At 46.6% G+C, this 206,195-nt stretch overlaps 2 protein-coding genes and 1 non-coding gene across 16 annotated transcripts in view; all 3 read right to left on the bottom strand.

The window, feature by feature from the left end:
- Window positions 1–1,761: 1,761 nt before the first annotated feature.
- On the bottom strand, window positions 1,762–168,667 carry ST3GAL3 (ST3 beta-galactoside alpha-2,3-sialyltransferase 3). Of its 13 annotated transcripts, none has more exons than XM_053920279.2 (13): window positions 168,473–168,655; window positions 152,466–152,610; window positions 107,669–107,716; window positions 91,738–91,780; window positions 68,020–68,112; window positions 55,861–56,022; window positions 28,184–28,278; window positions 25,031–25,094; window positions 24,035–24,130; window positions 23,555–23,741; window positions 7,123–7,269; window positions 6,764–6,910; window positions 1,762–2,820 (listed from the first exon to the last, which is right to left on the bottom strand). In XM_053920279.2, the coding sequence occupies exons 2-13, from the start codon at window positions 152,578–152,580 to the stop codon at window positions 2,731–2,733; spliced, it is 1,287 nt and encodes a 428-aa protein (XP_053776254.1). In that variant the 5' UTR covers window positions 152,581–152,610; window positions 168,473–168,655; the 3' UTR covers window positions 1,762–2,730. The 13 variants fall into 13 exon arrangements, with proteins under 13 accessions (XP_053776254.1, XP_053776255.1, XP_053776262.1 ...); XM_053920280.2 differs by lacking the exon at window positions 168,473–168,655 and adding an exon at window positions 164,247–164,264; XM_053920287.2 differs by lacking the exon at window positions 152,466–152,610 and having other exon boundaries at window positions 168,473–168,667.
- A 2,308-nt stretch (window positions 168,668–170,975) lies between these two features.
- Window positions 170,976–206,195, bottom strand: part of KDM4A (lysine demethylase 4A) — a 39,026-nt gene continuing 3,806 nt past the window's right edge. For both annotated transcript variants that reach the window (XM_024571057.3, XM_024571058.3), the window contains exons 4-22: window positions 203,848–203,962; window positions 202,209–202,402; window positions 200,138–200,187; window positions 199,289–199,392; window positions 198,742–198,879; window positions 197,815–198,056; window positions 196,604–196,803; window positions 195,258–195,646; window positions 186,640–186,760; window positions 182,784–182,965; window positions 181,119–181,323; window positions 180,592–180,668; window positions 179,838–179,893; window positions 178,078–178,186; window positions 177,581–177,766; window positions 175,373–175,543; window positions 172,757–172,876; window positions 172,381–172,473; window positions 170,976–172,249 (exon numbers count right to left, since the gene is read on the bottom strand). In XM_024571057.3, coding sequence (XP_024426825.2) covers window positions 172,109–172,249; window positions 172,381–172,473; window positions 172,757–172,876; window positions 175,373–175,543; window positions 177,581–177,766; window positions 178,078–178,186; window positions 179,838–179,893; window positions 180,592–180,668; window positions 181,119–181,323; window positions 182,784–182,965; window positions 186,640–186,760; window positions 195,258–195,646; window positions 196,604–196,803; window positions 197,815–198,056; window positions 198,742–198,879; window positions 199,289–199,392; window positions 200,138–200,187; window positions 202,209–202,402; window positions 203,848–203,962 — 2,893 coding nt within the window. In that variant the 3' untranslated portion in view covers window positions 170,976–172,108. The remainder of the gene's footprint in view (window positions 172,250–172,380; window positions 172,474–172,756; window positions 172,877–175,372; window positions 175,544–177,580; window positions 177,767–178,077; window positions 178,187–179,837; window positions 179,894–180,591; window positions 180,669–181,118; window positions 181,324–182,783; window positions 182,966–186,639; window positions 186,761–195,257; window positions 195,647–196,603; window positions 196,804–197,814; window positions 198,057–198,741; window positions 198,880–199,288; window positions 199,393–200,137; window positions 200,188–202,208; window positions 202,403–203,847; window positions 203,963–206,195) is intronic.
- Window positions 197,227–197,329, bottom strand: LOC112314678 (U6 spliceosomal RNA). The gene has a single exon (XR_002975813.1). It is a non-coding gene; the product is annotated as a U6 spliceosomal RNA (small nuclear RNA).

Here is a 206,195-nt window from a genome sequence, read left to right as displayed (position 1 = left end):
GTGTCAGGCTGCAGTGGGGAGGAGAGCTTGGTGATGAGCGGTGAGGATGTCAGGAAGCTGCTGGGGGAGCGGGGTGGGAAGCAGAGTGGTGGGGAGAGTGGGGGGCACTTCACTCACAGGCTCTTTCAGGACCACAGCCTTGTCAGAGCTCTGCTGGTGTCTGACGGGATGTGTGAGGAGCAGGGCAGACAGGGGCCTGCGCCTGGCCTGGGGGACCAGGTGGAGGGGATGCATGCTGGCGGGGAGAGCTCCCTGGAGGAGGGCAGGCGCTCATGAGTTCAGGGACGGCCATGTGGAGTGGGGAGGACCTGTGGGTTATCCTAGTGGAAAAGTTTAGGGTGCAGCTGAGTTTGAAGCCAGGAGTAAAGTGGAGAGAGCTGGGCTGGAGATGGCAACTGGCAACTGGCAACTGGCAATCGTGGGTGGCAAGGACGTGCTCAGGGAACGTGTGTGGACCGGCTATGTCCTGGCTGTGCATCCAAACCACCTGTGGACCTTCAAAACTACCCACATCTGGGCCCCACCCCAGACCTGAATCAGAACCTTGGTGTGGGCATGTGCCGTTTTCCAACTCCGCGCAGGTGGTTCCGGTGTACGCCCAGGGCTGAGAGCCACGGTGTTTTTGAGAGCAGTTTCTGTGCACCAGTCAAGAGGACAATCCAGGCTGCAGGGGGGACTGTCTACAGGCCTGAAGGACCCCTGTGGGGCAGGAGGCCAGGTGGTGAGCAGCTCTGCTGTCTGCTGCCTCCCACAATTGGCTGCCCAGTGGGGTGGCTTCCCTGGGGCTTTATCAGCCATGGCTGTGGCTTGCAGACATGCAGCCTATGCCCTGTACAACTACAGGGGGTGCTATTCACACAGAATACAGTGTGCATTGAAGTGGGTTGCCTGTCTCTCAATCAGAAACTTGCTTTTCCCACAGCTAAGGAGGCTTCTGCCTGAGGATGAACCATAGGAGTAAGGGGACATGTGGGAAGTTGGAGGTCCTTGGGATGGCCAAGACTCTTAGGTGGGGATGGCAGGTGAGAGACAAGGGGCCAGTCGGCCCCACTATGCCAAGGTGGAGTTTCTGCCCAGAGGCTCACTTCAGGGCCTCAGGTGCTGGCATGTGTTCGGCCCATTCTCAGGCCTGCCTGGGGATGCTGGGGAAGGGGGTCGGCAATCAGATTCCAGGGCTCTAAGGAGGTAAGGTGGGGAGAGACACCCTTTATAATGTTCGCAAGACGGTGCCTACAGCTGCACAGTGCCTTCCTGTTGGTGAGAAGAGTGGGCTGGGGGCGAGGGCATGCTGCTATGCTAAGGGTGGGGTGTATGTTTTCCAGGGCTCTGGAAAAGCACCCAGGGCTCTGCCAGGGGTGCCAGGAGTTAGATCTGTGGACCTCTGTGTTGGGGGCTCAGCAGGGTATCTCCCCTGTACCTGCAGGAACCTGTCCCTGCAGCGCTGGGGCTGTGGCGACCCAGAGGTACTGTCCTACAACTGTGGGCTTCAACCCTGCCCTCTGGCCCCTTTGAGAGGCATCAGGTAGACTCGGGGGCAGGCCCAGAAACCCCGGTCCACCTCTCAAGGTAAAGAGGGTGCAGGGCTGTGCAGCGAGGGCAGGTCTAGAAGGCTCCCAGGTGGCTGGCTACCCAGGTCCTGCAGCTGACACAGACAGCGAAAAGGAGCCCAGGAATCTGTGAACTGGATGAGAGGTTCGGCATGGCTGCTGAGGCCCCAGGTTCCTGTTTCTTCCAGGAAAGTAAGAGAAAGCGAGAGAAGGCCAGGTTTAGGGAAGAGCTTTATTGCTTCCATGATGACTGTCACAGCCTGGGTGAGGCCCTTATGCCTCACTCCCCTCTGGTCCAGGCTGAAGGCAGAACCCAGGGACCTGGCAGTCCCACTGCTGAAGCCCAGAACAGCGGCCAAGCTGGTCAGTCCAGGCCCGGGGCCATGTCCCACGGGTCAGTAGCAGCTGGGGAGGGGGCTGTTCCCATCGGGCTAGGCCAGGCCTCGCCCCCTGAGCCCTGAAGCTCTTCCTGCTCTGGTCCAGAAGCTGTCTTGTTGGCTTAAAGGGTGGCTCCAGGGTTCCCCTGTGGGACTGCTAGGGGCTGGCATGTGGGAGTACCCCAACTGCTCCCCAAGAAAGGCCAAATAATGTCAGGAGCTGAAGGCGGCTGGCACAAGATCCCACGTCCCTCCCCGTAGCTCCGGAGCAGAGCACTGGCTAGTCACGGCTCCCCTAATCTGTGGGGGGCCCATTGGCACCACTGCCTGATGAGCCCTCTACTGGGCCTCTTTCTGCACAGCAAGTGGACCAAACAATATCTCCAACCTTATTTAAAAATAAATTATCCCTCCCCTCCCCCCCCTCCCCCAATTCACAAAATGATCATACACCAAACACTGATTGCAGAAATAATTCCGGCAGCCGCGTTGCTGCCTAATGTCCACCTTCTGCCTGCCGGCCCGCTGGGCATGGCTGGGGCCTCCTGACCCCTGGCTTCAAGGATCCAGGCTGAGAGTGAGGCCGAATGCTGGTCTCTGAGGCTGGACTGAGCAGACACAGCTCTGGCTGCCCTGCCAAGGCCTCGCCACCCCTGCGGCTACTTGGCACAGTCCCTCCCTGGGTCTGAAGACTCCTGTGCCTCTCAAGCAGAGCCAGACCAAGGCCAATGAAATGGGCAGGTGGCGGTGGCTGCTGCTTGCTCTTGGTGGTGCCGGGACCCCCGTGGCCCTGTGCTGGGCATGTCTCAGATGCCACTGGTTAGGTCAGTGATGACGCGCGCTTTGACCAGCTTCCGCAGAAACTCCTTCTCTCGCTGAATGTTGTGCGTCCAGGACTGGGAAGGAAAGAGATGGAGGGGAGGTCAGTGGGGCAGCCTGGGTGGCTGCCGGGACACAGCCCCGCCATAGGGCGCCTCCCAGAGCCCAGTGCCCTCCTCTACCACCACCACCCGATGCGCTGCACCCCAGCTCCTCCTTCCCCCTTCACAGGCCTCAGAGAACACAACCTCCCAACTCCTTTTCCCATCCCAGAAGAACTGAGCCTCTTCTTGTAATCTCAGGAGATGTAGGCTTTCCAACCTTGTCCTCAAAGACTTTAATCCCTCCTTGTCCAGCAGTACATCCGGGACACTTAGGTCCTAGGCACCCTGAGGACAGGCAATGTGAGTCACTGAGGTCCAGCCCAGGCCTGGGGGGTGGGCCCTGCTGCAAAGAGAGCCGTGTGGGGCTTAGTCACTCTCTGGCCTGATGCAATCCACTCTCCAGGCCTGCGGGCAGCTGATGAAATCCTGCCTCTTGGATCAGAGGAGCCAGGAGGCCAGAGGGCAACAGGCTCATTTCGCTGTTAGTGTGGAAATCACAGGGAAGATGCTTCCTTCTCCTCAGGGGTGACTGCACCCAGGCTCGGATTCTTTCCTATCCCTAGTAGCCACCAGCAAGCTTTGGTGACTAAGTCAAAGAATGAAAAAGGTTTGAATGAATGAATATCAATAGTCTTCTACCGATACTCATTACATAGCTGGATACATAGTTTGTAGCCAACTGACCGCTGTGTGGCACCTGTCAGCACCGAGCCTCAGTCACAGGGACAGTAATAGCCACTGCCTGGCGGTGTGAGGAACTTACAGTACTGACTGGTCCTTACTCAGATCCAGTACTCTCTCCAACCGGTCATTGAACTCTGCCGTTGGCGAGTTGCCCCTCCTATTGCAGACCCCCTGGGTGATTTGTCCTTGTTCTTTAAGAACTCAAGCATCTGCCTCACTTTCTTTGAAGGCAGGGACAATGTGGGACAGAGTAGGTGCTCAGTAACTGTGCTGAATGAATCGAGACGTTACAGGTGAGATGATGGAGGCACGGAGCAAGGCAGCGCCAGGACCCCAGCACAGGGAGAAACCCAGCCCGCTCTTCACCTGCCCCACCCCCATCACTCCCAGGAAGAAGTAGCTAGTCTGAAGGGTCGGCTTTCACTGAGGGGTGAAAGGTCAGCAGAGGACCGGAAATTTGATGATGTTAAGGAACTATTGTTAATTTTTCTAGGTGCGATAGTGGTATTATGATAGTAGAAAATAGTCATCTTTTTGAGAAACTTACTGAAATATTTGTGGCTGAAGTGACAGGGTATCTGAGACCTGTTTGCAAATAATCAGTGGGGGGGAAGTATGAGAGGAAGAAGCAGATGGAACAGCATCGGCCACGCGCTGGAGTTGGGGGAGGCAGGTGACGGCCACATGGAGGTTCGCAGTATTACTCTGTCTGTGAAGGTGTTTGACAGTGTTCACGATAGGAGTAAACAAAGAAAGTCGCCTGGGGTGCAGCGCTCTCTGCTGGGCAACAGCAGCTCTCTGGTGCTCTCCTCGGTCCCTCCTCCTGTGCAGACAGCACGGAAGCTGCGTGGGGCCTCACACTGTGTCGTCCACAGGCTGCGGCAGGATGCCGGTCCGGGGCCCCAGCCCCCCAGGACCCGTGATTCGGGATGTGGATGTCCATCCCGTTAACAGGCCACATGCTCAGAAGAGCCTTCCGACAGCCCTTTTCCTGTCTGCGTCTCCGGCTCTGGCTCCTATTCCCTCACCCAGTCATTCAGTATCGGCGCTCCCAGGACGCCGCCCTGCCAACCTGCACTTCTCAGTCCCCCGCTTCCCTGGGGAACCTGGTCCTGCCTGCCCGTCTCTGAACGTGAACGTGCAGCTGTGCGGACAACTCGCACTTCCAGCCTGGGTGTTGCTGCTGTGTTCTGGCTCGGGAATCTTGTCTCTTGCCTAGATTGCTAGGACAGCCTCCTAACTGGTTTCCAGTCCTACCTTGCACCCCTCTGATTTGTGTTGCAGCCACAGGAACCCTGCCACAGGCTAATCCTCAGCAGAAAATGCTCCTGCTTCTGCGGCTCCCACCGGCCTGCAGAGCCAAGCCCCAACTCCTCACCACGGCAGAGAAAGCCCTCATGGCCTGGTGACCACCTGCGTGTGTCTACGGTCTCTCAAGTTCACGTAGAAAGATGTGTCAGAGAGCAAATGTATAGTAAACAGAGGCCGGGAGGCAGGCAAAAGCCGTGAGAACAGTTTGGAGCGGGCAGGGGACAAAAAAGCAAGAAGATACATCACGACAGACAGACAGAGAGACTAACAGGGTCACGGTAGTAAGGAGGCAGGGCAGCAGCCGCTGCAGAGAGGACAAGACCGTTCTGGAGCTGTCCTGCACCCGGGGGCTTTCTGCACCTGAACCCCATTCAGGCAATGGACGGCTGTTTCCCGTGAGATCCCCAAGTCTTTCATACACCCTTGAAATAACTTCCAATTGCTTGAGGCGGCCTGAATGAACCAGAAAAGCCCCAAGCAGTCTCAGCGGTAACGGAAGCTGTGGTTGGGGAAGCCAGCCTCCTGGAGAACATGAGTGAGAGGAGAGAAGACTGTCCAGGACGGAGCCCTGGCTAATGCTGGTTCTTAAGGGGTGGACTGAAATTGAGGACATGGAGAAAGAACGAGAGCTGGCCAGTGAAATCAGAGGAACACTGGAAGTTACTGACTCAGACGCTATGCAGGGAAATTTCAGAGAGGAAGGAGTGGTCAACATAAAAAGTGTTTCTGAGAGCCCTGGCCGGCGTGGCTCAGTCGGTTGGGTGTCGTCCCACAAAGCGAAAGGTCACAGTTCGATTCCCGGTCCGGGTACAGGCCTGGGTTGTAGGCTCGGTCCCCAGCCGGGGTACATGCAAGAGGCAACCGATGGATGTTTCTCTCTCGCATCAATGTTTCTCTCCCTCTCCCTCCCCTCCCCTCTAAAAATAAATAAGTGTTTTTAAGTGTTCCTGGGAGATCGGGAAAGGTGAGACCTGCATGTGTCCACTGGGTTGGAAGCCTTGAGGTATGTCCCTGGTGACCTTGGTAGGAGTGGGGTCAGGTGAAGGGGCAGCTGGGCTGCAGGGGGCAAAGGGCCACGTGGGAGTGAGGAATGCAAAGGGCACAACCCCACAGGAGCTGACAGAGTCCCCACTGCAGCTTGTGTCCCCCCTGGAGGAAGGGCACGTGCAGGGAGGAGGGCTGGCTGAGAGGGGCACCCCTGTGTTCACAGCGCTGTGACCTGCACAGACAGGGGTCCCTCCAACAACCCCCCACGCCAACGCAGTGGCATGGAAGCTCCTCAGTGCCTAGCCCACAATGTCTGAGGTCCAGACCGGCAGCAGGGGAGGCTAGCAGCAGAAGTGAAGGGAGCGGTGAGAGGGGTCAGATTGTCCACATGGGCTCCTGTTGGGAGGGGAGAGACACGGGAGAGGCCGCTGACAGACTGGGAGGGCTGGGAGGGTCCTGAAACTTTAAGATGCCTGAGCACACGGGTCTCCTGAGACCGAGACAATATTTGTGGGTCGTCTGAGGGGGCAAGGAAGTCCTCTGGGAAGAAGACAGGACTTGAGGTAGAGAGGATGCTCTGAGCTGGTGCCAGGGTTAGTGTAGGATGGCTGGGGAACCGTGAGGAGGAGGCAGGCGCAGGACCAGGGAGAGGGCCAGGCAGGGCGCATTCAGGAAGGAAAGTGCGGCAGAGGGTTCTGGGTTCACAGGGAGATGGACACAGAAGATGCTTTGTGGTCAGAGGTCCACAGGCAGGGACGGACCCCCAATGTCCCAACTTAGCTGGGCGGGGGCAGGTAGCACCTTGCTGGAGCTCTGGGCAGCCGCAGCAGTGGCTGGCTCACCCTTTACCATTCACGTGTGAACACACAGTCAGAGCCTGTCCTTGTGCTGGAAGTGCCTCCTCCACCGGCCCTGCCCCCACCCAGCCCCGCACCTCTTTGATGGCTGCCATGCGCACGGTCTCATAGTAGTGCAGGGGTGCATTGGGCGTGCTCATGTCGTAGCCAAAGCCTGCGACTGCCACCTCATCACAGCCGTGTAGAGCCATGGTCACTGCCACACTGCCAAGGGTTGGGATGTTCTGGAGGAGGGGAGGGCAGAGGCGCGGAGTTCAGCTGGAGGGCTGAGTGAGGCTGAGGTCCTCAGCCAAGCTCCCCAGGGCTGAGCTCCATCCCTGAGGACTGAGTCCTCTGTTCCCACCCTGCTGCCCCGTCCTTCCTTCCCGTCCTTCCTTCCCGAGGCCCCTCTGACCCAGGGACCCCTCCTCCGTCTCCAGGGGCCCCGACATCTCACCCCACGGCCCATGAGGCCATTGTTGAAGGGCAGTCCGATGAGGGTGAAGGCGGCTTCCTGGATGAAATACGGGTTGAGGATACGAATCTCAGGGGGCTCCTTGGGCACTCGCGTGGCCACAGATTTCCAGAAGCCATCCGACGCACTCTGTGGGCACAGCATAGGTGGCGTGAGCTGGGCCCGCAGCTGGCGATGGGGCTGTGAGCGGCAGGGACCCACAGTGTTCCCAGGCAAATGAGAAGTAAAGTGCGGGGCATGAAGTGATGCTGGAGAGCCTGGGGCGTGTGGGGTAAACACAGATGGTAGAGGGAGGACGCGGTGTGCCGGGGATGCGCAGTGTGTGACAGACGGGGGTGGGAACGGCAGCATATGGTTGGGCCACACGTGTAATGGAGGGCCCAGAGTGAGCTGCATGGCAGGGGCACAGGACGGGACACTGGGGTTGCTGCTCTGGCCCAAGGGCGTTCTTGGGTCAACAGCAAGACCCAAAGGCCCAGCTATTCCCCGCCCCTTCGCAGCTGCTGCAGAGCCCCGGAGGAGCCTGCCCTCTCTCTCCTATCTGCTCGGCTGGGCTCGCCTCCTTTCCCTTCTGTTGTGTCTCCTGGCTCTCAGTCAACTGTTCTAAAGTGAACCTGAAAAATAAAGACAGGATGTGAGCTACACGGCAACCCAGAACAACATTCAAATCCCAGGTCTGCCGCTGACTAGAGTTGGGTGACTTTGGTCAGGTGACAAGCCCTCTGAGCTTCAGTTTCTTTAACTGCAAAAATGGGACCCTTCTTCCCTCAGCGATCTCAGCACTGTAATGGAAAGGCACCCGCTCTGAAACCTGACATCCCAGTGTGCGTTCCAGGGCCACGAGGGCCTCTCCTCACCCTCTCCCTTCCTCTAGTCCTCAGCCCTGCACTTCTGGTCAAGGCCCTGAAGCGCGCCACTTCAGCTACTTCCTTGTGAGCTCCCTCCACTCCCCACCCCTTGCCCTTCTATAGCCTCAGCCCAGGGAAGACCTGAACTTGGGACCAATCCATTCACCCTCTGTTACAGCTGGGCTCCTGAGTACTGCTGGAGAAAACCACAGACCAACCCTGCAGACCGGAGCCATTACCAAGCCAGGGACACCAACCTGTTATATCCAGGAAGTTCGCTATTTGCCTAGAAAACTTAAAAGAATCCACTGAACTCAGTGGATAAAATACTTAAGTAATAGGATCTGTATTCCAACAGGAAAGTCAACAGTTATAACACAAAAGAAATCCCATTTGCAATCCTAAAGAATAATAATCAAATACTAATCAATAAATTTAAATATGTGGGACCTCTAGTTTTTTAAAAAGCCACGGTCCCTTATTGAGAGATCTAAAAAAGGACTTGAAAAAATGGGAGACAAGCCATACCTTGGATAAGAAGGCTGAACAGTTAACCAAACGCCACTTCCTGCCAGCTCAGCATAGCTTCATACAATTCTAAGAACATCCCAATACGTTTTTTTTTGAAATTTACCAAAAGGATTCTAAAAACCCACCCAAGTATTTAACGGTTAAAAATGGCCCCGCAATTTTAAAAATTAGATATTAGAGTATGTTATAAATTTGCAATTATAAGAACATTGACAGACAGACAAGAACCAGCGTGAAGCTCAATGAAACCAGACAGCCAGGGGCGGACCGGCCGTGTGCACAGGCTCGCTGGCTTCGTGGTAAAGGCAGTGTCACCTCAGGGGAACGAGAGGATTTTCTCAGCAAGGATATTTGACAATTTGCTGTTTAGAAAACAAAGGTCCACTTACTGCTGCTTCTGCTTAAAAAAAAAAAAACTAAACTAAAAGAAAATGTAGATGTGTATCTAAATGCTTTTAATCATTTTTACTGTCATTCTATTACAGCTGTCCCAACTGTTCCCTGTACCCTCCTCCGCCCATCCCACCCGGCTTATCATCAAGCTTCCTGAACATTAGTGCTCTGTTAGAAATAAAGGGAAAGGTAAATACATTTGGACTTTATAAACATTTTTAGTGCTTTGCTGCATCAAAAATTTAATAAGCAAAATTAGGAAGGACACAAAAAAGTGGGAAAAATTTTGTCACAATAAAAATACATAGTTTAAGAATTCATGAAAAATCAATGCCACCCCATAAAAATGGGAAAAGAACATAAAAGAAGGTTAGTAAGCACGACAAACTCAATAGTGATAAAAATGCAAATGAAAATAACTAAACACTGTCTCTAGAGTACAGGGTGGGCAAACATAGGTCTACAGTTTGTTTGTATGGAAAATAATACAATAAATACTACAGGAGTAAACTGGGTTTTACGCACTCACAGCTGAAAATCTAACTTTTCCCCCCTATCTCCGTGTATGTGCGTGTGCGCGTGCGTGTGTATGCGCGCACACGCACACACACGCGCACACTGCTGCAGGGGTCCAATCTGGTGCAGCCTTTCCAGAAAGCAACCTGAGTATGAACTGAAAGCCTTAAGGCTGTTTATACCCGATGACTGTGAGCTGCTGTCCTAAAAGTCATCAGAAGGGTGAAAAAGCTCTTAATTACAGTGTTAATTACAGTGTTAATTACCAAAGTGTAAAACTTAAAAAAAAATATCCAAGTGTACCATAGAGATTTGGCTAAATGACACATTTCTATAAATGTTGCAGACATCGAAATATGTTCTCTAAGAATTTCGGCACGGGGGGTGCAGGCCGCATCTAACCGGCCCTCTGTGTTTGGACACCTGAATGGTTTCTAGTTCCCCAGGTCAGCTCCGGCTCCTCCTGTGTTCCCTCTCCTCCAACAAACCAGAAACCTCAGGATGGACTTCAGATTCTTTTTCATCTCTCCAGCCCACCCTGTCCTGCTGGTCCTCCGGTCCTTTTGATTCTATCTTCTTAGAATCTCACAGATGCACGCCTTCCTCCCAAACCCACTGTGTCCTTGGAAGTCTGGGCCTCATCACCTTTTAATTGGACTATCCTAGCAACTGGCCACTTGCAGCATCTGTCTTGATGACTGCCTGGAGCCCACAGCCCAGAGCCCAGTAGAGTGAGTGGAACATAAATGGTACACAATAAATAATCATTAAATTCCACCCATTTAGTCAACAAATATGTAATTAGTACCTCGAATGGGCTGCCTCTGCCTCCCTAACCACCTTCCACGCTGCCAGAATGATCTTTCTGGATCCAAAGCAGATCACATCCCCACTGCCCACAGATCTGAGCTGTCCAGCCAGGAAGCCCTGTCTGCCACTCCAGTGTCCATCCCCACCCATCTGAAGTCCCCACCTGCTGATTCACAACTCCATGCTCTTGTAGGTGCTGCTCCTTCTTTCTCCAATGGCCTTCCCACATCTGTCCACCTGGTCCAACCTACTGAAGTTTTTTAAAATTCAGCATATCCTTCTTCCTCATGTCTTTCCTGGCACCATTCTTCCCAAGGCATAAATGATCTCTAACCTTTGGGAGGTGACAGAATATAGAGTTAAATCTGCTCTGGTTAGAATGTGGAGCCCTCATGAGTGGGATTAATGCCCTTACGAAAGAAACCCCAGAGACGGGTCTTGCCCCTTCCGCCAAGTGAGGACATGCCGTAAAGAGGGCACTCCATGCACCAGTAAGCCCTTACGAACACCAGCTCTGCCAGCACCATGACCCTGGACTTTGGCCTCCAGACGGTGAGAAATAGATTTCTGTTGTTTATCAGCCGCCCAGTCTGTGGAGTTTTGTTACGGCAGCCTGGGAGGGCTAGATTCAGTTCAGCTCTGGTCATTCTCTGCGTGGAGACCCTGGGCAAGGAACTCGCCATTTCCTTATGGACAAATCAGGACACTAACAGTGTTTATATTGTGGACTGTTGTGGGAATTAGATAATTCAGGCTGAGTGTCAGCTCACAGTCACCTGATTGGCTGTTAGCAGCAGCAGCAGCTGCGGTGTGTTTCGACCCTAAGACATGCAGGGAAGAGGCTCACACTTAATTCACTTCTGCAGCCCAGCACCTCGCCTGCAGCGGGTGTTCAAGGAGACGCGTAGTCCACCCACGGCTCCTCCATTGCTCTCCGCAGCAACAAAGAGCTCCCACTGGTCAGCACCTCTTCAGGCCTGTCTCCCACTGCCTTCAGCGGACCGGATCTGCTCCAGCCACGCCCTCCTCATGTCTCCCCACCTCTGTGGCAAAATCTGCTTCTCTGGTAAATTCTGTCTGTTCTCCAAGGGTCAGGTGAAAGGATAAGCCCTGGGGGCCAACTTCTCTGTGTCTCAGACCAGGAGGCCTGAGAGCAGAGCCCAGTCTGTCTTGCTCCTGTGCCCCCCTTTCTGTGTCCAGGAGAGGTGTCTGTGTGAGGGAGGAAAGGAGGGATAACAGGACCCAGCAGGAAAGGGAAGGGTAGAGAAATGGCCAAGATCTTATACAGAGCTGGGGAGAAGCCCCTCCTGAGACGGCCAGACGTGGACTGAAAGGAATGGCAGGTGCCAGCCTGTGCCAGCTGAGGCACAGCCCCTGTCCCTTCCCCAGAGCCTGGCAGGCCCCAACAGTTCCCCACCTGAGGTTCCTGCCCATGCGTGCCCCACACACACCTAAAGAGGAAAAGGCGCAGGGGCTGCTCGGGAGAGGGAGGAAGAGCCAGGAATGGGCACAGCTGGGGGTGTGTGCCAGGCTCCAGGCTAGTTTTCATAGACATTATTTACATCTCATCAACCTACACCAACTTCACAGGTACGAACCCAAGATGAAGCAACATGTTCGAGGTCACGCAAGTGGCTGTGCCAATATTCAAACACAAGGGTTGTGATTCCAAGTTGGGTATTCTTCCTGCCATACCATTTATTATTATCACTGCTGTTCCCACCTCAGGAAGCAGGGAGTCAAGAATGAGTAGGAGCTCCCTTCTGCCCTCGGGATCTCCAAGGTGGGTGAGGGTCCCCCATCCCATTTCACAGAGGGGCCTAAGGCTCACATTGGCGAGAGGACTTGTCCAAGATGCACCTACAGCTGCGAGATTCTGAGCTGGACCCAACTTCAGAACCTGGGCACTTTCATGACATGAGATGCCCTCTCTGAAACTATGTCTCCTGCTTTTCCCACGTGCTAAAAGCCCCCTATGTAACCACTGTGTGAAACTAGGAAGTTACACTTTTTGAGAATCCAACAAAAGCTCCAGTGGGGAGGGTAAAGCTTCTGCCTCTCTTCCTCCCTCCACTCCTTCCTGGGAGGAGAAATGCCCGATCTGGCTGCTTAGACCTGAGTACAGAGTGCGTCACATTTCCTGGTATGAGGTAAAAGCCTCTCTCTCTCTCTCCCCCTCACACATACACACACACCCAGTTCTTTTTAACTCCTTGCTCCTATGAAGCAGGGAGTATGGGGAGGTAGAGCCTGCCTCCTTGGAGCAGCATCCTGGTCTCTGCCTTGCTCACTATATGCTGGGAGCTCAGCAGGTCAGCCTTAGGGCCAGCCACCAGCACGACATAGAGTGATGTTGGCACTTGGAGCAAAGGAGGCCTGTGTTTGGGTCTCAAGCTCCACACAGCTCTGCATCAGAGCACTGGGAAGTGGCACAAGGAACAATTCAGGGCTTCTAGTTTATTGTTTCCTGATGTGTCATGGTCCTGAGGCAAAACCCCTCAGGAATTTCAGGGAAAGGAGGAACAGTAAGACCAAGATATGATGTGGGCATTTCTGTGTTTCCCCAACCACAAAAAATATCAAGTACCAACAAAACCTCAGTCTGGCTCCTAAAAGAAAAGCTATGGCTTCTCCTCTCAGAAACACACACATACACACAGGCACATACACATTACATTTTGTGCCACTGCAGGTCACAGAACCCCAAAGTCAAGGGCACTTGCTGACTTCAGACTAAGAATCTCTGGTATGGGGTAAGAAGACACGGGAACCCTGATCAGAGCCCTGTAAACACCACCATGGAGGGGGCAGGTGGGTGCGGAGGGGCCCACAGAGGAGATGGAGAACGAACAGTGGGAGAGGCTAGAGGCACTGGTGGGTGTGTGGTGCGGTGGAAGGTGGTGGGCCCCGGAGTCTGAGAAGCCTGGGTCACATCCAGATCCCACATCTGTGTCCCCTGGGCACGTCCTGTAGTGTCTTTAGACCTTAAGTTCCTCATGCATAGCAGGAGTGACGAGACCTACTTCCCAGACAGTCGTGAAGATTATATACCACATTTGGCATACCGTGAGTGCGCAATAAATCTTATCTATTCTGATTATGAGTATCACAGAAGCCAAGAGAGTGATGCCGAGGGTGTGGCTGGACATGCCAGATGCCAGGGGAGGCTGCTGCACAAACAGCCATCCACGCACACGGGGAGCCAGCAATTCCTCCTGGGTCCTGGCAGGAGTGCAGTGGGCACCAGGGGCCTTCCTGCCGCTGCGTGACACTGCCAAGCCTGCCCCCGGGGCACAGCCTTGCCTCTGGGCAGAGTCACGTTTGGTTCGAGGCCTCTCACTTCTCATTTCCCTGACCCACAGGACACGGCACCGAGGCCCATCCCGCCGCAGCGATGCTGGCCTGGAATGGTCAAACCTCTCCTCGAGGCCAGCTGTGGGCTGCATTCTTCTTCAATCCCTCCTCCTCCAGGAATGTCCCTGCCTCAGTCAAGTCTGGACCCAGCTCATTCGTGCGGAGCCGCCACTCTCCTGCTGATCCAACTTGTCCTGCTCCTGTCAGAACAGCCAGGAGCGCTGGCGGAGCGCATCTGGGAAGCAAGCGCCTTCCCGGCCAGGCTCGGCAGTGCTCCCCCGCGCCCTGCGAGGCTCTTCTGCCGGAGGGAAGCCATCTCAAGGCCACGCTGAGAGGTCCAGGAGGACAGAGAATGACCATGGCCTGGCCTCCTGCAGCCAAGGGTCAATGTGTTCACTCCCGCTCCCTGCTGCTCCTGCCTTAGGACAGGTCACTGCTTCTCACCGTGGTCACCTTAGCAACCAGCAGGCCTCCCTGCCTCCATCCTGCCTTCCTTCAATTCCTTCACAGCCCCACACAAATCTGATCTTGACATTCTCAGGGCTAAAAGCTTCCTTGGCTTTCCACAGCCCACTGAGACAGCTTGTCAGGGCAATTAACAGCCTACGCCTGGTTTTTGTTTTCCTTACCCCAAGGGAGTCTGTAGTCCAGTGAAAAAGAGAGTTGTATACAAATATCCCAGGACATGGTATGGCCACGAAGTGAGAACGAAACAGAGAAGCTTAAAATACCTGCTCTACTTACTTAAAATAATACATACAAGACCTATCCAAAAAATGTCCACATGCATAGTACATAAACTAGGAGGAAGAGCCAGGGGACATAGTAAGAGAACTCTAAGCAAAATGAAGAGCTCAAAAAGAAGGCTATTACAGACGTAAATGTTTCAGACACAAGGGTTAACCTGGGTCAGGCAATCAACAAATACATGAGGGCCTGTTACATATGAACCACGTACTTTCTGTACAGATATATTCAGTAATATTTTAGACCATGAACCACCCTTAAAACATGGATTACAATCACACAAATGGAGATCTTTAAGAATATCTTGTCTGGTCTCCTCCTAAAGAAACCAAGGCTCAGTAGGTTTGTTTTCTTAACCAACCTATTTCTTACAAGGGATCTAGCCCGCACTTTTCCCTAACAACTCGGACTGGAGTCCTTGATCTTTGACCTCTCCTGCTCCCTCGTCCCCAGGAACCAAGCAAACACCCAGTCTGTGGCTTCTGTAGACCGTCCACCACTGCGTCCTTCCCCACCACTATGCTCTGTCAGCCCACTGCTGCTTGCAGGCTGGGCAGCCCATGTAATTCTGATTTTGAACCCTGACACCATACCTGCTCACTCCGTGTGCCTAGGAAGTTCTTTACTCTAGGTCTCACTTTCCTCATCCATAAAATGCGGACGTAAGACTGGCTGGCACCTCAGAGTGTATTTGTGCTATGGCAGTTAGAAGTCACGCGCATGATGTTCGGCACAAAGTCAGCTCAATGTTCCTGCTACTGTTAGTCCTCAGGACAAAGTCTGAGCTCCCTGATGTGACTTTGGCTCGTAAGAACCCTCACCATCTGTGCCCTGTGGGCCCAGCCTCACCTCCAGCCCTGGTCCCCCCACCCGTGTGGCCTCCTCCCTAACGTCTGTGGGACCAGGGACGGAATGACAAATGGAGGTCCATGGACCACACACATCTGAATTTTAGGTTCTAAATATTTGTAAGTTACAAATCAAGGAATCAAACTATTACATAAAATATATTCCATGCTCCCTTGAAAAATAACCCGGAAGGCCAGGTTTGACTTGAGAACTCTGACTCCTGGGGACCGTGCTGGTACACGGAGAGGTAGGCCCAGCCGTCCCCTTCCCTTCCCACTCGTGGCCCCACACTGTGACAAGTACCGTGCGTGTGTGTGTTGGTGCCCCAGACCGCATCTGAGTTCTGCACAGCCTCTGCAAACAGCCTTCCTTGGGCTGAGGGATACACACAGGGAGGTGTACTCTGCCTGAGGATGGAAGTGAACTTGGCACTGACTGTGAGGGCAAGAATTTCTGAGGTCTCTAGTACTCGGTAATGGTCTGACAAGGGAGGATGGGCCTGGGGTGGGCATTTCCCTTTTGACCCTGCATATTCCTCCTCTTCACCCCATGGTCTAAGGACAGTCCTGCAGTCACACCAGATATACAACACTTTTTTTAGTTCACTAAATATACACACTAATTGCCAATGCTGTTTCCATGCCCAAAACTTTATCTTCATCTGGCCAACAAGAAGCTCAGGCAAGCAGCTTGTTGGGGTTCAGTGCTTATGTAAGTGTCCTGGAGCCCATGAAGTGGGGTGGCCGCACCTCCTTGAGCAGGGTGGCATGTGCTGCCTGTGCCAGACCCTGCCGATCTCATTTACATGCTCATTCCCGGGCCCTGTGGCCAGGCGCTTTGCCCAGTGGGCAGGCGACACTGGCCTTGCCGAGGCTCACTTCTCAGGAGGCGATCATCACCTGCAGACGAGCACTGTCGCATGCACCGTCCCACTCCCTCCTTACAGCGGTGTGAGGGGGGGAGGGGAGCCACGCAGGGAGGCCTTTACTCGAAGGTGTGGGCTGAGGCACAGAAGAGACTGGTTCCTGTTCCCAACACCCAGCCCAGTGCTGCTTCCCCGAGAGTGGCTGTGAGCGGCTGCGTAGTCCAGCACGTGGCTGAACCATACTTTACATAACAAATTCCTTCGGCTGTATTTAGGTTTGACCACTACAAATAACACTACAGTAAACATCTTTGTGTGCAGACTTTTCCTTCCTCTGGGTGACGGCTCTTGGTGCCAAGGGTCACTTCCTTCCAAGAAAGCTTGTCCCCATTTACTCTCTGACCAGTAGCCTTTGAGAGCACCTGTCACTGTGCTCTTGAAATTGTTACAATTTAAACACATTCTTTAAAGATGTGGTGGGTGGTAAATAGCACCATTGCCTTCACATGAATTTCTCCAGCTGCCCGAACAGTTAAACTGATTTTCTAGTTTTACTCCCTTCTGTGTGACTGGCTCAGTCCCCTGCCCGTTACCTGCTGGGGTCCTAATGGTTTTCTTGTCAACTTTCCTGGTAAGAGCCGCTCGTCTGCCATGTTTCCTGAACACATTTTAAGCGTCTTTGGTATTCAGTCCTTGTGTTGTCGTTAGTTTAAATTTTTATATGTGATCACATGTGATTTCCCGAGCACTTCTGTCCTTTCTAAGTCCTTTTCCCTCCAGGGACTCAATTTCTATTCTACTTTCTTCAAAATTTCCTTTGGTTGTGTTTTTATGTTTTACTTTTTAGTCCATTTGGAACTTATCTTGATGCACGCTATGAGGAGGGTGTCAGAATCCCTTCTGAGAGCTGTATTTGGGGCACAGGACGAACAGAAAGAGGAGTCAGCCTGGAGCCCGCGTGGGGATGCTGACACAAGCGAAGGAGGCAGAGTGCCAGGAACTGTTTAGCTTTCATTCCTTTATCAAGGACCATGATCTTGGAACCTCAGAAAGAAGATAAAACGTGGCTCAGAGGAAAGAGTGCCTCAGAGAGGCAAGCGGAGGGCGAAAGGACGCAAGGGCCCGAATCCAAAAGCGTTATCTCCCCGGACCATGAAAGAGAAGAGAGGGCTCACGGAGAGGCAGATTTGGGTGGCCGTCCTGACTTGGCCAGAAGTTACTGCCTCACTCTGGGCCTCGGTTCCCACATTTATTTATTCATTTATAAGAGCCAACTATGTTTGAAACACTGCTGGAGGTGATGCGCTTACAGAGATAAACAGGGCAGTTCCTGCCTTCCACGAGCTTGTAACAGGTAACAGATAAGTAAACCCTCAGGTGTAACTACGCCTGTTATGGAGGAATCAGAGCAATTGAGCGTGCTTCCAGGATTTTGGCCCGGAGCCTTTAAGAATCAAGGACTATCCCGAGAACTTAGCACGGTGCTGGGTACACAGTGAATGCTCACTGAGTATTGCTGGCAGGTTGTCCCTTTAAAGGCAGGCAGAGGCTGAGCCCACTGGATTTAGAATCCCAAAGTCGCTGCCACTAGAGAGGTTTGGAAGCCAGGCTGGAGAGGGCTGGGAAACGAATGGAAAAAACACAGCAATGCATCATGGACAGGTGATGCCTCTCCAGAAACTTGAAAGAGAAGGGAAAGTGAGAGGTTGGCACAAGCTAAAGAGCTTTTATCTTTAAGGCAAGAGAGACCTGAACAAATGTAGAGATGTGAGAGGAAGACACAGTGAAGAGGCGACAGAGGAGTGAACAGAGTAAGACAGGCCCTGAAAGGGGGGGAGAGACAGCATTCCAGGGCACAGGAGGGGACAACTGGACTTGAATGAGGGCTGACCTTTGTTTTTCTGTGGAGCTGGATGTAAGATGCCCGCTTACAACAGGAATGAAGGTACAGCAGAACTGGAGAGATGGTGAGAGTAGGTCCTGAGAAGAACAAGGACTGGGGACAGGGCAGAGGAGTGGCAGGAAGCACCCAGTGTTGCCAACTCAGCTTTCTCTCTCGCTCCACAGGTGACTCCCTGGTACTGGAATGGCTGGACGAGAAGTCATGGGAAGAGGAAGTAGTCAAGTGAGAAAGGCGGTATTTGAAGCCTGGGGCTCCATGTAATCTTGGTGGTTGACTTGGATTTGCCGAATGAATGTATCAAGAATAAATGGGAGGTGTTATGGTACGATGGTTAAAATGGGACACCCGTGGCCCCAAACGCTGCTCTGCACTTACTGGCAGCACTGGCCTCACTGGTGGTTGAGATGGCTGGTGTGGTCCTTATCAACCGCAGGTAGGTCAGTTGCTGTGGGCTGGGCAAGTGGAAGAGCTCAGTAGATGTTAGCTCCTCCCACTGCCATCAGCAGGTAGGAGCCAATCAATGGAGGACTCTAAGTAGGGCGGTGCTGCGGTCAGATTTATTTCTTAGGAAGATCCCTGGGACCATCAGAGCTGAGTCTCATTTTGGCTCTACTATTTAACTGTGAGTTTTGTGCTCTTGAGCATGTAACTCACTGTCTCTGTGCCTCAGTTTCCTAATCTCCCAAATGGGGTAGTAACAGTACCCATCTAGCAGGGTCATTATGAAAACTGGAAGAAGGAATTCAAAGGCTAGTAAACTGAGGAGCTTAATAAATAACAGCTATGATGAGGATGCTGGAAGGAGGAGGAAGAAAAGGACAGGATTTCAACCAGAGGAGGAGGGGGAGAGGCGGGAAGAGGAAAAGGAGGCGGGGGAAGAGGAGACTCCTGATAATGACTGTGAGACAGAGTAACCAGGAGGTCACAGATGAGAATGATGAGGAGGAGCAGAGGGTGGTGATGACGTGAGCCCCGATCCCTGGGCACTTTCTACCACCTGAGGCAGAGCAGCGATGGTTGGGATGTGGTAATGGGCAATGAACATGGGGTAAGATGCACCTTACAGAGATGGCTGCAAAGGGAATGGTGTCCCAGGAGAGCTTATCTCGGAGGTCTGGGAAGGAGACTGGTGGGGAGGGACCACGGATTGCGGCTCGGCAGAAACCTCTTCAAGCAGCAGAGGCCATGGCGTGCCCCAGCCTCACCACCCGTTTCAGGTGCCCTGCACTGAGGCTTCCTTAAGGTGAGTGGTATGAACACAGCTCCTTCTGGGTAGAGCCCATCCCAAGGCTCTGCATCCCCCTCAGGCTTGGGACAGAACACGCGTTTAGGTGAAGATGGACATTTGATGTTTAGGTGAAGATGACCCATCTTGGGCCTCGTTCAACAGGGCCTCCTATCCAGGGACCGGTGGCCCCGCCTGACCCTGGGCTTCCCAGACTGTCAGCACACCTGTCCCGCCCTTCCAAGGAGGTGTCAGTTTTCTCTGTCCTCCAGGCCTGCTCTCTGACTCTGCTTTCAGGTCACCACCTAGGACAGGCCCCACAGCCCAGGCAGACAAAGGCTTCACTCCCTGGTGCAGCCGGACTTTTCTAGCAGCAACACCACCAACCGTAATAAAAGAGTGAATAGCTTTAACACTGGACACAGAGAGCACTTACAAAGAGTGGAGCGCCATGACGGGCACTTGTAAATTTCATCTAGTTGAATTGGCCAGTACAAATAATGACAGATGGCTGCGCCACTCCTCTTTCACAGGTGAGACTAAATCTTAGGGGCCTACATAATTTGCCTAAGGCAACCCGGGTGAGTGATAGCGTCTAAATTTCAGCCTAAGTCTACTGCCTTTCCCTCTTAAACTGTGCTGTCTCTTCCAAATTGAGAGGCCTAGTTCCCCTACGTACGTATGTGGGCCCTGGCCCGCCTCGGTAATCCCTCCCTCCTTCCCCAAGGACTGAACTGCAGCTGGAGAGTCAGGCACGTGTCAAGACTGTCCAGAGGCCAACCCGCAGCCCTTGCCCTCTCCCCTTCCCATGCTGGGCTGCAGTCACTCCCATACCAGCCTGGCCCAGGCCTCCCAGCCTCACTGAATTGATCACCAGTCCGAAGCCCCTCAGCAGTGAGGCCAGCTTTCCAGTTTCAGGAGTGAAGATGAGGAGGGAAAAGGAGGAGCAGGCAGCCAAGGGGACTGGGAGGGCAGCTCCTTGGGACCTCTGAAGCCCTGGGTTACTAGGTATCCTGGGGACGGGGGTGGGGAATGCGTGGCAAGCTCTGCTGCTCACGTGTCCTGTCCTCTCCAGGCCCCAGGACCACAGATAGGAGCCTCTGGCCTTGACCAAACATCAGGAGGAGGCTGTTCAGGCCACAGCACCTACCACACTACATTACAACTCTAGTTTCAGGAGTGTGTCTCCCATTAGACTGTAAGCAACCATGGGTCCAAGACAGTGTTGAATTCATCTTTGTATCCCTGGGGAGCAGCATGGTGCCAGCACAGGCTCAATGACGCCTGGCAGACAAGTGAGTGAGTGGAAGGATGGAGCCGGCTGTGAATTTCACAGGAGCTGGAGGCTGCCCCTCTCACCACGGACTTACATACACCTACACCTTCACGTCCCAGGTTCCACCCCCTACCCCCGGCTTCCCCACTCAGGAACCCCCTGGTGCTCTTCTGACCTGTCCCAAGTGCACATGACCTGCTTGCTGGCTTGGTCAGGGCTCCTGGGATCTGGGACATAAGGCCTTCTGGTAACTTATTTGGAGTTAGCGGTGCTACCGTCGAGTGAATCAGGGACCCAAATGCCCACAAACAGCTAATGAGGAGGGGTCTGGTGTGGGTGAGTAAGTATGGCCAGGCCTAACACAGGCTGTTTTGGGGTTCAGTCTTCCTTTCCCACATCTCTCCACATCCCATCAGGGCTCCTGAGTACCAGAGAGTTACACGCAATGAGCAACTGCTCACATAGCAAGCAGCAGGCAGCAGCCATGACTGAGGCCGAATACCTGTTCTTGCCCTGCCCAGCTAGGCCTTGGCTCCTGAACACAGAGCTGCCTCCTGCCAGAATTCTACAGGTGAGGCTCCAGACAGGTGCGGAGAGCTCTCCAGTGGCTGCAGGGTTAGAAACATCACTGCAGGAACAGGCCAAGCCTGCGGCTGGGCACCAGATGGGAGGGGCCTGGAGAAGCAGCCTGTCCCACATTTGCCTGGATCTCAGAGACAGAGAAGTGAAGTAGAGCAGAGGGGTCCTTTGAAGGCATTAGCGCTGGGCTTGGGTGGAGAAGGGTACTCAGAAGAGGCTTCCTGGGTAGCCAGAGGGTCTGGACAGGCCCCCTCCGGGGCTGAATTGGTGAAGCCACGGGCATCATTGGCTTCCCTCTGGCGGCTCATTCTAAAGACCCAAATTATCTTTGACATTAGAGCCAGGGAAGGCTCACAGAACTTCAGAGGATTCTTCCCTGTGTCCTCTATCCTCCCCACTCACCCCACGGACCCTGCAAAGGCAGGGATCAACATGAGTCTGGTCCTAGACCCCTGGGCGTGGCCTGGACAGGACAGGACAGAGACATCAGCACAGCTGAGTGTGGGCCTGAGCACAGCCCACACTTCCTCACCCAACTGCTCTAGGACCTTCGATAATCCTGCCGCCAAGGCCAGGCCAGACCAGGCGGTGAGCTCCTCAGTCTTCCTAGGGAAAGTGAGGCCCTGCTGTTGGCTCCCGGAGCAGCCCAAGCACAGTGAGAGTTTTCTGACTCTAGCTGACTCCCTCCCTTTTCTCCTTTCCTCCCTTACTCCTTTGGATGGATTGTAAGAGCCCTGAGTTAACTGACTTTGACGTTCTTAGAAGGGATACATGGCGCCACCCCCGGCTGGCCCTGGCCCTGGCCTACCCTGCATGCCTACAGCCTGGGGCTGCTGGTCCTACCCCGGGGGGAAATAGGAGCTGGTGTGTGGGCCAGCTCTGATCATTTATAGTGGCTGGGCAATAGGAGGGTAAAAAGGCAGACAGGACTGGGTCCTGCCCTCTGGGAGCTCCTGTGACAGGTATCTGTGGGCAGAGGGAAGGAGCGGGTGGGTAGATGGTCAGGAGGCCAGGGTGACAAAGCAGCCTCCAGGGTACCTGGAGTTCTCCAAAGGGGACCCAATTTGTTTCCATTTCTCCCTTAAAAGTACCTACCTGTGACTCTACTGCTTTCAAAGCAAAGAGAAGGGCTCTGAGGACACAAGTGTCTCAGGCTCCAGTGTTCTCAAAACAGAAGTGCGCCCTCAGCCCCTGTTCTCTGCCTGGTTTGTGTGGGCAGTGGGCAGCCTGCAGCTGGGGCTGGCTAAAGCCAAACCCTTTCCTCCCCTTTGGTGAGCTGGGCTGGACCCAGTGGAGTCTGGCTGCCTCATTCAGCCTGGTTCTGAGGTGGGCTCCCCTTCCCCACTGTCCCACCTACCTGAATTCCTGACTTTCTGTCTTCTCTCTCGCTTGCCACCTACCTGACACTGCCTGCACTTGGCCTTGCTTGGGAAACGGCTGTGGAGTTAAACCAAATTGCACTGAGACCTCCATAGGCAGGTTAAGCTGTTCACACCCCTCAATTCTCCTCTAAACATCCAGAAAAACTAGCTTCTTACTGTGGGCGGAGGGCCGTCTGTCACCATTCTCCTCTGGCAGGAGGCTTGGGTACTGGAAGATGAATGGCGTGAACTCTGCAGTGCCCCTCCCCTGGGGTGGCTGGTGACAGCTGGTTGAGGGGAGAGGGGACTGGGCCTGGACAAGTTGGCAGGCGTCCTTACGGGCCCAGAGCTGAGATACAGAGGTCTCAGGAAAGGGCTCAGTGCATGGTCCCCTAAGGAGCGGCCTGAGCCTATTTGGCCACATTTGCTCCCTAAAGAAAGAGGCCCCAGCCCTTGCCTGCTGAGAACAATGAGGACAGAATCTGGTCATTCCCAGATTGGGACAACTCAATGGCAGGTTGGGGACCCAACTGTAGGTCAGTGGGAAAAGTACAAAGTAGAGGAGACTAGGACTTACACATAAGTTTGGGGAGTGGCCCCGTCAAGTTGAGGGGTCTACGGTCCCTGCAGAATGGCCCTAAGGTCCAAATAAGGCCTTCTTCCTTTGGCTGGGAATGAGATGGACCCGTACGACGAGAGTCAGAGAGACCTCACAGAGGTAAGAGGGGTTGAGGAGGCAACTACAAGGTCAGGGCAGGAGAATGTGAAAATGTGGAGTAATGCTAGGGCTAGCCACATGAAAGCTTTACTTACCAGGGGATCTAAAGCCAGAGAAGGGCCCACAGGGGGCTGTTGGGGAGGGACTTGGGTTCAAGGTTGGGTGTGGCCACACATGGCTGAGGAAGGACCTACAGCTGGGTATCTGGAGACGGGTAGGTATCAGGCATACCAGCTCCAGAAACCTGGGTCAGCCACTCTTGGTGAGATCTGGCCCCTCTGTCCCTCAGTTGAGTTTGGGTGTCTTTCAACTTTGGGTCAATAATGCTTCTTTTGAAAGGTTCCTCTTTGTTCTTTGCTGGGTTCAGAGGAAGGGGCTGACCTGGAAGCTGGGCAAGGCCAGGGCAAGATGGGAAGGAACTGGTGCACAGGGAGCTCACCACTCTCTCCTTGTAGACGATGTACTTCAACCACTTGAAGTCCTGCCACTTGAAGCCAGCGAGGACGAAGAGAGAGTCGCGTTCATACTGCTCAGGCCGCTGCATGGCGCCCTCTGGGTAGGTGATGCGCAGTGTAGTTTTGCTGCCCACGTCCTTCTCAAAGCCTTTCACTGGTGCTGAGTTCAGTCTACAGAGAGCAGGCCCCGTGAGAGCCTGCCTTGGGCTCATTGCACGTGGTGGGTCTATGTTTGGGGTAGCACTCTGATCCCAGAATACCCCAAGTAGAGAGAATGGGGAGCCCAGGTCGCCTGGAGCCATCTAGCTTTCCATTCTAAAACCTTCTAACCCAGGGTTCTTCTTGAGACGTCTGCTCACCTCCAGCCCACATGGCCAGATGGTCAGACAGCTCTCTCTGGGTTCAAGGACCAGGGTTTGGGCCAGAACATGCAGGTGCCCGAGGCACTGCTTTGAGGAGCTCACCTGACCACAATGTCATAATCATCAATTCGTGACCCCAGTGACTTGTTGGCAAGGACACCTCCGTTGCCCACGATGATGCAGCGACGGCAGCTGAGGCTGAGGGGAGAGAGGCAGAGACCTCTGGAGAGCTGTCTACCAAGTGTCCTCATCCCCTACCCCTTTGGCCCTTGACCCTATGCCCTCGACCAGGCATAGGCTGGGATAGTGGGAGAAGACCGATGGGCTTCTGGCAGCATTTCCGAGAAGAGGCCAGAATCACACTGTGGGGAGCTGGGTCACCTGGAACTCTCAGACACCCCCACTCCCTGACACCTCCCCAGGGAAACACGGGTATGGAAAGGGCTCAGACACTTGCTCCATGGAGGTGACGAAGGAGGCTCTGGTAAGATGGCACTCTGGGGAAAAGATTTCCCAAGAGTTAGTGGGGTTGAGGCAGCTTTTGGGGGAGAGGGAAAAAAGGGCTGAGCTTGAGGGCTGTGCCAGAAAAGCAAGAACAGAGAAATGGGACTGGAGGCTCTAGGACTTAGAGCTGGGCTCACATTCAACCAGGAAGCCTCCATGCTAGCAATAGGCACCAGGGAACCCTACTCATTTTGCTCTCCTGCCCCTGATCCTGGGGTTTCTTCCACTCGGGGTCTGTTGGCTTCAGAGGCATCACTGCCTCCTGGATGTAAGCCATGGGCCCTTCAGCTGCCCCCGCCATCTAGCTCCTCGGTCCCAATGGTGGGCATGCCCCAGCCCAGGGTCTTCAATTCGTTCCCCGAGACCCCCGCTGTCTGAGGGCTGAGAGGTCTTGCCGAGTGCTTACAGCCCACGGGTGCAAGCCCAGCTAGATGGCCGCGCCTCTCTGCTCACCCACCCCAGCGTGTGTACTGTGTGTGCACAGGTGGATATGTTGGAGAATCTCCTCGTGCCCAGGAAAGGCCAGCTGGGCCTCAACACCTCTGCATGTGCCAGGCAGCTGAGGGGCAGGAGGCTGGGCAGCAAGGAGCTCACCTGTCCAAGGCAGGTGTCAGGCGATACTCTTTGGTGACTGACAAGATGGCTTTGATCAGATTGTCTGTGGACAGAGGAGGAAGGTTACTGTTAGAGAGTCACTTAAGCTCCCACGAAACGTTTTCCAGTGAGCCAGTGTGAAGGCGCATGTTCCTGGGGCCAGGGTGGAAACGGGGAGAGGAAGCTCTGGGCATAAGGCTGGCCAGGCTGCTGGCTTAACCTTCTCCCTGATAAAGGAGAAGGGGGCAGAACAGGCAGGCACACTTAGCTCTGCCTGGAGCCAGCTCCCCAGCCAGTCCTTGGCAGTCTCATCTAGCTTTGGGGGCTCTGTAGTCAGGCCTGGGCCTTGGCCAGAATGGGAGCATCTGCTCAGAGACAGAGACCACACTATGCACGTCTCTGTACCCCCACTGTGCAGACACCCGGGCGCCAATGGGGAGACAAGCAGTGATGAAGAACAGAGGGGTCCCAACCAGCTCCCCCAGCCAGGCCACTCCGCATCACTTCTGATACTGTCTTTCCCTCACTTTCTCCTTTGAACACTGCCTATCTCCAGTCCTGCTTTGCCAGGCTATGCCCGCCTCCTTACCTCTGCAAGCCTGCAGCCTGGCATCTGCCTACTTGCACTCCCCTGAGGCTGCCCTCAGCAGGGGCCCTGACCTCCGTGCTCTCAGATCCCATGCCCACTAGTTGGACTTCATTCTTCTTGCCTCTCTCTGGCTGCTGCAATGATAACTGCTCTCCTTTCAAATTCTGGTATAATGAGAGGATTATAATATAATGTATAATAATATTGGTTTTGGAGTTAAATCCTGGCTTTGCTTCTTAAGACCTTGGGTCAATCACTTATTTTCTTTGTGTTTTAAGTTTCCTTATCTTTCAAATGAAAATGGTAATTCCTACTCTGTGGAGTTGTTAGAAAGATAAACACAGAATGGATATAAAGATTTACATATAAAGTAAGCAAATCAGTACAACCACAGTGGAGAGCATCTTAATAATGTCGAGCAAAGACACAGACATGCATAGACTGAGATCTTGCAGCCCGCTCCTGGGCGGGCAGCATCAAACTCTCACGCACTTGTTTAAGGAGACTTGTACAAGAGTGTTTATTACAGAACTGCTTGTAATAGCAAAACACCGGAGGCAATGTAAATGTCCACAAAAGAACACAGATTAGATGTGCTACGTTGAATACTACACAGCAACAGAAAAAAAAATTGATGACCTAGAGCTATGTGTATCAGTACAGATAAATCTGAAAAGCATAAGCAAAAAAATAAAGTTGAAAGACACGCACATATTACTATTTGTAAAGTTTAAAAATATGCAAAAAATGCCATCTATTTAATGAATATATACACACACGGTAGAAACACATAAGCAGGCATTGGAATGGTAACACCACAACCAAGATGATGGTCTCCTGGGGAAGGAGGGGCAAGGGGTGGGAAGGGCCACACGGAACTTTAATTGTATCTCATGTTTTATTTCTTAAGCTTAGTAGAGAGTGCATGGAAGCTCATTAGATTATTTTTATGCTTTTTTATATGCCTAAAATATTGCATGTAAAGAAAGGATGCCTCCAAAATTAAAAATAACCACCTCATTATTTTTTAAAAGATGGGGTGGATAACACTGTCGGATGCATCTGTGAGGTCAAGGCCAGGACTGGAGAGTGTCCTCTGCATCTCACGGGGCCATGCCACTCCCAGGGTGGTCAGGGAGAAGGCATTTGTCAGGAGTAAATGGTGAGAGAGAAGAGACAGCAGACAGCTAACCTTTGCAGAAGGTGAATGAGAACAGGTAAGGAAACAAATCTTTAAGGAGTGGTCTGCACTAAGTGTCTGCAGATATCCTTTACGGTGGGCTTCAGGGAAGGCCCTGGGTACCTTCCTTTTTCCCACTTCCCATTTCACCTCTGAGGAAAGGCATGTTGCCACTAAGTGGCCAAGGTCAAGGATACAGATTGGGATTTTGTCTTCTAGGTAGGGAACCTTAGCAGAAGGAGCATTAACTTTCAGGTGTTCTCTTCTTGCTGGCTGATGGGCTCTGCCTTGGCCTTTCCTGGCCTTTGTAGCTTAGTAGAATCAGAGTGCTGAGTGAGGGTTTAGGAGAAAAGAGTAGACTACTCGCCTACCTCACTCAGGAAAAAGGAGTTCTTCATGTGCTTCAACCCAATCTGTCAGATCTGTCCTTGGAGGTTTGAGGTCAAACCTTTTGTCTTTTTGCTGGCCACTGCCTTCCTTTCAGGGAGGGGTAGCCTGGCTGAGTAGAGGGTTCAGGTATTGTTGGGTCCCCTGGTCACATGACAGTACCCCTTTAACAGTTATTTAATTCCAACTACAAACTAATACAATCGTACTATTCTGTCCATTTAACTGATGAAGAAACTAAAGCACGGACAGGTTAAGTTGCTTGTTCAAGGTCACAGCTAGTAAAAAGGTAGTACTGGGAACTGACCCTTCTGTGCCTGACCCTAAAGCCCATACTTTACCATGCCATGAAACAGACAGGCACCTGCCAAAGAAACAGAGCTTGTTCAACTCTCAGGGTTGGGAGAGCTGTAAGGGAGGGTGGGACTACATGAGTGAGGCCCCTAAGGCAATGGAAGCAGACAGTTCTGAGAAGACAGGGGGAAGGCTGGCTTTGGGCAGGAGAGGAAAGGACTGGAGGTGAGAAACATCAGGACGGGTGATGGAGGAGCAGGGGGCATTCGTGGGGGATGGCCTCTACTTTCTCTGGGGTTTTCTACCTCATACTTAAACCTCCAGCACCAACACCTCTGGCATCCCTTTTTCTGTGATCTCACCGCACCGTGTTCTTGTTACGTCAGACTGCTTACTGTCCGCAATCGAAATGTCTGTGTCTCCGCTAGCCTGAAGCTTTCTGAGGACGGGGACGGTAACTGTCCACTCCACTGCTGTATACCTAGTCCTCACAAAATGCTGGGCTCTGAGGAAACATTCCATTAAAGACATAAGAAAAACAGACAGGAAGGAAAAGAGGAAGAGAATGTAAAGTGCTGTTGGGAGTCGGGGAGGGGGGGTCCCAGCATGGCACTTCTGAGGGTACAGCCCTGTCCTGAAGTTCAGGGAGACAGCATGGAAGACGAGAAGTTACACGAAGAGGGGGTCAGGGTTCCCAACATACCTTGACCTTTGATCCCAAAAGGCGGCACAAACTCGCGGATCCTAGCCCACTTGCGGAAAGAGTCGTCCAGGAACATGGGTGCTGGCTTGGAGAACCTGGAACACAACAGGGCTGTTGAGGGTCCCCAAATGCAATAAGCTGGAGGGCTGGCTGGCTCTTCCAGTTCTGAGTACTGGCTGGCGTACTGGAGTACTTCTGTCCAGCTGTCTTGACTATGGCTGTGCTGGAAGCCACCTTCCACATTCCAGTCTACCTTTCCTACCCCAGCCTGTCACTGGGTAGCTGCTGTGTGGGGTCGGATAGACCTTGTTCAGCAGAGCCCGAGTTTAAAGGAGCAGGCCCAGCCAGTCCTTATGTGGCCAGATATACGAGTGCAGAGACAAGACCCGCGCATCAGGGACCAACATTTCCCAGTTGGAGGCTCTCTGGCAGGTTATCCAGGCATGCGTCCACCAAATAGTCCCTGCTGCCTCCACTGTTACTGTACTGTGGGAACACAGAGATGAGACACTCTCCAGTGGAGCAGAAAAATAACCCCCAAATAGCCAGTGCAGGCACCCAGAATTCGGGAGAGAATCCTGAGAGTGGACCGTGCAGGGTGAGGAGGATGGAGAGTTGATGATGAGGGGACAAAGCAGGTGCAGAGCTGCAGGAGACAGGGGTCTGGAAGAGAAGAGAAAAACCGCAGCACCAGAGGCTGGGAGGCTGGGTAGAGGGAGGCTTCAGACAGGCAGGAGCCTAAGCACACCTGCTGGCAGACAGAAGGAGAGAAGGAACGCAAGCCTCTTTGGGAGATGAGGGACTGGTATGGAGCTTAAGGAGAAGGGGTAATTTTGGTCTGGATGAGAGATGGAAGGGAAGGAGAAGAGGAGGAAGGGTGAAGTGATGCTGAGTAGAGGAGAAAGGAAAAGGAGAGTTTTGCTTTCCCTGCGACAGCCTAAGAGTGAGCAGAGCAGGGTGCAGGCCTGGGGAGGCCAGGACATGGTCACACAGGATGCGGAAGGGAGTGAGGGAAGGGTGAAAAGGTACGGGAGGAACCCAGCTCTTCAGAGAAGCTTGGGCGCAGGACCTCACATGGAACCCGGCACCCTGGATGGTGCCTGCACCTGGCCATCTGCTGTGCGCAGAGTTGCCGTGGAGCCTGCTTAGGGCCTTCGGGCCAAGGAGGGATGTGTGGAGGCTGAGGCCACGGCCTTGGGTGGCTCTTTCTCTTTATTTCTAACTCAACTGAATCAGCCACTGGAAAATTGAAGACCAGACAGAGAGGCCTTCTAAGCCCAGAAGCTGGAACTTACCCCCCAATGTACTCTAACTCAGGTCTACATTTCTCATTCCCATCACCACTAACACCATTATAATCTTCACGCCTGGGAGAAATTCTATCGGTAATCACTTGGTGGTCTAATATTATAAGAGGTTTTGGTGTGAACTTGAAAGAGGCAGGAAACTTTCAGTCCTGTTCCCTCCCCGTTACTTGCTGCTAGGAAGCAGTTGCCACACTGGATAGCAGGGAGAGGCCGTTCCTGCACAGCAGCTTCCCTTTGGACTTCTGGGTTAGCGCACTTCCCTTCTGGGTGCAAGAGCCACGTGTGTTTCTCGTACCCAGGATATGGAGCCTCGGTGAATTAATATATTTGGCGCTACACTAGAGGCACTGAGGTTCCTGTCCACAGTCCACGTGTAACAGGGAAGGAAGCAAGGTCCCCAGAAAAGCCGGCAGTAAGAGTCTCTCCTTCTGTGTCGGGGCTGAGCTTATAAAACTTTTAGAGTTTCTCAGTCAGGCTCGGACAGGATTTTATCTGTTTCCAATATGTACTGGATGTCATGTGCTAATGAAATCTCCTAAGATCTAGCCAAACAGCTTCAACATATTTTTCCTTTTCCTCCTCCTTCCCCCTTTTCTGAGCTGATTAGAAAGTTTAATATGTTAATACCTACTTAAAAAACAACCTTATTTTTGTCACTTATATGTTAATTTTGGAGGAAAATACAAATAGGTGTACAAAATCAATACAAAAATACCCATAATCCTACAACACAGAAGACAATTAACCTTTTGGTATATATATGTACTGACTTTCCTTTTCCCATATTATTTGTTAGGCGGCTCTGCAGACCATTTCTGCACTTTATAGTTTCATAAAAACAGCATTATGCAAATGGACACAACTTTCTCCTAATTCACAGCGGCCCAAATCCCCATAAACTGCTGGTAATCTGACACAAATGAATGCCCCCAAAATTGACAGTACAAGGATACACAACACCTTCCCCTCTCCGTTTGCCTGGGAAATCCCTTAAGTCCAAAGGCTACTTCCTCTGGACAGTCTTGCTGCCTGCGCCAGGCAGACGGTACTCTTCCTCCTCGAGTGTTTCCACCTCGTTTTGTTCAGCCCCCGGGAGGTGGCTCCATGCCTGCAGAGTGTTGGAAGCTGAGCCAGGGGCCATAAACAACAGGAAATGGGGTGGGGTGATGGTAGAGGTGGTGTGTGTGCGTTTGTGCTAAAGTCTGCAGGTGGCCTGGGCAGAGCCTCATGCTGTACCTGGATAGAATCCGGGGGCTTCTGACCAGACTAGAGTCAAGTTTGGAGGCATGGCCGGGGCAGAGGTGGTCCCTGAGGTACAAATTGACTGGTCAGACTAGTGGGGGTGTAGGACGCCTGACCTGCTTGCCCTGGCCTAGGGGATAGCAGGGCAGGGTGGGGCAGGCTCAGCAGACAGGCCCCAGCCCGCCAGCTCTGCGGAGAGCTGCAGCAAGCCAGGCAGCCTGCGGATCAGGTTTCAGCAGGGCGTGTGTGAGTGCGTGAGAAGGAACAGGAGGAGGAGGCGGAAGTGGCAACTGGGACCTACCTGCTTTTCCCCCTTAGAGCCTAGAGTGTACTAGTAGTTTGGGGACTTCAGGCTCTAGGAAAGCATGTGCTGAGGGTTGGCCTAAACCTTGTGCCTCTCACAGCAAGGCTGGCACCCCAGGACCCAAGAGGCTGACCTGCTCATAGACCTACAGACTCCGACCGGTTAGGAAGGGCAATCCAGGACACTCTGAGAGCATCTTCCAGTTCATTTAATGCCCAGAGGTATGGCTGAGGCGCTGGGTAGAAGGTGATGTCCCCAACTCTGGCTCATCAACCTAACCATTTCCTAAGGCCCAGGACATCGGCCTCTACCCGGAGAGCTGACTGGGTCTTATTAGTGGGTGAGGAATAGTTGTGTGTGGGCAACAGCAGACTCAGAGTAAGGTCCTCCTTCCGGTTCCCGCCAATCCAACTGAAAAAGGTGCCTCCAGATGAGGGTTTGCTGTATTAGAGCAACACACAGCTTCAGCTCTCCATTTGTGCCCGTTTGATTGGGTGGCCAACCCTCTAGCCACTGTTCCCCAAAGGCGTGAGCAGCCCCAAGAGCCCAAGAAACAAAGGGAAGGCAGAGCCTAGTAGTGGGTCCTGAGACCAGGGGCCACAGCACATTAGCCTGTTAGATTCAGCCGTAAGTCTTGGCCCCCCAAAAGTGAGACTGTCATTCAATGGGGTGAAGGCCAAACCCTACAGATCCATCTCCCCAGGCCCTGCTCTGGGAAGTGGTGAGGTGGACAAAGCAGAGGGACACAGGTTTCTAGAATCTACCTGGTCTTGTTTGTGACCTTGCTGTGGCAGCCGCACCATAAACAGCCCTGCACAGTAAGACCTTGGTACACGCCCAAGCAAGCAAGCAAAGTGAGCACTTCCTAAATGCTTCCTCAAGCTTATGCTTTGCCACCATTCCCCCTGCCAACCACCTGAATGAGCCCCATGGAAGAGCAGGGGGAGTCTGAGGAGAGAGGATGGTAAATCTGAAGGACAGGTGGGCATATGTCCCGGGGAAAGCAGCCCAGAGGTGAAGAAAACAGCAGGTATCACCCACAAGTACTACTCCAAGCACGAGCACGAAGCTCCTGCCCAGTCCAAAACCCACCTACCTGCCTGCTCAGTGCCAGCTAGGGGCTGGCTGGGGACCTAAAGGTAAACTAGCCTTGGTCTTTCCCTTAAAGGGCTAACAATAGACACAGGTAAACAAATAATCATAAAACAATACATCTGCACATCCTGTATTTTGGAATAGGTAAGGGTACAAAGGTCTTATTAGGTCAACAGGGTTATAGGAAAATCTTGAAGGAGATGATGACAAGACAGAGCTGAGCCTTGAAAGGCAAGTAAATGTGAGCCTGGTGGATAATGTTGAGAAGGCCACTCAAGGACAAGGGAAGCGTAGGCGAAGGCACAAGAGAGAAAAGAACCTTCCGTCAGGACAAGGAGAGAGATTGCTGAGGCTGGGCAGAGTGAAGCAGCACCAGCCTAGGGCAGAGGAGCTCTGGCCTGGTCCCCCCTCCCAGCGAATCTTCCCTCTAGTCTCACCCAGGCAGGTGGAGCAATGCGTGAGGAAGGAATGAGTGGGCAAGTGCGTTCTGACTCTGAGTGGGTGTAAATCAAGCAGATGAGGCGCAAACCCTGCACAGAGGGGAAAAGGCCGGGACGGGGCGTGCATCAGCACTGCCAGGTTGGCCTGGTGCCCTGAGGCTGTGTCAGGACCAATTTCAAGCTGGGTCATCGCTTACCCAGTGATGATCTGAGTACTTGGGGCACTCAGCTCACGCTCTTTCTTGTCAACACACTGCCGGGGAGAGCTGCACTTCTTCCCCTTCTCGTGTAAGCACATCCTACTTTTCACTCCATTCGGTCCCAGCTGAGCTGACCCCACCGCGGCTCCTGGGGTGGGCGTATGTCCCAGGCTGGCCAGTCGAGAGACTGTATTTTGCCGTGTATAATGCGTACTTTTTCATCCAAATTTTTGAGGGAAAATAAGGGTGTGCATTATACATGGGTAGTACTAATTCCATAGCTATATAAATGTTTTTAATTCTTTTATTTAGGCTCATGTGTTAAAAGTATAACTCTAGAAGGCAATAATAATATCCATATGCAAAATAATACCCTGGGATATGGTGATTGGTTTTGTTTCTAAATATAAAAAATACAAAATTGAATTAAATAATTAAAAAGAAAGATTTTTTCCTGATAGTCTGGGCCATAAACATTGGTGTGTGTTATACATGGCAAAATATGGTACTTCAGCCCTCGGAACCATGGTAACTGCTGCAACGAGGGGCGCCTGACCCAAGTGGGACAAATCGAATTCTTCTGAGATTTAGTATTTGGGCAATGGGGGATGTGCGCATCTCTCTTCTCTTTTCAGAGATAGTGAGCTGAAAAGACCATATAAGCCTAGAACTGGGCTTGTGCAACCTACAGTCCATAGGCCAGCTGCCTGTTTTGTAAAGTTTTATTAAAGCACCGCCACTCATTCATTTACCTACTGTCCACGGCTGCTTTAATGCTATCACAGCAAAGTGGAGTAGTTGTGACAGAGAATATATGGCCTGCAAAGCTGAAAATATCCACTCTCAGACCTTTAAGAAGAAAACTGGCTGAGCCCAGGTCTAGGATGGCTGGAGCCGTTCTGCAGGTACACAGAGAAAATGTCTGTGGAAGAGTGAAACCCAGGGAAAAGCTGGGCCAAGAAACGACACAGGGAGAAAGACACTGAGCTCCAGATTCAGGCGGGCCTGAAGACAGTGTGGCCCTGAACTTAACAATTTTATAAGTCACTATATTTCCTTTTTGGTTTTGCTTGAATTAGTTTGATTCGGGTTTCTACCCACTGCAACTGCTACCAGCGGATCCCGTTTCAGCTCCTAGTCTGGCTCACAAAGCCCCTGCGATGGGGCTCCTGTCCCGCCCCAGACGCCCCCTCCCTTCCATAGCCATGTCCCACTACTGCAGATCTAGGCTCTGCCAGGCTCTTAACACCTCCAAGCCTTTACACTCGCTGTTCCCTTGCCTGGAGTTCTCTTCCCCTTCTCATCACATGCTCCATTTCTGCCCATTCTCCAAGGGACTCCAGCTTTTCCACCTGGACAGGTGGGAGTCTTTCCTGAGTCACACAGGGCTCGCCAAGCCCTCCGCAGTTCTCCGCTCTCCTCCATGCACTCTGTCCTCACACTACCACACACTGGTCTAATCATCTGTTTCCTCCCCTGGTGCACAGCCAAGCACACAGCGGGTGCTCAGTCAACGCCAGTTGGCTAGAAGACGGAAGAGCAGCTCAGGGGGACAGGCTCCATAGTGTGGCCAAATTTCTGCTCACCTGTGGAGGTCTGGGGGTGGGGGGGCCTGCCTTTGTGTGGCTCTTTATGACACTCTGATTTCCCTGCTCCAAAGGGCCAGGCTTCCATCGATGTGTCTACTTTTTTGGAGCAAACCCCGTCCAGGTCAGAAATACTGTCAGCTACTGCCCCACCGCCTGCTTAGGGACTGTGGACGCATCTGTGTCCAGACAGGCTGGAGCCACATGCATGACACGTATGACAGGCAGGGAGTTCTGTGCTGAAGGAGGAGTGGAGAGGCTGAGACAGAGGCCCTCAAGGGGGCAGTGCCTGGGCTCCTGCTGACAGGGCTCCCACCAACTGCTGACAGCCTGTACCTAGAGTGAACGAAGGAGGGAGAGGAGGGGCCCAAACTTCCCAGTAAGGGGAGGGATGTGTGGGGAGGCAGAGGAGAGAATTATGAGCTAAGAAGCTGCTATGAGAGGCAAGTGCTCCTCCCCCACTGAGAACCTGGATGATAGCTGGACTGTTTGTAGAGACTGCACACCCCAAAGCCCAGGGACACAGTCCCATCTGTCCCCCGTACCCACCATCCACCTCTCCAATATGTGGTAAGCCCCAGTGTACCCCAGGCATTGTGCTTGGAAATATGACACTAAACAGCTCTGAGTCGCTGCCTTCACAGCCAATGGGCAAGGCCGCCAAGTACAGACACGGGCGATTGTGAAACATACGAGGTACTCCACAATGGCGGCAACAGCAATGACGGTCATTGACAGTTACTGAGCTCCATGTTCTGGACGCCGTTCGCAGTGCTCTACGCATGTGACCTTATATCACCCTCACAACACTCTCATGGAGTGGCACAGTTTACATCCGTGTTTTTACTCATCGCGTTGCTTTTGCGAATACATGAAAGGTGCTGGACCCTTAGGGGGGCATCCTGTCAAGGAGGGAGAGAGAACAGAACCGGACTGCATGGAGGAGGAAGAGACATGAGAAAGTGTTCAATTGAGATCAGACACTTTCTAAAGAAACTTGCTAGTGAAGTAAAGGAGGAAACAGAATGGGAGCTGGAGAGTGGAGTGGGAGGGGGGAGAACTGAGAATGTTTGTATTGGGTGGGATGGACACAAGCAGAAAGGGGGAGGGGTGCAAGAGACAGAGGTAACAGCAGAGTGAGGCCCCCCCCCCGACTAGGGGAAGGTGACAGGATCCAGAGCATAAGGGGAGGGACACAGAAGGCAGAATACTTTTTCCCTGGAAAAAGACACAGGATGTGAAGATGGCTACTCTGATGGGTGTGTTTGAAAATAGAAGGGACCGGAGAGAATGCTCTCCAGACTGACTTTTTTTTTTTTTTTTAAGATTTTATTTATTTATTTTTAGAGAGAGGTGAAAGGAGGGAGAAAGGGAGAGAAACATCAATGTGTGAGAGAAACATCAATCAGTTGCCTCTCCCTCACCCCCAGCTAGGGACCTGGCCTGCTGCAGCCCAGGCATGTGCCCTGACTGGGAATCAAACTGATGACCCCCTGGTTCATAGGCCGGCGCTCAATCCATTGAGCCGCACCCGCCAGGGCTCCAGACTGACTCTTTTCTCTGGGAAATCTCTGGGGTTAAAGACTGTGGCTGTGAAAGTGTGGACTGCAGGAACTTACGAATGGTGAAAGTTTGCAAGGTTACCACACTAAGTCAACTAGGGACAAGGACTGCTGAGCAGTGCTGAGCCCTCGGCAGAGGCTACAGACCGTGAAGCCACAGGGGGGCCAACACATATGTTTGTGTGTCTCTGTTAACAGTTCAGCAGCTCAGAAGCAGAAAGGTGGCTGGGTAAGGCTCACCGCTTGGGCATCACTGCATGAGGCTAGCTGGAGGACAGGATGTGATGGAAACGTGAGGAAATGGAAGAACACCAACGATGCAGAGGACCGTGGTGTAGGGTGGGGGTTCTGGCTTTGATGGGAGGGAGGCAAGGCCAGGCTAATGTAGTTGATCAAGCAAAACCTAGGAGTCATTCCTTTCTTTTTCAGTCCCATTTGCCCGGGATCATCACATTCTACAAAGAGGAACACCTACTTCACAAATAAACCAACTGGAGTTATTCTTGACTCATCTCTTTTTCTTGGCTGCCTCTTATCCAATTCATCAGCAAATCCTGTTAATCTCTAAATATATTCTAAATCCATCCAATTATCTTTATTCCCATTGCTACCACCCAGGCCCAAATCATCACCTCTTGACTATGGCAATGGTCAGTGTCCAGCTTCCACTCTCGCCCCTCGATCCATTCTCTAGAAAAGCCAGAATGGTACTCTTAAACTAGCAACCACGTTGTGCCATCGCTCTGCTTAAAACCTTCCCACCGCCCTCTGAAAAAACCAAACAACAGGTTACATGGCTAACCCTCACCTACCTCTCACCGCACTCCAGGCCCTCCCCCTTACTCACTCTGCCGCACTAGGTTAGACTTCTGTCCCGCCCTTGAATACAGTAAACTTTTTTCCGCATCTAGAACCTTCCAGAACACCTCTGGGTCTTTCCAAAACTGGCTCTTTGTTTCCATTCGGGTCTGTTCAGATGTCACCTCCTCAGAGAGGTCTTCTCTGAGTGCTGTGTTGAAGTGGGTTTCCTTCTCCTGGCACTGTCACGCATGCTATTTTCTTCATAAACATTTAGTGCCATTTAAGACGATCTCGTCCACTTGCTTAGTCTCTCACACGTGTACTGGTTTATTATAACATGGAGAAGGTAAGTTCTATGTGAATATGGACCTGCCCGATCCGTTCACTGCCATACCCCTCAGAACCCAGACCTGCGCTGAGTATCTGCTAAGTGAGGTCAGAGGTCTGCCTTCCACCAAGTCCGTAAACTCCCCGCATTCATTCCACTCCCTCCTTCTTCCCTCTCGATAAAACCAGGAAGTATCCATTCTTTCATCAAAGATCAGCCTTTCCACATGTGCAATGCCTTCCTGTCTCAGTCAGACTAAAGCACGGAGTCCTTACAATGCCTCCAAGGCCATCCGTGAACCTGGCACCCCGCTCCCCCGTTTCTTCTTTAATTTCATCTTCTACCCCTCTCCCCCGGCTCACTACATCATATTCATGCCTCTTCCTGCCTTAGGGCCTTCACCTGAGCTGTTCCCTCTGACTAGAACATTTTTCCCCTCCAGATACTCATTTGGCTCACTCACTCACCTCCTCTGGTCTTTATTCAGGCCTCACTTTTCCCACAAGGGGAACTCTGACCGTCCTATATAACACTGCAACCTGCTCCAATCACCCGGCCACACTTTCTTTTTTCCCAAATATTATCTTGCTCTAATTTACTAAATAGTTTACTCATTAGTTGTTTATTGTCTGTGTTTCCCTGGTAGAATATAAGCTTCATAAAGGCAGGGTACTGAGAGGAGGGTATCTCCCCAAAGTGACAGTACACATAAGCTGTCTTTAGCCCCTTTCATACTTACGGCCTCACTTTCCCCACTGGACTGTGTGTATTAGCTGCTGGAAAAATTTACTACAGTGTCTCTCTGAGAAACATTTTCCCACCTACAATATGTTGCTGGTTTGGGAAGCCTATAGCATAGACACTTCACTTTAACTGTCTTTAACTGGATGTCTGAAAAACAAAAAAGATTTTTTTCAATTAGTTTCCATTCAATATTGTTTTATATTCGTTTCAGGTGTACAGCATGGTGGTTAGATAATCACATACTTTATAGCATGTCCCCCTGGTATTTCCAGTACCCACCTGACACCATCCGTAGTTATTACAGTATTACCGACTATATTCCTACGCTGTACTTTTACGTCCCCGTGACTATTTTCTAGCTGCCAATCTGTGCTTCTCAATCCCTTCACTTTTTTCACCCAGTTCCCCACCCCTCCCCTCTGACAACCATCAGTCTGTTCTCTGTATCTATGAGTCTGTTTTTGTTTTATTTGTTCATTTATATTATTCGTAAGATTTCACATGTAAGTGAAATCATATGGCATTTGTCTCTCTTATTTCACTTAGTATAATACCTTCTAGGTCCATCCACGCTGTTGCAAATGGTAAGATTTCATTCTTTCTTATGGCCGAGTAATATTCCCCAACGGTCAGTGCCTATCGACCTCTCAGAAGAGTGACTACACAACGTTCTGATTTGCCTGGGATGGTCTTGGTTTATGTCTTATCCTGAAGGAATTATTAAAAATGTCCACTTTCACTCTCAGAAGTGTCCGAGTTTGGACAATAACATAGGATCACCCTACCTAGCAGCAACGTATGACATAATTAATCACTCCTCTTAAAATACGTTCTCAATCTGGCTTCCAGAGTGCCACATTTTCCTGACCTTCCTACCGTCGCACTGGGTGTTCCTCCTTTTCACTCTCCTTTGCAGGTCCTCCCCCAGCTCCCACTGCACTAAATGCTGCTACGCCCAGGACTCAGTCCTTGCTGCTCTTCTCCAGCTACATTCACTCTTTTCCAGAGCCTGGACCTCTCCCCTGCATGCCAGACTCCCACACTCCCCTGCCTTCTCAGAATCCCCACTTGATGTCTCAGAGGCATCTCCAACTTTGCACATTTAAACTTAAGTTCCTAACGCTCCCTCTGAAGTCTGCTCTTCTTGCAGTCATTTCTCCTTCTTTGGAAGTGACACCTTATGCCTCCAGTTGCTTCGACTAAACACCTGAAGTCAGCCTATGTTCTTCTCTTTCTCTCATACCTACTCCTGAGCTGCCAGCAGACCTGTCAGCTCTGCCCTCAGAATATAGCCTGGACATGACAATTTCTCAGCACCTCCACTACTTCCCCCGGGGTCTGAGTGCCGTCCTCTCTCTCACAGATTATTGCAGTAGCCTCCTGTTGGACTCCCTCCCTCGTAAGAGCCTATTCTCATCAAGGCAGCCGGAGTGACCCTTTAAAACCTGTTACTCCTCTGCTCAAAATCCTCCATCCTTATAATGACCTACAATGTCCCTGTGCTTTAGACTTCTCTTAACTTTCTGACTTCATCTCTTATTACCTCCCAGCCACATAGGCTTCTTTTCTGTTTTTGGATCTTACTTTGGAGTTTTTGCAATGGCTGTTTCTTCTGTCTGGAAGGCCCTTCCCTCAGATATCAGCATGCCCTCCCCCAACTTCCTTCAGGTTTTGACTTAAATGTCACCTTTCCCAGTCACCTTCCCCAGTCACCTTCCCTCACTTTTTTTCTTTTTATTGCTTTTTAGAGAGAGGGGAAGGGAGAGAGAGAAACATTGATGCAAGAGAGAAGCAGCGATTGGTTGCCTCCTGTACCCACCGGAACTGGGGATTAGTGCCCAGACTGGATATTGTACAAGTCTGGACTGGGGGTTGTATGCACCTGCACCCGGGCTGGGGATCAACCCACAACCTAGGTATGTGCCCTGACCGGGAATCGAACCTGCAACCTTTTGGTTACAGCATGACACTCCAACCACTGAGCCACACTGGCCAGGGTTTCCCTAACTTTCTATTCCCCATTTCTGCTTTGTTTTTCTTTAGCACTCCGCAAGATCTACTGTACTATACCCTTCATTTATATATCTGTTTCATTTATGTATCTGTTTTTGTTTATGTATCTGCTTCCCCATTAGGATACAAGCTCCCCAGGGACAGGGATGTTTGTCTGTTTTGCTCACAGCTGTACCTCCAACACACAGAGCAGCACCTGACACAGCACGCACTCAATAAATATTTGTTGAATGAATGGATAAAAAACAGGGCCCGTAATACCTCTACCTCGCAGATGAAATGCGATAAAGCATGGAAAGTTCGTGGCTCACCATGTTGCTCAATAACTGTCAGCTCCTTACCTCCTTCCCTCCCCTCCCAGTTTTGGTATCAGCCATGCCCTCCCTCTCCCACAGGGAGTGCCAGGGCAGAGGTAGGGTCATTGGTAGTAGCTGCTTACGAATAACTGCGACAGCCCCACCAGGACTCCCCCAGCCCGGGGCCAGGCTCGGCCCTGCTCCCAGACACTGGTTTCTCTGGTTAGGCTCCAGAGACATTCAGTGGCTGAGTGAGACATTCAGAAGCCTTGTCCTCAGACCAGATCTTTGTATCAAGGGCCCAGGGACGGTTGCTCCTCATACCCAGCCGCGTGAACACACCCCATAGACACAGCCCTCAGAAGTGTCCACGGGTGATACGTAGTCTCAGTCTTACAGGTTTATGCCGCATCACTGCGCGACTGCTTCCCTAGCCCCCTTCCTCCGAGTTCTCTCCCAGGGCTCTTCTGCGCCCCTCCACGTTCAGTGTACAACCTGCCAACCTCGTTCCAGGGAAGCCAGAGTGCTCTGCCCACCAGAGACTCCTGCTGTCTCCACATGCCGGGAGGGCCCTGGGAACTAGCCATTCTGGCCAGCTGCTCGTCCCCCAGCAATCCATTCTGGCCATGGCTGCTTCATCTGGAGCGGCCTGAGTCCTGTCTCTACCCCTTTCTCCCGGCACATTTCTCCTAACTTTAGGAACAGAAGCTGTTTCCTACAGGTGAAATACAGCCAACCTGGGACAATTTCTGGTCTGGAGTTACTTCTTTCAGAATCCTTGCCCCTATACTTGGATGACCAAGCCTGCTGGAGAAACCCCACCCAAGTGCACAAACTGGGGCCACTTCAGACTCATGGTTCCCACCCTGGCCTGCTCTGCTGCCTGACAGTCTTGGGGTCACCCTAGTGAGCAGGCTCTTCCATTCTCCACAGCAGTCTTCCCAACATGTCCTCTCTTTTCAAACTTCTTAGCACCCTGCTATCAAATGGAAGAAGTGTCCCTCTTGAGATCAAAGGCCAATTCCTTTCATTGTTCTTTTTTTAAAGTATATTTTATTGATTATGCTATTACAGTTGTCCTATTTTTTTCTCCCCTTTATTCCCCTCTGCCCTGCACCACCCCTCCCTCCAGTACTCCCCCCCTTAGTTCATGTCCATGGGTCGTACATATAAGTTCTTTGGCTTCTCCATTTCTTCTACTATTCTTAACCTCCCCCTGTCTATTTTGTACCTATCATTTATGCTTCTTATTCCCTGTACCTTTTCCCTCATTCTCCCCTCTCCCCGCTGATAACCCTCCATGTGATCTCCATTTCTGTGGTTTGGTTCCTGTTCTAGTTGTTTGCTTAGTTTGCTTTTGTTTCTTAAGTTCAGTTGTAGATAGTTGTGAGTTTGTTGTCATTTTACTTTTCCTAGTTTTGATCTTCTTCTTTTTCTTAGATAAGTCCCTTTAACATTTCATATAATGAGGGCTGGGTAATGATGAACTCCTTTAACTCGACCTTATTTGGGAAGCACTTTATCTGTCCTTCCATTCTAAGTGAGAGCTTTGCTGGATAGAGTAATCTTGGATGTAGGCCCTTGCCTTTCATGACTTGGAATACTTCTTTCCAGCCCCTTCTGGCCTGTAAAGTTTCTTTTGAGAAATCAGCTGGTAGTCTTATGGGAACTCCTTTATAGGTAACTGTCTCCTTTTCTCTTGCTGCTTCTAAGATTCTCTCCTTATCTTTAATCTTGGGTAAGTTAATTATGATGTGTCTTGGTGTGTTCCTCCTTGGGTCCAATTTCTTTGGGAGTCTTAGAGCTTCCTGAATTTTCTAGAACTCTGTTTCCTTTGCCAAATTGGGGAGTTTTCCTTCATTGTTTGGTCAAATAAGTTTTCATTTTTTGCTCTTCCTCTTCTCTTTCTGGCACCCCTATGATTCGGATGTTGGAATGTTTAAAGTTGTCCCAGAGGTTCCTAAGCCTCTCATTTTTTTGAATCTTTGTTTCTTCATTCTGTCCTAGTTGAATGTTTATTTCTTCCTTCTGTTCCAAATTGTTGACTTGAGTCCTGGTTTCCTTCCCATCACTGTTGGCTCCCTGTACATTTTCCTTCATGTCACTTTGCATAGCCCTCACCTCTTCCTCTGTTTTGCATCTGCACTCAGTCATTTCTGCGAACATCCTTATTACCAGTGTTTTGAACTGTGCATCTGATAGGTTGGCTATCCCCTCGTTGCTTAGTTCTTTTTCTGGAGTTTTGATCTGTTCTTTCATTTGATCTGTTCTTCCATATTTCTTTGTCTTGGTGAACCTGTGACGTTGGAACAGGTAGAGCCTTAGGTATTTGCCAGTGGGAGGCAACCCACGTCCTGCATTGTGGTGCTGTATGTGGGGGAGGGGTCCGAGAGGGAACAATGCCTCTTGCTCACTAGGCTCTTGGATGGCTTTCAGTCATTTCCCCTGCTACCCACAAGCAAATTGGGCCCTTCTGGTGATGATTCCCAGGTGGGTGGGCTTGTGTATGTTCTCGGATACTGTGGGTCTCTCCAATGAACTCTCCTGTGAGGCTGGGAGTTTCTCCTGCTGCTGCAACCTCCACAGATTTATACAGCCAGAGGTTTTGAGGCTTTATTTCCATGCACTGGAACCCTGGGTTGCATGGTCTGTCTCGCTCCCTAGTTGTTCCCCCTGGTTTATCCACATGTGAATGTGGGACCACCCAGTCCACCAGCTGCCACCTTGCTGTGTGTCCTCTCTGCCCCGGCTGACCATCTCCACGTCTCCACTCCTCCTACCGGTCTGAATGAATGTTTCTTCTTTAACTCCTTAGTTGCCGGACTTCCATACAGTTCAATTTTCTGGCAGCTCTGGTTGCTTTTTGTTTTTAAATTTGTTGTGAGGAGGTGTGTGTGAGGAGGCACAGTGTGTCTACCTACACCTTCATCTTGGCTGGAACTCCTCTCATTTTTCTTAAGAACCTGTTATATTGCCCTGGCTGGTGTTTCACTCCCTCTCTTTCTCCCTCCCTTCCCCTCTCCCTAAAAATAAATAAATAAAATCTTATTTTTAAAAAAGAACCTGTTACATCATTCATGACATCATTCTTCTCTGTAACTCCATTTTTGGTCTATTTACAGGACCCTTCCCATTGGTGGTCCAGACACCCACTTCACCCTCACAGCCACACCTGTTCCAGGTTCAAGTTTATCTTTCTTCTCCCTTCACAGGCATGCTCCTCCGGGAAGAGTCCACACGCATTGACCCCAGACCCTCACCTCATGATTCAGCTTGATGTCAGCTGGCTTTCATCCCCACTGCACCAGGCAAACGGCTCTCACCAAGGACTTCTCCATCTCTAGCTCCAGTCTCTGAGGTCCCACTCCTGCCTTGCCTCCTGTGGATTTCAGGCCTCTTATTCTCAGTGTGCGTCCTGATACCAGAGCAGACTAGCAAAGGCCAACTGTTCTCACCCTGCTTTCAGACCCTCCTGGGAAGCCCTTATTCTGCTTTGCCCCAGATGCCTGAGCACTGGCTTCCCGACCCCCCGGGCTCTAGCTCCCTTGCTCCTGGCACCGCCTGTGATTGCTATGGCCTGTGGCACCTCAAAACTCCTGATGGAAAGCATTCAGCAGGGCTTGTATGATTCCTATTTGTCGGCCCTCACAGTGTATAGATATTGGTAGGGTTTCAATAAATGTTTATGAAGTAATTACCATCACCTTACTCTGACATACTGTTTTTCATTTTACTATAATCCTTTCATCTTCACCAAAGCCATTTAAAGTAAGCAGGATGGGCATTTCCCCTCATTTACAGTTGAATAAACCTGAAAGGTTTATAGATGAAAGGTTCTAACAGTGAGAAGGTGCTGAGCAGGTCTGAAACCTGAGATTTCCGACCCCAAAGCTGGCGCCCTGCTGGCACTTTGCAGGGCTGACACAAAGGCCGAGTCTGTGACAGCAATGTGGGCTAACGGCAGGGCATATTGAGAGTTTGGTAGCTGGTGAACAGTTTTGCTCATGCCTACCAGGTCAGTAGCAAGATTCTGTTCTAGGCTTATCTTGGTCACTGTTTTTATGCGTACTCTTTAGATAGGATAGAATGGCTTAATCATCAAATCCATGGAAGACAAACAGGAAAGAAACAGCTTATTTCGGAAACCCAAGGAGAATCCAAAGAGCTCCAAATAGGCAGTTATTTGGCTAAGGCCTGGTTTTGGCCCATAAATTCTGGAACAGTCCTGAGGAGAAAGGGGATGTGGACTTGGCAGCAGCATGCTGAGGACAGGCTTACGGTCAATGTGACATGACCACTAAAGTAGTGTCTCTTGGGTGCCAGTCACTACGAGGAGCATCAAAAACGGAAAGGAGAGCTTATTCTGCTGCCCGTTCTGCCTGGCAGGCCACCTCTGAGCAAGCATGGGCTCCCTTCTGGGTGCCACCTAAAAGAACAGTAATAAAGCGGAACCGACCCAGAGAAGAGAACTACCGTGATAGGGAGGAGACCTGAAGGCAGAGATGTCTGGCTAGAGAGGACTAGAGGGCACACGACCACCAGCTTCAAGTCTCTGAACATCTGACAGAGAAGAGGTATTAGATGTGCTCTGTGTGGCTCACGCACGTGGAGCTAGGCCCACAGGAGGAAGTCACGAAAAAGCAGATTTTGGCTTTCCTTAGTTAAAACTCTCCAGGTACAGCATTATGCTAAGTGAAATAAGCCAGACAGTGACAAAGACCTTTTGATCTCACCTATAAGTGGAACCTAATTAACAAAACAAGCATGCAAGGAAAATATAACCAGAGACACTGAAATAAAGAACAAACTGACAGTAACCAGAAGGGAGGGGGAAGGGGGATAATGGGGAAAAGAAGGGGAAGGGTCGTCAAGGAACATGTATAAAGGACCCATGGACAAAGCCAAAGGGGGGCAGGATTGAGGGTGGGAGGTGGGGATGGGTGGGGCGGGGGAAAGTGGTGGCAGGAAGATGGAGACAACTGTACTTGAACAACAATGTTTTAAAAATTACCAAAAAAAATCTCTCTAGTTACAGAGTATCTTGAAGTGGATGGCCTGCCTCTGGAGGTTAAGAGCCTCTGGCTATTGGAAACGGGAGGAGGACTAGGTACTTTCCACGATTCTAGACCTACCAAGCCCAGGAAACTGGCAGAAACCATCTTTCCTTGTACCTCTCTGGACTGAAGTAAGTTCTGAAGCGGCAGCAGGTCCAGCCTCCAGCCCAAGTTCTGTGGCCAAGGCTGCAAGTTCAGTCCCTTAGTGCTAGTGTCTAGGGACTCTCTTGGTAGGCCTGTCTACAGTTTAGATAACTTGTTTTCTCTCTTTAAAAGGAAAAACTTTAGAAAGGGAGGAGGTTGTGGGAGACTATTTTTATCTTGGGTGTCTATTCCAAAGTTCTGGTGTTTTGCCAAGATTTAAGCATGGAATATACAACACTGTTAAAAATAACCCCTCAATTGAACAGAAGGCGTGGGAGAGAGGGGATAGCCAGGCAATTTTGCTAGAGGGTGGGGGAGGTGGGTAAGGAGAGGAACCTGTACCCATGGACCCTGGGAAGGGTTTTATTCCAGAAGAGTTATGCAGGCTCAAAGGGACTAAGGACCAGGGAAATACAGTCCCTAACGGCTCCTTTCCAGAGAACTGCCCAGTAAGTGCCCTTTTGGGGCGCATCTAGGATATAAACAAGCTGACAGTTTTGAAGGGTTCTCCCAGGATCAAGTCTGCCATTTTTCAGTCCTGACTGCCAGCCTATGGACAAAGGTCAGGGAAAGAGGATGAGGAATAGAAGCCAAAATAGGTTAATAATGTCAAAAGCCACGGAAAGGTCAGACATAGATGCCAGAGAAAGTTCTACTAGATTTAGCTATCGGGAGTCTTGTGATTTGTGTGTGAAGGCTTCCAGACAGTGCCTTCTATAACCAGCCATTCAACATAAATGGAATTATCTTATATGTATTGTTCCATAACTTGCTCTTGAGAAATTAAGACTAAATTGTGGGGTCATGTCAGTAAATATGATCTGATATCATCATTTTTTATGACTACGTATTATTTCATCACATGGCCATGCCATATTTACTTAATCGTCCTCAACTAAGAGGCATTTATGTTGTTTCCAATTTTTTGCTATTATAAACATGCTTCGACAAGCATCATATTACAATAACTTGCGTGCACAGATACAATTATTTCCTCATGTGAAATATTTAGAAGTGCAATTGTTGAAATGGAATCCACATTTTATACTTTATTACATATTGCCTACATTGCCTCTCAAAATTTTGAAGAGAACAACACTATTCTCATGATCTCCTCCAATCTCTCTAGCCATTCCTCCCCATTCTCCTTCATTATTTTTCCCTCCTGTGAATCCCTTATGAGCTGGTATTCCCAGAGTTATGTACTTCGGTTTTCTTCTTCTCCCTCCAAAAATTATAACCTCAAGTGCCTACAGGAGCCAAGAAGACACTATAAATATGTTACCTGGGCCAGGTAGAAGACAATAAAAAGTGGCAGAGTTATAGCAAATTAGAGTGGACACAACGCATAAAAGCACCCCCATCACTTGAGAACACTGTGCCAGCCATATGAAGCATGTCCGTAGACAGATTCAGCCTGTAAGCCGCCAGTTTGGGACCCAGTCTACACACCTTCCCTACACTACCTCACCCACTGCCAAACTTCATCCGAATGCTGGTCGCTCCCACTGCCTCATCTCCAGCTCTGACCTCTCCTCCTGGACTCTAGACCCACGTGCACGTGGCTACCCTATCTCCTTCCGTGTGCCAGAGGCACCCACATGCCTTACGTCCACAACACAGTCATGATCTCTGCCCTGCCCTTTCCTCCTGACCAAACCAGAAACAGCTGCCCTTCTTTTTGGGTTCCCTATCTTGATGAATGGCATCCCTATTTTTTTTTCTATATTTGAAGCCAGAAACCTGGGAGTCATTCCAGATTCTTCCCTCTCCCCAGCCTTCTATACCCAGTTAATCACCAAGTCAAATCAGTTCAGTAGACATAATAGGTGCTGGGTGGCCACAATGAGGAATGAGGTGCTCCTGTCCTGGAGGGGGAGACATAATGTCATGATCAGATGTGGGGGAGGCGGTGGGAGAAATGCCACACAGGATGCTCTGGGGGAGAGAAGGAACAATTTGATTATATTTTCTAGGTGTTACTAAGCCTCTGTGTTCCATCCCTATGGATTACCTTCAGCAGTTATCGCAGCAGTAACTGATCTTCATGTTTCCAAGTCCCTCCTCCAATTCGTCTTCCACATAAGGTTGGAGCAATCTCTCCAAATAGCAAATCTGATCACATCACTGTCTTGCATAAAACATGTCAATAATTCCCCATTTCCTTTATGTTACAATCAAAATCCTTTGAGAACGACTTGTCAGGTCTCCCGGGTCTTGGACGGCTTCTCCAGCCTTACCTTCCAGCGTTCCAGGGTGTAACACGATTATGCCCCAAACAAGCCAAAACACTTGCAGTTCTCCGGACGTCCCTGTGGTTCTCATGCTTTTAGTTTACACATTTCCTCTGCCTAGAACACCTATCATTTTTCAACTGTTTGATTTCTATGCAATCTTTAAGACTTGGATAACACATCACTTTCTTTAAAAATCCTTCCCTGACCACTTTCCCCCACAAAAGACAGCTTTTCCAGGGGTTCTCTGTTACACACTCTACCAGTGCTGCTGGCTTACGGTCAGGGAGGGAAAGAAACTTCTGAGGCATTTTGTCCAGGCTGCTGAAGGGAACTATGACAATGTTCTTACCTGGATGTCTTTGAGAAGAGGCTGTGTTGAGAGAATATGGAGGTGGCGGGGGGAGGAAGGCAGACAGTGAGTGATTTCAGAGGAGGTCAGGAGACCAGGAAGAGGCACAGCTCCTTGGCTCTGGTTGGCCATGGCCTTGAGGGACCCATGAACGCTTCAGGTCCACAGACTACATACTCTGAGGCACTACTGACATGACCTGTCCCATCCACTGACACCTGCAGCACCTACCCTTGCTAAATACAAAACAAAACCAGAAAGTCTTCAGCTGAATGATGGTGAGACACCACTTATCATGAACCAATGAGAGAAGCACCTCTGTCTTTTAAATGCTAGAAGCAAATAATTACAGTGAAAATCAGGAGGTACTGTCAATAATAACGGTAGAAGAGGAGTGAGCACAGAAATCCTCCTTAGGAAAAAAAAGCCTTCTTTGACCCGTTCAGTTTAATTTGGTGTCTCCTTTCTGTGTATTCACAGCATCTTATACTCTCAACTACTATGACATCAACACTCTGTTGTAATTTCGTTTTCATGTCTGATGCCCCTTCTAGACTGAAGTTCTAGGATAAAAATTATGTGTTACTCTGCATCCTTAGTACCTAGCGTGGTACCCAGTATATGGAAATGCTCAAGATAAATAGTGGGGGAAGGAGTGGGAAGGAAGTTTAGCTAAACAGATTTCAAATTGAGAAGTCTGGTGATAAAGAGGGATAAATACAACAAACCAGGCCAATATCATGAAAAACATTCTTTCGCTGTGTCAGAGACATGAGGAAACTGTCAGGGAACTGCATAATGACTTACTTATATGAAGATTATTCATAGCAGTGTTGTTTATAACAGGAAGAAATTGGGGAAAAGAACTAAAAAGACTCCAGTGCTCACATTTCTACCAATGCTTCATAGGAACTCCAAATGAATTTCCCCGAGTGAATTCGACAGCTGCCCCCAGCCTGCCCTCCGCTCTGTGTTCTCTAGGTTAGGAAGCGGTGCCGCCATCCCTGGCTGCCCGAGACAGGGTCTGTTTTCACTCCTCCCTCTCGCTCACCCCCACCCCACCCACCAAATGTCCTTCCTCCTTCCCTAGCATCTCACCACCTGCTCCTTGCCCGACCACTGTCCCCAGCACCTCCCTCCCCCCCCACTTCTGTCACCTCCTCTAATCCTTCCCCCTCCACGTCCAGTAATGACCTTTCTGAAATTTCTAAACCACAACCTGATGCTGTCCCTCTCTTGCTGCCTCAAAACCTCTGACCTCATAATAAAGAGCTTTTATAATAATAAATAGTCGTGGGATGTAAAGTACAGCATAGGGAATATTGTCAATAATATTGTAATAACTACACGCAGTGCCAGGTAGGTACTAAAACTGATCAGGGCTAGGGGGAGGGGGCCCTGGCTGGTGTGACTCGGTTGGGTGTCGTCAAAGGGTCACCGGTTCAATTCCCTGTCAAGGCACATGCCTGGGTTGTGGGCCAGGTGCGCCAGTGGGGGCATGCGAGAGCCAATCCATCGCTGTTTCTCTTCCTCTCTTTCTCCCTCCCTTCCCCCTCTCTAAAAATCAATAAATAAAATCTTAACACAACAACAACAATTACAACAAAAACTTATCGGGGGGTACCACTTTCTAAATTACATAAATGTCTAACCATTGTGTTACACACCTGCAACTAATATAAAATAATATTGAATGTCAACTTTAATTGAAAATAAAATAGCAGTCCCCTCAGCATGGCCTTCAGGGCCTCTTCCCGGCCTGGGGCCTGAACTCTGCACAGCCCGGATTGCTTGCCAGTGTGTCTCCTCCCCTCAGAGCAGCTGCCTCTCCTTGGCCCGTTTCCAACTGTCCTGCCCCAGTCAGCACAGGTGGCACCTCCTCCAGGAAGCCTTTCCTGCCCACTTGGTTTGGTTCGGGCCCTTAACCTGGGCGTGCATGCCCCCTTGGCGTGCTCTGTCACTGCAGCCACTACACTGTTCTGTTTGTCTTTCTGATCCACTCAGCTCCTGGGGCCACCAGCTGTTACTTATCACAGTCCCCCCAAAGCTCTTCACAGACTTGGCAGAGTGGGAGTGTTTAGGGAGTGGGGAGGAGCAGAATCTGACTTGGGTCCCTGGGGGCCAGAAGGGGGGCAAGCAGTCACCATGGATGGGGTCTAAATGGGGATGTCTGAGGCCTGGTTCTGGCCCCCCCAGAGGCGGAGGATGTGGGAGGCGCTCTCCCATGCCCAAGGGCACTCTCTGCCACACAGGAGCCTCTGCGGGGGGCACAGGGATTAAGATCGCTGCTGCGCAGACATGCTCAATTCTAGGGGGCGGGTGCTGGCCTAATGATGAAGCCATGATTTTCCCAAGCCATTCTTTATTCTTTATGGCCTCAGAATTGCAGAAGCAGAAATTGTTCACCCTTCGTCTGAAGCTTTTCGTGACTTGTGCGGAAGAAATGCCATCAACAGCCTTTTGTTTGGGCCTGACTTGGGGGAGCATGCCAAGAAGTCTTTCTGAGTCCTTTCAGATGTCATTTCTGTCTCTCTGTAACCCTGCTCCATGAAAGCTGCTCACAAGACAGTTTTTCAGAGCTTCCAATGCTGTCATCCTCTCACAGCCCACAGAACTACTGTGTGACACCCACTCGGCCACGGGGCGTGCTGCTGCCACATCGGGGCCAGGTGCAGGGACTCAGGCAAGCCTCTCACTTTTCAACCTGGCCTGAATGTCGCCGGAACCCTGAGGTACGACTTGGACTTATGGCCCCTAGACGGTGATCTGGCACCACGCCTGCATTTTTCAAACCCACTTCCCCAGTGGCCAGCACAGGCATGCAATAAAAACGGGCTGAACAAGTGAAGAGACATGCAACTCCCGGTTACTTGAACTAACTGCAGGAGCTCACCAAAGTTAATGTCCTAAGAGGAGAATCATCTAGAATTTACTATCTTCTTAGAATCATTGAGGCTCTACCCACTCTTGATGCTGGTGGTGTGGCTGCTGGGAAGGAGCCCGGAGAGGTGGGCAGAGCAGCGCAGGGGCCTGGGGGTAGCGCAAGACGGTCAACAGGACGCCCCACTCTCATTTCCCTCTCAGAGCCAAAGCCGGCTGTGACAACTGTGCTTACAGGACAGACAAGGGCAAGGGAGAGAGGAGCTGTCCCCAGTTCGTTCCCAGTAAGCGACACGGCGTGAATTAGAGGTGAAAACTAGACAAGGATTAGTGGAGGACCCAGGAGGGGACTTCCATGCAATGTGTGAAGTGTTACAGACTGAGATGTGCAAAGAGCGGTGGGAGCCCCATGTCTAACGCTGCTAGGGGACCCAGGGAAGGGCCTCGCTGAGGCGGTGGCATCTGAGTTGGAGTTCGAAAGGTGGCAGTTATGAGGAGGAGCACTCCAGGTAGCACACCCACGTGGTGCCTACAAAGGTGCGTGCACGCCTGGTCCAGGCCCCCTCTGAGGGAGAAGCTGCCACGAGCAGCTCTTTGATCAGAGATTGCCGTGCTTTTTGCCAGGCGGCGCTGGAGGAGCCTGTTAAAGGAAGGGCAGTGGTCCTAAAGGCAGAGACCTGGGCGGTGAGCACTCCAGGCTGGAGGAACGGCCTCTGCACAGCACAAAGGTGTGGGAGACTATGGTTTGCAGGGCAAGGCCATCCAGGGGTTGGGGCGCCAGGAGGCAGAATCAGTTCCCTGGTGCTCTGACAGCTGCCACGAGGTCAGAAGCCTTTTTCTTTACTAAATTACAAGTTATCAGTTGCATCCTGTGTGGCTGGGGTTTTCAAAAGTCACATTTCCCGATATGAGGAGGCATTCCTGTATCAACAAATGCCAATCACCGGGGTTGGTATGCGCAGTCTGCACAAGTCCTGACGGCTCCCATCCACACACATACCAGAAGGCCTCAGTGAGAGTCGGGGCCGTCAAGGTGGGAGGAGGCAGAGCAGCGACAGCAGTCCCCGCCCGGGCCTGAGCACTCGCTATAGGTCAGCACCAGGCCCTGGGCCTCAGGGACGTCAGCCTGTGGAACCCTCACAACTGCCCATGAAGGAGGGACTATCACTCCCACTGAGCAGCTGAAGAAGCTGGAGCAGGCCTTGGACTAAGGAATTTGTCCAAAGTCACTCGGCTAGCTAAGTAGCAAAGCTGGGATTCAATGTAGGTTTGCTTGACTCTAAAACCCAAGCTCTTTTCATCTGCCTGGACTGAGGAAGAGGACCCCCCGGCCCCATCCAATCTTTGCTAGGACAGCAGTGATGAGATGCTGTGACCCTGGCATGGGCACTGGAGAGGCCCCAACCTCCAGGATCACTGACCCAGTGGTAAAGTCAGGTGGTAGAGTCGGCCCCTCCCCACTTCCCCCCTGCACCAAGTGATGAGTGGGGTTGGGCCACTTCTGCCCTAGCTACCAAGCTCTCTACTTCCTGACATCCACGTCAGCCCTCAGAAGAGGGCTGAGACATAGCCAGTAATTAGGCCCTTGTCACCTGCTTCCTGCTCTACAGTCTCTGCATCCAACTCCCGAGCCCTGCCTGAAAGGGGCTCAGGGCTGGGTCATTATGAGGACTGCTGCTCACAGAGGTCAGCCCTGGGGACCCACTGCAGGGCAGAGAACGGCTGGCCCTTCCTTCCTCCTCCAGCACATGGAGTCCCTGGGTGACCGAAAAGGAGACGGACGGAGCCAGGCTCCCCCCGAACCAGCACCCTGTGTGCAGCTGCGCCTGTGCTGACAGCTCTCCTTGGCCAGACTGTAGCCCTGGACGAACCCTTTGTTTCCTCCCAATAATCTGAGTGGCAGCAAAGGAATGCCCCTCCATGTGGGTCAACGACTTAGTCGGAGCCCAATGGAGACAGCGCTGGGTCAAGGCCCAAGCCTCCCGGCCAGCTAAGCAGTCTTACCCTCGGCTGCCAGCCCCAGGGCGTGGTTGGCCGGCCGGGATGCTAGGCTATTGCAGCACTGGCTGCACCCGAGGTAGCTGCTGACCGTATATTAAAAAGGACATTGCCTCTGAGGAAGGACTCCTTCCTCCAGGAGAACCGCATGGGAGCCACATGGACTCATGAGACCTAATCAAACCCATGGCCATTCTCACTGTATCCTCCCTCAGGTGTAGGGGAGAAGGGGAGACAAGCCCAGTATGGGAGAAAGGCCCTCCCTCCTGATGGATGTCAGGAGCACCTGTGCATGCAACAACCTCTGAGAAGAAAAAGGCACAGGTGAGTAGGCAGCGGCTTAGGGTACAAAAGGCCCTAAGGGCAAACACTGAGCTGAACAAAGTCCTGCCCTCAATCTCTCTCGTTTGTCCTGAGCGTGTGCAGGAGGGTGGGTGGAGGAGAGGGGGAATGAGGTGGAGACAGCGCTTTACCTGGTCGAACCCCGCTGATCACAGTCACCCTTGGATGTGCGGGAGCAAGGTGAGTGGGGACAGCAGTCACGGATCCATCTCTCATCAGGCCCCACAGAGCTGCTTCTGAGCGCAGGTCCCACGCACATGCCTTGGCCCATTTAGGGGTCTTGCTCCACTGTGGCGCATGCTTCTTGGGGTAAGCTCTGCAGCCGGCCTCTGGCCTAGACGCTCTTACTTGAGGGGCTGAGCAACAGAGTGGAAGGTGTCCTTTGGTTTTTTCCAACCACCTGTTTTCAAACTGTGTTCTCAGGTTGTCCTGATATGGGAAACTTCCCCATACTAAGCCCGTGGAGCACTGGGAGAATGGGTTGATCCCAATACAAGAGGCACAGAGATGTCACCGGCCAACCGTCAACAGGCTTGCTTTTGTGATACTGCCAGTCGTCCAGCTTGCATTTTCCCCATCAAGTCTCCCAAGATCAGGGGCCATGTTACCCATTACTCTCCAGATCTCCCTGGACAATCTCCTCTATCCTCTGAGGTTTCTGTAAGGATTACCTCCAGGTTTTTACCCCTGTAGCCCAGAGCGCGCTCCTGAGAGATTCACTGAACTCAGGCTCCCTAGATGGGGCCGTGGCTTCCCTCTGGCTGCTTCATTTCCCTAGGAGTAATGCCTGATCCCATGCATGGAATGGGAGCAGAGAGTAGAAAGCTGAGATGACCGGAAGCGGGCATGGACTGGCGTCCTGCCAGCACCTGGGAGAGGCGAGGCTGCAGCCCTGCTTCTCCTCTCTAGCTCTGGCTATTTGTGTGGGGAGGTACCCTATATGCAGCTGTGATCCCCTGCTCACCCCCTGGGTGAAGACTGAGTAGGGAGAGCAGGACTAAGTCCCCAAATGCCAGCATCCTCCTATCTGCAGCACCCCTGCCTCACCCTGGGCTGTGCGGCAGAGCTCAGACTGGCACCCCCCCCCCCCCCCCCCCCCCCCCCCGCAGCCTGTGCAGGGCGGTTCCTGGCCTGCAGCCTTGCGCAGGCTGGGAGCAGGGCCAGGATCACGTTCCCTGCTTTCCTCAGCCCCTGCTCTTCCCCAGAAGCAGAGCTCCCCACGTGGGGATCTTGTACCTGAACCAAGAAAAGCAAAGCTGCTAACCTGACAAGATCAATCTTCAAATACCGCAGGAATGCGGCCCGCCTGCCTGCTCTCACCAGAGACTGCGCTCTACGCACATCTAGGTCTGCTACTCCCCACAGAGCCTAGAGCTGGGTCTACCAGCCAAGAAGCTGCTGCCCACCAGAGGGACTGACCTTGCTACGGAAGCCCCATCCTCCTGGGCACAGCTCAGGCATCACCTGCACCAGAAAGTCCCCCTGATCAATCCATGATCATCCCTTCCCTTTTCAAGGCCTCCTCTGTCCTCAGCTCCTCCAGAGCCCGGATGCCTGGATACATGTTTGTGTCCAGGCACTGCCTCCCTGAACCCCGAGTTCAGTTGGTGCAGATGAGGCAAGGGAGGTGTGGAGCGGATAAGCCCACCCAAAGCCTGTGCTCTTATCACTACAGTCCAATGCTTATCAAACCTCAGTGGAGAGCGACCAGTTTGCTTTGCTTTTTAATTTTCAATTCTGTCACAGAGTGATACTCTCATAAAGTGTAATAGAGAATGAATCACTAGAAAAATTAGAACACATAGCACTCCATTTTTTAGTTATTAGAGTCAACTGACATAAACTCACTCTGTCTAATTGCTATAGACATTTCTAAAACTTTATTCTCAGTTTCTCAAAAACCTTGCTGCAGACCAGCTCACATCACTTTTGATTCCATTGCATACAACAGGCTCCCAACCGGCAGACGTCCTGCAGGGACTTGCCTGGCACTCACCTTCAAGAGAAGCTAGAGAGAGGGTGAGACAAAGCTCCTCGGGTCCTGAACTGGGGCAGCAGAAAAGACATACTGGGACACCACCAGGAGCAGTCAGCAGACTGAGGCCTAACACTTTGCCTGCGGTGGATGAATTCATAACCAGGGAAAGCCCAGCAGGTGGGTCTGCAATATCACCTGTGCAAAAAAGTGAGGGCCCCTAGTCATCTAGGGAGAGATTTTTCCAAAGAAAACATGACTTCTGGCATCTCCTGCAGACCCACCTGTGAGGGCTGGAATGCAGAGAAAAGAGGAAGATGGGGTATATACCTGTCAGGCAGTGTGGGGCTGAGTTCCTTGAATGGTGGGGGAGGCAGAAGAGGTAGGCTGAGACAAGAAGTGAAAATGATTTAAAAACAGAACGTGGATCAGTTCCCAGAGGAGGTCAGAACAACTAACACTGAGAAACACATGAAGAAAACCTGATAGCAGGGAAATCAAGAGGACCCAGATGGCAGCTCCTCCAGTTTCAAGCTGAAGTCCAAGCGAGGACAGGCACTTAGTCTGCCTGGCCCGTGCAGGGCCGTCAGCCCTTGAACCCTCTACTTAAAGGAGCTCTCTGACCTTCCTGGAAAGGCCTGGTGCCGAAGGGTTTCACTGAGGGGAGTGCCCCCTAAAAATACTTAAAATATTCTCCCCCTGGCTGGGTGCCTCAGTTGGTTAGAGCATCGTCCCATACACCAAAAGGTTGTGGGTTGGATCCCTGGTCAGGGCACATACCTAGGTTGTGGGTTCAATCCCCATTTGGGGCGTGTACAGGAGACAACTGATCGATGTTTCCCTCTCACATTGAGGTTCCTCTCTCTCTCAAAATCAATAAGCATATCGTCAGGCAGTGTGGGGCTGAATTCCTTGAATGGTGGGGGAGGCAGAAGAGGTAGGCTGAGACAAGAAGAGACAATATTGTCAGGTGAGGATTAAAGAAAATTCTCTGAACAAAAGGAACCTGCATTCCCCTACAGGCTCATGGTTCACAGCCACGACTCAGGACACGAGGTGGGACTGGAGGGTTTGATCCCTGGCTCTGTGCTACTGGGACCTTGGGTAGCTTCCAGCTTTTTCATTTGTAAAGTGGGCATAACGCCACTTACTCCACTGGGTTGTTGAAAAGACTAAATGAGACAATGACTTTATGGTGTTTAGCAGAGTGGCTGGCACATAGGAAGTGCTCTGTAAACCTGTGTGACATTTTATACACACAGGCTGTCTGTGTCTCCCAATGAAATGTAGGCTCTTCAAGAGGAGAGATTTTCTGTATCTTCTGCAATGCTTAAGCATCTCGCCCTAAAAAGCTGTCTGGCACATAGCAGGTGAGTAAATGACTCAGTAGCTGTTATCGTTAGGTTCACAGGAAAGCAGAGTTGCCGTGGCAGCTTAAAGGATGGGAGAGACGAGTGAGATTAAACAGTGATCTGAAGGGGTCGGCAAAGAGAACGAAGGTGTAGGCTCTTCAGGGCCGACACCCAGGAGAGGCTGGAGAATCAGGGCACAGGGAAGGGACTGACCTCAGAGAAGGGATTCTGTAGAGGGGAGTGACAGGACTCAATGACGAATTAGACATCCTCTTGAGAAAGGAAGGAGAAAGAACGACACCTAGATTTTTGGCTCAGGTGACAGAGTGGACAGTAGTGTCATTCACTGACATAGGCAATGCGGACTGATTTGATTAACTGGAAATTCAGTGAATTGGACACACCAATTTTGAGATGCTTGAGAGCTGTCCAAGTGGAGCTGTCCAGCAGGAAATGGGGCATCTGGGTGCAGGATCAGCACAGACTTGGGAGTCATCAGCGCATACGTGTTGGCTGAAGCAGAGGAGTGAGGAGAGGGCCATACACGGACCCCGGCAGACATCAACAGTTAAGGGTGGGCACAGAGAAAGGAGAGTGCTACAAAAGAGACCGAAGGAACAATCAGAGAAATGGGAGGAGAACTGAAAGGGAGACTGGAAAAAGAATTTATGAGGAGTTTCAAATGTTCAAAATGAAGGAAGAGATCATTACTGCCAAATGCTTCCGAGATGTCAAAAAAAGAGAAGGTCCCCCCACTGGGTTTGTCAGTTAGTCCTTTTTGGTGATCTGGACTAGAGCATTTCAGGGAGGGGGGTGGGGGAGAGGACGCTGGGCTACTGAGATTAAGAGTTAGGGGGATGTGAGGAAGCAGAGAATGTAATCATAACAAATCTTCTGCACACTCATGGGAGACTCAATTTGCTCCCAGTATGGAAGGACAGCAATTCTGTAGAAGTCGATGTCGCACTATTCTTCATAATTTATGGCCGGGGACAAAGCCTAGCAAGGGTGCCTCTTAATTTTACTGCCCCTCCTGCTGCTGTAGTGATAAAAGTCCCAGGGTCCTTTCTCTGGAATGACAGAGAGGGAGGGGCTTTGGAATGTGGGGACAGCAGACACCCAGCTACCCTGGCCAGCAGCCCACAAGCTCTCAAAACCCCCAGGGCAGTGCAACAGGCCTCCTGTATCTTCTCACGCAAGGGTCCTAAAACAGGCAGCTGGGAGTCTGTCAATGCTCCATCCAGACTTGCTGCTTCAGAGAGCTCAGTAAGGTTTCGAAGGCCATCCTAGCACTCTGGGGACTTCATCTGGTTTGGACCATGGCAATGATTTCTTAGCAGAGAGAATCACAGACGCACACAATCAAAGATAAACACCATGCGCCGTGGCCTTCCTAAAGCAAAGTGTCTCAGGAGAAGAGAGGTTTTCCTTTGCAGAGCTGGACAAGAGGGCAATTTCTGCACCAGTACCTCATTAGCCACCACCAGGCATCTGACAGACCTCTGCACTTTGGCCACTAGCCAGCCTGTCCGTGAAACAGCAGCTGTGAGAGGAAGTGGAGTGCAGCAGTTAAGCATGCCGGGTCTGTGGCTAGAGTGCTTGGGCTCAAAACTTGGCTTCATCACTTCCTGTGTGACTTCAGGCAAATTGTTTGACTTCTCCACACCTCCATTTCCTCATACTTAAAACTGGACTAATAACAACACCCATCTCATATGATTGTTGGAAGGGTTAAAACAGAAAAAAAAGGGCTTAGCACAGGACCTGATACGTTGGCGCGTGCTAGCTATCCCGGTCACGGCTGCTGCTGTTGCTCTGCAGCGCGGCTGGGGCCTGGGCTTGGGTTCTGCTTTCTGCTCAAGATGTTTGCCGCAGGCTGACTATCCTGTGGACGCCACGCTTGCTCCCAATGCTGAGAGGCTCCACAGGCCACGATCTAAATGACATGGTACTTAACTTAATCTTTCACCAAAGCACAAAAAGCCACTCAAAATAGGGAGCAAAGCATTGCCAGGAAAATGGGGTGTGTTAATTAAGGTTTTATGAGTTATATTTTTTTCTCGAAACCTACAGTTTGAATGTTTCCCATGACCTATGGTGAGATCTTTATTTCTTCCTGAAAAACTTACCTGATTATAATAAAAGTCATTGAGGAAGTGAGAATTCCCTTAGTGTCTAATAATTTTGCTGGAATGATCTAACATTTATTGTCCCAAGATGTATCATCTCATTTCATCCTCTTGACTAATGAGCTAAGTAACGCTCAGGCTTTCCCACAATCCATCACAGCCTGTTAAGTGAGAAAGCTGTGAGAACTCTCTGTCTCCAAATCTCATCTTCCCAATCGATCATATATTGGTATGTGTCAAAGGAATTATTTTTCTTTAGTAACTCTCTCCACTGAAAGAGAGTCTTGTCAACGTTCCTCACGCGCTCAGACTTTCCACTTCCTGAGGGCAGGTATTAATGTCCATTCGTAAAGCAAACAGTAAGTGCCTACTATGTGCTAGAGGCTCTGCTAAGTGTTGGCAGCCATGCACGAGACCATGTCTCTCTGCTAGGAAGTGCAGAGCCTACTATGGTAGAAGAAACATCAACAAATTACACACACAGTCGCAGAGCTACGTGCGTGGCACCGTCGTACAGGGAGAGGAAAGACAACTGGGTGTCTGCAGGGACTGGAGGTGAGGGAAGACTTTTCCAGTCCATGAGGCCGACGGGTGAAAGACCCCAGTCCACTGTTTAGAGCAGAGCAGATCCTCAATAAATTGGAGTTCCTTTCGATCTTATGCCCCATCTCTCTCGCTAGAGGAAGATGTATCCAGGCAGGAAAGTGTCAAGAATAAGGGAGGGAAGGAGGATTTCCCAGCAGACAGCACAAATGTGTGAGGGGGGACAAGCTGGCTTCCCGGGGAAGCAGGACGCTGCAGCCTGGAGAGGCGGCACACCAGCATCGCTTCCGTTACCACCGCCTGTGGCAGGTGTGGGAGCCAGTGACTAAGTGAGCACAAAGAGGGGTGAGGCTTAGGATCAGAGTGAGGATATGCTTCACGCAGCACTTGGTAATTAAAAAAAGAAAGATTTAATGGTTTGTTTTTATTAGATTGTGTCAAAACTAACACATCAAGAGCTACATGAAGACCTTTTGTGTCAAAATACTGTTGCTATACAAATCAAAATTCTGAATATATTTAATTTTTTTTAATTAAAAAAAAGATTTTGTTTATTTTTAGAGAGCGGGGAAGGGAGGGAGAAAAAGAGGGAGAGAAACATCAATGCCTCTCATGTGCCCCCTACTGGGGACGTGGCCCACAACCCAGGCACGTGCCCTGACTGGGAATCAAACTGGTGACCCTTTGGTTCGCAGGCTAGTGCTCAATCCACTGAGCCACACCAGCCAGGGCTGAATATAGTACTTAAATTTTTTGATTAAAATATTAAGAAATACTAGCTTCCCAAAGTAAAAGAAACCTAGATCCCAACACCAGAGATCACTCCTAACACCAAAAACAAAACAATAAAAAACCCAGATGCATTATTAATTCAAATATTAATAATAAAGCTAAAAATGAACTCTGGCTGGTGTGGCTCAGTGGACTAAGTGCTGGCCTGAGAACCAAAGGGTTTCTAGTTCGATTCCCAGTCAGGGCACATGCCTGTGTTGCAGGCCAGGTCCCCCGTAAGGGGCACGCAAGAGGCAACCACACATTGATGTTTCTCTCCCTCCCTTTCCTTCTCTAAAAATAAATAAAATCTTAAAAAAAAAGAAGCTAAAAACGTACTGGAAGGAAACATAGAGGAAGGCACCTTTACAAACTACTGTAAGTGGACGTAAATTCAAAAACTACTATATCAGATAATGTGCCAATATTTCAGTAACTTTCAAAATTACTTTTGATCCAGAAGTATCACTTTATTCCAGATATGTAATCTCACGTGTGTGGGAAACATTGTACAAAAAAGGTTATTCACTGAATTAATATTTTAGTTGTAAAGATTAGCAGTTGCCTAAATGTCCACGGACAGGGACCTGATAAACCATAGTGTGTCTTTACGATGGGACGCTATGTAAGGAAGGACAAGGGACTTCTGTTTCCAGCCATGATGGCATAACAGGAATGGGATTTACCCTCCTACCTTAAACAACCAGAAGACAAGTCAGAATACAGAAACAATAGTTTTTAGACCAGTGGGAGGATGGGGAGCCCAAACGCAGCCCAGTGGTCTTTCGGAGTTAAGAAAACAGATCAAAGTTTAGAGCGGCCCAGGAGGCTAGTATTTGTGGAGAAGACGGCCATAGAGGACGGAGCCGCACAGAAAGCTCCGGAGATCTGCAAAAGGGTCTCTTCAGATCTTTGGCCAAGCACCGATCTGCGCATACATGAGAGGAAACGCTGAGGCTGATGAACGACCGCCGGGAAGCAACAGATCGAACGATTGCTGGTGTTCACAAGGGCTGGAGTCGTCTGCACTCACACAAACCAGAGTGGAAATAAGTCGGCAGGAGTGGAAATACCGCACGACGCACAAGGGTCCCGTGTCGGTAATGGAGATACATTTGCCATAGACAGGGTTGCTCAAGACACGCACTAACAGTGGTGAAAGCAAGCCTCAAAAGGATGCGACTGATTCCGAGTAACTTAACTAAATGTCCAAGGAAAACTCCCACAGTTTAAGGGAATACAACAAAATGTAGCACAGAAAAATGTAAAATTTGTGTTGCCTGGAATCCAATAAAAAGAATCAGAAAAATATAGGCCCAAAACAGGAGAAAAATCAATCAACAGAAACCATCCCAGAAATGACAGAGATGATGGAACTAGCAGCTAGTATAAATGTATTCCATATGTTCAAGAAGGTAGAAGAATGCAGGAGCATAATAAGGAATGAAATGGAAGATAAGAAAAGAACTAAATGGAACTACAGTATCTGAAATAAAAATACACCACGGAATAAGCAGCTGGCTAGACACCACGAAAAAAAAGTCGGTGGACGTGAAAACACAGGAAAACCAACTGTCCACAATGAAGCACGGAGAGAAATAAGACTGGAACAAACGACAGCAGCTAAACCGCCCCCAGACGCCTGTGGGACTAATGGCACAACATGTGCAACCAGAAGCCTGGGAAAGAAGGTAGGGCAGAGAAAAACATTTGAAAAAATGAGGACAAAAACCATTCAAACTTGATTAAAAAAAATAAACTACGAACCCATAGATCCAAGGAGAGACATAAACCCAAGCCAAATAAGAGTAACGAAAACCACAACAAGATCATCATAACCAAATTGCTGAAAAAGGGTGATAAGGAAAAAATCTCAAAAAGCAGCCAAAGGAAAATAGAAACATTACATACAAAGTAAAAAGACTTCACTAGGAACTATGCAAGCCGAGAGAAATCGAAGTTGCAGTCGTGGGGTGTCCAGCCCCGTTCTGGTCAGGGAGGGAGGACAGCGCAACAGCAGGGGTGTAAGAGCAGCAGGAGCTGGAAAACCCTCCCCACCCAGTGGCCTCGTAGCCTCCGTGACTTGGCGGCACAACCCCCTCCTCGCCTGTTGGTGTGATGCCCGTGTAAACACACCCCCGTGCTGCCGGTCACATAAAACTCTAGCATGTGCAATGAACATATACTGATAATGATAATAGATGACTACGTTCCTGGTTTGTGCATTTACTACGTGTTTCTTGTCAGTTTACAGTGCAGTCTTTGTACTCACATAAAAAAAGTTTTCTATAAACCAGTCCGCCACGTTAAGCCAGCAGCGGCCCTCTATCCATCTCAAGTGTGCCGCCATCTCTGGACTGTGTCATCTCCTCTCGCACTTAGTTGGATCTCGTGTTCTTCTGGGCAGTACATGCTGTACAGGTGTGTAGCCCGGGAGCAACAGGCTGTACCACACAGTCTCGGCGTGTAGAGGGCTCTACCGTCTGGGTTTGTGTAAGTGCGCTCTATGATGTTCACATGATGACAAAATTGCTAACGACTCATTTCTCAGAGTGAGTCGTTAAGTGACATGTGACTGTATATCTTTAAAGTACTGTACATGTGCTTGTGAAATTGTCAGCCAAAAAAAAAAAAAACCTTTAAAAACTGAAGGTAGGATGAAGACATTATCAGACAACCCGAACCTTAAAGACTTCAGTGCCATCAGATTTGCCTCGTAAGAAAAGTTAAAATGAGTTCTTCAGATGGAAGAAGAAGGACGCCATCTGGAAATCTGTCTCTTCACAAAGGAAGAATGATCAACAGTTAAAATAAGTGTGTGGGTAGCTATAAAAGACTTTTATCCCTAATTTAAAAAATTTTAAATGTCCAATTGTGGTAACACACACAACATGAAGTATTTGTCATCTTAAATATTTTAGGTGTATAATTCAGTAGTGTTAAGTACATTTGCATCATTAAGCAACTTATATCCAGAACTGTTCCCATCTCACCACACTGGAATCTGAATCCATTAGATGGCAGCTCCCCACTCCCCCTGCCCCTAGCCCCCCCCACAACCACCATTCTACTTTCTACCTCTATGAATTTGAGTACTCTAGTACCTCATGTAAGTGGAATCAAACAATATTTGTCTTTCTATGACTGGTTTATTGTACTTAGCATAATATCCTCAAGTTTCACCCACGTTGTATCATATGTCAGAATTTCCTTTCTTTTTAAGGAAGTAAGTAATATTCTGTTGTATATAGAGACCACATTTTGTTTATCCTTTCATCTGGTGATGGACCCTTGGCTGGTTCTGGCTGTCGTGAATGATGTTGCTACGAACATGGGTATGCGGATACCTCTTGGAGACCCTGCTTTCATTTCTTTAGGGTCTACACCCAGACATGGAATTGCTGGATCATGTAATAAGTCTATTTTCAAGGTTTTGAAATTGAAAATTTCGAATTACTGTTTTCCATAGTGGCTGTACTGTTTAACCTTTCCACCAACAGTGCATGAGGGTTCCAGTATTTCCACATCCTCATCAACACATATTATTTTCTGCTTTTTCAAAATAGCAGTCATCCTAATGGGAGTGACGTGGTATCTCACTGTGGTTTTGACTTGCATTTCCCTAATGACTCATGATGTTGAGCATCTTTTCATGTGCTTGTTAGCCATTTATACATCTTTTTTTGGTGAAATATCTACTCAAGTCCTTCGCCCATTCTTCCTGTTGTTATTTCGTTGGAGTTCTTTATATATTCTGCACACTAACCCCACATCAGATATATGATTTGAAAATGTCTTCTCCCATTCCACAGGTTGTCTTTTCCCCTCGTTTTAAAATCATTTTAAAATAATTAACTGTTTAAAACAAAAATAAGTAAGAGCAATGTTGTGTGAGTTTATTATATAGAGAAAGATACAAAATACATGACAAAAATAGCACAAATGATGGGAGGGGGAATGAAATATATTTTGTATGGTTCTTAAGCTCTAAGTGAAGTCCCAAAATATTTAAAAATAGATTACAAATTAAAGACGTACGTTGTGAACTCTAGAGCAATCATGAAAAACATAAAACAAAAAAGGTGCCGCTCTGAAACCAAGAGTGGAGGTAAACTGAAAACACAAAACACATCCAATTAATCCAAACGGAGCCAGGAAAGAAAGGGGGGAAAGCAGAAAACTAACAGTAAGGTGCGGATTCCACTAAATGTAAATGGTGTAAGCACTCCAACAAAAGCCTGACATTGTCAGATTGGACAAACAAGCAGGACTCAGTTACACACTGTCTACAGGAAACCCACTTGAATTGCAAAGGCACAGACAGGTCCAAAGTAAAAGGATGACCTGCTGCCAACCACTCCGAGACCCAACTTCTCTGAGCTCAAGAGTAAACACAAACATACTCCTTTCCCACCAAAAAAAAAATGTAGAAGGATAAAAAAAAAACATATAACATGATGAAGTTAATTTTTAAAAGGCTGGAATGGTTATATTAATATCAAACACGAAAGATTTCAGCACAAGGATTGTTACCAGGGAAAAAGAAACATACCCGAATAATGAGGGAATCTATTCTGCAAGGGGTACAATAACCCTAAATGTATATGCACTAAATGGCAGAGCTTCACAATACATGAAGCAAAGCTGACAAATGGAGGCTTACACATCCCTCTGTCAGCAACTGACAGAGAATCAGTAAGGATATGGGAGAGGAGATTTACAAACACTATCAACTAATCTAATCTAACTGCCATTTATAGAATACCCAATAACAGCAGAAACATTTTTATCAAATGCACAGAATGTTCGCCAAGCTAGACCATATTTTGCCCTGGCTGGTGTTGCTCAGTGGATTGAGTGCTGGCTTGAGAATAAAAGGGTCGCAAGTTCAAGTCCCAGTCAGGGCATATGCCTGGGTTGCAGGAGGGTCCCCAGTGGGGTGCGTGCAGGAGGCAACCACACATTGATGTTTCTCTCCCTCTCTTTCTCCCTCCCTTCCCCTCTCTAAAAATAAATTTAAAAATCTTAAAAAAAAAGACAGACCTTATTTTATCCCATAATTCAGATCTCTATCAATTTAAAAGTATTAAAATCATATAAAGTATGTTCTTTGATCACAACAAAAATAAACTAGAAATCTATAACATAAAGATATCTGGCCCTGGCTGGTGTGGCTCAGTGGATTGAGTACCAGCTGGCAAACCAAAAGGTCACCTGTTCGTATCACAGTCAAGGTACATGCCTGGGTTGCAGGCCAGGTCCCCAGTAGGGGGCACATGAGAGGCAACCACACATTGATATTTCTTTCCCTCTCTTTCTCCCTCCCTTCTCCTCTTCCTAAAAATAAATAAATAAAATCTTAAAAAAATGAAGGATATCTGGAACATCCTCAAATATTTGGAAATTAAGCAAGAAAGTTCATAAGAACCTAGAGGAAAATTTATAGCATTAAATGTTTATACTAGGAAAAAATCAAATCAATGGTCTAACCTTCTACCTTGAGAAACAATAAGACAAAAAAGAACAAATTAAACCCTAAATAAATGGAAGGTAGGAAATACTAAAGAGTTGAAATCAACAACATAGTGAAAAAATAATAAAAGGGAAAATTCAATGAATCCAAAAACTAGTTCTTTGAGATCAATAAAAATGATATACTCCTAACCATACAGTTTAGGGAAAAAAGAGAAAAAAATACAAATTTCATCAGGTATGAAAGGGAAGATCTCTCTAGAGATCCCAGGCATTAAAGGAATAAGGAAAGAATATTATGAAGAGTTTCATGCCAATAAATTCAACAACTTAGATGAAATGCACAAATTCCTTGAAAGACACAAACTACCAAAGAAGAAACAGGAAAACCTGAATTGAGATAAGAAAGCCCCAGATCTATTAAAGAAATTTAATTCTTAATAAAAAACCTTTTCCGCAAAGAAAACTGTAGGCCTAGATGTCTTTGGTGGTGAATTCCATCAAACATTTAAGGAAAAATATTATCAATTCTACATAAAACTTTCAAAAAACTGCAGATAAAAGAATAGTTTTCTCCTTATTTTTATGAGGTCAGCTTTACTCTGATACTAGAAATAAAGATACTATGAGAAAAGAAAATTATAGACCAATATCTTTTATGAAGAGGGGAACAAAAATCCTTAACAAAACATTAGTAAGTTGAATTCAGCAATATATGAAAAGAATAATAAAAGTAATAATAATAATAATAATAATAACAAAAAGTAGAGCATCCATTCCATATGCAAATGTTTATAGTGACTCTATTTTAATAGCTAAAAACTGGAGTCAACCCAAATGTCCTCTGACTGCTGAGTAGGTAACAGACTGTTATACCCATACAAGGGAATATTCTTCGGCAACAAAGAGGAACAATCGACACACACAACACAAGGGTGGATCTCGCATTTTAACCAACGAAAGAAGCAGACTCAAAAGGCCACACACTGTAGGACCCCAATTACATGCCGTTCTGGAAATATTATGGGACAGAAAACTGATCAATATTGGTCAGAGGCTGTGGACTCAGGGCAAAGGAGCGCAAGGAAACTTCTGGGGGTGAAGAGAGAAATGTTGGGTTGATTGTCGCAGTTACACAAAGGTATGCATTTATCGAAATTCAAACAACTACATTAAAAAGGACCTTTTACTGTGTGTAAATTAATCTTCAATAAACCTTACTTTTTAAAACGAAAAAAGTATGATACATCCATACAATTATATATTGTGAAATCATTTAAAAAATAAGATGGATCCATAAATGTTGGTAATGGGATCATCTCTGAACATATACTGTTAGCAAAAAGCAAGAGACAGTATGTTCCCATTTGTGATAATGTTGACTGTCGCTGGGGAAGGGGTCTAGAGTGGGAGAATACACCCTCTGTGTTGTTTGAGTCTTTAAAAAAATCACATGCTTGTATTACTCTTAGTTAGAAAAAGTCAAAGAAACTACACGTGAGTCGAGGAAAACTCACAGGTGTCTGGCCCAGGGGACTGAGTCGTGCAGGCCTGAGAAGACACACGTGAGGATGGGGAACACGGAGCTAGACACTTAAGAGGTGCTCAGTGAATAGCTGGGGGAAGCCAAGTATTTGGAATCAATTAAGAGGCAAACCCTGGACAAAGAGAGCTCTATCTGAACACGAGATGTTCAGGCAGCAGAGACCCCGTTTTACACAAGAGGCTGAGCTTGCATCGCTCAGTTAGAAAAAGAAAAGGAGCACAAAACCCAAACATCCTGAATTACGTTTGGGCAAGTGTTTCTCCGCATCGCTGTGCAAGCACACTGTGCCCCAACCTCAGCCTTCTGAGGGCGGGGTGCAAGTCCTTCCCCAGGATCTGAGCCCACCCCTAGGGCTGCCCCGGTGATCCAAGTGCTGTGTCCCAACTCCCAGAGGGTCCCGAGCAGCCCACCCTCAAGTCCCTCCAGGTCAGACACTCTCACAGCTTTCTTAAGGGACAAAATGATCCTGGACCGTCTTACCGCACTCCAGGCTGCAGGCAAGACCCTCTCAGCACGTCAGGCCCTTCTCCACACTGAGGCTTCAGGAAAAGAACACCCGAAAGGAAAAGGCAGAAAAGTAACTGAGGTCCCCTCAGCAGAATTTGGTAAAAGGAACTGCCAGGGTTTGACACAGCTTTTCTCAGCAACCCTAATAACAAGGAAATCAGGAATCCAGAAAGCAAAACGGACAAAAAGAGAAGATGCAGAACAGCCAGCCTCAGAAACTCCTCTTTGGTCTCTCCTAGCTTCCAAAAAAGTTTGGCCACTGATACTACGACTAGGAGCTTCTGTGCTGGATAGCCTTGTCTGGCTGCCTCTGGATACCTGGCTTCCACAGGGCAACCACACACATTCTACCTCCTCCCTCTCCTCCACAGAAACAAGCTGTGCTGGTAGGCGAACTGGGGGTTAAGGCATAGCAAGGCCATAGAGTGAAATTGGGGTGGGAACCAACTAGAAGCAAAGTCCTTTTCAGGTACCCAGAGACTTGAGGACACAAAAAGAAAGTTAAAACGGAATTTGTTTTCTCTGGAGCACACCACTTGCCATGAGGGCAGGCTTTCTGGCTCCTGCGTCACGGGCCAGGCAGGCTGTGCAGGCCGTGGGAAGAAAGAGGAGCACTCACCGGGGGAAGATGGCAGTCATCAGGGCAGAAGCGTAGCCGGGCTTGCAAGCTCCCTCTGAAAAGTTTGCGTACTTGGTGGCTAACTCTGCAGGCCTATGGGAAGAGAAGGAAAGTCACAGCTTGCCAGGCACTCAGCAGTCAGTGGGTTATTGATTTAGGAAGAGCTGTAGGTATTTAAACCTGACATAAAGCTTTGTTCCCCACAACCAGTACTTAAGTCCCTCTTACCAAGGCTTCATGGGGGTAACCACGCCCCCGCTCTCCAAATCAAAAACCCTGGAGGAATAGGTAGGTAAATAAACAAGGCCCGTCAATCGAATTTGGTAAAAGGAACTCACTGCATTCGAATAGATTATTTGCAGTGACATTGATACCAAGAGCATCAGGAACTCCATCCAGGCTCTCAGACTGGGAGAGAGGAGCCTGGAGATCTAATGAGACAGCTGCTTGGGCTTTGATAAACTCAGCAGCTCTGCCCTCTCAACACTCCTACGTTCCTACACATCCAGCTTCACCTGCCTCGATTCTCTCCAGCCAGTGAGGACCACTGATCATATGCATGTCAGGGCTATTACTGAAATCGTTGGACGTTTGGCGGAGAACGCTCTTGTGCTCTTCTATTCTCTCTGCCTAGAATGTGCCTCCTTCTCTTTCTCCACTTGGCTTTGCCTACTGGGTTTTCAAAACTAAGCTCAGATGTCAGCTTCACTGGGAGTAATTCCCTGACCTCCAGACTGGGCTAAGCGCCCCCTCTGCGTTCCTACAGTCTGCCCCTTGCCGCCCACATTACATGCTTACCCCCTCAGCACTTGCTGTACTGTGCTGTGATTGTTGGTAGTGTCTCCCTCTTTGTACTGTGATTTCCTGAGCTCAGAGTCAAGATTTAACCCTGCGTCCCCAGTACCTCGCCCAGGAATGGGAGGAACAAAATGACCCTGACAGTCAGTCTCACTATACTCGCGCGGGAACTGAGACAATCTTAGGAACCCACAAGTTAGAGATGGCTGGATACTTTTCAGAAGACTTGTGTGTCTAGCCCCGGTTTTGCTGCTGTGTGACTGTAGTCAACCTCACATCTTTGGGCTTCGACGTCTTTATGTGTTCAATGTGGGGCCGGCGCAGTCTAGAGACAACCGAGACGAAGAACAGGTCACATTCAGTGACTGCTGGGGCTGGAAGCCCTGCATGCTGGGGCACCTGGGAAGTCCTGGCCGGTCGCCAGTTCCCAGTCCCAACCTCCCACGCCTCCACCCTTGGGCCCACGGCCAAAACTCGAGTCACTCTGACGCCCAGCTGCTCTAGTGTCCTGGGGCTCTGGGGCAAGTTTCCCCTCAGGCTGCCTTCCTCAGGGGTTGGGTGGGGTCATATAAGGTGGCAGTGGTGGCGTTGGGGGCCTGCATTGAGGGGTGCCGGCGCCTGTACTAGAGAGCCAGAAACGACGATGCCTCGGCCTGTCATGTGTGATCCACGCCTGTGTGCCCAAGGGCCTAGCCCAGAACCTTGCACAGGAGTGACTGACTGCTCAGACAGTAAATTAGACAAATGCATCTGTATGCATGTGCCAGTTCTTCTAGAAATCTTCGTGGTTTTGTTTTTAGCCTTCCCTATCAATGAAATTTAAAGCCTGAAATGCAAAAGCAAATGCTGAGTGACAAGCCAGAATCGGGACTCTATTTGGTAGGCAAAATAAAGTCAAAGGCTTAACAAGGTAATTTACATAACTATATTTTCTTATGTAAACAACTGTATTTCAGAAGCAAAATATAAACTTCAGTTCAATTATTAAATTTACTGGAAGCTTCTGGATTAGGCACAGGGATTAAAAAATTACAGACTTTTTCAATTACTCCTCTCAACAGCCATGTGAGTAGGCGCTATTAATTACTAATTTCCATACAAGTTCAGAAAGATGAAGAGACTTATCCAAAGTCACACAGCTAGTAAGTGGCAGATATGGGATTGAACTTGTGTCTAACACCAGTGCAGGAGCTGTTATCACGGCACCACCACCGGCATGGACCGCACTGCGTGCCGGCACAGAGGGAAACAGTCCGGGAGCAGCGCACCAGTGGTCCATGCCATCGGAGAAGGGTCGGAGGAGAGGGTCGAGGAGGGCGTGGATGAGCAGCGAGGCAATGAGTCCCTCATACCCTTGTCTTCCAACCCCCCACCGTCTGCTTGCCTACCGTGCATGGTGGGCTCCTGCGGTCTTTCTGAATTCCAGACAGTTTCACAAAGAAGAGGAAAGATGAACAACAGTTGCCTCTTTAAGACAATGCATCACAGAAATGCATGTACAGTAAGAGACAAACCTTTGGCCACCTCTTTCCTCTTTAATTTACACCATCAAAGTTTGGCTGGGTGCTTCAAGAATAAGGGCTATGGGCCCGGCCAGGGGCCATGGACTCAGGTGATCCATAACGGAGAGGAGGGAGCACGGGCAAGCTGAGCACAGGGGAGCCAGAACCCAGCCCTGGGTGGGCCCTTGCCGTGGCAGGGCAAGGTGCTCACACACAAAGACGAGCGGCTCTAAATCAACCCCCTCCCATTCAGAAAGCAACAGTAACTTCAAAAACACAACAGCTCTGGGGACAGTGGGCCGGTCAAGTTATTACCAGATTAAAATGCCTCAGACTCAGCCTCCTGACTATCCCTGTGAGAGAAGAATAAGGGGAGTGTTGGGGACTCTGAGTCATACAGCAGGCTGGGACCTCTGGGGCAGTCAGCGGTCAAAACCACTGAGACCGAGAGTTGCCAACTCCCTCGGGCCAGAATAGCTAGTTTCTCTAAGGCACTCACACTGCAAATGCCAGGGGGCCCCCACAGATGTCTGATCAAATCATTCCGCCCTTGTTTCTTCTCATACTCTGCAGCTGGCCTTTCATTTTGGGAGATTTAGCATTTCCACCAGTAAGAGCACCCATTGTCCTACAAACGTGACTACCGAGCCCCTGGGTGAAGAGTGCGAACCGCTGCACTCTCAAGAGGAAATCCAGATGGACAGACGAAGGAACCAGACTTCCATTTCTCTGCTTCACTCAGAAGCACCACGTTTAAGGAATCAGGCCAAGCCACGGGTTGTAAATGGGAAGAGTACAGGATCTGGAATCAGGAACATTCTGAGGACACTGGCAAGCTACGTGACCTTGGGCAAGCGATGGGAAAACTGATTCTCACTCAATTCCCAGGGACCGTGGGAGGATGTGGTGAGAAGGCCCATTTGGAGGGCTCGGCTGTCCTCTGGCACCACAAATGTGCCATGAGAGATGAGGTGGCAGAGGCAGGCAGCCAGGTCACGGAGGCTTTGAACACTTGGCTCAAGTTTGGATTCTGTCATAGTGGAGAGTCACTGAATGACTTACAGTGGTAGAGTGCCTTGACGGACGTATGAATTTGAAGGGTCAGCATTTGATCCTTAAAATGGGAGGTGGAGAGGAACACTACAAGGGGTTGAAAGGAGCAGTCCAGGAGGCAGAAAATGTTTCAGGAGAGTGTGATGTCTCAGTTGCCAAGAGATGGAAGTGGCTCAAGGACAGAGGGACCAACTGTGTCAAACACGGCAGTAGGCCTGGTGTGGCCCTACGACTGACAGCTGGATCTGGCATCGTGAAGTTACCCCTGACCTTGAAAAGAGCTGTTTCACTGCACGGGTAGGGGTGAGGGGACAAAATGCTGATTTCATTGGGTTTAAGAGAAAACAGAAGAATTGGAGTCACAGAATATAAACTATTTTTAGGAGTTTTGCTATAAATGGAGACATAGAAATGGGGTGATAGCTGGAGGAAAGAAACAAGGAACGTATGGTTTTTGAGAATAGGAAATATTTTAGCATATTTACAAGCTTCTTAGAATAAGAGAAAAACTCACAATGCAGTGGCGATGGGACCGTTACAGGAGAAATGTCTGTGGGTGAGGGCAAGGATCTAATCCAAAAGAAGGGCTGGCCGTAGCTCTGCCTACCCTGCCTGGCCCTGCCCTGAGACTAGCTGTTCATCTTGCAATATTCAGTTTAAGCACTGCTTCCTTTGCGACGCTTTTCACGATTACTTCCCTTCCAGAGCAGGACCAACCCATTCCGCCTGCAGACCCCATTTTGCCCAGAGCCAACTCTCACCTTTAGCTTGCTCACTTGTCCCCACACACACTCTCTCTCCCACCTCCTTCCCTTCCTTCCTCTCATTTATTCTTTCACTCACTCAACAAATGTTTAGAGGCAACAGAGTCGCTCTGCTTGGACTGTATCCTGACTCTATCCCTTACTAGCTGGGTGATTTTGGGTATGTTATTTAGTCGCTCAGTGCCTTAATTTCCACATCTTTGAAACTGGGATTATACTAGTATGTACTTCGTGAACTTGTTGTGGGGATTAGGTCAAGAATAAAGTGCTTAGTACAATGCCTGGCCCCTAGTTCCTTTCTCAACGCATGTTAACTGTGACACACATTGTCACGCGCCAGACACTGGCCTGGGTTTAGGCATACAATGATGACTAGGATACAGCTAGGGCCTAACACTTCTTACACTGAAGAGTAACTATGCATTTAAATATCTTTCTCTCCTAGACCATAAAAATTGAGCATAGCGCATAGTCCAGAGCACCATGCACAGCATGGGATACACGAGGTCTGTCCAGAAGGTGTCCAGCCATGTAACATGAAACAGACATTTATTGAAGAAGATACAAGAGACATTGTACATAGAACAATGACACCTCAGTCCCCTTCAAAGGAGGCACCTTGGGACCTCACGCAGTTCTCCCAATCACCATCAGCTGCTCTGTTGTGTTTTCCTGAATCTCATCGATGGCCTAAAATCTCTTTCCTTTCAAAGGTGATTTTAGTTTTGGGAAAAGCCAGTAGTTGCAGGGTGCCAAATCTGGGCTATAGGGGGGCTGAGTCACCTGGGTGATTTGATGTTTCACCAAAAAACTCTGCATGAGACGTGATGCGTGAGCGGGATTATTGTTGTGACGAAGATGTCAATCACCGGTCGCCCACAACTGCGGCCTTCTGAATCATCTAAATAGTTTCCGTGGAGGAATGTTCAAGCTTAACGCAAAATTTGATGCAGATTTGTTGCCCTACTTGCTCAGTCATTTTGAATGTGATGGCCACACAGTACACACGCTCACTCAACGGCATCTACCACCCCCACTGACTAGCACAGTGAAGTCATCACTGTTCACATATGCGCATTCCAGCCCCCTCTCCTCGGCTGCCGGGTTACATCGATGTCACACAAACTGTTCTTGTTATATAAACAACGGCTGGAATTTTCCCGGACAGACCTCATATAAGTATCCAACAAAATGTTTGTTGGACTGAAACTAAGTGGTTACCTTGACTTGGAAAGTTAACTGCCAGGAGGTGTGGGGGAGAGGTGGTGACTGCCGGGGAAAATGGAGAAGGGACTTCAACAGTTATTCCTGAGGACTCTGTAGATCAGTGATGGGCACTTGTGACCAACCGTCTAATTCCTGACTCTCCCGAAGAGGACTGAACTCAGACTCGCCCTACACTGCCCCTCCCTCATTCCGTGTGCTGGTTTACTATGTAGAGTAACTGTCAGGGAACTGATTGTGAGAGTGAAGTAAGACCAAGTGAGACACTTAGCACCCTGCCTGGCAAGTAACAGTTAATGAGCAGTTAGTTTCCTTTCAAGCAGATACAGCAACTCAAAGGCAGCCCGTATAGCCCTGCGGTGAGGCCTCGCAGGGCCACACACACTAGGAGCCCCGCACAGAGCCCACCCAGCACTGCTGCTTCAGCGCCATCCACCCCTCCTTCCTAATGAAGGTGCTTCCTCCAATTTCTAGGGGGCTGCTCTGGAACAATGACATTACTTAGGAAATGAAAGCAGCAGATTAGGTTAGATTTAGTAATCCTATTCTGTCATTAAGCATTTTTATTTTAACTTTTTTTTCTGAAGTAGGCTTTATGTAAGAAAGGTTACTTAATCCTGCCATAGATCCTTTTAAGCTCCAAGACGGAAACTTTTCTTCTTAAGGACAACCGCCTCTCCCCTCAAACCCCATTATTACAGGTCGGCTGGCTCTTTCTGCAGTATCAAGAGACTCTTCACTCACTCTCATTGGGGTGTGGCTGCTCCTTCCTGCCCTGAGTATCACGACTCTGCTCTTTGTGAACTCCAAAGCAGCCTGGGGTTTCCATGGACTTTTTGCCTCACAGTGATCTACGATAAACCCGGCAGCTGTCTCTCATGTTTCTTTCATCACTTTAAAGGAAGAGGAACTGCTTGATCTGAGCCATCTGGAATTTGTGGTATTTCTCAGCTCTGGAGGCCCTGCCTTTCAGCTCTTGGTGCTGGGCACAGCAATATATTTTGAACAGGCCAGGCTACTCTACTGTTTGATCAGTGATTCTGGAGCTGACATTACTGCAGTTCAACTGTGTATCCCGGGTCTTGTCATTTACTTCAGCTCTTGCAAAAGCTTTAGGCCTGAGTTATATGGGCAATTCTTGCAGACTCTGTACCAGGGATCTCTGTTGTGACTGCTGCCTGCTCCAATTCAATTTCGTTTCTTTGAAAACACACATACACACACATCTTCTTTCTGGGTGGTAGTGAAAAGAACAAGGAAACTAAGATTTATTGACCATAAACCATGTGCCAGACAGTTGACCTAATTATCTAATTTAGCTTTACAATAATCCACTAAGACAGTGCAGTTCTTAGACCCAGGCATGTGGGGCTGAAAGAGATGCAGAACACATAGTTAAAAGATGTGCTGTTCTGTGTTTAAACGATAAAATTTCAAACCATGAATTTGGACAAGGATTTGCATTGAATCTATAGATTGCTTTGAATAGTATGGACATTTAAATTTATTTAATTTTTAAAAATATTTTATGTTATTTTATTTTTAGAGAGAGAGGGAGGGAAAAAGAGAGGGAGAGAAATATTGATGTGCGAGAGAAACATGGACTTGTTGCCTCTCACACACCCCCAACCAGGGACCTGACCCACAAGCCAGGCATGTGCCCTCATTGGGAATCGAACCCACAACCTTTCAGTTTGTGGGATGATGCCCAACCCGCTGAGCTACACCAGTGAGGGCATATGGACATTTTAACAATGTTATTTCTTTCAATCCATTAGCATGAAATATCTTTCCATTTATTTGTGCTTTCTTCAATTTCTTTCATCAGTATCTTACAGTTTTCAGTGTATGGGTCTTTTGCCTCCTTAGTTAAATTTATTCCTAGGTATTTTATTCTCTGTGATGCAACTGTAAATGGGATTATTCATTATTAGTGTGTAGAAACACAACTAAGTTTTTAAAAAGATTTTGTTTTTTAGAGACAGGGGGAGGGAGGGAGAGAGGGAAACATTGATGTGTGAGAGAAACATTGATTGGTTGCCTCTCACATGTCCCCAACTGGGGGCATGGCCTGCAACCCAGGCGTGTGCCCGACTGGGAACCCAACTGGCAACCTTTTGGTTCGCAGGCCAGCACCCAACCCACTGAGCCACACCAGTCAGGGCAGGCTCACAACTAACTTTTGTGTATTGATTTTGTACCTCGCAACTTCACTCAATTTGTTTAATAGTTCTAACAGTTTTATGGTGGAATCTTCAGGGTTTTTTTTTCATATATGGAAATACAGTTTTACTTCTTTTTGGATTTGGATGCCTTTTATTTCTTTTTCTTGCCCAAATACTTTGCTAGGACTTCCAGTACTATAATTAATGAAAGTGGCTCGAGTGGGCATCCTTGTCTAATTCCTGATCTTAGAGGAAAACCTTCTAGGTTTTCACCATTGAGTATGATGTCAGCTGTGGGCTTGTCACACATGGCCTTTATTATATTGAGGTACATTTCCTCTATACTCACTTTGTTAAGAGTTTTTATTATAAATGGATGTTGAATTTTGTCAAATGCTTTTTCTCCATCTGTTGAAATGCTCATATGATTTTTATCCTTCATTTGTATCACACAGATTGACTTGCAGATATTGAAAAATTCTTGCATCCTGGAGTGAATGTCACTTGATCATGGTGTATGATCCTTTTAATGTATTTAAATTCAGTTTGCTAAAATCTTGTTGAGAATTTTGCATTTGTGTTCATCAGGGATATTGGCCTGTAACTTTCTTTCCTTGTAGTGTTTTGATTTTGGTATCAGGGCATTGCTAGTCTATTAGAGTGAGTTTGAAAGTGTTCCCTCCTCTTCTATTTTGTGGAAGTTTGAGAAGTATTGGTATTAAGTTTTCTTCAAATGTTTGGTAGAATTCACCAGTGAAGCTGTCTGGTCCTGGACTTCTGTTTGTTGGGAAGAGTTTTGATTACTGATTCAATCTCCTTACTAGTAATTGACCAGTTCAGATTTTCTGTTTTTTCATGATTCAGTCTTAGTAGGTTCAAATGGTACATTTAACATCAGCAGAGAACTAATTGCAAGTCACACTTTCCCTGTATACTCTGGGTGAGACTTACATCTGTGGTCATCACGAACAAAGCACAGTCACAACCTCTGAGGGTCACTGGAAGCCAGTATTTATGGGCAGCATGAAAGGTTAAGACTAATGTGGTTTCAGGAGTAATGATGTAGCCCATATGAAATAAATGATACTGAAGAACAGACAATACCATCTATATTGCTTCTTTGTTAAAATTATATTTTATTGATTATGCTATTACAGTTGTCCTGATTTTTCACTCTTTGCCTCCCTCCACTCAGCACCCCCACTCCCTCAGGCAATCCCCACACCATTGTTCATGTTCATGGGTCACGCGTGTAAGTTATTTGGCTACTCCATTTCCTATACCATATTTTCCACCCCCAAGACTATTCCGTAACTACTTTTTGTACTTCTTAATCCCCTCACCTCTTTATCTATTCCCTCACAACCCCTCCCATCTGGCAGCCATTAAAAAGCTCTTCATATCCATGATTCTGTTCTTCTTGTTTGCTTAGTTTGATTTTTACATGCAACTGTTGATAGATATGTATTTATCGCTGTTTCATAGTTTATAGTTTCGATCTTCTTTTCCTTAAATAAGTCCCTTTAACATTTCATATAATAATGGTTTGGTGATGATAAACTTTAGGTTTTTTTGTGTTTTTGGGTTTCTTTTGGTCTGGGAAGCTCTTTATCTGCCCTTTGATTCTAAATGATAGCTTTGCTGGGTAGAGCAATCTTGGCTGGAGGTCCCTGCTTTTCTTGATTTTGAGTATTTCTTGCCAATTCCTTCTAGCCTAAAAGTTTCTTTTGAGAAGTCAGCTGACAGTCTTATGGAAACTCCTTTGTAGGTAACTGTCTTCTTTTCTCTGGCTACTTTTAAGATTTTCTCTTTAACCTTTGGCATTTTAATTATGATGTGTCTGGGAGTGGGCCTCTTTACATCCATCTTATTTGGGGCTCTCTGTGCTTCTTGGACTTGCATGTCTATTTCCTTCACCAAATTAGGGAAGTTTTACTTCATTATTCTCTCAAATAGATTTCCAATTTCTTGCTCTCTCTTCTCCTTCCAGCACCCCTATGATGCAAATGTAGGGTCTCTCAAAGTTGTCCCAGAGGCTGCTTATACTATCCTCATTTTTTGGATTCTTTTTTCTTCTTGTCATTCTGTATAGTTGTTTTTTGCTTCCTTATGTTTCAAATCATTGATTTGATTCTCAATTTCATCCACTCTGTTGTTTTCCTGTAAATTGTTCTTTATTTCAATTAGTGTATCTTTCATTTCTGACTGGATCTTTTTTATGCTGTTGAGGTCCTCACTAAGTTCCTTGAGCACCCTTATAACCAGTGTTTTGAACTCTGCATCTGATAGATTGTTTATCTCCACTTCATTTAGCTCTTTTACTGGAGTTTTAATTTGTTCTTTCATTTGGGCCATGTTTCTTTGTCTCTTTGTTTTGGCAGCCTCCCTGTGTTTGTTTCTATGTATTAGGTAGAGCTGCTTTGACTCCGTGTCTTGGTAGTGGCTAGTGTAGTAGGTGTCCTGTAGGAACAGTGGCACAACCTCCCTATCACCCAAGCTGGATACTCGGGGTGCACCTTCTGTGTGGGCTGAGTACACCTTCCTCTTGTAGCTGAGCCTTGCTTGCTACTGGTAGATCAATGGGAGGGACATACCCAGGCCAGTCAGCTGCTAGGACTGGCTGTGACCACTGACTGCCACCCTCCATGGAGGATCAGCTGTGCAGGGGCAGGATGGTGGTGCTCTGAGGTGGTGGTCTGTAGCTGTCCACTGGGTGCATAGACTCTGAGGTTTCCCCAGTGGTGGTGCAGGGCAAGGTCAGCCCCCACCTGTGTTCTGCCCAGGGCCGCCCTGCCTGAGCTATAAAGGAATCTGAGATGGCTGCTACTTGTGCTGGGCTTGGAGATTCCCAGGGAAGCCAAGTTGTGAATCTAGGCTGGCTGCTGCTAGCACTGGGCCTGGGTCTCACTGAGGCCAGCTACTACTTGTTTGATAGAATTTGCGAAGTTGTGAAGCATGAGCCAACACCAGCCATTCATATGGGAAAGCAGTTTGGGTGGACCTGTAAGTTGGGTGGGTGCGAGTCTCAGGGGATGTCCAGGGTGAGGCGAGCAGTGTTAGCCAGGTTGATGGAGTCTCAGATATGGCACCAGCTTGCTGGCTCTATGAGGCAAAGGTTCAGAAAAGCAACAATGGCCTCTGCTCACCTTGACGCCAGACACTTCAGTTCCTCCCTGTATGCCACTGTTGCCTTTCAAGCTGCTGCCCCCCTGCTGGAGCTCAGAGGGAGTGAGTCCATGAGCAGGTGAGTCCGTGTCTGGGTTCTTTAAGAGGAACTGCTTGGGGCTCCAGAAGTTTCTTCCACCAAATCAATCCCTGCTGTTTTTTGCAGCCAGAAGTTGTAGGGACTTATCTTCCTGGCACTGGAACTCTGGGCTGGGGGACCTGGTATGGGTCTGGGACTCCTCGCTCCTGATATCCCTCCCAAATTATTATCTACACATGGGTGTGGGACTGGCCCATTCTGCATCTGCACCCCTCCTACCAGTCTGGATGGATGTGGTTTCTTTAATTGCGTAGTTGTCAGACTTCCATTTAACTCGATTTCTGATGGTTCTCAGTGATGGCTGTTCTTTATTTTAGTTATAAATTAGATGTGGATTGGTAGGAGGTGAACCATGTCTGCCTACCCCGCCACCTTGACCAGAATTCCCCACCATGGTTTATTTATTGCTTCTATAAAACATGATTTCAGGTTCCAGAGAGCCATGGAAGTGTAAGCAATAACAGTATTGCTACCATCTTCATGTGGTGGGAGATGTGAAATTAGCCAAGGAATGATGTACTTGGCAAAAAAATCCCCCCAGTAATAGATGGTTCCTGAACCTGGACAGAACGAGATCGTGTCTAGATAGTACAAGAACCTTCGCGTGCACCGATTGGACAATAAACTAATACAAAATCTCTCTTCTTTCCCCATTATTATAAGTCCTCATCAAGAAATCATTATACCTCACAGGCCCCATCAACTTTTTTATATAGCAGGGGCCTTACAAAAAATATTCAGCCAGTACTCTGCATAGCCTTGGAACAGCCTTATTCTAAAGTAAACATTATTCTCATTTTTTGACAAGAGAAACTGACTCTAAAACCCATCCTCTGTTCTCACCAAAGCCCTTGTTCATTTTGGTACAAAGAGCAATAGGTTTAAAGATAAAAAAGATTGGAGTTTAAGTAACTGAGTCTTCCTCTTATTAATTATGTAATTTCAAGTAAAAGATAATCAATTTCCTTAACTCTTTAAATATCTCTGATAATACACATTTTACAGGGCTGATGGAGGACAAAATGACTTCCTGCAATAATGTAGGTCAGAGCACTCTTTGAAAGGTTACATAAATGTCACTTACTGCTCCTGCTGCGTTAATGTTTGACTTGGGCTTTTACAACCTCTAGATCATCTGAATTATCATTGTTTTGCAAATGAGAAAAATATTTCCCTTTATTTTTCTTACTTGGATTATTCTCTCCAATTCACTTGGCTGCCTCCAAACTTCTGCCTGATAGGTGGCGTGGGGGGGGGGGGCAAGAGACTGCTGGGAACAGAGAGGGAGGCCAACATCCCGTATTCAGGAACTTGTCTTCAACTGACAGGCCAGTGCCCATCTGAGCCCAGTGGATAAATCCATGTGATCTGTAGTGAAAAATCATGGCGGAAACTTATGGCCAATTCGCTATTGGCCCTCAGAGCAAAGTACAGGTCATTTTCATGATTTTCAGGTAACATTCTCCCTAAATCCACTAATTCTAAGCTTCTCAAATTGAGTCCCAGGGCAGGGTTATAAAGGAGGGCAGGGATAATCAAAGCCACAGCACAAACACAATGCGTCTTCCTGGAGCAACAAATTGGCGTGAAGATATGGGGAAGAATGTATTAAAATTATACAAATGTATTATGGAATAGAATGTAAACAATTTTTTTAAATAAAAAGAATTTTTAAAATGTTTATGCTGTACCCTGGCCGGGCAGCTCAGTTGGTTGGAGCATCATCCCATTCACCAAAAGGCTGTGGGTTTGAACCCTGGTCAAGGTACATACCTAAGTGCAGGTTCGATTCCAGGTTGAGGCGCTTATGGGGGGCAACTGATCAACGTTTCTCTCTCTCTCCCTTCCTCTCTCTCTAATATCAATAAACATATCTTCGGGTGAGGATTAAAAAAGTTTTATTTTTAAACTGTTTATGCTGCAACGGGTTGCTGTGTAGTATATGCTCATTCTCCTCTGCCATTAGGGATATCTGGGGTAAAGTTTCAGGAGGGTGGGTATCTGAGTGCTCTGTTTTGGTTTCTGCCCACAAGGAGCTGTGCTCTGGTGAACAAGACAGGTAAGTAAATGAAGGATAAGTACGACCACAGAGTTACGCACAGGGTGTGAGAGGATGGAGACGACAGTTAAAGTGGCCTGGGAGACTGGGCGGGCATCTTGCGGAGGTGATGTCAAGAAAAGAGGGTGGACGGGCATTTTCAGCAGAGGACACAACGCAGGCAAAGGCCCGAAGAGGGCCCGGCACATTTGGGGAACCGCAAACACTTTAGCTCTGGCGGGCCCAAGTGTGTGAAACCAGATCATGGTCGAGCTGCCTGGACAAGGAGTCTGGACTTTCTGCTGTAGGCAACGAGGAGTCACTGAAGGATGTTTAAGCAGAGGAAATGACATGCCCTAGTCCTAGAGCAAAATGAGGAGGCCTGGACTGAGGGGTGACAGTGGGTATGGAGAGGAAGGAAAATTGTAAGAGATTTGGGAAGCAAAATAATAGTAAGTAGGAGAATGTAACTACCATTATTTAGCAATACTGGAGTTTTTGTTTTTATTTTATTTTTGTACATTATTGTTAATCGTCAAACAACTTAGTATGATATGCACATGACATTACCCAGACTCACAGGGTAAGCAGCAGAAAGAATATTTGAATATAGAGCTTTCTAATTTCAAAGTCCTTGGTTGTTTGTTTTCATTGATCGTTAATAGACTTTAATATTTAGAAGTTTTATATTTATAGGGGCACTGAGATAGCATAAAGTTCCCATATACTCCTTGACCCTCCCCAGAGTTTTCCCCTATTGTCAACATCCTGCATCAATGTGGTACATATGTGACAAAGGTTACAGTTTACATTAAAATTCACTTTGTGTTGTAAGGTACTGTGGATTTTGACAAGTGCAACAGTGCATCTAGTCATCACTTTCCCTTCTTCCTTCCACCTGGCAACCACGCACCTTTTATGGTCCCCACATACCACACCATTATGATATAATACTGTTCTAATATCATCCGTGATTCACCTCTTCATTCCTTTTCTCCTTCTCTCTGAACAACCTCTGATCTCTTTCCTTTCTCCATAGTTTTTCCTCTTCTAGAATGTCACATAGCTAAAAGCATATACTACGTAGCATTTTCAGACTGGCTTCTTTGACTTAGCAATCTGTATTGAAAGTTCCAGCAGTCTTTTTATGGCTTGACAGCTCACTTCTCTTTAGAGCTGAATAATATTCTATTGTCTAGATGAACCACAATTTGTTCATCCATTCACCTAATGAAAGACATCTTGATTACTTCCAGTTGTTGGAAAATAAGATTTTTAAAGGTAATTAGACAGAAAGGCCTTTCTTACTGTGCAAACCGAGCAATGTGCGGATTTGTGCAACAGTTTTTGTATAGACATAACTTTTCAGCTCAATTGGGTAAACAGTTAGAAGAGTAATTGCTAAATCATATGGTCAGTCTAAACTTAGCTTTAAAGATGCTGCTAAGCTGTCTTCCAAAGCGGCTGAACCATCCTGCATTTCCAGCAGCCGTGAGTGGAGACTTCCCGCTGCTCCACATCCTTGTCAGCATTTGGTACTGTCGGTGTTTTGGACTTCAGCCATTCTAATAGGTATGTGGTGGTATTCCACGTTTTAATTGGAATTTCCCGAATGACATATGATACGAGCATCTTTTATAAATTATTTATCACCTATATATCTTCTTTAGTGAGGTGTCTATTAAGGTGCAGAACCCACTTTTTAATTGGCTTGGCTGTTTTCTTATTGTTGAGTTTTGAGTTCTTGGTGTATTTTGGATGTGTTTTTTATTACACGTGTCTTACAAGTATTTTTTCCAGTATCTCTAACAGAACAAAAATTTTACATTTTAATAAAGTCAAGGTACTGATTTTCTCTTTCATGATTGTAATTTTAGTTTTGAATCTAAAAACTCATTGCCAAAACCCAAGGTCACGTAGATTTCCTCTTACTTTACCTTCCGTGTATCTTACATTCAGGTCTATTTAAGTTCCATTTCCAGTTAATTTTTGTAAAAGGTCTAAGGTGAAAGGTTAAGTTTCTGCATGTGGATGTCCATTGTTCCAGCACCATTTGTTGGGAAGACTATCCTCTCTTCCACCGAACTGCCTTTGCTCCTTTGTCGACTATCACTTACCACAGATAGCCCCTGACTTACGCTGGTTCGACTAAGGATTTTCTGGCTTTACCATGGTGCAAAAGCGACATACTTCAGTGGAAACCACACTTCAGAGTTTGCATTTTGATCTTTTCCCAGGCTAGCCACATGCAGTACAATGCGCTCTCACGATGCTGGGCAGCATCAGCCAGAGCGGCTGCCGGACGGCCAGGTCATCGTCGGGGTACTGTGTTCTGAGCACGTGTATGAAAGGTGGGCTAGGCTAAACTTCCACGTTTGGTAGGTTAGGTGTATCACATACATTTTCGACTTAAAATATTTTCAGCTAACGATGGATTTATCGAGACGTAACCCCATCGTAAGTTGAGAAGCACCTGTGTATTTGCATGTCTACTTCTGTGCTCTCTCTGCCGTTCCACTGGTGCGTTTGTGTGTTCTTTTAACAACACTACGGACAGAATACTTAATTACTGCAGCATTATTGTAAGCCTAAAGCCACGTAGCGTCAGTCCTTCAGCTTTGTTCTTCATTAGTATTACATGGGCTATTTTGGGTCTTATGCCTTTTTATATAAACTATAAGTTTGTTGATATCCACAAAATAACTCGCTGGGATTTTAACTGAGATTATGTTGAATGTACAGATCAAGTTGGGAAGAACTGATATTTAAACAATATTGAGTCTTCTAATCCATGAACATGGAACATCTCTCCATTTATCTAGTTTTTCTTGCATCCTTTCATCAGTTTTGTAATTTTCCATATATGCGTGAGTATATTTAGTTAGATGTATACCTAAGTACTTCTTTGTGTGGATTAATGTACATAATATTGTTTTCAACTTCAAATTCCAATTGTCCACCTGCTGGGATATGGGACAGCAACTGACTTTTGTAGATTAACCTTGTATCCTGCAACTTTGCTACAATTGCCGATTAGTTCCAGGAGTTTTTGCCAATTCTCGGGATTTCCTACATACACAGCTATGTCATCTGTGAACAAAGACAGTTTTATTTCCTCCTTCCCAATCTCTATGCCTTTTCTTTTCTTACTGAATTAGTTAGAGCTTTCAGTACGATGTTGACTAGGAGTGCTGAAAGGGGACATTCTTGCTGTTTCCCAGTCTTAGGGGAAAAGCACCAGTTTCTCATCATCACGTATGATGTAAGCTGTAGATTTTTTGTAGGTGTTCCTTATCGAATTGAGGAAGTTGCTCTCTTTGCTAGTTTGCTGAGAGTTTTTTTCTAAAATACCATTGGAAGTGGACTGTATTAAATGCTCATTCTGTTGATGTTGGAACGCAGTAACTGATGTTCTAATGTTGAACCAGCCGTGTGCACCTGGAACAAAACCCACTTGGTTGTGGTGTGTGACTCTATACACTGTTGGACTCAGTACACTAGCATTTTGTTGCGGATTTTTACACTATGTGCAGGAGAGATACTAGTCTGTGGTACTCCTTTCTTATAATTCTTTCTATCTGGTTTGGTTTTAAGGTAATGCAGGCTTCACAGAGCAAGTTAGGAAGCATTCCCTCTTTCTATTTTCTGGAAGAGACTGCAGAGAATTGCCATCGTCTTCTACTCGAATGTCTGACAGAACGCACGGGTGAAACCTCCGCACCTGGTGTTTTCTGTGTCGGAAGGTTGTTCGTGATGGAATCAACTTCTTTAACAGATGTAAGCCTATTGGGATTAGCTATTTCTTCCTGTGTACGTTTTGGTAGTTTGTGTCTTCCAAGGAATTGGTCTCTACGTTATAAAATTTGTAGGCCTTAAGTTGTTCATAATATTCTTTTACTATCCAAGGGATCAGTACTGATGACCCCTTTTTTATTTCTGATATTAGTAATTTGTGTCATCTCCTTTTTCTTGGCTAGCCCAACTAGAAGTTTTCCAACTTTATTTATATTTTGAAAGAATCACCTTTTAGTTTTATTGATTTTCTCTACTGATTTCTGCTCTTCGCTTCTGTGACAGCCTCTCAGGTATTGTGTCCCTTTCCACTCCTGCTCTTCTCCGATCCACCTCCCTTCTTGCAACTCAAGTCGTTTTCCTACAGGTCAAAGAACTGTTTTTCACCTTCTTCAAACACTTCAATGGTATTTTCTGCCCTCAAGATGAAGCCCAAGTCTCTTACTGTTACCTCTACATCGCTGCAAGATTTGGTCTGCCCATTCCTCCAGACTTACCATGTTCCACCCTCGGACCTCTTGGAACTTTGGCAGCATAGAAAAGACAGATATTCAGTCTCTACACAGATATGAATTTCAATTGTAGATGAGGAAGAGAAACTTTAGACCAACTGAATATACAGGAAACTCTTCAACTGATTCAGATTTAAAGAAAAAAAACTAAAGAAAAGGCTTTAGTAATTTTTGGTAACCAAAAATTAGTATTAAATGGATTTTTAAAAATAGTGTTTTAGAGACCTAGAGATAATAATGAAAGCATGAAAAAATTACAGGAAAAAAGCCCATCCAAATATGCATTTTTCACTGTTAAGGAATATAAGGACGGTACAGGACATGTAAACTCAGAAGGAAAAGTGTGCCCGCAATCCCACGACCACAGCGACTACTGCACTCCGCAGCAGTTACCACGCCGTCTTCAGCCGTGATCTCAGTGGCAGGCTTGAAGGCTGTACTGCTGGGGCTCTCAGCCCGGGCGTGTTACAGCCCCCTGGGGGAACTCATAAACATTCAGGTACCGGAGCCTGACTTCTGATGGTGAGGTCCTGGGTAAAGAAACACTGTATACAGACATACTTGTGTGTAGGCAGGGACCTTACCTCAAAAGCTAGTTTATTCTTGGTATCAGTCACCTCTGAAAGTGGAGAGTTTCTCACACAGGAAATGGAATCTTTTAGAACAATGGTGCTCAATTTAATTGCATATCAGACTCACCTGCAGAGCTTTAAAAAGCCCCCTCAATGCCCAGGCTACTTCTCAACCCAATGAGCCAGGAGAGCTGCAGCGTGAGAATGTGGCTTTTGGGGTTCTGGCCACCTAGGTATCACGATGTCTAGGAGGAAGTCTTTGAACGGGGGGCTGTGAGACGGGCTGGACGTTATGCAGCACGGAACCCGATCAAGTCCTGCACGGCTGTGCTCTCCTGTTAGGAACTCGGTGGGGCCCTGGCCTGAGCGACCTACGCAGCAGACAGAACTCTGTATTTTGAAAACCAGACTACTTCTTTGGTTTCTTATACTCTCACATTTTTTTTAAATATTAAATTTATTGGCGTGACACTGGTTAATAAACTCTCAGGGTTTATTCCTCTATTGTCCTCTTTTAATCTTTACTGAAATATTTTTAGCTTTGCTTAGAGGAATTAAGAGAAAAAGTGGGGTTTTTTTTTTTGTTTGCTTTGTTGCTGTTTTTTTCCCCTCTCCTTTTAAAGCATAAAGAGGATGTGTGTTCTCTGTAAATGTGATGGAGGTGGGAGTTCTTGAAGTGAGACGCCCTCCAGGAGACGGTGAGCTCAGGGTTAAAGACAGTCCTTGTCACTGCACCTCCCATTCCCCCCAAATCTTCCAGTACTGATACTTGGGGGACTGGGGTTTGTGTATTAAAGATGGCACTATTCTCTCTTATATCCTCTTCCTCTGTCCTTCATTGACTTGAAAAGCACTTATTGAAACTCTACTATGCACCACAAACACTATACTAGGCACTGGGAATACATCTGTGAGCAGGACCTTCACAGTTCCAGCCCTAACGAAGCTTACAATGTAGTTGTTCAAACTCAGAATCAAATTGACAGCGTGAATTGGGAAAAAAAATAGAAAGCTGTGTTGAATAGTGCAATGAGTAGAAAGTTTGGAGCCAGGCAGAGAGGGTTTGAATGCTGGCTAGATCACATAGAGTTCCATAAACACAGGTAAATTACTTCTACAGTTACTTTCTCATTTGTTAAAATGCATTTAAATACCACATAGTTTATAAAGTCGTCTACCAATTCATTCACTCATTCATTCATTCAACAAATATGTATTAAGCAATCACTAAGTGCTCAACACTGTTTTAGGAAATAGTAGTAAACAAAACAGACAGCCCCCTGTCCTTCTTTTAGTAGGAGACAGCCAATCAACAAGTAAAACACAGATATGCAACAGTGATGAGGGCTCTGGAGAAAAACAACACAGTGAGGGGCACAGGGATTGCCAATGGGGGAAGAGGTTATAATTCTAAGTGGGAGGGCAGGGAAGACTTCGCTAAGAAGATGACATTTGAGCTAAGGTCTGAAAAGGTGAGGGAGTGAGCAATCTCTGTAGGTATTTGGGAGAGTTCCAAACAAAGGATAGAGCAAGTGCCAAGAGTCTGAGGCAGGAATGGGCCTGGAGGATAAGAGAAACAGCTAGGAGCCCAGTATAGAATAACAAACAAGGAGAGAGTAGTAAGAAAACAGGGCTCTAGATCGTGTAGGGCCTTGGTTGGGCATGGCAAAAACTCCGGTTCTTACTCTAAGAGAAATGGAAGCCATTGGAGACTTCTGATCATAGGAGTAAGCAGATCTCTCCTGCACTTTAGCAGGATCGCTTCGGTTGCAGTGTGGAAGCAGACACTGGGGAGGCAGCAGGAAAGCAGGGAGGGAGAGCAGTTAGGACGCAATCCTGAGACAGGAGATGGGGGCTGTCTGGAGAGAGGGATCGTGGTGGAGGTAGTGACGAGGGATTGGATCTGGAGATATTTAAGGCAAAGCCAACAGGGCTGATGATGAGTTTGGTGTCAAATGTATGAAATTAAGATTTTTGACCCAAGCAACTAGAAGGATGAAATTGCCATTTATGGGGTAGGGAAGATTCTGGGAGGCAGAGGGTATGAATCAGGAGTTTGGTTCTGGACATGTTAGGTGTGAGATGCCTAATACACATCCATGTAAAGCAGGTAATTGGATAAGTGAGTCTGGAGTGTCAGGGAAGAGAACTGGGCTTGAACTGCACATTTGGGAGTCACCAACATCTAAATGTCACCAACAGCCATGAGACTGAATGAGGTACCCAAGTGGCTGTTGCAAGGAATGAGTAACACAGAAAGCACCTAGTGTGGCATGAGGCATACAACACACGCTCAGTAAACCCTTCGCCCTTGCAGCCCCAGGGCACGTGGCAGGCTGTTCTGGAAACAGTAAACTATGCCTTAGGGTATGATTTGGACTGCCCCATGTATATAGCCCTTTCACAATTGGTTTGGTTTTCACAAGCCTTTTGGAATTAAAAGTTGTTGGTTTCAGCTTTCACATCTTTGTATCTCACGTGCAATTTCTAGTGAAATTAGATTGAGCATTAATGTCCCCATGTTTGCAAATGCCCGCATGGCGACTATAAAACACCCACTGTCATATCAGACGGGAGACTACCTGGAGCACGGAGCACCTACCCACATCCAGGAGAAACAGATGAAACCTGCATTTAGTTAAATCAGTTCAGGAAACACAGCCTGAGTGCCCACCCCAAGGGATTACAAGATTAATTCTTAGGCAGCCCGTGGCCAGCACTCCCCAGCTGACCAGGCTCACACCTTGTTCATTCCCTCAGTTACATCCTCGTCCGTCTTCTCATCCCCACGTCACGCTCTGCCTCTTCCTGGCCCAATCTCCCACTTCTCTCCCTGCTGCACCACACTCGAACTGCCCCCTGTGTCCTCTGAAGCTTTGTTCCTTTACATCCTCAGTTTCTTCAGTAAATGTTCCTTCTACCTCCTGCTTTCACAGAAACCTTGGTCACCCTGAAAACACCATATTCTCCACTGCCCCGTGTGATGGAGCTGCTCTTTCTTCTACACCCCCTGCACCTGAGGACTCTTTGTACTCCCTTTATGCTTCCAAGCTGCCTTATTTCAAAACAAAACAAAAACCTGCTCATTGCTAGCGCTATCTGGAAATACTACCTCCTACTCTCCCTCACTGTTCTCACGTACTCCTCCTCTAGTCACTAAAATCTTACAAAACATCCTTTCCAATCAAACTTAGAAGCGTTGTCCATATGGCTTAGACTTTTCAGTTTTATCCCCATTACAAAGCATATGGTGCTCAAGAAATATTTACTAAATGAATAAGTGAAAAAATGAAGTCTGGGGCATGGAGCAAGAGGCGAGCATTTTGGGGCTATATCCTTCCCAGTTCCAGACACTGATAAGGGTGCAGGGCACGCTGAATTTCATCCTTGGGAGACTACTATTCTCCCCACTTTAAAACTGAGGCTTAGCAGGTAAATAACTCACTCAAGATCATAGCTAGTGAGATGTGGAACTGGGCTTTAAAAATGCATGTCTGACTTCACAGCCGATGTTTCTAAGCTCCAAAGACCGCTGCCTCCCCAAACAACAGAGCTTGCAGTTAAAAGACCAGGTTTTGAACAGAAACACTTAGTGCAGGCTTAGTTCTAGTTTATCCCTACATTGAGTCCTTTAGGGGTCCAGTTCCAACTTAATGTGGAATGAATCAAAGATGGAAATACGAAATACAGTAGACCTAGAGTCCACAATGAGAAGGTCTAACACTGTATCAGAGTTCCTGAAGAGGAATAGAAAGAGTGGGGCAGAGGCAATACTTAAAGAGAAATGGCCAAACATTTTTCAGAACATGAATTTTTATACTTAAGAAGCTAAATGAATCCAATCAAAATAAATGAAAACAAATTCTTATGTTTGTATACGTATAATTTATAGAACCCTTTGTTTTAATTTTCATAAAACCTTAGAAGCAGGTATCATCATCTACATCTTTTCTAAGGAAAAGCTGGGATTCTGAAATCTAAAACAAATTATCCAAGGTCCTTTAATTTTGAGCAGAAGGGGCAGAATTCAAACCCAGCTTTCCTGATCCAAGTTCAACTCCTTTCCTACACGTCAGAAATAGAACACAACACAGCAAAGAAAGACTTCCCTCGAAAACAGAATCCTTAATTTGGAAACGTCTCCCTTGAAGCACGTAAAAACCTTTCCCACGTATCTGTGCTTTCATTTGCAGACAGCACTGGACTGGAAAAGACTTCATAGTAAGAAAGGAAAAGTTCTATCTTGTACATTAAATTGTGAGTTAAACCAAATGAGGCCAAGCCAGCTCCCTGGGCTCAAGACCAAGCTGACTCAATGAGTTCCCAGAGCCAGCCTGATACACAACAGAAAGCTACCCGACAGCCTCCTGAGCACCACCCGGCCGCCAGGACAGCAGGGCGGGAGTGTCCTCCTAATTCTCCTCCTTACGCTCTTGAAGACAGTTCAAATACTGTAGTTACCGTGTCCTATATAACATGTCTTGTTCATCAGCGTGATTCAACTCAGTAATACTCTGTCTTCCATTCGGGTGGCATTTCACTTGCGTATAGCTTATACTTGATTTGTTCTTTTGCCCAAAGCATTAAATTAGAATTTTCTAAAAGTGAAGCCTGTGGCCTTCTAGCATAATCAAGTCCCATTCCCCAGGATGTTAACATGTAGCTGACATCGCTCTACTAACTCACTGTGAAGAGCAGACCATTCTTCCCTCATGGCTGCCTCCATGATGTAGAAAAGCTGGGAGAATTACAACTCCTGAACTCACAGTATGAGGCAACAGAGCCAGAAGCCAGATGTCAAGAAAAGGGGCCAGATGCCAGACACTTCAGTGGGAAAGCCAAAGAGCCCCAGATTTGACGTCTTGTATATAGGTGCAGCCATCATCCCCAGAAGCAGCTGTGGTCAACGTCTCATGCAAGAGAGGAAATGGTGACTCAATCTGACCTTTCACGTCTGTCTCGCACAGGACAGGGGTCCTGGGTATGCACAGATGACTAACAACAGCACAAAGCCACAGCCAGTTTTGCAGCCATTTATCGCACATCGGCCACGTGAGGGGTCCTACGCAGGGTGTGAACACACAGAGTGGACGGAGCCTCATCTCAAGGCTTCCTGATCTAGTCACCCTCCTATCCTCCATCCATCCATCCTGCGGCCAGGTGGCCGTGGTTACTGAGCAGGTAACAAAAACATGCCAGGGATGTCTAGGTGCTAGGGAGACCAAAAATGCAAGAACAGGGAAGGATTCTGGAAGGATTACATACCATTTACTGGAAAGCCAAGTAATCATTTCAACTAAATCCTTACCACAACACTATGGGGCAGGTATATTGTTATCCTCACATTACAGAAGAAACTGAGACCCAGAGTGGCTAAGTAGCCTGTCCCAAATCAAAGAAGGGTAAATGGCAATCTGGGATTTGAATGAAGCTTTGCCTGGCTCTGAGCCTGTACTCTTAATAAATTAATACTCACTACACAGTTAATTATAGTACAATGAGATAATTGGTGACAGGGGCAGAAAATTCACAGGAAGCATAGAGGAAAACATACTTTTGTGTAAAAGGAGGAAGTCTTTGAGTTTCCTAGTGGACAAGCAAGGAAAGGAAGTTTCAGGAACAGATAATGAACATAATGCAAAAGTACTGGAAAGCGGAGGGTTTACCTGCAGGAGGGTGAAGGGGGAAGACAGGGGCCTGGTATCACAGAAGGCTCTGCATGCCAAGCTGCAGAGCATCTCCGAGAGGCCACTGCCTCTCACTGCAACTCAACCATCAGCTATTCTGGAGCAGAAGCCCTACCGGGGGCCTCCTTGTCCCTCAAACTCCTTGCAGTGGCTCCTTCTCTAATGAGCTGCTGTGCCAGCCAAGTCTAAGGCCTTATGTGTGCGGCCACAGGGCCATCCATCCTCTCCAGGCCCCTGCAGGCTGCTGACAGACTGAGGACAGAGGCCCCAGGGAACCCCCCACAACCACAGGGGTGATGACAGCTGAAAATGCCATACAGTCAAGGCATTTTCTCATTCTACTCACAGTTTAGAGTCCAGCTTCAGGAGGAAGCCCAACCGATCGTACTCTGAAAAAGAAAAGCAAGCAGAAAATGTCACCGAAGGCGACCCACTGCTGACACTAGCCGATTACACTCCCCAGACCTAGACCGTTGGGACAGACAACTGCCTCAAAGAATAGAGCCAGGCACATAAGCCACAACTAAACTTAAGTCACAAAGCGTATTGAACATCTGTTTGGTGAAGGACCAGGTTCAAGCCAGGTATTTACCAGGGCATCTAGGCCAACCAGTCCTACACTGTTTTGTAATTGCCTTCCTGCTTAAATGTGGTACCTGAAAATAAAATTTAGTAACCCACAAAACTGGACACCTGGAAAAGAGGGTCAGAGGCAATCTCTGCTTCCTCTAAGCTCTAAGCACAATTTTTGATCAATCAGCCACATTAACTATGGGGTGAAGATGTGGCAGCCAAGGGGTCCCCAAATTCAGGGCAAGGATCCTCTACATGACAATCACAAACAATTTATAGATCTGATTACATAAGGAATAGGAAATTTTAAATGAAATCTAAAAACAAATTGCTAAGATGTTTACACCAAATGATAAATAATTAATATTTTATGTTCTTTATATCTTGCCTCATTCTAAAAGGAAGTTGAAGCAGTTTTTTTTAAAAAACTGTATGAAGTGCAAGATTTTGAAAAGACGACATGTGAGGTCCAAAAAGTAAATAAGCACAGAAAAGAAAGTCAAGTGCGCCAGGATAAGAACACCAAAAGCGGATGTCCTAAGGTCCTCTGCTTGCTGGAGGAGGATTAAAGATCTGTCCCCAGGACTTCTCGCAGTTGGAACTAAATGCAAAGCACTGATATACATGGTTTACAGTGTCTATAAATAATCCAGGAGAATCGCAGCAGCTATTCCTGATACTGAGACTTGAGGGAAGTTTCCTCGGTGTCCCCAAAAACATTTGTTAAAAGAAAGTGAAAGGACGTGTCATGGGGTTGTTTCTTACAGCTCTGACCACGACTGCGGGGGTGTGTGTGTGTACGTGTGCGTGCAGAACGGCTTCACCATAACTCTGACCAATGACTGTGGGGTGTGTGTGGGTGTGTGCAGAATGGCTTCACCAAAATAAGGTGGTCTATGAATGCAGCTCTCGGCTGGCCTGACTGCATCTGAGGACAAAACCGAATACGAAGGCCAAACAGCCAAACGGAAAAGGCGAGGCAGCAAAGCTTTTGAGGAACTCTGCCTCCAGTAAGCAGTGAATAGGCAAGAACGGTAAGTTACACATAGTGACAGGTACCCCCAGAGTCATTCTCAAGCCCAGTTAAGGCCAATCTGTGTGCTTTTATAAGCAGCTAAGCTGCGGCGAGGGAATAGTTCCTCTTCTTAAAACTGAAGATGCCGAGTAGGACACCTAACTCGACAGCAGGCTTGCCTCCCAAGAGAACACACTTGGGCAAGTGAAAGCCCTTCTTCAAAATAATGTGGTTTAAAACAATGCTCTTACTCAAGTAAATAGGTGAGAAGCTTTGCTTAGGAATATCAGTAACTTATGAAAACCAATAAGAAAAACAAACAAAAAAAGGTTTCAATTGAAAAAATAAATGAAAAACAAAACTTGCAAGATGTTAGTTTCCAAGTTTAACACTCTTTCAACAATCCTATTGTAGCAGTCCATGAAAAAGCAAATCTCATTAGCTGGACAAACACGTGTTGCTTTTCCCAGGTGGCCATAACCTTGGGGCAACTATCCTGCTATTGCTCCTTAGACCTGAGCCGCGCCCTCTTGGACACCTTGGGCACAGGAAGAATCTACAGTTCAGTCGATTCCTTCCAGAGAGGCCAGAAAGTGTTTTCTCCCTGCCGCAAACTCAAATGTCAGGGGCCAAGGAAGAACACAGATAAATGAGGGAAGGGGGGAAGGTAATACCCGCCCACAGCAGCACATGCCATTTATTTTGGCTGTATTAAAAACAAGTTGAAATGTCTTTTTTAACCACAGATTTTGTGTGTAGTAATCATTATATCTGTGGTTTATTTTCCAATGGCACCTAAAATTTTGTTTTACACACACACACACACAAATTGCATACTGAACATGTAGGAACACTTTGTATTTCTAAAAGATTATATCCCTTCCATGGTTCTCTTGGTCTATCTGTTTTCTCTCTTTTGTTAGGATGCCTGAATATGGAAAATATTTCACTTTTTTCTTTACTTTAAGAAAAGGTAACCTTGTGGCTCAGTGATGATGAACGGCAGCTGACAGTGGACATGGGCCCGGAGGAAAGGGCACCACTGGAAACGGCACGCCCTGCTGAAGGGCGGCCTCCAGCGGCTCCAGCTGACAGCAAACTCTGCCAGGCAGCGATGCGGGCCAGGCAACACCACATCTTCTGATTTTTTCAAACCAAGAATCTAGATCTCTTAAGGTAAAATCTCTCAATTTGTAAGTACTGGCAACAGATGCAAGCAAAACTTTAAAGAGCAGGAGGCCACCAGCAGGTTAAGAACTGTAGACTCTGTCCTAGGCTGGCAGCTCACGTGGGCTAGAAGCCCTTCTGTTTTGAGGCTGCGCACAGTAGGTGGTCAGGAAATATCTGCGGACTGTCGTCAGGGTTATCTGGTCACAAGTTCATAAAAACAAATCAGTCTGCCCAAATGCTACCCTATCGCTATTACATAAGGCTGGACACTCTAATTTTGGAACTGGTGACCCACTGTGACCATGAGATTTTTATTACCTCAGAGGTATCAATAATTCTCTGGACTTCCCACACCAATGAAGGTGTCCGCTTGTGCACCCATGTTTCCACGTTGAGTATGGCGGTTGCACTAACTTAGATAAATAGGGCAACTTAATGGCTCACATAGCCAAGTGTGGGAAGGGCCAGGGTGCAGAGAGGGCTCCAGGGATGACTGACAGTGACTGCAGGCCTCTGTCCACTGGCTTTATTCTCCCCCAACCAGCTCTCTTCCTTAGCTGGGAAGCACGGAGCCCACACGTCTTCAGCTTTGTCACTGAGAAGGGAACGGGACTCTGATCTCTGTTCCTAACGGCAAAACTCCCCGGGGAGGGTAGGAGTGGTCCAGCCTACATCAGCTCCTCACGCCTGTTCCACGCAGGGATGGAGGAGACGGGGTTTATAAAAAACTGCTTCCGCATGACACGTGATGAGAAGGAGCGTTTACCAGGAGAAAGAACGTGCTGCCCTGAACGAAGGCCTAACAGGAGGAAGGCTCCGGAAAACTGGAGCTAGCTGAATCCCCCAGGTATAATAGGTATAACCACTGTTAAATTGGTCCATGGACTTTTCCCCTCTCTTATCCCCATTCCACTGTGGGGCTCTTCTTCCCTACCCAATCTCCTTTTTAAATCTTTCTCAGAATGCCTTCAGAACCCCCTGTTCCAACCACCTGGCTTACCTCCCTCTATACCTCCCGACAGACTTGAAGCCTGGCTCTGCCCGGCGAGACCTCGCTTTTCCTGAAGCTCTCCGGGAAGGCTGCTTTTTCACTCAAATGCCAAGTACCTGTGGGCAGTGAGGAGGGTGTGCTTATGGTGGTGTAGTCCACCGAGCTTCTTGGATCTGTGGGTTTACAATTTAACCAAGTTTGAATTTGGGGGGGGGGCTATTATTTCTTCAATTTTTTGGTCTTATCCTTTCTTTTGCAGGCTCCTATTAGGTATGTATTAAGCTGCTTGAAGTCCCACCACTCCCTGATGCTCTGATCATTTTGTTCCAGTAATTTTTCAGTCTGTATTTCAATTTGGATAATTTCTATTGACGTATCAGCCAGTTCACCACTTTTTCTTCTGCAGTGTCTAATGTGCTGTTTATCCATTCAGTGTATTTTTCACCTATGTTTCCATCTCTAGGATTTTTGTATCTTTTATGTCTTTTCTTAATGTTCTCATACTTCTACCTTCTTGAAGATATGAAATGTAACTTAATATCTCTGTCTACTAATTATATCATTTGTGTTATCTCTAGACCTGTTTCTATTGATTGGCTTTTCTTTTCACTATAGGTTTTATTTTTATGTTTTTGAATTGCCTGGTTATTGATTAGATGCCGGCCATGTGAATCTTACCTTGTTGCATGCAGGTTATTTGTACATCCCCTAAGTATGAAGTGCAATTAAGTTACTTGGAAACAGTTTGATCCTTTCAAGGCTTGCTTTTAAGCTTTGTAAGGCTGGAGTTAGAGGCACAAGTGAGCTGTACTGTAGGACTTATTTTGCACCATTACTAATTTTGCCCCCTACTGAGGCACTAATACCCTTCTGAGTTTGCTGTGTGATGCCCCATGCATTATGATGCTTTCCTCCACTTCCCAGCCATGTGAGCTGTTGTGGGGATGATTCTGCCTGTTGCTTCCCAGTGGTTCTTTCTCTGGCTTCCAGTTGTTTCTGCACATGGATGCGTTGGCCAGCTGAGTTTGCGAGGACCTTCAACAGCTCTCCAGAGCTCTCTCTGTGTGCAGTGCTCTCCTCTCTGGTGCTCTGCCTGTGAGTTCCGGCTGCTTTGGTCCCTTAAATTCTCAACTCTTGTTTCCTCTTAAGACTCTCTTGGGTTCTCTCTGGGCTCTCCTTCCTGTGCTGTAGTCTGGAAACTCTGTCCAGGCCGTGAGTGTGGGTAATTACAGAGCTAACCTTATTTGTTTCCCTTCTTTCAGAGATCAGTGTCCTGTGCCACCTATTGTTCAGTGTCTGAAAAAACTTAGTTCATATATCTTGTCTGTTTTTAGTTGTTTCTCCTTCTTTCTTGACTTTTTTCCTTATCCAGTCGAGACTTTACCTTGTTCAACTATTCAGTTTAGCTGGATGCAATTATCTTTTCATTGCACCCAAACTAAATCTCTCATTCCTGCCCAACCCTCTCTCCTGAGCTCCAGACTTGTGTGTCCAGCCCCCTCCCTCCGTCCCCCGGACATTCCACGTCCTATAGACACCGAAAACGCAGGCCACCCCACACAGAGTTCATTTTCACCACCCTCACACACATAGAACCTGGTTCTTCCCCAGCGCTCCCTACCTTACTGGGAATGGTACCATTCCTCATCCAGCTGCCCAAGCTTGAAACCTGAGAGGATTCCTTGATTCCTGCTTCTTTCCTAATTACCATGTCCTTTTAATTTCATCTTCTCAGTGGATTTCAAATCCACTTTTTCCCATTTCTACTATCCTTCACCTCTGACCCAGATTACAGTAAGAGCCCCCTACCACGTCTCCCTGCCTCCTGTCTTGTCTTTCTCTAACCGATTCTCCATGGTGTAATCAGAGCTATCTTCTTATCGGATAAAGATGGTTATGTCATAACTCTGCTTAAAGCCTTTGAATGGTCTCTATTGTTCTTAGAATGAACCCTAGTCTCTTGATTTACAAGGTCCTTCAAGATATGGCCTACAGCAACCATTCGGAGTTCACTTTTTGAGCTTCTGCATTTCCCCTACCCTGCCCTTGCCATACTCGGTGATCCCGCCAACTGAACTATTTTCTTTCCTTCATAGTGTCTTTACCCACCGTCAGGCCTTTGTACATGATTTTCCCTTCACCTAAGACATTATTCCCACCCCTTTCGCATTGGTTATCCCCATACATTGCTTCTAAATGACCCACGGTCACCTCAACACTCAAAACGCTGCACATCAGACCTACCTTCACTCTGCCCCGAGCCGTTCCTGGTTTTGTTTTGCTTCATAACACTATGATCACTCAGTTCTCCAAGAAAGAATTTTTTGGTGTACCCTGTCTCATTTCTAAATGCAGATCCTCCTCCCTATACCACGGTCACTGTTCTTGCTAGTTTTCACTGAGAAAATGCAGCTGCCTCTTAATGTCTCTACCTGTCTTCCCGGACTCTCCTGCAGCCACTCCTGTCTAGGCAGCCTTTATGCCCGACAGCTGTTGCAGACAACATTTCTGTCATCTTGAAAACCCTCACTCCCCTTGCTGACCTGGTAAACACCCACTCATCCCCAAGATACATCATAGCTGTCACCAAAGCCAACTCTGATATTTCCGTAGTGCCACAGGACCTTGTGATTGGGACTTTGCCTACCTTTCCATTTCTAGTTCGTACCCGTACTCCCTGTTTGGGCCATTCTGGCCTTCTTTCTGTTCCCGGAATAAGCCATGAGCTCTCTCAGCATAGGACTTTTTTTGAGAAACAGGTTTTTTTCTACCTGAAATGTGTCCTCACCTCTTTATTTGGCTAATTCCTGCTCACCCTTTAGACCCTAGTTAAAACATATTCTTTTAGAAGAGCATTCCTTGTCCCTCCTGTCCAGATTGTGGCCCCTCTTACACGTTCCTTTAACATGTACTTACTTGCTCTCACAGCCCTTGGAAGCCAGTTTGGAATTATACACTTATCAGACTATTGGACTGGTGTCCCTCCTCCACGGTACTAGAAGTTCTATCAAGGCGTCGTCACTAGCACTGTGTTTGCCATGTTAAGAGTGAGTGAGTGGACAGCACCTTCTCTGATCCAAGCCGTTAGCCCAAGTGCCCCTTATCCGTGCTCGCCGCCAAACACACAGAACTTAACGCACTTCTGCCATTAGTCGCTCATGACCCTGCAGTCCGCATCTGCTGGTTTTCCCCCTCATTTCAGAATAAGCCCCTTAAATTTCTTTCAAGGAACTACTTTTCTATCATTGCTGGCAAGTGGTGAGCCTGTCCTGGGTTTTGCCTGTCCAACGCGTAGAGACCGGGCAAAAGCTGGGTGGGCTAGACTCTTTCTTCCTTAAGCTAAGTGGCACTGGGGAGAAAACAGTGTGCTGAAGAGATGGACGACTTGCCGGCCCCTAGGTTCCCGGCACTGCCCTTCATGTCCTTTCTGTGGGCCAGCTGTGTGGCTTTTGATTCTGTGGGTACCTGTGTCCTTCCAGTAAATTCCTTTTTCTTTTGAGTTAGCCATGGTCAGTTCCTGTTGCTCACAATTAAACAACCCTAACTACATATGTTATCTGTTTCTCTAGCAGCTAACTGGGGTCTGGCCCAGAGTGGGTGTCCATAGCTGTGCTGAATAAATGGAAGAATACACAGAATAACCAAATGACCAAGGAAGCCTAATAAGAAGCCCTTAGTCCTGGATTCTTTGCCTTCCTCCGCCCTTTACTGCGAGGGGGCAATGTTAGCGGTGGCGGCAATGGCGGTAGCAGTAGCTGCCCCTCCTAGTCACTAGCCCGACCTCCCTGTGCTCCAGTGCTTCCCTTGCTCTGGCCACTCCTGGCTCCCAGATTACTTCGCGGTCACCTGCCTATGGAGAGCCTGACCTGGCTCTTCTTAGGCACTCTTCCCTCACTTCAGTTTCCAGCTTTTACTTTGGGGTTCCCTTTTGAGGACTCCAAATTTTCCAAGGTAATTCCCTCCTGTCATTTATAAAAGCCTAAAATTTAACCTCCACCAAGACTTCCTGAGGCTCCTCAGCAGCCAGTGACTGCCCCATCTCCAACGCAGGCAGGGGTCTCAGCTGCCAAGCGCTCCACTCTCATATTCATAAGCTGTTATGAATATGCCCCGAGGTCACAAACAGGTGCTCATGGAGCCCCCACCGAGCAGGAAAGCGCAAGTATGATCTTTAGGAAGTGTGAGCCAGAATAGAAAGCCGCCAGGCAGGCACAGGCACAGCGCTCCGTGAGGCAGGTGCAGAGCTTCTTCCCCGGGTTCGGGCAAGGCTGCGGGTCCCACAACATCTCACTGTATACAGACGTGGTCTTCAGGCTGCACGTGAATTCAGCTTATACAGTGGAAATGCTATTTGGGAGGTACCAACTCAGGGACAATTCACTTCCGGGGAAGCTGGCAGTAAAGCCTGGGTCTCCCTGGCAGTCCACTGACCCCAACTCTGTAATACGAACAGAAGACTCTTGGACTCCCAAGTCAGCCAGGCACCGAAGGGTACGCCGATGTGCACACATGGCTCTCCCAGCACCTGAGGACTCTCCTCTCAGGTGTCAAAGCAGCAACCCTGCAGCTGCACAGTGAAGGAGAGATGTTTAGTCTGGTGGCTCAGGCTTCCTGCCTCACCCAGGCTGGAAAGCCCAGCATTACAAAAACCCCTAAGCACATGTGTGTCCTTTGCCTGGCTCCAGATGGGAAGTGGCCTCAGTGATGCAAATCTCTGCTCTTCTCCTTCTGCACCTGCACCAAGCCAGACCTGTAAGTGCAGAGAGCGCTTTTTCAGACACCTAAAGTCTTCAAAATTAATCATTAACTCTCCCACTGCTGTTTCAAAGGGATAAGTTGGTGTTCTGCATCATACAAACTCCTAGAAGGTTCAGAAACTGGACATAAACTCAAGTGTGTATGCACCTAACACTGAAACGTCTCTGTACACGGGCAAAATTAACAGAATTACAGCAAGAAACACACAGTGGGCTCCTGCATTGCAGTGGAGACACATACACACTGAAAACTCAGGCTCACGACATTGTGAGAATTCAGAAGATTTAAACAGAACAATTAATACATTTGAACTAACAGATACAGAGTACCTACGTCCAAAAAGTAAAGAATGTACATTCTTTTCAAGCATATATGAAACAGTTACGAAAACTGACCACATGTAAGACACAAAACCTGGTATAAAAATTTATGAACATTGAAATAAGCTTGGTTTAATTCAACATTTACTATACTCTAAAACTCTGCATTCATTTTGCCCATCACAATTCTGCAATGTAAAGAAAATGATAAATGTTTCCACAATGCCCTATTTAGATAACCCCAAGTCCTCTCCTGCTTATCACAGCCTGGGGCACGAAGGTTATCACTTTCTGTCTGCGCTCTCCTGCGTCCACAGCTGGGAGCACCTTCCTGCAGTGGGACTCTATTCGAGACTGAGAGGTACCTCCCTGAAAGTTCCCGAGGCCAGTGTCCTACTCTAGGTTCACCTTCATGCCACTGAGTTCTACGATGGAATTTCAGGGATTCCAGGTAGGTGGACATCGTGAGCCAACCGTGCTACTGGCATTTTGGGTCTCCAGTGGTCCCCCTCCTTTTCTCATTCTAAAGAACCGCCGCAAATTCCAGTCAGCTGTCACTATGCTTTGGCACAAAGCAGATGCTTATTAAATAACTGCTGCTGTTGAGAACAATGAATGTTTCATGTGAAGACAAGTCTGAGGAACATCACTGAGGTACTCAAACTTTAGTTGATGGGATAAAATTACGGACTTCATCCCATCAGAAAACTGCAGTGCTTTATATTAGAATACACAAAAGGCAGGACAGGCCATGGGCAGGAAAGTGCAAAAGGCGTCGGGGTAGGTGAAACGAGGACCTATCTTAACCAAAATAGGGCCCTCATTCCTGAAGAAATGGCGCTGCACAGTCTCCAAAAAAAGTCACAGGCTACACTGAACACCAGCAATACATGTCACAGTTTGCATGGAGGAGGAAGTTGGTGACAATTACAAATGGACTGCCAGACGAAGGGGAACTACCATTTATTGAGCATCTACTGTGTACTCATGCTGCTCTCAGTACCTTCACCTCTACTCACAGTAGGTGTCAGTTCCTTTTTACAGGTGAGGAAACAGAGGCTTAGAGAGACGGAAATAATGTGCTGATATTCCCAATCAGTAAGTGGACTAGCGGGGGTGTTGGTGACCCAGCCTGGATCTGACTCTGAAACTTCATCATGTTATGCCACACTGACTCTCAGAGGAAAGCAAAACTGAGACCCTCATGTTAGGAGGGCAGCTGTCATGAGAGCAATTACCTACTATTTATCTCCCGTCCCCCACCAAGGGGGTGGGGTCAAAAGGCCCTAGCCAAGCCCACACATGAGTTATGGGAGTCCACAGAGGCTTGAGAGGGGCTGGCCAAAGTGTAAACAGCTCCCACATCATCTTAAGTCAGTGAAATAAATCATAATGTAGGATCAATTAATCAAAGACAAACTAAAATAGGAAAAGCAGTTTTATAAAATAAACACAGAAAAATTCACTGACCTGGACTAAATTAACTGACCCAGTAAAATAACTTGGAGGATCACAAATGGAAATCCAACCTCCAATGGATGTAGGTTGGCATGGGGGCGGGCGGAGGGCCTCCTGTGACTGTGAGCCCTCCCTCCGCAACGCACCACAGCCCCTCTGCGGTGTGGCACTGCTGGGGGCCAGTGGAGAGTGGAGCCTCGGTGGTAAATAGAAGCCTCATCCCAGGGAAGGCAAAGCAGTCATGCTCCAATTTCCCCTCTGCCCTGGGAAAACAGCAGATGTCTAGAGCTGCGCATGCAGCGCATTCAATTTGATTCATGATGTCAAGTGTGTCCGCACCATGCCAGGGCGTCCTGCTGCAGAACTGGGAGGAAAAGCATGGCAAAAGAACAGCTGGGGCTGGAAATAGAAAAAAATAGTTCACTCTGCAGTCTGCACCTTAAACTTCACGGAGCTCACCACTTAGTAGGTAGATAAGTATAAATAACCACCAAGCAATTATTACATAAAACAGAAATGTGTCCCTCTCTCCAAACAAAAATAATTTTGTGTTTCCCATTTGTAGGAGCAACACACATCAAAATGTAAAAAACTTACAAAGAATGAAGTGAGAACTATTTTAAACTCCCATCAAAAGTTAATTGCTACATTTTCATGAATATCTTCTCAGAAATCTCCTTCCATAAATACATGTGTGAATATGCATATATAATTTTACTTATATATAGACTCGGTATGTCTATATGTCAATATGTCTATATCGTTCACTCAACAATATCCTCAACATCTTCTTTGTCGATGAAAATAAAACTGCATCATTATTTTCAATGGCCCCACAGTATTTCACTAGATGGATGCGCTATTTATGCAATCCTTACGTATTCATTAAGTGATGGACATTTTTGTTTCTATTTTCAACTCTTCATTCAACAAACATTTACTGAGTATCTATTACATGCCAAGTACTGTTCTCAGTACTGGGGACACAGTGATGAACACGATAGGCAAGGTCCCTGGCCAAATGAAGCCTGCATTCTCGGAGACTGATGATGTGAAGGAAGGATGAGTGCTAACAAGGAATAAAGACATACCTGCCTAGAGAAGGACTAGGTGTCAAAAGAGTAGATGACTTCAGATAAAGTGGTCTGGGAAGGCCTTCCTGCAGAGGTGACGTTTGAAGAGAAACCTGTGACAGTCAGGCAAAGCAGGAGGAATTCTAGGTAGAGGGAAGCAGTGAGCACACAGGCCCTGAGGTAGAAAGAGCCCGGCACACTCAGGGAACAGCAGGAGTGCCACTGTGGCTTGAGGTCAGTGGGGGCCAAGTGGGCTATGTGTAGAGATAAGTGGAGAGCAACTAGAGTAGGAGCCAGCAAGCAGGGCCCTGCACGTCAGAGTTTGGATTTACTTTAAGTGCACCATGAAGTCACTGGAAAGATTTCAGTGCAGATAAGATATGATCTGATTTCTATTTTTAAAAGATTACTCTGGCTGCAGTGGAGAATGCACTGCTGGGAGATAACAAATGAGCTCAGAAAGACCAGTTAGAATAGATGCTCACTTGTCTAAAGGGAGAGATGATGGTAACTTGGAGAGAAGTGCTAGAAAGAAACGGCTGGACAAGGACGTACAGTAAAGATAAAAACAAAAAAAAAGGGAAGAGCTGGCTAGTGTGGCTCGCTGGGTTGAGTGCCAGCCTACAAATCGAAAGGTTGCCAGTTTGATTCCCCGTCAGGGCGCAGCCTGGGTTGCAGGTCAGGTCTTGGGTTGGGGGTGTGTGAGAGGCAACTGATCAGTGTTTTACTCGTAAGTCGATGTTTCTCTCCCTCTCTTGCTCCTTCCCTTCCCCGCTCTCTAAAAAAATTAAATCTTTTAAAAACCAGATTTAAAAAAGGTAGAAAAGGGTGAGAAAGAGGAAAAACCAGATTCCTAGGTCACAGTTTCAACAGTTGGGTAAATAGGGAAGGAAAAGTGAGAGAGGAACAAGTATCAACATACAGATCCTACACATTTCATTAGATTTATTCATAAGTATTTTGGTTTGGGGATACTATACATGATTTTTTTTATTTTAGATCTTCAATTGTTCATTGCTTGTATATAGAAATACAATTAAATTTTTGTGTTTTGTTCTTATATCCTGTCATTGTGCCAAACTCAGTTATCAGTTCTAGGAGGGGTTTCTTTGTTGTTTTTTTTTTGTAGATTTCCTTGGGATTTTCTATGTAGGCAATCATGTCATCTATGAGGAGGCTTAATTTTATTCCTTCCTTTCCAATCTGTATTCTTTTTATTTCTTTTTCTTGCCTTATTGCACTGGCAAGGACTTTCAGCAGTGACTCCTGATCTTAGGAGAGGGCAGTCTTTTACCATTAAGTATGATGTTTGCTGTAGGCTTTTTATAGATGCTCCATATCAGGTCGAAGAAGTTCACACTTAAGCTTGATGAGAGTATTTTTTTTTATCATGAGTAAATGTTGAATTTTGTCAGATGCTTTTTCTTCATCAATTGACATGACCATTAGTTTTTCTTTTGACAGTTCACATGGTAGATTACATGGACTGAGTTTTTTAGTGTTGAACCTTCCATTCCCAGGATAAACCCCACTTGGGTACCAAATTTGGGGATTTTTTTAGCCCTTATTCCATCGAATATTTCTTCTGTACTGCACTCTCCTTTTTCTGGGAGTCTAATGATACAGACAGTAAACCTTCTGGTATCATCCCACAAGTCACTGGGGCTCTGTTCAACTCTTTTCATCTTTTTTTTTCTTTTGTTGTTCAGATTGATTAGTTTCTATTGCTTTATTTTCAAGTTCACTGAGGCTTTTTCCTCTGTCATTTGCATTCTGTTATTGAGCCCATTCAGTTGAGTTTTTAAATTTGGGGTTATTGTATTTTTTCTTGTATCGCCATTTGGTCCTTCCTTATACCTTTTTATTTATTTATTTTTTGGTGTGGGGGGCTAACGGCTAACACTTTCTGTCTTTCCATGCATCGTAACAGTGTTCGCCCTGACTTTTGGGAGCGTTTTTATAATAGCTACTTCAAAGTCTGTCAGATTATTCCAGCATCTGTGTCATTTCAGCACTGGCATCTCCTGATCATCTTTCCTACGCAAGTCAAGATTTTCCTGGTTCTTCAGATGATGATTAATTTTGGATATTCTGAATATTATGTTATGAAACCTGAGGTCTTATTTAAATCCAGTGGAGAATGTCGATATTTTTGTTTTACCAGATAATCAACCTGCAAATCGAAAGGTTGCCAGTTTGATTCCCCATCAGGGCACAGCCTGGGTTGCTCTGCCCATTGATCAGGTTGGATTTAGGTAGCAAGTGCTGACCAGCCTTCTATGGGTTGTGCTTTCAAAGCCAGTTCCATTGTCAAAGCCTCTTCAGGTGTGCCTTCTGAGTGTGCCCCCCAGCATGCAGTCTGGGACTCAGGCCATGGCCCATTCCTTAGTTCAGTTCTCAAAGTCTTTGCTCTGCTGGTTAGAATCAGATGCATGCATGCACAGCTCAGGGGCTGGCCCAGAAGCTCATAAACACCTTCGTGGAGTCACTTTCTTGAGATCCCCCCTCTCCATTGTCTCTTATACTTTCCAGTTCATTGGGTTTTCCCTTCTTGGTCCTCTGGCCAGAAAGCTGGGGTTTTAGTTAACGTATTCTGCCACCTGTTTCCCGACCTATGCCCAAATCTGGGGCCAAGCAGCAAGAAGGCAGAGAGAGAGAGCAAAGCAACCAGATTTCATGTCACCCTCTTGGGATTACAGCTCCTTCAATCAGAGAGGAAGATTTTCCTCCCTCAGTTCTCGGTGCTTGAAGGCCCCACTGCTGCCACTGGCGCTACCACCACTACCGCAGGACTGCCTGGGCACTAGGGCATGAGAGAACAAGGGAAAAACAGCTCTTGGGATTTCCCCGTTTGAGCCGTAGAGTCCTAACTAGAGGTCTTCTGGAATTCTCTCTGTGCCCTGGTATCCACTGCTAGATTTTGGACTGCCTCACGTCCACGACATGGGACACCAGAAGAAAAATGAGAAATTCACTGTCACTGTGTTTGCGCTTTTAATTCTAGTCTTTTCCCACAATCTATCTGCTACTATTTATATTTTAGAGTCTTCAAATAGCTGCTAAATGCATTATGTCCAGGCCTTTAGCTACATGCAATGTCAGAGATAGACTCTTACATATGTACCTTGTCCGTATACCCTGGTATGTATATAAGCATCCCTTTACGCGAGGAACATACCTAGGGGAGGAACTGCCAGGTTATGGGGTGTATTTAAATTCAGCTAGTCTTTTCCAAAGCGGTTGTAGCCAATTTATCCTCTGACCAGGAGAAACTCAGAGTTTCCACTGTACCACATTCTCACCGACACTGGGACATTAGGCTTTTTAAGTTTTGCTGTTTGGGTAGAAGTGTTGTGGTGTCTCACTGCAATTCGAATATGCACTCCTTACATGTCAACTCAACCAAACACCTTTTCATAGGTTTATTGGCCATTTGGATTTCCTCTTTTGTGAAGTACTTACTCGGGTTTTTGCCTGTTTCTATACTGGTCATTTCTTTATTCCTATCGATTTTGTAGTTCTTTCATAGTCCTGGCACAAGCCTTTTCTGGGTTTTTGTGTTGTGAATATCGTTTTGCACTCTTTATTGCCTTTTTACTCTTAATGGTGTCTTTCGATTAACAGAAGTTCTTAACTTTATTGTAATCAAATTGGTTAGTCTTTTCCTATAGGAATAAAAACTCTCTGTCCACTCTGTTTAAAAGTGGCCTCTCCTGTCTCAGCATTTTGGTGGAGGACACCTCACACAGTTAGGAGACAGCAAGATGGCAAAGCAGAGAGAACAGGCTCCAGAGCCGGACAGAGATCCATGGCCCTGGACAGATTACTTCACCGTTTGAGCATGAGTTTCTTTATCTCTAAGTAGGGATATATTGTCTACCTTGTGAGATATGTGCAAAGCACTTGGCACAGCGCCGGCACACAGTAGGTCCTCAGTAAACAGGGGTAGCTGTGACCACATTCTCTGAATATCGTTCTCTTGTCCACACGGCCACAGCTGCCGGCAACTCACAGCTGCTTTGTGAACACCTGCCTCCCGCATTCAAGGATGAACTGTCCTCAGCAGGCCAGCAAAGTCTCCCTGTTATTCGTAAGCAGCACCCACCACTGTCCTCAACTAAAAATACAGAATTAATGCACAGAAATGCTCTTCTCACAAAGTAACGTCATTCCAGGGCTCCCACAGGGATACAACGGCAGCAGGCTGAAGAATCAAAGTAACCCCTTTCTGCTCACTGCCAACAGCACCGTCGTGTGGAGCAGGGAGACTCCTTCAGACATGAGAAAGCCAAGTCCAAATGAGCCTGGGTGATTCTGTGTGCCAGGCGCAGGTGTGCCAGGCTGCGTGTCCTCCACTGTAGACACAGGGAAGAGTGGGAGTGTGCCAGCCTACATGAGTTTGGGCACGAGTGCACAGTAAAGTGCACAATAAAGAACACCTCCTGGAGGTTGTGTGTTTGAGTGTACGGGGTGTGCGTGCAAGCGTGTGATGAGGTGTATGTCCTTGAGAAGCTGTGATGCTCTCACCAGCCTGGCATTCTGCTGAAAGCCCTGATGCTTATCTACTCCAGCGCAGCCAGAGCTTGGCATCCCTCGACGCCCTCTGCCCTGCTCTCTATACAAGGACAGAAAACGTGCCCTTGTATAGAAACCTGGACCACTCTGAATGAGGAAGGAGCATCTCCTGAAAACACTTCAGTGCTCGCTTTTAAAGCAATTGGCAAAGCCTTCTGGGTGTGGTATCCCACTGCTGCTTCCTAGACCTTGAGTCCCTAGAAAGGCTTCTTGAGGCTTTCCCACAATTCTGAGATATTCCATTGCCCACCCCCAGATTACCCCCACCCCCAACCTTATTAGGCTCCATTCAAATGTGGCCAGTGTTGGGTGCTGAAAGGATGACAGAGGGGAGAGACTGGTACCTGAGCCTAGAGCTTGTCCATCGGAGTCAAAGGATAGAACCACTGAATCTGCAACACAAGAGGACAGGTTCATTTCTTTTCTCCTTCTTACAGTGAAAACCCAAGCTCCCACTGGCTCTGCCCAAACCCTCCCCACGGGAAAGCCAACTGTCATGGAATTCAGCTGCACGGACACTGCACAGGTCCGTGCCCACCCATCCACCGGGCCGGGAGGCCCTGCGAGCCCAGCCCCCAGCCTCCTGCCACAGGGACGACCACCTCAGGGCCGAGGGGCCTCGAGTGTTTCAGAGGCATTTCCTGCCACATTACGGGACAAGTTCACTTCTTTTTCCTCCTCATAGTGAAAAAATAAAATTTTTAAAAAGCAAATGGAAAATTCCCTCCTGTATCTCGTTAGACACTAACATTTCCCTGTGACTTCTTCCTTTCTTTTCTTAGCCATATACCCACTAGTTTACTATTTCTTCCCGCCAAAAGGCTTCAAGTGGCCTGTAGGAATTTATAGTACACAATGGAATCAAAAATGAAAAAGTCGAAGAAAGGAAAAATATTACGTAGTCGGGAAATGTTAGTGTACAAAATGCATGCCATGAGGACCTACACAAACGCTGTAGCTGCAATGAAGGAGGCCTGAGCATCCAAACAGCCACAGGAGAAAAACAAGTTACAAGATTCAGTGCCCACATTGATTCAATCATTTCTTCATTCAACTGTTCAGTAAATACTTATTGGGCATCTACTATGTGCAAGATACTATACTTTGAGACAAAGCAGCAAATAAAAAAAGCATGGTCTCTACCCTCATGGATCTACTTGCCATCAGACTAGGAGAGAGAAAAAGTTACCGAACAACAAATTATTTAACTATAAACTAAGTAAAAAAGAAAAGAGTGCTGTGAACGTTTCTCTTAGGAACCAGACTAGTTTAGAAGGGGAGTGGGTGTTGGTTAGGAAAGGCTTCCCTAAAGAAGTGGCCCTTGACCTAACAGCTGAGGGAGAAGTAAGGGTTAAACCTGACAAGAATGGAACGGGCACTCCAGGCCGAGACAATGTCCCTTGTGGGGAAGGGGAGCAAGACGCCATAGGGTGTTCCAGAGCAACTCACAGAGCAAAACATAGAAGCGAACGCTCTAGAGTGACCAGAAAGAAATTTCTCTTCTGGGTTTCTATAAAGCAGGATGAAGCATGATGTTAAAGACTGTATCTTCCACAACATTTCTATAATAATTAATTGCGAATCTTGTATGGCTGTTTCTTATAACATGACCAATACAAATGATGGCATAAAGCTGGCGTACAGCTCAATGAAAGCAACTGTAAAGGACGCCAAGATAATTTAAGGCCCAGGATAACCTCGGAGACCCCAGACTCCAAAGGGATCGCATTCAAAGGCTCACTCATTACAGAAGAATGCCAGCTGGATGGTTACAGGACCAGCGTCCGCAGCCACTCCTCCAACCCAGCATTCTTCTTCAGATCTCGGTTTGTATGTCCTTTTCTCTTAGTGCACATGGAAATTCAGCACAATTGTTGCCACAACTATAGATCTCTGTCCCCACTGCTAGACTGTAAGCCCCATAAAGGCAGAGCCTACATCCACTCTATTCACTACTATGTTACCAGCGTAAGATCTGGCACCCAATAACTACTTGGTGAATAACAATTCTAGAGAAACGAGTGGGCCACATTCCCTTCAAGCAGTCTTTCACCCATACAGGGTCTGGCACAAGTAACGCCTGCTTGAGTGTGGTCGGTAGGGTAATAATGGGGGTATAATTTATAGTTTTAATTTGAACATTTCACCTGAAGTGTCATTTGGTATCCTTAAATATGATATTGTTATGTTACAGGATTACATGCTTATAATTTTGTAATAAAAAAGGGGCATTATCTGTGCCAGACCCTGTATTTTTTCCTCATAACCAAGTGTTTATGAAGAACTGGGTGGCAGAGAACTAGAAGATACAGTTTTGTGTAGGAATCTACAGGCAGATATTTTGTATTGCTAGTTAAGGGCAGATCCATATGCTTTGAAACCTACCAGATAAAAGGTAGGGGTTGACACTTTTTGCAAAAATGTAAACAGAAGCACAATTAGTACACTTGGCTAAACAGATAGGTGACCATGATGCGAGACACAATCGATGCCTAGCTGTTAAAATGCTACTTCTTTATCACCGTTTCTCATATCTGTCTCCTCTTAAAGCTACTGCCCTTTCAGAAAAGAAGTCCCTGTTTCTCTCTCTCTCTGAGTTTTTTTAATTGAATTTATTGGGGTGACATTGGTTAAAAAAATTATATAGATTTCAGGTGTACGATTCTATGACACATCACAGGTATATTGTGTTGTGTGCTCACCAGCCCAAGTCAAGTCTCCTTCCGTCACCGTTCTCTCAGAGTTTTATTGAGGTATAATCTCTGTACTACACCATTCACTCATTTAAGTGTACAGAGCTGTGCAGCCGTCACCACATGCAGTTGTAGAACTTTTCCATCACCCTAATGATGCCTTGTGGCCATTTACAGTCACATCCTGTCCCCCCTCCGGCTGCAGGTGACCACTAACTTACTTTCTGTCTCTCTGGGGTTTGCCCTTTCTGGACATTTGCCTGTCCTTTTTTGCTGGGACTGTTCTGCCAGCCTCCTAACCACACACCTGCCTTTTAGCTTAGCCCACTTCCATCCTCCTTTACACTGCTACATGGTTTTCCCAAGATGTATACCTGACTGTGGCTTTGCTCTTGATTAAAATGCTTCCCATAGCCTATTGAATAAAGCCCAAGTTCTGACATTCAAGGTTTTCACCACCTTCCCTCATTTGCCACCTGTAGTGTACCTCACGTTCCAGATATGCCAAATGACTTCCATTTCCCCAAAGAGATATGCACCTCGTATCTTCAGACATCCTGTTCTCTCTGCCTGCTCGCATGAAAAAAACCCTCACTTTTCCATTAACACCCAACTCAGTCACCCCTCTTCTTTAAGCCTCCTCTCATCCATTCTGCCCATTCTCCTCTCTACGCCATCCCTGTGCCGCTATTACGGCATTATTGTATTGCATTATACTCCTCGTTTACCTTTCTTTCTTCTCTCATTAAACTGCAAGTTCCCTGAGGACAAGGACTGTCTACTCATTCTGAAGCTCTGATGCCTAGGCCTAGCTCAGTGACCAACACACGGAACTAGGCGGTATGTTCAGTAAACAAAGGAATACAGTAGTAAATGTCCTCCTTTCTTTCAAAGGAGATGTCTTACCCCAGTGGTATTTCACACTTTGGGGGGAAATGCATTATGCATCTAGATTCCCATTCAATTCAAGTCAACCTGGAACTGTCCTTCAAGTACCTTGAAGCTGGGAAGCTTCAGAGGTTCAGTGAAGCTTCTGGCCTCATTCTACGGAGATAAAGGCAGTCCCACAAGTCAGTGCAGGGGGGATGAGGAAACTGGCCAAGGAGCTTTCTAGGTGAGAAATCACACTCACCTGAAGAAGATGAGGGAAGGCTTTCTGAGGAGGTCACTGCCCACACTAACAATAAAAACAGCATCTCAAATTTTTATTGCAATTGACAAGTATTTTTTCCCATTGCAGTTCACCTTCTTTGTATTCACAAGCAGTCCTGAAATAATTTCTTAAACTTTTCAAACTAAACGTAAAGAAAAAAGGCTAAGGATTAACTAGAAACCTAAAACTTAGTGAAAAGTAAAAGAAAAAAAGACCCGATATTAACAGTGGTTGTCTGTGGGAGAAAGAATTACAGGTAGTGTTTATTCTCTGTATTTTTGAAATTTTTCTACAGTAAACACATGTTACTTACATTATCATAAAAAAGTTAAAACTCTCCCATCCAGCTCTAGGACTTTCCCCTCTAACTCACTGGTACCAGTGTGGAAGGATGGGAGGCTCCTGCCTGCCTCACTGTTCAGCTTTTCCCTTAACTACTCAGGTGTCCTTGCTTCGTGCCGCTTAGGTGTGCCTCTGCTACAGCCATTCCTAAATAGACTGAGCTTTTCAAAAATCCCTCCCTCCTTCCCACAAATATTATCAAGTACGTGTGATGTGCCAGATACAGGCATATCTCTGTCAGCGTAAGAAACATTCAAACCCGTAGAGAATTTTTGCATCTATTTGAGCCAAACTGATGACAATTTTCAGGAAGCAAAACCTCAACGACTGAGAAAATGCTCTGCGGAATGGCAGTTCAGCACCTTATTTTATACATTACAATCAAAAAAGGAGGCATAAGGGGGTTACATGAAAACAAGTGGTGTTAGATTAGGGAGGCAGGAGAAAGCCAAGTGGGGAAACCTCCGGGACGGGATAAAATGTAAAGTGACAGACACATACTTCTTACACAAGTGGGTACAGGACAGTGAACAGTGAATAATTAACACGATGACAAGCACGACCAGAGGATTTGTGGTCTTCTCCTGGTGTGGTGCCTGTGCTTTGAGGGGCCCGGAAAAAGGAAATTTGACATTCCAAAGGCATGTTATCATACATGCAAAAAGACGACAGGCTCAGCGAAGGTAAAGATTAACCTTTGTTAGGGAAAACACCAGACTAGAACGTGACTACCCGCCACAAACTGCTTTCCGTTAGAAAGTTCTAATTTCAAACCACCCTATGTGGTCACTTTAGGTCTCTGAGTTTGTAAGGCCGCCACGTAGGCCTCCCCTGAGCTGGTCAGGTTTTGCATGTGGCCCCATTTCTTCCACACCTCATTTTATTGTGCGTCACAGATGTATTTTTTTTTTTACAAACTGAAGGCAAGACTCTCCACCAGCAAAAAGACTACAACTGGCTTTACTGCAATACTCACTCTATCACAGCGGTGTGGAACCGACTTTCAGTATCTCTGAGCTGTGCCTGTACTAGAGAAATGGAGCCAAATAAGAGATAGCTTTTGCCTTCCAGCCTAGGAAGACAGACGAGTTAGCAGCCACTGGAAATAAAGTGTGATGGGCATGTAAGGGGTAAGCACCAAAGAGATGACAGCCTTACAGGAAAGAACAGTCAGTTTTCACAAATACTGTTTCCGGTAGTGGGATGCTCCCAGAGCATGTGTCTTTAAACTGAAGAAAACACAAATGAGAGTAGAAACTTCTGAAGGAAGTTAGGGACCTATCCATGTTTTGTGTAAATTTTGATGGGCTTCGCTTTGAGCAGTAAAGCCAGTAAGACCTGAGAGTCAGTTTGGCCAATCACTATTTGTGTTTCTTCTAAAGGATGTAAGATTATTTTGGTAACAAGCCACTTTGACAGCAAAAGGGAAGATTCAGTTTTCAAGAAGTTCAGAAGTTCGTTTTGCAAGAAACACAGCAAGAATATCCAGACTTCTCCCTCTCAGGCTAACAAACGTCGTTTTTATTGCGAGCAGCCCGGCCTCCAGCTGTTCCTGGCTCCCAGGCCAGAGGCAGCCATGTGGTGTGCTGTACAAGTGACCGAACAGGATTCCAGACCTAAGGGCAACAGAGCTTTGCTGCATGTGACTTGTTCAATGAGGAAACCTAGAATTTACTGGAAATCTTTTATTATGGTCAGATGTTTCCTGTGTCTGGTTTCTGAAGCAGATAGAAGGGACATAAAGAGAGTACGAACAATGGGGCTCAGACTTGCCAGTTGTTGGAGAGGCTTCCAAAGCTCAAGTTATGCAGCGAACCCGCTACGTTTTCTGATCCCACCTGTCGTGGCAGATGTACACAATCATCACATACATTCTGCTGGCCACCATGGGTAAGGCTTAGAGATGCAAGAGTTAAAAAAAAGTTCCCTCAAGTAGCTAACAGGTAAAAGAAGGACACATATAAAGCTAAGCATTCTGTAGTTAACAACACTATATTGTATAACTGGAATCTGCTAAGAGTAGGTCTTCGATGTTCTTGCCACACACTTACACACAAAAAGGTAACCATGTACGGTGATGGACGTGCCAACTAACCTTACTGTGGTTATCATTTCATAACATATGTGTATATTAGATCATCACGTTGTACACCTGATAAACTTACACAACGCTGTCAATTAGATCACAATAAAGCTGAGGTGGGGGAGCTAAGCTGGGTACCTGACCCAAAGGAAGACAATCCGTGACTGGTTACCCATCCATAAGACAGGGAAGTTCCAGTTTTCAGAGGTTTGAAATGGGACGTGCAGAGAGTTGGGGCCATTGGCAGGAGACAGCGGACAAAGAGCAGAGACTGGGAGGTCACAGGTGGAACTCCATGCTGGGTGCTGGGGCCCATCTCAATGGCGGGGCATTAGAGTGGAGAGCAACAGCCCTTAAAGAGCTGCCTCGGACCCAGCTGTTCTTCCAGCGGTGGTCTCTGTGGCAGCCAGCTTCACCATGAATCAACCTTGCTGGAGACCTTTAGCTTTTCCTCAGTTCCCTTGAGTCTTGAGCTATAATCAAGAGTCTCCTTTTCATGTGTCTTGCTATCTTGGAACTGGCAGGGGTGTCCAACCTTTTGGTGTCTCTGGGCCACACTGGAAGAAGAGTTGTCTTGGGCCACACATTACATACACAAACACTAACGAAAACAAAAATACCTCATAATGTTTTAAGCACATTTACAATTTTGCATTGGGCCGCACTCCTAGCCATCCTGGGCCACAGGCTGGAACACCCCTGGCTCACTTCCTCTACTTTCCAGTCTTCATGCTTTAATACTCTGCCTTCCTAACGACTGGGTGCAAGAGGCAGACCTGACACCCGGCTGGACCTGCTCCAAGCACAACTCACCCCACAGGGCCTGAATCCTGGGAGACGTAGAAGGCCCTACTTGGACCTTGGGTCTAAGCTGTGTTCTCCAATCTAGCTTTATGAAAGAATGCTCGACTTCCGGGATTTTTTAGTAGCCATATGGCTACCTGCGTCTTGTTCTACTTCCTCCATTGCTTTGATCCTGGGGGGGCTGGCTGTGGTGGAGGAAGCCAACCCCTTGTTCTAGTCCCTCAATTTCTTCCCTAACCTCAATCCCAAATAAACGAAACCTGAGTAATGAGATTCCTGAAGTGTACACACAAAAAAGCCTGAGGACAGAAAGTTAAACAAAAGCACTGATTTACGGGAGTGTGGTATAAAGAAGACAACCGGTGAAATAATCAGAGTGATGGGGGTAGCAGGACACGAGGAGATGGGGGAGGTGAGAATTGGTTACAAGAAGGAATAACCAACATGTGGCAAAGAGGTGGAGGAAGCTGATGGATGTAAAGACACCACAAAGGTACCCTTAGAAGGGCATCTGTAACTTTCGTGGGAACAATTTCTGTATAATGACCAGACTGTGAAGACTCAGCTGTGAGTGAGTTAAGTGAAGGCAGTTGATCTACTACTGGGTTGGCCAAAAAGTCAGTTTAGTTTTTCCCTTGTGATGGCTCTGTAGTGCTTAGTTGTCTTAAACTTCATTCGAAACAATTTTGTTAGATTTTATTGACAGCTGTTACACATGAGAGCACATTTTTTAAAAAAAGTATCAAAATTGGTGAATTTTTGTGAAGCCATTTTAATATGGAAGATGGAAGAAAATATTCAACATTTTCAGCATATTATGCTTTATTATTTTAAGAAAGGTAAAAATGCACCTGAAACACACACACACAAATTGTGCAGCATATGGAAAAGGTGCTATGATTGATCAAATATGTCAAAAGTGGTTTGCAAAGTTTCTTGGTACTATTAACATTTTGGACCAATAATTCTTTGCTATGGGGCTGTCTTATGCATGGGAAGATGTTTAGCAGCACCTCTGCCCTCTACCCACTAGAAGCCAATGGTGGGAGACAGCTGATAAACTGTCTGAGCTGATAAACTCAAAATATCCAAATCAATAAAGTTATTGGTGAAAATGAAAAAATGTCTTTTATTTTGTGGAAAATCTAAATGGACTTTTTGGCCAACCCAATAGTAGACTTATCTCAAGAAATTTTTCCTTAGATTCATGTCATTAATTTAACTTACCAAACACATAGAATTCTTACTAAGCTCAAGAGACCATATGAGAAGATCAGGCGTGGTCTCTGACAAGAAAGAGTTTATGAACTATTAGGAGGGTAATACGGAGATACAAGTAACTACATTATAAACCTCTAGAGAAGTTGCTATAGGAGTTCAGATGCCAGAGGGAGAATTTTTGCTGGGAGAACCTGGAAAGACAAGGAAGAGATAACATGTGAGCTGGTATGAGACGGCCTTACAGGGCGGGCTGCGCTGGAAGGGTGGGAACAGCTAAGGAGAAGCAGTGGAAAGCAAGGGTTGTGTGGTTTCAGGACAGTGAAAACATACCTAATTTACCTCTTTCGAGAAGGTAAAAATGCATGTGACTAAAAGGGAACCAGCCAATACAATCTATTTAGACTTTCAAAAAAGGCTCTGACACATCAAAGACTGTTTTTTAAAAAGTGAGTCACCATCAACTTGAGAAAAAAAACTGCTATGTCATCCAGAAAACAAAAGGCACTTGGATCAGGGGCAGGTTGGCCCCCTGGAGCATCACCCACAGGGAGACCAGGAAGACTGGGAGTAGCTGGCATTTTGCCAGCCACCGCTCTCTGGGAGGCAGGGGAACGTAGGAAAGGTGGCACTGCTTACAAACATGTGTGTGCAACAGCAGCAGCTGGAATAAAAATGGACAGGCACGTGCTGAAACCGACAGGGAGACGACAGGGTGAGGAGGTGAACTTCGGGCGGTGGGAGAGTAGCGCTGGTTGGTGCCCTGGAGGGGGGAAAGGGAAGGATCCCGCACCGGACCCACAGTTTGCTGACCCCTAACTTAGATCACATACACACCTATTCGACACCCCTCGAATGACAGGTAAGATTGTTGCACAGGTGAAGTACACAAGAACAAAGAAAACAGGAGAGGGGACACCAGCAACAGCAGTTGGGAAACTGGAAAAAAAAAACAAGTAGAACTGACTCAGCAAACCCAAGAAAGCTGAATGCTGCACTTGAAGCAGGGAAAGCAACCTAAAATACACTGCAGAACTCCACAAAGACCAGTCTCCAGCAGCGCCAGGAACAGCTGGAAGTGGGAGAGAACCCTGAAAACAAGACACCGCACTTTTAGGTATGGGCTGACAGTCAAGATCAAAGGCATTAGAGAAAAGTACTTAATGTAAAGACGGAGACCAAACAAATAAAAAAGAAACTCAATGTGGAAAAGCAAACAATACGTGCAAAGGTGAAAACACAGAAAAAATCATTAAAATCATCAGAGAAATATTTTATTCATGAAACAGGTAAAAAAAATATTTTCTTTCTTGAATTTTAAAAATATATAATATTTATTATATTTTCCCATTACCATTTAGTCCCCTTATATCCCCCTGCCCCCAGCAATCATCACTGTTGTCCACGAGTCCTTTTTCCTTTTTGCTCAATCCCTCTACCCGGCAGCCTCCCCCGCCCCCACTAGCCGTCATCTGTTCTCTATCTGTGAGTCTGTCTCTGTTTTGCTTGTTAGTTTAGTTTGTTCATTAGATAACACATGTGAGTGAGATCATATGGTACTTGTCTTTCTCTGACTGGCTTATTTCACTTAACATAATGTTCTCCAGCTCCATCCATACTGTTGCAAAGGGCAAAATTTTCTTCTTTTTTACGGTTGAGTAGAATTCCATTGTGTAAATGTCCCATAGTTGTTTTATCCACTCATGTACTGATGGACACTTGCTTCCGTATCTTGGCCATTGTAAAGAATGCTGCAATGAGCATATTTTTGCTTATGTTCTTTCGAATTAGTGTTTTGGGTTCCTTCGGATATATTCCCAGACGTGGGGTTGCTGGGTCAAAAGGCAGATCCATTTTTAATTTTTTGAGGTATCTCCATACTGCTTTCCACAGTGGCTACACCAGTCTGCATTCCCACCAACAGTGCAAGAATTCTCCTTTCTCCACATCCTCGCCAGCACTTGTTTTTTTATTTATTGATGATGGCCACTCTGACAGGAGTGAGGTGATATCTCACCGTGGCTTTTATTTGCATCTCTCTGATGAGTAGTGACGTTGAGCATTTTTTTTTTTTTGACCATCTTTTCATATGTCTATTGGCCATCTGTATGTCCGCTTTGGAGAAGGGTCTATTCAGTTCCTTTGCAATTTTTTTAATTGGGTTGTTTGTTTTTTTGGTGTTGAGTTTTGTTAAGTTCTTGATAAATTTTGGATATTAACCCCTTATCAGATGTACTGGCAAATATGTTCTCTCATTCTGCGGGTTGTCTTTTTATTTTATTGATGGTTTCCTTTGCTGTGTAAAAACTTTTTAGTTTGACAAAGTCCCATTTGTTTATTTTTTTTCTCTTGTTTCCTTTGCCTGGGGAGATACATCCGATAAAAAATTTCTACGAGCAATGTCCAAGATTTTGCTGCCTATGTTTTCTTCTACAATTTTTATGGTTTCGGGTCTAACATTTGTCTTTAATACATTTTGAATTTATTCCTCTCTGTGATGTAAGAAGGTGGTCTAGTCTCATTTTTCTGCATGTATCTGTCCAATTTTCCCAACACCACATTTTAAAGATAAATAAATTATCTTTAGCCCATTGTATGTGCTTGCTCCCTCTGTTGAATGTTAATTCTTTTTTCTTTTTGCTGCTCTGCCTGATTATTTTTTCTACCTTGTCTTCCAAAACACTGATTTAATCCTCTGCTTCATCTAACTTACTTTTTATTCCTTCCAGTGTATTATTTATCTCAGATACTGCACTCTTTATTTCTGACTAATCCTTTTTTTATGGTTTCTATGTCTTTTTTCATGCTGTTGAGTATCCTTATAATCATTACTCTAAACTCTCTATGTGACGAATTCCTTACTTCCATTTCATCTAGTTCTTCTGGAAAATTCTCTTGTTCTTTCATTTGGGGTCTGTTTGTCTTCCCATTTTGGCTGCTTCTTTGTATTTTTCCACTTTAGGTATTAAATAAGCCATCAAACTGATCAGTTTCTAATCTAATCAATCTAAGCAGTCTTAAGCACCACAGGGTGGGGCAGAGTAATTCCTGTGGGGCTATTGCTTCCCCTCTAGCTGATGCCACTTGGGGAGCAGTGCTCTGCCTGAGAGAGATGGCTCCTCCAGTACAATGACTCAGCACATGCATTCTGGAGGCTGTTCCCTCAGTTCTCTCCCCAGAACCACCAACCCCAGACTCCCCTCAAGAGTCTCTAGTTCACTCTGTCCTTCCATTGCCAGCACCCAGGATAAGTGGCTGCAAATGAAATTTTGTGCTTTAACACTTTAAGAGGCTCTCTGCATCTCTAGCTGTCTCTCCCTGATGGACAGAAACCTGGCTGCTTTTCACAGCTGGAAGTTATCTGGGTTCCTTTTCAGCTCTGGTGCTGTAGGCTGGGGAGCACAGGTTGGGTTCCCCCGCACTTCTCAGGGGGAACCTGAGAAGTTCCCCCTGAAGCTGCTGAAATATCCCTCTGGCACTTCAGCTGTCGCCCATGGGAGCCAAGCCAGCCCTTTTGCACCTCCTCTGCACTCTGTACCAGTCTCGGGGTACTGGTGTTTTCTTCTGTCTGTGTGTGGTTGTAAGCCTTCTCTCCAGCTAGTGTTCAGTTTGTTATTCGAGATGATTTCTCTACAATTTAGTTGTAATTCCAGGTTGGTCCCGGGAGGAGGTTAGTGTAGCTTCCACTTACTCCTCTGCCATCTTGGATCTCTCAAAGAGATCATTTTCTAAAAATAGTGTATTTAATGACTAAAGAGAAAAATAATTCTTGAAAATTAAAAACATGATAGCAGATCACTTCTCAACATCCTGGCTAAGATCAAGTGTAAGAACATGATAGCAGAAATGAAAAGGGTTAGACAATAACTAGAGGAAATCTCTCAATGTAGAGCAAGAAACAAAGATAAAAAATGAGAAAAAAAATATTTTTTTTAATTAGAGGACCAGTCTAGGAGACATGACATCTAAATATGGGTGTTCCAGGAAGAGAAAATAAGAAAAAAATGGAAGGAGAAAATATTCAAAAAAATAATTCAATAAAATGTCCCCATAACTAAAGAGGACTTGAGCTTTTTGAACTTGAAAGGGCCCTCTGACTGTATGACTCATGTTAAAAATAGCCGTCCACCAAGGTACATCTTCGTGAAATTTCAAAACATTCAAATTTCAAGAAAGAACAATAAAAACAGGTTTTATACAAATAATAAAATATCAGAATGTCAGAAGCTCCCTCAACAGGACACTGAAAGCTTAGAATTCCATGGACTAATATCTTCAAAATACTGATGGAATGTAATTTCTAATCAAGAATTCTATACATAGCTATACTATCAATTAAGTATGAGATTAGAATAAAGATATTTTCAGCCCTGGCTGGTGTGGCTCAGTGGATTGAGCACTGGCCTGCAAACCAAAGGGTCACTGGTTCGATTTCCAGCCTGTTCTTCCCAGCCAGTTCAATTCCCAGTCAGGCACATGTCTGGGTTGCCAGGTCCCCAGTAGGGGGTGCATGAGAGGCATCCATACATTGATGTTTCTCTCCCTTTCTTTCTCCCTCCTTTCCCCTCTCTAAAAATAAAATACACACAATCTTTTTAAAGAAAAAGGTATTTTCATACAGGCAAGGTCTCAAAAATTTACTTCTTTTTCATCGTTTCTCAGAAAACTCATAGAGAATGTATTCCACAAAATGAAGAAGAAAGTGAAAAAAACATGGAATCCAGAAACTCAGATATACCACAAGAAGTTGATGATAAAGGGAGACTTCATGTCTACAGCTGGGCAACAGGGATAGAAAACAGTCAACAGTAGTGCATGTCAAAAGCTTCCTAGGGAGATTTCTTCAAGATAATAGAACTGACAGACTTCCTAATGTGTTTAAGCACATGGGGAAGCTGCATAGTGATACGTACATAGGAAACTAAGCAAAACAAAAGGCAGAACTATTATTGACTTCAGAAAAAAATGTGCAGTGAAAACACTGTAATCATGGTATTTATAAATAGCATCTTCATGGCCACAGTAAACAGACTGAATGTTGTTCTAATTATATAGAACAATTATGTTAGACTTCACATCTGGGGTGGAAAGGCGGTGAGTATGATAGAGTACTAAATCTTCATCTTCCACCATATAAAGTCAACACATAGTACTCAAAATAGAAATAAAGAACTGGCACTACAAGTATGTTATTTAGAGATCTGGAGGTAAATACAAACGAATTAAGTTAAAAGAGTTGAAAATGGATGCCTATTGAAGGTGGGAAATCAAGTAGTGGTGGTAATGGGGGAGTGAAGAAAACACTAAAGTAACTTGCACAAGATCACACAGTCTGCAGTGGTAGCAGGGTTGAGGCGTCAAATTTAGTTAATCTTGATTTATAAAAATAGTCTAGAATAGAAGATAATAAAAGACAAAACAACCAAATGTGTAGAGCTTGTTTAGATCTGCAAAAAGGCATATTTAAGATAAATTAGGGATGTTTGAATATGGAATAGGTATTGGGAGATATTAAGGGCAAGTCCTAGCCACTGCAATCAGACAAGAAAATGAAATAAAAGGCAACCAAACTGGAAAAGAAGCAGTAAAACTGCCATTATTTGCAGATGACATGATACTATACAGAGAAACCCCTAAAGATTCTACTAAAAAACTATTAGAACTGATAAATAAGTTCAGTAAAGTAGAAGGATACAAAATCAATATTCAGAAATCAGCTGCATTTTTGTACACTGATTACAAACTATCAGAAAGAGAAATTAAGAAAACAATCCCATTTACAGTCTTATTTACAATGAAAAGAAATTAAATACATGTGAATAAATTTAACCAAGGAGGTAAATGACCTGTACTTGGAAAACTATGAGACACTGAAGAAAGAAACTGAAGAAGATACAAATAAATGGAAACACACACCATGCTCACAGAGAGGAAGAATTAACATCATTAAAATATCCACACTACCCAAAGCAATCTGTAGGTTTAATGCAATCCCTATCAAAATACCAATGGCATTTTTCACGGAACTAAAACAAATAATTCTAGAATTTATATGGAACCACAAAAGACCCCACAGAGCCCCAGCAATCTTAAGAAAAAAGAACAAAGTTGGAGGTATCATGCTACCAGATACCAAACTCTACTCCAGCGCTGACAGTAACTAAAACAGAACGGTACTGGCATCAAACCAGACATAGAGATCAACGGAACAGAATAGAGAGCATAGAAATAAACCCACACCTACATGCTCAATTAATATAAAACAGAGGAGGCAAGAATATACAATGGGGTGAAGACAGTTTATTCAATAAATAGTGTTGGGAAAACTGGACAGATACATGCAAAAAAAAAAAAAGGAAACTTCCACCTTCTTATACCATATACAAAAATAAACTCAAAATGGATTAAAGACTTAAATTAATGTAAGACCTGAAACCATAAAACTCCTAAAAGAAAACAAAGGCAGTGAACTCTCTGACATTGATCCTAGTAATATTTTTTTTCTGGTATATCTCCTTAAACAAGGGAAGCAAAAGAAAAAATAAACAAATGGAACTATATCAAACTAAAAAGTTTTTGCACAGCAAAGGAAACCATCAAAAGACAACCTACCAACTGGGAGAGAAGATGTTATCCAGTGATACATCCAATAAGGGATTTATGTCCAAAATGTATAAATAACACATACTAATCGACACCAAAAACAAACAATCCAATTAAAAAATGGACGAAGGACCTAAATAGACATTTCTCCAAAGAGGATATACAGATGGCCAACAGATAAATGAAAAGATGCTCAATGTCACTAATTGTCAGAGAGATGCAAATTAAAACCACAATGAGATTATCACCTCACACCTGTCAGAATGGCTATCGTCAATAAATCAACAAACGTTGGCAAGGAGGTGGAGAAAGGGGAACCCTCAAGTACTGTTGGTAGGACTGTAAGTTGGTGTAGCCACTGTGGAAAATAGTATGGAGGTTTCTCAAAAATTAAAAATAGAACTACCGTATGACCCAGCAATTCCACTTCTGGGTATTTATTTGAAGAGATACAAAACACTAATCTGAAGAGATATGTATGTACCCCTATGTTCACTGCAGCATTATTTACAATAAGGAGATGTGGAAGCAACCTAAGTGCCCATTAACAGAAGACTGGATAAAGATGACGTGGCACTTACACACAATGGAATATTCCTCAACCATGAAAAAGAATGAAATCTTACCATTTGCAACGACATCTGTGGACCTAGAGGATGTTAGGCTAAGTGAAGTAAATTAGACACAGAAAGACAAATATGATTATTTCACTTATATGTGGAACCTAAAGAACAAAATAAACAAACAAAATGAAACAGACTCATGGATAGGGAACAAAACAATGGTTGCCACATGGAAGGAGGGTTGAGGGGCTAGGTGAACAAAAACGAAGCTATTATAAAGTACAAGTTGGTAGCTGTAACAGTCACAGGGCTGCAGAGTACAGCAGAGAACACAGGTAATAACACGGTAATAAACACGTATGGTGCCAGGTAAGGACTAGACTTATCGGGAGGATCACTTTGTAAATTACGTAAATGTCTAACTACTATGCTGCACACCTGAAACTAATATAAAATAATACTGAATGTCAACTGTAACTGACGAATTAAAAGGAAACTATCAAGGTCATCAAAACTGATGAAAGTCTGAGAAACTGTCACAGCCAAGAGGAGCCTAAGGAGACATGATAATGCAATGTTATGTGGCATCCTGGGTGGGTCCCTAGAACAGAGAAAGGACGTTAGAAAAAAACTAATCTGAATAAAGTATGGACTTTAGTTAATAAAAAAAAATAATCAGAATTAGGTACTGTTAAAATCTTAGCGCAGATAGCTTCGTTTCAGTCACATTTCTCTCTCCGTATATACGCACATATCCATCTATGTACACATGCATGTGTGTAAAATATCATACTAATATTTCATACATACTTGTGTATTTGTACCTATTTCATTTCACATTTTAGCATTAACGTTTCCTTGGGTCATTAAAGATATTTCATATCATAATTTTTAATGCCTCTACACTAACCCTCTGAAAGAAGTATACGTATTTCCACCATTTAACTGTTTGCCCACAGTCAAGACTTAATTTAAAATTTGTGCTCATATAAATGTAGCTGTGATTAATATAATTTGTGAATATTTTAAGTCATCTTAAAAAATAAATTACCATGTCAAAATGTGCTAGAAAAAGAGGACAGGCTGGAACTGTAGCTAATGCGGGAGTACCATGATGGTCACATTTTAAAAAGTTCTTATCTGCTAGAGAGGCACACTGAGGAATTTATAGTTAAAATGACAATGTCTGGAATTTACTTTAAAATTCAATGTAATTGTAAAAATCAAAATAATAAAAGATGAATCTCTGTGAAAGCATGGCCTGGATTGTTCACATGTGCCAGAGACCCTTGGACAAGATGAGACTCTTAAGTCATTTGCCATATGACATTCTTTCCTTCATCTGGGAAAAAGATGTACTTGATAGGCTATAATTAAAAGAGCATGGTACCATTCCATTCTTAAAAGATAACTTAGTTATGAAAAAGGAAGGGAACAAAATAAAAAGTTGCTCAACAAAGTTTTCTGTCTCAAAAACTTTTATATACTTATTGCTTTGTAATATTTCTATTTAAAATAAAGAGGATATGCACCCCTCAGTACCCACATGAAGAAAGGAATACTTATAATTGGTTGTCATCACTGCCATTCTCTTAAGTATTAAGAGTGGAAGGCATGGAGGGAAATGGAGCACATCCCTGGTGGAAATGTAAAATAGTGAAGCAGCTTTGGAGAACAGTCTGGGAGTTCCGCAATAGGCTAAATATAGTTACCACATGACTCAGCAATTTATTGCTAGATATATATACCCAAGAGAAATAAATATCTTATGCCTACACAAAAACTTGAGCTTTAAATGATTTTTTTTAAAGATTTTATTTATTTATTTTTAGAGAGCGGAGAAGGGAGGGAGAAAGAGAGGGAGAGAAACATCGGTGCACGAGAGAAACATAGGTCAGTTGCCTCTTACACGCCCCCAACCAGGCACCCAGCCCACAACCCAGGCGTGTACCTTGGCTGGGAATCGAACTGGCAACCTTTTGGTTTGCAGGCCAGTGCTCAATCCACTGAGCCACACGAGCCACAGTGAGCTTTAAATGTTTTTAGCAGTTTATTCATAAGAGTAAAAAAGTGGAAGCAACCTAAATGTCCATCAACAGATTATGGGTAAATAAAATGTGGTATATCCATACAACAGAATATTATTTCTCATAAAAAGGAATAAAGTATCGATACATGTTTCAACATGAATGAATCCTGAATCATATGAGATGGAAGAAGCTAGTCATGAAAGACCACACGTTGCATGACTCGATTTATATGAAATGTCCAGAACAGGCAAATCTATGGTGACAGAAAGTAGACTACTGGCTACCTAGGGCTAGGGGTGGTTGCTGGAAAACGGACTAAAAATGGGTACATGGTTTCTTTCTCTAACACTGTCTTACACCATACACAAAAATAAAACTTCTGGACAAAAATATAGGCAGTAAGCTCCTTGACATCGGTCTTGGTGATGACTGTCTGGACTTGATACCAAAGGCAAAGGCAACAAAAGCAAAAATGTGGGACTACATCAAACTAAAAAGCTTCTGCACAGCAAAATGAAAAGGCAATCTACTGAACGAGAGAAAATAGCTGCAAATCATATATCTGATAAGGGGTTAATATCCAAAAATATAAAGAATTCATGTAACTTTAATAGCAACCCCCCACCCCAAAAGATCCAATTTAAAAATGGGCAGAGGATCTGAATAGACACTTTTCTAAAGAAGACATACAGAAGCCCCGACTGGTGTGGCTCAGTTGGTTGGGCGACGTTCCACAGAGTGAAGGGTCGCCAGCTTGATTCCTGGTCAGGACACATGCCTGAGTCACAGGTTTGGACCCCAGTTGGGGCGTGTATGGAAGGCAGTCAAACGATGTTTCTCTCCCTCTCTTTCTCTCTCCCTTCCCCTCTCTCTAAAAAGAAGTAAAATAGCCCTGGCTGGAGCAGCTCAGTGGATTGAGTGTGAACCTATGAACCAAAAGGTCGCCAGTTCAATTCCCAGTCAGGGCACATGCCTGGGTTGCCGGCCAGGTTCCCGGTAGGGAACATATGAGAGGCAACCACTCATTCACGTTTCTCTCCCTCTCTTTCTCCTTCCCTTTCCCTCTCTCTAAAAATAAATAAATAAAATCTTTTTTAAAAATTAAAAAATATATAATAAAGTAAAACATTAAAAATGAAATAAGTAAAGAAGACATATAGATAGCCAACAAGTACATGAATAGATGCTCAACATCACTGATCATCAGGGAAATGCAGCTCAGAACCACAATGAGCTACCGCCTCACTCCTGTTAGGATGGTTATCAAAACGACAAGAGATAACAAGTGAGAATGTGGAGAATGCGGGGAAAAGGAAACCCTTGTGCACTGTTAGTGGGAATATAAATTGGTTCAGACTCGATGGAAAACAGTATGAGAGTTCTTCAGAAAATTAAATATAGAACCACCATATGACTCAGCAATTCCACTTCTGGGCATTTTTCTAAAGAAAATGAAAACAGTAACTCAAAAACACACATGCACCCCATGCTCACTGCTGCATCACTTACACTAGACAAGATACAGAAACAACCCGAGAGCCCACTGACGAATAAATGGGTAAAGAAAATGCGGTGTGTATGCAGCAGGGGTGGGCAAAAGTTAGTTTATAGCTGTGAGTACATGAAACATAGGGCTTATTCTTATATTACTTTATTAATTATTGTATTATATATTTGCATTATTTATCTTATTGTTGTTATTTCATATTCTTACTTACGATTTATCTTTTAGGTAGTGACAGCTGGTTTAACCAGTAACCAACAACCTAATTTTGCCTACCTCTGTATATTGAAATGGAATATTATTCAGTCATGAAAAGCATTAAATCTTGCCATTTATAACAACATGAACGAACCTTGAAGACATTATGCCACACTAAATAAAACAAATACCATATGATCTCATTTATATGTGGAATCTTTTTTAAAAATTAAAAAATAGCTCATAGACAGAGAACAGATTGGTAGTTGCCAGAGGTGGGGGCTAAAGGGAAGGCAAAATGAGTGAAAGAAGTCAAAAGGTACAAATTTCCAGTTATAAAATAAGTCACGGGGCTGTAATATGCAGCATCGCAACTAGTTAATAATACTGTACTGCATATGTGAAAGTAGCTAAGAGAGTAAATCTTAAACCTTATCCTTTGCAACAGCATGGATGCATCTGGAGAGCATTATGTTAAGTGAAATAAGACAGTCAGAGAAAGATAAGTGCCATATGATTTCACTCATATGTGGAATGCAATGAACAAAATAAACTAACAAACAAAATAAAAACACATGCATGGGTTTGGATTTATGGCAGGCGTGTCCCCCTGGAGCAAAATGTGGCCTTGAACCAGTGCCTGTCCTCTACCCATGGCTGCAGGCACCGAGATGGGTTGCAGGGTGAGGGGTAGGGAGGGGGGAGGGGGGGATAGAAACAGCCTCACAGAGAGAGAACAGACTGACAGCAGTCCCAGGGGAGGGAAGTTGGGGGCTGGGTGAAAAGGTTAAGGGACTAAACAAACAAACAAAAAAAACAACTCATTCACACAGACAACAGTATGGTGATTGCCAGAGGGGAGGGGGTGGGGGGAGGGGGACAAATGGTGATGGAAGGACACCTGACTCGGGGTGATGAGCACACAACACAGCACACAGGTGATGGGAGTACAGAACTGCACACCTGAAACCTATATAATTAACCCATGTCACCCCAATAAATTCAATAAAATTTTTTTAAAAGAAAAGAAAAAAATTATTTAACTATGTGTGGTAACATGTTAATTAGACTTATTGTGGTATTGTGGTGAGCATTTTGCAATATATACGAATATCAAATCATTACATTGTATACCTGAAATCAATATAATGTTATATGTCAATTATGTCAATAATAACAACTAAATAAATAAATGAAAATAGAAAAAAGGAAAAAACGCTGTTACCTTAAAAAAAGAAAAGAGTAGAAGGCTGGTCACCTCCCCTCTAGGGAAACATGGACCCCTGTGGTCATGGAGGCTGATGGTGGATGAATCTCTCTTGTCTTCCCCTTGTAAAGTAAAGGGGACTTTACTGTTTGGATTTTTTTTAATGAAAGCAAGAAGGAAACCTCACTAGCAGCCAGTGAAGAAATCAGCAAAGGTAATAATTACTATTTAATACTATATTGAGGAGAAAATTAAAAAGACTTGTTTAAAAAAAACTTCTTTTGGTTCCTGTCCTCAGTATTCTGAATCTTTTATTCAGAAATACTGAATATTAAGGAACTTATCTTTTTAATTTTTAATTTAGGGCTGGACCCGCAGAAGGGAGTTCCATATAATCTTTGACTTAAGTTCTCTTGTACCTACATCCCCTCAAGCAGATGCTGCAGACTGAAGGCTGACAGACGTGTGATGTTTAGCCCAAAGTGTACAGCATTTTTAAAGTTTGTTAACATTTGTAAGTCAGGAGACTTCACCTAAAAATGTAGATTTCCAGCTTCTCTTGAAAAATGGGCAGATTCTGTCAATAGAGAAGAGTGCTTCTTTTATTCAACAAGGATAACAAATTACCTTTATAAATTAATACCCAAAGTACTTAGGAATGTTAGCCAGGTCTTTAAAACGAGGAAGAACCGGGCAGACAGGAACCGGGTGTAATCAGAGGCAGAGAGGGCGGAGGTGTGGGGGACACATCTTAGAGCCACACTTCGAAGTACCATCTCAGGTCGGGATAGTGTTCCTGCTACTCCCTCTCACAGCACCTCTGACTTCCCGTTGGAGCACGACAACAGATGTAACTAAATACTCACTTGTGTTTAATGCTGGTTTCCCCATCTAGGTTTAAAAAAGTGATACACACTGTCTTTTTTTTTTCATAGTACTCTTTACATTTAGCACAGGACCTGTGCTAAATGCCGCAGACCTTCAATAAACACCGTTGAATGGTCATACGTGAATGAACAAATGATGGGGAGAGGCATCAGGAAACAGGTGGCCTTTGGGAAACAAAAATCCCGCCACCCCCTTTCTCGCTGTAAAAGGCAGGATCAAATGAATTGTTACAGGGTTACTACAGATGTGTAGAAGTCTGTAGTTCGGAATATTTACAGGATACTTGGTCCCACCTCCCTCAACGAGGTAATTAATTCGCTGCTTTATACACTGCTTTCCCAGACTTCGCCTTTACTATCCCAGTCCTTTCTCTGGCCTCTAGCCCATAAACTCCATTTTATGACCAGCAGCGCAAAGAGGGAGCCTGCTCAGTGGCCCACACAACACCTGCACACACAGCAAGGTGCAGCCTTCTGGAAACATTCACTGCAAAATCCCCCACGGGGAATGGGACAGAACACAGCTTTGATTTTTATGAAAGTATGGTATAAGGGATACAGTTCCATTTTCTCAGTAAAACCAGAATAAAAATATGAAAAGAAAAGAAAAAGCAAGTTAAAACTGGCATACTATCATTGTTTTATGTAAGAATAACGAGGGTTCAATACCATCATACACAGTGCATATTAAAATTTACCCAATTGCCCTCCGAATGTCTTTTATGTTATTTTCCCCTTGGATCTGGATTCCAATCGAAGTTCACCACAGCACTTGGCTGTTTTGTCCCTTTGGCACCTCTCAGTTAGGGACAGCCCCTCCTCCACTTCGTTTCCTCACATCACTAACTTTTCTCTTTTTTTCAGGGTCTGGGTGAGCTGGCTTGTATTTGATTATTTCCTCATGATTAGATTCGGGTTTAAATTTTTGGCAGAAACACTGTAAGTGGTCAGTATTTCTTACTGCATCCCATCAGAAGGCATATAATATCAGACTATCACATTAATTATATTAAATGTGATCATTTGGTTAAGGTGTTCACCGTCAAAACATTTTTCCCCTTGTGATTAGTAAGTTAATAAGTATTAATACAAATATTTTAAGTTGATTCTCCTAGTGTGATAAGGGTACTGTGACTATGTAGGAGAATATGTTTGTTTTTAGGAGAAGCAAACTAAGATATTTATAAGAAAATGTCAAAAACTCTGCAAGTTACTTTCAAATAAACAAATATTATGAACAATTCTATGCCCACAAATGTGATAACCTAGATGAGATAGATGGACCAATTCCTTGAAAGACACAATTTGCCAAAACTCACACAGGAAGAAACTGACAATCTAAAAGATCTAAACTGAGTCAATAATTAATAACCTTCAAAACCAGAAAGCACCTACCAAACACTTCAGGGAGAAATTCAGCCAATTCTCTACCATCTCTTTCAGAAGATAGAAGCAGAGAGAATGCTCCCCAATTCCTTCTATGAGGTCAACATTACCCTAATCACAAAACTACACAAAACTATTACAAGAAAACTACAGATCAATATCTCTCATGAACATACACATAAAAATGCTCAACAAAATATCAAATCTAACCTAACAATGTATAAAAAGAATTATATACCACAACCAAGTGGGATTTATCACAGTTATGCAAGGCTAGTTCAACAATTAAAAATCAATTAATGTAATCCATCACATCAACAGGCTAAAGAATGAAGTTATATAATCATATCAGTAAACGCAGAAAAAGCATTTGACACAACCCAATACCCAGTTATGACTTTGGAAACTTCAGTAAATCAGAAAGAGCAGAACTTCCTCAACTTGATAAATAATTACATACAAAAACCCCACTGCTAACATCACGTAACTGCAAGAAACTAGAAGCGTCCCCTCTGTGATCAGGAACAAGGCGCGGTTGTCCCCTCTCACCAGTCCTCTTCCACACAGTGCAGGAAGTTCCAGCTAATGCAATCAAACAAGAAAAGGAAATAAAAGGTATGCTGATAGAGAAGAAAAAAAACTGTCTTTGTTTGCAGATGACATGATCATCTATGTAGAAAATCTGAAAGAATTGACAACAAACCCCGGGAACTAATAAGCAATTATAGCAAGGTTGCACGATACAAAGTTAATAGCAAAGTCAATCGCTTTCCTATAACCCAGCATTGAACGAGTGAAATTTGAAATTTAAAACATAATGCCATTCATATTAGTACCCCCTCAAATGAAATACTTAGGTATAAATCTAACAAAATATGTATAAGATCTCGATAAGGAAAAACTGCAAAACTGATGAACAAAATAAAAGACAAACTAAAGAATTGGAAAGATATTCCCTGTTGATGGAGAGGGAGACTCAATATCGTCAAAATGTCAGCACTTCCCAACTTGATCTATAAATTCAAGGCAATCCCAATCAAAATCCCAGCAAGTAATTTTGTAGATATCAACAAACTGATTCTAAAGTTTCCATGGAGAGGCAACAGACCCAGAATAACCAACACAATATTGTAGAAGACCCAAGTCGGAAGACTGGCACTACGCAACTTCAAGACTTACAATAAAGTTACAGTAATGAAGGTAGTGTGGTACTGGCAAAAGAGTAAACAAATAGATAAGGGGAACAGAATAGAGAGCCCAGATATGGACTCACATAAATACAGTCAATTGATCTTTGACAAAGCAGCAAAGGCAATACTAACAGTCTTTTCAAAAAGTAATGCTGAACCAATAGGACACCCAAAAGCAAAAAAAAAAAAAAATAGGTTATAGGCACAGACTTTACACCTTTCATAAAAATTAACTCAAAATGGATCACATAAAACTGTAACATTTTCGGAAGACAGAGGAGGAAACCTAGATGACCTCAGGCTTCATAGTGACTTTTTAGATATAACACCACAGGCACAATCTGTGGAGGAAAGAACTGATGACCTGGACTTCATTTAAATTACAAACTGCTGCTCTGTGAAGAGAATGAAAGACAAGCCACAGTCTGAGAGAAAACATTTGTAAAGGATGCATCTGATAGAGAACTATTATCCAAAATACACAAAGAACCCTTAAAACAACCCAATTTTTAAAGTGGGCCAAAGACCTCAACAGACTCACCAGACTTAAAAGACTTCACAAAACATGATGCACAGATGGCAAATGAGTGTATGAAAAGATGTTCCAGATCGTATGTCACCAGGGAATAGAAAATTAAAACAAGGAGACACTGCTCTCCACTTGGTAAAATGGCCGAAATCCGGACCACTGACCACACCGAACGCTGACGAGGACGTGGAGCAACAGGAACTCCCGTTCGTGGTGGTGGGAGTGCAAGATAGTGCAGCCCCTTTGGAAGACAGGTTGGCAGTTTCTTACAGAACTAAATATACTCTTACGATATGATCCAGAAATCCCATTCCTTGGTATTTATCCAAAGGAGCTGAAAACTCATGTCCACACAAAACCCACACACAGATGTTTATAGCAGCTTTATTCCTAATTGCCAAAACTTGGAAGCAACCAAGAGGTTCTTTAGTATGTGAATGAATAAACAAACTGTGGCACCTCCAGACAATAGAGTATTATTATTGCTAACAAAGAGTTATCAAATCATAAAAAGACATGGAGGAACCTTAAATGTATATTGCTAACTGAAAGAAGCCAACTTGAAAAGGCTACATACTATATGATTCCAACATATGACCTCCTGGAAAAGGCAAAACTACAGAGACAGTAAAAAGACCAGTGGTCCCAGGGGGAGAGGGGAGTAACTGATGAACAGGTGCAGGACAGGGGATTTTTAGGGCAGTGAAATCATTCTGTATGATCCTATGAGGGTGGATACATGTCATTACACATTTGCCCAGAGCCACAGAGCGTATGACACCAAGAGTAAACCCAAATGTAACTACGGACTTTGGGTGCTAACGATGGGCCAGCGTAGACTCATCTGCTGTAACAAACGTACCCCTGGTGGGACGCTGACAGTGGGGGAGAGAGCTTACAGAAAATCTCCGTACTCTCCCTTCAATTTTGCTGTGAACCTGAAGCTGCTCTAAAAAGATAAAGTCTTGAAAACTTCGCAACTTACTTTCAAATAGTAAAGAAAAACGTGTGTCAGTCTGTCTTCGGGGGGGGGGGGCGGGGAGAGAGAGCGAGCAGATGTGGCAAAACCTTAAAATGTTACCTGGAGAATCCAGTGGAAAGGACCCTGACATTCACTGTATTGTTCTTTCAACTTTTCCAAAGCCAAAAGTTGAGGTGAAACAAATAAATGAGAAGGATTAACGATGGGTCACAACGGAAGCCCTGGGACCAGGGCAGGTAGTAGCCCCAGGGGGACAGCACTGAGATGCCAAGGCTTGAGTCAAAATCTCTCCACTTTTGGGGGGAGAAGAATGTAAGAAATCACAGGCAGGATGTCAACCAGGAGCCAGAAACGTAGGTACTAGAATTAGGTCAGATGTGAGCCCAGACACTGAGATAACTGAGAAGGCTCTTTAGAACATTCACCCCTTCGTTCTTCTTCCTTTCTCACTTCCATTTTCTTCCTTATGAGAGCATGCAGGACCTAATTAAGAAATTCATCACTACAGTGACTTTTTTAAAAAGGTTCAAAAACAAACGCAGTATTAGCCAAAAAGGAAAAAAACATATCCCCATCTTTTCAATGTATTGACCATGTGCTAAATGAAAAGAAGAATCTTAAACAAAAACATGTAGAAAAGAACACAGAGAATGTCGAAACAAGAATACAGCTTAAGGAATCAGTTCAGAAAGGAAGGCTGTTCTGTCACTAGCTCTAGACCGCAGGAAAGGTGCGTGTCGCGTGTCGTCAGAAAAGCACAGACGCACACAGGATAAAAACAGCGGGCCGCCTCTGCTGGAGTGTTCAGTTTCGAGTAAGCTAACTTCTAATAGTCCCACTTTTTTTACTTTTTTAACTTCCATGTTCCATGTCCCACACCCAGGAGCACACCTCTCTGAAACAGATAACCTTCTGTAAGACAAGAAGTTTCCACCACAACGACACCCACCATAGCCTGGCTGGTGAAATGCTACACACACATACGCAAAATGCACGGCCGTGACACATGGCCTAGAGCAATACACACCAAACTTCTAAGAATGGGATGTATGACTTTTATTTTTTATTCTGTATATCTGTTTGTTGAAGTTATTTATTTTTTTTAATTTTAGAGGGCGTTTATTAAAACTGTGAAACAGGGAAGGGCCTGGTATAGAAGAGGGACTAGTACAGGAGAGGCACCAGGTGGGGAAATGCGCCTGGCCTGGGCTGCTTTGAGTCACGAAGACTTCAGAGAAAAGGGGGCCTTGGGGACAGGCCCAGGGGGTGAGCCTGGAACACGCTGCCGCTGTCTACTGCTCCCTGATTTCAAGTGTCCTGGGGTCCCTTAGAGTGTAGGGGATGCACTCCTGTGGGGCCAGAAAAGGGGGGAAGGGAGAGGTGCGGGTGTGTTCCCAGGAGGGAGAATGTGTTGTTGAGGTTATTTAAATGAGCATGCATTCATGTTTAACATGTATAACTAATTTAATTACATAAGGCCTTTCGTTTTATCATTTCAGACTATGAATACTATAACATGTAGGTTATACAATTACAAACTTTTAAAAATATATGACACCTATACACCAATGTGATTAATTATATGCAACAAAGAAAAAAACTAGACACAAGAAAAAGTTCCAAAGAAAATAAAATGAACGGTACCTCAGACTGCCTCTCAACTGTAGGCGCTTACTCAAAAATGAGCCTTATTTTATTACGGCTCAGACACACAAAGTTTTATGAAAAACCGTAATAATTTCTGAATTCTGGTCTAATTTTTAGGTCACTGAGTCAAATGTGGTTTCCAAAAAGACACCACCCAACAGTCTTACTTATTAAAAATAAATGATTTCCACCCTGGCTGGTGTGGCCTAGTGGATTGAGTGCCTCCCTGCAAACCAAAGGGTTGCCTGTTCGATTCCCAGGCAGGGCACATGCCTGGGTTGTGGGCCAGGTCCCCAGTAGAAAGTGCGCACAAGGCAACCACATATTGATGTTCCTCCCCCTCTAAAAGTAAATAAATAAAATATTTTAAATAAACAAACAAATAAATAATTGATTTCCAAAAATCTCTTTTTGAACACATGGAGAAGTCTCTAATTTAGGTGTTCTAAAGCAGTTCTAATGCAGACATATTCAAGCCTTTATTTTGGGTATAAAATACAGGGTCCAGCACACGTAATGCCCCTTTTTTATTCCATAAAAATCTTTTATTACAAAATCATAAGCATGCAATTCTGTAACATAACAATATCACACTCAAGCACGCCACGTGACGTTTTAGGTGAAATGTTCAGATTGCTGTCCATCCTGTGAGACATTCAGGCACCCTGCCAACCACACTCAATGGCGTTACTTCTACTGGACCCTATATTTGCACAAGTTTTACATGTATATAAATAAGTGTGCATGTGTTTTGCCCAAAGGGGAAGACCCAGGAAGAAGTGGAAGATGGATATATCAGAGAGAGAAGCATGACTGATTTGAGAGGCAACTGATAAGGAGCAAAAGAATTCCATTGGACTTGATGCCTGGAAATAACCAGAAAGTGAAGGCCTGATTAAGGTGGATAAGGCTGTGAGGCACCACAGTGCTGGGAGAGCACCGGCTGCTGCGACAGGTGGGGCTGCAAAGACAGATCCAGACAGGAAGGGTTTTGTGTGCCATGAGGAGCAGCACTGGACACTTCCTGCTGTAGAGCAGAACTCAAGAGCTTCGAAGTATCTGGCATTCAGAAATGTTTGCTAAGTTGAATAATTTCTTCTCCCTTCTGAGCCATGACAGGCAAGACAAGATTTTGTCAGATGCTTTGTTTTTAGTATTAACAGTCAGTTGGTAACTTCCCAAGTAACTCTCCTGTTCTCACTTCCAGGACAGCTTCTTTTTCTCCAATAAATGTGGTCTCTGAACAGCACATTCCTTTTCATTATGTTTTTTATCACCAGTTCTACCTCGGCAAGTCATAATGAGGTTGCCCCTTCCTCCTTGTGGCAATACTTCTAAAATCTGTTTTGTTCATCTCTGCATACAGCTGGGGGCGGAGGCCTGACACACAAGGGCAAAGGGGGTCTCCTCCCTCCCTCTCCCTCCTTCCCTTTCCTCCCTTCCCTCCCTCTCCTATCTCTTAAAGTTTTACACAGACTCTAACTACAGAATATTCTGTTGACCCTGACATATTTCCATTTCAAAAATCTTCTGATTATGTGCTTTCAAGTTATTACAGTTTATGTGCTCCCTGGAATGAAAGACGGAAGTCTTGGCTCCATATTGATCCTGAGCTCATCAGTGGGATCTTGTATCTGCTTCTTCATCTATAAAATTAGGAGAAGACCATTTGCCAGACTTCATTCTACCTCAAAGACCTGCTATATAGACTTACGTGAAGAAAAAAATACATTAAGTACAATATGTTCATATTGCCTAAATAGAGCTTGAACTAGTATCTAACAATGGGAATCGATTTATGCAAATGTATTTCCTTTTTCTCGTGTAGTTTCCCTAATCTTCAATGCATGAGTTTTCAAGGTAGTAAAAAGAATATTTGAATTAAATAAGTTAGAATATGTGAAAGCATCTAGGCCAGAGTTCTCTCAGAGAAGGAACTGAATGAACTTCAGGCCCCTTTCCTTTGCAATACAAGATCATATGGTTAATGAACAAAAGAAATGAGCCCAAGTCATGGCAAGGCTTCCCACACTCCTCTCCAACCCATGCTGTCACCTCCACCCTACTGCTTCTCAGGTTAGATTCTCTTCGTTGTTGCACTTATCCCGTGGCATTCGGATAGGCCTCCAGCTTAACACTGAAGGAGGTCGCGTATGCTCCGAGTCTTGCTTCTTTGTGATCTTGAAAAGTAAACTTTGAAGATTTCACTATTAGACAAGATGTTTTATGTGTTAAAACTCTTCAGATTAAAGTTCTCTACTAGTCCTCATTTGCTAAGCAGTCCTAGCATGTGTGAATGTTGAATTTTTATAAATGTTTTTTTTCTGTGTCTACTGAAATGATATGCTTTTTCTTTTTAATCTGTTAAAGTCTACTTAACTTAGTAACATGAATGATCACACTGATGAATTTCTCTAATGTTAACTCAGTGACGTTCATTCTTAGGATAAGCCCATTTATATCATGATACACTTTTTTTTTTTGCATAAAGGGTGTGGCAAAAGTAGGTTTACAGTTGCTTGTATGGAAAAAAATACAATTACTAATAAACAATAATACAAGAATAAACTCTGTGCCCTGGTCAGTATGGCTCAGTTGGTTGGATGTTGTCCCACAAAGCAAAAGGTCACCAGTTCGATCCCGGGTCAGGGCACACGCCTGGGTTGAGGGCCTGGTCCCTGGCTGGGGTGTGTGCGAGGTAGCCTATCTGTATTTCTCTCGCACATCGAAGTTTCTCTCCCTCTCCTTCTCCCTCCCTTTCCCTCTCTCTAAATAAATAAATAAATAAATTTTTAAAAAAGAATAAAGTCTGTGTTTCACATACTAACAAGTATAAACCTACTTTTTGCCCAAGCCTGTATATTGTGGGATTTGCTAAAATTTTGTTCAGGATTTTTACATCCATATTTTTAAGTAGCTTGGCCTGTATTTTTCCTTTCCTGAGTTGCTTTTGTTGGGTTTTGGTGTCGAGGATGTGCTCGTCTCAAAAAATGAGTAAGAGGTATCCCTCTTTTTCTGTTCTCTGGGAGAGTTTATATGAAGCTGGAAGTATTTATTCTTTTGAATCTTTTGAAGAAATCTCCAGTAAATCCATCTGAGCTTGACATTTTCTTTGTGGAAGGATTTTTGATTACTGATTTCATTGGTCTATAGGATTTTAAGGTTTTCCATCACTTCTTGAGCCAGTTTTTGTCAGTTATATTATTCTAGAAAGTGACCCATTTTCACAAACTTCTCAAAACTTTTGGTATAACATTGCTCACAACATCCTCTTGTTATTGTTTCTACATCAGTAACTTCTCTGGGGCTGCCCCCCGATTTGTTCCCAGCATTGCCCAATTGGCGCTGGGCTCCCACTCTCTCCCCAACTCCTCCATGGCCAGTCATGCCGAGTCTGAAAATTCTGTTAGTTTTTTAAAAAACAAACTGTTGGCTTTTTAAATCCTGTATATGTTTTCTTTTTTTCCCATCAAACTCTACTCTTTATTACTTTATGTCTTTCTTCTTTGGGTTTAACTTACTGAACATTTTCTAACTTCTTGAAACAGATGTTTAGATCATGGATTTCCAACCTTTGGATTTGTGTTGTTGTTTAGGTCTATAAATTCCCCTCCAAGCTCGGGTTTTAGTAGCATTATGACATGTAATATTTGCAACATCATTTAGTTCAGAATGTCTTTCCAATTTCCATCATAATTTTTTTCTTAGACTTAATGATTACTTACAAGCTTATTTCTTAATTTCTAAGTATACAGGGATTTTCTATACACAGTATGTTTCTATATACAGTAACAGTTACTTTTCTGTTACTGAGTTCTAGCTTAATTTCACTATGGCCAGAGAATCTATTTCATATGCTAGATGTGTGTATCTTGGAAACTTGTTGAGACTTGCTTTATAAATGGACTGAGGCTTCCTTTTCATTTACCTGATAAAGTCAAAATTCTTTTTTTTAAAAAAGATTTTATGTATTTATTTTTAGAGGGGAAGGGAGAGAGAAAGAGGGAGAGAAACATCAATGAGTGGTTGACTCTCATGAGTCCCTAATGGGGACCTGGCCCGCAACCCAGGCATGTGCCCTGACTGGGAATCGAACCAGCAACCCCTTGCTTCACAGGCCAGCACTCAATGCATTGAGCCACACCAGCCAGGGCTAAAGTCAAAATTCTTTAATGTGACCTGTGCCATTATCTATCCACCCAGTGAATGTTATCTCCCTTTGTACACCCTACATGCCAGCTATGCTACACTTCCCATAGTTTCCCAAACATGCCACACTCTTTCACACTTTGTGCCTTTGCCTATAATCTTCCCTTTGCCACAAATGCCCCTACTGCTCTCCTTGCTCCTCCTAGTCCTTCTCTATTCAGCTCAGATCCTCTCCACGGTGCAGCCTCTCCAGGCATTCTCTCCATCCCTGCATTTCCCTAGTTGGTGAAGTACTGAGGCAGTTAGTGTCGCTACCTCCCATCTTTCTGTCCCATCTATACTCCACCCTGCTGCCAGAGTTATCTTCCTAAAATGCAAATCTGACCACAGTTCTTTCCTGCTTACAATCCTTTCACCAGCAGCTTCCCTCCAGCACAGAGTCCAAACTCAGCATCCCGTAACAGACTCTCCTGGCCCTTTTCCAGGTCCCTACACCTTTATTCATGGCGCTCTCCCTGCCTAAACTACACTTCTAGCCTTATTCATTCATCTTTCAAGTCCTGGCTTGAGAGTCCCTTCCTCTACGAAGCCTTTCCTGCTCCCATCCCCTAACACTGCACTTCTAGGTCAAATGAGCCACTCCTTGTACATGGCGATAATCAAGGGGAGTGAGGGGAGAGAAAGTCCCTTAATTAACTTTGAATTATGGTGTTTATTTTTGAATATCAATTAAGGAAGGCGGTGAGACGCCCGTGGCTCCACAGGAGAGTGTGGGCGAGCGCTGTGCGCACAGCCGCACGCCCGTCTCACACCCACAGACAGCCAAGGCGCCTACTCTGCAAACGCGCCTTACCAAACCAGACTGCGGTTTCCACAGAAGTACAGGCCGAGGGATACTAAATTTTGATTTTTAGGGACTAGAACAGTAACCATCTCTTAGAAAATTTTATTTTATTTATTTTTTATTTGTATCCTCACGCGAGGACATGCCCACTGTTTCTAGAGAAACAGGAAGAAAGGGAGAGAGAGGGGGAGAGAAAAATCGATATGAGAGAGAAAAACACTCCCCAGCTGCCTCTCGTATGCGCCCCAATCGGGGACTGAACTTGCAACCTAGGCGTGTGCCCTGCCCTGAACTTCAACCCACAACCCTTCGGTCCATGGGATGATGTTCCAACCACTGAGCCAGATGGGCCAGGGCGGTAACTATCTTAAAGTACAATTAAATGGCTGTGAAATGAACTTTACTGAGGAAATAAAGGACAATTTTAAATTCTAGGTCTTAAACAGAAATTCCAGAAGGCACTTCTGTGCTCCGTTAATTCTCCTCTGCGCAGAAGTCCAGAACGCCACGTTCCCACGGGGCATTTCTGTTCACTGTCGGAACCGTTAGCAGACCTGCTGCACCAAATCCAGACCCCTGCACCCGACGTGAAGGCCCTGGACACCTGACTCTGCCCTCCCTCTCTAACCTTTTGCCTCACTACCCCCACCGCCCACCGTTCTTCACATCCCCTCAGCAATCTCGCTTGCTTCAGAAATAGTGCTGATGTTCTACTTCCCTAGAGTTCTTTCCCATGTCCCCAAATGTCCTACCCCCACCTGTCAGGGTCCCTGCTTCAGAACCCTCTCTTTCTCACGGTCTTCCTGGATTTCACTTCTTCCTTCTGATCTCTGAAACCCTTCCCCTGGCCCTGTCTTATCTGCGGTTCCTTTCTGTGAGCCTCACTGTGCAGTGTGAAAACTTCTGAGGTCCCGTCCTCCTTCCCTGTGTGCCCCACACTGCCTGGAACAAAGCTGAATATGTAACCAACTGTCGCTCAGCAGTAATACTTGCTGACTGACAGAAAGTCATTGATATCTCCACCCTGGCTTCTCTCCTGCCAATTCAAGGGCTGCTTGGGTGGCATCCACACGAATCCCTGCAAGGAGCTATCACTGCTATTTACGTGAGCACTTCTTTGTAAGCTGGTATCTCACGACCACCTCCACGTCCCCATGAGGAAGACATTCCTGCTACAGCTGAGGGAGAGAGAAGAACTTGCTTTCGCTGCTATATAAACAGGATCACAGACTTTGCAATTTTCTTCTGTTCTACTAAAAATAAATACACCCCTCCCTTGCATACACCTGAACTTATTTTGCCTCTTTTTGCCTTTCCTGAGCAAAGAATCCTTAAATTTTCAGTTCATTGTTACTCTGTACTAGCCCTTCTCTCTAGTAAAAGTTTGCTTTCCTCAGCCTTTTATAGAGTTCATTGGAGAAACCCACAGGAACCTAGACATACACAACCCCACTCACCCAGGAATCAGCACCAGAAGAGCCCGATTAGCCTGTGGGTAGCGGGGGAAGTGACTTAAAATGGGGCGAGAGACAAGCAAGCAGCACTGTTCCCTCTCTGACCCCTCCCCCACCTACAGCACCACAACACAGTGAAGTGGGGTGCCACGCCCTGGCAAATACTTACGGCTCCACCCCTTACAATGTAACAGGTGTGCGAGACAAGGAAATATGGCCCAAATGAAAGAACAGATCAAAAGTCCAGAAAAAGAACTAAGTGATGAGGAGATGGCCAACCTATCAGATGCAGAGTTCAAAACACTGGTAATCAGGATGCTCACAGAAATGATTGCGTATGGACGCAAAACAGAGAAAGTAGTGAAGGCTATGCAAAGTGAAATAAAGAAAAACATACAGGGAGCCAACAGTGAAGGGAAGGAAACCAGGGCTCAGATCAACGATTTGGAGCAGAAGGAAGAAATAAACATGCAACTGGAACAGAATGAAGAAACAAGAATTCAGAAAAATAAGGAGAGGCACAGGACCCTCTAGGACAACTTGAAATGTCCCAATACCTGAATGACAGGGGTGCCAGATGGAGAAGAGGAAGAGCAAGAAATTGAAAACTTATTTGAGAAAATAGTGAAGGAGAACTTCCCCAATCTGGCAAAGGAACTAGACATGCAAGTCCAGGAAGTTCAGAGAGTCCCAAAGAACTTGGATCTAAAGAGAAACACACCAAGACACATTTTAATTACATTACCCAAGATTAAAGATAAGGAAAGAATCCTAAAAGCAGCAAGAGATAAGGACACAGTTCCCTACAAAGGAGTTTCCATAAGACTGTCAGCTGATTTCTCAAAAGAAACCTTACAGGCAAGAAGGGGCTGGCAAGAAGTATTCCAAGTCATGAAAGGCAAGGACCTACAACCTAGATTACACTGTCCAGCAAAGCTCTCACTTAGAATGGAAGGGCAGGTAAAGTGTTTCCCACATAAGGTCAAGTTGAAGGAGTTTATCATCACCAAGCCCTTATTATATGAAATGTTAAAGGGACTTATCTAAGAAAAAGAAGAAGATGAAAACTGAACAGTAAAATGACAACAAGCTCACAGCTATCTACAACTGAACCTAAGAAACAAAGCAAACTAAGCAAACAACTAGAACAGGAACAGAATTACAGAAATGGAGATCACATGGAGGGTTATCAGCGGAGAAGGGGAGAGGAGAGAATGGGGGAAAAGCTACAGGGAATAAGAAGCATAATTGGTAGGCATAAAATAGACAGGGGAAGGTTAAGAACAGTATAGGAAATGGAGAAGCCAAAGAACTTATATGTATGACCCATAGACATGAACTAAGGGGGGGAATGCTGGAGAGAAGGGAGTGCAGAGTGGAGGGGAATAAAGAGGAGGAAAAAAATGGGACAACTGTAATAGCATAATCAATAAAATATACTTAAAAGTAGGCAACCTTTTAAAAAATGCTATAGATTAGTTAAAAGATAAAAATAAAATAAAACTGGAAAAAAATAAAATAAAATACCCCAAAGTAAAAAAAACCCATAATATTATGATGGTGGCAATGTAAATACGAAACTTTAAAATTGAGACTCTCTGGAGAAGTCCAGAATGTATTATACTATTAAAAGACAAATTCTTTGCAAGAAAATAAGATCACAATATTTGAAAGACCGTCTGAGAAAAAGAGCTCTGAGACTGTACTGAAGAAAGTATTACCACCTTGCCTGTAATCAAATAAAGAAATTATTAAGTACATAACACCGAGCTATGTAACAAAAATTACTGAGGATCTATTATCTGCCTGTGCTGGTATTATTTTACTTAGAACAGTTACTTTCTGAGTGCTCACAACACAGTGCTAACAGCTTTACCTGCATTAGTTAGCTCATTACATCCTTAACTCATTCTGCAGGTGACAAAACTCAGGTTCACAGAGAATAAATAAATTACCCAAAGTCACAGAGCTAGGAATCAAAGCCAGGTAGGGTTTACTCCAAAGCCTCAACTCTCTAATGTGTCTTGCATACTCAAGCTGAGAGAGTTTAGGTACCATAATTAGTAGTTTACTACGTAATTTGCAAGTGGGAAGGGAGAACAAAAAATGGTATATGTGATTCCAAAGTCTATGTTCCCTCCTGTCACCCCTCTATTGCTTCTCCTGATGACAGACAGAGGCCCCACCTGCTAGGTGCACACAGTCTAAAGAAGGAGTTGATTAAAGAATAAACCTTATGCACAATTCTTCCAGATGGAAGAGCCAGCACAGCGAGTCCTGCGGCAATCGAAAGGTTCTTCTGCCCTCTTGTGGCTTAAGGAAATTGCTACATATCAAAGCCCCATTAAAAAGCTAAAGTACCATATAAAGGCACTTGGCAGTCAAACACTAACAGCAGCAGGAGGCCACTGTGATTGGCTCAAAATGGAGAAGATTCAATAACCTACAAATCTGATTTTCCCACTCTTCAGTGCCAACTATTGCTTGTAATAAGAAAGCTCATAATGAGAGTAACAGAACACTAGAGGTCAGAGGTCAAAAAATCAGTATTTTGCAATAATAAGGAATATGATAACCAGTTATATGCATTCAAAACAATGATAAAAGTTTAAAACATTCTAAGCCCCAAACAAATCTCCTAACCCTTGCTTTTCACACATAACAATGTAATTTAGAAATCTTACCCTATCAGCATTAGAGGGTCTATTCCTCATTCCCCTCATTCTTCAGTGCAGAGCACCCTGTTTGATAGTTCGATAGCTGAACTTGGCCCCTACTAAAGAACACTTAAGTTGCTTCCAAGCTTTTGTTACTAAAAACAATGATGCAACCAAATAACAAACAAAAACCACCACAGTGGGGAATCTTGTACACAGACCATTCTGCAAGTGTGCAAAAATACCTGCAGATGACTTCCTAGAAGTAGCAACGCTAGGTCAAAGGGTACACGCACAGCCTTGTATTCCTTTCTCCTTGAAACTCTTCCTCCTTTGACTTTCCCTCCTTTCTCTCTGGCTGCTCGGGCTTCTTTCCCTGCTTTCTTAATAGTTTAAGAACCATTGTTTAGCTTTGGCCGGGTTGCTCAATGATTAGAACATTTGTCCTGATACATCAAGGTTGCGGGTTTGATCCCTGGTCAGGGGGCACGTGCAAGAATCGATCGATTAGTGCATAAATGAATGGAACAACACATTGATGTTTTTCTCTCTCTTGCTTCCCCTCTCTTTCTCTAAAATCAATTAATACAAAATTAAACAAAAAACAACAGCCCTGGCTAGTGTGGCTCAGCAGATTGAGTGTCAGCCTGTGAACCAAAGGGTCACCGGTTCAATTCTCAGTCAGGGCACATGCCTGGGTTGTGGGCCAGGACCCCAGTGCGGGGCACAAGGGACACAACCACACACTGATGTTTCTCTCCTTCTCTTCTTCCCTCCCCCCGCCTCTAGAAATAAATAAATAAAATCTTTTAAAAAACCCCACTGTTTATTCAGGGTGACTTTATAAAGAGTGACCACATGCTGCTCACCCCCCAGTGGGTAGTTCCCCAAAGACTGGTCCTGTCTTCTTTCAACCTGTATCCTCTCTGCCTGCTATCAGTTTCCTTCCCTGAAGGTAACCAACATTATTACTTCTCAGTTTTATGCTTCCAGAGTTATGTTATGTATATGTGTGCAAATCTGTATGTAATACATATGCCTGTGTGTGTATAAATATGAACATACATGTACGAGAACTTTCCCCCCTTTCTATATAAATGGTAGCATTCCATCCCAAACTGACACAGTTTCAAGGGGATACCTTCAAGCAGCAACCGTCACAGGAGATAAAACTGTGGCTAAAAATATTTTCAACCAATATTTATTTGCCGGACAACTGGAGTGAACCCACAGGAGAAGATCAGATTAAAAGTATCTTCTCCCATCCTGGCCTACTGTTTCAGAAGATCTCACAAAGTAGCCACGAATTAATTCAAGAGCTAGAGGGAAGGAGAGAGCAAAGGTCAAAAACTAAAAGGTTAAGAGTCTAAATAAGATTTTTGCCAGCTGTGGTTAGTTACCTAGGAAAATTTTTGGTTTGATTTTTTTAAATTAAAGTTTTCTAACTACACAAAAGTAGAGAGAAGAGTGTAATGAACTTCATCTTGTTACAAGCTTCCTGCTTTTGTCTCTTCATTCTTCGCCCTGCCTTCCCCTGCCCCTCCCCTTCTCCTCTGGTTTTGGCTATCCTGCTTTACACAGGTCCCCACCATCCTGCTGTTTCGTCCCGAAGTAGCTCCTCTGGACATAATCATAAAACACAAGGACATTTCCTCACACGACTACAATGTCATTATCACATCTAACAAAGTTAATAATTTCTTAATATCAAATACTCGGTCCATATTCATATTTCACAATTATCTCAAAAAAAAATCCTTTTTTCAGTGGGCCCCTTGAGTTTTAATGGAACTCTACAGCCAAAGACATTCCAAGCCCAGCCTGCAATGGCCTGTGACTATTAAATCTTAAAAGAATTCCCAGTCTCAAATCTGCACCAATAGGAAATGAGCTGCGAAAGCCCTGCAGCTCCCAGGAGGGGCATTCCTCCCACGGCCCACCCTGACCACCCTGACAGCCCACCTTGACGTGGCCTTGGCAGATAATGGTTAAGGAAGAACCATCCTATACCCTTTAGCTGTCTTCCTCCTACCCCAACAGTCCTAAACAACCACTAATCTACTTCGCCTCTACAGTCTGCCTATTTTGAATGTTTCATAGAATACATGGTCCTTTGTGGCTAGCTTCTTTCACTTAGTGGGCATAAGTGTTTTCAAGGTTCATTCATGTTGTAGGATGTATCAGTATCTCCTTATTTTTTTATTGCTGAATAATATCCCATTGTACAGACATATCACTTTTATTTATCCATTCATCAGCTGATAGACATTTGGGTTGTTTCCACTTTGGCTATTACAAATAGTGCTGCTATGAAAGTTCACGTACAAGTTTAACGTGGACATGTTTTCATTTCTCTTGAGTTTATACCTAGGAGTAGAAGTGCTGGGTCAAAAGGAACTGCCAGATTGTTTTCCAAAGCGGCTATACCATTTACATTCCCACGGTCAGTGTAGGAGGGCTCCAATTTCACTACATCCTCACCAACACTTGTTACTATCTGTCATTTTGACTGTAACCATCCTAGTGGGTGTTGAGGTGTTAAGTGGTATCTCACTGTGATTTTGATTTCCATTTCCCTAGTGATTAATGATGTTAGACATCTTTTCACGTGCTTACTGACCATCTGTGTATCTTCATTGGAGAAATGGCTACCCAGGTCCTTGGCCCATTTTAAAAATTGGATTGTCTTTTTATTGCTGAGTTATAAAAGTTATGCTTTCTATTCTTTCCCATCTTTTCCATTGAGAATAAAAGGTTCCTAACCATCTAAGAGAGTATTGATTGTTCTTTTTCGACACATAAACACCAGAACTAGGTTTAAACTCATTCAAATAAATCAATGGCAGCTTCACACCATCATACAAGTTTCTGAAAGCCAAACGATCAGTAACAGCTTCACTTCAATTACCATGCTTCTGAAACTCACTCAATTCAACAACAGCCTTATTCACATAATTGGGAATCCATGACCACAGGTCAACCAATTCGGCCCGGCCAGTGTGCGTCAGTGTTTGGAACAAAGTTCCGTAAATCAAAAGGTCACGGGTCCGATTCCTGGTCAGGGCACAAGCCTAGGCTGCAGGTTCAGTCCCCAGTCGGGGCACATATAAGAGGCAACCGATCGATGTTTCTCTCCCTCTCTCTCTCTCCCTCCTTACCCCTCTCTCTAAAATTATTAAGCATGTCCTTGGGTGAGGATAAAAATAAATAAAATAAAACAGAGGTCAACCAATTCCTAGACACTCTTACTTCTGAAAGTCCACCAATCCCTGAACTCCATTTTTTTTAAGACTAAAATAAACAGTGGTTCTTAAACTTTTGGTATCAGGCCCTTTTACAGTCTTAAAACTTACTGAGGACTACACTCTTAAAACTTACTGAGGACTCCAAAAAGTGTTTGCATATGTGGGTTAATAATTATATTATTTATTATACTGAAAGTTAAAACTAAGGAATTTAGAAAGTATGAATTTATTTAAAATTAATAGTAAACCCAATAAATATTACCATAAACAATACCATTTTAAGAAAAAATAACTTTTCTAAACAGAAAACTTAGAAAAAGAATAGTTTTACATTTATGCAAATCTCTTTAATTTACAACTTAATAAAAGAAATCTGGCCCTGGCATGTGGCTCAGTTGTTGGAGAGCGTGCTCCCATAACCAAAGGGTTGCAGGTTCAATTCCCAGTCAGGGCACATGCCTGGGTTGCGGGTCCAATCCCCCTTCTGATTGATGGTTTTCTCTCTCTCCCTTCCTCTCTCTGCAAAAAGTAATGAAAAAATGTCCTCAGAATTAAAAAACAAATTTTAATAAATAAAAAAATTGTTGTAAAAAAATCTGGATTTTCACCAGTTTCTAAATTCAATATGTTGCGAAACATGTTTCGACTATGCACCCAATGTAGGAACAATTAACTACACAAGGCAAACACTGACAGACATGAAGGGAGACACTGACAGTAATATAATGGTAACAGTAATACACTAGGAGACGTTAACACCTCACTGGCATCAATGGATACATCATCCAGACAGAATATCAAGGAAAGAGCAGTTTTAAATGACACTTTAGACTAAATGGATTTAACAGATGCTTTTAGAACATTTTACCCAAAAGCAGAATATACCTTCTTTTCAAATGCACAAGGTACATTTTCAAGGATAGACCACGTATTAGACCACCCAAAAAGTCTCAATAAATTTTTTAAAGTATATTTTATTGATTATGCTATTACAGTTGTCCCATATTTTTCTCCCCTTTATTCCCCTCCACCCTGCACCACCCCTCCCTCCAGCATTCCCCCCTTAGTTCATGTCCATGGGTCATACATGTAAATTCTTTGGCTTCTCCATTTCCTATACTATTCTTAACCTTCCCCTGTCTATTTTATGCCTACCAATTATGCTTCTTATTCCCTGTAGCTTTTCCCCCATTCTCTCCTCTCCGCTTCTCCGCTGATAACCCTCCATGTGATCTCCATTTCTGTAATTCTGTTCCTGTTCTAGTTGTTTGCTTAGTTTGCTTTGTTTCTTAGGTTCAGTTGTAGATAGCTGTGAGCTTGTTGTCATTTTACTGTTCAGTTTTCATCTTCTTCTTTTTCTTAGATAAGTCCCTTTAACATTTCATATAATAAGGGCTTGGTGATGATGACCTCCTTTAACTTGACCTTATATGGGAAGCACTTTATCTGCCCTTCCACTCTAAGTGAGAGCTTTGCTGGACAGTGTAATCTAGGTTGTAGGTCCTTGCCTTTCATGACTTGGAATACTTCTTGCCAGCCCCTTCTTGCCTGTAAGGTTTCTTTTGAGAAATCAGCTGACAGTCTTATGGAAACTCCTTTGTAGGGAACTGTGTCCTTATCTCTTGCTGCTTTTAGGATTCTTTCCTTATCTTTAATCTTGGGTAATGTAATTAAAATGTGTCTTGGTGTGTTTCCCTTTAGATCCAAGTTCTTTGGGACTCTCTGAACTTCCTGGACTTGCATGTCTAGTTCCTTTGCCAGATTGGGGAAGTTCTCCTTCATTATTTTTTCAAATAGGTTTTCAATTTCTTACTCTTCCTCTTCTCCATCTGGCACCCCTGTCATTCAGGTATTGGGACATTTCAAGTTGTCCTAGAGGGTCCTGAGCCTCTCCTTATTTTTCTGAATTCTTGTTTCTTCATTCTGTTCCAGTTGCATGGTTATTTCTTCCTTCTGCTCCAAATCGTTGATCTGAGCCCTGGTTTCCTTCCCTTCACTGTTGGCTCCCTGTATGTTTTTCTTTATTTCACTTTGCATAGCCTTCACTACTTTCTCTGTTTTGCGTCCATACGCAATCATTTCTGTGAGCATCCTGATTACCAGTGTTTTGAACTCTGCATCTGATAGGTTGGCCATCTCCTCATCACTTAGTTCTTTTTCTGGAGTTTTGATCTGTTCTTTCATTTGGGCCATATTTCCTTGTCTCGCACACCTGTTACATTGTAAGGGGTGGAGCCGTAAGTATTTGCCAGGGCGTGGCACCCCACTTCACTGTGTTGTGGTGCTGTAGGTGGGGGAGGGGTCAGAGAGGGAACAGTGCTGCTTGCTTGTCTCTCGCCCTATTTTAAGTCACTTCCCCCGCTACCCACAAGCTAATCGGGCTCTTCTGGTGCTGATTCTCATGTGGGTGGGCTTGTGTACATTCAAGGATCCCATGGGCCCCTCCAATAGACTCTTCTGTGAGAATGGAAGTTTCTCCTGCTGCTGCAACTCACACAGGTTCTTCCAGTGAGAGGTTTTAAGGCTTTAGTTTCCTATGCTGGAACCCTGGGTTGTGCAGTCTGACTTGCTCCTGTGGTTCCTCCCGGTTTATCTGAACGCAAATGTGGGACCACCTGGTCTGCCAGCTGCAGTCTCACCCACCTGGTTCTCCAGCTGCCTCCTTGCCGCATGTCCTCTCTGCCCTAGCTTCCCATCTCCTCCCCTCCTACCAGTCTGGATGAATGTTTTTTCTTTAACTCCTTGGTTGTTGGACTTCCATACAGTTTGATTTTCTGGCAGTCCTTGTTGTTTTTTGTTTTAAAGTTTGTTGTTGTCCTTCTTTTGGTTGTGCGAGGAGGCAAAGTGTATCTACCTATGCCTCCATCTTGGCCGGAAGTCTGTATTGATTAATTTTAAATGGTGAATCCACCTTGAAGTCCTTAGTCACATCATATTATCTTTATTACATGAAGTCTATCTAGAAAAAAGTGCAGCCATTGTTAATATAACAAGAACAGTTTGTGCAATGACACTGATGGGACCTGGCAGCCAAGGAGAGAGGAGTGGAATGGACATCTGTGAACAATGAAGACTTCACTGTACTAGTCAGTGGACGCTGGAGACTCCATTGAGTGAACATGTGTACTGTGTGGCTGTTGCATTCAAAATGACTAAGTGGATAGAGCAACAAATCTGCATCAATATTTGCATTAAGCTTGAACATTCCTCTGCAGACTGTTCAGATGATTCAGAAGGAGACAGCTGTGGGCAACTGGTGATTGGCAGCTTCATCTCGACATCATGCCCGCTCACGCATCACGTCTTGTGCAGAGTTTTTTGGTGAAACATCAAGTCACCCAGGTGACTGATCCTGCCTACCGTCCAGATTCAGCACCCGGTAACTTCTGGCTTTTCCCAAAACTAAAATCACCTTTGAAAGGGAACAGATTTCAGACCATCGATGAGATTCAGGAAAATATGACAGAGCAGCTGATGGCGACTGGGAGAACTGCGTGAGGTCCCAAGGTGCCTACTTTGAAGGGGACTGAGGTGTCATTATCCTAGGTACAATGTTTCTTGTATCTTCTTCAATAAATGTTTATTTTCTTCATATTAGGTGGCTGGATACCCTCTGGACAGACCTTGTATATGTTCCAAACCCCACTTTACAAGGTTATCGTTTTGGTGTTTTTATTCTCACCCAAGGACATTTTTTTTCATTGATTTTAGAGAGAGAGAAACACTGATGTGAGGTAGAAACATCAACTGGTTGCCTCCCATATGTACCCTGACCGGGGATTGAACCTGCAACATAGGTATGCACCCTGACCCAGAACTGAACACCTGTGACCTTTTGGTTACCAGATGACACTCCAACCACCTGAGCCACACTGGGCAGGGCAATAATTGGTTGTCATTTAAGCAAGTTAAGAGAAGAAAGGAAAAGAGTGTTTTACATTTGCCCATTGTTTATTACTTCCTCTATTTTTCAGTTCAAGAATTTGCATTTGGTTCCTTTTTATCATTTCTATTTTTCTGCTGAGACTACTTATCATTCACCCTAGTTTCCTTTAATTCTTTGTACTATTCATAATAACTACTTCATTAAGTCTAATATCTGGGCTATCTCATCTGATGAATCATATCTTGCTTATCCTTGCAAAGGGATCACATTTTCCTGTTTGCTTATATGTCTAACAGCTTCCTGACCAACAGACACTGTGGATATTACATGTAGAAACTATGAGTACTGTTAACTTCCTCTGAAGAGCATTCATTTGAAAGAAGTAAATTAAATAAAATTAAATGTGTAAATTGCCTAGCCCACACCCTGACACACAACAGGTTTTCCATTTGAAGTTAATGTCTTCTGACTTCGCTAGGAAAATATTTAATCCTTCGGTATGCCTTCTACAGGTCAGTAGCTCTAACCAGAAAAGGAGACCCCATCCCTTGCATGTATTTCCATCTGTTCTTTGGATACAGATAAATGGATACATTATGGATACAGACAATGCCTCTGACTACAGAATTTTGCCCTGCACTAATATAAACACTCTTTATTTTGGGTCGTCTCCTTGATTTTAAAAATAAGTTGGAACACTGATATTTAAATAAACTCTGGAAACACAAAGTAATTAGGGATAATTATAGGCTAAGCAGTGAAGAGGCACTTAAACATCCCATATAAAACAATAAATTAAAGATATAACACTGTATTTTTAAAATTGGCTTGAAACTGCTTCAGTAGTTTGGGCCAGGTGAGAAATAAATGGACTACTTCATAGCAACAGTTCCCACGTTAAGGTTTCAGTATGAGGCCAAATGCTAGCTGCCTCTTCCAACTCATTCTAACTCATTTCAGCCTCCTATCGAAAGACTAACTCCACTCTCAAGTGCATTCTACACTACTAGTCTTGGGTAGTTGTTTGTGAAAACAAAACTACTTCAGAGAAGGGACGTTCACTAGGAATCAAACCACCCTATATTGCCCACGACAACCTCAGAGAGCCTTCAGACCAAAGAACCAAAACAAGGAAAAGAAACTACTTGTGGTCACTATGTGATACTTCAAGCTACTGCCAAAAGTAGAATGTGCAAGGCTGCTGTTGCTCAGTAGGAGGCCTTCAACTGCCAGCCTAAAACCACACACGGGCAACACTGGATGAATCGAAACCAAGTCCGAGGGGCTCAGGCAGCTACATCAGACACACTGGGTAACACGTAGGACCCCAGGCACAAACGGAAGCAAGGAATCAGGAGTCACTGGGAGAGGCGGGGCATTATTCTATTCAGGTACAAGTTCAGTGCCAGCAAAGGCTAAAGAGATTAAGTAGACAGAATTTCTTTAGGGAAAATAAAAGAGACAATATTAAACTGAAAATTCAAAGAAAAGGTAAAAATGAAGTTTTAAGGGTAAAAAAAACCCAACTTCACTACCAAGCCCTAAAACAGTAAATGGCAAATGGGAGTGGCAAGACACTATAGTAAATAAAAAGAACAACATTTAAGGACTAGAAGTACTGATGCTGCTTGAGTTTTCATTGAAGAATAGCACATTTTCACTGGGTTCGTAAAAGGATTTGCCATGGCATGCAGTTGATTTTGTTTTCAGTTCTTAACCTACAGCAACCAAAGTGGCAGTCAATTGCTAAGCCTAAATTGCAGAAACGGTCAGTGGAGTCTCACTGCCCATCTCTGAAGAATACGAGCGCATTGCAGCCACACGAAAACCCGATAGTTCATCTGCAACAGGCTCTCCCTGAGGGTAGACTAGAGTGACCATACTTACTGGAGTCCTCCCACTGGAGAAAATGTAGCTTCCATGCAGAATAATACAAAAATCCCAGTACAAGAAAAAGGCAGAGGGCTAGCAGCAGATTGCGCACAAATACCAAGAGTCCCATCTTCACATGATTTACGATTTCCTACATGACCTAAAAAAAAAACAAAACCACAAAACAAAGCCAATTTAGGTCTTAAAAGACAAAGCAATCATCTTATTGACATACTCTACCTTAAAGTAAGTATTTATAGGGGAATTTCCAAATGAAGAACAACCTGGGATTACCTTTAAGTTCGTGACACAGCACCTTCCCATCTGCTCATCCCCTGTGTCACGGCAACGGCTTCGCCAGTCACTGGCGCCCAAGTCAGGACTCAGCAGTCATCCTGTGTCCCACCTCTCCCTCATTCCCAACACCAGTCAGTGACCAAATTCTTGCAATTGCAACCTCCCAAATAAGTGTCAGATCACACCCCCTCCCTACCGTCACTACCCTCCATCCACACCACCACTGTGTTTCCAAAGACAAGTTTCCCTGCCTCCAATCTGCACTCTCCCAGGCCCGTTCTCCCCACAGCACAGGGGCAGCCTGTTAATAACACTGAACCTGACATTACTTCTCTATTAAACCTCTCAGTATTAGGATTCTACTGCTTTTGTAACAAAGTACCACAAACTTAGCAGCTTGAAATAACACAATTTTCTCAGGGTACTGTGGGCCAAAAGTCCGGGTACAGTACGGCTCAGCTGAGTCCTCTGCATAGTCTCACAAGGTCAAAACCAAGTGGTCAGCAGGGATTTCTGGAGACGCTGGAAATGAATCTGCTTCCAGGTTTACTCAGGCTGTTGGTTGAATTCAGTTCCTCGCAGCTGCGGGGCCGGGGCCCTCACTTCCTGGCCGGCTGTAAGGCAAGTCTTTGCTCCTGCACTCCTTCTCCTGCCTCCGCACGGTCCCCTTCAGCCAAGGTGGGTTAAGTCCCGCTCACTCTGAATTTCTCCACCTTCTTCTACCACATCTTGCTTCTGCTTCCAGCCAGAGAAACTTCTTTGCTTTCCAGGCTCATGTGATTAGATTGGACTCCCTTGAATAATCCAGGAAATCTCCCCCTCCCCAATCCCACTTGTTGAAGGTCCACGGCCTTAATGCCATCTGCAAAGCACCTTCTGCCATGTAAGGTAGCGTATTTACCAATTCCAGGGATTGGGGTACGAACATCTTTGGGAGTCATTCTCCCTAACACACCTTTCATTCAATTCTCAATTCCTTTAGAGTAAAGTAATTGCTCTTAGAGGCTAGCAGCTTCTGACTGTGCCCCTCTTCACTCTCCAACCCACCTCTCACATCTCCCGACCTCGTCTGAGTCGGGAGTCTGGGCTCAGAATGTCTGAGCCCAGCCATTCTTTCTGTTCACTGAACTCTGCCTTACTGTTTCTCTGCCCAAGACCTGCCTGGGATACATTCTCTACCACCCTATTTCACCTGCTGCGCAGTCTTCAATACTCCCCGTAAGTGTAACATCAGCCAAGAAGACTTCCCAGGATTACCCTTCACCCTCACTCAGATGTCTGAGCCATGAGATAACACATGAAAGAAATTATGTATAAACATTATAAATGAAGTGATAAAAAGTTATCATTTACAGACTGTGTAACTGTCTACCTAGAAAAGTCAAGAGAGTCAACTGTAAAAACATGAGAATAGTAAGTTCAATAAAGTACATGATTGTAAGATTAAACCAAAAGCATCTTAAAAACTGTATCGGCAATAACCAATTAGAAAAAAATTCATTCATGATGACAACAAAATCTATAAAATATCTAAAAATAAACTTAAGCAGAAATGGGCAAGATTTTTACTGAAAGACATAAAAGATCCAAATACGTATAGAGGTATAACAGGTTCCTAACTGAGAAGATTCAGTAATGGAAATATGTCAGTTCTCTATAAATTCAGCCTAACTCCAGTCAAGATCCATGATTTTTCTAAAATCTAAAGTTAATTCGAAGACTCCATGCCCAAAAGAAGCCAAGAATTTTTTTAAGTAAAAAATAATGAGATGAGGATTTGCTTTACCAGATGGCAAAACATTTATTGTGCCTGAAAGTAGGAAAATGCTCAGAGAGTGAGTCCACATAAAAGAGAGGCCAGCTGGAGGGGCTCCTAAAGGCCAGATCCGGAGCATTATAACCCATTAAACAAGAATGTAATAACGGAGCCCTGGCCAACATGGCTCAGTTGGTTGGAGCATTGTCTCTTGCACCAAAAGGTTGTGGGTTCAATTTTCCATAAGGATACACTCCTAGGTTGCGGGTTCAGTCCCTGGTCGGGGCAAGAACAAGAGGCATCTATCCGATTGATGTTGCTCTCTCACACTGATTGTCTGTCTGTCTGTCTGTCTCCTCTCTCTCCCCCTCCCTCCCTCCTTCTCTCTCTCTCTCTCCCTCCCCCACATACACTTCCTCTCTCTATATAAAATCGATAATTTTCTTAAAAAATATAATAAATGAGGAAAGGAGAAAACTCTTTTAGAGTGTCAACTAATGAATGCAGAAGGAATAAGGTAATTAGAAAAAAATCACAATTTAGCAAGCATTTTAGCAATAATTCAGCTAAAAAAATCAAAGGATGGTAAAATTAATGGGTAAAATTTTGAGAAATGGGATCATATATAGTCTTAAAGTATCTCCCCATAGGATACTTATTAATTATAGAGGGGAACAGAGTAACTTTACAATGGAGAACTCCGATAGGCACTACCATAACCTAGCTGAAGATACGATATATAGAAGTCCTGTGTAATATTCTTGTAACTTTTTTGTAAGTCTGAAATAATTTCAAAAATTAAGTTAAAAAAGAGAATGTTAAACGAAATGCTCAAATAAATGTCCAAATAAACATCCAAATAAACATCCAAATAAGAGGTTATGTAGCCACTTAAGATGTTGTTTATGAAAATATTTTAAGAATTTCACATGGGAAACACATGATAAAATATTGAAAAGATATTAAGATACAAGTATCATATACTCAACTAAAAACAGACTAGGATAAAACATAAAAAGCTAATAGATTAAAGCTGAGTGTTTCTGGCTGTGGGGATGCGCTGGGCCCCCTCGCACAGGCGTAGAAAGACTAGCAGGCGAGGAGCCGTGGCTACCCGCAGTGAGCCCCCCGCCGCAAGGAGGGGCGCAGCCATCTCGACTCAGTCCTCCTCACAGGTTCATCTTAGAGAAGGAGGTGTCTCTCTAAGGTCCAAACTGCTGCAACAAACACTAAGTGCCAGGGATGATGCAAGGCACAGAAGACACTAAGACAAGCACACTCAGACCTCAACCTAGGAGTTGTCTGACTTCCCACTTCCCGCTCGCTCTTCAATGCACCGTGACCCAGTCTGGCTCCCGACTGGCATCTGAAACTGTGAGAGGAGATGCAGCCCGGTGGTGAGAGCCCTTTCTCTGCCTTCTCTGCCTAGCAACGCCAACCCATCTTTCAGGGCTCTGTTCAAATCGCACTTCCTTCAGGAAGCTTTCCCGTTATGACCCTACACTATGGCTGTCCGTGCTCCCATAACAGCCCATGCTTACCTTTATCATAGCATTTATAAAGCATCGTGTGGATTTTTGTGTCCCTGCAAAGAATTAGCATGCAATTTGAAAGCAGAATCCATGACTTAGGTCTCTGAATCATCCACATTTAATAATATAGTATCTAATACATACCAACACTTAAGAAATGTTGGTTTAGAGTTAAATAAATACATTTCTAATTATATGCCCCTACTGTAGACATAATTAATACAGTTAGTACACATTCCAAAAAGGAATATATATTAAAGGTATAATTTGTGTGTGTGTGTGTGTGTGTGTATATATACATAAAAATTCTAAATGTAGAGAGCAGTGTGGGATACTGTCTGAGGCTTTTTACGATTCTCACTCCTCAGATGCCCCTAAGGCAATCTCATTCCACTTCTGTGACTTCATTTACCGTCATTACCCCAAACTTCACATATTCCGTCTAGACCTCTTTCCTAAGTTCCACGTGCATTTATTTAATTTCCTGCTCTACACGACCATCTAGATGTTCCACCGATGCCTCAGACTCCCCTACACACCTCCTCTTTCTCCAGTGTTCAGACACCTTCACAGGTGTTTCTGTTGGAAACCTGGAAATTATCCTTGTCACTAACTCCCTTCTCAATCTTATCTCCCCCTCCAAGTATGATCAAGTACCAAGTCCTGTGAATTTTACCTGTTAAATGCTTCTTGAGTCCATCCAACCACCATCCTAATTCAAGTCACTATACTCTAAATCTTTTGCTTTGACTAGAGCCCACTAATAAGCCTCCCATATCCATTCTTGATCCTCTCCAATTCATTCTCCGCATAGCAGCCAGTGTGAACTGACTTCATTCTGTAAATTTCCCCACTATCCTTCCGGTAAAGTCTCAAACTCCTTAACAAGGCCTATTAAGACTCTGCATGATCTGGACTCTGCCCACCTCTCCTCCCACATCTCCAGCCTTTCTTCTCACCTCACCCCGGTGAGTCTGCAACACTGAGTGTCTGTCAGTTTTGAATTCACCATGTTCTCTCCTGGCGTCAGGCCGGAAGCCTTCCTGACCCCAGCACATCACCTAACCGACCACCACCCACCCTACAGGCCTCCCTGTGACAACTTTCATAGCACCTGTACCCCCTCCCATCACATAACACACTTGTAACCTATGAGTATTTGTTATTTATATTCTGGCTAATCCAGGCAGGAAAATGTCTATTTTGCTCACCATTGTATCCCTGCTAGGTATTCAAAAATTATCTGTTTGCTGACTGAAGATTCAGTCAGTAATAGTATGCATTAAAAAAAGGTGAAAAGACAATAAGGTACATAAAGCTACGTTATTTTAATTAGCCATAAAAAAATTAGTTAAAATTTGAACTCACTGAAGCAAACTCCTGTCATTTCTAAAACATTCTATAATCTGGTTTTGTTTTGTTTTGTTTTCAGAATTGTCCCAGGCAACAATTTTTTGCCTGAAATGTCAGAATTTTGCCTACCTTCCAATATGAGCCATAATGGATATGAACTCAATTATAACAAAATTACATGGAGCAAAAACCACAAAATATTTCCTGAGCATGTCTCCTGTGAATATTTTTGAGGCAAGGTAATTAGAAGTTATTATATACTATTTATTACTCAGCTTCCCAAACAAGTTACTGAAAAGCTCATCAATTTTTTATGACATTTTTGCTGAATGCACACCTCCTATTCAGACTTTATGCATGACTAAGCAGATTTAAGTAGTTAATAAATATGCAATATATTAAATTATTCTATGTATAACTATGCATTTTCTAATTGCAGGTCAATGTGAGGGATAAAATAATTAACATTGCTCCTACTCATGCAGCACTATGAACCAACCACAGTTCTAAGAGATCTGTAGGATTTAATTCACTGAATCTTCTCAACAATCCTATGAGGTTCTCACTACCATTATATGGAGAAGAATCCAAGGTCCAGAAAGGTCAAATTAGCTTGGCTAAGTTCAGAGTGCTAGTAAGCGGCAGAGCCAGGATTCCAACCAAACGAGCTGGCTTCACTTACGTAACATTTTTCATTTGAAGAGGCAAGACTCTAATAACAGAACAATAATAAAAAGAATCTGTACAAAACAGAATCTGTACACAAACTATACAAAAATACTGCAACAAAAGTGGGAAAAAGGAATGGGGAAGGTGAAGGGGAAACATAGTAGATGAAGACCACGCAACAGAAAATATTTTGTCACAGAACAGATAAAGATTGTTGACAAAGATTCTCCCAGCCTGCTCACTCTATGAAGCAAGGGCAAACCTACAGCAGAGATTAAAGGGAGAGCTCAGGGAAAAGACAGTAAATAAACATTTTAAAAATAAAATGAAATCTGCACTCAGTAAAAGTAAACAAAGAAAAATGACACCATGACGAAAACAAAACTTTCAGTGGAAGAGAAGACAGTGGGCACTGCTGAAAATACAGTAAGTCATACAGGCCGTGACAGAGAAAGAAAGAGCAAGATGAAATGAAAAATAAACACGTTTAAAAGGATTACCAAAACAAAAACACTTAGTGGCGGCAGTCACAGGAGATTCCACAGAAGCATAATTAGCATCTGAAAAAGAGAACCAAGAAAATGGAACCAAAAAAAGATATGCAAAAACGGACAATTAGAGCTGGGCGGAGAGCAAGTAGCTCGCTGTGGTTTTGCTTTGCATCCCGAAGGCTGAGTCATGTGGGGCATCCTTCCGTGTGCTTAATTCCCCTTACCTGTTAGTGGCTTATCTCACAGTGCTCCCATTCTGTTACAGTTAATGATTCTTACAGTGAACACCTGCTCGTAGCACGGTGTGGTTTGTTCTCCCGACTGGGCCCAGACTCCCGTAACGCGGGCAGTCCGTGACTTTCTAACTAGAATGTAGGTACCTACCAAGGTTTTAAAAATAGAAGACAGAAGGGAAAAGCTGAAAAAAATTTTGTCCCTGGTCAGATGCTTCCTTTAGAACTAACTAAGAAAAAGCCTAGGGGAGTGGGGTAAAAATCCAAGGAAACAAAACCTTAGTTTTTCATGTTTTAAGTTCATCTGTTTTATTTGTTTAAACCAGAAACAGACAAACAAAAGACAACTTTCTGAACAGGAGCTGTTAAGGTTTGGTTTTATTGGGGTTTTGCATATTTTTTTAATGGTGTTCAGAGAGCGAGGGTTCTAGACATATAATTTTTTTATTGGAAAAAGGTGGCTTTTATGTGAAAGCTTAAAAATGCTGAATGTCATTGGTCTTGAGAACATGCAACTGGAATGTTTAAGAAGATAACCTTCCCCTGCCCAAGCCAACTGAGATTAACAAGGTGGTGGCTGGCGCGGAAGGTGGCTGGGGAGACAGCGACAGGTCCCGAAAACCGGAAGCGGAAAACCGCAGCCCGAGAGCCGCCGCCAACAACGCTGGACGGACGGGCACGGGCTCCAATGCGGCCGGCGGGCCAGCTGGCGGACCTCCGCTCCGGACTGTGTGGCCACACAACAGGTAGCAAAAGCTCGTACGAGAGTTTTAAAACTTAAATTTTTAAAAAATATGTTTAATGATTTTTAGAGAGAGAAACGTCGGCTAGTTGCCCCCTGTATGCACCTGGACCAGGGGTCAAACCCACAACCTTGGCAAACTGGAACCACACTCCACCCAACTGAGTCATCCGGCCAAGGCCCCTCTGAGATTGTAGATGTCTTAGGCCTATGTAGTGGTTTCATTATTGTTTATCTGTCCGTATCTTTTTAAAAGGCAAGGAAAGAAATTAATATTGTAGAATAATTATGCTGGACCCACCCTGGGAGCTGTCATCTTATCCATCCAGGCGGAAGCCATTGCTATGCACCCGAGCACAACGTGGGGGCACCGGCTCCTGCCCTCGAGAGCAGTGTGATGCACGCAAAGTGTGAGCACGGCACAGGCACTGCGACATGGTGGAAATGAGTAACTGTCTGTCTGTGAGGGTTAGGAAAAGCTTCAGTGAAACAGCTGAAGCCGCAAAAGGGTGTAAGAGGCCTTAGATGCCATGCTAAGGAGTCTGAAATTTATCCCATTGGCAATGAAGAACCACGGAGGGATTAGCAGAGAAATGACCTAGTCATGTCTGTATTTCAGAAAGATCACTCAAGTAGCAATATGGAGGACAGCCTGGAGAAGGCAAAGGCAACAGCAAGAAAACGCTACTGTAATAGCTCAGGCCATCCACCTTCAGACAGGATGGACAGTCCTCCCCCAGTATCCCAGGGGGATTGGTTCTAGGACGCCCAGGGATACTACAATCTGTGGGTGTTCAAGACCCCTTTATAAAATGGCACAGTATTTGCTTTATATAAAATGCCTTAGTATTTGCATATAACCTTTCCCCTCCCTCCACATACTTTAAATCATCCCAAATTACTTAAAATACCTAATACACTGCAAATGCTGTGTAAACAGTTTTACACTGTATTGCTTAGGGAATAAGGACAAGAAAAAAAAGTCTGTGCATGCTCAATACAGACTCCACCACCCAGGCCTAACTGGGTGGTGCATGTCAGCAATACTGTACCACTGCCCCCGCCCCACCCCTAAGTATTTTTAATTCTCCGCTGGTTAAACCTACAGACGCAGAACCTCAAAATGATTCACCAAGGTGACCAAAAGAAAATATCAGAACTCTTATTTATAAACTTTATTGACACTGGCCTCCTCCCACAATCGCTGTGTCACAGGTCTGGAGGCACGCAAGGTTCAGGGAGAATCCTCGAGGAGTGTGAAAGCCCCACAGCGTGGGGCAGCGGTGTCATCACAGTTTCATTTGTTTTGTGATGCAGCGCGGTTTATGCTACAAGATGACACCAATGTGGTCAACTTCGGGAAAACTGGATGTTTTAAACAGGGCCTTTGCTAAACCTGACAACAAGACGGCGAGTAACCATGAAACTCTTGTACCTAAAGAAGGCTCTGGTCATCCTCTGGCCAAATGCATGTAAGATTTCTGAAACTGAAAGAGCAGGTGTATACTTCTCTCACATAAAAATACTGGTGTTCCAAGTTGGCCGGTATTTTCTGGGATGGCAAATGTCTGCTAGAAGGATGTACCTAGCAGATATTCCAAAAATGCACACATCTGTCCTTTCAAGGTAAAGGAGATGTCTTAACAAAAGCTAGAAACTAGTTTCCTGTTTTTTGTTTAAAGAAACAATGCTAAGTGCATTCTGAAAACACGTCTGGCAGTTTTCTCATCCTTATGTTTTCACTGACAGAAAGGTGTAAAAGTGTCACTTATAAAAACTCTCACATCTGAATGCCAGGAGTTTTCAAAGTGCGATCCAAGGACCCTTGAGGGTCCCTGAGACCCTTTCGGTGAATCCAGCGGTTTAGAACCATTTCCATAACAATTCTCAGACACTGTGCCTAGTTCACTCTCGTTCTCTCACCTAGGTCCAGCAGAGTCTTCCAGAGGCTAATGGAATGTGTGCTTATGTTTTAGTGCATTACATATCAATAAACAAAACCCACAAAAATGAAAGTTCTTTGGAGTCTTCAACAATTTTTAAACTTATAAAGGGGTCCTGAGACCAAGAAGTCTGAGAATCACTGAAATAGAAGGGGGGACCCCAAAAATCCCAGAATTATCTTCTAGAAGGAGGGCCCCTTCTAGTACAGGCTTCCCCTGCTATGTAAGTGATCTAGGAGCCCATCTGTATCAGTATATACCAGCTGGCGTTGTTGTGAGAGGCTGCGTTCAGCCCAGTGAATTTTTTTGAAGACTCTTTCAGCATGTTTTCCCATTTCATGATGGGTGACTTATGAGCACACTTAACCACACAGTGCTGTGTTCAGCAGTTTTTGACCAAAAATGGCACGACCCCCATGTCCCACCCTCCCTATTTGCGCCCCCAGCGACTTATTTTTTGTTTCCCAGGATGAAAAAAGTTCTCAAAGGGAAACGTTTTGCCAATGTGGAAGAGATAAAACAAAAAACAGCAGAAGCACTAAAAGGCATCAGAACTGACAAATTCAAACACTATTCTGAGCAGTGGAAAAAACGTCTCAATAGGTATTGCATCAAATGGAGATTTCTTTGCAGGTGACTGAGGTTTAAACATGTAAGAATACACATTCTTTATAAATAAATTCTGAGTTGTTGTTGGGTTTTGTTTTGGTTTTTTTTTTGGTCCTCCCTTGAATGCTTTAAAGACTTAGTAATTGAATTTCCTAATCTATATTTAACGTATTTCAAACACCAGGTTTCAGTGGGCTTTCCGGCCACGTTATAAAACACATTAATACGCCATCTTTCCATTATCTTGTAAGAAAAACTGACATCAAAGAAAAGGGAAATTTCCTGACATATAGACAAACACTGAAACAAGGCAGGAGATGACAGTCAATCAGAGTAACGTAAATTAAGTTGTACAGGAGTTCCGAGAGGAGCAGCACCTGTCAGCCGGGTGACCAGGGAAGAACCTACGGGAGAGCAAATCTAAATTAAAGCCCCATTATCATCTTCACAAACACGTTCCGAAGGCTGAGGAGGAGCACAACTTCAGGCGGGCAGGCGAGCGTGGTGACGACAGTGACAGGCTGAAGGAAAACCGCATCACTTTAGCCGCCCGAGCAGTGAGCACATTACAGTATCAGTATCACGAGTGCATGCATGTCTGCGTGTGACTTCCGAGTGAGGGCTGGGAAAGGCTGAATAGCCACATACACTCTCTTGGCATTTAAAGAATGTTTAAATTGGTATAATAGTCGTACCAATTCTTCCCTTCTCAATCTTGGAATAACTCCCTCACGCCTAAAACTCCCAAACCAGCATCACCAATGCTGGCGGTGGTTATCTCCAGGTGGTGGGTTTTAAGGCTAATGACCACCTACTGTGAACCAGGTTACATACTAAACATTTAGAATCCTAAAACTAGTAATTTTATTATAAGAGATTATGTCTAATAGTACGGTACCAGGGTTTTTTTTTTTTTTAAGATTTTATTTATTTATTTTTAGAGAGAGGGGAAAGGAGAGAGAGAGAGGGAAAGAAACCTCAATGTGTGGTTGCCTCTCATGTGCCCCCCACTGGGGACCTGGCCCACAACCCGGGCGTGTGCTCTGACTGGAAATCGAACTGGTGACCCTTCGGTTCGCAGCCCACACTCAACCCACTGAGCCACACCAGCCAGGGCACAGTACCAGGTTTTTTATATCTGTAAGCTTGATCCTCAAGCAACCTTCAAAGATAATGATTTTTATCTCCATTTTAAATACTTGAAAACCAGCAGGACACAAGAGGTCCTGAAGCTTGCCCAAGGTCCTACCACAGAAACTGGGCTAAAATCCTGGCCCACTGACTCATTTACAGAGCTCTCCTCTCCCCAGGGAGGTCATGGACACAGTCCTCACGTTACTGCAACAGCCTCCCTGGTAGGCACCCTGCCCTCCAGTCTCACCTCATTCCAGTCTCTCCTCACACATAAATATTGCACGACTCCTGTATAGCAGCCGCTATTGTTGCAAACCCCAGAACTTCCCGCGTGAGGGAAACAAGACATTCGCTCCTCTGCTTCCTCCACATGCAGTGACCCTCCTAAAAGGGAAAGCTGATAAAGTCATTTCCTACCTCTGAATCCTCTGAGTGGCTCCCAGTCACCCGCAGGACGGAGCTGAACTCCCGACCTCACAGAGCCTTCACAATCTGACTTTTGCAGCCTGCACACCATCCCCAAATATACCCTGACCTTTGCCATTCAAGCATCTTCAGGATGCAACCGTTTGTGTTTCTAGGTCACTGCACGTATTATTTCCTGTCTGAAAAGCCTTTTAAAACCCCCACATCCACCCAGCTAATAACTGGTGATTGTTTAAGACTTAGGGTAGGTGTGAACTTCTCTGGAATATAGGAGATTCCACAGAATCCACAAGCACAGCCCTTGTTACAATGTATTCTAACTACTGGTTTACTGGCTTCTGGTCCCACCACACTGAGGCCGGGGACATACCTTTCATATTTATCATGCCTAGTGCCAGGACCTAGCAGAGCCTGGAACAGAGCTCGTGCTCAATGAACACTTGTGGGATGACCAGAGCGCCTAGTCCAGTGGGAGACACAAACACGTGTACGACCAAGTATGATAGACATGAGAACAATAAAGATGTGGCAAGAACGCTGCCCAGGGAAGGGAAAAAAGGTCAGAAACCCCTGGAGGAGCCCTTCTACCTGTGTCCCTGCGGTCTCCTTACCTGGTGTCTCAGTCTCTTTCAAATCCTGCTGTTGCTGTTCCCCATGACCGCGAGCACAGCCGTGAGCGCCTACTGTGAACCAGGTGCTATGCGAAGCACTCACATAACCCCCGTCACCCTCATGACCGCCCAGTGCACTTTGCTGCCAGGGAAGCTCGGGCTCCACAATGAGACACTTGCTCAATGTCAGACAAGCAGCGGCAGAGCCAAGGTTTGAAGCCAGACCCCATGTCCTGAGCCAAGGCTCCAAACAGCACTCAGTGCTTCCGTTCCTCATCAGAAGCGAACTCTCCTCCCCAAGCACCAAAGTTTGACAGCCTCAATTAAACCCAATTAAATCAATATGGCTGAACTAAGATTCCCTTCTTATGTTAACCATTCAAATGAAAATGTACCTCAAGTATTACACATTTCCTGGTTTCTTAAATTGAGTACCTTAAATGTAATTTAACTTTTTGGGTGTCTCAGGACCATTCCTGTGTTTACCACAATAGGGTGCCCTCAGCAAGGACTGCTGGGATATAACAGATTCCCTTTCGTTGACAGCCTTGGTCTGTGGGCACTGAGAGCACTTACAGCGGAGTTCTGACTTCCCAACTCACCCTCACTCCCATGCCTAGTTAGAGCTATTATTTCTTGCCAACGTCAAAGTTTGTCTCAAGCAGCCCATCTGATTTTGCTACCTCTAATCTTCTCTGGCAACAGTCCCCAGCCTTTTCGGGACTGCTTGCCCGGAAGACAGTTTTCCACAGACCTCGGCTGGGGGGCTGGGGGTGCGGTGGTTTCGGGACGATGCAAGCACATTCCGTTCAAGCTCCCCTCCCGCTGTGCAGCCTGGCTCCTAACAGGCCCCGACCCCTGCTGGTCTGCAGCCCGGGGGTTGGGGACCCCTGTCCTATGGGCCATGGCACTCTTAGAGATGTGACAGTCATTTGTGCTGTTTGCAAGGCATTTCTGGCTCTTTGCCTACCAGGCTCATGCCAAGATTGCAACTCCCCGCACTTTTTTGAAGTTAGGCATGGCCACGTCACTTGCCTTAGCCAATGAAATGTGAAAGTGACACATAGCACTTTGGGACAGAAACGTTAAAAGCCAGTTTGCCCTGACCACCATCTTTCACCCGATCAAAATGACCATGGAAAGACCACGTTAAGATGGAGTTTCCATCAGCCTGGGTCCCCGAGTGACTGTGAGGAGCACGGTCCCCTGTGCACTCACGCTGGACATGCGGGATGGAAGAGAAGTCAACTTGGGAGCCACTCAAGTCCCGGGGGTTCTATGTTAATGCAGCCCAACCCAGGCTGTCCCAACCAGTACAGCAGATCTCTCAGGAAGTAATTCTCCCATGTGAGTAACTTTATTTACAGATTTTGTAATGAATACTTTGTTTGCACAAAGAATTTTCTTTGCAGCCATCCTGGTTCAAAACTACATTCAATATAAAATACATGTGCCAAGCACCTACTATGTACAAAACACTGGGCTAGATGATGAAGAAGACATTCCATCTCTTGAAAGAGCTTCGGTCTTATGTTGGCAACTGTGGCAAAAAGGCAGACTCTGGTGTTATAACAGTTTAAGCAAGAGACAAGTCCCGTCTAGATGGGGAATCAAGTACAGAAAAGTTTCACAAAGGCCCTGGCTGGTGTGGCTCTGTGGATTGAGTGCCAGCCTGCAAACCGAAAGGCTGCCAGTTCGGTTTTCGGTCAGGGCATGTGCAACCCAGGCAGATCGATATTTCTCTCCCTCTCTTTCTCCTTCCCCTCCCCTCTCTCAAAAAATAAAATCTTGAAAAAAATAGAAAGAAAAGTTTCACACAGGAAATTCCGTATCAAATGGCCCTGAAACATGGGTGAGAACCAAAGATTAAAGATTGAAATGGGTCATTTAATGTAGAAAAAGCAACATGAGCAAAGATATAGAGCACAAAGAGCAAAGCACAAAGAGCAAACAGTCCCACTGATCTGGAAAATATAATAAAAATCTAAGAAAATGGCAAAAAAAAAAAAAAAGAGTTTACCCACAGTGTCCATGCCAGGTTTGTCTATGCTTAATTCAACAGACAGGAGGCAGCCACTAGGTCTCAGCTGGGAAGCGAGGTATGTGGAAGTGACAGCAGTGCACATGATAGATGGAAGGGTAGCGAGAGTGTCGGGGGTTTCTGCAATAAACCAAGGGAATGGCATATCCAAGGCCCTACATCAATGTGATTGACAGTAGGGACAAGCAGCAGCAGAGGCCAGAAATAATGCAGAGGCAGTATCAAAAGACCTGGCAACCAACCGAACCCGGAGGGAGAAGAAAGAGAGGCAAGCATGGTTCCTAAAGTATGAATGCTGGTTAGTGGAGAGGACTGTTACTCCACAGCTGAGGTTAATCAGAAACGTTTCAAGGCAAGTCAAGTGCTGTTGTACAGCTTTTCTAACGGCTGGCCGCAGCTCCATCAGAAGCAAATACTATACTTGATCATCCTTTGCGCCACCCAGGAAAAGTTACTTCTCCATTAGATGCCACCTCCAACTGCATGGTGCGCTCTTTCCAACAGGAAATGCCCTGGAACCACCGGGAGCGTTTTGGGTTCTCTCCCCTCACCTCACCTTCACCACCCTCACTTTCTCACTTCCTTGCTCCTCCTCCGTCATCATCCACCCAGGCTTACCCACTCGTGGCTCAACTGGACCCTTTTCCTGCAGTGTCACCATACCTACTGTCCCAGAATTCTGGAGACCGCATCACTAGTGTCCGATGTCGGCGTGCCCTTTATTCCCACAACTCACCTAGAGGCCCATCAGAACGAGCCTGATACCTGATAGGTCTTGCGTTCTCCACAGTTGCCTTGCTTTGCACACAACACATACTAAGTAGACGCTATGATGATCCGAAGTCAATTAATTTCTAAAAATACGCACATCTTATTTCCTCATGTAACTTGTGAGATGGAGAGATTCATCACTTAATACTTAGAAAGGTCCTTGAATTAAGAACCTTTAATCTTAAGAGCTGCTATTATTTTAAGAGATTATTTGAAAATACCATTTTGCCATAAATTTTTGTGCCAGCTGCCTTTTAATCCTTTTGACTTGAAGGTATACCAAACGGCTCAGCGATCATCACCCCAGGGTGATTATGACTTACAGATAACCCAGTTTTCCATGGTGACTTGCTTTCAGAAGCCTAGTAAGAGCTGTTTGCTACCATCCTGTTCAACTAGCTATATAGGACACAGAGCAGCGACTTTTAACTTTTCCACCTTGTCGCACACGTAAACTAATTACTAAAATTCTGCGGCACACTGAAGAGTGTATTTTTTTGCCTGACAAAAAAAGAATAGGTATAATTTTGATTCATTCACAACCAATGGCTATTGTGTTGACTGTTTTCACTTTTTTATTGGAAAATCTGGGAAAAGAGGTCAGGGTCAGGCGTTGCATGTATTCTTTGCGGTTTACAGGTTGAAAATCACTGGTATAGACAATCCGAACTATAGCCACAGAAAAGTTTGTATCTTTTTTTTTAAACAAAGTAACAGCTACCTCCATTGGTCCCTCTCTCAATTAACTACAATGATTCGATTCAGTTTCACTCGTTCCTCATATGTCAGGGAAACAGAAATGAGGTTTATCAAGGAATTATAAAAATGGCACTGCTGTGAAAAAGAATCCAAAACATTTGTAGGACACTAACCTGACCAAACATGCTCTCATGACTAAGATATTTCCTCTTGCAAAGGAAGCAAGAGAGGCGTACTCTGCCAATCAGACTGACCCTGGTCCCCTAAACACCCGGCTGGCAGTGCAGCTATGACAACCGCTTCTCGTCCGCTGCCGATTTCCGCTAGGGGGGTCCCTGGACTTTTCCCTCCTCCCCGCAGAGCGGACGCCTCTGCGCCAAGGTGCGTGGTGCTGCGGAGTCTCGCACGCAGATGACCTCAGCCATTCGGCCGGGAGCCAGCTGTCCTCTCCCCTCAGGCCTCGCAGCCCCTGCCCCTACCAACACGAGGTCGTCCGGGGGACCGGCCTCCCCTCCCGAGCCGCGGGTCCCAGCCGGACTTCGTTATCAGGAGAGGACCCGTCAGTGCCCTGACCCTCCTTCCGCAGCACCAGCGCGCGCGGCTCCGCGCCGGGCCCAGACCCGGGGACCGCGGGCGAAGGGGGAGGGGAGGGGCGCGCGCTGACCGTTAGCCGCGGTGGCTGCTGCGCCCCGACACGCGCGGGACCGGCCCTTACCGCAGCGGAAAGGAAGGCAGCGGGGAGGCGGCGCCCGGCCCGACGCGAGCGGGAAGACCGAGGCGACGGCGTGGGAGACGGCGCCAGCAGCCGCGGGGAACCCCGGGGGGCGCCCAGGACGCGGCGGGCGGCATGGGCGCCGCCATAGTGAGGACGCAGGGGCGGGCGGAGCGCGCGTCCGCGACCGGGGACGGCGGGACCACCAATCCCACTCTCCGCCTCGGCGCCCTCGCCGGGAGTCGGGCATCTGCGGCCAATCGACGCGCAGGAGCCGGGCGGGGCGCCGGGATGACCAATGCAGAGCTGTAGTACGGCCAGTGGGCGGGCACAATCCCGGAGTGGCACCTCCGCACGGGAGTCGCGAGTTTCCCGACGCGACCACCCCGCCCTTCTTCGGGGCCAGCGCCGCAGGCTGTGCGAGGCTGCAGATGGGCCATGCGGTCGCAGACTGCCGGTTCAGCGCTGACGCCCTGACCCGGGTTCTCAGGGGCACGTCCAACATCGGGAGGATTCCTCCACGTCTGGCTTCCCTCCCCAGCGGGCGCGCGTTCGAGATGCCAACGTCTGATGACCGCAGGACTCGCTGCCCGCCAGGATGACCCAGCCTTTCCAGAGCCTGCTTCTTCACCCGCGCAGGGGGCCTCTTGGGCGCAATGTGCCGGGTGGCGTTCCACGCCAAGGAGCGCTGCCAGTTCGTTCCCTGAGGCCCAAGGCTTTGGCCTCCAGGGGCTGGGCGACCCTGTCCCATAGTGTGAGTTAAGGGTGGACGAGGTTCTCAGGCTGCGCTTCTGTATTACCAATTTCGGAGCCTTGCAAAAAATTTTGTCCGGGGATAGGACCCCTCCGCCCCGTCCCATCCCATTTAGCCCAGCTCTTTCCCGTCCTACTCTCTCATCAGCCAAGGCCAGGCATTCGCTTGGGCGTGATTTATCTTTTTTTTAAAAGATCTTATGTATTTATTTTTAGAGAGAGGGGGAGAGAAGGAAAGGGAGAAACATCGATGTGAGAGATACATAGATCAGCTGCCTCTCGCACGCCCGCAAGGGGGGTCTGGCCCAAAACCCAGGTATGTGCCCTGACTGGGAATCAAACCGGAGACCCTCTGGCTTGCAGGCCAGTATTCAATCCACTGAGCCACAGCAGCCAGGGCAACGGCTGGGCACAACTTAAAATGTAATTCCTCAGGCGGGAAAAGGAACTCTCAGGCTGCAATCCTTGGTCACCAACCTAAAGACCCTACCCTAAAGGAGGGCACTTTGCCCTACCAAAAGGCCTCTAGGGGGAGCCTGCCAGAGACAGGCGAGCCCACCCTTCCCTGGCGTGAGTCCCCTGAAGCCTGGTCCCGACTAGACAGACAGGCAGTGAGGGAGACAACTGCTTGTTGTGTGCGATCTAAGTAAAACCTCATCACATTTTTAAACTTTGGTGTCCCCAGGGTTGTTAGGCTGACCAAAATAAAAAGTACAAAGTTTCAAGAAAAATAGTTAAGAACTCTGCTGGGTTCAGGTCAAGAATCCCAGCTGTGCACATCCTCCAGGTAAAGTAGAAGTCAGTGGAGGTAGCGGGACCCTGATGATTCTGGAGAAGTTCCTTTCCTCCACTGGTGCGTGCTCCCAGGGCTCACCAATCCATTTAGGCTTCTGCCCAGTCTTACCAGGTGACCCCCCGGGAATCACTGGGTGCTGCACAATAAACCAACCTCCCTTTCTTGGCCCCAGGGGGGAGCTGGCATAACATGTCTTTGAAACCTGCTGCTCCCAGCTCCCTGCCCACCCTGCCCCCCATGAGACATCAGGAAGCAGCCACTTCCCAAGCCCCAGGACAACGCATGGAGTTGAGCTGACGCAAGCCTCTCTGCACCTGGACAGGGCCATGAAACAGTGCCTGGCAGCGCTGCTGTCTCTCAAGTCCTGCACCTATGCACTGGCCCCCTCCTGCTGCTCTGACCCTGTCCACCTGGACTTCAGGAAACACAGGGACCAGGTCTTCCTCCAGGGAAGCTTCTCTCCAAGTACAGACAGCTCAGAGCAGCTTCAGGACCCCGCTAGGATGCCTCTGGGGGTCAAGTCCCTTGCTCTTCGAGCAGCTAAAATGTACTCCCTTCCTGTCAAGCTGGTTCAACCATTTGCATGGAACAGACTGTAGGATGAACTTGACCAGCTCAATTAAGTGGGTCAGAAGTAAGAGATCAAATTCAGTTCCACAGGTGGAGTGGCGGTCTGGTCTTTCCTTTGAATACCTCCTTCCAAATCTCTAAGGAAGGGGAAGCAAAAAGAGGTGCTCGTGGCCAGAGGTGCCTCCGTTCCCCGTTCTACCATGCTGGGCCTGATACAGAGCTACCACATCAGAGTTTGACCAGGAACCCATTCTTTAGGACAGCTTCCTAAATCCTTGCAGACTGTCTTCTTAAATACACGGCCTTGCTCCAGAGCCTATGACTCTAGATACACCCACAGCCTGACCCGGGGCCACCTGGGCTCCTTGGGGCAGACACAACCAGTCCTCTGTTCAACACATTTTATTGCTAAAGACAAAGTGATGCACCAGTTTTCAAAATAATTTGGTTTATAGCGTTCATACGTAACAAAAAACAGGGAAGTATTATAAATCTGATTCTTGTATACATAGGGTACAGGTGTGAAGCCCTCCAATCCTGGGCCCAGGCAAACAAATTCATGAGGAGCAAAAACCTGTTTAACCCCTTCAGTGTTGCCCTCCAGTCCCACCCCCCTTCCCAAATTCGCTCCCTCCCATCCCCAGACCAGGGGCAAACCTGCCTCCGGCCACCAATGGCCCCAGTTCATCTTATCCCTCCCAGCCCCTGCATGATTGCGATTTTCTGCTGACAGAATCACCCACCAGGCTCTGCCTGCTTCCATCATTAAGATCCCCCTTGATGGTACTCCCCACCCACACCCTCTAATACTGTGCCAAGGGGGCCCTGTGCCTAAAGATGTGGGCACACACCCATGTCACTCCTATCTTCAAGAGAGGACAGAGAGGTGGCACTAACTCCTCTGCATCAATACTGCAGCTTTGCTAGAGCTCCCTTGTGGCAGTTCAAGGGACAGATGCCACACCCATCTCCAGCCAACCCCAGGGGCCCTTAACTCAGCTCAGCTGAGGGCAGAATTTCACATTTTGTTTGCCCTGGATAGGCAAGGAAGAAAGTAAAGGCCAGGGGCTGGCAAAAGCTGGTCCAGACCACCCATCCACACACACGCACTCACACACACACACACATAAATACAAAACAGGGAGGGGAGAGGGGCAAGCACCAGCACCTCTTCCTAGGTGGTGCAGGAGCTCGTTAGGAAGCTAAGTCCTAGGCCAGGAACAGGCAACAGCCCAGCCAGTAGAGCCCACCCCACTGGAGACGTGCAGCCACAGCACTCCAGTGCTCAGCCCGCAGCTGGAGGCTCGGCGGCTGCTGCCTTGTGTCCAAGAACGGCTTGTCCTTTCATTAGAGGAGATGCGACGAGGGCAGGGTGAGAAGATGATAGGGTTGGTTATTTCATTCCTTTGCATTTTACAATTTCATTTTAGAGACTTCAGAGTTCTGTGTGTCTGCTGTGCTGTGGAGCCTCCACAGAGCTCTCGCCTCGATGGCTGGGGTCTCTCGGCTCCTGGAAGCACCTACTCCATGATGGCCCGGTACAGAGCAGGTTCAATGTAATCTTCCCGGTACCTGGAGTTGATAACTCGCTGCCGTTTCTTTTCCTGTTTCACCTCCTTCTCTGTGAAAATCTCATTGAAGCGCATGTCTGAGGCTACCGACTGTGGAAGAACAGGCAAGCCACATGAGCACTCCGCGGCCCACCACTACGAGAAAAACAACACAGGGACACATCCTTGCCTTGCTCCCGCCCTCCCGGACAGGAACGAGGGCACACACAAAGCACACTCACCAGTCTAGACTTGACTCTTTTGGGAAGCTCTTCATCCAGCGTGTACACGTCATCTCTCTTAACCACAAGCTGTGAGCCGTCCTCAAACTCCACCTACCAAGGAAACAGAAGGCCTTTGGCTAAGACATCCCTGACTCTGTCCGTGGACCACCATGCACTGTGGCAATGTCCTGTAGTCACAGGAAGAATTCAGAACACTGAAGGACTGCCGTGTTTGAAGCCACAGCTGCCAGACTGGACACAGGGCAGCCCCTAGCTCTGAAAGAGTTGTTACTAAGCCCTTAGCTCTCCCAAGAGCAAAGACACACCTCTGGCCCAAGAGGAAACACTGAATTAATCAAGTACCCTCCAACGCCCAGCAAAACCCTGCGGCTACCTGGTACATCTGGATGGGATGGGAGGCCACAAACTTGGCTCCATAGACTTGGCCGTCTGTCCATCGTACTTGAACAACTTCCCCTTCAGCAGGCGGACCCAACTGAAGACAGTCCTGACTCTGAGGGAACAATAAGGGAGAAGTGTAAAAGGAAGGCCCGCCTGAGCAAAGTGGTGACCACCATCTACCTCAGGGAAGAATGCACCAGAACGAGTTCCTGCTCCTGTGGAAATACTCAGTAGACACTTCTGCTACATGCGGAGGCACAACGGTGGTCTTAAGGAAAGATACTATGTAACTGAGGCGTGAGTTGAAGCAGCTGCTCTTTTCATGGAACATAAGCTTTAGACTTGGATACTGGCAGACATCTTCAAAATGAATGAAATGAGCCTGTCACTTCAACGAAAACAACCAACAGTATCAAGTACTGCCAATGATAAAAATCTAAGCTTTCAAACAAAAATTAGAAGCAATATGAGCTTCAAGCTTCCCAAAAGTTAGAGATTTTTCTGAGCTTAGTCATACAAATGCAGGCGATTTTGACAGCGTATAAGGAACTTTCACATTTGAAAGGTTTGCACGGTCCATCACACCAATATGCATAATGTTACAAAAATCCTGCAAGGGGGAAAGCTCCATTCTCCGTGAAGGCAGAACAATGATTTTCATGTCACCGGCTATGCAAAGTTCATGGACTTGCTTTCAGAGTCCACACTGCACCAACCTTTTAAGAAACCAACACTTGTTGAGTTTTAGTGTAATATTAAAGAAGAATACCATAATTATCTGAAATGCTACTAAAATACTCCTCCCCTCTCCAATTACATGTCTGTGAGACTGAATTTTCTTCCTATCTTTTTAACCAAAACAATAAATTGGAACAAACTGAAGGTGTGACATTCAAGATGTTTGTAAATGGCATTCTTCCAACTAATTTTTGTTTTAAAAAGGAGTTATTTTTGCCCTGGCTGGGTGGCTTAAGTTGTTGGAGCATCATCCCATACATCAAAAGGTTGCAGGTTCAATTCCCAGTCAGGGCACACACTAGGTGGCAGGTTCAATCTTTGCTCAAGGCATGTATGGGAGGCAACCAATTGGTACTTCTCTCCCTCTCTCTCCTCACCTCCTTCTTCTCTCTCTAAAAAATTATTAAAAAATGTCCTCGAATGAGGATTAAAAAGTTATTTTTCATTAAAAACAGTTTATCTCAAATCAATCTCAGTTCTAACTTCTAATAGAATATTGATAGACATAACCCACAAAACACGAGCTCTTTGGGGTCCTCGGCAACTTTTATTTTTAAACAAATTTTTTAGTCCTGGCTGGTGTGGCTCAGTGGATTGAGCACTAGCCTGTGAACCAAAGGGTCACCGGTTCAGTTCCCAGTCAGGGCACATGCCTGGGTTGCAGGCCAGGTCCCCGGTTGGCATGCGAGACGCAACTACACATTGATTTTTCTCTCCCTCTCTTTCTCCCTCCCTTTCTCTTAAAAGACAGAAAGCCTTTAAAAAAATTTATTTACTTTTTAGACAGAAAAGGGAAGGAGAAAGACAGGGAGAGAAACCTTGATGTGAGAGAAACATTGACGGGTTGCCTCTTGCACATCAGGGACCTGGCCACAACCCAGGAATGTGCCCTGGCCAAGAACCAAACCGGTGACCTTTCAGTTTGCAAGAAAACACCCAAACCACTGAGCCACACCAGTCAGGGCATCCTCAGTAACTTTGAGGAGAGTCCTGAGATCACTGTTCTGTAAGTTAGAGAGAATACCACCTACTCTCAGAGTTGGTATGACAGATAATAGAAATACTTGACATAAAGCACTTAGCATACTGCCTGGCATACTGGAGAGCTTACTAAATCACAGCTACTTTATTGCCACAAATACTGTTACTGTCATCCTTACTACCTTGTAACTAACTAATGTGCTTTTAGTAGCTATGTTGCTAATGTGGCATAAGCAAGGAAAACACCTGATTTGTAAAAGAAGTGGCTTGATCCCTCTACCTGGATGCTTAGTGTAACACATGAAAGGCAGGGTAGGGGCAGGGGAAACCTGAACTAAGTCCTGAGTGCTGAGCCAGGAAACCTAGGACTCGGTCCAGGTAGGGCCTTGTGTCTCAAGTGCTGATAAGACAAGCAGGCCAGGGGCTTCTGTCCAAGCAGTTTTCGCTCAGCCCTGAAGGCTTACACTGTAAAGAAACAAAATCCGAGGCCCAATATCTACTAAGAGGGCATGGTAGAAAAAAGCTGGGTACGTCTCCCAAATTCACACAGCTACTCCGCAACGGAAATGGTACCTGCACATGGGCCATCCCAAAGCCTGGGTGCTCTCACTCGCATTAGAATGCCTTCAGGGTAGTTTAGACCAAAATACAGGCAGGTTTCAAAGAAATGCAGAAAATGCTGATTCCTGCAGCTTCTAGAAGACGCACGGTGCCCTAGCAGCACACAATTTCATTTCCACAGACAGACCAGTACAAAGGCTTTTTGTTCTGGGAACAACTGATGAAACCGTGGGCCTGGCCAGAAAAGGGAGGCCCACAGCCGGTCCGCCAGTCAGACCTAGACACACCCCAGCCCCAAACTGCCCAAGAAGCTCCTTTCAGACGTTACCACTATGTCCTCAGGATAGAGATTGTCGCTGAAGGAGCCATCATCAAAATTGACTTCATAGAAGGTCTCAGTGGTGAGCCTGACCACCTCACACTGGTAGAAGCGCCCATTCTTGTGCTTGCTAATGACCTTCTGGCCCGCAGTGATGCTCTGCAAGGCTCCCTTGGCGCGCTGGAAAAAACAGAGGCTTGGGTTACTCCACAGACAGGTCTGGCAAACGGGGTCCCACATGAGTTGGTTCCTCTTTACCAGGGGAACATAGCAAAGAGATGGAATAGTAAAAACGACTAAGGGATGGGAGCTGAAACACCCCAGCCAGGCTACTGGAAGAAACCAGTACCATATTTTCTTGCATAAATTAGCTCCTGCCCAGTTGTCAGTCCACGACTGTCCTCATACCATGAGGTCGGACCCCAAATTCCATGGACTCTTGTCACTTCCCTATTTGTTGCCAGGAACTGACCAAACAGCACCCAGTACCACACCCAACAGCGGCACACATCAGCGCAGACTTCCGGCAGGTGACCTGTGGCCCGGGGCCCCCAGGCGATGCCCCAGACAGATCCAGCACTAGCTCTGTCCTTGAGGCTAGGGCACAAAGACCAAGTTTCCCTAGATGTCCTCAGCTACGTATGACAAATGGCTCTTCATTACAAGGGCCCTGCTATCTCTGGGATCCTCACAACACCCTCCTATTCTGAACTTGTTTTGATACCATCAGGATCACGGAGGACCCGCGGCCTTGTGTCCAACCGCTCCTCCCACGCCGCTCGGGCGCCGCACTCCAGCCATGCTGGCCCTCCCCGCTGTCCTGTGAGCACGTGTGTTCCGGCCCCGGGGTTTCTGCACCGCTGCTCCCTCTACCTGAAATGCTATCCCCCAGTTACACACACGCTGGCTCCCCCACATCCAAATGTCAACTCACTGACACCGCTCCTCAAGGCCTCCTCTTCCACTCCCCTCACCCCGCCTCATCTTCATCCTTTGCTCTTCTCCCCATCTGACACACTATCAATTTACTTGTTCCCTGGCACGGAGCAGATGCCCAATAAATGCGTGGAGAATGAACTAATGAAAGAAATACTCGACAGAACCGTTGCCTCACAGCTTCAGCAGTCTACGGCCACCCAGTTAAGGGTGTGAAGTGCAGCACCTTCACTACCCTGCTCCGTAACAAACCTTCTAGCTCCCCGCCAGAGGCCGGGCTCAATGCTCCCTCAAGCGTTTCCTCTTGCCGAGTCTCATTCTTACGCTATTTTCCCATCTTCCGAAGCCCCTAACCCGCCCCTGACCAGCTCTCGTGCTCAGTAAAGTAACTCTATGAAACGGGAGACTCCGGTCAGCCAGCAAGGCCTTTTCCACGACCCCAAACGGTACAGGGAAAATGTTAAAAGTGACCCCAATGCTCTATCTATGTGTTCCCATTTCAGGCCTCCTGTCTCCCTCAGCTAACTGGTCTCTCTGCCTTAGATTCTTATTCCTTCAATCCTGGAATCCACCAGAGTGACAAGCCAAAATACTGGAACAGTTCTCTTTACCTTGTGCAGTACAGAGTCCCGGGCCTCCACCCTCGGGAGCTGCTTGCCCTTCAGCTGTCATCCCCGCCACAGTCCGAGCAGGCTCACATGTCCGTTCTTCCGAGACCTGCCTGCCCTGTTTCTGAAGCCTTGAATGCCCTCACGCTCACGATTCCCACTTATTGTTTAGGACCCACTGCAAGCGCTACCTTCTGTATAGACCCTTCCATGACTCCTCCAGCTAAAATCACACGTGGCTTTCTCTGGGCTTCGACATTTAGAGAAGTACAAAATCTCCTCCGTGTGCTAGATAATGGCTTACTACTGGGAGCTCTCCTCATCAGTTCACAACATTCACAGAGCTTCTGCTACGTCCCTGACACCGTGCTAAATAGGGACACTTGGATTAATAAAAAAATGAATCCTCAAGGAGTTTTATCTTGGAGAGAGGCACACAAGGACACAGATGATCAGAAGGAAGCAACCACTAGCAGTTTGGCGTCGCTGGATTAGGAAGTGCCCGGCAGGGAGCAGAGGCGGACAGGGGCTGTCTCTAATTCCCCTACCCATCAGCACTCTCCATAAAGCATAATGCTCGAGGAAATACTTGCTGACACAATAAACGAACAGCCTGCAGAGAAAATGATCCTGGAAACCGTCAAGAGGATTCTAGAACGGCACTCTCGCTCACCTCCAAATTAGGAATCCTGTGCCGAAAGCAGGTAATGAAGACGACAAAAGGCCAGTCATCTGGCTGCATCATCACTCCTGCTGCCTGGGCGCAGCTCACGTGGAAGGCGGTTGGGCAACGGCCATGGGAACACTGCACGCAGCAGCCAGCAGCTCTTTTCCTCCGCTTCTTACAGAAGACGCATTTCTACGACACAGGGGAAGTTAGCCAATGACTCCGGGAGCCCAGGACACAGTCTCCTCTACCGTTCCCCTGCCCAAATGCAGAGCCAAACCAGCAGGAGTCAACCTCCTTCCCAAACAGGAGAGCACACACACTGTCTTTGACTCTCCTGATTACATGTGTCCTCATTAATGACTTTTAACCATAGGGTGAGTATCACAAACCCTGATGAAAACCAAGGGGCAAAGGCTGGCGGCTGGACCAAGCAGAAGTGTTATGAGACTTGTAAACAGGGTAACGATGTAGAGTTTGCAAGCCCATCTCGTCTTCCTTACCAGCTTGAAGCGGGGCAGAGGAATTTTGCTCACATCCACTGGACTTCTTTCTGCAATGTTGACAAACCTCGCTTCCAGAATTGCCACAGCACATGAGACGTGGACCCATCTGCCAAAAAGTGAAGGCTACCTCAGTCCCCTGTGGCTCCAACGCCCTGTGGCCTTCTCCTCTCAGAGGGACCACGGATGGCACTTCCTCCCTTACCCAACATGACCTCTGACCTCCACGAGCAAATCCCTGGGACCCAGAGAGGTAAGAACCACGGAGTCTCCACACTGAGTGTGTGGAAACAGGTCCCCACCACCCTGCCCTGGTGTGGCGAGTGTGCACTTCTTACAGCACTAACTCACTCACAATCTGTTGCAAAATGAGAAGAGCTAACTGAGTGTGGCAGATTTCAGGGAGTGAGAATAAATGAGAGAGCTCTACCTAGACCTCTTTTACTTTAGGACCTGAGTGCTTCCTCAAAGTATCTCCAACTGTGCCCCCATCTGCAAATATTCACAGCTCTGTCCAAACTGTTCTCCCCCTGGGCTGAAACGACCTCTCTTTCTGCCCACAGCAGACTCACTCTCTAAGGTCTGACCCAGCACCTACGTACTCTGACAGGCCTATTCAACGGACACCGTCAGAGGATTAGAGTTAAGTCCTGGATATTCCAAGAGGCGGCCACGCTCCACTGTGAAAACTGAGATGGGAAAGTACGGAACACCAGGCCAGCGGAAACCTCCAACAGGCAGTGTCGGGGCTACACAGCAGCTGTCTGCAGTACTCACAGGGCTGTTACATGAGAGTGGGAACAGATCTGTTTTGTGTGGCCCTACGAGGCAGACAAGAATTGTAAATTATAAGCGGGATGCTCAAGCAGAGCCATTTCTACTCCAAATACAGAAGAACCTAAACGGCGCTATCTGGCAATTGTGAGGAACACGGTGACCTCAAATGATGTCAGCAAGTGCCTTTAAAGGAGAGGGAACAGCATGCCGAATGGCCATTTACCTCGAACAGCGTGCAGGGGGTTCCTGTGAGGCGGGAGGTCAGACAGGACTCTAGCTGGAAGCAGGATGCTGACCACTGGTTGCCCACCGACCTGTGAGTACTACACCCTGGACAGCCAGCTCTTCTAAAGCAAAAACCTTATTCACCTTGTTTCTATCTCAGAACAAGTAAGCCAAGACCAAGCAGAAAGACTCAGCTCACGGAAAATGAGCTGCCTGACAGCTAAGAAGCCAGCTCTGGGCTAAGATGCCCAGAAACTTCTGTAGGTTTAACTCAATAGAAAGTAGGCTTGGCTGAGCTCTTCTCAATGTCCCGCTCTCCTCCTCAAGGACACTTGCCCTCACTCTAAACAGCAGGTCTGAGCCAGGAAGACCTTGCCTACAGAAAAGGCTCCCTAGCCCATGGCTACAGGCATCTCTGCACCAGCCCCATCCGCAGCAAGACAGCTGCCCTCACTTCCGGCCCTTCAAACTCCTGCACCATTACGACAGGATCCTCGAGAGCCCTTCTTAGCTCGTACAAAAGGAGGACATTACTTACATCTCTACCTCAGGGGAAGATGGACTTGGAAAGGACTAGGATTTCTTGGTCCCCCTAGCATCCCATTTTTAAATTAGTCTTGGAGATGCTACGCCAGCTCCAAGCAACGTGCTTCCCAAAACCTCATCAGTCATTCTGACGAACAGCCGCTGCCCTGAGTGCCTCCCTCTGCACGCTGCTTCCGAAGTGCACATTCTGAGACGCTGCTTGGAAAACTCACCTGTCGTCGTTTGCTCTCTGCAGGGCTCCTCCTCGTAATGAGCATAAACAGCAGTCCTGCCAAGACCGGAGGGGAGGAACGTGGTTACCACCAAGTCATTAACACCCCATCCGACTTCCTTTGGACAACTGTAGCCTCCACAGAGAAAAGGAGCCAGATGTCATGCGAGCTTTGACCATGCAGCCCCTGTAACTGGGACTCCCCTGGAGGAAGACGGGAGGCCAATTGGGGCTTAAGTGCACCAAGTATTCACCTGACTTAACATAATCCTCTTCACTGTTCCTCTAAGTAACAACAGCTGTAAGCAAAGACACAATGACACTCTGCCCGAACCAGAGGCACTGCAGGGCTCAAACGGATTCCTACGTGGGGTATGGCCAGGTCTGGGGGGAGGTGGTGGAGGGAATGCAGAGACAGCTACAAGATGGCTCACCTGAGCCCCGTTCTGGTGCTCCAGCCCAGGGGCTGAACTCTCTAAAGGGGGCCATGGCTCATCCACAGGAGGCCTCTACCTGGTCCTGACACCACGGGAGTAAACACAGCTTCCAGACCCCACTCACGCCCTGCCGCGGGTGGGCAGCAACCGCTCTCAGTGTCATGGCGGTTGATTCTGACAATCAATCCCTTTTCTCTGACCTCACTGTGCACCAGGCCCTCTGCTGACTGCTGGGGATATCAAGTCCACAGGAAACAGTCTAGCCCTGAGTGGGCTCTAAGTCTGCAGGGACTAGGGTTGCAGTGTGGACAGACTCACCTCCTCCAGGGCGTTGGCTGAACAACGAGAACACATCCAGTCTTCAGAAGCCTTTGCAGGGGGCACCCCATAGCAACCTAACAAGGACACCAAGACGAACAAATGAAACCCAGAGGCCACGGTCAGAACAAAGATTTTCAACTCTTTTCCATGAGGTATGTCCCAAAGTTACAACCCAACCTTACAGAAACCCCTGAATTCTAGAGTCAGGCACCCAGTGGTCAGTCTCAGAAAGTCAGAAATGTAGATTCACTGGTTCAAACACCTAGTGAGTAGCGAGAATTGATGCCCTCCTGGAATCTGAACCAAGGGGACAGCACAGAGCTGGCTGTGAAATCATGGACCCTGGAGGCACATGAAACTCAGACTCAATCCCAACCAACTCCCCAAGTACACATGAGTCATCTCTGCTGTGAGGGACTGGGGAGGCCATGGGGAGGTTGCAGGGGAGGCCAGCGGAGGCGAGGACTTCGATAGAAGGCCACACCCCCAGGACACGACGCGGAGGGACAGCACCAGGCACTCACTGGCATGGACCCGGACGCTGCACTTCTTGCAGGAGACCAGAATGCTGGTGCCATCCTCCTCCAGGTACGGGGTGCACAGGTTGATGTCGGTGCTGCAGCCCGTCGAGGTGAAGCACATTTCTGGAATTAATGGCTTGGTCCTCTGCTTCTGGGGGGCTAAATCTGAAGCGCTTCCGCAGTTCTGACTAAGGCCTCCAAACTCAACCTGAGGAGAGAGTGGGCGCACACCTCAATGCACATGCCTGTGCTCCCGGCGCTCCGCCTGCTCCGTCAGCAGGAAGCTGGCTCCCTGACTGGCAGGGCTCTGGGACGGCTCCCGGGGGCACAGCCGTTATCCCCGAGCTGCTAATTGAAGTTACCTCTAATGACTCAAATTCAATTTCTCACAGCAACATCAAACAAAGGCCCCTAGGGGACAGACAACGGAGGAAAGGGAGTGAAGAAAGAGGCAACTGGGATTTCAATCTTCCCAAACCAAGCGGTAATAAAATGCACTGAGATGTTAGCGAGGCTGCTGCTGTGGGCTCCCCATGTGCTGCTCCGCTTGGTGGCCTCCGTGCAGGGAGATCATCCAGAGCAGGTGCTCCCAGTGGGCCGGCACTGATTTCCTCGTGCGGTCCGTGTCCTCAGCTCACCCAAGCTGCAGCCAACCTGCGATTCCCGGCTCGGGGACCCTTCAGGAAGAACGTCACGTCCATGTACTTCCCTTGGCAAACATCCTGGCTACAAAAATTTGCTGGCTCTGCCACTGGATGGCACCATCACCCCCATTCCAAAGATGGCATTAGACACATGTAAACCCTCAGCCTATGCCACTCATAAAATTTGGAGCCCCACTCAATAGGTCTGCTTGACAGTACAGCCAGGCCTTTCACTTCCCCTCACAAGCAGGGGCACAAACAGTTCTTCAGTTTTGCTTTTTGTCAATAGAAAGTAGTGAGTTCAGTCCAAAGTGTGTTGGTCTGAGGTTCCATCCTTTGGCAAGTATGAACCTGGCGCCCTGCCAGGCTCTGTGGCAGCCATGGCACTTTTAACTACCATCGAAAGACTGATTGTCCACCCGGGACATGCTGCTGTGGACGCCTTCCCGGCCTCCGAAAGCCAGACTCAGAGAGACCCGTGATGGTGAAGCCATCAAATGCCCCAGGAGGGAGAGGGCACAGCTGAGCTCAGCCTTGGCACCTTCCTACCCCCACCCCCCACTTGCCCTCTGCTCCTGCCCCTCCCAAGTTCCTTTTTACTACCACCAACACCCACTGTGGCAACGGGAAAGAAAAGAGAACACTGCAGGACTTGGCCTGTCATCTAAACTTCAGGCTATAGTAAAGAAACACTCCATCCTCCAGACTTCCTGGCCAGGACTACAAACCACCCAGAAGGAATAATCACCGACTAGAACGATAACAAGGAGCAGATTCTTTTGCGAACAGTGAGAGTGCCAACAGGCACAGGGAGTCCCTGCGAGCCTAAGCCACATCGCCAGGGAAAACTCGCACTGCTGGGTTATCTGCCTGAGAAGCCTGACCAGTACCTGGATGGGGCAGAGAACACTAGGACAACGTGCCTTTCCCAAGACAACCAGTGACAAGCTATGCACCCACAATTCAATTCTGCTTCCTTCTGACTGCTGGTCCTAGCCAAACAGCGGGGACAGCGCGGGCTCACCTGATGGTACGTCTGAAAGATCATGCAGACAGAGCAGTGAGGTGCCTGCTGGGCCATGGTCTCATTGAATTCCTTTTCTGCCTCAAAGTTTGGGGGTCGGTTCTGCCACAGTTGGCTCAGGGGCTTGGCCCAGGCCTCTGTCTCCTCAGCCTCCTCCTCAGGGGTCAGCTGTTCAGATGTCTCTAGAGAAGGAAGCAGAGCACGAGTTAGCACATCCATGCCTTTGCCTGGAGAGCAGACGAGCTCAGCCAGGACTGTGGGTCCCAGGTCTGGACTAAACCTGAGGTCCTATAGGTGATAAACGCAAACAGCAGAAGCGATATCCAATGAACTCTGTCAATAGTTGGATGACGTTGTGGGAAGCCCTGCCAGCAGCCCTTTCTCTGACCAGAAGGATTCGTGGTCTCTCCCTTCCCTGCTGTGCACTCACTCGGCCTGCGCTCCTCGCCCCTCACAGCTGCCAGCACTCAACCCCTCTGTCCACGGGCAGCAGCAGGAAACACCGCCTAGAAACCGTGTTACTTGCTGCCTCCAATATGTCAGCATGTTGAATCCTGACCTTTTAAGGTTTCTTTTTTGTTGCATGAAGGGGAACAAGGATGAAAAAAACCAACAGGGAAATGGGGAGGCTTAGAAGTTTCCACATCATTGTCTTCGGTCAGAACTTTCCAGCTCCCTCTGGAAAGGTTATCTACCATTTCTGGACAGGGCTCACCAACCCTCCTGACTCTGCCTCAGAGGAAGGCAGAGGGTGTCCCAGATGCAGCCATGTCCCAGCCACGGGATGTAACACCCTGAGTCTAGACTGGGGCTGGCACATGGACAAAATGCACCACCCTCCAGGAGCCAGAACTGCTTTTGCATTTTCAAAGGGTTGAGGGGAGAAAGGAAAATGTGGCAGAGACGTATGGCCTACAAACCCGAACTATTTACTATCCTTCATAGACCCCTGGCCCAGAACACAGGTTTGCATCTCCTCCTTACTCTACACAGCACAGCAGCTACTTCAGGCCTCGGCGCTGCCTGGGACAGGAACCCCCTCTGGGCACGTCCTCCAGAAAGAAAGGGACGCGCTGCTGAATGGAAACAAAAAACTGCTCCCCGAACAAGACGGAATTGGGAAAGGTGCACACTTTCAACTTCCCCCAAATCAGGGAGAGAAAATGGGCAGAGCCCACCAGCTCCCAGGAGAAACAAGGCCAAGAGGGTAAGCGAAACCCCAGAACCCTAACATTCTGGTGAATGAGGGCAATCATGCACAGAGGCAGCAGCAAATATCAAAGTAAACTGATGCCCCAAGGGTCTCTCCAGAGGCTCCCCCAAATGAGGGTGGTACAAGAAATTATAATTGGGATGTCCCTCTTTGGCAAGAAAGAAAAGGCCCAAGAATGGAGCACCTGACCGGAGCCCAGCTCTGTGCCAGCCCCACCTGAGGCACCTCGTGGGCTCACCCCACCCAGCCATGGGTGGGCACCAGCAACCCCCAGCTACAACCCTCCAATGACCTTCTCAGTTCTCCCCAGACAGAAGTGCTTTCCAAGAGTCCCTGCAGAGCCCCGCAGAGCAGCCCAGGGAACACTCTGGTACACACTTGCACTAGGTGCCCATCTACTTGTTCACTTCTGGCAGTTGCAGCTCTGAATATAAATAGCTATCCAGTCTGCCTTTGAAGTCATGTTGAGTTTAAAGGGACCTGGCAGCTGCCGTGTGACCTCGGTGAAGGGTACTGGTGCGTAGTGAGGCTGATGCAGACAATTAAAACTGACCCCTACAAGTCCTAACATCAGGCCTAGCCAGAAACCACGGTGCCAACCGAAGGCACAAATATTTTCTGCATCCTGGCCAAAATAAAAGTGACCAGGATAGGACCGAGGAAACAGAGACAGCCTCGCGATCAGGAGGAAAATCAACGCACTGACATCTGTTCTGCTTACAAAGCCATCACGTGGCCGAAAGTCACTGCATCTGCAAATACATTAAATGATGAAAGGAAATGCTCACTCTGTTACGTGAAACCTGCAGGAGCGCAAAGTTTGCCGTTTACGTACATAAAACTTCACTGAGGAGTCGAGATGTATGCATTTCACTGAATATGTTATACCTCAATCAAGAAAATTTTCAGTGGGAGGAAGGGCACACTAGGCTAAAAGAGACTAAAAGAACAAAACTTAAAAAAAACTTCCAAATGCGTGACCCCAGTTTGGTTTGTACTGGTTTAAAGAAAAACTATAGAACATATTTTGGGGTATAAGCTGGGAAAATGAACGTGGATGGAAGACTGGACGATGTTATGGAGCTACTGCCCATTTCCCAGGCATGGTGACCGTGGTGTTTACACAGGAGATAGTCCTCCTCAGCGGACGCCCATCAGTGTATTTTCAGTGAAGTGACTTACGACTACAATTCACTTTCAAATGATACGGCAAATATGGATGTAGTATGCAAACAAACAACGCAAATGGAGCCAAAGCAATTATGGCAAAATGGTAACAGCTGTTGAATACAGGAGGCGAGCACACAGTGTTTTTATTCTTTCAACTTTTCCACATTTGAAATTTTTTATCATAAAAGGTTGGGGGGCTGTATATTATTACCTTGATTACATTACTGTAAATAGACATACATGGACATAATTTAATACCAGACCAGAGAAGTCAGTAAGATCAACACATTAAAATGTTCAGTAATCACCTTTACAGGGTAATTTGTTGTCCGCTTTGTAAATTTTTTGCTTTTCTGCAACTTTTTTTGGGGGGGGCGGGAATCATGAAGCCAGGCTGCTGCTACCCAGAGAACCTGGGCTGGAGGAGACCAGAGGGCTTCCTAAGACTCTGGCTCAAGGTCTGGCCTCTTTCTGACCACAGGATCTCAAGACACTTCCCCACCCAACTTGTCAGGATCCTCCTACCTAGGAAAACAGTGCGGATGGGCACTGTTTTCCTTGGGCATCAGATCAGAAAGGACATGTGGGGCCTGTGGAGCAGAGGCTGACGAGGCTCTGGACCTTCCCACCCCGCCAGTGCCCCCAGGAAGGACAGAACAGTGAAGGAAAGGACCTGGCACCAGTCACTGAGAGAGGCTCATCAGCACTATTATTACTGCATCTCTGGGTTCCAGGCAACACAGGAGACCACATGGCACCGAGGAGCTCCCAAAATATACTTCTGGGCTCTCCATGTCCCTGCCTACTCCCTGTCTCCTTCACAGGCCCCTCTTCTTCCTCCATCCTCCTGACCCCAGCCTCTGCTCACTGCCCTCTGCCCCTGTCCCCGAGTGGCCTCATTTACTCTAATAATGGTACCAAAGACCACCTCCACACAACCGCAAGTCCACATCCTCCAGACACTGAACACAGGTTTCCGACAACCACAGCTGGAAACCAGTGAGGCACTCAACTCATGCTTCTCCCTCCCTAAGACCCTCAAGTCCCACACCCAGCCGCCAAATCCAGAGGACTACCTTCCCCCACCTGGATTACCGGCTCCTTTCTTTAAATCTGTTTTCCTGTGACGTTGCCCCTCTTGAGGGCACAGACATATCTTGGCAGCCACACACTCAGTGCAGGGCTTGGCCTCAGTGACAGAACCAGCTACCCTGAAAAATCAGCCTTATGCCTCCCAGCAGAAGAAAGGGAAGAACCTGCACGCAATTAGCCTGTATTAGGTACATTTTAAGACATTCAACATATAATGAAATCTGATAATAAATTAGGTATCAAATGACATCCTACCCTCTTCATGGAGCACCTGGAGGAAGAGCTAAGCCAAAGGCCGACCTGCAGCCCTCAGCTTGGCCTCCCGGTGACCTATGAGACCAAGTCCTAGTTCCCCCAGTGAAGACAGAAGACAACACTCACCATCATCACTGACGCAATCCTGCAACACAAGCGGGTGGTGGCGGGGGAGCTTGCTTAGGGGCTGACGCCGGCCCTTGGACTTCTTATTCTCCTCCAGGGAAAACACGTATTCATCCGCAACCTGGGCAAACCGTAAGAAGAAATCAAATTGGTCTTGCCTCCACTTGGGGACACAGCAAAAGTTAGTCTTACAATGAAAACCAAAGGAAAGAGCCGGCACAGGGAAAGAACACACACAAAAATGAAACCCAAACAGAAACTACCACCTGTCTTAGAAAAACAAAGTGACAGGGCCTCAGTGCAAACTAGTCTAAACTATGATTACGTAAACATTTTAGGGCAAAGTCTGTGCCTAGTAAGTATGCGTCCCGGCCTTCTCATAAACAGCCTGAAACAAGTGTACCAAAAAGAAACCTACTCTGGCTTTAAAGGTGAGTCAAGCGGCCACCCCTAAGTTCACTGTCATGAGACTAAGTCTGAGAGACCTAGAGAAACTCAGGAGCCCCTCTCCTTGGACCAGAGGGCCGGTGGCACCTGCTACCAAGTGCCAGGCAGCTGGGTCATCGAGGACTGAAAGGCTAGGGGACATTTAAAGGGGTGAGGAGCAGCTGACCCAGTAAAGGGAAACAGGCCTACTTCCCCTTATGCACTGTCGAGATCTCAGCTCCAGCTACCACCACTCATTCCTCTCCTCCAGGGGAGCACATCAGCCAGGACAGAGGGCACATCTAAAACTCTGGCCTAGCTGCCCAGGGAAAGGCTGATTTACCCTGCATTTACATAAAGTCAGAGCAAATGTAGTGAGGCCTAGGACGTACAGGATTGAGTCAGTAATACCACATACCGGTTTCCTTCTAATCCACTTATTAAAAACCTCTGTTATGCTGACATTAGGAGACACATGGGGTTAAGCAGAACCCATTAAGCAAGGAAATGGGGCCTGGAAGAGGCCACTTTGCAACTGTGAGGAATACCAACACCTGCCTTCCAGTGTGGCAAGGAGGACACAGCACTGCAGTGCCACGTGGTGCATCAGGCCTACGGACACCCCTGAAACTTCACAGAGCCCCAGAACTTAAGGACCACACTTGGAAGGTCAATAAAAAACCAATTCTGAGCAGGCCACATCCCAACAGAACACAGCCTGCTGCTCTCCCAAACATAAATTTAACCAACGAGTTTCAGTGTCCACTTGCCCATTCATCTGACACACACTCACAGAGAGGCCGAGCACAGAGGCCTGCCTGGGAAAGGTAGCAGGTGTGGAGAACTGATGTAACAGGACGCGGCCCCCGCTCACAGGGGTGAGTGACGTGACTCTGTGCAGGAAAGTGCTAGGACAGTGAGGGCGTCAGGGACCTCTCATCACCCGCGCCCATGAAGACTCAGATGACCACACACTCGTAATCCGATCTGAACCAAACTGATCAGTGCCCGTGGCTTCCAAATACACATACACCAAAAAGCCCCTCGAGAGCCCCCATTAGAGCGAATAGGCAGGACTCCGCTTCCCTTCCAGGACAGCCCTGCTTGGATTTACATTTTTTAAATGATTAAGATTTTACTTAAACAAATGGTTCTTTAGCGAAAACAAACTGGGAAATCCATACTCATCAAATTCGATAGTGCTATATAAAAATAAAAAAATTAGGGACATGTACCCAAATATATGTATTCTTACTTATGGATTCCATATACATTATACACATTTTAAAACGAAACTAGACTGTAAAAGAATTTTTAAGTTCCACTATTTTATTTCCATACCCCAATAATGTTCTTGCATTCCCCACTTTCAAGAACACGTAGATGACAGGCCTACACCTAGGAGTGACAGGGACTGGAGGTAAAGGAATGAGGAGGATGAAGTAACCAGAGGTGGTGGAGGTTTCTAGCCTGCGTCACCAAGGGAGAGTTAAGAGAACTCACATAGATGAAGGGGGAGTAGTAACAAGCCAACGTAAACGTGGTTCCTACAAGCTCCTGTCTGTGCTTTCATTTGCCCCAGAGGCTTAGTAAGAAATTCAGAATAGGACGCTCAGAGAAGAGGTCAGAGGCAGAGCTACAGGTCTGGGTCTACTCCGCATTAGGTTCAGAATTAGAATCATGGGGGTGGATGAGATTGTCAAGGGAAGGTAAGCTGAGTGGAGACCAAGCCTTCCCGGTGAGGAGGCAGAAGAAAAAGAAAAAAGGAGATTTGGAAGAAGATGGGTAAGAGGAATGTAAGAAAGCAGGAGGGAGGGGCTTCCAGGAGGGAAAATCCACAGGGACGCAGAATAAAGAATTGCTGAGCAAGAGATGGGACTGTCACGACTTTTTTTGAGTAAGTTCCAGCAGACAGAGTAAGGAACTAAGGCGTAAATACATCGTAGAAGCTATTTTTGAAGAGATCTAGGGAAGAAGTGAGATCGTGGCTTGAGAAGGAAATTTCCTCAGATTATATTTCTTGATAGGGGCTATGTGAGCACGGTTTTATAGGCAGAGAGGAACGAAGCTGGTGAGAGAAATTTGGACCTGTGGTAAACAGAATGGTTCCCCAAAGAGGGCCAGGCCTAATCCCTGGGGCTGTTAACATGACAAAGGACTGTGAAAGTCGCTAATTAGATAACTGAAGGAAGTGAGAATTCTGGATTATCCTGGTGGACCACACCATGCTAACAATGGAAGAGTCAATGTCAAACTCGGGGAGCCCTGGCCAGGTGATGCTGCCTTTGAGGATGGAGGAGGGCGACAGGCCAGGGAAAGTGGGCTGCCTGCATAAGCTGGAAAAAGCAAGGACATGGTTCTCCGCCCAGCGCCCCCAGGAAGGACCCTGTGGACACCTTGACTTAGTAAGCACAGTGAGGCCCATTTCAGGCTTCTGAACTAACAACTCGAAATTTGTGCTGTTTTAAGACTTTCAGTTTGTGGTTAAGAAGCAGCAATAGAAAATAAATATGGGGTAGGTGGCGACAGATCACTTTAGAGGTCCAAGTACTACTGGAGACAGCAGAGGGGTCAAGATCAAGAACCCCGGAGTGCAGTTTTGAGAAAGACGAAGATGCCTTTATTCACATCTGTGCATTCAGAGTGTCTCCTACGCGACTGGCACACGTGCTTGGTGGTGTGGCAATGCAGAGACAGGTGAGACGTCATCCCTGACCTCGAGGGACTTGTGACGCAGCCAGAGGGAGACTTGGTGCATGAATCCGAGGCCCTTCCCACTGCAATCACGCTGCCTCTGACTAAAGCATCAAGTCTATTCAAATATTTCAAGATCTTCCCCCATTTTGTCATCTTCTGGCTCAATGCTCCTCCTGCTAAAGGCCATCCACACCGTTCCTCAGTGTTGCCTCTCCCGGCAATGTGCTCCAGTTTCTAAATTCCCTCAGTATATAGCAGAAACCCCAGTCCAACCAACTAGCTGTGTGTGAGCTCAGGCAAGCAGCAACCCACTAGGAAAACGGGGTAGGGAGTGCTGCCCCCCCAGGGCTCTTTGTGAGGATGGCGTGGGAGAGCATGGCAGCTGGAGCTCAAGCGCCCTAGTTCTCTGAGCCTCCTCTAACAGCACCAGGGTCAAAGTCAATGTTCCTGGTGGGCTTGTTCTGTACCGAGAAGAACCAGTTGTTCTCCCCTTGTTTTGGGAATTCACTTTTTCAAAGCAACTTAAATTAACGAGAACTTCTGCAGCCAACACAGTGCTGTGGCTCAGTGTGCGCTTAAACGAAAGCTCTAAGGCTTTGGTGCTTCAGCAGTCAGTCAACCAAGGCGCTTTCACCAGGGCCCTTTACATAAGACAGTGGCACATAAGCTGCATACCAAGAAGCCCAAATTACACCTTAGGGGATGGTTAAAGTGTATGGGGGGGTGCACGGCACGCACAAGGGTGCTCTTAGAAATCCAGCTGTTTAAATATAGATACAATGTTATCAGACCTCTCCAGGGACAGGCAAAGTGGTTGGGCTTCTGCCCCCCGCTTGACTGTCAGTCCCAGGTCCACCCTGTCCATTAATCCTGATGTCAGCTTCTCACTAAAGCTAAACTTCCATTCCTTCCAGGCTTACAGAAGGCTCATGGGCCAGTCCCTGGGGACCAGCTGGTGGCTCAAGGAACAAGGCTGAATGTGTGGCACAGGTCCTGGCTCCTAGAAGCTTATCTTCCTCACCAACCTATGAAAATTGTGCTGAGACCACGACAGAGAACCATAAAAAAGCAGCCAAGTATTATAGGGATTCAAAAGAGAAAAAAAGGGAGACAGATGGGAAGCAATGAAAGGTTTCTAGGAGTGGTGGCTTTAGCAAAGGGCTGGACCACAGGTGTGCCTGAGGGTCCCAGGAGACCCTGTGGAGACAACCCCCTGCCTCCTCCCACCGTGACACCATCTGCAGCCACACAACAATGTGAATGTGGTTAAAGCCACTGAGCTACACATTGAAAAAATGGTTAAAAATCACAAGATTGTATGTCGTATCACAATTAAAAACAAATGAACCCACCTCAGCCATCCCCTCCTGTCTCCACCTGTGCTGGAGCCCCCACGCCCTCCCTGCCACTCAGACCTGCAGGACTCAGTCCCTCCCCTGACCCTGCTGCAGCTCCTCCCCTTAACAAGAGGCAAGCTGGGCCACAGCTTCCATTGTCCTCAATCTCTCTCCTCCCCGGGCTCTGGGCACACTCCTAGTTACCTCCCCTAGTTGTCCAGAACCTCTGGCTGCTCTTCTTCTCCTTCCTGGGCCCTCAGCCTCCACCCACACTGTGAAAATTGTTTCTCACGCTTCACAAATGAGCTCTTCCACGCCTGCTGATTAACCACCTGGCGACTCCCAAACCTAACCTCCTGAGCTTCAGATCTGCGTATACACAACTCCACAGTCCTACTTCACAAGCAGGCTACACTCTAACATGTCCCCAGACTGCACTCCCCCCCCACCAGCCACACCGATTTACCCCTTTCCTTTTTGTAACCTCCATCTTCCACTGATGCACCCCCACCCATCCAGTAACTCAAGCCAGAACCCAAGCCCACCCCTGTATCGCCCTCTTACTCAGTCCACAACCAGCCGACCCCTCCCCACCCCGACAGCTCAGGTCCCCTCAACCCCACTTTCAGACTAAGGAACAGGTTCCAAACTGGTTTCCCTCCTGCAAATCTTTCTTCCTCCTTTCCTGAAGTAGAAGTAGAAGTATTTGGTTATAAAAATATCGTTAATCACAAAAAATATTCAACTTATAAATGCGGGAAGTAAAAATCACCCATAATTCCACCTTCAAGAGAACCTCTGCTGTTTCTAATCTTGCCTCCTTCCTCCCTTCAAAACACCTTTACACTGCTTCCAAAATGATCTTCCGAAACACCAGTGAAGAGCTGAAAAAACCCTTCACCGGACAACCTAAAGAATAACTGGCATGGTATCTCTAATAAATCAGTTGTGGGGAAAAAAGAGGGGAACGCTGCCCTGGATCAATGCAGACTTAAGAGACATAATAACGAGTGAGACTACATTAAACCTTGACTCAAGCCCACCGTAGAATAAATTTTTAAACAATTGGGAAAATTTGATCATGGAGTGGGTATTAGATGATGCTAAAGAATTTTTGTAATTTTGTTAAAAGTAATAATGGCATCGTGACTAAGAAAATAACCATATTTTTGGAGATACAAACTAAAATAGGGGAAAAATGACATGATATCTCTCGATTTGCTCTCAAATACTTCAGCAAATAAAAAAAGGACAGATGAAGCTAACGTGGCGAGATACTGACAACTGTCAGATCTAGGAAATGAGAATTTGTGAATTCACTGTATTATTTTGTACACATCTCCGTGCATTTAAAAAATGTCTCTTCAATCTCCAAAACCGCACCGCGGGCAACCTCCCACTGCTCCCCAACCACAACTGTACAGTCACACTGCTTCACAAAGCAGAATCCTCTGATCGGGTCCTCACTCATCTCCAACACCTCCTGGGGCCTCCCAGTCCCACGTTCCTGAGGAAAACGGAACCACGGCAGACACCCTCCCAACATGCTCTGATCTTGGCATGAGCTGCCAGCACCTCGGAGAACACTCTCCTCTCCTACCTGGCCCGCTCCCGCCACCTTCAGGCCCAGCTAAGATGCTCCCTTCCCTGCAGTCTCCCTGAATGCCTCGCCCCAGCCCCAGGGTAAGTAACCCTTACACCTGGGCCGCAACCTGGCCCACCAAGTACCAGAATCCTTTGCTCACATTTGTCTAGTCACCTAGACGGGAAGCTCCTTGAAGGCGCAGTCCTAACGCGGAGTAAGCACGCTGTAAGCCGTGACAGCGTGACCGAAGAGGCAGGCAGCCGAGATATTTTTAGAGAATCTGAAATACCATATTTTGCCGTGTAATAATGCTCGCTTTTTGGCCCAAATTTTTGAGGGAATAAGGATGTGCATTATACATGTGTAGTGCTAATTCTGTATCTGTAAACATGCTTTTAATTCTTTTATGTTTATGCATTAGAAGTATAACTCTAGAAAGCAAGGATGATATCCGTATGCAAAATAAAACCCTGGAATATGGTAATTGGGTTTGCTTCTAAATAAAAAATAAATAAGTAATTGAATTAAAGTAAAGCGTAAGATTTTTTTCCCTGACAGTTTGGGCCAAAATCACAGGTGCACATTATACATGCGAGTGCATTATACACGGCAAAATGTGGTAGTTCAAAGATGCCAGCATATCAAGTGGGGCAGAGGAAGAGATGGTTGGTGTGGAGTGGAGAAGCCTGTCACCATCACACAACAGCTAAGAGGTCCATACAGAAATAAAAAGAAGCCCTGGCTGGTGTGGTTCAGTGGACTGAGTGCTGGCCTACAAACCGAAAGGTCACTGGTTCAATTCCCAGTCAGGGCGCACGCCTGGGGTGTGGGCCAGGTGCCTGGTTGGAGGCATGTGAGAGGCAACTGATCAATGTTTCGCTACCTCCCTTCTCCTCTCTCTAAAAGCAATTAAATAAGAGCCAGGAAGGCACTCAGTGGCTGAACGAGAGGCATGTTAGACAGCAACCTCCTCCTCCCGTGGCAGACTTCCCCACGCAGGGGCTCCTGCTTTCCTCCCAGCCCTGGGATGTCAGTGAGCTTCACTTAGCTGGGATCTGCCTTTGGCGGGAGTGCATTCCGGTCTGCGTCCACAACACATGGAAGGTGCGTGGGAGACATTCTGCCGCCATCAGAGGGACCTGCGTCCTCCAGGAGTGCCTGTGACTAGGCAGACAATCCGCCTCACTGAGGGTAAATGAGCAGCAGGACCATTTGGCCACAGGTTAAAATCGAGCTTCTTCAATCACTTTAACTGGTAATAAAGTGGCACTCTGAGCTCCTTACGCCTCATGTTAATTAGCAGTGATATGTAGTCTAAACAATGCACATGAAATTTTTAGCATACATAAGTCCTTGCTATCGTAAGTAAGCTGCTTTTGTGGCAACTGGAGGCCAGAAAGTCAAGACGGCTCTGCGAGAAGAGGAACAGCGTGACCTGCAGAGTGACAGCAGGGTGAGCGAGAGCACGGAGCTTTGTGAAGGAAGAATGGTGCGGACGTGGCAACGGGGAGTGCCAGGGACTCCAGTTTCTAAGCTGAAAAGCCCTTTCTGGTGGGAGCAGCCACACACAGAAGCAGAGAGCCGCGATCAGGGGCAAGAGGAGCAGACAGGGCGGGATCAGCTCTTGCAGCTCATGGGCCTGCACCCACCATGAGGAGGAGGGAGGGACACCTGGGAAAAGGCAGTCTACAGACACTGAACCCTGAGATTCAGAGCGGGCAGGAGAAAGTTCCATGGATATTAAAGACAAGGGAACACAGACAGTGAGAATACACAGCGGGCTTGTGATGGTATTTCAGATGAATATGCTTTAGAGCTGTTTCATAATACCAACTTTTAAAAGATAAATTTTTCAAAAAAGGTAAGGGGATGGGAAGTAAAGGAGACCTTTTGCAGTGACTTCTACTGTCCACACACCTCCACCCAAGGCTGCAACTTGACCCACATAAGCTGTGAGGCTGGGGAGGAAGAGCAGGTCACTCGGGTAGGTGAGTCCAGCTGCATCCAACAAAGCTCTGCTATCGCCCACTGAGACCCGCCAAAACCAGCAGAAAACAAAGCTTTTGGTGACAGTTTTCTAGGAGGAAGCCTCAATAAACATCTTCACAATTACGGCTCTGGGAATTCATCCTGGTCTCCAAATGGATACTCCTTATCACCCTGTAATTCTGGGAGATGAAGAATCGTATGCCGAGTAGGGGTGGGGTTGAGGTGACAGTTAAATTCTAATGGGAGTCTCCAAGGCAGAAGTAATTTATAAGGAAAAAACTCTTGGATTTTAGAGTAGGAAAGGCCATCTCACCCCCAGCCCTCAAATATCAGGGCTGCAACCACTGCTGCTCCTCACCCTTGTTCCTCTAAGGCAGGGAGGGTCAGAGGACCACCCGCACTTTGGAATGGTCACAGAAATAAGAGACAGGAACTCCTTTCTGGAAGTGAGCCAATGCCACCTGGCCTTCTGCTCAACACAACGATGGCAGACTGGAGGTCCACCCAAAGAAAGGGCCTCTCCTGCCACCTGGGACACTGCAACACCCCCACCCCCCAGGAACCCTCCTACGAGCAGCCCGTACCTCCGCCAGCTCCCGCTCGCTGATACTTCTGGTGGCGCTCCCTTTCTTCCTTGTGTATGGCTCTCCCACGGTTACCCTGCCGTCCTCTTTGGCATAGCTGTGCACAGTGAGAACTCCCGTTTGCCCTTGGGTCTGGCAGGACAGAGGCTCACTGGTTTCTGAATCAGAAGAAACAGAATCCCGGGATGAACTGGAGCCCAGGCTGGAAAACGATTTCTTTTTGGAATCTGAGAAGATAAGACGTCCCCCTATAGAGGCAGGATTCACAGAAAGATCCAAGGCAGCCGATTCTTGTTCCTCCTCCTCTTCCTCCTCCTCCTCTTCATCCTCCTCTTCCAGTTTGACGTTTTTAAGCTCTTCAAATTTGACTTCAGTGGAGTCAGGATAATCTGAAACACAGACACACATTGGCGGAACCATCTTTCTCCCGCACATCTGAACTCTGTGAAAGGCAGAGTGGCAAAGCACAAAGAACACGGGCAGTGAGTGAGGCCCGGCCTTGGATTCTTGGCTGTCACCTACAGGGTCCCTGGTGTGATGAGGGGCTAAGGCTTATCCTCTCTGGGACTCCACTTTTGCCTTCTGTGTATGAGATGGAGCACAGGCTGGCACACGGCCAACACAGTTAGTGACAGCTGCAAGCCCCCCAAAGTCTCCTGCAGAAAATGAAGGCCGGAGCTCAGGAGCCCCTGGCCCCCAGCCCAAGGGTCTGCGTCCCAGTGTTGTCTGGCTGTCAGCAGAGGACAGGCAAGTACTGTCACTGCAGAGATTCTTCAAGCCTGACTGGGGACTGATACATGCCCCTCCCCAATAAATCTCCCCTCGACAACCGCCTGAGTGGCTGCTCTAGAGAACACGGTGACCACACCATCCCCTAAAACACAAATGGCTTCCCGAGCCTCCGAGTGAGCAAACCTCAGATGTCAGGCAGCGCCTACATCATCCCGCCTCTGCTTCTCCAGCCTCATCTCCCGGTAACACACCTGTCTTCCACCCTTCCGCCCCCATGCTGAAATTGCAGGAAGTCACTACCAGCTCCCCAAGTAACTCGTGTCCTTTCACCTCTCTGTGGCTTTGCCCCTGCCACTCCTCTCGGGGATGCCCTTTCTACGTCCCCCACTCTGTCTGCCCGCAGAATTCCTACTGCTCTTGTAAGAGTTGGTCTACTGTCACTTCAAAACCTTCAGTGTTTCCCGGGCCCCTCACCAGGCAAAGGGAGGGGGCCTTGCTCTACGTTCCTCGCCCGCCCTGTGCGCTCCTCACCAAAGTGCCCCTCACACTGAAGGCGGTGTCGGACACACAACAGAACGCAGTTAGGGCTGAGGGAAAAGCCACAGTCAACTGACCTGGGAAGGGCAGACCATCCTCCACTTGCCGCACTGAGCTGTGGGTGGGCCTCACGGGAGCAAAGGCAGCCTGGCACTCCGTCATATCGTATTGTCCAGAGCTCAGCTCCTCCTTGGGGAAGAGCTCGCTCTGACTGACCTCCTGTGGTATTTCAAGGCAAACTCGGTGCCTCTTGGTCCCTATTCGGTGCTTGGCTAGGCTGCAAGGAGGAGAGGAAGCTTTGTAAGAGCCCACATGTACATCCACTCACACGAACATCCACACACAACCCAGAAGGGAGTGGCCAGAGCCTGTCAGTCCTGCTTCACACTTCTGTGCCACCTCTGATCTGTGGGACCTGAGACAAGGGAGTTCACCTCTGAGCCTGTTCCATCAAATGGAAAAAGGGGTATCACCACCCACTTCACAGACTTGGAATGAGGCCCACAGGACCTCAGAAAGCGCCTGGCATAAAGTAGGTACCCCATAAGTGTCTCTCCTTTCTTCCCCACGTGACCCAGGATAAATGGTCCCTGGAGGACAGACCCTCCGGCTCAGACCCTGACGAGGCTGGCCAGCGTCAGTACCCCATATCCTTGCTCTTGTGAGTCTCCTTCCCGCTACCACATCCTCCTTTTTATTTACAATTATGGGACGCTTCACAAATGTGCATGTCGTCCTTGCGCAGGGACATGCTAGTTTGTGTACGGTTCCAATTTTAGTACATGTGCTGCCAAAGTGAGCACCACGCTCTCCTTTGTTGTCAAAAAACTCTGGTGTGGCTCAGTTGGTGAGAGCATCATCCCACAGGCCAAAAGGTCACTGGTTCAATTCCTGGTCAGGGCACGCACCAAGGTTACGGGTTTGATCCCTGGTAGGGGTACATATGAGAAAGCAACCAATCAATGTTTCTCTTCCTCTCTCTCCCCACCCTTCCTCTCTCTCTTGTCATATGATGACAAGAAAATGTGACTTTTCTGGCTCTGAGGGAGCCATGCCCTGGGTGGGTGACCCCGCTCCAGCAGACCACCAACGGGTGCTATCATCCCTGGGTACTGGCCACAAGAGGGTCTCACTGCCCGCACTCTGAGGGTTCTGGAGCCTTTACCCAGAAGAAAATTCCCTCAGCTGTGATGCATACCGCCCACCTGGACACAGCCTCACAGCAGGTTATGGGCGCTGCCCAGACACCCCTTCCGCAAACTGCAGGGCCCCCAGAGCAGAGGGTTACCTTCTCTTCAGGTCGCCCTCCTCTCCATCCTCAACCCCTTCCATGTCCTCCGGGCACTCCTCATTCATTGCTCTTGGGGGCAGCTCACTCTCCTTAAGAAACTCGGCAGCTTCTGGCGTGGGCAGAGTATGGTCGATAACTGTGCTGTCCTTCCCAGCTTTCCAGAGTTTGTACCTCTCTGGCTGGAACTTCCTCACGAACACGTCCATGGAGATCTTCACCATGTCCTTCCTACAGGAGCACTGCCACAAGTAACCAGAAGGGCTCCAGGTGAGCACATCTGAACTGCTTCCCCCTGACCCCCCGAGCCATCTCCTCCCTTGTGGTGGAAAGTGTATTAGACAGTTTAAAGCCAAACTGTTCGGGTTCACAGGCTGAAGGTGTATTGCCCTTGCAGAGCCTTCAGACACGGAGGGAAGCAGGGAAAAAGGGCAGAGAACATGCGGCGCTGGGCGAGTCCCCCAGGCACTAACAGGACGTGTGGAGAGCCGCTGGAGATGAAGCTGTGCACTTAGACGTGGGTGGTCAACATCCGCCTTCCCCTGACACCTGTCCAAGCCTGGGTCACACACACCAGTCTACTCCTGAGTAAAGAAAGGTCCAGCCCTGCCTCTTCCCTGAAGTAAAAGTAAACCCCTAAGAATTTCTCAACAGAGAAATCCCAGGCTGGCTAAAGCAAGAAATATCAGTGTGCGCGGGTGTGGTTTTAACGCCCCATGGACTTAAGCATAGAAACCTCACTTTATACATTCTAAATCTGAACAAATTTTCAATGAACACGAGATACTGGGCACCTCTGTACATTCCCAGCCACTCGGCTTCTGAATTCCAGAAGTTCAAAGAAAAGTTCTAATCATCAGCCAGTGCACCTAACAAGAGCCAGACTTCTGGAGGTATGATGGGACAGACAGGAGCGAGCAGACTTACCAGCACTGCTTGTTTGCCATACTCAATCCACCGGCGGGTGGCAAAATTGGTGGACTCCGCACAGTTGAAGCCGTGGTTAAAGCCGGCATGGTAGCCGTAAGGGAAAGTGATCATGAACTCTCCAGCTTCCTGAGTCACCTGAACAAGAGCAGACTTGAAACAGCCGCATCAAACCACGGAAGTCCACAGAACTGGGGTCTGAGCTCCAGCTCCGCCTCGACTTAGCCGAATAACCAAGGGCCAGTCATAAAATCACTGGGGTCTCGGCGTCTTCTATAAAACGCAAAGCCCTAACAGAGCAGATGCCACGACTATAATAACCATCTGCCAAAGGAGCACTGTTCAGGGGGACCTGACTCTCCTCTGGGACCACCAGGAAGGTATAGTGGCCCCACCTTTAACCCCCTGAGACCAAAGTGTTGTACTGGCTGGCTTTGGCCCGCACCTGGCAGAGTACTGACACAGAGAAAGCTCCTCTGTGAGACACAGAGCAGAAAGGGTGCTTTCCACGTGAGACTGAGGACTTCCACATGTGCAATCAGCTCACCTTGTCAAAGGGAATTCCATACTTCTTCAGCATTAAGGGGGAAATCAAGGTCATCTTATGGCGGAGAAAAGCCTCACAGCTTTGGGCACTTCCTGGGAAAAAGCCTGTTTAATCAGAAATAGGCACAAGTTCATGATGCTTCACACTAGCTCTGTAACCTCAGTGTCACTCTAACCCTTGGGCACCTCGTCTGCACGGCAACAAGGATAACCACCAATGTGAGCTCTGGGAATCCTCCCAGCTGCAGAGCAAGTCTAAGGTTCTACAGTGGGCCTCTGCACTCTCCCATGCTGGCTGTTACCTGGGTAATCAAATTCGGTTTGGGGAACGGAGATGACCCAAGCAGCCTCTTCTCTTACAAAGAGCTTTGAAACTATTCAGCACTGTTCTTCGTTCACCGGTAGCCTCAGTCTCTTGTTAGTACCCATCTACCACACAACAGACTACCCCAGCTCTCTTGAAATGGGCTCTCTAGAGGAATAAATCTATCAAAATTTACTTAAAAGAATCAAAGCACAAAGTAATTCAATTTTGACTTTAACATCTGGGTTTCTGGCAGGAGAATCAAACACACTATGACTGGTATACTATCTCTGGTCAAACCCGTGCTTGATAAACTGAGGCAAAGACAGCATAAGAAGGAATGACTAAGTCCCGTCTCAGGACAAAGTGGGGAAAGGCTCTGATTGTAGTTGCTCGGCTAGGATAACCCATCTGGCAGTCTCGCATACCCCCACTTACAGGCCTGAGAAAGGTCATATGAGACTCTGACCACAGCGCATGGACACTTTAGAGCAATGACCACGGCCCATCGGAGGGTCTGCCCTGGCTATGGAGGAGGCACAGTACCTTTGGCAAGGCGCTCCAGCCGCTTCCCGTGCTCCGGCGGAACCGAGTACCTGCAATCACATGAAAGCAGTGGCGCTGAGCAGAGGACAGCACAGGAGCTAAGGGGCCCGTACTCACTCTCAAAACACCCCAAGTATACAGATTTTCAACTTCCCAACTACAGAAATGAGAACAGAATCTGAAGAGATGAAGTATTAGACGGTTTGAGAACGGGGAGCCTACACAGAAACGCGAGTGAATCTGTTTCTTTTATTCATCCATTAACGAGACGTGTGCTGAACACGTACCACGAGCCCAGACTCAGGAACACACTCAATGCTGCCCTCCTTCACAATGTGATCAACGAAATGAAAGGGAAGGAGGACGGTGCCAGAGCTCCTGGCACGGCCTGGCTGGGACAGGACAAGGGAAGGACTGGCTGGGACAGGACAAGGGAAGGACGGAAAACAAGGGTAGAGTGCATCCGACACCCAGAGACCTGGCCCCTGCCTACTGCTGAACCCACTTTCCGTTTCCCTCCAGCTGCACTAATCACGCAAAACTCCTCCACCCACGTTATCTCCACATCACAGACACTGCTCTTCATAAAAAGACCTAAAAGCCATGTGAGACTTTGCAAAACTTCTGCAAAGCTGCTAAACTATATTCTGAAGCTCAGAGGAAGTCTGTTTTAACCTTTACAATCAAGTCTGAAGTTTATTCCACAACAAAAACCTTCCATCACGAATAGCTTCGTTATGAGACAAAACAGTCGAGGGAACGTCTGTCACCTAAAGGACTCTGGTCGGCCTTACACAGAAAGCTCTGGAGGCCCCACCTAGGTGACCCAGGGAGTGCGCGTCAAAACCACAGACACAGTTCTCTACACGAGGACAAACCCCATTTCAGGGAACTTTGGAATAAATGTGATGAAGACACAAAAGCAACATTTACAGAATCTAGAAGTCAGGCCAACTAAGGAAGGTAATGAAACAGTAGTTAGGGGGTAATCACAGCCTCAAAAAATGTTTGCCACAAGATTGGAAACTGGCAAGTATTTGAAAGAAAAAGGAAAACCTGGGAAGGGATATGGCTTCAGATGCTGGGAAAGGAAGAGAAGATGCGTACAGTTCCCACGACGCCCCGTGCTGCTCCCTCTGGCCTCCTCACTCACTTCCATCCTTGTACACGGCCCTGAACAACTACGACCTTCCTCTAGATCACCGGTGACAACACGCTCTCTCTCAGCTTAGGACCCTTGCATGCGTTTTCCAGCCACTTAGACACACTTCCCTCGGCTTTCCCTCTCCTGAACCTACCATCACCCCACTCAGCTCCTTTTCTGTTTGTGTGGTCTCGGCGTACTTGCCACCTCTTCTTCCAGCGCTGCCCTTTCTAATCCCCACCCCTCGTGTACACCCATTCAGAGCGTTCCTCACGGGTACTTCCTCACACTTTGCATCGCCTGTCTGTGTGAGGGCAGGTCCCCCACCTGTCTTACTGACTGCTGCTGAGTGCAGCACCTTCGCTGAATGCTGAGACTGAGGGATGCGGAGAAAAGGGAGAACAAATCTTTGTCTCCCCAACCAGACTGGGAACATCCTGGAGGACAGGAAGCACGTGCCGAGTAACCTTGCGTCCCCTCTGTGTTAAGCACACACTGCTGCTCACCAAATATTTTTTCCATGAGGACAAGGAGGCTTTCTATCAGCTGAAGGAGCGACTCCAGTCTTGGAAGTCTGCCTCTAAGAATGCCTCAGGCCTGCTCAGAAAAAGAAATTAGAAAGCAGTGGGATAGCCTGGAACAGCCTCTGCGGCTCAGTCACTCAGCCAGCTTAGTGCTTCCAGATGCTGGTATTAAGTGCCCTGCCTCTGAAAGCCAGCTACGCAAAAGGCAGTCTGAGCACTGGAGCTCCTGCGGCATCGCATCACCTCCAGTCTGTTTACAATGGAAGATGCCAATCCTACCCCAGGCCTACAGAACCAGAGTCTGCACGTTAACGAGATCTGGAGGCGTTTCCTAGGCACGCGAGAACTGAGAAGCCCTGCTCCATCCCGAGAAGTGCCAGTGCCAACCGCAGGCTGACTTTACCAGGACTTTGGCTCTCCGAAGTGCAGGTAGTTGATGCTGTACAGGTCCATGTCCTCGGTGTGCCAGGCGAAGGATGTCTTCCACATGCCAAAGTACAGGTATGGGGTGTTCACACCTTCGATGGTGATCCCACTCTCCTTTTCCACCAAGTCTAGGATTGTCTTCAGCCGGCCGATGTTCCACTCATCGACGTGCTGCAAAGGGAACGACAGCCCAGGGCAAGTCACGATACGTACAGACGGAGGCTCTGAACCAACAGACCATGGAACAGGTCACCAGCCTGGGCAGGTGAGCGAACGAAGATGTGGAACGACATCCAAACAGCATGAACACAAAGACCGCAGCACCTGTCACCTGCTTTTCATGGCCACCACGGGAAATGAGGCCATCGTGCGTCTGAGAGGCAACCACCACTCAGCAAGTACCACAGTGTACAGAAGACGAACAGAGAAGTGACAGCCACCCATACCAACCCCAGAAGTTTAGACTGAACCTAAAGAAACTTCTATCAAAATAGGAAAAAACTCTTAAACCATAAAAAATACAAAACATGGGCCCTGAACAGTGTGGCTCGGTTGGTTGGGTGTCGTCCTACAAGCCAAAGTTCAGAGGTTTGATTCCCAGTCAGGGCACATGCCTGGGCTGCAGGTTCAGTCCACGGTTGGGGGCACACACAGAGGCAACCGATTGATGTTTGTCTCCCTCTCTTTCTCCCTGCCTTCCCCTCTCTCTAAAAATGAAAAACTAAAATCTTAAAAAAAATACAAAACTTGCAAATTAACTACACCAATTTGGGACTTTTCTAGTCCTCGTTTCCACAGAGCAGTGTTTTCAGTAAAAAGTCTACAATGTCACCCAAGTCCTTTTCCTGAGCTCTGATGGTCAGCTGGGAGCCCACCTCCCACAGTGGGTTATGGATTATTATGCCCTGCCTGCACCTCCCCATCCCAGGCCCTTATAATCAGTTATTTCTCTATGCTTCATTTCCCACCCCCCAAAACTGTCATCAACTAACTTGGAATCCACTTTTTAAACTCCTTCCTTCCAATAATTTACAAAAACATTAAAATTTAATCTGAGTGATAATCCTTGAAACGCCCAAAAGATTTGTTAATCACCCAAAAAACTGGTCCAAACATTCCTTCCTTTTACATCCCAAGCTGGTGCAATTTGTTAAAACAGCTTTTGCTACAGAATCTTGTTTTCTGGTTCTGAAAATCTAAGTTTCTCTTCTTAAATATATCCCCCCTTTCATTAGATTAGTCAGTGGTCTTCTTTTCCTGCAGAAACCACACTGCCTCTCCTCCCTCAACAGCTCTTTTCTTTCCTTTTCCCCAACAATTCATTTACTGTGATCCCACCCTCTCAAGAACTCATCAGCTACCACCCACAGACTATTCTAACAGCCCTGGCAAAGAACACCACATTATCCAATTCACATGTAGAGTAGGAGAAGTTACATTCACTCACATGCAAAAATACCCCCAATTAAGTGAGCACAGCACATCAGCTGGTGGTAGATCACTCCTTTGTTCATCCGCCCATTCAGCAAACAGCTTTTGGGGCCTACTAAGCACTGGGCAGAAAAAAATGGCCTTACTTTACAAAAATGCTGCAGAGAGTTGCCAGTGAGTCTCACCTTTTCGTAGAGAGTGCCATTCACATCTGCACCATAGATTGGAGGATTGAAAGTAAGATTTTTCCAGTATTTCCGTTCAAGCTCTTCAAACTCACTGTAGCGTGGGGTACAGTATCTTTCAAAAGTAAAAAAAAAAACTGTTAATCACTTAAAAGGGACTAAATTCATTAGGCATTATGAACAGCACAAAACACAATTCCATTCCAGGAACAACAAGATATTTCAAATGAACTTGACATAACCTTGGCCTTCAAGGCTCCAAGACACGGTAACTCCTTCAACATCCCTTCCGTGAGCTCTTGGCCAAAGGAAGGTAATGTACATGAAGATGTAGGCCCATCCTCCTTAAGAAGCATGGCACCTTCAAATGTCTTAAGAGAATTTACTAAAGTTATACCCCACTCAGATCAGGAGTGGACTGGCCACCCAGGGAGAAAACAGACTTACAGACTTACAAGATCCACGAACCCCAAATCCCTACAACTGACCCGTGAACAACACAGGTTTAAACTGCGCAAGTCCACTTACATGTGGATTATTTTTCTGTAAATGTATTTTCTCTTCCTTATGATTTTCTTAATAACATTTTCTTTTCTCTTGCTGAGTTTATTTTAAAAACACAGTACATGATACATATACAAAATGTGTCAGCAGAATGTTTATGTTATTAATAAGACTTCCAGCCAACAATAGGCTATTATTTAAGTTTTGGAGGTGTCAAAATTTATACGTAGCCCTGGCTGGTGTGGCTCAGTGGATTGAGTGCCAGCCTGCAAACCAAAGGGCTGCTGGTTTGATTCCCAGTCAGGGCACATGCCTGAGTTGCCGGCCAGGTCCCCAGTAGGAGGCATGTAAGAAGCAACTACACATTGATGTTTTTCTCCCTCTTTTTCGCTCTCCCTTCCCCTCTCTCTAAAATAAATAAATAAATAATAAGCCTTTTTTAAAAATTTATGTAGATTTGACTTTACAGGGTTAGGGTGGGGATGGGGAGTCAATGCCCCACTCCTACATTGTTCAAGGGTTACGTGTCTACCCACAGACAACCAAAACCCAACAGCCTGTGAGGAGCTGAGACCCAGGCACGGGGTCACCTCCCTGCGCCCACTCAGAGGAAGCCTCTATGAGGGCACATCCGCAATGTCGCTGCTGTATTCCAGCACTCAAGAAATAGTCACGCTTAAAACAAAAATAGCTTAAACCCACCTAAAAATCATTACACTGCAATCTTAAAAAAGTAATACATAAATTCAATAGGTATTTGAGCCCTGGCTAGTATGGCTCAGTGGACTGAGTGCCGGTCTGCTAACGGAAAGGCTTCTGGTTCAATTCCCAGTCAGGGCACAGGCCTGGGCTGCAGGCCAGGTCCCCAGTTAGGGGCACGTGAGAGGCAACCACACACTGATGTTTCTCTCCCTCTTTCTCCCTCCCTTCCCCTCTCTCTAAAAGTAAATAAAATCTTTAAAAATAAAAAAAATTTTAAATAAACCTACAAGGTACTTGAAAATGCACCCTATAACTCAAATGGCAAAAAGATATCATAAGTGGTTAGAGTGGAAGCAAAGATCAAAATGAAATTGTGTGGAGATAATGGGATGAATAAGGAAAAAAATCTCACTTTTTTAATATTTTAATGTCAACCTGATGAATAATAAAGTTTAGAACTCTAAAGTTCTTTTTGAAATATAAATAACTCTCCCACCGCCCACTGATCTGCTTTATAAATTTAGATTTTTTACCTACTGTGTTTTGCTGACCATGCAGATAGAAATCAACGGTAAGACTCTGTTGTATTTCAGATGAAAGAAGACACGGGACTGGTTAATTTAACAAGAAGTGTTACGAGAGAAGAAAGGCCTGCCATATGTTGACGAGAAGAGGAGACATGCACAGGAGGCCCATGTGAAACAGGAAACAGGTGTGCTGGGTGCTGCGGTTCCCCCAAACCCACTGCCCCCACCCCCACACAGCTCGAGATCAGACACAAAGGATGACACAGCCGTTCATCCGCAGAGCATGCCACACTTCGTCAACGTGCTTGCACATAAGCTGTCTCATTCGACAGCAGGTTGGCCAGCAATATAGATGTTTTAAGTGTTAAGCTGTCAATAAAACTGGAAGACTGTTTTTAGAACTGTGATAAACCAGAGGAAAAGGCAAAGCGTAGAATAGAAAGAGCAAGATCTGATGTGAGAGAGAGAGAGAGAGAGAGAGAGAGATGGTACGGCACATGAAGTCACACCCCAGAAGTGTGAAGACTGGCAAGTTCCAGATCTAGCTTGGGGCTTGCTCACAGTGAAGGCACGACATGTCTGACTGGCTGAAGCAAGACATGCGAAGATCAGAAA

This window comes from Desmodus rotundus, chromosome 3, assembly GCF_022682495.2.
Source record: "Desmodus rotundus isolate HL8 chromosome 3, HLdesRot8A.1, whole genome shotgun sequence".
NCBI lineage: Eukaryota > Metazoa > Chordata > Mammalia > Chiroptera > Phyllostomidae > Desmodus > Desmodus rotundus.
The sequence above is the reverse complement of the archived record's forward strand: the minus strand, read 5'-3'. Positions and strand labels throughout refer to the sequence as shown.

Bases quoted from the DNA above. Each gene is read 5' to 3' on its own strand.
- ST3GAL3 (XM_053920279.2), bottom strand. From the start codon at position 152,580: ATGGGACTCTTGGTATTTGTGCGCAATCTGCTGCTAGCCCTCTGCCTT. The intron at 28,279-55,860 runs GTATGTGCCCTG...GTTGTGTTCCAG, and splicing joins GGATTGAACCCACAACCTAG to GTTCTCCAAGCCAGCACCCA. The intron at 23,742-24,034 runs GTGAGCTCCTCA...TGCTCTCTGTAG, and splicing joins GATTATGACATTGTGGTCAG to ACTGAACTCAGCACCAGTGA.